The 288358-nt window shown below is 42.6% G+C and overlaps 8 protein-coding genes across 9 annotated transcripts; 3 read left to right on the top strand and 5 right to left on the bottom strand.

Annotated features, from left to right (window-relative positions):
* Positions 1–87408: 87408 nt before the first annotated feature.
* Positions 87409–91623, bottom strand: spry1 (sprouty homolog 1, antagonist of FGF signaling (Drosophila)). The gene is made up of 2 exons (XM_041944072.1): positions 90950–91623; positions 87409–89466 (listed from the first exon to the last, which is right to left on the bottom strand). Exon 2 carries the CDS (start codon positions 89409–89411, stop codon positions 88323–88325), a length of 1089 nt encoding a protein of 362 aa, XP_041800006.1. The 5' UTR covers positions 89412–89466; positions 90950–91623; the 3' UTR covers positions 87409–88322.
* A 2240-nt stretch (positions 91624–93863) lies between these two features.
* spata5 (spermatogenesis associated 5) lies at positions 93864–202030 on the bottom strand. The gene is made up of 17 exons (XM_041944059.1): positions 201797–202030; positions 201091–201215; positions 200138–200295; positions 199240–199298; positions 198280–198945; positions 198030–198159; positions 197827–197883; positions 197382–197505; positions 195547–195648; positions 195254–195407; positions 182258–182412; positions 175553–175762; positions 172583–172636; positions 172197–172276; positions 167747–167873; positions 113917–114081; positions 93864–94363 (listed from the first exon to the last, which is right to left on the bottom strand). Exons 1-17 carry the CDS (start codon positions 201969–201971, stop codon positions 94184–94186), a joined length of 2721 nt encoding a protein of 906 aa, XP_041799993.1. The 5' UTR covers positions 201972–202030; the 3' UTR covers positions 93864–94183.
* A 790-nt stretch (positions 202031–202820) lies between these two features.
* Positions 202821–219261, top strand: nudt6 (nudix (nucleoside diphosphate linked moiety X)-type motif 6). The gene is made up of 5 exons (XM_041944459.1): positions 202821–203115; positions 204077–204280; positions 210608–210663; positions 216095–216149; positions 216538–219261. The coding sequence occupies exons 1-5, from the start codon at positions 202878–202880 to the stop codon at positions 216918–216920; spliced, it is 936 nt and encodes a 311-aa protein (XP_041800393.1). The 5' UTR covers positions 202821–202877; the 3' UTR covers positions 216921–219261.
* Positions 215630–224191, bottom strand: fgf2 (fibroblast growth factor 2). The gene is made up of 3 exons (XM_041944461.1): positions 223943–224191; positions 221263–221366; positions 215630–218295 (listed from the first exon to the last, which is right to left on the bottom strand). Exons 1-3 carry the CDS (start codon positions 224118–224120, stop codon positions 218110–218112), a joined length of 468 nt encoding a protein of 155 aa, XP_041800395.1. The 5' UTR covers positions 224121–224191; the 3' UTR covers positions 215630–218109.
* Positions 224192–227756: 3565 nt separating this feature from the next.
* bbs12 (Bardet-Biedl syndrome 12) lies at positions 227757–230775 on the bottom strand. Its single transcript, XM_041943951.1, has 2 exons — positions 230679–230775; positions 227757–230021 (listed from the first exon to the last, which is right to left on the bottom strand). The coding sequence occupies exon 2, from the start codon at positions 230007–230009 to the stop codon at positions 228081–228083; it is 1929 nt and encodes a 642-aa protein (XP_041799885.1). The 5' UTR covers positions 230010–230021; positions 230679–230775; the 3' UTR covers positions 227757–228080.
* A 152-nt stretch (positions 230776–230927) lies between these two features.
* Positions 230928–233521, top strand: cetn4 (centrin 4). The gene is made up of 5 exons (XM_041943952.1): positions 230928–231004; positions 231272–231427; positions 231542–231670; positions 232108–232245; positions 233006–233521. The coding sequence occupies exons 1-5, from the start codon at positions 231002–231004 to the stop codon at positions 233093–233095; spliced, it is 516 nt and encodes a 171-aa protein (XP_041799886.1). The 5' UTR covers positions 230928–231001; the 3' UTR covers positions 233096–233521.
* Positions 233522–241951: 8430 nt separating this feature from the next.
* il21 (interleukin 21) lies at positions 241952–245562 on the top strand. 2 transcript variants are annotated; one of them, XM_041944427.1, is made up of 7 exons: positions 241952–242093; positions 242211–242314; positions 242406–242447; positions 244531–244644; positions 244759–244797; positions 244938–245018; positions 245167–245562. In XM_041944427.1, exons 2-7 carry the CDS (start codon positions 242252–242254, stop codon positions 245191–245193), a joined length of 366 nt encoding a protein of 121 aa, XP_041800361.1. In that variant the 5' UTR covers positions 241952–242093; positions 242211–242251; the 3' UTR covers positions 245194–245562. The 2 variants fall into 2 exon arrangements, with proteins under 2 accessions (XP_041800361.1, XP_041800360.1); XM_041944426.1 differs by having other exon boundaries at positions 242009–242314.
* Positions 245563–265453: 19891 nt separating this feature from the next.
* On the bottom strand, positions 265454–273929 carry adad1 (adenosine deaminase domain containing 1 (testis-specific)). Its single transcript, XM_041944591.1, is given in 12 exon segments — positions 265454–265567; positions 266250–266382; positions 267227–267461; positions 268921–269077; positions 269226–269301; positions 269635–269811; positions 270525–270648; positions 271099–271224; positions 272292–272363; positions 272599–272769; positions 273518–273666; positions 273763–273929. Coding segments are annotated over 12 exon segments (1701 nt in total).
* Positions 273930–288358: the final 14429 nt, after the last annotated feature.

Raw genomic sequence — 288358 nt, 5'->3', positions numbered from 1 at the left:
ACGGCATGGCGCAGAAAAAAAAAGTTGTGTGCATAACCACAATTTCTATTCAACCACAATGGCAATTACGCCAATTTGTTCCATGACTAGAGGCAGCGACGCAGGGGATTTCCTACATCTCTGCTCGCAAATAATTACACTATGAGTCACTAAAATACAGTATATTTAAACAACAGAGAGCCAGCTGAGGGGTTGAGGGTCCAAGGACTGAGGGTTGGTTTCATATGCTGTACAGACTGTAAAGGCCCCTGAGGCAAACTGTGATGGTGCTTCTGGGCTATATAAATAAAACTGACTTGACTTGAGTGGAGCAGTTAAAGCTGCTGGTGTGTATGTGTGAATGCCAGCAGGCTTTGTTGGTCTGTATAGTTTTTTTTTTTTCTATTCTGGCCTCTTTCAGCAGCTTCTCATTAAATGTAGACCTAATTTTAAAGCTGCACGAATCAATGTTTGTATATGAGCCGTGAATCAAAGGACTAATGTGAAAGGAGTCGTTTTGGGAGCTATCCCCCGACTCTGCACCGCTCTCATCAACCTTGTTTTCAGCTGCAGGAGAGCAGCTTTTAATAAACAGCACTGTACTGTCTAAACAGCTAATACCGCTTTAAAATTCGTATATTTAGCCTTAAAATACATTTTAGTAATTAAAGCAAATTTAATGGTCCTACTAATTATACATGGAGGGGTGTAGTTTTGATCACTTGTAATTATTAAGGTGTAATTATAAAATGCACAGTGATATGACAGTGACTTTAAGTTGCTCGTTAGCATTAACATTAGCGGCCAATCGTGAGCAGCTAATCTGAATAGCCAGAGAAAGATGGGGGTTGTTAACTGTACATCCCTACGCTGTGACCATTAAGCAGACAAAGAAACGATCACTCTGGCCTTGAGAAACCGCTGCGCCTCTTTGCATCCAACCAGAGATTTTCTCAGTTGTGACAGGCGAATATGTTAAAGCTGTTATGTTTTGAAAAACTGTTCTGGCAGCTTCCTGCTAACGTATTTGGCCATCAGGAAGGAGCATCTGGGAAATTACAAACCCGAATGAGATCACTGCGCTCCCGCTACATATCTTTGTCAGACATCCAGCATTCAACATATGGCTTTTGTAAGCACATTTAAAGAAAACTTCGCCAAAGTTAAATCGAATTGTGCAGACATTCCCATGTGTAGAAATACCGGCTTCCTCAGTTTGTTTTATTTAACCTTTATTTGACCGGAAATATTGACCACTAACACTTAATATAGACAGGGAGCCCTCACAGAGAATGGGAGGGGTGCTTTCATGCCGAAAATCACACACTACTGTATATGGCAGCTACATGAAAGAGCGACTGCTTCGACTCAGTGTAACAATAGAAGAGTGGAGGATAAGAAAACTTGACATTAAACAGAGCGAAGTATTTCTCAGCATTAGCCTTCACTCATTTTCAAAACTAGAAATTCAAACTGGCGATGAGCTTAATGACATTCAGGCTTCCAAGAGGAGGGATTATATATTTTATTCAAAGACGAAGCGAAGAAATACATTCTTCATTCTGACACCCCCACCTCACACACAGCTCTGAAGCACTGCACCTCACACATTTTAGTCTGAGTTAATGCCTGGATACAAACTCACAGAAGGTCTCACACAGGAACAGAATCCAGTCAGTTTTCACAATAAAACACACTGCACTCTCCTGATCGTATATCAGCCTGATGCGCTAGATGATTTCCACGGAAACTGCTTGGAAAAGGGCACTTTAAATAAAAAAAAAATACTTGGCAGGTGATTGGATGAACCGTCTATCACCATCTATCACAGGTTAACTTCAACCAATCACATCAACAAAGCTAGAGCGAAACTCTGCCGAAGCCAGTTGGGAGGAGAGCGTTAACATCATATTTCCATGGAGAAAAGCCTTCGGTGCTCTTCTTTGCTCCTCTTTTAATGAAGAAATACTTGATTTCGAACAGATGCACTGTCATCACACCTGTAGCTGCCAGCAGGTCCTCATAGGACGCTGATTGATCTAAACGACTGTGCTACAGCCACGAGTAGCCTGGCGAGACATAAGCGTCTGTCTTGTTGGCTACATTGAAAACAGTGACTGTGACTTCAATCCCCTGGATCTCCATCTTCAATGATGGGCGAGATGGTGGATCAAAGCCTTTTAAGCTGCTAGCTTAACATTAGCTAGATGAGGCTCCAGCTGAGGTTGCAGAGGCAGTGGAGAGTGACAGAAAAGAGGATGTGAATGAGCTGCAGGGCGCCAACACTGCAACACTGGTCAACACTGTAAATACTATTTCTACTACTGTGCTAATTCTACCAGCACTAACCTCAGCTGTACACTCAACTAGTCAAAGATAATGCCTCAACAAGTGCAGCTGTGAAGCAGACACGTCTGTCAATATGTGCTTGGTCACAAATCTGACAACATGTTTTTTATATCAGTGAGTTAAACTGCTGTGTAGCTACCAATGTTCAGCTGCAACCAACTGCTGGAGGTAGAGAGAATTAGGACTTTATAGTTTGTGGTCACAGTAGGTGCATTTCCAGCCACCTGTTTTAATGTGCATTTTCAATTTGTGCATGAGTGAAGGCTTTGCATATTCATACTGACAATACATACGAATCAAAACACAGAGCAGACTCTTGAAAATGAGCGTTGCAGAGGACTGCACGGCCTCATGATAAAGAGTGACAAAAGAGATGATACATAAGAAGAAACATGTTTCTTAAAACCTCTTAAAATCCCTCTCAGTTATACTGAATGCCAGATCCTGCTCAGCTGTCTCCACCTAATGTATGTAAAAGTAGGTTCATTTAAAGTTTGCAAGTATTAACTCTTCATGATTCATATATTCATAATAGAAAGAGGAGTAATAGAGCGTGTCTGCTGTTTGAAGGCATCCTGTCAACAGTTTCTCAGATGTCTGAACCGAAGCAGTACCACAGATGGCCACTGAGCTAAATGGGCAGCACACCCAGCCCTGTTAATACACCCATGCTACCAACCAAACATGCAAACAGATGTTCAACCATGCTGCCAGGCCAGCAAACAAATGATGCTAGGCTAACACACTTAAACAGAAGGCATGCATATCACAATGAACTGACATATATGCAAAGACTTCACAGTATTTGCACCTGAGTCTGCTATTTTGCTTTAAATCCTTGAATAAGAACTAATAAGAACCTTGTGGGCAGATCATAAAGGCAGGTGTGAGGTCTGTGTGTGTCTTTGAATGTAGCGGCTGGTTAATCAAGTTGAGAAGGAACGCTCTGCATTGTCCGCTGGTCAGGAGGACAAGACTTTGTGCAGCCAAAAGCCTCTTGGCCCTGCGTATCGCGGCCCAAAGGCTGAAAAATCCTGGGAGTTCCGCTGCGTTCGGGAATCATTGTCGCGGTTCAAAGCGGGTGCCGAAGCCAAACCTTAAACAAGGACTTAAAAGGACAGCGGGGGGTGAGTCTGTTGGGCGGCTGTCATGGTCATTATCCTGGCAGTCCTGAACCCCCCACCCCTCCCTCCCTAAAACACACACATGGACCAACCCTTCAAACACATACACACATCTGCAGCGAGCCCACCCAGTCCTCCCCATGCGCTCGGCTTTTTGAAGTCGCATTCGGAAATCTCCCCAACACACACAAACGTGCGTATCATGCCAACTTTGTCGTATAAGGGGATCTATTTGTGGAGGGAGAAATGAAAAAAGTGACAAGGGACGGCGAGAGCGAGGTGGTGGATTAAAAGGTGAGAGAGAAAAGCGTAGAGGCTCTTTAATTCAAGAAATCCTTGATCCTCCCCCCTCCCTCCTCTGAGAGTGATACTTCATGAAACACACAGACAATGGCTCAGTGGAAGAAGTCACCCTTAATTCTCCTTTTGATCACCCAGAAGCCTTTGTGTCCCCGGGCTCTTTACACATTCTTTCCTTTTTGTGCCAATGCTCTAAGTTGGGAATGATTAGTGTCTGTGGATAAATCCCCTTATTTCATTCTCCCTCTTCAGGGATGCTGCTTCTCAGGCAGTCAGCTTACCATAACGCCCAGTCGCCTCACAATAAGTCCAAGTTACGTTTGATGGTGCATGCCCACGGCTTTACCTCTTTCATCAATCGCTGATCATTTGTCAGCGCGCTTAATCTAATTACTTGAACTTAAGGAGATATTGGGAAATATAAAAGATCTTTTTTTTTTAAATGATACATGTCTATGTGGGATTTAAGTAGATTTTAAGCATTTTAGTTGTCCAACAAAATTAGAGGAAACACATTGTTAAATGACTTAAATGTATTCTTATTGCAAATCATTCGGACCGATCCAGTCTTCATCTTGAATTTTAGAGGACGTGAAAAACAGGAGGAAGAGTCATCCTGTTGCTGAACTGTGCACAACTGATGTCCACACTAAGACCACATAGTGATGAGGGGTAACATTATTTAATTCAAGGAGTCATATGCCAACACATTCGAAGGGAACCACAAGCTAAAAGTGGATTTTAAGATTGGAATGTTTACTAAGCACATCTGAAACTGGCTCCTGATCATATTCCCAACCTGCTAACACATGAGCATCAGTGCAGCCTGAGATCCTTGGTAGATCCTTTAAGTGGTGCAGAACAGATCACAGGCCAAGTCAAGAAAGAAATACATGAAAGTCAGCCATGATAAAATATTCATTTATTATGTGTAAGTTTTTTTGCATATATTTTTTATATTTTTATTCTGTTTCTGTACTTTTCTAATCAGGACTTGCTGAGTCAGGAAAACTTAAAAAGTCTTAAGAAACATTATTTTAGACTTTCTTTTGATTAAGCAGGGTTTTTTTTAATGTTTTTTTAATGTGCTGTAATATTAAAGTTATTATATGCCCACTAAAACTTTCCCTTCAGGTGTTCATGGCTTTCAGAGTGTTGCAGGTTTTGTCAGTGTGTGTGATGCCCTGGAAGATGACAACCTCCACCACATCCACCTCTTCTCAGCCGATCATGAGGGCGGAAGCAGGTGGCCGCTGTGACCGAAAGGAAATCAGGCTGCAGATCTTTGCACGCACAAGAAGCTCAGCAGCAAATCAGCATATTGTTCACTATCACTGTGTTAACCCCCATGTTCTAAAGATAGACCATCAGAAAGGATGTGTGTGTGTGTGTGTATGTGTGTGTGTGCGTGCAAGCGTGTATGCTTGCTTCAACACGCGCATACCAACGTACGCGTGCACCTGCGCCCTGCTGTAGCTGTGTGTGGTGGATTTCGAAGAGGAACGCAGTCGCCTTAGACCACTTTAACCACTTCCTCCTTTATCTATGACAGCTCCTCGGCGAGGTCGAGATAACAGCCTGCCTCTGATGCTTTGATGCCCCCCCCCCCCTCTGACAGCACTAAACAAGGGGGAAACCCACATGTTGTGCCCCCGAGCCTTCCGTCTCCAAACTTATCTTCAGCCGTGTGATGTGGGACCATCACTGAGATCAAATCATTAATTAACATCCTTTTGTTCGCCGTGTACGGCTGCAGGATTTACACACTGTGGTTCGGTGGCGAGAGACGCCTCCATAGCGTGGATAAGAGTTCAGCAATTATTCACCGGGGAGGCACAGACACACAAATACCAATCATGTGATATCACAGCACACTTTCAGGTTTTATCAAAAGCTCAGAGTGAAGTGAACATCCTTCACTTTGTTTGGATCTCATCACTTGGCTCTTGCATAATGCACATAGAAAGTTCATGGGACACATATACATGCCAAAGCATGTCCAGGCCCGCGGGGTGTTACCCTGAGTGCTATCGAGTTCATGTCCAAAATGCCACCTACAGGAAAACACTCGGAAAGGTGCTCGCTTTAAGGCCCCCAGTTTAAAAGATGAAGTAATCCTTTCCTATAATTAAAGGATGAGAAAACATCAAAGCAAATGTGTCGCAGACAAAAAAAAGGATATCCATTAACTACAGGACTTAACGACCCCTTCCCGAAAAAGCTGCAAAGGAGATAATCTAACAATAATCATCTGGAAAACAACTAAATTGTGCGCAGAGTTGATCCCTGAGGCCAGCAGTCATCCTGTTTCCTCTGTTTCTTTAAGAAGGGATGATATTCAACATTCAAAACAACAAAAATGTATGTACAGGACTGCAGAGTTTCATCATGTGAACAATGATTGATGATTTGATTGCTCTTATCAAGGTGCTCTAAAATATTTTTGCTCATGTTTTATGTATATACGTTTGTGAAAAAGTGAAGCTTTAAGTCTCATTTGTATAATTTATGGAAGAATTACTGCGTCTATGTGATAATTTTATGTGAGTGAGCCCTTTCTCATCACAAGCATTCTGTTGCCCCACTGTCAATAACAAATATACTGTACTGATAGGTGCAGATCAATTATTTATTACTAAAAATACTTCACTCATGTAAAAGTAAGTAAGCATTACCTGCTTTATATCTGCTACTTTATCATAAGTAAAAGTAGGAAGTAGGCTACTCATTACACAGAATGAGTCATTCAGGTCATTTGCTAGAAACTCAGTGACACGGTGACGACCTGCAGGCGTAATAGTTGAGCTGATAGCTAACAAGCTAGGGACATACTCATGCAAGTTGCTCTCGTAAGCCTCGTAAGCCATGCAAGCTAGCTTGCTTGCTAAGTGACAGCAAGCCATCAAGTTTTGACCCAATCCCCTAAATAGATTTAAATATGCAATATTTTCATGCATTTCTTGTTAATTTAAGTACAAAAATGCTAATTAAAATTCTTATTTTTTAACTTTGGAGAGGCCAGGCTAGCTGCTCCTTTCACTCTTTATGCTAAGCTAAGCTAGCTGTCCTCTTGTGAATCTGAAAGTTAGTATTTCACTCAGCAAATATTTTTATTTTGGTCTCAATATGATTATGATTTGCTGTGTAGTTACATTCAGAAACACTTGTGAGTTTATCCTCCATCCTTAATCGCAGCACAAGTTGTAGTAGATCAAGAAATTTTAATTTTTAACTGTGGCCTCACGCGTCACAACAACACAGGAGGACATGTGCATAAAAGCTGTTTTTCCGCTATAATGTGAACACATTACAAAAATCCCAAAATGTAAAAATCCACCTGATAACCTCATTAAACGTCACACTCGTTTAACAGTCAAAAAGTTTCCTTCCTGTAAGTTAGATCAATATCGGCTGTCATAACTCCTGTCAGTCAGATCGTCCCTAGATACAGTAAGTTTGGGGTATATGAACAGAAAGACAGACAGAAGCAGTGTGATGTAAAATAAACATTTCTAGCCAGAGAGAGACAGACAGGCAGTGAAGAGACAGGCAGAGTGGGAGCAGCTGGGAGGCTGGGTGGGACAGCTGTGTTCTCCTGGAATGTTCTGTTATTTCCAGATCAGGAGTTCTCTTTTGACCCAAACCAAACTCTGTACTTTCATGGAGAGCTGCCTGCAGGCCCTTCTACCTCCACAGCAGGCTTTTGTGTGTGCCTGCCGTCCCTTGACCCCTTTATAGTCTCGCAATATTGGTTTAGGAACAAAAGCGGCTGGTTAATTCAATAGAGCACCTTTCCCAATAAACCGACTGGGTGCTCTTGCTGTGTGTGGCGGGCTGCGCCGCATGTAGCTGTTTTCACCGTGTCACCGCCGCTGAAGATAAATGAGAAATTTCCAGATGGAGAAATTGCATGTGAACATAGGAAATATTACACTCAGAGGGAAGCAGTGAGGACTTCAGCAACTGGAAGTGTCTGACAAATAGTGTTTACCTTGGAATTATATCTCTACTGGAATACTGTTCAGTTTGAATTGGGGCGTTAAAGTGCGCAAATGACAGCGAAATCTGAAAATGCAGTCAAGTCCAGCTGCAGACCACTGTGCAAGTCCTGTTTGTGGCAAAGGAGCCGAGTATTTTAAGCCAAAACGTGATCTTTCCCTCACCCTAAACAAGCTTAAACCTGACTACATACAACTGAGATGTAAAGTTTCGACATGTTTGCAGGAACAAACGATGCCAACATTTACTCTGCTGACTGGGTTTCGGGTCATTTCTGAATGTACAGTTAAAACTCTTCTTCTGCATGTCTTACATTTGACATAATGGTGTATTACAGCCTTCGTCTGGTGAGATTTGCCCATTTACGCGACTTCCTCTCAGCAGGTTAAACATTTCTGTTGCCTTTTCTCCCTGATCGCTTAAATAATGTTTTGGTAAAAATAAACACACAAATTAGGTGTTGGCATTTGTATATTTTTCAAAACCGAGTTGTTCTGTTTAAAATTTGTGCTACACAGCTCTGGAAAAGTAATATATTTTTCTGTTCATACTGCAGATTCATAAATTACCCTGATGAAGGCCCTGTACAGAAATGCATTGGTCTTACACTTCGTCACCTGGTGCTGTTTGTTTTCACATTTAGTTCTTTCTTACTTGAGCACTCAGTCGGCTGGTGTCGTGGCAACAGCTCGCTCCTCCAACTACAACATTCATCCACCACGGAGAGCTTTTTTCAAAAGTACCATGTTTTGTGTGAAAAATGCTGCCTTTCTGGGGAAGTTCATAACAGACAGGAAAACATGCATTCTCAAATTTGGCAATTTTAGTGACTCCAGCATCAAATTCACTTACTGAATCTGAATCGTTTGAAACCTTTAATGACTATTATTAGTTTCAGCGTGCAACATTTTCAAGTAATAAAAGTTACCAATGACTAAAACTCAGAAATCCAGTTCAGATCTGTAGTAGCTTGTAAAAGCTTTCATTTAAAGTAGCTGATACAGTGAGTGACAGCTGTAGCCTACTTACTTTGCACACCTTATTTTTCACAGGCTTGCTCCAAGCGTGCTGGAGGCCCTGATTCAGGGAGATAAGCTTAAAATATTCATGTCGTAGGTGTTAAAGTTACCCAGGAGAGTCTGAGACCTGAAGTCGATGTGACGCAATCAGCAGGATGAGAGGAATCATCACTGCGTTGCTGGTGTTAGACTGCAAATACACTCACATCCATACAGCACTGCTACAGGGTCAAGCCATTTCCTTTTCCCTCACAAACAATCACAAAGGTTTACTGAGAACAAATTAGCCACAATAACGATGATTTTTGGCCTTTAAATATATCATAAATTAAATCAATGTCTGTTAAGTCACCATGTATCGCTGAATGAGGTAGCATGAAGAGTCTATGGCCCGCTGATGGAAGTATTGCAAAATTGACATATTTTAAGTGTTGTGAACTTGCTGTTGACCGTGCCAGAAAAAATGCTGTATCAAATTACTGCAAATGCAAGCTGAACATTTCCTTCTGCTGCAGCTTCAGATTAAAAGCATTTAACTGGTGCAACATAAGTTGACTTTTATTATGAAGTAGTCACAGGAAATGCATTGGTAACGCTACAAAATGGTGACAAAATGGTCATTTTCAGCAGTTTTTGGAATATTGCAGGAAGTAAAAGAACAAGAAGGAGCAGCAGCAGGGAGCTGTCAGGCTGCACACCTCCAACTTCTCAGTGAGGTATCAAACTCCTTTCAGTTTCACCTGCTGTCTGCAGACTCGTGCCGTGTGCAGAATGAAATCTCGGCTGCTCAACGAATGATGGAAAAAGGTCAACAGTTTGCTTTCCTGTCGCCAGAATTGAGTGATTTGTATTATTAAACCATACTTTCTGTCAATACCAGTAATTGGAGGTATTGCCAAATAAACCAGGACTGAAATCTTCGACTTTGCCACTTTAAGCAAGTTTCTTAGATTTGCAGTTGACCAACTATAGGTGGCGATATTTGTCATTTCAACCAAAAATCCAATGTCAGCATTGGCTAAACATCCACGTTGGTAATAAATAGACTTGGAAGAGATAAATAAAGAGATTTGATCCAAACAGGAACAGGATCCAAAGCTGAACCGGTTATTAGAACACAGCCCTGTTGAAGACAGAGCCGTTCAGCAGTCAGCATAATCAAAACGAGGCATAGTAAACAATTTAAACACAGTTTGTGAACTTTAACAGTAGCTTTCCAGGTGTGAGCATTTTGGCCTGATTACAATAGAACTATAACAATGACGATATCACTACTGACCAATCACCACTGGTGTGTACGAACGAACACTTTTGCCTGCGTGTGTATACAGTATGCAGGCTGTGTTTGCAGAGGGAGTGTGTGTCTGACTTGGTGTCACGGAGGTCATCAGCAGTGTGACAGTATTGGGACACTGACGATTGGCCGATGAAAGCTGTGTCTCACTGAACTGTCAACAGCACTTAGTTACCGGAGCTGTTGACCTGCTCTTTTCACTCTTCGTCATAAACCGACTGCACAGATGTTGCAGTTTGATCACACTTTGTTCTGCACTGCGCCGTTTGCTCTGAATGCAGTTTTGCCATGTTATATGACAAAATCACTTTTAATTGTAGCTGAAATGATTGTCTGTCTCTTAGTGCTTATACAAACTGCAGCCAACATTGCTGATGGGTTGTTTTATCCGTTAATCTACAATGTAAAACCAGGGACATCCAGCCTGATCATACAGTTGAGCGCAATGTTTTAAAATGAGTATGCTTTGCACACTTAATTCCATATAAATATGCTTTCCCACTAAAAACACAGAGGGGCGACAGCTAGAAACAAGCAGCCTTTCACGCTGAAGCAAAGGACGTCACCTGGTAGATGAGTGCATGTTTACCTTTGATCAACATGCAACTGGTGAAGGAAGATTTGTTTTGTTTATTTAACATTCTGAGAAGTTTTAATTGCTGACGTTCAACTCCTCGTCAATTTACAGGATCACTTCGGAAAAACAAAGGAGCACAGAAATCTGATGAGCTGTCAAACAGTTCGCCCACGGCCAAGTTTCCTCAGCTGACAGACCTTTTTCATGGTCCCTGCTTTCACCGTGGACATAATTCTGAAGTTTACGCTCGTATTAGTAATTAATAAAACTAATGATGACAATATGCTTCCTTTATGCAGTATTCTAAATGCCCAAGCAGCAGTGTGCGCAGACTTTCTAAGGGCATGGGCAAGAGTGAAAAAGGGGCACCCCACTGAGGTCAGATCAGAGGGGCAGCTGGACTGAGCAGAAGGTCACATGGGCTGCTGCTGTGCACCTCTGGTGTGATATTAGGACATGCAGAAAGAAAATATCTTGGTAGAATAAAGGTTTAACCCCTTAAATTCAGGTTAGCGACCCAGGACTATACCACACTCTGTTTAATTAATTGACCTAATTCAACTGAGAAGCCGCTGAATTTTCTGTTCTCTGCACAGTGTATGTAAATGATAGCAGATGTTGCGTTTTCCTGTTTGGCCTCATGATGACAATGTTGTCTCACTGTTACTGTGAATAAATACAGACTCAATGATGAAAAAGCTTGCTCATGTTAGCTCACCGGAAGTAACACGATGGTGGGTGTCAGGTACGGTACCGTGCAGAGCAGTGTTCTTTGATATTGGAGGGTTTTGATGACAGTAGCTCTGGAAATGAAGATGTAGCTGAGGTAACTCATGACAAGGAATTCATTTTGTGTCATTTATGAGTCGGATTATATAAAAGCAGAACTGGAGCATGAGAATGATGCTCTGAATGTTTAAGATGCTAACCAAGTAGCAGCCCCAACACAAGTTAGGACTGATGTGGAAGACTCAAAAAGTTGTCTAAACTGCATTGACCTTACTTCTACAAACACAGATGTTTGTAGTTCTCCAACTGACAGCTTTGCTGAAAAACCTTTAGCTGCCGTGGCTGTAGAAAAGAAATGCGGTGCAACAGCTTTTAAAAGCTGCTGGATGCTCTGAAAGTGAGGAAGTCCGACAAAAATGCTGGAGATGCCACATCCGGCCACATGGAGAGGTGCGTGATGCACAACCATGATTACCAGCGACTGATTTGTCGTTACTGTGCTGACTGATTTGTGTTTAGTAGGTGTAAGTCTATGAGAAGTTACAGTGTGTGTAAGATAATACAGCCAAAACGTGACATATAACAGGCTATGCTGAAATATATCAATGAACTTTGCAACAGAAAAAAAGTCTGACATCTATAAATGATTTAAAATTTTCAAGAATGGCAAAAACATATTTTTTGCATGTTTGCAACTCATAACATGCTGCTAAAAGTTTACAATCTCATTTAATGTATGGCCTAATCTGTGTTTTGAAAGTTGCTAAAGGTTGTTAAATGCTAAACATTGATGTATTTAAGGATCATCAGAGGGCATTTCCACATTTACAGCAAAGAGGGAGCAGTTAACACATGTAGTGGTAAGTTAGAGCCATGCAATATTTAAGCGTATCTTAAATAATCTTAAATTAAATGAATATTATTTAAGTTACTTTGTCACACTGAAGTCAATGAACTAACTGCATACATGTAATGCATGCACACACGTATGTGACGCACCTGAAGCATGAGTGCTTGCTGGCGACAGGTATCTCTACTCAGGCCCGTACTTCCCTTCCTCTGCTGAACTTGGTACATCGCTCCGAGGTAACACATGTCATCGGTGGGAGCCAGTTTGACGGGCCCTGACACTCAGTGCTCGGAGGATCAAGATGACAGTTTCCCAACGAGAGCTTTTTACTGGCGTGGGGAGCGAAAACATGAAAAAGAAAAAAAAAAGAGCTGCCGGCTGTCAGAGGCTGTAAATGGTGATTTTGTTTCACTTCCCAAAGTTTTTTTTCCTCCAGAATCAAAGCCTTATTGAACCCTGTCCAAAACCAGCATGTTTGGCCCTGCCATGAGGAAAGACAGCCATGTTATTTATTTCTTAGCTAGAGGTTGTACTTAGGGAGGTGTTGATAGTGCTTCACATGCCACATTGTGGCTTTTCTGCAGCGACTGGCTCCACCGTTGTTGCACTGCGATCGGCCTCTGTTGCGGGCAGGGTTAATTAATGCAGCTGGAATGTAACGAGTGTTGCTTGTCAGCCAAGCGCATGCCCGCTGGCATTTTATCAGCTTGTCACATTAATGAAATACGGTGCATGTCGAGATTGCACAATTTCCATTTCAACTTTTAAACTTTGTCTGGCTCCAGCTAATGATGTAAGAGTTAAATTGAGCATTAAAGTCATTGAGAGGCTGCAACAGAAACCACAAACACACTCTGATACTGTTTTGGAGTTTCTTTGAATGCATGAACATATAAGTTTAAGAACAACTGTTGCTTGTATGACAGAGATTAACAGTACATTTGTCTTTTAAAATCTTGCTTTCTGTTGTGAAGGAAGTCCTGGACTTTTTGTGTTTTGCTGTCATGCTTCGTAAGCAGTGATGAAATCCTACTTTATGAGTGATTAAGTGTCAGGTTTGAGAAAAAAAACATTAGGAAAGTCGGGTTTTGTCCCATAAAATATAAAATAATGTGTCACTAAAACCTTGTAAGTAGCTCCATGTGATATTCACAATAAAGTGACATTCATTCATCTTTGGGCTCAATGCTATATTGTCAGGGAAAGGTTAAACTAGGTTAGGTTTCAATGCAGGTTTAACGGCTTAGGTTTAAGTCATGGTTGTAGTTTTGACCAAATACTGTTTTTTCATGTTTCTGTTTGCTTTTCCAACACTTTTAAAGAAGTGGGACACTTTCACAAATTAGACCGATAAATTAAGATGTGATCTTGGTTTGAGATGCACATTTTTCAGGTGATGTTCAGAAGTTCAAAAGCAAATGGAGATTGATAAAAAACACAAGGATGGTCCTCTGCAGCGTCATGGCACAGATATTTTAGCCAAATTTGAAATATAAAACTCAATAAGGTGATGACTGCTGCACACTGGGTCCTGCAGACTACACTCTGGCTGGCTCAGAAACCAAAACTGGAACCAGGTTTCTGTGTTTAAAGTGCATAAAGTTCCTGAGTTCCTAAAAAGTTGCCTGGGTTCCTAGAAAAGTTTGTACATTGGAAAGAGGCCAATAGTGTCTCCAGTGTTAATCATCAGTTCTTACTGAGTGAGTGCCATTTTAAACACACAAAACTCAACTGATTAAGGAAGACATATTACATTTATACATGCAAGTGCACTTATTTCCTCCTAAGGAAGAGTATTGGCAACAACACCGCTGATAACTATAATAATAACTATTATACTTGTGCAGCACTCTTCATAACAGAATTACAAAGTGTAACAGTGCACAATCTGCTTCTTTCTTCTCTGACCTGTGATGTTTGATCCAAACTAAAGCCTGTAGTTATCTGCCTGCCTCCTCTCTCTCCGCTCTGAACATGCACAAGTCGCGTCATGCCGCTCATCCCATTATTACTCCTAAATAAAGAAGCCTATCGCGGGTTGCTTCTGTGGAGCTGCTTGGTGTTCTGTTTCTTGCTCCGGGCTCTGCAGTTGTCAGAAGCATTTCCTCCTGTGCAGAGACAAACTCATTTTACAGAGAAAACACAGGGGGTGTGCACTCCTCTCCATAACAACAACAACTAAAAAGACTCTCTCCAACATGTCTCGTCAGATGCTTTTATCTGCTCTCACCAGCATGGAAGTGCAAAGTTGAATACACCCTTAAATATCCACCCAACATACCAGAGGACTAAAAGATACTCCGAGACAGGCAAACAAATGTGTACTGTGTGCTTCTGCCGATGACTGTATGTACCTTCATTGTACACACACAAACAAACACAGACCCATTTACACTGTATTGTGACTTGTTGCCAGATAGCTTAGAAACAATACACACACATAAGCAACACAAGCCACACCCACACATATAAAAACACTGTCAGGACAAAAGTCACCCAACTTTTATACTAATAACATCTGTACAACATCTGCAACTGAACAACAGTCACTGATTTGGTGAAAACTGCAGTGAACAACTTTAATAACAAGGGAGATAAGTGGTTATTTTTCCTTTCGACTAACCATCCTGCATTTCATTTTGTGAAACTGGCTAAACGTGTCATGAAAAGCTCCTGTTTGCTGTTGCAGGGAGACTCTGGTCCTGACAGTTTGAAGTAAACAAGCACAGCTCAGAAAATGTTCTGGCTGCAAAAAAGTAAAGAGAAAGTGAAGAGAAAAACATAAATGAGCTGCTGATAACACAAAATTCAAGGTTTCTCATAATGTACTAAAAATAACATTTTAAAGACACAATTTTCAACTGAATGTTTGCATTTTTTATATTTGAAATGAAAAAAGATGTGATTTTTTTCACAATTTTTACTACTGTTATCACTTTAACACATTATTATTATTATGAAAAACTAAAAATAATCATGCTTAAAGACTACATGGAGGAAACATCAGGGAGCAACAGTAAAATACAGAAAATAAACCTCTCATGTTGTCGTGCAGATCACTGTAAAATAAATACATGCATAATTAGTGGAGTTGATATTTTTAAAAAAAGATCTTTCGGCTAAAACCTCTCCATAAGCTCAAAGGAGCCCATGTGGACTCTTGTAAACAAAGTGTCTGACACGTTACCGCCACCTATAGATCGGCATTAAAATACCTGCAAAATGCATCGCATTGCCCACATGCTAGTGTATGTGCATCATCGTGCGTACATAGAGCAAACACAACATGGCCCATCCTGTAAAAAGACAGAGCTATGCAGTCGCTAGTGGTCACTTAAAATGCTGCCAAAGTCTGAATCTTAGCCTCAGCTTTGATTAAGATGTTCCAGGTGCCTGTAGGTAACTCTTCAAGGTGAAAAACAGCATCATTTCAGGAAAAGTGTCAGACTGTGTTCAAGGTAACATCACAAGCATGATATAAATGAGCCATTTAATCACCATCAGGCACATCGTGACGTAGTGTTGTTGCCATTGCATGTTGCAGAGTAAAAATAGCCAAGATGTAAAACAGCGTCTTCAAAGATTTTGGAAAGCAAAAGGTGTTAAAGTGATGACTAGACCTGAGCCAGCTGGAGAGTCTGCACAAGCTCAAACAATGAAGGACACGCCAGCTTCTTTCTGATTCGGAAAGGACGACTGTAATTAATCACAGTGAATTGTTTGGATGCCAGCGAGGGACACCTGAATGACAAGACACCCGTGGAAAAATGTTTCTGTGTATACTGCTGTACACCACCGACAATGGCTGCAATGTAAACCACGTTCAGCGTGTTTCCAAAGCGTGACGCCGCCAACAGTCAAGTTTGAAATAGCACCAAAAAATTTACATGCACAATACAATACTGTTCGCACTTCAGCTTGTATTTTACATCTTGAGCACTCGGCACATTGTATTCCTTTTCCAAAGCAAAATGTTTGCAATCCAATTTTTTCCCGCCCTCAGATACATGAAGTTTTCCACTGACTTGATGGTTGAGAGAGTCTAATTTGGAGCAGAAATCTAATTTGACTGTTTTAGAACGTACCAGAAACGACTGAAGCAATGCAGGAGCAACAACCTGAAAACAATATGTGACACCGATGTACAGCTTCACTGACATGTTCACACGTCCATTTTCAGATAGCAGATATGGTGTTTGTTACGAGCTCACGCCCTTCAGCATGACTGTAAATAGTATTGTTGACACAGAAGTGCACCCAGATGTTACCTGGTACAACCACTGACCTTCTACACCTAGAAGCTTCACCTAAGCACTTTTTTGCTGGGGGGCATGTAGACAGGGATTATAGAGATATGTGGGATTTGAACCCTCTGACATGCACTATGAGTTGTCCTTTTAGCAAAGCATAGTCAAAAAATCCTACTTAGTCTTTAAACTCTGCACATTTACTGTAACCTGATAAATGTAGATGCAAATAAACCAGTAAGTGAAAAACAAAAACAACTTATCAATCAGTCAAACAAACATGAGCAGTCTCTTACTCCCCGTCCTCAAAAGAAAAACAGTCGTACAGGTCGTCTGTTCAAGATTTTTATTACAACCCATATTTATGTTCATTGTTGACCTCTAGTGGCCATAGTAATTATGATCGGAACAAAGAAGGAAGACAGGTGACATAGCTAAAGAGCAAGAAAGTTCACAGATGGAGGAAGGTGGGGTGGATGGATGGGACTTTTAGCCAGAAGGGCGTTGTTCGTGTCTCGTGTGAAACTAAAAGTTTGTGATCTCCTCCTAAACCAAACTAAAGCTAAAAAAAACTGTTCACAACGTTAACCGTTCACAACGTTAACCACGTGATGATGCAGGTCCGGTATGTCCATCACTTGTACTCTTCAATGATACGTCCATCTATGCTGTTTTGAGACTGACTGGCACGATTCACATGTTTAGGTGTGACGTTGTTTTATCCATTTTCTTACGTTGCCGACATCCAAGAAAACATGCTGAAACCCCAAGGTTTTTAAGAATCGCCAAAATAAAACGTTATTTTCTTCCTTCCTTAAAATCTGAGCTTTGTTAGAGGTTTAGTTTTAATTCTTCACTGCTGATTTACGTTCTTTGCCAGAGTTTTGTCAGTCACAACGAGTGCCACAAGTGCACAAGCAACTCCCATGATGCCTCTGGCTTTTCTCTGGCTCCCGTCAACAGCTGAGAGTCAAAGGCTGGGTGAAGGCAGGGAGGTTGAGGGCTGAGGACACAATGGGGCTCTGACAGGCTCCTTTTCTGATGGCCTCATGTGCCTTGTCGGTTGTGATAAGTTGCTTGAATGAAGAAAAACAGAGGCACAGCTGAGCATGCTAATAGAGTAATTGTGGCGGGATTTCAGACGGGGGCCGGAAGCCCGCCAGCTTTTTTGGAAAAAAGCCCCCCCCCCCTTCTACCAAACAGCCTTCCCCATTAGCTTTGCCAAGGACTTGCAGAGTTATTTTAACCAGTTGATTTCCCAACAGAACAACCAACACATCCCCTTTAGTTCCCTTTATAACCCCACACCAATATTAAGTAAAAGGGAAAAAAGCCTTTGTATTAACAAGTCCAAAAGTGCAGACAAAACACGCCTGTGAACACAGAGCAACTTTCACACATTAAGAAATCTGTCCTCGGTCCGGAGGCATTTGATAGTTTCATTTCGGCATGGATCCCAGAGGGGCCTGCGTGCAGCTGCTTCCATTCTGCTCGTCTATTTTGGAGAGAGAAAGGCAGGCAGGCCTGTCACGGCAGCCACATGAAGTCTGTTGCTTAAAAACGAGCAGGGGTCTAAACGTTACGTCTCCACAACAATGCCCACGACCACTTTCTGTTGACCCCGAATGTATTGCTACGTATGTAAATATCAGTGTCAGAGAAACTTAGCACGTGCTTCAGAATATCTATAATTCAAATAGCTGTCACACCACATGTGGCTGCTGACAAATGTAACACACGATGATTGCAAAATCAGTATGACGTTGATTACAGTCCTACAAAGTGGCACCATCAATAATTGTCTTAACAGGGTGAAGTCAGTGGTAAATGGTTCGGTCATGGTAACGATTTCCACGATGCAGAAAACACGGCCGGAATTACAGAATTTGATCATAAAAAGAATCGAATGTAAAACACGGAATATCACAGAAATTGCTAAATTTGGATGCAGCTGATAAAAATCAGGGTTTTCAATGCCATTTTTCACCGTGCCTCACCTGAAAGACCAGAAAAAAACATGTTTTGGTGTCATTTACAGGAACGCTGCTTAACGTGAGACCATCACTTCGGCAGATGTAAGACGCAAGTTCACTGAAGACTTTATGGCTGAAAGAATGAAAAGCTACGTACGTCCTTGGTTACTACGGAGGAGTGTTGCCTGAACCTGAGAGCAGCCTCCGTCAGACCAACTTATCCACTGTGTTTGAGCTGCATATGGAGGCTGTCCTGCAGAAAATCTGCGTGCATACAAAGTAGTGAAAACTTTCTGATGACAACGTGTTTAAATCATAGCGCTAAATTTGGGAAAAACCTAAACGTAAGCAAAGCGTAACCATTTCAGAACTTAAATGACATGAGGACGAAGGTTGCCTGTCTTGTTGCTGGTACTCTTCAGTTGTCGTACATGTTGTTTGGGGAGTCGTTGGCAAATCAGGCGTTTAGGTGTGAGGATGCGTCGGATTAATGCCACTCCATTCATCAACAGTTAGCGGGGGTATTTTTGGAAATGCTTGCTTTTCAGCTCAGCTTGAGGTTTCAGACAGTTGGCAGCCAACAGGGTTTGCACCAAATTTAGCTTCAACACCTTCATTATTGAAGCTTATAATGTGCTCGTGTGACACATATATGCAGGGAGGTGATGGGAGGCGCGAACGGGGGCCCATGGCTCGTTTTTTTCTAAGTGCCAAAATATAAAGATACATCGATGGACAACACATATGATTCAGTGTAAACTATCCCAACTAAAAACAGGGCCAAACGTTTTCTTTAACTGTGCTATTTCCAGTCCTTTTCAAGTAGTTGTGGATAAATGTTTGAATAGTGTTGAATTAGCTGTTTTCAGCACAAACTTTCTGTTGCTGTAAGAGAAACTACACCAGCCTGAGATTTTTTTCTTTTTTTTTTACATAAGCAAACAAACATCTCTAAAATGTGGATGGTTAGGGGGGACAGGAAGTCACGTGTGCAGCCTCGGTCCCAAATTGTTGACACAATCTGCGCTCTGTGCCACCTAATTCCCGGATGTCGGATCATCCTGTCCTCCAAATCTCCCCAAATCCCACGGACAGTGGTCCCGGAGAGGCCCTGTTTACCCTGGGCCCGCGGGCCACGGCAGCCTCAGACCCCCTCCCTGTTTTCTCCCGCACGACACAGTCACGCACTCATCAGTTAATGCTGAACATCTGGAGGGATTAGCAATGTCAGGCCAATCAGAGCCGAGCTGACAGATCCCAACGAAATGCCATTCTGCAGCTGCGCTCGGCATTCAAGTGCTTTCGGATTCCTGTTTCTCCTCCTCTCTTTCCTTTCCTGTCTCACCTCTTTCCACTCTTCTCCTCGTCTCCCTCTCTACTTGTCTTCATTCCTCTCCCTACTTTTCTTTCCTCCTCCTCTCTGCTGTACTGCTGTTCATCAAATCATCTCGCATGAAGCAGAAATTCAGATTAAATCGTCACGGAAACAAAATTCTAGTATAAAAAGTATAAAAGTATAAAAAAACAAGTTATTGCTCCCGTCCCAGGTATTATTCTTTCTTTGTTTATACAATTTCCATATTCTGCCTGTCCATGGTTGAAAAACATGGGAGTTACAAAGGTTATTAGATGGGAGGACAAGTGAAAAAGGGAGAAGAGGGGAAGTGAAGCGGGGTCGAGGTACCACCTGCTCCGAATGTTTGCAGCCATAAATCTTCTGTGCTCGAGCTGCACCATGTACGCTGCTGCAGAGATGGATAATCACAGAGTCAAAAGTGCAAAATGGACTTGCTTCCCAAACGTTAACGTGAGTGATTTCTCATGGAGCCACAGATAGCTTTACAGCAGTAAACTGCGAAATTCAGTTCAAGTATTTACATTTTTCCTGGAGTCACAGCTGTTGACAGAAATAGTTGGATTAGTTGAAGGAAGTGAAGCTTTACAAAGTTAGATTATTATTATGTATTATTAAGATTAAATCTGTATTTCTTTAATAAAAATTGATGATGGCATTTGTGATCTTGAATGCTCAGGCGGCTAGCTGAAAAGCTAGCTCAGTTATTACAGGTGGAACCGCAGTAAAGTTGACCAGGTAAAGACAAATTCTGATTATTAGTAAGTGTAAAATTTCATTCTTGACTTTGGAAATAGTAGTTTCCCCAAATAAATGTACCTCACGTTCAACTCAAGGTGACCTCACAGTTTGCACGAAGTGATACTGACCAACCTCCATCACCCGGAGGCTATAAAATGCAGCTGAAGGCTCCAGAAAATCTTGAGTCAAGATTCATTTGTCAAACTACATCGTTTTTTCAGTCGGCGGCAAGAACTCTGGGCTGAATAATGTTCGCTGAAACTTCCATCTCTGGACTTCTCAACGACGTCATTTAACCGATAAAACTTCTGCTCAGTGAAACTGAAGCTCAATCTTCACAAAATATTAACTGAAACTCCAATCTGAACAACAAACCACATTTTTTTAAGCTCATCTCCATTTTCTTTTAATTTGCAAGATTCTAAACATCTGTCCATAAAAGATAATTTTATTAAACAAGGACTTATGTTACCTTCTCTCATAAAAGTTATCTAATTTATTTTAAGTTAATGCTAAAAGAGTCATTTTACTTTGTATATGTCTTCAGTTATTACATTACCCAATGCAGTAAGAGCCCTTTTAGGGCCTATTCAAGTCCGACCATCAACATCTGCAGTTGGGAAAGTGACTCTCAGCAGCACATTATATAAGCTCAAATGTTAAGGCAAACGCTAAGGCGGATAAACAATTATATTTTTCCAGATGAGACCCCTCTGACGTTCGTCTACCCCCGCTGGTGATGAAATCGCATGAGATCAAGTTGCTGGAATGCACCAGCGGTCTTGGTTCTACTGGGACTAATCGGCAGGGTTTGCTGAGCCTCGCATGGACACACGGGGCTCGCATCTGATCCCAAACAGCTGCTGAGCAGACAGGGCCTGCAACTGAGAATGCCCGATCCGAGCCCTCGCTCCAGTCTGGGCAGGCACATTTGAAAAACACTGCTCCGACCCTCAGGGGGTCGGGACCCCGCAGTAAATGTATTCTGGCATATTTGGCTGGGAGAAGCACCTGTCAGCTCGCCAAGTGTTTCAGAGTGAGTTATTTTCAGCAAACAGGGAGTCATTTGCATTTGCAGCACACCTTCAGAAAGGTACAGGTGATCTCAGCGCTAAAAATCACACATTTTGAAAGAAAATCACAAAACCCTGAGCGTGTATCGCATGTAGACACAATCAATGCAGTCAAGTACAAGTTCTGATCTCAGTCCAGTCCTGCCCAGGCTGTGAAACTGCACACTTCGAAGTGATAATACTGTCGCGAAAGTGTTGATTTCCTGTTGTTGTCATCTGGCAGCCATTTCACACGAAGATAATTAGAGAAATTAACCACCATGTGGAATGTTTTCGCTTGACAGAGTGAGAGGGAAGCCTTCCAGGAGCGCTCTCACTTCCTGATTCATGGTTCCTGACCGGGCCCTCATACCACACGCGCACACACACACACACACACACACACACACACACACACACACACACACAGTTGTGTTTCCATCACTTTTAGGGATGCTACATAGCCTTCCATTCATTTCCTGGAGACTTATCCTAACCACAACCATAAGCACCACTTGCCTAACCTAAACCTAAACCTACCAAACCTTAACTCAAGTCTTCAACCTGAAATTTAGTGATGTCGTGTCCCCGCGATGCGACCGTGTAAACAGATTTATGTCCCCGCAACATGAGTAATACACATCCACACACACACACTCTTTTTCCTCAGTTTTACAGCCACTATCTTTCCCTCTTTTCTCTCGCAGATCACACACCATGTATGCACACGCACGCTAACAGACACGCTGAGCTCCCTCTGAGCTGAACCAGATGTTCTGCATTAAAAAGCAGCGAGCCTCTCTCCCGAAAGCCTCCACGAGGAGCGCGGTCAGTCTCTTTGCTCCTCTCTATCTGCCTCTATCTAGCTTTCTTTTGCTCTGACTCCCTCTGTGTTGAACTGGAATACACCTGTCCGACGCGAAGCAGTCAACGCTTGTTCAGCTTATTGACTTTTCTGTTAAGAATTCCCTCTGCAGCAGCAAAGCGCATCATTAGCCCTGCCCTCCTCCGGCCATGACACCTGCCATTCAGGGCAAACCTGAGTCAGACAACCATGAAAACCCATCGCGGTCCCTCACACTACAGATGACACCAGGTTTTTGCGTCTAAATGCTTCACCTTTCCTTTCTTTTTTCCACCTTTCACTCACTATGAGATCGTAAGCATCAGTTTGATAGCAAAAACCCAGCTCACAGCTGACCATGTCCGAAGCAAATACTGAATATCAATGAAATCTAATGGAAGGTAAATTGGGTGGTTTTGTTCTGTACTCATCAATTTTTATTGTATCCTTACAGCAGTGGGTGCTAATATTATGGCTATATAGTGAAACAAAGCCATAAAATCAAATGACTGTGCAATGACACACAGAGGTGTGTTAATAGGTGAGTGGCTATCCATTGCAGTTTAAATAATAAATAAATGAAAAAGTCTTTTTCAAGTTTTTACACTTGGCTGAGGTGGAAAAGTTGTTTTATCAATGAAAGCAAAAGGCAACCAAGTGCAACAGACTTAGCTAATAAAAGTACAAGTCACAAGTGATGTCCAAGAATATTTCCAACCACACAATGTGTTAATTCAAACAAAAAATAAAGCTCATTATTGTTTAATATTTTATCTTTCTTACAAAATTAATGTTATTCTCATAAGTGTATATCAGTGTGACTCTCAGACCTCCACCAAGGCAGCAGTCAGCACGCAATACAAAAACAACAGTTCAAGTAGCAAATGAATGAGCCTTATCTCAACAAACAATAAATACAAAAATGCTCAGTTCAGGGACTCAAAACAGAAGCTGGCCAACGAAAATGAAGTTTAGGAGTTCCCTCCCAAAAACATCACATCTCCTCAAATTAATACATGAAAAAGACATAAATGTTTTCTTCATGTTTTTCCTAAGATTGAGTTGTGACTTGTGCTCATTTAATCACGTCGTTTTGTTGCACCGTCCACTCCTGCAGTAGTTTAATGGCACCAGACTGGAAAATTAGCACCCGCAGCTGTTTATCAATCGCACGATGGCAGTGGATGGACACATGCATTCATTTGCATTTTCTTTTGCCAATTTTCTCAAAATTTGGTTCCAGTTTGAGATACATTTGGATGGAAATCAGGCAATTAGACATTATTGAAAGACTCATCTGTTTTGTAGCTGCGATGTACGATTGAAGTCTCCGTCGTTCGGAGTCTTGTTTAACTGCTAAGTTCCTATTTTTACTTTTTTATCTAACTGATGGTAGACTTTTCCGACACAACCTCGCTAACCTGAATGTCGGCTCTGTGCCTGTGTTAATATTCTATTAACACAAACTGAACACTCACCAGGTGCAAAGGATGGAAAGGCTTTTATTGTGCTGCAGCTACGCTGGAAATGCCGGTTTAGTCACTGTAGGCAGTGACCTGGAACTCATTGTTGGATATTGGGTCTATCTGGATTTGGACACAGATTTTAGTGGCAGATGGTTTAAAGGCAGTCAGGTAAGCGACACTCTTCACTCTGCTGCTCTTCTCATAGGTAAACATGCTCTTTTGTCCCAAAATGATGGAAATTTTACAAGCTGTTTTGATGTGAAAGGAAATTGCAACTTGAAGTGGAGTACTCTGGAGTCCCCTCAGAGTTGGTGCTGTCAGTCTGACGTCTGAAGCACTGGATGGTAAAACTGACACGGGAAGTGTTGGTAAATTACTGCCATCTCCTCTCAAAACCCTCCTGACTCCTACTGCTCTCCCCCCAACTGTTTACTTCCTGACGATGACAGCCGGGTTGCTCTCCTGACATACCAGCTCAGCCTTCCACTCACCATCACCGCTTCCCATATCCCATCTCATCTCATCTCACTCCTCCCAGCATACCTTTCATTTCGGTATTTTGACAGCATTTTATTTCAAATGCAAATCCTCCTCGCAGGAATCCTGCTGGTTGATGTTCACTTGCGGGGCTGGAGGGATATTTATGGTGGGGCTCCAAGGTGAAGCACAGTGGTGGGATCCTCATATCTTTTTACTCCAGGGTCTAAAGCTAAAGTTGAAAGAATAATAGTTTAATGTTTGGCTTCTGATGAAGGCAGGATTTTGAAATAGAATCTATTAATAAAGAATGTGACACCAGTGTGTGCCCCAAAAGTATTTCCTCTGAAATAAAAATGTTAGAAATCAAACCCAGAATGGGTACGAGTTCATAATAAGTGTTATGAATACTTTGAGCTGTCAGACTCCCTCTTAAAGCTGGATTTATAGTTGACGCAGGGGGTTAAACACATTTTAATTTAAGTTTCGCCCATTGATATCCAACTCGTTCTCATTCCCACAGCGTCAAATACGGACGCTGCTGAAGAGGATGTTTCATCTTTAACTTTATGCCTTTTGAAGATCAGTCCAGTTTCTACTCACTTAACTATTCACAGTAACAGAAATTCAAGCTTTTGCACTGTAGGTCCGTCCAACCCAGCTTAAAGCATCATGCTATGAATTAGTTAAAATTCAAACACCCTAAATTTAAAAACATGTCAATGCTAGCAAGTCACTATAGTTTGCAGGCTTGTTCTGGTGTTTGGGGGGATATCTACAATGTTGCTAAGGTTTCACTCAATGTCAGCTGTGTCATTCTTGTTCAGAAGGGCCCCCCATTGGCTTCCAGTGATGTGGCTGCCTTCCTGGGGGGTCCTTAAATATGGAAAATCACATGCCGCTAAATGTTGTTAGCATTGTTTTTGCTGCATGATTGGTAGGACAGTCTTTGTGGTTGCTATGGTGTCAATACATGTTAGCTGGGGTTGATATCTGGGTCTCTGGAGCATTAAAGTCACTTCATTAACAACAAATGAATACAGTACTTGCATCATTGTTATTGCAAAGTAAAGCTGTCAACTACTTGTGTGTAATGTTTGCTGTCTTGCTTGCTTTTATTCTTGTATAAATCTTTTCTATTACGGCTACAGGATCATTCGAGGGACCCACATTGTTTGTTACACGCACTCTAACTGGCCTGTTAACCCATAACTCTACCTAAATAATAATATTAGGGCTCCTTACTTGTAATCTCATGGCGATATTGCTTCACATACTTTGTTTGTGGATGAAAGTGTTACCTAAATCTGTGAAATGTGAATGATTACGATTGAAGTTCCAGCTGAAGGGATCTTTAGTAATTGTGCACATAGTTGGAGGTTAATGGGAGGCAGGACATGGTAATGGTTAGAAATAGAAGGAGAGTGCTTTATGAGGCTTTCAGCCTCTGAATGTTACGGCAATGTCACTTTGGCTCTAAAAACAAATTGCACTGGAAATATATGGCCCATAAAGTCTGTCAAACCCTGGTGCATGTGTGGCAAAGCATGAAAATGTGCCATAAAAGGAAACAAAAAAAATACATAAAAGAATAGAAAATTTGGTTGGGTTAAGGTGTGGTTGTGTGTGCCATATGTCACTGAGAAGGAGACAGACGGGGGACGGCTGCACCGTGTGTGCATTCATAATGCATATATTAGGTAGTTTAACAGGTATCAAAGTGGCAGCGATTCACCACCAGGCCCATAGCCACTTAAATAGCTTGCTGCTGTTATAAAAAAAACACCTTAAAAGTATTTTTTCTTACATTCTTTTTGTGATGTTTTATGACCCATGACCCATTGGAACTTCTAACAAAGCTCAGCTCTTTCAAGCATAATGTGTCTGCCACCAAGCAAATCAGCCGTCCTTTCTTCATCATGAACAATGTAAGCTTGTGGATGCACTTGGTAAGGTGGTGCTCTGCAGCCTTTTAATAACATTGATTCCCATGATACACTGCAGGTGTTCCCTTTTTCTCTCTCGCCAGCTATGATATGGTGCTCTATGACCTCTCTGTTGTGTCCCAATAAGACACTGTTGTCCTGCAGGTGTAACAGAAGCTCCATGATAAATTCTCATCATCCATTTATTGTGATAAATTGTGCTAAATATTTGGACCATTGTTATGAATACAGTCTCACTAATCCACTAATGTCTGGGTCTGTTTTATTGATTCTCTTTGCGGTGATCAAACAAGCATCCACCCCTTATTCAATAAGATAACCAGCAGCTGTGTGTCCTCACCTGCTTGCTACAGGTGGTGTTCTCGTCATCAGCAGCAGCCCTGTACTTTTTTCTGCCGTTTCTTGAGGACACAGACATACTTGACATTGTTTTGCCCTTGCTTTCTCTTTGTTTATGTAGCTTCTTAAGGAAGTGACCTGGAACAATTGGCTTAAAATCAACAAGACTTAACACCGATACTTGGAAGTGCTTTACAAAGAGGCCTGGGGAGAAAATGCTTTAAGGCATTATTTCTGCCTGATGGCTGAGATCCCTTTTAGACGACAAACACCTCACCTGAATTTGTGACAAAACAGGAAGCTTAAGAAAATGTAATCGTCTGACAAAAAACAGATTTGTTATACAGTCAAAGGATAAAAGATGATGATATATTTCTTATCATCCAAACAATATATGGATATTGCACTGACTCCAATCTGACTCTGAAAGTCTTGACAATGGGTGTTTTTGGTGGGTCAGTGGATTAGTGAGCACTGAGGGAGGGGTGGAGGGTTATGGAGCAGACATGAATGCAAAGCTTTAAAATTGTATCGAAGGATGCCGGTGTTGGGTTTCCCGTCAGCCTTGCTAGCTAGCGTAAGCCTCTCCCTTTCCAGTTCATGGGTCAGAGTTCATGTAACAAGGCCCGGGGCCTCCGAAATGAGCTGGTCGGAGAGAGTTGAAGGCAGCGGCCTCTGCAAAAAGTGCATGAAAAGGTCACAGAGGAAGTAGATTGTAATAATTCACCCTTTCAAAACTACTCATTTGTTTTGTTGCTGTTATTTTGGATGGTTGCTCAACCCATCCAAGCTCTGCATGTTGCAACATTAGCGCCAGAAAACATTCAAGAATTATCCAAGAATTAGTTTCTAAATTTTGGTCTAACAAAGAACCTAAAGTACTTATCGTCATATTTAATCTTTGAGAAAAATGACTTTGCACTCTCTCGAGTAGCTAAAACCTCTAAACTGTGACCATTTGTGTGTTCCTAGACATTGTGTAGGAGTGAGTGAGTACTGACATAGTAGAAACTAGATAAGAAACCACTGCCTTCCTGGTCCACGACCATTTGGATGACTTAAGGCCAACGTCATAGGGGTATGTAACCTCTGGTGAAGGGGTTAACAAGGCATTATGGTCATTACTGGTGGAGAAGGAGCAGCCGTCCCCCTCCTTGGAAACTACCTTTAAATTATAGAGCTGATGCATATCAATTTTCAGGGCTACGCTAAGTACCACCTAAAGGCAGGCTAATCTGTGGCGCTGGGAGACTGAATGCGGGCTTAGGGTTCTGGGTGTGTTCGCTCTGAGATAAGAAGAGACACTTTCTGTTCATGATCATGTGACAAAAGCAGGGGTCAAAAGTTTCCACCGCAGAGTGACTGCATGAGTGGTTAGTCAGAATTTCTGTTATTCGGTATATATTGTATTGAGGCCCTCCTGCGACTTTGCTGGGTGAGCAACTGTCAAAATACGTAATATATCAAACTGCGGGGAAAGAAGATGCTGCGTTTCGAGGCTTGTGTTTGTATTCTAAATTGAATGCCACACAGAGTGCACGAAATATGATCTGACAATCACAACCTGTTTTTTTTTTCTAGCAAATCCAACAGGTTCAGTCACGGTGAACGCTACTGTATGATCCCCATCTGATTTCACTCTGAGTCTGCCCCAAGGGGATGCTGTGGATGAGGGAAAGGAATAAACTCAAAGATGAACAGCAGTTTCGTGTGTTAAGTCAGTTCAGTTAAAGTCAGGTCGACGCGATGTGTCTGATTGTTGTGTTTTTATTTATTTAAGTAGACTTATGAAGCTAATGGGCATCTGTACGAAGAATAAAGGATGTTAACTCGGTCGGGCAGAAGCAATAAAGATTGATCATGTTCGTGAGTCCAACTTTCTTTAATAAAAAAAAAAGAATACATCCAAAAAAATGTTTCCAGCCACTTTTATATATCAGATTTGAATGTTTTCAAGATGTTGGTGCTATTTGTGCTCCATGCGCGCCATGTTGGTGGCCTGTTTAACTGCAAGCTTTATCACCATCCCTACAAATCTATAATTTGTCCCAGTTTAAGGCACTTGATGTTTCCTGACTGTCTCAAACCTCCACACTGGCTGACAGGGAGTCAGGAAGCTCCTCCTCTCTCCTTCATACACTAAATGTACATCCTCACATGTCCTTTCATCTTTTATTCGCTCTTAAAATCTTTTTTTCTTCTTAATCTTATTAAAGATCTGCATTTGGGATGAATTACCTCCATTTGTTTTAAATGAGAGAGATCTTTCCACTTATCTCAGAATAATGACTCTTGACGTCATCACAGAGTTTGATGTAGTCGTGCTGGTTTGATGGGGGGGACACACTCTAAAGCAGACAACTACAGTATGTGGTAAGAGTCAAGTAATTCAGTAATCAAATATTAGACACAATCTTAGAGACGTCAGCATGCAGCTTTCTGTCCTTTTATTTTTGCCAAAGATGCCCGAATGTCCCCCAAATATGCTGCTCTTCCTCCTTCCACACTCTCCATCCATCCCCTCTCATTCACAACACCCCCCCGGCTCCTATCAACAAACCCCCGCAGCAGTGGGGAATGGGTCATATAAAGGAAACTGGGAGTCTTTTTATATCCGTTTACTGTTAGTGTTAGCAGCAATTTATGACTCCACTGGCTCCAGTGACGTGGGATACAGGGCAAAGGGAGAGCAGGCCGTCTCCTCCAAAGCTATTCAGCGTCTCGTAACCTTGAAGCCTTTTCCTTTTTACTGCCATTAAACTGCGTCTGGGAGTTAACCCCCTCCATCCCCCTCCCCCACGTGTGGGCCCTGGCGGTAATGAGGCTCCTTCTCCACGACTTCAAATGATCCAGGGTGTCAGGGTGCGCTTTTTGGGGGAAAAAGCTCTAACACACTTCCTGGCTGGTTCATTTAACTGATGGTGAAGCTCTGTGTTGACTGTATCGGTAATAGCCACTTGAGAGTCAATTGTTTATACTGTATTGCAGTGCAAATTAACTGTCTGAGACCGTCAAATTATCCATCCGCTATGAGAGGATTCACAAAATAAGTGTTTGGATGTAGACAACACAGTATTGTTTTTGAAGTGGGCAATAAGGAAACAATATTCTATGGTATATGTAACTTATATCATGAGTGCAACACAATATATACTGTAGACCAGTCAATTGTCTGGAAATTCAACTATGAAACCACTTCCAAAAATATACCAGGTGGGAATTAGCACTTTCTCAACTCAAATATTGTATTACTATAAAGTAAATACCTCAATGTCAAAATATGAAAAGCTCGTCATCAAAACAATGTGTCATGTGAATGGAAAACAAGCAGAGGATTTAATTGAGCTAAAACACTCAAATAAGCTCAGAAAATCCAATCATGTGACTGTAGTGTGCTCTTAAAGACCTGGAAAGACAACATTTAATAAGCTCTCCACATTCTCCGCGTTACAGAAACCATATCCAAAGACAATACTGGATATAGATGATAGATTGCACAGTTCTGCTATGAGTGCATGTTCCCTCAACTACCACAGCTGCTGAAAACGTTTGAATGATGCCCTGAATATGTAAAAAGTCGTGACCTATCAAAAGAAGCAGACCACTTTTTCACTGCAATCTAAGACTGGCGACAAAGCAGATCCTATGATGTGAAAAATGCGGTTAAAAAGTAGGCATTCAGCACGGGTTGATCGTCAGCAAACAGCCTCTTCACCTCAGCTTCTCCTACGCTGCTGGACATGAATTTATGACGCTCCGCACATTCCAGGATGCAGCGCGGTAATTCACTTTTCTGGCGTGTCAAACTTTTTACGTGCCGTCCCACCTACTCCCCGTCAATCAGGTATGTCCTCGAAGTCCTGTCAACAGCCACAAGACAGAATGAATGTGTCGCTCTAAATCGCAGCTCGGCGTTCGGGGTTTTTAAGAGCAGCTACTGAAATCGCAAGTTTCTGAGCATCCCAGCTTCTCAGCGTGTATCTCGAGACTTCGCCCTGAATGGTTGCTGAGCATTAGGCAGCCTGAGATGGGTTTAACTGTAACTGCTTGTGCGTGGTGGTAGATTCCTTGTGTTTTTCGTATAGAAACATTCCTATGGGTTCTCTTAATACAGGCACATTTCTACAAGTGCAACAGGACTATTGTCCAGCTCCAGTTTGATTGGTTCAGTCTGGGAACAGAAGGATGTTTTTTGTACATACAGATGGTGACAAACCATCAGAAGGTGTTGGACCTGTGACCTGTAAGAAGGAGACTGTCCGCCAAAGAAGAATGCAAGCATCAGTTGGTGGATTACGGACGATGACAATGGTAAAGCTGATGGCGAAGATCACCTAACCTTATTAAAGAAATCACCAACTACCCACCAAACTATGATCTTTCCCTCTGAAACTAACCAAGTCTCTTCGTGTCTGTCTGTCTGTTTGTGCCCAACCTTAACCATGGCATTATCACGTCATAAAATCTGTCATAAAACAGTGATTTGTAGGCGTTGACAAGCAGTTCTCAGATCAGGACACCCTGTGTGCGTCGTTTTAGAGGACATAGGCAAACAACTTATTTTAATTTGTAAGACTCTGTGGCAAGAAGGCGTCAATATTTGAGTTTCTCCAATCATTTATTCAGTATTTCCTCTAGCATGAGACTGAAACGCTGCTCTGCTTCATCCTTCGACGTCTGAACCGTAGATTTTTTGTGTGATTTTTGATCCGGAAAAAGAGGAAGAACCACTGAAATGTCTCCTGCCATCACACTTGATGTCAGTTGTGCTGGAGAACATCTGGTCATGATAACCACCTAACTGGAGGACCACATCGGCACTTCTCACCCTCTCGGCCCTCACATCCTCTTCCCCCTGTCAGTTTGAATCTAGGTGACTCTCTGACCCCTCATGGTGCCCTCTCAACATCAGCATGACCACTCCTCCCCTGCCCTGACACGCAGGATTCCCAGCTAAATCAGGTTTATACCCAGACACTCCCCCCTTTTTTATCTCTCGGAAGCTTTAGACCATCACTGCATAAGTCAAAGGGAAACCCCCCCAGGAGAAGGGGGATCTTCACTAAATAGATCAGCAGCAGAGGATCCAGCGTTCCCACAATGGCAAACGCAATTCACAGTGGTGGTGTGATCCATGAAAGGAACTGCAGGTTTTCCACATTCATTACTCCCTCTTACGTATCAATTAATACTGTATATACAAATATCCCCACAAAAACCAAAACTAATGTTCATCCTCCACCACTATTAAAACCCTCCACTCTAACACTTTGTACTTTGGAGAACTTGTAAATTCAAAACCTGTCTCAGAAAGTGAGGTTAAATTAAAGAACTGGGCAGCTTGAGTGCACACTTAATGCAAAAGAAAGCCATAAAGTAAAATATCTGCATCGAGCTTTGTCAGGCTCTTCATCACTCTTACACAAACCTTTCCGTAATGCATCTTTTAAATGTTTAAATGTCAGCTGTTGTCTAACTCAGGCCTCATCGCTGTGACTGGAGAGTGTAAAATGTGTTTCTGTTGAGCAAACAGCAGCCCTGAGCACGGACAAATGAACCAAAGTAGAAACACTAAGTTTAAGTTTACTGAACGCAGCATCTTCACCTCCGCTTTTATTTCATCCTGCCTGAACTCACCGTCCCCAAACCGAGTTCACAGCACAAACAGTACAAGCCGCCCATATTAAGTTCCTGTGTGCTGACTCGCACGGCTGCTCATGACTACCTTAAAACTGTACTATCACAGGACTAATGTTTAACCAGCGTGTGGCAATTTTGCACTGACAAAGAGGCCAGATAGGGAGTTGTTCATTAAAAGCACCAAATTGATTATTTCCTTCCTGTTGTTTGCTTGTCATACAGGCCTTTCAGGTTTACTTCCGAACCCGAGCTAGCACAATGACCATATCTAGCGAGGGAGCTGATTGCGTAACCATTGCCCTCCAGTTATCGCTGTAGCATGGCCAAAGTTAATAGCCGCTTCCCTTTTTTTCCTGGAATCGGCACTAGCTGCGGGGCATTTGTCAGAGAGCATTGGAAGCAGTGGCCTGTTTGTGAAATGAGATATTGATTCAAAGGAGCAGGTATACCTCTGAGAAAGCTACGGAAGAAGCAACTCTCAATGACTTGTTTGGACACGACTGTAAGCTGAGCATGCTAGATGCTAAAGCTAATTAAACAGCTGGAAGGATGAAACCTGTGTGGCAAAAACAGTTAAATAAGTGCCAAACTGAACTATTGCAGTACAATGTCCTTAAGCTGACTGATTTATTTAACCTGTCCTTTATATTTCCAGTGACGGCGGCCTTTGTATAGCCCACCATACATCGCTGCTGAGAGTATCAAAGCAAACAACCACACCTTTTGTGCAGATCATTTAGCCGCGTTAATCATACATGGAGCACACTCACGGGTAACTGTTCACCTGTCTTGCTGCTCTGATGATTTGTGTGTGTGTGTGTGTGTGTGTGTGTGGCTCTGATCCCTTCCTCTGCCTCTATAACACAGATTAAGGCCTAGTGTGTCCTCTCTGGCCGAGTGCTGTGCAGGTAAAGTGCTGAAGCATTCAGAGGAGGTGAAATCACCCGTGGTCGGTGTTTTGCAGTGTTTCATATGACAAATAGGGTGATTAATATCTGTCACATTCTTAGGTTTCAGAGGTAGGTAAGTGATGAAGGTGAAGGTGTTACATGAAACTGATGTTATTAACATACATGTTAAGGCATTTTTCAACTTAGTTGCATTGAAATTACAAAAATTATTACCCCCGAAGTAGAGTTTTCAGATATTTTTTTCTATTAACTGTAATATGAAATAACAAAGTGGATGCTTTTTGCAGTCACTTCAGACTGGCACAGGAAGTTGATGACTTTGTGAAGCAGCAAACTCATCTTTCATATCTGAAATCTGTCCCATTTGTGCATCAGGAGCCGTCAGGGGAGAGTGTTTGTGTTACTCACACATCTGAAGTGTTCTGCGGCGGTTAGTTCATGACTCATTTGAACTCATTTGACCACGGGATGAGAAAAATAATCAGTTTTAAGGCTCTGTTAAAAAAAAAAAAAAAAAAAAACATTACACAAACTTTCAACACTTATTTCCATGAGTTCTGGTGAGTAACACTCGTGCCAAGCAACGCTGAGTCAACTTCCTTGGGAACATACGCAGGTCCTGAAGTGAGCGTGTGTAAAAGCACTCGGCTGTTTACATGACTCTGTTCTTTTACTCATGAGAAATCCTGACCCCAAGTTACATTAAATGCAAATGTTTTGTGTGTGAGTCAGGCAGGAAATATGCTGAGTCGTTTCATTTGACCGTCATGAACAGTGAAATCTTCTGCTCCTTGTTTTCTAAAAAAGAAATTGTCCTACCATTCATGATCATTTAAAGCTACAGGCGTGCTTTGATACTGCTCTTCTCACAGTTAATCACTTGTAAAGCTTGTGATTTTACAACTGCAGTTTATCTCTCCTCCTCATGCTGAGTCACTTTCGCTTAAAAAAAAGTGCTAACTGCCCGTGATGCAAACGTAAATGTCATGAATATGAATGTGTACACCATCTGCAGCAAGCACAGAGCAGTCATGGCCATGTGATTCTGACTGCCTGCCAAATGATGACTAATTTCAAGCATCATGCTTTAGCAGCAAACGAGCGCCTCATTAATATTTGTCACATGTGTCTCAAAGATATTGTGTCAGCACATCTTGAGTGCAAATGCATGGGGGCTTGTAAATCTCGTGCCTTTCGAGACTAATAATAACAAATTTATCTCTGGGGATTGCGTTTCATTGGTCCGTGTGATGTAAACCACACCAAAAGCTGTCATTAATGCCGTTTTTTCGTGGCAGATACAAAGTAGAGAACTTGAAAGCGGCTCATTATTCAATATTTACACATGGCGCTTTGTAGTGCACTCCACAGAAGCTTTCCATTTAAACTTGAAATTCATCAGAAAGTTCCCCCGCGTCTCTCATCTTGTGGGAACCGCTGTAATAATGAATCTCGCGCCATCGGTAATGGCTTGTGTAGCGATTGGCCGTTCCTTTTGAAACTCTGGGCGGGATGGAAGCGTTCTTGGTCATTAACACATTTTAAGGTCTGGGTACCAAATCTACAAACACTCTGGTTGATGTTTTGCAGGAAATCATGCAGAATTTCGACAATCTGTTGCACATTTGGACCTCCAGTGGCAGAATTTGATGAACTCAACATGCGACTGTTTTGGCCACAGTGGCGGTGACGCTCCGGGGATGGCGGTGTCAGCCTGTCGTTTGGTCCAGCACTGTGGTTCAGACTGACATATCTCAACAACCATGGGATGGATCTCCAGTGAAGCCGACAGACTTCTGACTTTTCCTCCAGCACCACCATGAGGTTGCAATTTTGAGTGAAATGTTTTGACAGCTCTCGGATTGATTTTTGTGAAAATTAATGTCGCCCTCCACATGAATTATAACTTTAGCGATCCGTTTTCTTTTCTAGTATCATCTGGTCAAAATTTAAATTTGTCAAATGTTTTGGTTTATAATCTATTGACCTTCCCATCAGATTGCGTATATCACTTACTAGCAAAAATTAGAATGCCAACATGCTAAACTATGATGGTGAACATGGTATACAACATATTTGCTAAGCATCTGCATGTTAGCATTGTCATTGTAAGAATGCTAGCATGCTGTAATAAGCCTTTAGTTTACAGCCTCACAGAGCTGCTAGCATGGCTCATGAGGTTTTTGTTAGGAATTTTGCCTGCAAACACACCACTTTAAGTTCGAGTCAAAGGCCATGCCCAAACTAGCATGTACAGAAGATTAAATTCATTTACCAAACACCCCAACACTGACAACACCTAATAGTTGTTTTCCTGTCCATAAAACCGTTTTTCAGCCGGCCTGTTGCAAACGTTAAAAATAATGAGCGCTTTCAATCCTATAAATGCGCTCAAGATATTTTGCATGCTGAGTGCACATCCTGTGAAAAAGAATATTATGTCTGGTGCTAAATTTTCATTAGCACAATAGTAACTGGCAGCACAGCACCAATATAATAACACAGTAAGGGGGCAACATAAACCTGTCACACCAGCTAAAATGGATGGGCCCTGGCCAGAGGGGGCTAAACGGGACCTAAATCAATTTGAGTGAGGAGGCTAGAGGAGTGGAGGAGGGCTCGCGGGGGGTTGTACTTGTGTATACCCTCGGACTTGAGGAGGGAGGGGAGGAAGGAGTGTTTGTGTCTGTCTGTTGAGGTTCCCTATGAGAGGGTGTCAGTGAGGCCCAGGGAAGGCTCCAGGCTGAGCCTCCCTCTCCTCCCGCCCCTCCTCGGATCCTCTCCTGGCTCCAGTCGGGCTCTGGCTCTGATTAATAGCCACCGGAGGTGTCCAACGATGGCTGATAAGGGACCCCTGTCCCCCCTCCCTCCTCTGGAACAGAAGGGCTCGTAACAAGCTAGCTCTCCCTCTCTCTCCCCTCCCCGGGCACTCAGGGAAGCCAATTAAGCACGTCTTAAAACTCAGAAGCGGTGACAACTGGTCTGGGCCTCTGGCTGAGGGCGGCGATGTGACAGTGGTGTTCACTCACAGGATACTGCAGCACATTTAACATTGAATCTAAAGCCTCGGGTCAAAGGTTAGGACTGCTTATGTGTCTCTCTCAGGGACAAGGCGCTGCATTTCTAAGCTAATTAGTTAATCAATTTGTTTACCGTGAGGACTCCTCATTAATGCAGCCAAAGCATAATCATTTCCCAAACAATTCAACAACCGCAACTGCCCCCCCCCAACCGCCTCGCTAAGATTTTGTTCCCAGGCCCATCGAGAGAGCAGAGACAAGAAAAAAGGAATTGCTGAAAAGGAGAGGGGGGGGGGGGTTCCTCTGTTCCAGACAAGAACACAAGCTTATCCCAGCAGCCCGTTTCTCTATTTTTTAACTTGATGGCCAACGTTACAGGTGATCAAAGGACTGAACCCTAGGAAGGGGCTTAGGGCACAGCAGTGCGGCCAAAGGGATTGCTTCCCGGTGATTTGTAAGCAGGAAAAGACTTTTGACATGAAAGACAGCTTAAACAGCAGAGGAATAACAATAAACCAGCTGTAAAATGCTTCTTGTTGCAGCTGAATTGATGCAGAGGGTGGCTCCCACAACTATTTTTCTCTTGCTTTTTTTGTGGGTGTCTGGCATTTCCTACCGAGCCATTTCTACAGTCACATGCACACAACAAAAGGCTACATCTGAGGGGGTGGGGTGCCTGGGGTCTTAGGGGTAAAGAGATGCTTTGTGCCGGGGATATTGTGAAATCAGACGACTCCCATTTCTTTTCACTCGAGCTATGTTCGAAATTTGGTCGTATTCTTTGCTGTGACAAAAGTGCGGTTTTCCCATTGAAGGATTAGTCCCAAAATGCAATTTTAATGGATCATTTGATTATAAGTGGAAAAAAAGAGATGCCTTAAATGTAACAGCTGTTGTCCATGTGGACCTAGTCTTTTATCAAGCCTGGAAATATCAGGGACCATGGCTATGTCTATGCAGCATGAACCAGCAGACACATATGAAACGATATGAAAGCGCAATACATCAAGTGTGTAAAGCACATTTTTCCGCTATGTGCTGCATTTTGTGCAGTTTACTGCCTGCAGGCGGTGTATCAGTATTGTATTGCAGCACTAGAGCTACAGGCTTGTTCACATGTCCTTCTGCACTAATGTAACTCACTAAAACTAAAGTAGAGCAGCTGGTGGTGTAGATGCTTATGAGACACTTGAAAGTTTGGTGGTGGTGATGGTCTGAGTATGAAAAGATCCACAAATTAATGTATGTAAACTAAGAGACATTCAAATGTTCCTCATGTTGTTTATGTAAGATTTGTGTTTCTGTTGAGTGAGGTTTGATCCGTCAGCGGTGCTCTTTACCCTCTCTTATCATTGTTGTAACATCCAAATGCATGCGTTAGCTACTTTACAGCAGCCTTGCTAGCTTGGCTACTTGTACTGTTCGAAACTGAAGTCTTTTAATAATTAATTCGCATGTCTTTCTTTAGCGTGTTAATATGGGAGGTGATCCCATGCAGTGACCCACTTCCACTTAAAATTTCCTTGTTCCTACAGTTACATGTTTGAGCTTCACTCTGCAGAAGGATGCATGTGCAGGGTTTGACACTTGGAGGCTGTTTTCACATTCATGTGCTGAAGGTGGAAAGTTTCTCTGTGCTCGTTGAAAATCCAGTTGGAAATGTCACGATTTGTGGCATCACAAATAGTTTGGGGGCCAATATTCGGCTTCCAGAAGTGTGATGTGGAAAACTGGAGTGCACAAACACTGAAAATGGACTTTTCAGTAAAGAATTAGACATCTCCTGTGACGTAGTTAAGTTTTTTTAAATGTGGGAGAATGTAATTTTAATGATTTTAGCAAGATAATGGAGCTTTTTTTGTGGGAAAACCATATCAGAAACACATTATTACTCGAAATGTCGTGATTTATATTAATCTTTAAATATGTCTGGGGGAATATTCAAGGTCCTTAATTTCTATAAATCAGAATTTCTGAATTTTGAACTGGTGCCAAGCAAAGTCACCAAATCTGTTCAAAATGCTTTCATGGTAGTAATAAATAGCATCTAACGAGTCCTTCAAATTAAATAACAATTGCAGCATTTGTATAAATCTGCCTTCATCATAACTACTCAGTTACTCTTTTGTTTATTCCTGTAGCTGCTGCCAAATTCATGAAGTGTGTCACTTTACTCCAGGAGAGTCTGACCTGTCCTTAGGATTTTAGAACAGAAAATCTGAAGTATTTCACAAACTGTCTGAAGCAAAAGGACGAAAATGTAATTATTATTAACTCAAAGAAAATAAAGTAATCAGATGGGTCTGATCTGTGGTGGAACAGGGCTGGAAAGACTTCACTTTGTCTATGGCAGCCGTTGAAAACAGCCTGTTAGTCCTGGAAAGCCTCACGTCCGGCTGCAGTGACACATGTGACATGTTAGTGTATTTCAAGACAGAGATTTAGGCTGATGCCTAAGCCACTGGCCATGTTCAAAAGCACTGTCAGGACAGGGAGGAGGGGAAAAAAAAAAGAAAACGAGTAAGGATAAACTTCCTGTGGGAGGAATGTGGCTGCTACCCATCACAGCTGGAATCTGTGGGGTCACATACCAGGGGAATGGTAAATATTTAACATTTAATTTCCTTGCTGTAAGGTAGACCGGACACAGAGCACAGCCAGCAACTCCATATTATAGAGAGCCTGAAGCACGTAGGTGCAGACTCATGGGGGAAAGAGGTATAAATTGAAGAGAGGTTGTTAAAATATTTAGGCAAAATTCCCAGTCTCTCTGGACTATAAGCCCACAGTGTCAATATTGATGGTATTTTTAATAATGCATGGCGAGAAAAGGCTAACTGCTGTGGAAAGCGTGCTTTTTTTTTCTATCGTGTATGTTAATACAGAGAAACTGTGGTCGTTCTAATATTGAAGCTGTCATTAAACTGCTTGCCCGGCTTACTTTGCAGGGATTTTATTGCTTCACCCTGAAATGAATCTTGCTTTAAAAGGGATTTAAAAATGACAGAGCAAAGAGCTAAACAAACTGAGCCCTTATCCACTGTTTCCTCAGACTTCAGCTCCAAGATGGCCGCCGCGCATATGCTCCCTCCTGCTTTACTACCTGGCCTTGCCTTGCTTTATGAAGAGCCTATTGTGCTCTAACCTAGTTTCCTAACAGATGATTCATAGTCTGTCAGGACTAGATCTGAAGTGTACACAGCAGAGGGAGACGGTCAAATGACAGACTTGTCCGGATCGTCGTTCAGACAAAAGGAAAGCTAAGAACTCAGCCCTGAAGGCACAGCACAGTGAGAGCTACTTGACAAGTTTTTTTTTTCTTTTCACTCATCTGGCAGGGATCCTTTTAATATCAGGTACTGCAGCGATGGGATATCGATATCAACGAGGCTGGCTTCAAAGCTCGTATCTGGCATATTTACATTAACCCGTTCCAGTGTGGAATGTCTCTGTTTAGACAGAAACTTCTTTTCCTCAGGTAAAGGTTTTAAGGTTTAGATGTTAATTACACAGAGAATTGTACAGCAAATGGGACTTTCCCCAACAATATGAACAAAACATTTGTCTTTCATAAGACTCTATATCTCTCTATATCTCTATATCAGACTCCTAATGCACTTATTCCAACTACCCCTTCACTCTGGAATGATTTACCTGTCAAACTTAAACGCTTTCAGATAAAAGACTTCCTTATGTAAATATGTTATTCAGACGGGAAAGGGCCACAATTCTCAAACCCTCTGGTTTGGTGGGAAACCTGGTGTGCGAGAGAGAGGTGGCACTGCTGCAGAACAGCGATAAGCTGGAAAGTAATATTACAAGAGAAAGAGCGTTCTGAGCTCCTTAACCTCATTTTTTGTACTGTGTTTAAAGTGTTAAAAATGTTTCACAGCCGACCAAGTGAGACATGACCTGTACAGAAAAGTGACTCAAGGTTAATGTCTGCTCAATGAGTCAAACCTTAGGCTAAATATTGAAACTTTCAATCCTTTTTGCTTTGAACACCTTCACGAAAAAGGGATGTTTTCATGCTGTGGCTTGGCTGCAGCAGAAACACTTTAAGTGTCATCAACACTGTGGCAAAAACATGACTGTAATCTGTGGTTAGTGATGGAAATCGATGAGCGACCGCGACCTCCCACACACACACACACACACACACACACACACACACACACACACATACAAAGACAACACGATAAGCACTGTGCACAAATCAGAGAGTCATTCACGAGCCTATACTCATAGAATATGGGGTTACAGTATGTAACCAACAGTCACTTGGTTTAACCATTCTTGTACCAGAAAGACTCTGACCATAACACATCCATCTGTCACAGTGCAGCAGTGAGTGTCTCATCAACAGTGTGAGAGTTGTCAGGATATTTCACTCCAAATCACAAATGTGAACTTCATCATGGTGTCAGATTGAAAGTCAGGGATCACAAAATCCTCGGGCTTCATCCTCTGTACAAACTTTCACAGCAATCGTCCGATCGAAGTAGAGATCTCACAGTGAGGTAAAAGAGCGTTTTGATCTCAGAAAGATGATCTGGATAATGAACATTATGAATATGAACAAGTTCTTATCATATTTCACTATACAACTCCAGGGGCCTCATTTATAAAAAAAAAAAAATTCTCAGATTTATGCTTGAACTTAATCATTTCCGACTGTGAGTTTACGTCCGATTCGTAAAAGATGATGAGCATGAAAAGCTTCAGCAAGTTCGAAGAATCCCATTTGTAACTGAAGCACCTGTGATCCATAAATCTCAAATTAACTCAAATTGACGGCACCTGCCTTGTGAGTTCTGCTGATACGCTGCCAGCACAAATGAGGGTTTAGTCAGGAACAGCCATGGACCAAAAGACAAGAGCAAACTTTTTAGAAGATAAGATCACAGCAGTGGCAGAGGAGATTAAAGCCAGGCAGCACGTGTTATTTGGTGGCCTAAATGGTGGCTGACAAACAAAGCCAAACACGCAGCTTGAGAGTGTGTCGCCGCTGCAGTGAACGAGGTGAGGCAGAAAGACAGAACTCTGGATGATATTAGCAAGAAACGCTCTAACCATAAACTGTAAGGGAAAAAAAGAATAGCCTACATGATCACAGCGTTAAGGCAACGGGAGGGGAGCTCTACCAAATGGACCAACACATCGTGGCAATCGTTGGAAAAAGCACATATTGTTCATACAGCTCATGCAAAGTTCACCACAAGCTTGGATGCATGTGTCCCAAACTGCAAAACCTTTTTATAACCAGAAGGAAAATCACTCCTATCAAGCCAAGACTTGGAGATCAGATTGTTTCCATGTCAAAGTACGGTTTTATATATAATTACTTATACTTGGTTTTCTGTTTTATCAAAATTGAGCCTAATGCCGTTTTCTAAATGCGGCCCCAGATCCTGGGACTTATCCTACAATAAAGTACTCTACTGGAACGCACTGCAAAGGATAACGTTCTGTTCATGTGACAAATCCAGTAACAAGAGGATGTTCTGTTCATGCTGAAAAAACAGCTTTAATGCGTAGTAGTGTAAATGCTTTTGGACCTCATGTACTGCCAGTGAGGAAACTGAACAGTCATGAAAGCGAGAGGAAGGAGGAATGACTGAGTCTGGACTCTGTCACAGATATCCCTCCAGACTGTTTAGTTGACTCACTGGATGACGCAGACTCCGGCATAGTTCTGCTTTACTTCCTGGAAGTGGAGCGCCGGGGTTGCCTGAAATTACTAAGACGACCATCATCGTACTACCAGTCATGGAAACGGTGAAAACACACACTGACTCCTCACAGCCGTCTGCATCGTGCACCAAAAACGTGAAACATCTGGACCTTATTTTCAAATAAGGCTTATTTAGAAAATGTGGCAGGTTACTTTGGCACCGTGACTTTCTATAAATATTTAGCTGTTATGAGCATTCAGAAAAAGATGTTTTAAGAGGGAATGGTTTTTGCACGTGCCAACATCGCAGGTGCTTTGAAACAGGCTCCAAATTTTAAAACTCGGACTGTAAGAGATCCCTGAATATAGGCAGGACTAGTCGAATAGCTATATAAAATTACAGAAATAAGAAAGGATAATATCTTCGCTGACATTGTTTTGCAGAGGCAAAATGCCCTTGAGGTATTAGGAAATGGTGCCAGATTTATTTTCTTGTCTTCATCACTTGAGCATCAACAGATTCATCATGTGAGCTCTCCCTGCTAGACCCTCTGTAAAATTCGCTCGGGCGAGTTTTGTTATAGCGTTTCTCCTCCGCTCGGCACAATGAGACACAGCTTGCTGTCCGTCTGCCTCTTCACGCCAAACTGTGTCAACAGGTTTGCCAGACAAGCAGAGGAAAGTCAACTGAACGCTGCATAAGGACCGAGGGCCTGGTGCCCACTGCACCACTCTTTTTTTCCCATGCTGCAGGACTACAGATGGTAGAATCGGACGTTTGGTCCACCACTTTGGTCAAGACTCAAACATCGCAACAGCTTTTGGATGGACAGCAATGACAGTTTGTAAACATGAGTCAAAGAGGATCAAGTCTACTGACTTTTGAGCCTGTCTTCTAGAAATTACCTTAATATAGAACTAATTGGCAACAGAAAACAAGTTTTGAAGGAAAAGTAACCCGGCTCAAATTACATTTTATATTAACATAATAAGGAATTAATCAACGTACCTGGTTAGTCGCAAAAATGATATTGACCATGTTTACTTACAACATATTTTCACTTCATCTTGCAACACGCTATCCACTCATAGCTCATGACTATAGCATTATTCAACTTTTTATGGTTATGTTTAAGCGTTTGCAGCACTTTGTTAATGTTGGCGAAAGATCGTGGCCGGTTTTAATACAGAAAAACTCAACAGCAATCACAATGTTTCTGTAACTTTAATCAAACTGCTTTTGTTTCTTAAATTTTACACAACTGGCGCTACAAACTTTTGTGTAGTGCCATCGACAGGTCAAAGTTTAATTTGGCCAATAATTTAGTTTAGGACCAAATACATGCAAAACTTAATGACATCCCACCAAACTCAGCGCTACTTTCAGTCCTGTACTGATTAGCAAATGTGAACACATGTGAAAACATGCTAACATGCTATGGACTAAGATGATGACCATCGCAAACATTGCACCTGCCTGCATGTTAGCATTATTATTTTCATTATTTTGGACTGTTCTATTATATTTCACAGTTTTTTCAATCAATTTAATTGGTTGTGTTGTTTAATTTTAATAATTTTATATAAGTTTTATAAAGTTTGATTGATTGTTAGCATGCTGACATTAGCATTTACCTCCATGCACCACCTTGGTAGAGCCTCACAGAGCTGTTGGCGAAGCTGTTGACTCTGCAGAATATTGTTTGGCTGGCAGCAGTAAACATGCTCAGGGAGAGTTTAGATGTGGCTTTTGTAGTTAAGTGAAACTTGAACAACTTTAAAGTCTGGAAATATTTTTAAAATCCAGAACCCTTTGATGCATGTCCACAAATGTTGCGCAAATAGTAAGAAAGAAAACAGGAACTATGAGGAGATATTTCTGATGGATGTGAAACCTAAGTCTGATTTAAGAAAATAAAAAGATAGCAGAAGTGCTGGACTGGGATTTGTCTCCCACACTTGTGCAATTGTACATGAAGGCATCCTGTTTATGTGGCCATGGTTGCTCCGGGAGGGGGCGGGGGTGTTGGCTCAGGCCGCATCACGGTGCTGCAGCCCAACAGCTGGGAATGGCCTCTCAGTCTGACAAGACATGCCGTTCCTATGACAAATACCCGTAGAGCAACAGTAACATGTGTCTCCCACCCCTGCGAGACAACCCCCCACCATCCATCCCATCCCACCCCCCCACACAAAGCTGCACAGTGTACTTAATGAATAGCACACTTGGGGCTGCAGGGGTTTTTGCCGGAACAGTGAGGGGGGAAAAAAACGGCCCCTGGTGACCTCTGAGGGCCATCTGAGATAATAAATCCATGACCCTGAGTTCCGGAGTGCTTTGGGCAAGGTCGGGGTGGCAAATTTCCCACTTCCACAATATCAGATGTTAACGGTAATTCCTTTTAGCCAATGTGTAATGGCGCAGGAATGTCTTCTCCCCAGCCTCATCTAGGGCTGGTGGAATCTGTTGAAAATGTGTGACAGCTGTGAAAGTTGGCCAGCCCCGGCCTGTGAATGTATAAGATCTGGACGCGATTCAGGACCGAGGGGTGAGGTGCAGGGTGGGGGGGGGTTGCTTGTGTTGTTGTGGTGAAGTTCGCTCGCTTACTCCTCTTCTCTCAGAGCTCTGCTCCTCCTCTCCTTCAACTGCTCTCTGCTCCGTCGTCACCCCGCTCTCAACATTTTCTCCTCTTCTTTTTCTTCATCCCCCCCCCCCCGAGTAGGAGGAGGAGTGGCCAAGCAGAACTTTCCCATTCAGTAAGGAGGAGGAGTAACTGAATGAAGGCATCCAGTTTGGGAATATTTCATGATGTGGAATTAGTGGATGTTAATGTTAACATGTCCTCAATAGTTTTTCATGACTTCTGACATTATTATTATTAGTTATTAGTTCTGTAACTGAGGAAGTACTGTCAGTATCTCTATTTGTCTGAATAAACAGCATGTTTTTTAATTTCATCTCACTCATTCACCATTCGCAGGCTGTAAAGGCTCCACAAGAGGTCCTACATACTGTATGCTAACCTGCCAAAGCCCCCAGGAACAGGAACTCTAGGCTGAGAGGAGATTTTGGTGTAGTGGTCATGCTTGGTAGTGCAACATCACATAATGCACATTGGCCCACAAGACATTTTTGAAAAAACAACACCCAAACTGACTCTTTTGGGAGCCAACAGGAAGTCATCTGGATCAGCCAGCCATTCTAATGGACAAAAATGTGGAACATGAGGAGGTACACAAAGGCTTTTTTGATGTATGCATGGGCACAATAAGCAACTTTCATGAGAATGAAACAGGCGCCATCTTGGAATATTCAGGTTTTCTTCATATATCCATGCAACCTGTACAACCAGCATGGGCCCGCACTTTGACGTGATACCGGATTGATATATGCATCACCTGAAAGCAACTAGTGTTACATCTACAGGTTTTTGTCTCTAAGAGCTGATAGCTATAGCTGTGTACTAACTGAAAACTTATCCACGTTTCCTCTAAAAACAACAGCCATGGCACATTATGATACATGAAATGATGTACTGACTTCAAACCATCTTACAGTTGTGTGACAGTTTTAATCTGCTTAAACAGCACAGATACACGTGACGTGCTGGTTATTTGTGAGTTAAGTTCTGGCGCCAGCAAATTAAAATCAATATCAAAGTAAGTATAATAAGTCTACATTTGATTTGGGTGCTTGAATGTCCTGAAAATCTTTCATCCTGCAGATTTACAGCATTGAGAGGCTTCGAACAGCACGTCAGACATCACCTTACATAGCAGAAATTAAAATGCCTTTCCAGTTGCTGCAACTTCTCAAGCTCCTCCACAGACAGCTGCTGCCATCTGCACATTTGGAATAAGGAAAAGCTTGTAGAGAAAAAGTGTCGGGGGGTGGGGGTGGGGGGTTGCTGGATCTTCACAGATTCCATGGCGATGTGGGCCAGACTGTGCTGTCCTTTTCTTTAATTTTTTTTTTTTTTTTTTTTGTGGAGTTTCAGGTGGTGTTGGTTTTGTTTGTGGCTATCGCTGCACATTGTCCATACAAACCAAAACTGTTTTTGCTGGAAATGCAACATGCGTTTCTGCTTCTGGACCCCTTTAAAAGCTCAAAGTGACACTGGGAGCTTTGAGTAGCATGTTATCATGCATCCAACATTAATATTGCAACTAAAACTGGTCTTTGTAAAGATGTTTTTTCAAACGTATGTAATGTAGTAGAAACACCTTTAGGATGGCTGACTTTAGATGAAACCCTCAGTAACACATTCATTAAAGTCCAGATGAAACAGCACTTCTGTATCGTGACGTATTTCCGACACAGGATAGGCAGGCAGGACATAACCAAGTTATATTGAAACTTGTTTCTACTTCTTCTTTCCTTATATACAAGCATGATGGGGCCTTAAAATTAAAAACACCTCTGAATATAATGGAGAGTCCAGTACAAAATCACCACTAATATGACCTACAAAAACATAGAAATGAACACCTTTATGACAATGTCAAATAACTTAACACTACAGGCATCGTAAACGAGGATATCAGCACAGTTGCTTTGGGATGCATTTGATTTTACAGGTGTACCTAATAAAGTGGCCACTGAGTTTGTTTGTCTTATTTTATTCAATACGTGTTTTACTTTCTTTACTCATGAGCCAAAGTTTTTTCTTTTTCTTCCTCTGTGAAATGCTGCAGAATATCATGAACTCTTGCTGAGCTGCGTCGGACAGTCACAGGTTCATAGTTCATGGACACCAAAGACTTTCAGAACAGCTCGTTTTCTTCCTTCCCCTCCTCTTCATGTAAATGGAGGAAGCCAACCGCAACAATTGTCAATGGAGCTGTGGGACGTGGCACTGGCGCGGCACTCTGCCCACCCTGCCCCGCTGCCGTAATCAGCCCGAGAGGCGGGATGGGGGGGCCGTGGCAGCAGATAGTATTTCTCCTTGGCCAAAAGGCGCTGCCCAGACAGAGAGCTCTTTGTTGCCCCCCTCTAAGAACGGCTTTCACTTTGCAATTGTGGAGGTAATTCCAGAGCTGTGCCCCATGAGTTTTCTCCCCCCCCCCCCCGCCAAAATCGTGACCTGCAATCGGAAAGACCTTTCAGCCATGGTCGCCTGGTTGTCAGTTCTCAGTGAGTGCACAGCGCAATGATAGCATTACATTACCAAACAAAGAGAATGAAATTTCAATGGAGGGGGGGACCGGAGTGGAAAAAACTTGTTAAATGCAGGTTCAGTTGCCAGATTAAACACCAGACACCTGTTTGATTACTCAAGTGGAGATTAGATTTTTTTTTTTTTTTTTTTTAAAGAGTCTGAGCAGATGATCACAAACATGTCGAGGCCCCGCTGCACGATGAACAGCAAAGCGTCAATTCTCCGGCACTTTCAAAATGAAATCATCAGCACATCGCTATTCCCCGTGATATGGGTACAACATGCCCTCAGGTGATAGGTCGAGCTCCACGCAGAGCTGCACAACTCAAGCTGGCTTCAGTGAAGAGGAATGCCGCATCCTGCATGAGGAGACGTAAGTGAAAAGCTGTTTTCTGTTTTCCAGCATCATTCAGGTCTGAAGAGTGAGCAGTTTGCTGGTGTCGTGTTACATTATTGCTGGATTTCAAAGTCCCCTTTCTATCGCTTGCATGCACTGTATGTGCAACGCTGCCGGGTGCAAATCCAAAATCTGGGGAGTCCACGGGTTTTCAGTGAAACTGACTTTGTACAATAATACTCACACTGAAGCATCATTTCAAAGAGCAAAGCTGACCAGACCAAAAACATGAATATGAAAGGCGACATTTGGAGCACGTTCCCTCATGAAAAATGTTGCCACCTTTCAAAACTAATTCTAAACTCTCAAACGTTTGGTTGGTGAAATAATAAGATAAAAAGGCTCAAGACTTCATCAAAATGTTGCTGAATTAGTTTAAGCAGAGTCTGCAGCTCTTCTGTGTTTCTGTTCATGTCTCCTTTCTGTTCTCTGGCATTTTATTGATTTTAACATTGTGTGTTTATGTCAATATTGTGCAGAGCGTGTTTTGTTTAATGTATTCTTTCCATTTCACTTCACCTGTCAATCACAGGATCACACAAACCAAAATATTTTTACCTTGAGGTCCAATTAGTAGCTCTTCCTACAGCTTCCAGCTGCATCTCACAGTCTTTCTGAGGGTGGAGTGGGGGGTGGGCTAGATCGAAGCCTCCTGTCTCTGTTCAATGACGCTATTTCACGTTGGATGTGAGTGTTTGTCAGATTAATCAATGTACGTACATGATGGCAGCTGGGGGTGCACATGTTTTAAAACCCGACATGAGAAGAGGAGTAAGATGTGATGGGGTGTTGGACTGGGAAGAGACGCGAAACATCAAAACTCCCACCACCATTACCCCCTCCAGCCCGCCACTCCCTTTCGCTTTGCCTCGGCGTATTCCTCTCCTTCCTATTGAGGATGCATTCCTGGCACACCACACCCAAGATCATTGTAATGAAAATTCCTGTGCCTGTGCCAAAAGGATCCAGTTGCTGCTAATCCTTTTGCGGAGCATCACCTGATCCCGAGGCCGGCGGAGGTTGGGACTGCAGCCTTGCCAATGGTTGTAGGTGCTTGAAGTGTGTGTGTATGTCGGGGCGGGAGGGGGGTTAGTGACAGTCAATAGTGGCTCAAAACCCATCTGTTGAGCAAATACTTCATGATACCCCCATCCCCCTGATCCACATCCACCTCTGCTTCCTCTTCAAGCTCCTGTTACCTGCTCTGGAATTTCTGTCATACGTGATCATTGTCGCATCACAGGAATATTCTGTTACCGTTGGCAACGTGTGGCAGCTATGAGCCTCATGCCGTACCGCTGGACTGTCTGTGAGCATCTAACATTACCCCACTGTTAGACCCGAGTTAGCCACTCTGAATAAATGAATGGATTCATAAAATATCACATTTCAAAATGTCAACAACTCTTCAGACGCACACTTGAGACTTGAGAAATACATTTCATGGTTTCCAGAAAGACTAATGATTCAAACGGCTAAAACTAAAACAAACACACCACAAAACACAGTTTAATCATTTCCTCTGGCGAAGTGCGCATTGTCTGGGAGCATTTTCATGAAACCGCAGCGGAAAGATATGTTCCATATGATTTCAGGTCCAACCCACTAAGACAGCGGCAAACTTGTGTATTTTTGTATGTGCAAAGCTAACCTGCTCCTATTACCAGAGTCTTTTTGAGTGAGGGAACCTGATCCGGCTGTGCAGACCCAACACCGAACTGAGCTGACTGATACAGGGGAGTGAAAAGAAAAGGCAAAAGATGACACTGCTGTTTTTCCCCCTTTTTCTGCTTCACTTTTGCTTCACTTTCATCTCTGGGAACTTCCCACAGCCATGACAGCTTTTACTCCTGGCCATTAGAACAGCCAGGAGGTTTAATGCCTTGCTCATGGGCACCTGGAGCATTGGTGGTTAAGAAAATGGAGCGTGTGACTCATCCAGTGTACAATTTGAGGTTTGAAAGAGAGTTATAAAGTTGACATTTTTTAAAAAAGGAGGAGATGCTTTTTCATGGAAAAGTGGAAAAACTGGAAACCAAACATGAATATGCTGCAGGAACCTTTTGTCCTATTGTGCCTGTTGTTTCAAGCACTACTAAGAAGACGAAAAACATCTTAGGAACTCCAGTTTAAGTGATACATCCACAAGTTTGAAAGCTTATCAGACACCAAAACACTGCACATTCCAGAAAACTATGAGAGAAAGTTGTCATGATCAAGGTCTCAATGATCGTCAGCCAAACAATGACGCTGCGTTGCGTGTACGCTTGTTTGCCAGACGGCCCTGAGTTGTTTTGCCGTTAGCATTCCTGCTGTGCCAGAGCCCTGTATTTATTAAAATGAATGAGGATGGCATTTTTTCATGAGGGGCTGTTGATGGAGTTGCACTTCCAACACTTCCAACAAAAAGAAAAAGAAGAACATGCGTCAGACCTGAATTGGAGGTTGTATTGCTGCAGGTATGACTGAAAAATTATTACACCAGCATTTCCCAATACTCTGAGACAGGACTTTACAGCTGGAAGGTTATGGCTGCAGTTCACATTGCAAGTACTCTACCTAGTTGTGCTTAAACAGGCATCATTTCTTTGAGGGACCTCTTAGTTTTGGGAACCCTTTTCATTGTGTGACTTATTTGTAGTATATCAAAGCCTTCACTGGTCAAACCTACCTATTTATTCTTATTCTTATTCTCTTTTTTGGTCAAATTTGATCAAAAAACATCATCACAGAGGTTAGATTGCAGAAAAATCAATGCTAAACATCAGCTTCGACAGTCCAGAGAGACTCCTGACTACGCTGGTCATACCTTGAGATAAGAGGCAAAAACACCAATTCCTCCATCCACAGTAGCCTCATCAGACCAGAATGCAGTGCATCCACAGCACAGGTTGTTAAGCTTGTATAACCCACAGCTGGATGCAACAAGTTCAGGCCTGTCCTCGTCAAAGCCATTCTGGAAAATGCGGGAGTAGAATACATCAGTATATATACAATATATGTATGGAAAGGTAAGAGTGGTCTGTCATGCCCACTGTGTACCAACACACATTTTTCTCATCTCTTGTCTGAGAGGGTTAAGCACATGATACTTTCACCCCCTTCATCACAGTATGGCAGCGAATGTTCTTGCTTGGAAATACGGCATATCTGGTTTCTGCTTACCGATCCTGATGAGCCAAAACGCATGTTCCAAATCTTGATTTAAAACAAGCGCGCTGCTAAAAGCTTGGAGGAAATCACTAATGAAAACTTGGCAGAAGCTGACCACCTATATATCACCCTCACATGAATGTTACATGAGCTTTTAATTTACAGCATTAAAACATGCTACGGCTGCATTACTATTTACCTTTCCATATCCGATAGCCCCGGCCGGTTGCCATGGGGTTTCAGTCATATCCAATACCGGCCCCTTTGGCACACACTCTTATCTCTGTTTAAATATCCGGTTACTTCCCCCTCTGGTCCAGGCACACAGAGACATGTCATTAAGAGCAGTATCTCTCCCCAGCCTAGGCTTCCTTCCTGTGCGCGTGGTGACGGATTGATTTTCTCCGGTAGGGATCCACTGCAAGAAATACTCATCGAAACAGGTTATTTAATCCAGTGTCAAGTCTCTTTTTTTTCTACTCGGAGGAGAAAAACAGCTAACAGGGAAAAGAGATGATTTCACTTTTCTACAATTGTTCCCAGAAAATTCTTCAGCCAAGTGACATCACCTTGAAATAAGTGGAGGGATCGACCTTGTTATCACTTTTTCCAATAATTTAGTATTTCTTTAATAAGTGAAGTTGCTCTGGAAAAAGAGATGAAATTATGTCACGCTACCAAACTTCATTTAATGAAATGATTAAAAGTGGAATTAAGTTGTACTTTTATCGACCTCAAACGGCGACCATGAAATTGCAAAACTAATCTAAAGTTGGAATCAGTTTTCTACTGTACTGTTGTTTGTTCTTAATTATATGTTATCATAACCATCTGGAGTGTAGTGAAGCACTAAAAAAGGGCACGTTGGCTCTCCAGTTTCTGCTCAGAGTTGTTGGGTTGCAGGTATCTGGTTAATGACGCCACTGGAACATGCTCTCACTTATCAAAAGCTCCAAAAGAGCTTCTAAATGGACGGTGAGAAGTTGTTTTCTCTCTCTCTGTTTCCAAGATCAAGCATTAACTTTCAGAGTCAGTTTTTAAGCCTTTTTTAAAGTGAAAGTCCTTAAAAGTTAACGGTACTGTGGTAGATTTTGTGTAGACGTGCTCAATACATGAACAAAAAAATCCTCAAATAGAACAGTGCTAATTCATTGGTGTCAAGAACAAATCAGCAGCTCTACACTCACTTTGTGCAGTGATTGGCCCAGTGTGGGGATATCAGATCAGATCAGCTAGTTCTTTTCAAGCACAGCCCGCAGCAAGTAGGTATGGAAAGGCTGTCGCTGAGCCATTGACCTTTGGACTTACACGGGCTGAGTTTTATGCTAAGCTGTAACATTTAGATCCAGGACCAGGCTGAACTTCAGAAGCAGCACCTTAACGTTGCATCAGGAAAGGTGAAGCAAGCACTTAGTGATGATGCAAGCCTGAGCTGAAAACAAACAAACCGCACAGTCAGTCCTTGTGCTTAACTCTTTCAGAGAAGCGAGTGATTTCTACTATAATGGGCTGCAGTGAAAATCCCCCTCACAGCACTTTCAAGACTGAGCAAAATGAAGCGACTTGTTAAAGTGGACATTTTTTACAGTGGAGTCTTGGGTCTGTGGCTTGGCGTCTGCTCTCCGGAGCAGCCCTTGGTACCCACAGGGGTCAAATCTCCCTCCTCTGTTTCTGGAAGAACAGAGGCTGTTAAGAGAGGCCTACACTCCTTTATCTTTACAAATCAATGGAAGCACTTCGTCTCTCCTTGTCCTCCACATGCGCTAAGGACGTATCGATTACACCGATGTACGTAATACATTCCCGCGTTCTTGACTGCTTGTAAATACGCAGCTTGATGAGAGATTTCTGGTCTAGTGTTAAGAGGTCTTCGTCTACGAGGGTCAAAACCTCATTTTAGGAGAGTTCATTTTTCATGCTGTACCAAAACCCTCGGCCATGGCTGTGGAGCAATCCTAGCTGCATAGGGATAAATGCTCAAGGGTTACCCTAAAGCCCTCCACTGTACAGCTGCGGGGAGTGAACACCCTAAAAAGACATATTTATCTTGAGGTATAAAATTTTCTTTCAGCACCCCTGCTCTCCCACAGGTTTCGTCGTGATCGTGTTACGCGTCCCAGCCATAAGAGCACATGGGGGGGTGACTTCTGCACGTCTTTATCGTAAAAATGTTTGTCCATTGTACAGATGCCCCGGAGTTGAACTCTTAGGGAGAGTAAACAGAGGGGGGAGGACGGCTACGCAGGCCTTTCCTTCTCTTTCAGCTGCACTAATGATGTTGTGCCGGACCACAGCTGTTTTTTCGTGGCAGGTGTGCAAGTGGGAGCCACAGCAGACTGCACTCGGCCCGGATCGGAGGAATGCCAAAAACAAGACGGAAGGAGAGGAGACGGGGCGCGTAGCGAGGCGGAGAAACGAATATCCACGCAAGATACAGCTCCCCGAGCTCCCAGAAAGCTGGATACAATATTCAATTGAGAATTTCCCCTCAACACCTGGCCACCAGTATAAGTAGGATATTGATGTGGGTCCCGCGCCAGAGCCCCACAGCTTGACTCATTTCAAATCCTCTGGCGATTTCATGCGGTATTTAACTGAAATGCTTGGACAAGAACTCGTCTGGAGTTCTTTCCTGAGACGGGGGGGGACATAGCCAATGTCTTGAATATGCTCTCCGCTGGTCTGGGCCACGAGGATAGAGCCGGCCCCGAGATCATTTCCTGTTTGGAACGGGGATCAGGAGCAGAGAGGGAAAATATGCACCCAATATTTGCTGTGTGGATTGGAGGAGATCACTGTGGAGATTACTACAAGGCTATTGTAAGACTGTATGCACTGTACAAAAGAGAAATGTGAGTTTTAATCATTGGAGTTTTTCCATTTAAACTGCCACAAAAAGCTTAGCTCTGTCATCAAGAGCTAAAACTGAGATATTATGTAATTGTAGACATTTCATCTGGCTGATATCCCTGTAATTTGCCTGTATTGCAGATACTCTGAGTAGCTGCTTGTGATAGTTTCATACTTAAGACATTTATGATGTAGATTCTCACCTCCTATTTCACTCTGAAGTTTAAGCTAATTGAGAGTTAAAGTGAAATTTAGACATTATAATCTTATAATTTAGGACAAATAAAAAAATAATTGGTACACAAACCTGAATACATGCGATCAAACGCTCCCCAAATATCAATATAAAAAAGAAGTTCCTTGTTGATCTGCAGCACCACCCCGACCGCCTCCACCTTTGTTTCTAATCTGAGACTTTCTCCTCTATCTTGTCTAACAAAGCAGTCTTGGAAATGTTTTTGGGGATGTTGCTTTCAGGTAGGAAGCGAGACCAGAGTGAGACCTCAGTTCTCCCTCGACTAGCGCCTCGAGCTAATATTAAAGCCGAGGCCATACGTGGTAAATATTAGCTTTTCTCTCCCATGTTGACAGTGTGTGCTTTTCCACACACACACGGAACAAAGGTCTGCCATATTGTACACCCACCTGGGAACTCAGATGGGACGGAGTGGAGGTAGGTGTTCATTGCTTAACAGTGGTGGCTTTTCATTGTGTGACTTGTGATTATGCAGTTGAAAGGCCCCTTCAGGCCGGATGTGTAATGTTGATAATGGGAACAGGAGGCTCATTCTGCTGCTGCTGTGGATACAACAGCCAGATAAATGCCTGAAAGTGCAACTCAGCGAGATTCTCATCATTTAATGTTCCCTCCGTCTTTGATGTTCGGCGCTCGCTGGTGTGGTGTCTCTGCGCTGCACTTCCGAGAAATCATCTGTCACACAGTGGGCGCCTGCCGTGATGTGTTTTTAGTCCTATTTTCAGCTGAGTGTTCAGCTGTCTGGTGGTGCTGCCGTTTTTTGTTTTATTGCTTGTTGTTTTGTTGACTGCCTAGCAATGGTGGAGAACAGCAAATTTAAAGCTTTTATGATATGGTTACAGGTTAAAAAACATCATATTTAAGGTGGCTGCAGATTAGCTTTAAGATTCCATATGTACGTTTTTGATGGATGACACGCCAGTGTGCACAGAGCATATCGAGCCAGACAGGAAGTCAGGTACAGGAACGGTATCGAGAATCAACAATAATCACAATTATAACAGACGAAAGAGGAAACCTTTTAACCACAAAGCCTGTTTACATATGGTAGAAGCACAAATGAAAAATGAAAACTCAGCAAAATCTAAGCATGTCAACAAAATCAGGCGGGCAAAATGCTCCACCTCTGAGACGCACACGGCGCAGACGGAACAAAAATGCATCACAGACGCGTCATCGTGGAGATGCACCTGGTGGAATCTCATTGTTCTCACCTCCACCCACCTAATCAAATGCTGCATGAAGTAGGCATGTCTCTTATAAAAACTGACACGGCCCCACCAAATCCCCACATCAGAAAGGTGTGGAAGGAGGGATTAAATCCACTGCTCAATGATCCCACAATCATTTTACTTGAAGCATTTTGATGATTGCAGTGCATCGGATATATGTGTTGCGAATGATGGCCAAAACATTTTTTCCTTTAAAGTAAAACTAAGTAAAGTTTGACTATACCTGTACACACACCAGTAAATTTAGAAGTGTTTGGCTGACATTAGCTCCAGACCCTCATCCAACTCTTGCCACACATACACATGCAGTGCATGGCCACAAACACATAAAACAGCATTCCCTGTCTACTCAGGTGTTTTACTTACCTACCTGAAACACTTTGGCTTGGAAAACAGGGGCAGCTCAGTCAGAGCTTTTTCCCCCCCTCAAACCTAAATGGGAGACTCTTTCCTAAACCGGAGAGTTTTTACATCAAGCGAAACGCACCCAGATTATGCAGGACGAGCATTCATTGCTCAGGTGTTAGCAAACACACCGTCCCAGCATGCTCCTTGGCTCGGAGCACACGGAAGGTCAAAAGTCGGTTCCTAAAAAGAGCCAAATACCAGCAGCAGAGGCTCTATCACACTGGCAGCGCCTCCCGCCTTCTCCTCCTCCACAAACCACCTTCCCTTACTCCCCCTCCTCCTCCCACTTCCTCCCCACCTCCTTCTCTTCCCTCTTTGGCCTGCCAGTGTGGTTTGCCTTGGCTGACTGATAATAAGAGACACAAAAATCCTCTTATCCCCTACCCCTCCTTTTCTCTCCGCTGAAATGAGTCACTTCCTTGCCAGGGCCTCGGTCTCTGGACCGCCGCCAGGAGATACCCTGCTATTTATTGCCCGTTTCCACCCCAGAAGAGGGGAGTCTGGGAGGGCATTTTCAGAGAAGTCTGCACACACACACTGAAGCCTTCAGCGTGCATCCACACACATACAAATCCACCAACACAGACACACAAAGACACACACATATACAGAGAAAAGCTAAGCATAGTCAGACACACACACACACACACACACTTCCTGGCCTGGTTTTAAGCATCCGACAGGACCCAGAACACGTTCTCCCTGGATTCCACGATTGATGTTTGCGTTCCTCCCCCGAGCCGCTAGCCTGCCTGCCTTTAAGGTCTCCGTTTTCCGTGACGTCCCACCGGGAGCCGGGGAGATTTATGTCCCTTTCCCGGCATTTTTCAGAAGGAAACGTTCTCGCTTTTTTCTGACCACACACATGTGACGCACAAACACGAGCTTGTGAGGAGGCGCACAAACAGTCTCTCACGATAAAAACAGATATGGACAGAGCTATAGCATGGCTGCAGTCGGCTGGAAGTATGCAGAATTTTTTGACGCAGATGTTTTTTGACACAGGGCCCATCTTTCATGACTATATCAGATATGCAGAATGTCCGTGACGTGGAAGCAGCGTGCAGCTGTGCATGAGCCCGAATTCAGTCTTCAGTGAACTCCTGCGTATACATCAAACATGCTAACCTGGGGTCAATTCATCTATTCATGCAGAGCTTCACAGCACACTCATGCTCTCACACACTCAGACACACATGCACTCAACCCTCACAACCACACACACACACACACCGAGTCTCACACACAGGATCGTTGTGAATCCAAAACATTCCTTTCAGCTCAAGTTCAGGCACATCCCCCTAATAGAGGGGTTTGCACTTTTATTCATGGGCCCTTCTTTGGAATATGGCTGCTTTATAACTATCAGCCTAGTACTTGTTGGGCCTTTTTTTCACTACACTACATCGTCCTTCCAGCATTGCTTTGGAACGCAGAGGATTGTGATTTAAATGGCTTTTGAGTACTCCTAATCCACCGGAGGCACATAAGTCACACAAAGGTAGCTCCGAAAGGCCCGGCGAATTCCACCAAGCAAAGAGGAAGTCTTAAATCCCAAGCCTCGCTTAAATACCACGGAGGTGACTTATTAATGGAATGATTCTGACTTGTGTGTATAGATGGCCCTTGATGGAGTGTGATGGGCTCAGGTGGCTGGAAATAACACTAATACAGCGTGACAAAGGATGTGGACAAATACAAATTCTTTGGTCGTCTTTGCTTTTGTCCAGGGTGAAAGAGGAGGAAAGGTGTTTCCAGTCTACCGGCAGAAAAGGCCACTTTGTATGGACAAAGAAGCGCAGACATGTGTGCACACATCCAGCCGTGATGCATAATTATCACTCAAATTTGATTGAATGAAAGCGTCCTCCATATATTTTAAAGTTACTTTTGAAATAGCACATATCTTTATTTGACATCTGCTGTATAATGTGCATTAGTTTCATTCTGTTAGCTTAGATGTTATATTTGGCAAATTTTTGCAAAGTTTTTGCAGTGAAACACCTTCATAGCAACATGTAATGTAACATGCACACACTGATAATGCCTGTATACACACAAACACACATTTCATACTGAGGGAAGTTTATCTAATCACAGTTGCCCTCAAACCAGTTTCAAGAACTTTTTTTTTTAATTATCATATGTAGTTATTTTAATCTAATGTGGCTTCAGCAGTGTGTCTTTGGGCGGCCGTCTCAAACCCCAAATCCAAAAATGACATCCAAAATCATGTTAATATAAAAAGAGCTCTACAGATGCTTTCATTTGTGGACGTATGCAAAGTGAGACTTAATGACAGTAAAGAGGACATCCATGATGGAAGTGTTCGTCAGAGAATCACAGCACAGACTTTGCAAACCGGAGGGATTAAATGAACGACTGCATGCGCTTTGAAAAACACGGATGTGATGTTGCCTCCAACCACTTGTCAGTAAGCTCTTTTGTGCTGCACTGCTCAGACCTGTTTCAGAAAGCTTTCGCAAAAATCTTTTTTGCACAGCTTGCTTTAGCCTCGTCCCAGATGGGTGGGGTTTGCCACAACCGGCAGGACAATGCAGCGACTGTCAGTAAGTCTTTACAATAAAATGAAAGAATTTGAAACTTACTAATTGTCAGTTTAGCCGGCAATATTTGAACACTCTTCAAGTATAAACCCCACCCAAAAAACAAATGGTTTGATGCTGTACTGTAAACAAACTTGGTATCTGGGGTTGTATTTTTAAAGGTGCAACATGTAAGAATTTTAGTTTAAAAAGTTCTAAATTGACTAAAAGTATTAACAGAATGTGAAGAAATAACAGTTTTGACATAATACAAAGACTATGCATTGTGTTGCAGAGATATCTACTTAAGTTAGCATGCTAACCAGCTAGCTTTGGCCCTTCCTGTCTTGTAATTCCACTTTGTACCTCAAGAGGTGATAGTCCGATAGTGTAGCCCAATGATCCTGCAGTGCTCCGAGCTCCCAGTCCAGGCGGACTCAAGTCAGCTGTTAGGGCCACTAGCTGCACAGCTAACTGGGCTAACGGCAGCTAGTAGCTACATCCATAGAGAGTTACAGCAAAGCGTATCGTGAGCAGCCGTTTCCTGCCTCTCTGGTGATGCTGGCCCCTTTTCGTTAGGACTGACCCTCGACAGGTGGGTCTTACACGCTACACCTTTAAAGCAAATAAGGTTTGCAGCTTTCCAGTCCTTCATCAAACAGGTGGTTGCAGGGCTGCTGTTATGTGACTGCTTTCATATACTTTGTAAGACAGAGTCATGGTTAGCTACACACACACAATTATAAACCTGGAGGTAACTTATGTTACTTCACTGTGACTGCTGCCGTGTTAATGTTTATTCATTCACAGAGCATAAGGTCTGCAGTTTAACCGCTTTGTTAGATGTTTGTTTCTGAAAAGCAGACGACTTCAGAGTCTTTCCACAACTTCCTTAATGTCATCTTCACTCTCAGCAAACGTCACTGGCATCATGAAGTTATATTTTTGGGTTTTTCCTCAAAGCCTACGATCTCAGTCGCAGTAGATACGGTGTAACACCGTCATATAATTTGTTTAGTTTACTTTAATGTTTTTGTTCTGAGGTTGCATAATCGTTTTAGGTTTTCCTCCACCCATGTGAGGGTGTTAAGTGTTTTTAGGACTTACTCTACGTTGTAAACTATTTGTTGCAAATAAAACAAATCAATTAAATCAGCCCTCGTGTTTCATCTGAATTAGAGTCTGGTATGATGACACCCAACAGCAGCTGCCTGATTTCTTCAAGGAGAGCAACAAACCACATGTTCATAAGTGTATTATTATATATATCAGACCTGATGCACCTCATGTTTGCTCTGTGCAAGATAATACCTGAGAGCAGAGCTATGAGGAGGTAAAATACTGCAGATTAAAGCGACAGAAAAAAGTGAGGAGAAAGGGGGAGGAGCAGTGGGGAAGGGGAGGAGGAGGGTGACGGCAGGGGTGGTGGAGGTGGAGGTTGGGGGTTAAGGAGAAAGAACATGAAATTTATTCTGCACTCTTTCACTTATGGAAGCCATCAAAGCTGACTTCCTCTGTGGGGAGATAAGATCTTCTCTGGGGGGTGGAGGGGGTTAACATGTTGGCTGGACGGCGAGCGCTAGCGGCAGCATGGTTTTTTTTTCTTACCTTGTCCTGAGGCCCAGAGGGATCCTCTGCTGAAAAGAGCTCGGAGCAGCTCCATGGTAACTGAGGGAGGTGTTGGTGTAACCGAGGCCTGAGGCGACTGGGTAATGAATGAATGAATTAAACGTATGTTCGCTTCTGCTCAAAACAAAATGTTTGTGTTGCGTGTGTGCATCCTTTCGCAATATTCCTGTCTACTTTTTACTCAGCTGTTTCATTACCTGAACTCATCCTGCTGCTGTCATTTAGCAGATAAATGTGCTTATAATTGAAATCATTCATTCTACTTAAAGGACCATGCCGTCTATTTAAAGGACCATGCTGTTTTTTTTTCCCCAGTTCGATGCAAATCATGTCTATTTAACATCTTAACTAACCATTTTGCAAACTGAGCTGCTGTATTTTTCCCACCATTCCAGGCATCCATTGGTTCAACAGTCTATTATTAGACTTTTGGAATTCACTTCCATTCATTTTTGAGGGATTGTCCCCCCTTTCTAAAAGAAAGAATAATAGACAGCTGACAGGAAATTACAGCTTGCAACAACCTCACCTGAACAGGGAACTGTGACAGCGCGACTCCCCCAGACTTACAGGCCTATAATGCATCACAGTAAACGTCAAGTCAAGGTTCACTGTTTTTCAAATCAATCTGCACTTGAACTGCCTGACTGCACAGCACAAATCTAACACTGACCAAAATTATTGCTGACTTGAAGATGATGAATGGAAACCAGTAATTGAAGTGTCTGACAGCGGGCTGCATTTGGAAACAATAAGCTCACATGTTAAGTCTCTTTGGTTTTCAGTTACAGAGTTAAAACTTGTCCTTTGACATGTTGTGTTGAAATCGGTTCATAGAACTATTGCTTTTATGTAATAATGCTGCTACGTATTTTTTGCTTTTACATGTTTTCGCTGCTTACGGTTAATCTGTGGTGCTGCAGAGACCGCTTTACGTTTATAGGAGATTATCCTGGACCACCAGGCTTGCTTACATAGGAATGGAAGAAAGAAGGAACATTTCTCAGTCTGGGTTTACCATCATTCTGGATGGAAGTCAAAATCAAGCCCCTGCCCCTACACCTTTCTTTTTTACAAACACGATTAGAAAAAACATTTAACTAAATAAAAATGAAAACAGTCTAATTAAATGATACCAAATGTGACAAAAACAATGAAAGTAGAATTTATTCATAGATTATAGGAAAGTTTTGATGTCGGTGATAACATCAACTAATAAAGTGATAGAAGCAGCATTGGGGGAGCTGTGTGTGACTGATGATCCGACATTCACACCCACCTCAGCTGTGATTGGCCAGCTGTGCACAGGTGAGAAATGTTTGCCTCTAGCTCTTTTTTCATTCTTCGCACAACTTCTTCTGACACTTTTCATGTGAACAATCGAGTGCAACACTATGAATGTCTTCCAGGAGGAACTACCCCCCCCAACGCCCAAATAGAAACCCCCACCCTGATATGTACTGTCACAGTTTGAAACACCTGGAAACAGCACACTGCAAAAAGTGACATCTCAGTAAGTTGAAATATTTTAAATGAAGGCAGTATTTGCTTGTTTTTTACCCGATGAGGTAAATCTTCTTGCCTGTCAGTTTTAATGTTACAGCGTTTCACTTGTTTCAAGCTTCTTTGTCCTTAATTATCGTAACAAGATGTTATAACTTCTTGCTGAGATTTTATGACTTAATGCCTGAAGCTGGAATTTCCAGAATCCAGAATTTTACGGCAGCTCAGCTTCATCAGAGGCTTTATCACGTCTGTCAGAGGCGACTGGAAACTGATGCAGCTCCATTTTGCCCTTTAAGATAACTCAAATATTTGAGCGTATCTGCATACTGTTGCTCAGACACAGGCTACAGTCGGCAGTTCAGCACTTTACAGGTCACATACAGCCATGCGCTACGTCACTGGGCACAGGGTCTGCTGAAGGAGTCGGTCCCCCTGCGGGGACCTCAGAGACAGAACGGAAAGCATAAACACTCACTGAGCCTCTGTGATGTTTCTCAAGGGCTTAACAGCTCAATCTCTCTTAAAATAATTACACCTGAAAGGCAGAGATCCATCACAACTGCCCCGGTCTGGAAATTGCCCTCAGATGGGCACACACACAGACAGAGAGAGAGGGGGGGGGCAACATTTGTAAGCTATTATGACTTGCCTTTCTTCCTCTCCTCTTCTCCTTCCTGCTCTGCCTCCTCTGTTTCTTTACAAAACTTTGCTCTGTGGATGATGATGATGATGATGATGATGCACGATGTGGTTGGTAGACACAGGAATGACTTCTCTGAACACTGAGTGTGCTGGCATGTGTTTTGCACTGTTCGAATGCAAATATGGAGGATGTTGGTTGAGCTTAGCATTACAAATTCAGCAGTAATATTAGTGCTTACGTCACTTCATGGTTTTAGTATCTGAGTTTGCATCAGTATGAGCATTGGCATTACTGATAATTGCATAAAAACAGATGGGAGCATTCTAGCTGAGCAAACTAAACTCACTTGGTTGGCTCTTCAGTAGACAGATAATATGAGCTGACCTTCAAAATATAAAAAAGTCAAAGGTGGAAGCTTGCATATGTAAAAACTAACACTTGCTGAGATCTGGGAATGTGGCAACATCAATAAAAATGGATCTGATGGGACGAGAAACACAAACAGGTCGACAATAAGACAGGTTGTAAACTAACCCCTGTTGATCAAATTTAGTTGGAAGAGAAAATGGAAGTTCAACTTTGACCTGCTGTACTTGCCGTTGTTGTGCATATGCACACTTTTCCCGACAGCTGAAGCTGAAGCTCTCACTTTTGGCTTTATATCCAAATAAGATAGCATAAAATAAAATAGCATAATCCATTATTAATCACACAGCAGGAACATTTGCACTTTTAAAGCAGCAAAGGAGGTGTGCTAGGAAGAAGTATCAGCAGAAGATATGAAACAATCACTTTGGTGAGTACAATATTATCATATCAGAGAGAACTGATGGCAAGAGTTAAAGTTAAACAAAATTTTCCACTTAATGATACACTTTGAAGGCCAATTTATGGTTTCTGTGGCAGAGAGGGTGCACCGGATTGAAGTCTATGACCCCTGTGCCAACGTCTATGTGCTCTCCCAGGTTCCTATGTTCCCAAGGTCCAATATTCCCAGGGTTAGGGTACCAATTCCAATGCATGTTCACTGGTACTGGAACAGTACCATAGATCTAGCTGGTGTCTTCACCATAGCTGCTGTGGTCTGTGGGTGTGTGGTTTTTAGAAACATTCACACCAAACTGACAGAAAACACTGAGTTAAGTTGGAATATTAATGACCAATGGCCATAACAGTAGTATTATATAGTATCTCTAAACTACCCAGGAGACTACAGTTGAACAACAATGAAATCATCATTTAAAGAAATCCTTTAAATGCTCATCTACAGTGAGGAAAAAGCTTCCAGAACCAGCTGCTGTACAGTATTTTTAGCCGTTTTTTAATACAGTCCTTTAATCCTATGAGTTGTAAGGCTTTCTTGGTTAAACCACAGTACTGTAAACTTTCCCCCGCTGGAAACGACCAGCTTTAGATTAATAGTTTGCTGATATAAAGCAGACTGTTGTGCTCAGCCCCTTTCACAGTAACAATTCTAGTAAAATTGAACAATGCAAGTATACACTGTAGGCCGGAGCCTGCCCAGTCCAAGCTGCTGTTGTTGTGAAGGCCTGCGATACAGAACTAGTTAATGTTTACCCAGAAAATATGTAATTGCAGACTTCCCCCTAATAAACTGTTCCAGAATGCAGACCACAATCCTCCTCCTGTAGCATTATTATTATCTGCAGGCCTCTGGGACTGGCTCGCTCGTTCTCCCTCTCTGCCTCTCGCACACACATACATTTATACACACAGCTTTAAATATAGAGATGATACAACCGAGCTAAAAACACGTTTAACTGAACTTCAGTTAGCCAGTCCAGCTTTATGCAGAGCCGTTTTGATATGAAAAAAAAAACAGAACAACTACTTTACACAAAAACACACTTTGTGTGACAGAGCAAACCTGCTAATGAAAAGTAAGTAAGTTAAATGATACACGTTTCTGTGCACTGACAGTATTTTTTATGTTGCATGTCATGCTGTCAAATAACAAAAAGTCTAATCCTAAGCAGTTCATAGATGAGTTAAACATAGAGCACATATTATGCTCTTTGAACTGCCTGAATGAAACATCGCTGCAGAGTCCTGCTGCAAAATGCTGCCAAATAGTATTTCCTAGCCTTGCTTCCTGTTAAGGTTCCTTTACACAAAGCAGAAGCGATGTAAAATACACTTCCTGCTCGTAGTGCTGTTTTTTATTTCTTTATGGATCCATCAGTCACACTGATAGAAAACAGGAAGTCTGATGATGATTTATGAAAAACGATGGGTGCCAAAAACAGAGCTGATATACCAAAGGACGTTGGTGAAACTACAAATAGGGTACGAAAGAGCAGAAAAAAAAATCTTGCACATATTTTCAGGTTTTCGGGGGAGTTTGTGCTGAACTATTTGTTGACGAACAACAGTTGGGACTTCCTGGATTCTTGTTGTAAACCACAAATTGTTGTGCACATGTCAACTTGAGATGTGTTCGTATGTGTACTTTTCAGCTTTGGACAAAGCCTTTATGCTAAGCTAGGCTAATCAGCTCTAGCTCTAACACACATTCTTGAGAGTGACTCTCAGTAAGAAAAGCCTCTCTTCTTTAAAGCACAGACAACTCTGACTTACTGTTACATACAAATCAAGAACATGACCCAAGACATTTGAGAGTGAAAAGTGCTGCTTCTGCCAAATCAAATACGCGGATCATAAAAATCTGATTTTGTGTGAGTTGGGACGGTTTGCCAGTGAGATGGAAACAGTGGTACTCGCTTCCTGTTCGCTGTGGCAACCCCGAACAGGAAGCGAGTACCACTTCTTTCTGAGGCTCTTCACAGCAAAGAGGATTTCATTCAGATCAGCCAAACCCCAACAGGTGAGCGCTGTCAACGAGAGCACAGCAGCTTGAACAGGTGAAAGCCAGAGCACTGAATCTTTATGTTTCTCACTTCGACTGAAGGCTGAAGACGATGTTTAAGGAGGTTTAGAACTTTTTCTGTTTGTGCTGCCTGGAGAAAACCCCATTGTGCAATGGGTAAAATACAATAAGCATTCTTCTCCTCATTCCCGAAAAAACGCATTTTGCAGACAGCAGTGATATTTCTTAAACACAGGCTTATGGTTTCACCCGGCAGCTCCGGAAGAATGTTAATATTCAGGTCAGATAAAAAAGTAACTCCCTGTTTCCGGCCACGGCTGTAATTTTTACGCCGCAACGCAACGCTGGACGTCCCAGTTGAGGCTGAGGTTGGCTGACGTCACTTACGTTCATGATTACCGCCTGTAACATGTCTTTAAAAGACCATTTGGGATGGAATTATTTTATGCTGGATTATTTTTACATTCTGCTCAGGCTTTTTGTCATGTTGGAGCGCAAACTGTAGCTGGCTCCCTCATTTTCCTCTTTTCTCACAAAAGACTTATTGGTTCCTGCTCTGCTTTCACTGTAATAACAGTGGGCATCTGCCTCCAAGTCTGCCCAGTTTAATATATAGAGACAAATTGCATTACCTCAGTAGGGAGAACCGCATAAACAGCCAAGATGGCCACCATGTCATTACTGGGACTTTCCTCTGTAAAGGTAGTGCTCTGCTGCTAAATTATATGACAATACCAAAGAGTTAAAGTCTTTGGAACAAGTGTGGTTTGAAAAGTATGAATGCCACTTCCCCTCGCAGAAATAATAAAAAAAAAAAACAATAAAAGCAATTGGTTCCATCTTCCTTCACAAACCTTTCCGTTTTAAATGTTAATAAGTTGTGAAACCACACATGATGTTAACAGACAACACATCCAGCATCTATGAATGAAAAACAGGAATCGTGAATCCTTCCAAAGCAAAAGGGGAAGAAGAAGCAGGGTGACGCTTACCGAGAAACAAATGGCCGTTTTGGTGCCATGTATAACTGATTTCATGAGCAAAGCTTTCACGTTTCCTGAGGCCGGATGAGCACACACACACAAACCATGAACATGCCATTTCCCACACAGCAACTGGTGTCCTCTTAAAAGCAACTGCTGCAAGAAACAGGCCTAATGTCCCTGGTTTATTTGGAACGAAAAGAAGAAAATACTGCAAAATTAGCTTAAGCAGCAACATCAGACAGAAGAGAAAGAAAGACTGCTGGACTAACAAACGAGGACCTTATGCTTTCAGGCAAGTAGCAGGCGATCAACTGCATCACTACATAGAAGAAGCCAGTAATACTGATCGCCACAACGGTGGCTTGATGGTAGAATAAAGCTGCATTGTGCTCCTGCACCAAGACTTATGATCGCTGTCCCGTTGGTCACAGACATTTATGTTTATTGTTGGGTTTTGGAGTGACAGTGGAGCAAGTTTGCTGTCAAAATGGCTTTGACGGATCACAAAACCTGCTTTGTGTTACTAAACAAGAGTCTACAGCCACACTAGAGGCTATGAGGGGTTGTAAGGGACATTGTAAAGAAATCCAAAACTGCTAGTTCAACCGAAGTACTGAACAAATGGACAGCTGGAAGGCTTGACTTGCTGATGGGGCAACATGAGGAGTCACAAAAACAAACATCACTGCTGATATCTGGAAGCATGGCAAGAAGCAAGCATGTTGTGAACAAGCAGTGGATCCAGATTATCGAAACCATTATCGTTCCCTGATCTCAGCAGGTGAGTGCAGCGTTATTATGAGTGATAGCCAAAACCACAGCGGCGAAGCCCGAGTTGTAATGAACTGGAGTCATCCTTTAATACAAGAAGGAAATGACACAATTCAAGCATCGCGCAAGCCTCGGCACCTCTCTGTGCCAAAACACGAAGCAGCGGAGCGGAGCAGGTGAGGATAATAACAAATCCCAGCGAGTCCGACCAAGCGGCTTCTGATGCCAAAGTCAAATTCAGTCACTGAGGCAGGGAGAAGGGAGGTGGGGTCTCTGGAGAGGAGTGTTTTTCTTCTCCTCTCCCTGTGGGAAAAAAGGGGGCTCAGGACATGCTGGCATCCCACGAAACCCTGAAAAGGGGCGGATGGTGGTGGAGGTGGCGGTGGGGTGCGTTTTCTTTCTTTTTTTCCCCCCTTCCTCTAACTCCACACTGCCTCGCTACCCTCAGCTCCGCCCCTTCCGTGAGCCGGGAGGTGGTCGAGGAGTGTGTGTGTGTGTGTGTGTGTGTGTGTGTGTGTGTGTGTGTGTGTGTGTGTGGAAAGAGCTGGGAGGGGGAGCTCTTATTGAAGCCGAACGGAGTGGAACCTCTCGCATTGTCTCCCCTCCTGCACCCCACCCCCTCGCCGCCTCACCCCCTGTCTCCCTCCTCCTTTCTCCTGGGACAAAGAATGCCCTGAATGCCTGGCGTCTCCTGCAGTGTCAAATAACTAAAGGATAGGTGGAATGGTGCAAGGGCCCAGGAAGACGAGGAGGAAGACGAGGAGGAAGACGGGGAGGAAGACGGGGAGGAAGACGAGGAGGAAGACGAGGAGGACGACAAATCAGAGGAAGTTAGAGTTGACTTGATTATTTGTACGCTTGTCTTTCCATGTGTTTATGTAAACTATCCGTCTGTCCTTCCAGCATTAAGGCCTGACCATCATCTCTTTCCACGACGCCCCATGTGAGCATTCTTTGGTCGACCACCTCCATGGTTAATATTTGGTTTTGTACTTGAGGCAACAAAACTACAAGGCTATGGTTAGCGGAAGATCAAAAGACCAATGTGACTGTTGCCAGGAGACAAAATGCAAAGAGTTGTCAAGGCTGTCAAGGTCAACATCCACCCTGACTTCCTGTCTAGGAGGTTTTGCAGCACTATGACAGCGTTTCTGAGAGAGAACATTCGCTATTCATTCAACCGACCAAGAAACCATAAACATAACCTCGATTAAAGTTGTCAGCCAAGGTCTGAGATGACGTTATTATTCTAAAGCACTTTTCAGGACCTCACACCTAAATGACATAAATGAGCTGTGTCTTCCAAAAGAACTTATATGAGTGTTTCTCTGCTTGTTCTGTCGCCCCTGTAGGACAAAGACATACTATCAGTACTTGTTCCAAGTTTAAACAACCGAAGAGCCAAATACACTCCAAGAGACTAATTACCCAAAACTAGCCTTGCTTGAACTGTTTTTGCTGTTGTTTGATATGTGTCAGGATTGCTACTCGATGTCTTTGTACTGTGTGCAATGACAAGAAAGGAGTTCTGCCCTATTCTATTCGGCTGCAAACTTAAGGTTTGGACAAGTTCAAATTTTGACTTGATGATGACGCTGCAGGGAAACTTGAGGGAGCACCACCATCCAACAGTTGTTGAGACGTTTCCCTCAAAACCAGAAATGTGAATCTGAAGGTGGCGCTAGAGAAACAGTCAGAAGGTGACCAAAGTCAGCAGGATCCATCATAAGGAAAACTCGAACGTCTGCACAAAGTTTACGTCTTGTGGATGATGAAATATTTCACTGAATATGTTAAAATTTTGACCAGCTGGTGTCAGTTAGTCCAGGCACTCATACATTTTGTTACACGTGGACTCTCGATGATTTATCAGTGTGCCACGTCACCTTTTATGTCCATTCATCCGCTCTGACTTCAGGCTTTTCACTTCACTCTGCAGCTTCCTGCTTCGTTGTCTGAAGCTGAACAAGCACTGCTGCTTCACTGGAGAAGATGGAGACACAGTCCTGAGCTCTTGGTAGGAAGTCTGTGCGTACGAGGTCGGTGTTGTTCGTGCTTCGCGATGATCACATAGTTCAACGTTTTTCTTTTCTCCCACAGTTTGGGTTTGAATTAGTCCAACTGCTATAATCCTCTTTTAGTTTGATTGATTATGGGAGTGGAAAGTTCCAGTTCTTAATTTCATGGAGCAAAATGAAATCCAATAATTCATGAGCTGCTGCTTTGTTTCATGCACTGAACAGCTCTGAAGTGTTTACTGGGAAAGCTTAAACACGTATTTCACTTGTCATTGCAAACATTTGCCAAAGTAGTCTTATGAAACTACAAGTGTGGTTTTAAAATTATGTCCCGTGAGGTTTGACATCCACATCTACAAACACACTCATACTGTAACTCTCTATTTCACATGCACACACCCACTTAGACACACTGCAGCCCTATCATACAGTGAATGTAATGGGTGACTGTGCTAATTGCTGCAGCGCTCCAGAGCTACAAGAACACCGCGGCCTCACAACCACATGAAATCATCTTATTCCGCAAGCAGCGTGTACAAAAAAAGACCATCCATCAAGCTGTCATGCTAACCTCACTCTCTTCCAAAGGTAGGCAGTGAAACTCTCGCTCGCTCACTGTGAGAAGTATGACTTCATCCTCACAACGCACCGTCCATTAGAAGGCCACAGTTGAAGAACACACAAAGTCAGGCTGGAATCACATCGCTTGGTTTGTTTTCGTTCGGTCGGTGCGCCGGATGGGCGGTTCTTATTGCATCAGGATGACTTGAATTGTTCCAAATATGCTGTCAAGCAGCAGAGAGCACAATGATTTGATGTTCAGGCTGGCTAAAGCTGCAGGTACTCTGTGTTTGCCAGTGTGGAAATACTCGCTCCATCTGCTGCTGCACACAGATCAAAACAAAAGGCAAGAATTACTTGGACCATCTGAACCAGCACTGGCTGCAGATTCTTTTTTTTTTTCATGCATGTAATCAGAAATATCAGAAAATATACGTGAGATGTTGACTGGTTTGACAGCACCAGTATCTGGATATGAACTTTTTTTAAGACATGAGAAAAACAGCCCCAAGGCATTTTTGTTCAGCAGTCTATCAAAACAAGAAAACACAGGATCTGGACCAATTCTCCATACAAGTCTGAATGTCTCGACCTCTGCTCCATCAGTTTTCACTATTCTCTTTAAATGAGTCTCTCACAGGTCCCCCACTTTTATGGAAGTGCAATACATATTGAGGGAGTACCTCTTTAAAGGCATCACTGCAAAATTTAAGAGCAACGTACATTTCTGTCAAAGTTTCCAATGATAAGTGACTTATTGCACTTTCAAGATGTTAAATCTACTTTTTGAGTGCAATCCAATGGATTTTAGTTAGTTTTGTGTACATTACGTGTTCATAATATAATTCTTGTCCACATGTTTTCTTCATGTCAAAGTCAAAACTAATTAAGCATGTAAACCTCTTCTGAGGACAGTAGGTGGAGACATCAATATAATACTTTGCATTTCAGATATTTTGATTTTTTTTCTAATGTAAAAAAATGATATCTACAGAGGCATTCAATAATTATCTACTGTCACACATTTACAAAAATATTCACTTTCTAATACACTAATGAGAAAGAGGTGTTCAAAACACCCAAACAAAGTTTTTTTTTTTTTTTAAACATACGGTGTGCATGGTTGTTTCCCTCCTCAGCAGACACTGCCTTTGAAAATTGTGCAGTCTGGCTTTAAGCAGTGAATGTTGGTCATTTTATTGAAGTTCTTGCCAGAGCCTCAGACCAGTCGAGGACCACCAGGTGGCGCTGTGCAGATTCCCCAGCTTTTGGTGCCATTTGGCAGAACACCATAAACAGTGGCTTAACAGCAGAGATAGGCTGAAAGTTTGGCTGAGTGCTGATCGCTGGCGAGATACGAAGCTGCTCAGCAAATGGCCCGTTCAGCAGGGGGAAACTACAGTAACTGTGCCACAGCATGAAGCTGCAACTTGTTTTTTCGTCAACCAAATTTCTTTCATCTGTTGATCGAAACCAGTGTGGGCCTGATATGAGACGGCTGCATTTAAAAAAAAACACAACTTGGTTTGGTTTCAAAGAGTTTTTGTGGATAAAGCTGGACTTCTGTGCAAACTCACTCTCTAACCGAGGAGCTAAAACTGTCGAGTGGATAGACACGCTGCAGATAACCGAAACAAAACGACACGTCTTTTAAAACACGAATACGAATCGGATTGCTGAAGCTAAATGCTTGATAAACACTCATTATATGGAATTGTCATCATACGAAAACAATCACGTTTTTTTTGCCAAAAAGGAAGAAAGCTTCATGAAAAGTGAAGTAAAAAGCAGCTGCAGCAGCAGACACAGTGACAGACATATGGATGCAGCAGACACATGGTGTTTGTATTGAGAAATAATCAGGCTGCGCTTTTTTTCTGCTCTCACTGACATGAGATATGATCTGCAGGATGGAGAGGAAAAGCAGAGGGAGGGCTTGAGAGCCAGAAATTAAATGTTCATGCATGTATGTGTGTGTGTGTGTGTGTGTGTGTGTGTGTGTGTGTGTGCTCACACGGAGACAGAGTCCCACAGTTTACGAGGTTTTGTCCCGTTTTCCCCTCAGACTGGACTCTTAAACAAAGACTGAAAATCAGGGAATATTACTTCAGGTCCTGTGCTTCACTGCCGGCCTATCAAATACACAAAGTAGTTAAATCAAATGACTGGAAAGTGCACTTTGAACTCAGCCCCTGGCAGAGGTCCCATTCAAGCAGAAATGTAAAAGTTCCTGTCCTTGGTGGGGCCCCCTGTTCAGGGTGTCCCCATAAAAAGACTTATAGCTGGTTACAGCAGCCTGGAAAGAAGCCCATAGATGGCCCAACAAGCCTCGACCAGCATTATTTCCTACCGGCCTCTTTGTTTGGTGAAGCCTTTTTTTTTGGCAGGGTTCCTATTGCAGCGCTCGACTTCCCATTGAGAAAACAACCAACCCCCCCTCTACCCAGCCACCCACCCAACACCACCCCGAAACCACCACAGAGCATGGCACTCGCGATTCAGCTCTAAGCTGCAAACCCCAGGCTTCTGGCCTCCTTGTTTTCTTTAACAAATTAGTCAAAGCTCGTTTATTCAGGTTGTATTTGTTTCATCTTTTTTTAAACCTCGCTGCGTATAAACCGCATATTTATCATTGATGCTTTTATTACAGGGCTTGCCCCCCTCCAGGAGTCGTCGGTGTAAATGAAGTAGCACCTCCTGGTGATTGTTTTCACTGCTTTTTATGAATGGGCCATGCAATCAAAGTTCACTATTGTTTTATTATGGGGGTAATTTATCAGTGTTCCAGGAGTTAATGGTTTCCTTGCCTGTCTCAACAGCTTGTAAAGAAGTGGAGCTCTTAATGAAGTTTGAGCAAAATTTATAGTGAACTGATAATATAAAGTTACACTCTATTACCATACAAATTATCTTAAAACGGTTCTGTAAACAATTAAATTCAATCAGCTTTATTCATCCCTCGTGAGCGTTTCTGAGCAGAAATCACTCTTGGACGTTGGACTGAGTCATTTGGAGTAAATGAGCCGCGGGGTTAAAACAGGTTGGCATGGTTCGGCATGTCAGTCACAGTCCACAAGCAGAGCACAGTAGCACCTTTCCATGTTGCCCGGCTGCCTGTCAGCAGCTACATTAAGCCATTACACAAGCGTGGAAACCGCCCCCGTGGCTGGCCCACACGGCACACATCCGCTCAGGGATACATACCATAATTATCCCCCCACTTCATACTCATCTCCCCTGGCAACTGCAATCATACAGCCCAAATAGCTTGAGCTAATTCATTACTTTGGTGGAGGGAAGTTGGCTGCCTGTAATGACACCAATTGCCCTGACCTAAAGGCTGTAATAGGACCTCTCGGTGCACTGGCGAGGAAATGGCTGCAATTGAGGCTCTTCCACTTCCTAGCAACCGAGGCTCGAGCCTACAATTTGAAGGGGGAAATGCTTTGCATTACCTGTGCCCCGCAGCTTGAAATGCAGCCTAATGAAGGCAAAATTGTATGAATTAAGCAGACTTCAGGGGGGAGGCAACAAACAGAAAAGTGGAAGCATGTGTGTCAAATGGGTTTTCTCGTTAATTCGGTGGCTGTGCAACGGCTAGATTAGAGCCGACCGGAATTCGCCTGGTCGCGCAATCAGGAAAGACTAGAGGGGAAACAAACACAGGCCGTCTGTTTGGTCCCGACTGGACACAGAGGGAGAGGGGAGGAGGAAGGGGAAGGTGGTGGAGGTGGTGAAGGCACAGAAGGGGGCGGGGGGGGGGGGGGCTCTCGCTACAGTTCCAAAGAGTAGAGTCCAATATTTAACAGCAAACTGCAAGGGTTAGTGTTTCGCAAGAGTGACCCGGGTCAAATGATATTAGCAAAGACTTTTTATGATGTGTTATATACTGCTTAGGTGCCAGATGGAGAGGGTGCACCAGGCTGGACAATGCAAGGAGTGAAAGAAAGTTCAGACAAGCACAGGAAAGTGAATGCTTCTAAAACTGTCGAGATAAAACACACAATCTGAAGGATTAACTGCTCCCATCAGACTCCAAACAGGCTAAAATTAACATACTTGCAAAAAAAAAAGCACAGGATTGAAATGTTTTAAAGAGCTGCTTCAACTAAAGGACAAAAAATATCGTAGTGGGATCTATCCTTTCATGAGATATCCACCTTCAACCAAAACAATGGAAGTGAATGGGATTCTGTTTGTGGTGCTCACATGAAAATAATTCAACAGCAACTTTTCCTTCCATACAAACAGTTCTAATTACAGCTACTTTCTAGCAAAGCAATAGTCCTTATGAAAGCTGAGAAGGTGACTTTTATTTTGGTGAACAGACCCTTTAAACATGTACCCTCTCGACCCCGAACGTCTCTGAAACAAGCTGATACAATCGAACCAGCCTCAAATACAAGTGCAAAACAACATCTGTCTGCGCTGAGGGAACAGCCAGAGCTGAAAGCTAAACTCAGCACACTGAACACTGACATGCTATCCCCCACTCAACATTACCTCAACGAACACCACAAAACACAGGTTGGCCCTGTTTTAGCACTGGATCACATCCCCGAGCTCCCATTGGTTGGCTCTCAATAAAAGCAACGCTCTTTCTACCAGCTCGTCTGCTGGAAAGCCTACCTGTGGGATGAGGTATGGATCCGGGCGTCTGATTGGTCAGGAGGTAATGCTATCTGGCTGATCTTCAGTCAGGCGGGATGAGGCCAAGAGTTTGACGGGACCAGAAGCAGTTCCAAACGTGGACTGGTGAGCAGATGGAGACCAGAAGAGTTCATCTTTCTCCCTGTAGTCCAGGTGAACCGCCTCACCTTTCCAAAACCTGCAAAACAGAACAGACACATGCTGGATTTTATTCTTATTTCTGTTTTTTAATGAGGGTTTATCTTCTTTAATCTGTTTTTAGTTTGGATAAAGTTTGACCAGTAAACAAAATAACCAATAAACAAGCAATCCAGACAAGCATGTAGAAACAACACAACACAGGACTTCATCTTAATGAACAGACAGCACAAACTCAGTCGCATCCAAAATCAAAACCCTCACAGGCGTCGAACAGCATTATTAAAATTAGCTTACTTGCGATAGCACAGGTGAAATCAGCCTCCAAACAGTCTCCGAGACGCTGGAAGCTACGAAGAAGCTTCAGATGTCTGGAATCAATTCTTTGTCCATCTTGAAATCACCAGCAGGTGTAACTGTTTCTGGTGAAACGAAAAAAAAAACACATCACTGGGGAAAACAAGGGCCTCAAACCAGGCTGGCTGTCGATAGACAGAAAACACTGTTCCCAGCGAAGAAGCTTAACAATGTCCGACAGGAAACAAGTGACTGGCTTAGTGCGACCTGCACGTGGGATGAAACGTTTACTGGCATTTAAATTTCAAGTGAGGTGCCAGTTTTAGTTTTAAGAGTCTTACTTCCTGAATGTGATGCATTTCCTGATTAAACAGGATGTTGGGGGTGGGACAAAAGCCAGTGAGGGATCACTGTGAACCAATGGGATATCACTCTGGGAAAGAAAAGCTGTGTGATTTCTTCATTTGTGATCTTTATTGGTTGTTCATGGCAGGATGACAGTTTTCCATGAAGCTGGAGTCTCCATTTCATGTAATTTGTGATGCTAATATTACAAATAAAGGAAAATTTAGTCATGTGTTTCTTTAAGTGGGAAAACACTCATTAATACTTTGCATTTTCATCTGTTAAGTATTGTTTTGAATTGCTGACATAAAGTTCATCTAACTTTTCCTTATTAAAACATGACAAAGGGCTGTATTCATCTGTAGCCTGTATGTTTCAGCCTGGTCATGTGTGCATTTTATGTAAGTTTTTGGAAGCGATTTTGTGGGAATCGATGCTGCATGGTTTATTGTCAACATAGTGATGAAATGTGGAATTAATACATCTGCAAAACATGGGCAACATTTTTACGGTTATGTTTCAGCAACTCAAAGCACTCAGTTAAGGTTTGGGAAACATTGATTTTAAATATGTGGTTAACATATCCAACGTGTGCAAGTTGGATATGCACATATTGTGTGGTCAGCAAACGAAAATGTTAAAAATCAACATGCTGCAATTCACATCAGTGTTTAATTTAATTAATTTAATTTCACTTTCAGACCAAAACCCAAATCTTTCCAAAACCTTACCTAGATGTGACCGTAAACACACCATGAATATGGGACGAGAGCCCCAGGTCATGCAAAGGTGCCACAAAATTAAGCTGCATTGTTCAGAACTAATTTAAAACATATGTTTTATATATGTGTGGAAAAAAAGAGGAAAAACTTCACATTTTAGTCAGAAATCAGATGTTTAGTTTGGCACAACATGCTGTACTGCACAATATATATATAGACGTGTAAAATTGGAAACAACTTCTATATTCCTCTGGGGAAACTCAGTGTGGTGGGTTTACCCAACTCATTACAACTGGGCCGAGTTTGTATTCCACTGTTTGAAAAGGAAAAAAAAAACCCTCTTTTGCATTTTCCATCTGCAGGCCGAGTGTTTTGTGCCACTCTGAGAAGTGGGTCAGAGCCGCCGAGGAGCCCACCACCAGTCACTTTTGGCTGCTTCAAGTCACGTCACATAAACAATGGCACTTCATGGGGAGAGTCTCGTCTTCCTTCCTGCCTGGCTTCCTGTCGATCGTTCTGCCTGACTTGGCAAACTCAATGAGTCTTACCCCCCCACCCCTCGCCTCCTTCACCCCTCCACCCCTCATCACCCAGTCCTCTCCCAGCAGACCCCCCCCCCCCCCGAATCTGTCAGCCAAGTTGGTCAAAACTGAGGAAGGGAAGGAAAAAGTGGGATGACAAAGAAGAAATGATAAATGACAACGAAACCACAATAGACTTGTGTGGAAGTGGAACATACCAAGTCAACAAGCAGGGTCCATTGACATGTAGATGGGGGTGGTGGCGGGGTGTGAAGGTATTGAATGTACTGTTTGACACCTACAGTGCACTAAACTTTTAACCCCGCCCACGACCTCCAGCTCCTTTCTCATGCAGGCCCTTCTGACCAGATTGATGATAGCGGTGCACTTCCTCTGCAGGGAGCGCGACCTTTGCTTGAATAATGGCTGACCGTCGATCAGCCCGGCTCATTAACATTCAAGGCTACTCTTCTGTCCTTTTTTCACTGAGCTTCAGGTCTGGAAAATGATTAATTGCAAAATTATTAAATTCGGCATGAGGTACGAATTTATACGTAAGGGAATCTCCTGCGAGCTCTCTCTCCTAGAAATTACATTAATCAATTAACAACAGCAAATTAATTTTGAAGGACCAAGTTACATTTTCTATTAACATAATAAACATAATGTACGTACCTGGCAAGTTGCGAATATGTTAATGTTGAACGCCAAAATGGCCAATCTTGGAATGAACTGTCCACTCATAGTGACTACAGCATTATTCGGCTATTTTATGGTTATGTTTAGACACTGACAGCACTTGTTGGGGAAAGATCATTGTCTGTTTTAATCCAGAAAAAGTCAACAGCAATCACCAAAGTGTCTTTGTGGCCTAAATCTAATCACAGTCTGGACGGTAACTCGATTATGTTTGCCAGCACAACATAATTATAAATAGTGACTTGTTATATATAAACTTAATTTCTTCTTTGAATTTCCTTCAGTCTATCTTCTCTATTTTTTCTCTCTTTACTGTGTTTTTCCTTCAGGATTTGTCTTATTAAGTCTTATTGGAGCAGGTGTGAAGATGTATTCCTTCTATTTGTTTTGGGACATTTTGTGTCTTTTACAAAGAGAAGCTGAAAGATGTGCACACATTTGTCAGCCTATTCATTCATTACAAATAAAAAAACAAGACATAAAGTGACTTTTCCGTAAATGCTGCCTTCTTCCAGACAAAATATCTCTTAAAATAAGGAAATCAACAGGGAAAAAAAGGAAAATAAGTCATTTAAAAATATAGTAGTGTCATAAAAATCCAACTCCCAGCACTCAAGTGGATAGTTTATATTAAAAAGCTTTAATAAATATGAGCTAGTACATCATAAAAACACACACTCGCCTTCCTCAGGAAGTGATTGTGTCGCAGATTTGAAAGCCAAACTCAACAATCCATGACCTAAGTGAGTTTGTTATTCACTTTTAGAGGCTGTAAAGTCTTACAGTGTTTATGGGGTGTTCTTCCTGAGGATGCAAGATACCCTTATCTGTTTTATTGTCCTATTGAGGTCAATACTAGATCAACTCGTCTGCTACAGTGTCAGAGAAGAGCCGCAACCTTTGGCATGATGAGTTACAATTTCACCTAATCAGGACCATTTATTGCCGTTTTAATGACATCCTGACAACTTCGTTATCTGCATCTCAGATCGTAGATAGAAGGCAGAAAGTCACAAAGTCCAAAGAATACCTCATACATGAGGGGAAAGACAGGCGGTTTAGTGTTTGAGCTCTGCAGAGTCTTCATCTGTGGCTGAAGCTCATTCATCATGAAGCAAAAATGTTCGCCGTCTGCCATTCTGTCGCTGTCTTTGTTAATGTCTCTAAATCAGAAAGATGAGTTCCCGACTGGGAAAAATCAATGTGGGCGCCCCTTCAAGTCAGAACAACTCAGAAAGTCAGCAAAAATCTTGTCACATGATTTGTCGACTTTGAAATCTTATCCGCAGAAGTAAGAAACTTCTTCATAAATTCATGCATTGAATATCAGTGTAGTGCAGTTGCAGTGATCTAGATTCGTTTGAAAAGGTCAAATACAACACATTTTCTTTGACTGAAAGGCTCATGAATGCACCAAAGTCATAAGAACGACTTCTAAACTCTGGAAATGAGACCATCTGATAAACATCCTCTATGATCAGTGTTTTCTTGTATTGTCTCCTTGTTCGGTGTCGGTGCACAGCTAAAATAATCTCCAGTTGGCACAAACCAGCGCTTTATTCTTTGATCAGTCATTTTTTTGTGACTTTAAGAAAATCTCCCACAAAGTTCCTGCACACTGAGAGCTGAATTCGTCAATCACCATCATGACGTGCAAGCGATAGCACGGAGTGAAGAAGTCAGACTCGGAGTGTTCTGGCATCAGATGCAACAAAAAAAAAAGAGTGCTGGGAAAAGAAGTGGAAAAAAAAACATGAGGGGAGAGAAGAAGAAGGGATTTTTTTTTCTAACTGCAGGCGTCCAGCCCGCCTTCAGTGAGAGCTCTTTTAAAGTCGCACCTGTACAGCATGGTGGGGGTAAGTCTGGAGAATTGATGTGGGCGCAGTGTGTTCGCTAACCCCTCGGGAAAGGAAAGAATTAGAGGGGGGCCTTTGTTGTCTGCACTAGCTACACCTCATATATATTTTAAAGGCACAAATACAAGAGGGCAGCCTAACTTGAAGCCCCTCCCCTTAAAATAAAAAAAATCGACCTTGGCCGAACATCTCTGATTTTCCTGTAAAGGCAAATTGAGCGTTTGATTGTGGCCAAACGTGAACGCCGGTTACGAGCATGCGCCGCTGCACCGTTGCAAAGACGAGGCGCTTCCAGACAGCTGGTTTCACTTTTTCGTTCACTCTCTCTTCCTCTCTCGCTTTCCTTTTGTTCGACCAGAGTGTTCCTCTTTTGATTCATCCTGAGTAATGGTGTGAGATTCGCCGGGCGGCTGAAGTTTCCTTTCAACTTCTCACACGGCCTCCACAGCTGGCCGTCTCCTGAGCGGGACCCTGGAACAGATGCAGACGAAAAGCTATAGGCCCCTGCGTGACAGCTATTTTTTTCCATCTGCTTGGCAGTGCTGTTGGGCCCGTTGGAGGTGAAGCTGCAACAGGAACCAAGTTTGAAAATTCAGATTGTTAACAGTTTAAGCATCATCACTGCGTCCATTTGTAGCACAGTGTCATCAACGGCTGATGTCGCCACCCGCCAAGAACCAAATGCTGCAGAAGCTTCTCTGTGGCAGATTAACTGTCACCTGCCACACAGGAGGAAAACTTTTGGAGACAGTAAAATGTGAGCATGTCTGTCCTCTACGACTTGGACCATGTCTCAAAGTGTCAAAGTGTACGTGTCTCAAAGAGCAGCAGACACTCCGTGTTAAAGAAAAATAAACTCCGACTGCCTGTTGTTGCAAGCCGATATATTGTCATTAATTGAAACTCAATATGCAAAATACACATGTTGATATACCAATAAGGAAATTAGCAAGAATTTGTATTTTGCAATATGCTACAAAATTGTGCGTGGCAGAAATATTAAATGTATGTAAAATGTTCTGTATTACTATTCCAAATTTCAGAACTGAAGATAAACTGCAGACGTGAATCACCCTTGTAAAGGCAAGATGGTCAGAAATATTTGGGAAATAAAAGCATGCCTTATCTCAAGAGTCTTACAGTCCTTTTATTCCTTTGTGCGGTCCAGATCCTGAGGAAGTTTTGCAGGAAGACAAACATGTGTCCTGACAATGTTCTGACTTGAAAGTTTAATATCAAAAGGTTAAATTGCTTCCCTTATGCTGCCGAACTTTCCAGAGGTCCTGCTCTGTCAGGAGGGCCAAATGAAACTTCTTGTCTGCTGCTGATTTACTCCTCTGAAACCTGGAAAGATCAGGCCGGCCTGCACAGTAGTCTACAACAACAATTTTAGGTTGCAAGGAAAATTACTTTGGAAATTTGGGTCCAGTGAGAGCGTTTGGAAAGCACTGAAGCGTGGTATCTGTTCCACAGGATGGCGTGCAGGATTGCGTATCTGCATACTGCGACTCTGAATATATAATGGTCAACATCCAGCCCCGCTCCTCCACACTGAAACTGCTTTGTGTGGCAAATAGCAGCTTTCAGACCTCAGCAACTTAACACATGCACACACAACACTCTGGCTGAGCAGTGATGTGGAAAAGAATTTCTCCCGGTGGTGCACCAGCATTTCTGTATACTCCCTCAGAGCCTGCACACATCCTACCAGGTGCCAATCACGCCACAGTTGACCATGTCAGAGCCTGACCGGGAGCTGTGACTGACAGGTCTGTTTCTATGAAGGGGTGTGGTCTCGGAGAGTCAAGCTGGGTCGTATTATGGAGGGACGTACTTAATAAGATCTGCAGCAGGGAAAGTGCCTGCCCTTAAGGTCCAATTTCCACTTTGGCATAATACTGCCATTGAAGGAGATGGAGATAGAATCGTACCTCTCGCAGAGTTCGAAATTGAAATGTTAAAGACCAAGCAGAGTGGGAATAGAAATGATTGAGAACTACTGCGGTTTTAACGGATCAAGAACTTCTAAAATGCCACCAGCGGAGCGACAGTCCTGGCTGTCAGTTTGGAAACGACTTTCTGTTTCCTCTCCGTCACATTTGGTGCGTTTGTTTTCATCTCGCCACTTCATACTCGTGTTCTCTGAGTTTTTTTTTTTTTTTTTTTTTAATCTGCTCTCACTTGTTGCTTTCACTTTTCAAGCAACCCTCAATACTGTACAAGGACACCCCCAGTTTCAAAACCTGGAAGAACAATGACGATGAAAAAGGGAGAGGTTCAGTGATCCTACCCTGTAATTCCTTGACACATTTCTAGAACCCTGTGCTTGAGTTTAAGCCCAAAATCAACAGCAGATAAGCCTTTTCTGTGTCCTTTCTCTTTGATCTACAGGACCCCCCCCCCCCCCCCCCCCCCCCCCCCTTCCAGCATGGGGGGGGATAATGGAAAGGAGGGGGTACTCTTAAACTTCCTGTTCAGGACCCCCCCCCTGCTTTGGATTTGGGGCTGCAGACCCTGCAGGAAGGGGAGGGAGCACTGCAGGGTCTCTGCTGTGCAGATGCCCTCAAACTTTCCACTAGACCTGATTTGTTCACTACAGGCTGACTGTACGCAGCCAGTGATGTGATTATTAAAAGCATTTTCTGGAAAAAAAATAATAAAAATGGTCTTAAATATGCAGATGAAACATTTACATACACAGATTTACAATTTAACCTATGACAGCTTGAAATATGTTTGTGGTTTGCAGTAAATAAAATATATTTTCAAAGAAGCTGTCATCTTAATTTCATGTTTTCTATGACATCCTCACATAAATCACATTGCTTTGACACTAACATTTATGATCTTTACTATGAAACCACGGCTTACGAATCAATGTAAGACCTAAAAATGCAAACACATTTACATTTTCTATTTGAGCCATGTGTCTCAGTGTACAAAGCAATGCCGTTTTGTCAAAGATAGAAGAAGAAGAAGTAGAAGAGGGAGTGACATGAGGTCAGCTCTTTTATGGAGGTAATCAGAGTTGTCTTCCTGACTATTCTCCCTCTATTCACGCAGCCTGGCCTTCATTCCCAAAGTGAAACTGGACACCAAGGGTTTTGTTATGGCTTTACAGCTCCAGAGGACGAGGAGACAAACAAGACGCTGCAGAAAAACAAGGCTGCTTTTCCTCAGGAGTCCAACACACTGCTGTAAAACTGACACTAAAGTTAGAAAAACGCTCTGCATAAAAAGTAAGGCGTGATTCTTCCTGAGTGCTGTTTCTTTGATCGAGATAGCAGTTTGACTTCTGAGTCTTGTGTTGAAACTAATTAAACTATAGTGTTAGTGTGAGGTTGTACAACTGACGAGCACAACCACAGTGGAAAATGAGCCGAGGTTGTGGGTAGATGTCACGTAGTGGGAAAATGATTGAATTTGCATTTGGATTGAAACGAGCCATGCGCTTTTAAAACAAGTCAGTTAAATGTCACCAATATGATTTAAAGCAAAGAAAGACTGTAAATCATTCCTGAATTATAGCATATTAGGCTTGAAATGCATGAAATATTCTGTTAATTTACCAGTTTAAGACTAAAATGCACATTTAAGATTTCAATTTGAAGGACAGACTCACCAATTAGCCTCAAAATTTGCTTGTTGTTTTACTGTTACACTGTCTTATTACTCTCACGTGTCACATACCAATTAAAACAGCAAAAGTTTGCAGCAAAATCATCTAACGTCAGTGTAACTTCTCTCGCTGAAGCAGACCTGCTGAGTTCAACTCAGCGAAACTTTAATGGGAATTTGTACCAGTGAACAGTAGCACGCTATCTTGACAAGCTATATTAGCTTATTAGCTGTGTGGGCAGCATCTATTCCTCTGCTGTAGCATAGTTTGTTATAATTGGTAGCTTGCACAGAGAGCTATAGTGAACATGCTCCTGGCTGGCTGGCGTATTAACAGTTAGCTCGCTAGCTGCTTAAAACCCTCTGCTAGTGGTCTGAACTCACTCTCTGGTGTGGCTGGGCCTTCAATAGTCGCTCTTGGCAAGTTTGTCATTCACCTGTAAAGCATTTGCAGCTTGGATGAAGGTCCAATACAGACAGGTAAACAGGTGTGTGACCTGGCTTTTTAAGAAGAGAATTGTGGAAATATTTTGTTTTAAATAGAAGTACTGGTTATGTAGGAAGTGACCTTGTGCTCTTTAAGAGCAGTCGGCATCAAAATTCTAATTATCTGATCATATTGTCTGATCATACTCGTTATCCTTACGTTGAGTAAGAAAGTAAAGAGGAAGGACAAATTAAATCTGCACCTCTCTCAGACTACACCTGAATATTTGCAGGGAAAAACCAGCCTGAGCAAAAATCTCTCAAAGGCCAGAATATCTCAGCAAGCCCACCTGTCAGTCAACCACACAGCAGACTCAAAGGTCCACTGATAGTGCAGGAGACTACAGCCTATCTATCTGTGTCTGGGGAGGCCCTTAAGGGTGGGGGGGGGTCATCAGAAAAGGAAGGAGGAGGAGGGTTTGGAGGGTCGAAGGGTGAGCAAACCGGCAACTGGGAGGTTAACTATCCTATTGGGGATGGGAGGTGTTTGGGGGGAGGGAGGGTTGCAACTTCCACCCGGTGACTGGCTGACTGATGTAAAAAAAAAAAAAAAAAAAAAAAGAAAGTCCCTCATGACCCCCACCCTGTTGCCCCCCAGCCGAGAAGAGCCGGACGGGACTAAAGCCCCCCATTGTTGTCCCCTCACACAGGATCACCAAGGCCCCGGCAGTGAGAGAGGGACGGGGGTTGGAAAAAGGATGGGGCTGGTGTGGGAGGGGGTGAGTATGGTGTGTGTGTGTGTGTGTGTGTGTGTGTGTGTGTGTGGGAGGGGGTGGGGGGGGGGGGTCAGCCCGCCAGCTCAAACACAATCGTGTGATAGGACTTGGCCCTATCTAATCAAGGGCAGGAGGTCACTTCCGAACAACTGGGCAATAAAAGATTATTTCTAGCCACATAACAGAGGAGCCGTTGGAGGGGGGAGGGGGGGAGAAAGAGAGGGAGAGGGGAAGAAGGGAGGGAGCGAGAGAGCAGAAGGGGGAAGGGTGGCTGTCTGTGAGGAGAGGAAGTGAATTGAAAAAAGCCAGCAGACGGGAACCATCTGTCTGGATGCATAGTCTAATCTCAAAAAAAAAAAAAAGAGGGAATGAAGGGGGAGAAAAGGGCGGATGAAGAAACAGCAAGCTCCCTCCTCTTCCTCGCAAACAAAATATCGATCAATCCATACATGCATCATCCCTGTTATCCATCTCATGTGCACGTGTGATGCTTCTTGTTGTCCTTGGTTGAGATATCAAAGGGGAAAACAGAACAAAAGTGGTTGTAGGGGGCCTGGAATGCGGTAAACACACGAGTCTGTCCCCCCGGGGCTGTTAAGAGGGGAGCATGGCCGCGATCTCGTCGGGGTTAGGCTATGTGAGGAAGAGTTAAAGCAGCCCAGAGGACGTGTCAGAAATGCTCTTCAACGTGAAGACTGGATTCATGCGGACACTTTTTAATTTGCGGGGCGATTTTCATGCACGGCCATGCAGTCGTCACTGAGAAGCACCCCCTCCTACACCGACTGCAGTGTTTTGGTGTCTCTTGCAGCATTCTGAGCGTTTTCAGGGATCAGATCTAACGACTCTTGACAGCTGGCTGTTTCCAGCAACAGTCTCCACTATGAGCAGCACTGAGACAAACACCCCGCTGATTTAATTAGCAAGCGGAATACGAAATCACAAGCTAGTCTGTTTGGGGCCCGTGAGGGCTGGCAAAGGGTTCTGCGCTAACTTTGCAGGGAGGAAGTGACACGTTGAATACTGATGAGTCAATCGCGCTGATGAAATAGGAGCCATTGATCAGGGGCAAATCTCATCTGAAGCCTAAATAGCGCCTGTTCGTTAATTACAAAAGGAGCCGACTGAATGATTGCCAAGGGTCGTGTATTGTATTGATCCTTGGCCTCCTCCTCCTCCTCCTCCTCATCATCATCATCATCCCCTCCAACTGGCCTTTGTCCATAAAATGGCAGACAAAGGCAAGAGACAGGAAGGAGGCTCGGGGAAGAATGTGGTATCAGATAGCTGGTGACGCTGCATGCACATAGCAGGTTAGGAGGTGGGGTGTGAAAGTTCCTGTGGGTGGGTGGGTGGGTGTGTGCGCCCAGGAGCAAATGCTCAAGAGGCTCAAGCCCCAGTGAAACACCTCCATCTTGAATAGCCCTCGACACCTGATAAAACACTGGGTCGTCCCTGCAGGCTCTTTATGGCTCCGGAGGAGGAAGGAGGCCGCTAAACGATGCGTTGCTTACCTTGTTAGCTGTAAAAATTCTCATTGCAATGCAGTGAGCGCCAAAAAATAAAATAAAATAAAAAAACGAACCCTTTGAATAGACGAGAGTGAAGAGTTTTGGTGCAGTTAAGTTATTTTGTATTTGTAAGGAAGGATCTAATCTTCCACAAGATTTTCCAGATCTGCTTTCTGTATAAGCCAGTCCTGCACCACCCTTCGAGCCAAAAGCTATCTTTAGAATATCATCTCTGTTAGGTGAAAAATGTCTCCAAGTTGGGGGGGATTTTCATGTTTTAAGTTAAATTGAAGGATTACATGTTCCTCTGTGGGTTGAGAAAATTCTCCAGGCCAAACCCCTTCAAAACCTGTTATATAAACCCTGAGACGCACGGTGGTCGAGGCGAACACAAGGCTGCTTTTCTTATTTACGAAGATGTTTACATTTTAGACACACGAGGTTTCCACCCGGCACCAGCAGTATACTGTATTTTTCTGGTATTTTGTGCAAAGTGAATTACAGCAGCGACTTTTTCAGGTCTTGTACTCTATGTTTTACAGCTACCTAATATTTCTTTGAATGTCACTTTAATTCTGCGGAGGCCGAGTGTGGATGTTGGAGCGGTTTCTAAACGCATCAACTCTCACATGTCGCTCCAGCACAACGAGATCGTCCAAAATATCTGAGGAGATAACTTCCATAAACTTTGGTCATCGCGCTGAAGTCCAAAAAAGCCGCCTTCCTCTCCAAAATCCACCACCCCCACGTTTCCCCTGATTGCTAATTTCTATTTATATGCCATGAGGGGAAATAATGAAAACCAGATGAGGAGGCGGAGGAAAGCTGAGGCAGGACTTCTGGTGATGAACGCTGTGGAGGAGGATGACTGTTTATAGAGTATCCTGCTCCATCGCGGCAGTGCCGGCAGCAGTGCCCTGGCTAAGAAAAGGACTGCCCCGGTAGGATGTGTGGGTTGGAGGTTCCACCATGACTCACTTGGTAGTCATGTGTGTTTGCACTTGTATGGCCCCAAAAAACCCAAAGCTGCAGCAAGCGACCTGCCAAGCCTGACAACTCCAAATAGCATTACGTGGGTGTGTGGAGCAGCTAAATTTACTCCGAAACAAGTGCAAAGAGGAGGAGGAGGAGGGTCGGCTTGTGACCATTTATACCATTGAATTACTTAATACTGACTCAGGTTTCACTTCTGTCACAGTGGAGCTGGAGTCCAGTGATGAGTAACATGTGACGCAGCTACAGAGCAGTTCACGTGGCAGGGTGACTGAAAAGTGAAAGAAACTATTCACGGGCCTGAAAATGTTATTTTAGACACCTCCGCCGATTAGATCAGAGATTTAAGAGACACGTTAAGGACTTAGCAGAGCCAAGTTCTGGAAATGGTGGGAGTAGGATCTGTTTCCTTATTTGGCTTAGGCTGGAAAATATCAAGTAAACAATGTCTTCCTGTTCACCGCCTTCTGAATACAGTCTAGATCTCCTCCACCCCCCCTCATCCGTACAGGGGAACTATAGTGAAACCTGAAAAAAGGCCTCCTATTGTTTGCTATCATCCAGGAGCCAGGAGCAAATGGGGCTCGAATTGCAGCTCTGAAAGGTAACAGGAAATTGACAAATCGCTAATCCACTCTTTACTATTCAGGGCGACAAAAGGTACATTCCACGAAAACGGGGAAAGAAAAGCACATTAAGTACAGGAGGGACGGTTCACTTAATGCAAACTGCTGATGAACTGGACTAAGACGACGTGCTAGTGAGTCTGAGCGAAAGCCTGGTCAGCTAAATGACAAAAGCAGCAGGACGCTTCCTTTGTGCTCGTGTTTACCGTTAGCTGGGAAGCCTGCAGCTTTTACTGTGGGTTTACGTGAACTCAAGAGCTTCATCTTCCTGAATGCACAGATGCACGCAGCACCTGAGGGCACCGCCGTCACATGCAGCCGATTACCGCCACGGTCGTGGCGTTGTCTTGCCAATGCCGCAGTTTTAAAAACCTAAGCCACAGTATATTTTTTCCTTTGTCCTGGAAAAATTCCTGGTCACAGTTTGTGTTTCCCCAACTGTTGGCATTCCTGGCTGACCAACCAACTTTCAAAGTGATGATCTCATCCCCTGGGGGCCCGGACGCGAAGGGGGGGGAGTGGGTGTCAGAGGGGGCGGGTCAGCGGACTTCCCAAGTGATAAATTCACTGACAAAAAAGAAGCAGCCAAATGGGGGAGTGTGGGTCGTGGTGGGGGCTGGATTTGCCCCTGTCGTTGCCTTTAGCGCAGGAACCACGCCATAAAAGCCCAGCATTGATAGCCCCGGTTTATTATCTTTGAACAGGTGGCCCCGGCTACTCGTAATGGTCGCTCTCATTTCTCAAGGCACACACTGTCAGGCTGTGCAATATGGAGACCATTTGGGAGTTTGGGAACATCCTGATCTGGCGGCGTTAAAGCCCAGGGAGTAAACTACAGCGCATAGTTTAGTGGTGACTTGCTGGCTCGGGAGAGGAGCGGGGGGGTTAAGAAGGAGACCTACTTCCTGTGAGCATAACTCATGGAAACGTGGAGGCCGTGTTGATGCTAGCAGCTTTGGGGCTAATCGTGTCAACGACCTGTATTGTTTAGCTTTCAAGGTTACCGAGGAGAATCGCAGCAAAGAAGCCCCCCAAGAATGTAAACAGTCGCATTCGGAGCTACAAGCTGTTTCTGCTCACTGCAGAAAATTTTCACCAGGAATTCCACACCCAGCGTGAACACGCACACACACACACACACACACACACATGCATGCATACACACACACACATGCATGCATACACACACACACATGCATGCATACACACACAGAAAACAGTGATTTGCTGTTCACCAAAGGATTCAAACTCATGAAACTGACCCACATTCCCTTCAAATCAGCCATCAGACACATCTTTCACTCCTCGGGCCGCTTTCTGTTTCTCAACACCTCAATCAAGACACCAGACAGTGCTATTTTTTCATTAATTAATATATTTTCTGCATTAAAGTTAACATAGTTTTCTTTTGTGCCACCCTTTAATTTTTCAGTAAGTATTTGATATTTTGTTATATTCAGACATGAGTAAATTTAAGACTGTCTCTTGCAATAAATATCATAAAATAATAGAGCTTCACATAATAAATATTTTTTACAACAAAAAAATGTTTTAACAGACATTTTTTCTTTTAAAAAATAGCCAGAATTCCTCTTATGGATTTTTGAGCATACAATTTACACAAAATAAAGAAAAAAAAAACAAAACAAAACAAAAAAAACATGGGAGAATGCCACAGAATGTGTATGAAGAGTTCAGATGGGTGGAAGGAGAGAAACATATCCGAGTGGAGAGAGGAAAAAAAATACTATGAGATGGATGTGCTTTCATTAATGCAACATGAGCATAGGAACCACGGTTTTAGTGTGGCAGCAACCAATAAATTCAAACATACCTGCTTGCTATGAATACCAGGTAACAGCTACATAATCGCCCTATAGTAGATCGTCCTTCACAGATTTGGTGAGAGGCAGCTCCCCCCGGGCGCACACACCCAGAGGAAACTGCCTACCTAAAACGGAAGAAAAACTTTCTCATATATATAAAAAAATAGTGTTAATGAGGAGCTGAGGATAGACATAGAAACAGTTAAGGCAAACACTGGTCTGTAAAAACATGGTCCTGATCCAGAGAAAATAAAAAATAAAAATAATCGAGTGGTTTTCGTTACTCCTTTGCTTAGCTCCTTAGGGTTCCGCAGCGAGGAGGGGAGGCGGGTGGGAGGTGCTTAGAATGTTTGCTAAACATTAATTTGTGACTATCATCATTATCATTGTCATCATAAGATCCACATCAAGAGTCTCCCGCGCACACACAATCACAAACACACAGGGGCGATCAGGAAGGTTTTTCCTGGGTCTGTGGGGCCCAGCTCTCCAGTTTGCAATAGACAGTGTTGGAGTTCTTGCAGCGACAGCCGGGCCTGTTCACCCGGTCGTAGCAGCCCTGGCACGCCTTCAGACACCCCTTGACAGGCGGGTAGCATAGCAGACAGGGGAAGAGTACCGACATTAATCCCATGCACAGGAAACGAGAGCAGCAGTGGGAACGTGACAGCGAGCAGGGGTGGTCAGCGCACGAGTCCCCCTCATCGTCGTTGGAGCAGTGGTAGAAGATGCCTTTAACCAGGCACATGCACGTGCCGTGCTCCAGCGCGCTCTCGGCCGAGCAGAGGCACTGGCCGTTGCACGCCAGACACGAAGGCAGGCTCCTGGGAGCCGTGCAGTCGCTGCACTTGCACTTCCCGCAGCGCTCACAGATGAACTGGTGCCCGGCAGCAGCCACCACCCCGTTGCCAGAGCCAGAAAAGTCTGATTTCCCTTTGCCCTGGGGCTTGAGTGGAGCCTCTAGTGGAGGCTGGTGGAAGTGAGGTCCCTGCTGGGGCTGCGAAAGGGCCTTGGGCTTGGGCTGAGTCCTAACAGGCCGCTCCGCTCTGTGGTGGTGCTGTAAGCTCATGCCAGGCCTGGTGGGGGGCGAGCGTGCCAAGAGTCCCTGCTCAGAAGAGGCACTGCTGTTGCTCCCTGAGCTGGCGGCACTTCCTGTGCTAGTGGAGCGGCTGAGCCCGGGCGCCCGGGACCCGCCGTACTGCTGTCCCCCAGCCACGACCACCACGCCGCCCCCGACGTGATGGTGGTGGCCCGACGGCCGGTGCTCATAATTGTTGTTCACATTGACGAGGATGACCTCGTGAGTCCTCTCCTGCTTGTCCTGGGGCCTGGGGGCCATGCGGGGCGCAGGGGGCCTCCGTACCACTGAGGGCCCCTCGGTATACTCGTTGTTGGAGCGGATGGCCTTGATTTGGTCCAGGGAGAGAATGGCGGCATGCTGGAGCTCCCGCTCGTAATCCGACCTCTGGCGGCTCTCTAGGGAAGGCTGCTGGATCACCACTAATGAACCGCCGGGGCCATGTTGACTTTGGAGCTCCATCTGGGGGGATCACCACTTCCGACATTCACCGTGGACTTGGCATGCATCGGAAAACCTGCCAGAGGGGGAAGAGAGGCCGGGGAGAGACAAAGGAGAGGCAGGGAGGGAGGGGACATCGTCAGAGTGAGCCAAAACATGGCATAACTGGCAAACAGACAGTGTCCTGATGGAAGACGGGTTAACATGATCCCCGGGTCACTTCAGAACGAAGACCGAGTCAGACCCAGTCAGGATCGCATCAGTATTATTACTCCAGAACAACAACATGATTATTCTGCAGCAGCAAAAAGGGCAGGTTTAGACATTTATTAGCGTTTAGACTGAAATACCCCGTGTGTGTGTTTTCATTTTGGATGGTGTGTTTAAAGTTAACTCGGACTCAGTGTTTTCATCATGTCAACGTGACAATATGTCACTTCTGATTCCGCCAAGTGAGGCAACCCGGGGGAAAAAGTTGACCATTAACAAGACTTTTTGTACCTTCCTCCCCAATACGCACACATGTAAACTTCAGTAGGCCCTACAAATACTTCCCCTCCTCATTTACATTTGTATGACTAGTTAACATTTAAATGCACCGCGGCGACCAAATGAGGACGCGATCCAAGGGAACTAAATGAGCTGCCTCACTTAGTATTCTATTACTACACCAAAAAGGATTTCAGGGAAATGGGGACAAAAGTAGAAAAAAAAACTAAAGGTCAGACCAAGTTCCGACAAAATACAGACTTTCGTTGAAAAACCAACGGAGCGCTTGAAAGTTTGTCGGATTAAAACTTCACCTCGCGCTGCAGCAGGACACGAATCAAGTTTATCTGAAGCAAATCGTTTGTCTAATAGTCGTGTACATGCTATAAACACCATCAGGAATTTGTGTTTGAGCCTTCGTGGATGTTATGGAGCAACGCCGACCTGCACGAGGCCAAGTCTCCAAACACTTGAAGCCTGGCTGCCCCGTGAACGCATCTCGACCCTCACGGGGAGAAACGCTGCAGCCTAAGCCAAACTGATCGATTCAGCCTCTTTTGCGCTTTGCAAACAAACAAACTGTTATTATATTTAATCCTCTGCGCGTCAGAGGGCGCACCACAAACAGGATTATCAGCGCAGAGCGCGCTCGAAAGGAAAGGTGTCGTGCGCAGTAAGAAAAGCAGGATCCTAAAACACACAGAGCCGGAGATGAAGAGACATTACAGGGCGCATCCGAATAGACGGGGAAAAACTTATGAATGAAAACAACCGCCGTGGGGGGAAGGGTGTTTGTTACAGCGGAGCCACGGAAGGACGCGGACATGGAAATCCATCAACTGCATCAACTGGCCTGATCGCGACGAGTTCAACGCGCTGCGGGCGGATTTTTTTTCCGCGTCAAACACGCAGAAAACGACACGGAAAGTCTGAGGCTTTGTGCAGCCGTGCAACAAAACATTTCTGCCGCTACAGCGGCGCGTACTGGCTCGCTACTATCCCATCATAAACGCCGTACGAGCGCGATAATGCGCGTAAAGCAAGTGTAAAGCAGAAGGCGAGATACGTACCTATATGCAACCATCCATAACGTCGAATCCATCAACCAAACAGCCTACAAAAACTCCATCCGAGGGGAAGGGGCAATGTCCAAGCGCAGGCTATAAGATCTAATGCATAACATTCAGAGCCTGCCAGTTAATCCAAGTGCGAGTGTATCCCTTTGCGTTATTCCCTTTTCTCGGTCGGTTTTACTGAAGTTCAGCACGGGTCACGCGTGTATTCGTCCCAGGATAAAACAAAGTAAATCCACGGTGGAGCTCTGGATGGATGAGGGAGGGAAGGCACCCGGACAACTGCTGCGCACTTGGAGGCCGATCTTTCGGCAAAGACAACTCAGTCATAGAAGTCCCGCAGGAGTTGTAGTGAAATAAAAAAAAATCGGAGAAATGAAATGAAACGCGAGCGAGCTTAAATCCCAGACTTTCTCCTCTTCGGGCGCGTGCGCAGGGTCGAGTTTGGCTTCTGGTTGGTACTTATTGTTGCGGGGAATCTGCGCTCGCGGAAAGCGTCGTCGGCTCGCAGGCGGCGGTGCGCTCTCTCCGGCTCTGCGGGCCTGTTCAGCACTGAATGAATGGGAGCGCAGGGCTCAGTGTTTGCTCGACAAGCCAACTCCCATTGGCCATTCACTCCACTGAAAAAGGATACATCGCATCCGCTCCTGATTCATTGGGCAGATGTGGAAGGCCGGGCGATAGAGATGTGCGCACCAGTTAAGGTGGAACGGCTTTTTATTTCGCGTTGGCTCGACGAGGGGGCCCAGGGAAGAAAAAAACGTCGAGTTTCCGTTCTTGCGGGTTATGAATAATGGTGTGAATAAGGTTAATGTGACTAATAGTGATGTAATAAACGCGCCATTTATTTATATTCTTGCTGATGTGTCATTTTTGGTACACGAGCCTGAGACACACACACACTAAAAAGACAAGTAAAAGAACATTTTACACATTTAATCTCATTTGAAGCGTTTTTATTTACTCTGCTTCTGAATTATAAACTGAAATACGACGCTGGTTCCTTTAATATAGAAAATATTAGAAGCATTAAAAGCACTTCTACTAATACACCAATAACAGCCAAAAAGGGCATTTTGGTATTTTGTTGATCACTATTGCTATTACAGTCTTAGCAACTTCAGCTGTAATGAAAAGAAAGATAGAAGTAAAACTTAAAAACTAAACAACTACTTTCATAAACTAAAACATTTGATCACTGCTGAAGCTTTGGGATGAGAAATGGACGCTGTTAAATGTGTTTCGGGGTTTCTGAGACTTTTTTTTACATGTTAAGTAATCTGACATGACTAAAATGAAATGATGAAATCTGAGATTATCCTCCAATGAATTAAGAAGGGTTCTGAACAGGATGAAGCATCTTAAGTAACAGCTCATGTATTTGTCACTTTTATGTTCCAGTCTTTAATCATAATCAACCTTAACCTGGATTCTGTTAAACGACCCCCGCTGGAGCTGGAACCGCACTTTGGAAACCGCTGTCTGCACAGACAACTGCGTGATTTTACAGACACTCAGGGAGAAAACATCAACAGGATGTCTCCTCTCCTCTCTGGAATGTTCCCATTACGTATTTACGCATGTCATCAGAGGACATCAAATGTGTCGCGATGAGCCTGCAGGACTCTCTGATACGGACGTTTTCCCATCATTTGAAGTTTAATAGTCGATTTTTGGACGAGGGGGGAGATTGAGTGCAGGACCACCTTAAGAAAAAAGCAGCCCTGCAGCCAGGGGAAAGACTCCCCCCCTCGCTCCTGCCTCCCCCCTCCTCTCTGTTCCTGACTGTCTGGTTTGATTGGTGTCGCGGATGCGCTACATCCGGATCCATGAGAAAAGGAAGTTCAATACAAAGTCAATTTATCCTATTCAAATGGAAAAATCAATAGATGAATGACCTCCAGTGGCATTTCGGGTCAGCAAAAGCTGAAAAAAGACCACGGAAAAAGCCCGCTGGAGTTACGGAGTGATCGAGCGGCTGCGTGGCGCAGCACGCTCAACTTTTCAGGCTGGATGTTCAAATTCAGCTTCTTGGTGATAAAGCAAATCCTGGTAGACCGACAGATGGCCGCCTGGATCCCTGCTCTTAGTGGTCGGAAGTGCGGACGGAAATCTCACGATTACAGCAATTAGCTGATTTTCCATGGATGGATGTGATGAATGTAGCAGCCGTGGCTGTTTTTCTCCCCGCGGATATGCAGCAGCGGTTCCCCAAAATCAGGGGTTTAGGAACCATTAGGGGTCCTTGAAGGGGGTCTCGGATCAAAGTCTAGTTCCACTATCTAATTCCATAGATGTTAGTGTAAGGGGACAAATGTAACATTCTGATTAGAGGGCTCACGCTCTCCACTGTCAGTATAATCAGAAAACGTTGGATCCAAACAGGATTCTTTGCATTCTTGTCAAATATGGGCCTCCACACTTTTCTGTCTTTGTGAAACATTAAACAAAACCCTGTGATTTGACTGTGCAGGTATTCAAAATCCTGCAGGGAGCACGCGTTTCTGAAGAGCCACAAATATTTAAACTCACAAAGGAAACAAAGTGGCACTGAAGAGATGCAGAAAAGGCAGATTCTCTTTGGATTAACAGTGGGCGAAAGCTGAGCTAAAGCAGACCAGTTCATGGGAAGTCTGAAAATCCAGTCAAATCCTGATCCCTGCAAACCAAAGTTTAACACCTGAAGAAGAGAAAAACAAAAACAAAGATGGGAATTATTCTGACATAATTTGTGTATTTTACACACTTTTTAAATCAGACTAAATCTGCTGCAAAGTCAGGACTAGACCTCTTTTAAACATCACCGGTGTTTATTATCTTATGTGTGACTTTCCCTTTTCCTGTAATGTTTGTTTGCTGTTAAGAAAGACAAGGCAACCAAAGGAAATGAATATATAAATAATGCATTTAATACATTATCATACAGTAGAAAAAAAGGATTTTGGGCGACTAAGCAGCCTGTTCGGTGTGATGGCTGCTAGTAGCAAAGCAGCACCGCATTTATTTTTTCTCTTAGTTATGAGACAGAAACTTGAACAACAGCTGCATAACTTGGCACAGCAGCTACAAAGGAGAATCATTTAAATTCAGCTGGTGGTTGTTTGTGTCAATGTCTCATCACATGTTAGTGAAGTCTCCTGCAGGCCGAGGGCAGCCGAAAAACCTTTCAAATAATGTGAAAATTACAAGGAAAGAAGTAGCTTCGTTTCGACTTTGCCCGTAGCGGCGTGGTCAGAAGAAGCACAGGCCGCTGTGCTGCTGCTGATAGCTGATATACGACTGGATGAGAGAGTCGGGGATCCGGGGCTTCACAGCGTTCAGGGCACTTTCAAAGTGTCTGGCCTCGACGTGCGCGGCTTTGATGTCCTCTTGCAGGGCCAGGAGGGCAGCCTCTCTGCATACTGCTGTTATCTGGGACAGGAAACAGACACAGATATTCAGCTGTCAGGCAGAGCGCCACCGGATCATGTGAGCACAGGCTGATCGACTTCAGCGACACACTGTTGAGCAATATGGTAATTGAAAAGTACTTTATTTCTCTGAGTGAGGGGAATGCATTTATCCTGCAGACATCCAGAGCACTGCAGCACAGGGGGACAAACAAGCAGGACATACACAAATCAAACTGTATAAAATCTCCCCAGCCAGAAAAGAGATCCGTCCTCCAAGTCCTCTGCACTGCAAACAAGTCAGCATGTGATCCTGCATAGAAAGTTAAATCATTTTAAGTTGAAGGAGCTTTTGCATGCATTCAGTTTGAGTTACTGCTAATACTGCAGCTAAAGTGAGGAAGGGTTTTGTTTAAGAAATTCAAAATCACCTGCAGGAGGATTAACTGATTCTCCGGAAAAGTCAATGTACATGTACACATTTTCAGGTGCAACAAGAGTTTATGTGACTCTTAAATATAAACATCCTCATATAATCCCTTAAATAGTATGTTGAGCAGTTGCAAGGAGCTGGCAGAGTCACAAGAGCTCTTATTCATTTTGGAAAAGAATAAGTGGAAATTTAGGCCCTGGAGACAAAAATATATCTAATAATCTAATTGGATGTGTTAGGGAGCCAAAGAGCCGCGAGTTATTGGAACATGAGTTAACTCACAAACTAACAAGGGAGTCTAATGAAAAAATAAATAACAGCTAAAGACTAAGTATTTACCTTAAAAAAATCTGCAATGTAACATAAAATATGTGCTTTCCTGGTTCTGCCCTTTAAGATTTAATTTAACTAATAGGATTATTTCTGCATCCAGATGATATATCTGATCTGCCACGTCTAAAGTGTATATACAGCACTCCTCCCGCAGCGTCTTTACTACAGCACTGATAGAATTATGTAATAGTTGACATGGAGGAGTGCTGCAGTCGGTACGGGTGACCTTTGGGAGGGATTCTGCAGAGGGGTGACTCACTTCCGAATTGGTGGCGATGGCTGATGAAGGCCAGGCACCTTTCCCAGCAGTGCCACCCTCCTCCCTTTCTAGAAGCCCGGCTTTGTTCCGAGCCAGGGCAGCTTACACAACTCCCTCCGACAACAGCCGCGCAGGAAACTATTCGCCTGTACAACCACTGATAACGTCTGCTGGGAGGTTAGTGGGACAGGCAGTCATGTGACGCAGCAGAGCTGAGGAATATATGTAGAGCGATGTGGGTGCACTGAAATCGTTCAGTGGACCGAAGCGCCGCTAGCCACTGCCCTTCCCTCCACAGCTGCACTGGCACTGTGTGACATGCAATGCGATACAGAGTATTCACATGCACGGCGAGCACGAGAACAACGATCATGTATGTTTGCTGCCGCTTTGTGTTATTGTGTAAATATTTGCTACCTGCCAACAAAAGAGCCATCTGACTGAGGAACTGTGCATTTACATTAAAGTGCTGTAAGCATGTGCTTGAAGCTGTCATTATTGACTTTTTCCAACTTTTTAATTGGGTATCTAGCTAATTAGTAAATTATCTCTTGTGTCTGAAACGATAACGACAGTTGAATAAAAACCCAGCAATTTGTTGTTTAAATAAGCAAAAAGACATGACAGTTTCCTAATATATGAAAAATTATAGATGAGGAAGGATTTCCATACAACAAATGAAGAGCTCTTATTTCTATTATTCTCTCTTCTCTCATCCTATGAAAGGGATCTGCTTGAACTAGCTATTGTTTTATTGCTTTAGCAGACAGAACATGACAAGCAGTCTGGCTAATGTTTGCCAGCTAATTCCAAGCTAAGCTAGCGAACGTATTACAGCTCTAACACAGTTCTTCATGCTTCCACCACAAGTCCACGATTTTCTTAAGTTTTCTGCTTGTGCAAGAATGCACATTTAACATTCTGTCATGATCATTTCAGGAGAAATAGGGTGGCCGTGAGAGGAGCACGAGTATAACAGCAGTTGCTAGCTTATGTAGCTAGCACGCAAATGTTAGCGTGCATGCATTGCCAGGCTTTATTTGCCTATGTCTGCTAACACTGCACAGAAAAAAGATGTAAATTTATGTAAAAAATGGTTTTTGATTGGTAATGTTAGCCTTTATTAGTTGTATGTGATGCAGAAGTGGTGAGTAGGTTATGGCTACGCTATCAGTGTTAGCGCCTAACAGTGCAAAGCATTAAGAAGTAATAATAAAAAGAAGTAAAACCAGAGTGAAGGAATTTAGTTTCCATCAGCTGAAGGTGAGCAAACAGTAAAGAATACCTCAGTTTTTTTTGGAAACTGTCGAAAAGCAAACTGTTTTTTCTATGTAGCTAGTTGCTAGTACTCAGTCCTTCCAATGGAGGGCATCCATTAAAACAGCTGTCAGTCATGATTTTTCACACATCAAAAGTAGATGCAGATAAAAGTAAAAAGTCACATTTGAAAATGCAAGATATCAGGTTCATCATTCAATATTTGCCAAAATATTGATTTCGATCAGTTTCCAAATGTTAAAATGCACAAGATTTAAAGTCAAGATTTGAAATCACCACATCTGAGTGAAAACATCAACAGAACGCGACATCATCTGAAACACATACAATACACAGACTTGTTGGAGACAGGAAAAAACACAGCCGAGGTTGTCAACTGATAAAACACATGGCAGTCATGGCGTTTTTCAAGGCTGGGGAGTGAAATGAGGGGAGATAGCTGTTTGAACGCGCTCCGGCCCAGCTAGCATGCACAGCTCAGGACAGGTGCTTTGCAGATGTCAGGATGTGAGGCCTATTTTCCCCCTTCTTCTGTTTCAAGCCAATGAGCAACATGATTTAGGCAGGGTAAACACACGGGGCCGGGTTAATTTTGTATGAGGGTTTCCCATCATTCAAGTCATTTGGGCCTGTCAGCAATAATGATGCAAAACAATGAGGCCATGTATCCCGGTTCCCTGTTTACAAACGGAGTGAGGGCGAGCGAGCCAGGAGAGGAGCCAGTGAGAGAGAGCGAGAGACATGCCACATGTTGAACAATGTGATTTAGTGTTGTTTCCAAGCAACATCCATAAACAGGAACAGACAAACTCTGCAGCACAATCAAACTGTAATTTCTTATTTACGCTGAAACTTGACTTACGGGACACGTTAGCCCGCTTGTGCCTCGATCTCATGATTCAACAGTTAATAATTATTTGGTTGTTTACTTCCACAACACCCCTCGGGTTTATTAAAAAAAGGGGAGGGGGGGAAATGTCCGGAGCCACTCTGAAGTACACAAGCGACACACACACACACAGGCCTCCACATTCATGCTCGCCGGGTTTATGAGCTGGTCTGTGAAGGCGATCAACAAGCCAGTGTTTCCCGCTGTGTGTTTGCCCGTACAGGCCTTGAAAAAAAATAAAAATAAAGCCACAAAGGCAAACAGGGCGAGCGAAAGAGCCAGTTTGTTTGTAAACGTGAAGGCATTCCTAGACCGGAGCCAAAAGTCAAGCGCCGACTCCCCTCCAGCACCACCTTGATACCCCTGACTCCCCCCAAAAAGCAACCTACCACCCCCCAAAGATGGGCCCCCTGCGCTCCAGAGAGGGAAAAAGGGGAGGAAGGAGAAAACTGCAAATGCACAGAAATGAGATGTGTGCGGGGGGGTCGGTGGCGAAGAGTGCTGACTTGTGGCAGGCCAAATAAATTATAGATCTCTCTCTTTTTTTTCTAAATTTTATTGCAATGCAGACTTTATTTTTCATTCCCTTCATAAATTATGTCAGCAATCACTTAAATATATGGAGAGGGCTAAGCTGATGCATTGCAGTGGCTGCTCTCTGGTGATGTGGGCGAGCTCAGAGTTCGCGGAGGTGGCACCGGGCCAGCCGTGAAGGCAAAGCAAATGAAAGAAAAAAAAAAAAAAAAGTCATCATCAAGAGCCTCTCAGTTTGGAGACAGGCGAAAACTTGCTGACTCGAGATGACCCAAATGTCAGCCTGATAGTGGGTGAAAGAGAGGTTTTGATGACGAAGCAAAAACGGTTTCAAGCAGCAATTTGTGCAGCGAGCTCTTCCACTGCAACTGGTTCAGGTTAAACAGTGATGCCTGTGACTAACTCACATGTTCACTGACTCATTCTCCTCTATCTGTTTATTCAGCAGACGATGAGACAAACAGTCTCTGTGACACTCGGAGATCTTCACAGATCCACTAGGTCCCTCTGGGCTCAACCCAGATCATATTCCGTCTAAACTAAAGGTCTCCGGTCAGTGTGTCACGTCAGGCTGCAGGGCAGGATCAGCTTTGATAACATGGTCCGTCATCAACATGGCAGACGACGGGGCATGTATGGCTGCTCTTTTTAACTGGTAGCACACCATGGCACCACCAGTGTTGGTGTTCTCTCCAATTTGGGTCTATTCGGGTCTACTGTATTTTGGACTGGGGTTTCCAGATCAGGTCTGATGTTCCTTTGAAACTCTCCTCCCAAGAAAAACAACAGCACATGTTTATGCTTAACTCACAAAGACCGCTAGTGACTTTGACATGGAGGGCCCCTGTTATGCTGGCTTCTTCTGACCTCGATGACAAAGGCTCCCTAAGCTTAACAAAGTAGTTACTTAAACCCAAATAATGACTTTTCCTAACCCTAATCATGTGGTGTTTGTGTCTAAACTGGACCAAACTTTGACCATAGATCAGAAAAATTGTCATTTTTGGAGCAGTGCATGGAATGGTTTTTAAGCATAAAGACAATGTATTTTGTTGTTTAATTCGTACTCGATGATCTTCAAGTCTGTTTCGGATGAATTTATGCATGTGAGGTTTCAGAAGGTTTCCTGTGCGTCCGTTTTGTGGAAATGTTTAAGCCATGAATCAGTCCTCCACTGGTGGCCAATGAGAAGTTCCACAGGGGCAGGAGGAGGCCAAGGGCTCAGAGCGTGGTGCTCCTTTATGAACCTGAACCTTCCAGTTATCAGTTATCCAGTTAACTTCCAGTTTACATTCAGCACCAGCAAATGTGAAAAAGGACAATAAAGCAGGGGAGAACAACAGAGGACAGACAGGGTCTACAAACAAGTACCAGAGGTACATAAACAGTGAGGAGAAAATAAAGAGTAATGTATAATAGGTAGGTACATGAAGTATAATCATGTTGTCCTGAGCAGAAGCACAAAGCTTAAAGCTTTAAGCTCCATCCTACGCCACTGCCACCACCAGCAGAAATGTCCGGAATCCTTGTGTCAGTCATTCCACCTTCATAAAATGTCAGCAGAGCCTCTTAAACCGCACAGCTTTTAAATGGGTCACTGGAAAAGTGATAGATACTCAATTGGAGCGCCCACCACATCCTTGTTTCCACATATTCCTCTAATGACAAGTTTCCCTTGGTGGTTCTCAATCCCCTCTGAAAACCAAACCTCACATGCAGAATGTTCTTAAATGTTCTGAAATCTATGCAAGGACATAGACACGTCTTGAGTAGCTGCTACCAGAGAGAACTGAGAACCGTTGTCGGTAGGAGTCAAACGCAGTGGTGAGAGGGAGGGCGTCAGACTACCATAATGACATGTTCTCTGGAGGCTGGCAGTCACATTGACCTCCACTGTCTGTTGGTCATTTAATACAGACAGGAAAAGCCATTTAGATCTCTGTTTGATCTTTAAGTGGACTAAAAGTTCATCTCTCCAAAAAGAATCAAAGTGATCTGGTGCAGAAGACATTCAGAAAGTCTGAATCCCATGAACAACTTAAAAAATGTTCAAAAGTTTATTTCCTTCTTCCAAGAAGAAGAAGAAGAAGAAGAAGTTCTGGAACAGATGGGGGGGTTGATCCAGCGCAGATTACGACAGACAAGAGTCAAAACACTGGAAAAAAAACCAGCAGGGTCACGTAGTTCATCAGGTCTAGACCTGGATCCTGGTTCAACTCAAGTGTTGTAAGGAATGGAGAGAAATATGGAACCATTTCACTTGCGAATGGGAGAAAGATGGACACCTTCAAAACTACTTACTACATTTTCTAGAATGTTCTTTAAGTGTAAAGAGTGGAAACATAACGACTCAGTGATTCATATGAAACCACAGCAGCTTCATTCAGCTCTGCTGAATATGAAGTTCAGTTAAAGCCATTAATATAAACTCTGAACCCTTGTTTGTTTTGTAACGAACAGCTTTATTAATGGTCAATAAATAACTAATTATTTCTTTATGTATCGGTAATAAGCCATTAATAGGAACTTTTGAGTAACCAGGGTGTGAAAAACCCCTTCGACCACTCTCCTTCTGGACACGGTATGAGGACTATAACCCGTTGATTAACAAAGTATTAACATTTACAGCTGGAGACTTGATGGATTACATTTGTGATTCCTCCATTACTTGCTAATATTTGCTAATAAATCATTAGAATGTAAGAAACCCATGATTATTAATAGATGTATAAACCTTTGAAGCTACAGAATTGTTGCTTAGAAAGTTGGCCCAATACCCTTAAGTAATGATTTCCATAATATTCTAGTATGGTGTATGGTGATGGTTTCACTTTTTATAATAACATACAGATCAGTGACTTAATTTATAAATAAGTGCTGTAATAAAGCAAATAAATTAACTCATTTATTATTTATCCAATTTCAAATTCCAGTAGAGTGACAGACGGATTTCGGTCAGCGAAGCCATTTTAATGGGGTTGTGGCATTTCACTCAGGGCTGCAGGCCCTCGCTAGCCTCCCATGCTCCCAGCCATTAGGGTGCCACAACATGAAACCCTGGATACAACAGCAGCCTTTATGCTCCATTGGTCACTGCACTGCACTTCCCTCTGTAGCCACAACTACACCCTATATCATGCTGCTTGAATGCACACAAGCGATACCATGTATGTAGAGTGATATACTACAGCACGTCCAGCGCTGTATGTGAGGTCCTGTTGTCCTTGTAAGATAAGGCAACACGAAACTTTAACGAGCCCAGAGAGGAAATTAGGCTGCTGTAGCAGCGAATGGTAACAAGATACAGCAAAGAATAACAGAATATAAATAAGAACATAGCAAAGTGGGGGTTACATAAACACACCCGACACTTTTTAGCACTAGAACATGGCAAGCAGAAATATACGAGTGGAATAAAAAGTCAGGAGTATCAACACTTAGATGTCAGGGCAAAATAGTGACGGTAAAAACCGTGAGCCCCTTTGAGGTTGAGAAAAAAATGTGAGAATAACACGGGCAGCGCGTAGTAGAGACGCACAATATCAAAAAAACACACACAAAAAATAAGAACAAAACAGATGTAGATAATGTGAAAAAGTGCAGAACTTTTTGTAAGATATCATAAGAACTGTTATACGAGGATACATTACGTAGTAAGGAGCTTATTGTGTACAGGTGTGTTATAAAGGGAAATATAGAAAGTGCCAGAATTATTATTAGTATCCCACCTCTGAAGTCAACTCTACGTTCGTGCTCATGCCACAAACACACAAACATGCACACTGATGCATGAACCCAATCCTTACGTGCATCCTACACGTTCACAGCTAAATAATCTGTGTTCCTGTCCCGCAGTATTTCCCCAGAGGAGGTGAGAAGTGGCGCGTGCCATGAGACAACCTGTTCAGCGCGACGAAAATAAACCCTTCGCGAGAGGCTGAAGGGAGGGGGTGAAAAAAAGCTTGCAACTGCTGGCAGCGCATACCAACGTTCTCAGGTCAAATCTGTCTGGTGTACTTTTCGCTTCCTACTTCAACAAAGGCGCTCAGTGAGTGTATCAGACGGCCTTAATGAAGGGCTTGTTAGCCGGGCTACGGGCAGCACATCCACTAGACCCGGAGTGTGTGTTTACTATCAATCCGCCCTTGTGTCTACAGCAGGCTACATCCAGCACTCCCCTCCTCCCTCCTGCCTCACCCCCTCCCCTCACACACAAACGGCCACATTTACAGGAGCGAGCCCCGACTCCCCCAGCACCCCCTCCCCGCCTCCCACAAAACCTTTCCTCCATCACTCCACAAGTCCTGCACACATGCGCTACAGTGCACCGCCACGCGCACACGCCGCACTTGCCCTCGTGCAGTTCATAATGCACTGAACATGCATTTGCACACGTGTGTGGATACGCAACATGCTGCGCTCGCAGGACCACACAGATAAGGTTCACAGGCCAGTACGCTTACACAGACCGTGCACCAAAAAGACATGCAACACGGCACCGAGGCACAAATGCATGTTCACATACACACACACACCACCACACACATGTACATGCGTAAGTCATGCTCAGCAAACACATGCATAATTGTTTGATGAACAATTAAACACTCTCACATTAGAAATTTACAGCTAGAAGAAGCAACTTATTCTCTTATTTTTGTGCTTTATCAGAGGTAAACTCAGAGGACACAACTTTATCCAAGTGCAAATTTGAACATATCAGTCAAATCAGTAAGATATTTTACTGTATGGAGGTAAATGACATTCAGTAAGGAACTATTATTGCTGAAATTTTAGTGACAGATCAGGTGATGCAGCTTGTCACCATGCAGGCAAGACTTCAGAGCTGAGCACTAACAATATCATTAATCAATTGTTTGGCCACAGTTTCCCCGGTTGACGTTTTCAAGTACAAAGTGTCTTATCAAATGGCTTTTTGTTCTCTGACCAACTGTCCCAAACTCAAAGATATTCAGTTTATTGTTATGTAAGAGGAAAAACAGCAAATCTTGGCTCTTTGGAACTGGCTAATGTGTTGCATTTTTGCTTGAAAACTGAACCAATAATCAATTATCAAAATAGGTACACGACGGCCAGCAAATTAATAAATCATCTAATCGTTTCAGCTCTACTGCGCAGAAGCAGGACAAATGATAAGTAGCGTATTGCTGCTCTTGATGCCATGGAAAATCATGACATTCACAAATAAACTGGCTCTAAGAGGTGCACTTATGCAAATAACAAAATATTAACTCCCACCCATGAAATTGCCTCGACCAAACCACAGCATCACCGCCATCGCCCTAATCCCCTTCAGTGGAAAAAAGCAAAAGAAGCCGCACTGCATCCAATTTACGGAGAGGAAATTCAATAATCTATAAATCAAACGACGTCAGGGGTGCAGAGCCCAGACTCTCAACCAGAAATAAAATGTTTCATCCTCCAAAAAGGCAAAGAGGAAGTGTCTGCAGTGACATGAGAAACAAGGCCTGACCACAGCTCCATGTGAAACCTATTTAAGATTACAAGGCGAGAGAGAGAGAGAGAGAGAGAGAGAGAGAGAGAGAGAGAGAGGGTTAAAGAGAGGGAGGAGAGGTTAAGCATGGAGGGAGAAGAGTCACGTGGGGAGAAAGGGGGAGAACGGAAACATGGCACATGATCATAAATAGCAGAGTGGAGTGTATGTGTGTGTGTGTGTGTGTGTGAGCTGTGGATGAACGTGCACATGCTTGTGCTCTCAGCAGAGGAATTCAGATTCCATAGAAAACTCTGATGATGAAAGTGTGTTCGTGGGGGCTGTTCCTCACCATATGTTACAGCTGAGACAATAGAGACAAAGGGAAGATATTACACATGAGCACTGCAGCAGACAGAAACCTCCGTATGCTCCAGTAACACGCAGGCCCATCTGCAACCTAAATATTACTACATTACAAAATAAAAGGGGATTTGTCTCAGCACTCATCTGATCCAGCAGCTGTAAGTTCAAACTCAGCTGCTCTCGCTCCCAGCGTGTCAGACACGGCAGTCAAACTGTGACGAAATGAGATCTCTGCTTTCAGGAGTTGTGCTCACGGTGACTGGAAATCTGACCTGTGACGCATGTGTGCCCGCAGTCTTGCGTTGAGACGGTGAAGGCTTCGTGTTTTCTGACCACACAGGAAATGCTTGTCACGAACGTGGAGGATGCTCCCCTGTTGCGTGACTCACTGTCAATGCACGTCAAGTCACTTGCAGATGGAAGCCTCCCACGAAAGCCACCAAATAGCTTCCACACCAGGCGGACGAATGTTATCGTCTCGGGCCCCGACTCACCGCGTGTTTTGGAAAGACCCATGTGGGATAGCACCTGTGTTGGGGCTACACAGTGTTGAGGTTGTCAGTGTGTGTGTGTGTGTGTGTGTGTGTTGGGGGGTATAACTGGGCCTCGCCTTTAACGGCATATTTGTCCTCGCCCCTTAATCAGACCAATGAAAGCTACACATTCTCCCTGGACTTGGGAAGGCAGGGATGGCATATTTACCAAACACACCCACACTAAAGTGACCTGGAGACTCAGCTCTGTGTGTGTGTGTGTATGTGTGTGTGCGCATATGTGATGTGTGTGCATGTGGGTAATGTCAAGGTAGGTAAAACTCGACCTGTGTGATGTGCTCCACTGAAATGTTCTCTTTCCTGTTTGCTCCATTTTTCATACACGCTGAGATACAGAGTACCTGTATGCACGCAGTGAATGTTGACGTGTGTTAGCACGGCGAGCACAAACAGTGAGAAACTAAGAACGCAGACGAACGTTTTCCTCTGGGAGGCTGTACTGCACGCACTTATTATTTTATCTAACATCTAACTATTTCTGACAAAAGCTCCATCAATTCAGCCTCGCCTTTTTAATTTGATGCATGCTTCTTTCTTGTGCCTACATCGCCCACAATGCACTGCAACCACTGACGGTCAGATCAGCCATTTGTGTTATGCTAGCAGGGGCTAAGGTACTGTAGCTTTGAGCTGATAGCCTCAAGCAGAGATGAGCAGAGTGTCCTCTTATTCATATGCTAAAACACAGAAGAGAGATAAAGTCTTAAACTTTCTCACTGATATCAGTAAGATAGCATCTATGTTAAGTTTGCAAACATTAGCTAACATTAGCCACCATAAGCTACTGGTCATACCAGACCAAACCTGTAGTGACAAAACCTGATATACCTAAATAAAAAATATACTCTATATATTTTATTACCTATGAATTCAACTTTTAAGACTTAGATAAATGTTATCAGTTCATTCAAAAGTTACATAATCTCACTTTAAATGCAAATCCTTATTTATTCCACAATATTTGATTCCGCTCTTATCAAGAGCTAAAGCCTTTTAAACATTTGAGAAAGCTGAACTGTTTTTTTTTTAATTCAGTCTTTCAAAAGTGATTTTTACAGGAAAAATTCTTTCATATAATTGAAAGTGAGTTAATGGTGTGTCCTGAGCACTGTGTGTTTGCCTCTTGGCTGACACTCTCCAGATTTATTGGCTAGTTTCAGGTTGTTATACCTTCCTCTCCCTCTCCCCTCCACCTCCGACCTTTCGTCTCACTGCCTCTGTCTTTCCTACATCTCTACTCGTCCCTTCTTGCTCCATTTGTTTCTCTTTTGGCTTTTGCTACCCACGTTCTGTCTTCCTGCCTGGCCAATGGAAACAGTACGACTAGTACGCTCGAGGGCTCATATTTCCCAGGAAAAATTCAATTTGTGCTCACCATGTACTTGCACATAAACCACAGTGAAGGCTTTATATATAAAATGTAAAATTAAGGCGGATTGAAGCATTTCCCTTGCAGCCTGCTGGCTAAAGCCTTGAGGGAACTGTTTTCTTTTTTAAACTTTATTTAACCTGCAGTGTCGACTAAGAACAACATATTCACAATGACAAGAGGCAAGAGGCCTGTTGGAGGGGAAGTGAGGTGAAGTGTTTCACAGTCACACAGAGGTACAGAGGTGTGAAAGGCTTTTTCCACAGCCTTTGTTGAACTATTGACAGTGTTTTCCATGTCGAGTCTGTTTTTCTGAGTGGCAGCGTGACCGCTTCTGCGGTCACACACTCCCCCCCCCACACACACACGACTGGAGGTGAAACCATATTTTGGAAAATCACTGCCAACTTCAGACCCCGTCAGACACGCATTCCACCGAAGCTGACGTTTATTTGATGATTACAGATTTTCTTTTTTTTTTAGAGAGAGTCCTGGATTGATGGCGTATATCAGCTTCGTACGTTGTGTAATGTCACTGTTATTCAGACAGCAACACGTTTTGTTGATGCATTTTTTTTGCGCCTGTGTCCTTGGTGATAAAAATCTTTGCAACAACAAATACCGGCTCATAAATCAGACAGACGACACACACACACAGCCAAAGGAGGAACAGCCACAACCACAACAGGTGTTAAGAGGAAACCATTTGTCTTCCTGTGAGGGTGGTTTTGCTCTGTGAGTGTGTGTGTGTGTGTGTGTGTCATCACACAAGGCCTTATTTGCGATCAAACTCTTTTTATGGCTTTTAATCGCTGCAAACAAGCTTCTGCAAAATCAGCGTGTTTGCTCAGGCTGCTATTGTTAAAAAGTGAGGTTGAACAAAAAAAAAAAAAAAACTAATCATCATTCCAAAACTACGTTTGTGTCTTTTAACTGATGCAAAAACCTCCTGACAGCTTCATCAAGTTACAAGCTAACACGCTGACTTCTTGACAGAGAGCTGCAGGGTTGCTCAGTAATCTAGGAAAGGGGAATATGAAGCATCACAGGCGGCATGTTGACGTCAACGCAGGCTGATCTGCCTGATTTGTACGTCCTGCATCGGAACAGACTTGCTCCTGCCAGTGTAAAAAAAAAAAGTTTAGAAAACAATTGCCTCAGTGAGTTTGAATGGCTGTCAGCCAAGCGTCTTAGACACCTGGGCTCGGACCAAACAGCTCTGCCCCTGTTGGAGGGAAAAGACCCGCCGCCGTGGAGGTCGCGGTCGGTCAAAAGCATCTTTGACTGAACACAAAGATATTCTGATACGGCTGAATGCTGCTGCTTGGGGTTTTATTAAAATGCCTCCACAACCAACCCCCTTGTCAAGGGAGACGGATGCTACGACACCAGGAGGTCTCAAGCGAGGGCGGGCGGTGGGGTTGGCACTGCCTGTCCAGCTGTCGTCACCTCTACGCGCTCCGCATCCAAACAGCAGCTTCCAGCTCTGCTCGCGCTGTGTCCGTGCACGGAAATCCTGATTTCTTTTTGTCAACAACTTGTCAACATCTGCTAAGTGCTCATTGCTGTGGTGTTTTTGCACTTCACCTCCTGGAGGTCACCTGCCAATCACACAGCACGGGGAGGTCTGTGACACTCTCTGTTCATGAAGTTTGAGTTGCTGTGCGTTGTGCACTCAGGGACTGTCGTTACTCGTTTCCTGTTTACGCCAAACAAACAGAATTGGAGAAAACACATGAATTCCAGATTTTTCCAGAGAAGAAGACCCAACATCTGCACAATGCTAAAGAGAAAAGCTTCTCTTAACTGTGTATGTAACATTTATTCTAAATCACTATCAGACACTACTATCAGATGAGGCATTTTTATTAGTAGTACTGATGTATCGTGGTCCTTAAAAATAAGCAGATTTAAGAGTTATTATATTGTTAAAGCAGTCGTCGACTTACAACAACCTTTAGTCTCATTCACGCTCAAGGTTCAGCTGTATTATACAACACTAGACTATACAGGATTGCACAATTAAATGCAGTTGTAGTCCCTCAATGCTACACACACAGAAAATGTGTGTATTAAATTATCTTGATTAGAAGAGAATAAAACAATAAATAGGCAATGACTCATAACATTTTTTTTTACACACCTGATCAGTCCATGTGGCACAATGTTATACAAAGTTTTGCAATTAGTAGTAGTCAACCGTTAAAAGGAAAAAGGAGGAGAATTTCATTTTTGATGTTACAGTTTGCGGCAAGCTCATTCAGCAGATGGAGAGAATTGTGGGATTTCATGAAATGCATTGTGAGATGTGATTTGCAGTCCATGGAGGTCACGGTGGACTTTACTTCAACTGGCTCATATCGTAACGTTTTACATCGGCTTTGCTGCTGAGCTTATTATGAAGACATAACATTGCTTGGGATGCTTTTAGCTTCCTCATCATTAGCTCATTGCTATGCAACCTGCAAACAGCTGTGTTTAAACTAGAAAAACAGCATGAACAAACGCACATGCCAGCCCGATTGAGATCTTTACAACGCAAGGCAGAGGTGCTTTTGTCTGCTGGAAAGTCAGCGAGGGGGCTGATTAATCGAGCGTGTGCCGATGGTGCACACGAGGTGATGGAGGAATATGCATCTTGAGCATGTTTCGGTCCTCAACTATGGCAGTCTGACTACCTGAAGCTTTGACTTTAATTACATTCCTGGGATTTCAGACTTGTCTGAGAGGAAGTGGAGGCAGGGTCGAGAGGAGTGGGAGCTGGGAGAGACACGCAGGAGGAGGCGGTTGTTGCCAGCTCGGAGCTACAAACTTGTTAAAATCACCTGTCTTCCTACCTGCCCGGAGTGACATCTGGTTTCCCAACCCTCACCTTCCCGCTAAAACCTCCACCGACAACACACACACACCTTTACCTCACACTCGGCCTAGAGAATTGCTGCCGGCTCTCCTTCCTCACCTCTGCCATCACTTTCCTAAACAGAAGCAACATTTGATACTATAATCGTAGTGTTGTCTCTAAGGAGAAGAAGAAGGGCTTAACTTGCTCCTGAAGGAAGGTGTGATGCTACTCCACTTCTCTCTTTTTTTTTTCTGTTTATGATCAAGCCCTGACAGGAAAAGACCTTGAGGATTTATTGCACCCTGTCACATGCACTGAGTCAGTTCCAGGCCTTGTTTGTAGGCTCGCTGAAAAGCTGAAGCCCTCTCAGGTTTCGATACAGCGCTTTTTAAAATTTCAGTATCAAGACATTTCATTCTGAACTGAGGATTCTTGCGAGAAGGATGAGAAGATTTTCATTTTCTGTAGAAATCTGACACAGATCCTCGTTTAGTCAACAGCGCTTGTATTTAATTAAGATATCTCCAGTGAGCACATGCACATATTTACTCGTATCTCATCCCTGAGTCTTACGGAGGAAAAGTTCGAAATCAGTGGTAAATTGCACATTATGTCATTATGGTATTAAAGATTTTTTTTGGCATTTCTGCTTTATTTATTAAGATAGTGACAGCTGAAGAGAGACAGGAAAGCCAGGGCAGAGAGATTGCATGCTGTAAAGACCTCTCAAACGTGGGCTGCTTCATGGTACGCACTCTTCCAGGTGAGCTACCAGGGTGCCCCATTAATCCTAGTTTATATCATCTTTGGCTACATAAAGATTTTGTCTAGAAGAAAAGGAAAAGTACTGATCCGGCAGGAAGCCCTTCAGTATTCAAAAACTTTTGCTACTCTTTGGCTGCAAACAAGTTAAACTCCTTTTCGACTTTGTAACTCGCCGCCGTGTTTGTGAAGTCCTCTGACTTTGTTGAATGGGGTTGATAAGTGCGTTGATATGACACATTATTGATCTCCTCATGCATCTCTGGTCCTTCAGAACGCAACAGCCATAAGAAGCAACACCTCCAGGCCCTGAAGCTGCTGTGCATCAACAAGGAGAAATGTTGGCACCTTAAAGCTGGCATTTAAACAGATACTTTGAATAATAAACACCAGAGTGAGAGAATTTAGCCTGTTATTATAGGCAGAGTGGCAGGTCTGCAACCAAACGGAAACATTTGGCTTCAATCTCAGCGTTCTGACATTTTCATTCTGCCTCTTTCACGGCCGCCAGCCTCACCTGCAACTTGTCAACAAAGTCATGTGACTGGTTGCAGGCCACAAGGCTGCTTTACACACGAAAATCAGGCCATGGTGGCAACAAAAGTGGGTTGTGGAAGTGATCAACAGAGCATGCTGAAGTAAGGCTGCAGCAGAGAAGACCCCAACCAGATCACTGATCAGCTCCAGGATGACACCGACTGCACCTGACAGAAGATTCGTCACGCAACCGCAAAGCCTCCATACGAGCAGCCGACAGATAGAAATGAGAATGAGGCAGAGGTGGAGCGGGTCAGCGACAGTGTGGATGATATAAAAACTGAAACAGGACTCTGCTTAGTTGCTGTTGATTTATGAGGCCTCTCCCCCCGCCTTCACCCAGCTCGCTCCCTGGCAGCGTGGGGCTTGACGCACGGCTGCTGCGTCGGCTGCGGCTCACCCAGCTGCCTGCTGCATTACCGCTGAGCGTGCCAAGTCAAATATAATGGCTCGGGGCTGTCGCACAGAGATGGAGAGGTCCAGCAACTCTCAACGTCCGTACCGAGGCAACACCGCTCATTCCTCCATGTTATATAAGCTTTTAACTGCACCTGAGGGTGTGTGGCACAGTAGCTTATCATGATTCTGACAGAGAAAATGTAAAAACGTACGTCTAATATATGAACATATTATTCTATAATAATGCATGTTTGAAAAACAACAGCTAAATAATATAATATAAAAATAATATTTTATTGAGGTGACAGAGTTTGAGATCATTGGTATCATAATTAGCATTAGCATCAAGTCTGTCAGTGAGTTTTATTTGTCAGTTACAGCTAAACATATTCCTGTAAGTGATATTCTCATCATCACATGTGTGTCTCAGCCATGTTAAGGGTCTAAGGATGGAGGGTGTTGTATGCTGTACACATTGCAAAGCCCCTTTGTGATTTGTGATATCAGGCTATACACATAAAATTGACTTGAGAGAGCAGATTTATACATATGCATGTGCAAACATAGGCAGGCCTATTGTTTTCAGCTTTTATTTTTTAAGATTGCATCCAAAAATGTGGGGAGAAAATCTGATTAAAAAGTCAATAATAAAAAAATCTGTGTAAAAAAAAAAAAAAAAACTGGATTAAAAAAAAAGAAAAACACTGTGCAGGTTAACCATTATCTTCTATTCAGACGAACTCACATCATCTGATTTCTTTTCACTCGGTAATTTACGGTAATCTGCGGTGATCGCTGTCTTCCTGCAGCAGGAAACACAAACACTTCTGGATTTGCGGGGGGTCAACTTCCAGATGAAAAGGCGATTTGCTAGTTTTCGAGTAAAAATTGTTTAAAAAAAAGGGAAAATGTTGAGATGGTGTCACGCTTAAATATATTATTATCTGTTACAGTGAAATGGCGCAAATGCGTCATCAGTCTCCCAACGTTAAAACTGCAAAACCTCCAATCTGAAGAGCGAGTCCAGTCAAGATTAATCAGCGTCACAGTCAGTGGGTTTGGACATTTACTTGTTGATTTGCTTTGTTGATTTGCTGCATTTGTCCCTCGGTGCTCTTTTCTTGTAAACACAGCATTATCTTCAGTACTGTGTTGCTCTGTTATCTGTATCCTGTTTTCGCTCAAACTTCCCCTCAGTGATCACGGGAGTTTAAAGTTTCATCCAATCTAATTTGATCTATAGCATTGGTATGTAAAATATAATACGAACACAGGTGAGACATGGCGTTTTTTTTCCCCACCTACCAACTCTTATCAGCCTGAATGTGGCATGTCTGAATTTTTGTGGGGTTTCAAGAACTCAGTGGCAAGTGACTGCAAACCTCCATTCCACAGATGAGACACTATACCAGAAACCCCGATGTCAAACACAACACCTGATAGCGGGGGATTGGTTTCTTACTGCATACCTCCACCAGGTGCACGCCTGCTTTAGGCTGCTTTTTGGGCGGGGATGGCCGAGTCAGGAACCACGGAACGAGTGTGTGCTTTCAGGATATGAGGGGGCCCTGTGGGTAACCTCAGACTGGCCTCGAGAGGATCACAGTGTCAAGAGAAAACTCCCTGTCCTGATCAGAACAGATTTTTTCGACAGATAAAGTTTTCTAAGCTTGCTGAAAGAAGGCTGAAGTGTACATATGCATGTGCAGAAATGTTAAAGCACTTGAAAGCATCACATCTTGAGGAATACATGAATAAATTGAATACTGAAAAAGTTAACTAATCTGCTTCAGAAGATTATGGTTTCATTTTTATTTAATAGACAGTCTAAAACGATATAAACCAGAGAAAAGCAGCAAATTCTCACATTTGCAAAGATGTACCAGTAAATATGTGGTATTTCTGCTTGATTATCCATTATCAAAAGAGCTGCTGTTTGATTAATCGATCAGTTGTTTCTGGACTAAAGCAAACAAACACAAAGTATAAGATTTTGATTCTTAATGATTGTGATAGCTACTTCAAACCAGTGAAAAGAGTGAAGACACGAGAAAGCTCCGATGTGTGTTCATTCACGAGGACCCCATCGTTTATAATAAGAAGCTGATGAAGAAAATAGTGATTCTGCACGATTTCCGACCGTCCACTGAAAGAAAGCGCTCATCGCGGATTCTTCTGTACGCGGCAGGCCTCACAAACATGTCACACAGAAAGCACCACTGGGGACAACAATGAAATGTGTGTTTTCACAGGCCGCCGAAGCAGGCTAGCGTCTGAACCGTTCAGAAATGTTTGTTTTCTGAGCCTGTCAGAGGACCAGCATGACATTTCTATCATGTCCGTGACCCTTGAAGTCTAAATATGCAGCGGGGATTTACATTCAAGGGAAGAGATATACGGTTCATCTTTTGGGAATGTTTTCTTTCTGTGGAATGCTACATAAACTATGAGTCACGCTGAAGGTCAAAGACAAACATGATTTCTCTGACAAAGAACAAGACAGAGCCAGACAACCAGACCCAGCGCAGAAACTCTAAAACCTTTATACTCTGCACCATAATGCATTAAATAATAAACACAGGCAAAAACCTACTGAATTTAAAGGTGGTAAATGGGTTAATTTGGCCAAAACGGTGATGTATGCTTTTTCAAACTACACTCTCTTGGTTATTTGCGTCATGGAGGACGGCAGCAGCTTCTCTGCTCGAGCCAATGTGAATCACGCGGCAGACGAAGGCAGAGACACAAATCTGTCACACAAAGGAGTGTTTGTACGATTGCTCCCAGTCTGCTGTGAGATCACGAGGGCGCACGCAGTACAGACATCATGAGATCACGAGGGCGCACACAGGACACGACACACAGTAACATCTCACTGCGGCGCAACACGCTCACTTTCTGATTTGGTTGTCAGCAGTCGTCAGAAGGTGAAGATGGAGGCCTGTGAATGCTGGGTTGCCTTTGTGAAACCTCTGGCCCAGCATGATCTGCACTGGATTATTTAACCTTTTTCAATTGCAAGCTATTCATCAGAACGAGCTGATAAGAAACAAGTCTGAGATTTTATGGTTTTCAAACTGAGATCCCCAAATCTGATTTCAACAATCCGACCAAAATCTGCAACCTTCACAAAGCAAAAACAGCAGTGCAAATATCTTTTTGTTAAACCGGTGAGATTTTAAATGCTTCGCCTTGACTGAAAAAAAAAACACAAGTTGCATGAACTTGTTTACTGGTTTGTCTTTTTATGCCAATTTCAAGAAACCTTTTGCTTGTCCCAGTGCAAAAGAAAACTTTGACACTCAATGCTAATGTGGGCACGATACCAAAAGAGGCAGAGCTTTTCATTGTCTGTGTATTCTTTTTATGACGTTGACTATTTTCACAAAGAAGTCACACTCTCATCTTTAATTTCATAAATCTCCTTCTTTGTCGTTTTAGGGAAACAGGAGTCATTTCTTTGCATATTTCATGGCTCCGTGGCAGTCCCGACTGGTTTGGAGTTGTGTTGCTTTTCTAGTCCTGCTGCACTCATTAGAAATGAATCCGTGAAGATGTAACTCACCTCTGCTCCAGAATACTTGTTGGTCCGCGTCACCAAGTCCTCAAGAGACACATTTTGGGCCACGGGCATGTTGCGGAACTGGAGAGAAAAAATCTCACGTCGGGTCGGAGCGTCTGGCAGAGGCACAAACACGATTCGGTCGAGGCGACCTGGACGCATCAGGGCCTGTGGGACGGAAAAAAAGACAGTCGGCCTCAGGTTTACCTTCATATTTCACAAATTGTCACAAACAAGTCTATAAAGTTAAAGCTCACACATCAATAATGAGCATCAGCGACATGTTCTCTGGCTTGCTGAGGTAACACATGTTAAATTCAACGGAAATCTAATTGTTTTATTTAAACCCTTTCAGCACATCCTTCGACATGAACACTTTGGCGTCACAAAAATACCGTCAGGACACTGAAGCTCTGACCTTTGACCTCCTTACTGCCTATGGTGGAGATGTGGGAACCGAAGCTTCCTCCACTCCTGCACTGATTGTACGCCTCTTTAAACATGACCGTGAACCAAATGCCTAAAATGCAAACTGTGAAATTTAAGTTTTCCACTTCTGGCAGTCAGCGTGGAGACAATGTTGACGTTATCTGATAAACCCTCCACTTCCTACAGATCACATCTCCGTGACCCCAAAACAGTCCTTGAGTACCCAAAGCTGCCGCTGTCTCGCTTGTCAGACGTCATTAAGTGGCAGGCGCCTCTCAAACACAGACAGGCAGACGGACAGACAAATATGCTGTCTCCGCTGGCTCTCCTCAGCCAGGCCATGACAAGCTGTGGTATGGTATGGTCTTGTTTGGTTTGGGTTGCGTATCCATTTCACCAGTCAGAGTCAGCTAGACGAAGAAGAGCGGGATTTTAAAATAACAAAATGCATTTTACTCGCCATGAATTAGCATTTAATGTCAGCGCTGGAATGAAGAATCGACGGAAAACAAACAAACATCAAGTGGAAGTGACAGCTTCATTGTTGTTCTTCTCCCAGGACTCAGCGAGGCCTGGTTGTAAAGACAGCGGAGGCCCTGGCTTTGGGCCAGACAGGCCACAGCGGGGCTAAACCCCGGCCGGCCGGCGAAGACGAGGCAGGAGACACACACAGACGCAAGCCATGCAGGAGGTCACGTCAGGAGTGATCAGTGAAGGTTGGAGGGACCGGACCAGCAGCCTTTGAACTCCTGTTTACACAGCCATCACACTGCTATTCCTGCTTCCCTGCATGCACCATGCATCTCCCAAACCGGACAGCCTCTTTGTTGCTTTTATGTACATCGACAGACATTTGTAGACATTTAGTAAAGTATGTGAACCTTAGCCATCGAGCAAACGATGGTTGAAGCAAGCACTCTAAAATTGACATTTTCTTAAACTAAAGCAAAAAATGTCAAATACTTGCTGATTGTAGCTTCTCATGTCTATCTTATACCAAACTGAATTTCTTCGGGTTTTGGACAGTTGATCAGACAAAACAAACCATTTAGAGATGCCAAATTGTGACATTTTATAGTCTACATGCTTTATTGGTGAGCGTGAAGTAATTGACAGCTGAATCAATAATGAAAAAGATAAAAGTCACAAAATGGTCCTCGAGGTGAGAATGAGCTCTGAACCTCAGCCTTTAAGCCAACACGGACTTGTGGCTGGACAAAATGGACATTTGAACATCCGCAATTTCATAAGAACTTGGCCCACTCTATCAAAGTTATAATCAAAAGCTTCATATCATCTAATGGACCTTGAAACGAGATTGCTTTGTCCTCTGCTGTTTCCATGGTTGACGATTAACTTTGAACTTCAACAATAATGAAAAACATTGCGAGTTGCAGCCCTGTACTCGAGGCTCTGTGACAGACACCATCAAATGGTCTTTGTCGTGTTACAATTTAATTCCATGTGCTTGCAAAGTGTGCCGGATGCAATTTTAAGAGTTTTGTTTTATGGTTTTCTTTATTCCCCCCCTGGATAACCAAGTCCCATTTGCTGGGGCGATGGACAGTTTTCCTGCCTTTTATCTGTTGCTTTTTTGTGTTCCTGTGCATGTGTATGGAACATGAGAGGATGGAAACTGGAGACAAACATTAGTAGCTACCCTTAGGTAACCACAACAGAGTCATGGCTGACAAAGGGGCAATGGATCATGAGAGGAAATGTTCTTGTTTTTCAGGTCTCTGGGTTCTTCCACTCGTTTGAGGAGAGGGTCTGGCTGTGGGTGATGAACCATCGGCATGAAATGGATTGAGAGGAATAAGGTCACCGTGATTCAAAGCAGGGAGAGTGCAGCCGTTGGGGGGACCTGCTGGGAGATGGATGGATGGATGGCAGGTTTGAGGGCTGCAGCATTAAAAGGGCCTGAGACTTAGGAAACTGGATAAGATGCATCTGGCAAAACAACTATAAAACAGCACATGTGAGAGTTAGTTTGATGTCATGGTTCGTCCCACAGGTTAGTGTGCAGGAGGTGAGACGGGTGCAATGGGGATTACAGCCTGTGCTTGTTTGTCACAGCAGGTCTATCCAGTCGCAGCAGTGCGTATTGCGCTATGCAGAGGACGTGCCAGGGACACTTCCTGAGTTGCTCTCCCTGGAAGTGTCTGGCGGCTGCATGCCAACACAAACCTGCTGACCCCCGGCTAAATAACTCATGCAGACACTCCCATGCACACTGACAAACAAATGCACATACGCGGGCATGCACATCAATACACAGTTCCGGTAAATGCTCCTTGGCTTGGTCTCTTTATTTTTTGATCCATTTTTCTAGTGCAAAGACACCGCCTGCTACTTTATCAGACGTTAATTCCCTCTGCACACATAATGGAGAAGTGCCCGTGGCTTCCAGGCGCTCAGGCTCCAAGGGCTCCAAGGCGCTCCCAAAAAGCAGAGCCGACCCTCAGCTTTGAGACTGCTAAACTCATCTGACTGCCCTGGAGGGAAAGAAAGGCTTTTTTTCCCTTTCCTCTCAGCAAGAGCAGGGGGCCCATCCATCACTTAACAAGATACACTTCCTGTTCTCAAGGATCCGGGGGTGGGGGTGGGAGTAGGAGAGGAGGAGGAGGAGGTAAGGGGGGACCCCGAGAGACAAATACTTGGCTTGGCATGTTGGGCAAGCGTTGACGGGCTCTTTTCGTAACGGCATCATTCCACCTGAAGTCTTGGCTCGACTGGCAGAAGGCAAGAGGGGAAGGAGGGAGGGAAGGAGAAGGGAGAGGAGAGGACAAAAGAAGGCAGACCAGGCTACCCAGACAAGCCACTTGAAAGGACTACAGGACCAAAACCCTGCAAACAAACACAGACAAGTGGCGTGGGAGACCATCGACAAACGCAGTTTTATAAATTCTGCTTTTCTAAGACGAGCCTGCATGACGGATAGCATCCACCTTGTTGCACTACTGACATGATAGGCATCATTACACACGAGCCATTAGTAATTAGAAATGCCCCTAGGTAAGAAATACCAACTAGCTTAAAGTCAACATCGAAGCATTTACACACCACGAAATCTGGGTGAGTGTGCACCGCGATCTACCCTGCAGAGCAACGGCAGGCACGGTGCGATGGTGAGAAAGTTTTGAAAAACAAGTGGGGCCTACGCCGGATCAGTCAAGCTGATCAAAACACACAAAGAGAGAAAACAGAGAGAGAGCGAGAGAGAGAGAGAGAGAGAGAGAGAGAGAGAGAGAGAGAGAGAGAGAGAGAGAGAGAACCTCATCCGCTCTCTCTGCGCCAAGTTTCACTGCTGATAACAACAGTAATCATTCCAGGCATTGCAATCCTTCTCAAGAAGTGATTACCCCCTAATGACAGACGACTTCCTATCTGCGAAGGCCGGTACCTCTCCCTAACCAGTGGGGAATGCTGGGAATCTTCTCCTCGGAGCGTTGTTGCTGAGCACATTCTTGGCCAGCAGCGATCTGACCTGCGCTGAGCTACGTCTACAAACTGTTTACAAACGGACGCCCCCGCAGTTCAGGTGTCTTATTCTTAGATGGAAGCTTAGACGCCGTGCGGCTGAATCAAGATCGGATCGGCTTTGTTGCTCGCGCTCCCTTCAGATCGAGTGAAAAATGAGAGGAAACACTGGGCCCACGACACTGAACATGATGACTAAGTTCTTCCCTCCACATCTGGTGAAATCTTCTTTAAAAACCCCTTTTTGTCGGTTCTTCTTCCAGCTCGCAGGGCGATAGCAGGCTGTCTGGCTGAATAAGTGGCTTGCCTGAGGAGACATCAGTTGACTTTGTTCCCTGCCTGAAGGCATTTGCTGTATGCGGTTTCCTAACCTGTCAGTCCGCAATCCTCGGAGGCCTTGGTGAGTCATAGTGACTCGGAGATGGGCCACCCTGGATTTATGCAGAACACACACCAAACAAAAAATGCAGAGAGCGTGATGGGAACCAAAAGCTGACAGAAAGGTCAGAGAGGTCTGCTTCTCCAGTTCAGATATGGGAAATTAATACAGGGTACTGACTGCACGCCAGCAAATGGCTATCATCCGGTTAAAAGCAATCTTGCAGGTATTGCTGTGCAGTCAAAGTAACTGCTATGGCTGGTTGATGCATTTCTCATCCTCTCAAGGGAGAGGCTCAATTTCAAAGACAAACGTTTTAAGACATTTTCGGATTTGGACCATACACCCGAACCCAGATCCGGGTTTGATTCTTCTTGGTTTGGCAGGTTCGCTTCATAGATGAGAATCCTTCTGAAACCTTACATCGATTGTGCAACACACATCCACCATTACCATTACTGAGTGTTTTACTTTTCTCTAGTCATGCCTGGCTGTGTTGCACATATTAATGCAGCGAACACTCAAACGAGGTACACTCATAACATTTTACCAGACAAGTGTTTTTGTGCCTTGATTTCAGTGCACCACTCACACCCTGAAGATCAGTTACTGCAATGATTCGTGTGATACGAATGTATTTTTATTACTGTTTAGGGATGCATTTTGCTTCCGATAGCCTGACACTCATTAAGCAGTTCTTTTTGAGCTGAGGAGCTCACTGGACTGCAGCATCTATGAAGCAACAGTTAGCTGTGACGTAGCTTTCATTTGTGAGAGCTGTCTGTGGTCAGAGCTAGCCCTCCTGCCATGGCTAGCTTGACTTTTAGCTCACCCTTCTCTTCAGAGTGTTTTTCAATGGGTTGAGTCACAGTAGCTCTCAATGGCATAACACACCGAACTGGCTCCTTGAAGCCCCCGCCCTCTGCCACACTATTGTTTTCAGTCTGAGAGGCCTCAGACCGGGGTGCATCATGTTTTCTCCCTCCGACTAGCAGTGGCGTGATCTTTGGCTGCGAGCCGTCCTCGGACATGTTCGGGTGATGGTTCATAACGTGGTGCAGCGAACACTTGGCAGGAAATGTTGCCAAACGGAGCTTCGTTTAGCGCGCCTTATGTTTAACTTCATATGCGTTTCACACTGCACTTAGCCCCAGGGTAAGGGAGCGATTAGCCCTGGGCTGAGTGTGTCTGTGTATACAAATTAATCTATAGATCGACACGCGTAACTGGTCAGAAATGTTCTCTGTGGTTAACCGATTAACCACATTAACGACATCCCTATTACCGACACATGCTGTTATTAATCTTCCACTTGGCTACGTGAAGCTTTTGAATGTTTCACATGTGGTGAACTCCAGCGGCACCCGGATTGGACAGCAGCTTTCACCTTGAAATCTCTCGGAGAACATGGCCACGGCTGCAGGAACAGCTCTCAACGTTGAAGACCCGAGAGCTTCATTTCATCCCTCTGCTGCATTTCAGAGTACAAACGTGTGCCGTTTTTCAGTTCCCGCAAATCCCACATATATCGACTCGTAGATGAAGCAGATTTTTTTTTACTATCTACTGAAGAGTTTTGCACACCACATCTTTCTAAAGAGATGACATAATTTTGGACGAGGCCACGCTGCGTTCAGAGGGACACCGGCCCTGCTTTGTGTCAGTCCTGATTTTGATGTGGGAGAGGATCAGAGGAGGAACAGAGTGGGGAGAAAGAGAGAGTAAATCAGCGAGAGAGGGGAGGGGACAGCGGAGTGGAGAGAGAGGGATGAGAATGACGGGGGGGGCGAGCGAGAGAGGAGAGGGTGAGAGAGAAGCAGAGTTGGCAACCAGTCAAAAACATGAGAGGCTTTCACTCTGGATTTTGCCCTTGAGTCAAACTTGCATCCGGCAGGCGAGGCCACCGTGTCCAAGAACCAAATAACTCTGCCGCTGTTAACCCCCTACTGTCCCACATGCTCGCAGCAAGGAGGAAGTCAAGATTGCAGTTTCAGAATGAGGTGTAAGTCATTTCAGCAGGTGTTTAGATTATCACTACATATTAGTATATACTACATGTAAGGAAATTGCTATCTTGGCATGGTTTTTCCAACAAAATGCAGAGCAAAAGAAGTGCAAATCTCTAAAACAAATACAGCACATGTAGTTTTGGATCTTCAAACTAATTTCTACCTTTTTTCTACTTCACAGCAGCATGAATGGATACGTCTTCAGCAGCTAAATTCGCTAAGGAAGGCCTGTTTCAGAGGACGATTCTGGTTTATAACAACTTGTTTTTTTTTATTTAGGTGAAGATTATGTCATCCTCACCAAAGGAAATGCAGAGATCTGGAAACATGGCAACTGCACAACAACAAAGTCTGACAGGCCAACAAACACATGGACAGGTTTTAAACAAAACCCCACCCAGATGATCTAAATCACCGCGTTTGCATGTAAAACTGAATGTGAGCACACCTGAACTGTTCTTAGGAACTAAACAGTGTCAGTATTACTGATAGGAATGGTCGTGAAAATAAGATTTAAGACGTAATAAACCAGAATTTTCCTTTGATACATGGACAGTTTGGTGTTTTCTCGCTTACATTTCTCTCTTACAGAGTCATGAATTCACACACTTAAATTTTTAGTGTGTGTGACCCCAGTCAGACTCTAATCCTGGCAAGACCACAGAGGTGTGTGAGTGTGTGTGTGTGTGTGTGTGTGTGTGTGTGTGTAGAGCTATTGAAAGCAGGGTCATTACAGAATTAGATGTCACACCTCTTTTACTTTTTATGGTGTGTGTTTGTGTGTGTGTGTGTGCGATTGATGGTCACAATCATATGGAGACCAGGTGAAGAGGCTGAGATGAGGGGAGGGGGGGCAGCAGCTGTGTTGATCTCCTTTTGGGTCTAGGGTAGAGGGCGGGGGCGCTCGCACCCCTACAGCTGTCCTGGGGGCCACAATAAAGTCCCTGAATCTGTCAAAACAACCCCGACCGGCCCTCACACCGCCACCAAAATAAAAATGGCTACTGCCAAAAAAGCAGTCTTATTTTGATAGAAGGTGAGTAGAGTCGGTGTATGTGGGGGACAGATGGAAGAAAAAAAAAGGTGAAGAAAAGCAGAGGAAATTAGGCCGAGGCCATGTTGAAATGTCGACTCATTGGAGCCCAAAATAAAAAAGCAGTAAAGCAGCTGCCATAAAATACATGTATGTTTGCTTTACAAAGAGGCGTTTCCTGTGAGCTGTCCACAGTTCGCAGTTTAATTCTACGGGGCCTTGCGTTCGGCGTAAACTCGCCAGGTCTGGTTTCCATAATCCACCCCAGAGCCTGTGGGCAACCTCCAAACTCCCCGGTCGAGTCGCTGCCTCAGACAAATCGGCAGAAACAACCGGTGGCCGACGTTTTTCCTCCAACGGTGATTCTGATTCTTTTTTTTTTTTTTTGGGTCAGTACTTTTTCAGCCCTGCATGTGTTTGTATGTACAGTTGTGTATGCAGAGGGGTTGTGAGCTGGAGATGAAGGGCATCTGAATTTCATCTAACTGGCACAGTCCAACAACAACAAGCAAAGCTAATCAGCGAGGTGTGTGTGTGTGTGTGTGTGTGCGTGTGTCTGAGGACTTCACAGGAAAAGAAATATGAATTCACAGCTGTGTACTCTTACAGATGATCTTGTTATTGACACAAGCACCATCATAGAATCTGACACTGACTAAGTCTACAGGGCTGCAACTAATGATTATTTTCATCGTTGATTTATGCACCGATTCATTTCTCAATTAATCAATAAGTCTGCAAAACAGCAGAAAACTGTGAAACACGTCCAATGTGTGTAACTATGCAACAATAACATTAATGTTAACATTAATGTCTGATGAAGATAGGATGCAAATCCTCACATCTGAGAGGCTGGAATGCGATGATCAAAATAGTTGCCGTTTAATTTTCTGATCTGACACTGATTGATTACTTGTTGCAGCTGCAGTTAGATTTGCAGTTTATTCTATTAGACAGAGTTCTGTCATTAATCTCTCATGAATATGTGATAGAGACGTTAGAAAGGCCAAAGATTCAGACACATTTAATTCAGGTGTAAACATAGAGAACCACTGAACTCCCTGATTTTCTCAGCACACAGTCGAGATAGAGTTTCCCTGCACATCTGAAGATTATAAATACTGTGTCTGCACAGAAAACTGGCTATCAGCATCTTCATAAACACTGATGTCAGTGCTTTTCGGTCCAATCTTTTAAGCTTTAAATTAATACCATTAGTAACTGGAGGCTGAAATTGGCATAGATGTTACAGCCTTTTAAATTAACTAAAAAAACACTGAGACTCTGCTTCCCGTACAGTATCTCAGTACACCTTGTGGCCTTACGGACAATATATTTGTTCTGCTGCAACAAGCCATCGTCACCACTCTGACTAACAGAGGTTAAATTCTTGGCTGTGCACAGTGACAACCTAACTACACCCCCCGCCGAGATACATGCATGCAAAAATTCATATGCACAGAAACACACACAAACCTCACATGCCCTTCCGACACACACCCGCACACACACAGAGCCCCCACTTCCCCCCAGAGACAGACTGCAGGTGCCAGGCCCACCTCGGGGTCCCTGCCGGGCTCTCGTTAGGCCTGGTGCCATTCAGGCGGCTCCTAACACGCAACCCTGAGTGCTTTGTGTTTCTCTGACAGCCCTTGTCGTCCTCTTCATGTAGTGGTGGAAAAAAAAAAAAAGAAAGAGAAGAGAAGAGGAGGACTTCAGGGATTATTGCTTTGAAGAATTTGACAGAGCCACAAGGCAGACATTCAACCTTGCACTAGTGGCATTTTAAAGTGCTATACCAATATTTTTGCATATTATCCGCTCATTTTTTACATAACAGAGGCTCATACCAGGATTTAGGTTTTTTTTTTTTCTATTTTCAAGACAGTTTTCATTCATTTCCATTTGGTCTTAAAATCCACCTGTAGAGACTTAAAACTTGCCTGAGATAAGACAATCCATCACAGTGGAGATCAGATGTTAACTGTGCAGACTTTTCAAATCAGATGCAACGCTTCACTGTGAGAAATTAGCTCGAGCAGGTCTCTGCAAATTCACTTGTAACCTGTGATGAAATGAATGGAAACCAGCAACTGCCTGGAAAAACAGTTTCAAAAATCCAGAAAATATGACACACTTTAGCATGTCCAGGAAAATGGGCGGTAGTAAAGTTATTTGATTTACAGTAGACGAGCAAAAACCTGTGAAAGCACTCATAAGGACTTCAAACCGGATCTATCAGTTCTCGATTTCAATGCACTGGAAATAATCAATTTCACCAGTTAGCGGGTTGGGAGATACGGCTAAGATAAGACGGAAATAAGAATTCTCCACCCAACCAAAATGGAAAAAAAATGGATGCAGGCAAAGCGATAAATCTTGAAGGTGTTACACCCTTCCTTCACCATATCAAACGTTTGTTTTTTAATCCCAAATGCTGTTTTGAGGAGGGTGTCTTGATTCTGCTCTTTCAAAACTTATAATTTTGCACCATAAAATACTTAGTAGTGTAAAGATCAGTTCAAGCACAGATTTTGGTTGTCTTGATTGCAGCAGGGTACCAGTATGGCGCTACAGAATCTTACAACATAATCACCGCCAGCATTGCCAGCTTCACCATCACCACCACTATCGCCTGTGCTGTTATCACCACCTCCATCATTTCTATGGCCACCATCATCATCATCATCATCATCACAAGGCCCAGCTCAGTGTTGGTGGAGGCCACCAACAACCTGTTGTTTGCCACTCCTCCCCTGTGCTTACACACAAAGGCTTCATATTAAGGAATGTGCGTATGTGCTCAACACACACACACACACACACACACACACACACACGAATGCTCACATATGCTGCCGCTCACAGATACCAAAGAGACAAACATAAACAGGCACGTTGCTGAGTGACAGGACTGACTCGGCTGGATCAGTTTCCACTTCCGTGAAATCTAAACATCAGCTTATTTACCTTCGTTCTGAGCTGAGACCAGGCCAGGGTGAGACAGGGGAGTGTGTGTCTCTACATGTAGATGTGTGTGTGTGTGTGTGTGTGTGTGTGTGTGTGTGTGTGTGTCAAGACAGACACAAAACAGGGGCATGTTACTGGAGACAATACCCAAAGCTGGTCTGGAGTAAGACATAGAGGGGAAATATGCAGGACAGATTCTCCGTCTCACCTGCTGAATCCTTCCATCACGATATCAGCAGAGTGCGTACTGTACAGTAATTACAGCTGCCATGATTAGTTTATTGATTAATCAGTTGATCAACAGAAAATTGCCAACAATTTTCATAAGCAATCAATTGAATTTAATGAACATCTTCTGGTTCTAGTTGTTCAAATGTGAAGATTCACAGTTTTCTGTTTCACATCAGAGTTAAATGGGTGTTTTTTGGTTTCGAACTATCAATTGTGGATGTTTCACTGCTAGTCGACGTTTATATGATTAATCAGTGAGTGGAAAAAAATAACGGAGCCATGGCTGGACTGTTTGTGGCCCCAGTCAGAAGCCTTTTGTTTCCAAAGTACTAAAACCTTAGACGAAGGGAAATGGAAGTTACACGCACACACACTGACACATCTGTTGCCAGAACAATAAAACCTGACACACGGTCCAATAAAGGGAAACTGACAGATCCTAAGCACCGAAACTTTTCCCCTACACACCTACGATGGCTCAGCATGAACTTGGCAGCTTCTGTCATCTTTCCACTCTGATGTTCTGGCTACCGAGTGTCTACATTTGCACTGTAAGCAACAATGAGCTATCAAGACACTTCGAGGATGGGATGGTCTAAAGATGTGCTGTTCAGATTCTGAGCATTCGAACAGTGCTGTTTTCATTCTGTTTGCAAACCTTTAAACAAATCTACTTAAATGTTAATCGTGTATTGAGCTCCGCAGGAGACCTCAAAGTCAGTGTCAGCTCAGTATCAGTCCCTTCACTAAACCTGTTCCCAGGTAATACTGGAAAAACTAGCATTAGCTAAGATGTAGACCCTGTTTATACCTAGTATTAACATGCCTCGTGGTAGACCTGATCACTGTGGACAGCGCTAAACACAAGTCTGAACAACCACCAATATTCAACCAGAGGTGGTCTGGAAGGCGTGTGACCACATATCTTTCGTAGCATAAATGCTAATGCATCCTGATGTGTCTCTGACAGGGAGGTAACAGGAACACACCTCATCAATGCAGGACGTGGTGGTTGATTGTGACGAAAAAAAAAAAAAAAACACTCCTGTTAGTTCTTGAAGCTTTTTCGCTTTCTTAGTGAGCAGTTGTGAAACAAATGTGGCCGTGAATCTGAACAGGAGTGGTCAGCTGGACACCGTGGAGACAGACACAGGCGCGAACAGCGATGTGTCTCGGCTGTCCACTTGTGGATGGATCACCCAAGATGCCATGTTAAAGCCAGGTGTGAACAGGGTAACGGTAGCAGTGTAACCTGCAGTCTGCACCACACTGTTGACCAAATATAGCCCAACAGTGAAACACCCTCTGGCAGTCATTTTGGAAGCTCTTGGACAACATGAGTCGGCTCTGCTGTCTTAGCAGCATTCAACAGACATAAAAATGTCTTTGTTGATTTTGATGAGAACTTTAATTCACCACTGATAAACCTTTTTTTTTCTCTCTCTCTTAGTGTTTGGATAGTACACTTCCCAAGCTGGGCTACGAGCCATCGTGCTTTTAAGAAGAGTTTCGCACCAGCAGGGAATGCGCCGGATTTACCTAAACCACACTATAGCAACTACACACATATTCATCAGTTATTTGAGGTAATCGTCGATGGACCACCATGAAGGGACTAGATATGGCTGCTATGAAACTCATGACACAGCTGCCAAGCCTCTTTAAGCATCACTTGATATGCACAGTATAAGTTCAATGAGCTATGGTCACTTGCACTCAAATTTGTACACAATGTTTACATCCATGAAGCCTCACTACGGCCCTGATATGACATTCCAACAGTGTTTCATGACTAAAGACACGTATATCTTTTTGTATTCTCTGTCTCTTCAAACAGAAAAACATGGTGGGAAGGAATTCTGGTTTATACCTGTAGAGTGAGGCACTTATAAAACCCCCTGAAGCGCATTGATTTACACTATGTGGAAATGTGGGGTTGCACGTGGAACTAAACTGCATAACTCTGTCAACAGACAGACCGAAATAACACCTCTCCCATCACTGTCCTGATGCGAACTGTTCAATGACTTCTCTCTGAACGACGACTACTCAGGGATTCATTTCCTCATTTTCTACCATATTTGGAGTATTTATGTGGAAAACCAGCATCTAATGTAAACAGAAACACTTCCTGGTGCATTCTCATCAAGTGATCCTTTTTGCAGTTCCACAAAGTTCTGTGACTTTCCCCAACAATTAATCAAAGTCTCTAGAAACCCTGAATACAGTTCAACCGTATCTGCTTTTACGTCTTACTGCACTGCACGCCAACAATAAGAGCTGCACGCTAAAGGTAATCTACAACATCAGAGCAATTAGCCACCTACTGAAGGAGATAACAGAGAGAGAGAGAGGGAGGGAGGGAGGGAGGAAGAGGGGAAAAAAATCCCCCATCCAGCATGTGAAAACCTGTGTCAGATTTCACCACAGACAAGGTCACCCTCTCTTGGTCTCGCCTCAATGCCCTGGCTTGGTAACGGGATCCGGCGCAGGACGGCGACAAACCTGTTTTTGTCACAGCAGAGGTATCCACTTGGTTTACATGCCCATTGTGTTAACAACACCTCTATATTTTTTTTATTTTTGCCCTTTCTTTCATCATCAGCCTTTAATTTACCTGTGATGGGATTCGAGGAGTTGTGTGTAACTACGCACAGCTGTGAACACCTCTTCAAACACTCCACACACACACACACACACGCATACAAACACCAAAAAAATAAAAAAAGGTTTGTCCCAATTCCAGAGCCAAAGCATCATCATTGGTGTTATGCTGCACAGCCAAGTTAACACTTGGTATGTTTGTAATTGTGCTGCCTATGAAACTGCACAGTAATCCCTTCCAGCTGCCTCCCTCACTCACCCATCCACCCTCCTCTTCCTCCTCCTCTCTCCCCTTTCAGAGAAACTGTAGCTGCAGCCCTGACTATGTTTTCCATGGGCCCTGGTGGATTCATCCTGTTGACAGCGCCAAGCCTTTTATGCATCGAAAACACAGTATTCCCTTTCAGGTGGAGAGACGATGGAAGGAAGAAGGGGAGCTGGGCCGTGGGTGGTGGCGGTGGGGGAGAGCCAAGGACGGTCCCCGCAACAGACTTCAAACTTCAAAATCTTGGTCCTCATCTCTTCACAAAAAAGAGAGTGAGAGACAGACAGTGGGAAGGGAGGGGATGAGGGATCAAGAGAAGTATATGGGGATGCAGGGGAGGAGGAGGGATGGAAGAAAAAAAAAAAACAACGGCACAAAGGAGTGCGTAATTAAGACAGGAAATGGGAGAAGAGAGGAGGGCTCTGGGGGCTTTCAGAAAGAGGCTGGCCGGGGTCGCTTTTCCAGAGAGCGGAGGAGTGGGGCCGATACCCGAGCCGTCTGAATGGAAATCAGATAATCTGTTAACACAAGGCATGGCCCAGATCCTGCCTGCAGACTGACATGGATAGGCCAGTTCCTGTTCCAATCCGCTGCGGTGGCACAAAGTGTTGCCAAGGCAACCAGCTGTTCCAGCCAAACTTTGCCTCTCTCTCCGAGCCGGCGGCAAAAACGACAGGTGGGGCTGCGAGGCGGGTAGAAGCAGCGCGAACCGAGGCGCTTGCTAAAAACACAAAACGAGCTCAGTGCTGAGATGACGCGGGGGTAGGAACTTAAACACCGGCCGCCATGCAAACAACATGCTGCTGGACCAGTGAGGGGGTCTCTTCCTTCAACCGGTTCTTCCAGTCAAAGCTAACGGACATGTCTTCTTTTGGGTTTGTGTATGATTTTCCCACTTACCTCAGGTGGTATATATACAGTACATATCTTTACTTTCTGTTGCCCAAGTTTTGAAATGTTGGTTTCTAACGTTTTTGCTGACAGTCCAGCAAAGTGCTGAAAAACCACAATTAAAAAAGTATTTTCACTGGAACTACTTTGCACCTAAAATAAGCCCTATGGCAAGTGTCAACAACGTGCACCGTGGATTATAATAACATTAATTATAACAGGGACAGTGTTTTTGGAGAAATGTGCTGATGAAGAATTTTTTGGATGTCATTTTTCAATGTTTCAAGCACCACAAATGAAATTATAAATGCCGAACAGCCACATTGTATTTACAGTATTTATTCACATTTTTATTAGTTTTATATCATTTGGCTGAACTGGACTCTTTAACTAATGATTCAGCACTGGTGCCAACACTGCCCTTATTAAGTGGATCTGGAATTGGCCATAACGTGGCCGGTCCTCATAAATACAGTACATACATTACAAAAATTTACTGTTTCTTCCATCAGTTACATTTATTCAGTCACGCTGCCAACTCACGTTTAAGTGCCACAGCAGTACTTGGCCTCATGTTATCTTACATATAAATGGTTTCAATATTTTAAAAGTGGAAAAAAAGAGTCTTTGTCAGTAAATTCCCTGAGTTGAGGTACTGGAATCAGTGCATTCCTATCTTTGACCCCTCAAACCAATGGAAAACAAATTGGCTTCCTGCCGTGCGATATGATAAACTGCAGCTCTGATCAATGCAGGCTGCTACTGCTGCTAACTAGCCGCATTATCACATCTGGCTAAGTGATCATATTTTTAGCACGTCTTCTATAATCTAACTCAAACACGTTCTACATTTACACAGCCTGAAACACTAAAAACTGCTCCGGCAGCCAAATTCAACAGTCTCCCTTTTCCACACTTCCCCAAATAGTGGATTTTACAACTTTATGCTCATTTAAATTTTTGTGTGCTTTGTCACAGTATCATTTGCTGCGGCTCTAAAAAAGGGCTGAATCCGACTGATCTACCTGACAGTGGTGTTGGTCCCAATGAAGTGTTAGGATCAAACTCTCCCCACAGTATCATAAAAGTGTTATTTACAATGGCCTGAACAATTTTATAGATTCCCCTGGAGGTGAACAGGAGGCCACGGCTCTAAATCAAGGCTGGTTAAAGGTAGCTATTTCGACCTTTTTCAATTTAAACTGCGTTCATATTTTAAGAGTGGCGACTTAACAACAAGAAGGAACAAATCTCCGGCAATAAAACCCCACCACTTGACCCACGTTGTTTCCCAGCCTACTCTTTGATTATCAAATATCCGAGCAGGAGCAGATGAGGGGAAAATGAAAAAAATACACCTCCTACAGGACCTCCACCTCTGCTCCCACTTCAAGAGCAAGGCGGTGTGACATGCAGCGGCGTACCGCAGCTCAAACTTCCCCTTCCTCTTGAGGGGAAGCCATTTTATTGTGTTCCACTGAGATAATTGCCAATCCTTTAAATGAAAGGGTTTTCTCAGTGCTCTGGTAATTACTAGATACACAGCAAGGGTCTGGTGAAGGAGGGGGGAGGTAGAGGGGGGAAAAAAGAGAAGAAAACATGACAGGCAGGTATTAAAATTCAATGGGTGGGGCAGGAAGGAAGTTGAGAGAGGGATGTGTTGAAACAGAGAGAATGAGGGAGGGCTGGAGGGAGGGAGGGAGGCAGGGAGGCATGCTGTGCTGCTGCAGCCTCCATTTGGGGTTGAGGAAGGACATGTTTATGGTCTGAGGGCTGGGCCTTTTTTTTTTTTTTTTTTTGATCCAGCAAAGCAATCCTGTGCCAAGTGCCAAAGACACATCTGCTCCTGGGCAATCCTTTGCCGTGGTAAGGTGATTTATGTGGTGATCACTGACCTCTTTCCTAAATCACTCGTCTTTTTTTAGGAACTTCCCATCAGATTTGGAGCAGCTGAGCCGAGTTGAATAATTCTTTCAGACAGCGCAAATTACATACTGCGCTTCCTACTCGGTGTGTTGAGGAATGTCTCTTAGCGATGATGGAGACATTGAAAACCAAAGCAAACTGTTGCAGTTATACACCTCAAAGGTTTCTGGATGCACTGGCACAGTTTCACAGCGCAGCTTCGTGAATCACCTCAGGTAAACACACACAGGCCAACGGAATAATTGTGGGGTACAGTTGTTAGGATTACACACTTATTATCTATCGCTGTTTCACAGTTTGCACAGTTTTCTGAAAATAGATAAAGCCGAGCTTTAGCGTCTAAGTTGACATGGCAGCGCAGATTAACAACAAACAAAGATTCAAAAAGTTGGTTGTGCAGCAATCTAAAAAAACAGGAATGAGCATCTTAAGGGTGTTGAATGAGTGCATCCATTAGCATGTTTTTTCCTGTTAAGGCCTGTTTTCCAATGTGATGCACCGCATGTTCTGAAAATGGAGCATGACAAGTGTCTTTCCCTCCAGAGCAAATACAAATCTGTGCAGGAAAGTGAACCATATCGCCCAACAATTGGACAAAATCCTGGATTACAGTCAGCGCCTGCTCTGGTTTGGGTAAGGTTATGGCTTGTTAAAGATGACGACTTTATTTGAAAAGGGATTGTTTGCATTTTGCAATTCTCTCTCCTCCTTTGTTACTCACTCTTTAAGTAATTTTGGGTTTACTAAAACTTATGCAGGGTTGGATAACGGCACAAGCAGTCCTTTTAGTATATCTCACCTGCAGTGATTGACGAAACAAAAACTGCTGAAAAAAAAAAAAAAAAGGTTAAGTGTTATATATGAAATGAGCTAAACTGAATTAATTCTGGCTACATCTGACTGTTCAAGCAGCATTCGCACTCCCATTTCAAACCACTTCGAGAGGAACAGTTGTGGATTACCAGCTGGGAAAAGCAGGGCTTTGACCCAGCAGGTGACAAAAGGTTGGGAATCTTTCTAAAGTATAACATCAGCAAAGGCAGGTTCTGCATTATAAGCCTGTGCTGTGTCTTTTAGAGGGGAGCGTACATCAGTAAAGTGTAATTCAGCCACTGTGAAGGTGCCACAGTCGCCCAAGTTCATTTAGCTCCTACCTTGCAGCGCAGTTGTCCTGTAGTGTTGACAGGTATGTCTGTCTACCTAGACCTATCAAATGATCTTTTTACATGCCATCAGGTATCATTTACAAACTTTCCCCTGTGGTCCCTGACCATGGAGAATGGCCCTTCAGATGCCCAAAGAGGCCCCGGGCTTGTCAAAGGAACGCCTTGTTGAGGGTCTGCTGGCCTGCTGGAAAAAGGTGTGCTTTTAGCTTGTTATGTGACACGGAGGGGAGACAGGCCAGAGGAAGGTGAGGGGAGGAGCGTGGGGTGGAGGGTCAAGGCGCACAACAATGGCTCCTCTCAAGTCGGGAGGGCCCATCAGTTAAGTGTGTTTTCCTGCAATTTGAGAAAGTGGAATCTGGTCAGATTGGTGTCCTCTTGAGGTCCGATCACATGAGTTATGGGACCGTGGGAGGGGGGTTAGGTGAGGTTGGGAGTGTGGATGAGTGGGTGGGTACTGCCTTAATTGCTACTTTCGGCTCTTCCGAACGAAGTGTAAAACCCTCAGTAGTGCTGAACAGCGGCATTCCAGGTCAGACTGGCTGTCTCCATGGCGACGGCCAGGGGGGAGAGCGAGTTCCGCCATTCGTGGACGAGACTGGATGCTGGAAATGGATACGGAGTGACAGGTCAGCGCCACGGGCCACACGACCCACTGCAGCCGCTGAAGGCTTAGGCATCCTTCAGTCGGGCAAAGAGATTAGAGGCGGGGGGGGGGTTATCCAGAGGGTCAAGGGCCATCACATGGATGGACATGGACATACTGCATATACTGTCGGCCAACGCGGTGGACAGTTATAGTCCATCAAGGCTGTAGTCCTCGCAGTTGGCTGAGAAAACTGATCGGAAGATCTTTGCATGAGATACAAACAGTGTTGTTTCCATCCTTACTGCAGCTGAAAGGCAGATACGACCAATCCCAGCTGAGAGCACAGGAATAAAGCATGGACCATTAAAACCTGAATACCTCGGATCAGTATGTTGGTGCCCAGTATGAAAACAGACAAAACCAATGACTCTTAGATCCCAGTTCAGTGAAATTTAAATGCAGCATATTTGCTATTGTTCCAGATTGGGAGGAACATGAATGTATCAGATGAAAAAATACTTAATGAAGAAGTTAGGCTTTGGAAACTCACTACGTTTTTGGTACTGAGGTTGTGTGTACAGCTAGACTTGAAAAACAATTATCAAACATTCATCAGGACTGCCAGGTCAGATTCTTGTTTACTTATGCTTTAATCAGATGTTTACTGACTGAAAGCAAAACCTTGCCAATCTTTTGTTTATATTGCTCCAAGTAAATCATATTTGGCGTTGGTACCGAAATCCAGTTTCATGACTAGAATGAAAAATTCAGAAAAGTATTTGCCTTTGTGCTGAGTTATAAGGTCTTACATGTGAACGCAGACAACGTTTCATATACTACACAAACAATACAGTGGAACAAGATAACACTTGTTCTAACCATACACCCTGTGAACTCCAACACTGTACATTGTGTGGTAGCAGAGACATTCAGGAACACGATGTATAGATGTTTTGTATGCTTATGTGGGCTGGGCACCTCGAGCATATGATGCTGACATAAATTCAATCAATCAAACACGGCAGACCCATCGACAGGAGGCATTTCCAGATCTCGGAGCAATAATTGCATTATACGCAGTCCTATCTATTCAGTCAACTCAGCAACGCCCTGTTTGCAGAGACATATATCCTTCCTTTTACAAGGGGATATTATTTTACAGTCTCCTGACCTTGGGTACACTGAGTGAAACACAACACCGCACCTCAGTCTATTTCTGTATTTGTCTTACAGTAAGCTGCCGGTAATTGAATCGCGCTCTCCAGGACTGAATGGTGCTGCGGACGCATTCAGACTTAGTCACAGTGGTGAAGAACAAGGCGTAATCTTGTGGCTACTATGCTTAGGTCACGTGACTCCAATTATGTTTGTCTTCCCTTCGCTTTGTTTTTCTTACTTGAACTGCGAGGCTTTACATGTCGACTTAAGTTCTTCTACGCTGGAAATCAGGTGATCCGTATTAAAACTTTGTCTTGAGATATTTTTGCAGCTCATTCATAAATAAGCCCTTTGAATTTGTCTCTTTATACTCATAATCCTTAAAGATAAACTATATACACATCTTTAATAGCAACAGAAGTGTTTTGCATCTTCAAAAATACCACAGAGAAAGTCCATGTTAGCAAGTGTATTTGGCACCAAGGTGAATTTTTCATGACTCAAGTCTTCAGTACGCAGCGTCCTTTGACAGATTACACCCAAGAGGTGTGATGTTAAACTGAGGAAGAAAAGACACCACCAAAAAGTGGACTATCAAATGCAAAGAGCAAAGTTTTTCCGCTCATCTATGTACTGAAATGGTGCAAAAGACGTTGGTGAATAAAGAAAAACTTGCTGTCTTCTGTCAGGTCTGAAATCCACAAACGAACCGCACCTCTTGTTGTGTAACAACTCCGGATCTAGGTGATTCCCTTTGGCAAGAAAACAACAACCCTCAGTTTCTAAAGATAGATAAACTGGTCTATTCGCATGCTGTCAACTGCTTGATCTCAGAACTAACAAACCACAAACTGAAAGTCACTGGCTTTCCAACAACAAGCCTCTGCTCCTCCACCTAAGGTCAGGTCGGAGCTAAGTGTGTATTCAAAATAACTGAATGAGCCGACCAACTGAACTACATGGGCGTAAAAACGAAAGTGTTCATTCAGTTGGAATGATAATAGGTTCGCAAATCAAGCTAGACTTTATTATTACCTGAGGAAGTTCTCTTGTTAGTCTTTGCTAGGCTAGGTCGTTGATTCCTAATCAACCCAATCACAGGCTTCCATGAAATTTGAAACAACTGGTTCTAGATCTTGGCTGTGGAAAAATCAGGTTGGGCACTCAAGGTAAATATCAAAATGTGGTCAACAAAAGTAAGAACCTTTCCAGGTCAAGTAAAGGTGCCTTTTTGGAGGCCCATGAGAACCGCCAATTTGGCCAATACAGTCCCCCTATTACCGCGACTACCCACCATTACTGGTTTAAGATTGCACAAACAGTTCCTCCCATAGCTGGCGAGAACAGTGCTGCAGCCGTGCATCAATCACAAAAAAGCAGAACTTCTCTGCTCGCTGCCATCTGCTTGCAATTTCGAGTAAAATCCACTCCGAGAGCAAAGGTCTTCTGAGATAAGCATCTCTTGGGCCAAACTTTCTCAGATGAGGGTCCCCGCTCTAATTTGCATCCATTATCTATATTTATGTCCTCTGCAGTGCAGTTAAGTAGTTTGTGAAAAGCCTGTTCGGTAATAGCATTTACAGTAATACATAAATTTTGAGCGGACTTGACTTGGGGGGTCCCGGGATGTGAAGGGCTGAAAAGCAGCGCTATCGCGTAGTCGACGCGCGTTCAGGTTTAGCAGGCTATTGCAGTCTGGGTTGTGATCAGGGCTTTGATAAGGCATTGTTGATGGGCTGTGGAAAAGCATTTTATCACTGGAGCATAATGGCGTGCATAAAAGCCGTGAACCTGCGCTGAATAAATACGAGGCGGCACACACCCACAGAAAGACGAATGTGCCTGCACGCACGCACATGCACGCCTTGTGTGTGCAGCACCTTTTCTGCAGATTATCTCTGTGGAAGAATAGTGGGATCTAGGGGCTTTTTCCCCTCCCTGCATGCCTCCCTTTCTCTCTCTCTTCCTATGTGTGTGTGTGTGTGCCTCCCCACACACACCATTTTGCTCTCTCTCTCTCTTTCTTCCTCCCCCGCTCCCTATCTCTTTCCACCCTTCCCTTGCTATATTCCTTCCTCTCTGTTTCGCCCTCCATGCCTGAGTGCAAGGTGAGGATCACAAAAGGAACACCTGGCAAACACGGATGTGGTCCTCCTCTTCTCATTGTCACACACCCCCGCCCCCCCCTCCCTCCCCACTCCTCCTCCTCCCCCCGTTGACTCCCTTTTCAGAGAGGCGCTCACAAGAATGGCAAACAAGGCTTTCAGCGGCAGGACGAAGGAGGAAGAGGAGGAGGAGGAGCCCCCCCCCCCACCACCACCACCTCCTCCACTCACTCCCTTCATCCCTCCCCTCCCTCCTCAGCTCGCCTTTCACACGCCAGGAAGTGCTATTCAGACCAGGAGCTGCATGTACATGTCCCTCTGAACCAGTAACACCTCACTTCTTTCTCTTTCTCTCTGAGCACACATATAGAGGTGTGTGTGTGTGTGTGTTTGTGTGTGTGTGTGTGTGTGTGTGTGTGTGTGAATGAGAGAGAAAGGGAGGAATGGGATAGACAGAAGCAAAAAGAGGAAAAGTGAGTAAGAAAAGTAGAGTTTGTTCATGTGACCTCAGCACAACGTTCCCGATGTTAAACCAGAAACTTTTGGGGGAGATACTGGAAAACATTTCACGTCCTCTGGGGTTGCAGCTCGCTCAACACAAGCAGAGGCGGGAAAACTTTCCATTGTGATAAATTCAATTAAAAAAAACAACACAAAATATTGAATTATGAGGCCTTCACTCGTATCTCTGCTCCCACCCGACAGTTTAACGACTCAACAAACAAACCTCCACCTTCACGTCATTGTGTACAGCCACCAGTCTGGCTCAGCCTCTATATATCTTATTATGACTGTCATATATCTGATAAAAGCCTTGAAAACCCACACACAACACTCCCGAGGATTTACACTTCTTAAAAAACACTGCTTTAAGTTTAGTTCCACGTAAGGTTGGGATTTAGCGCGTACTGTGCAGGGTCATGCAAACTTTGTCTTAAATAAAACGAGGAGAAACAGACAATCTTGGTGTTTTACTTATTTCAACAGAGGAAAGCCTTCTTGGTTTCGGCATTTGGCTGAGGCATCAGTTCAGGTCTGTATCTTTTTATAGCTTTGAGTCATTATAGGGAGAAAACATGAGAGGAACATCGGCTCCTCATTGTTTGATTTTAAAACAAGTCCTAATCAAGCATTCGGGCACATTCTCATATTTGGGTTTCTGGCCTTTCAAAGTAAATGCTTGTGACTTTTGTTTTGCAAAGAAGCAATAATTCATTGACAATGCAATAAGTCAACATGACGTTTGTCTGGCTGCTGATGTTTTAATAAATTTCAGCAGGACTGGAAACACGTTTTAGTTTTTACATCTTAAGATTCACATGATGCTTTTGTTTTTAATCAACAAAATGATTTTCAGAGAAGAGCCAGTTACTCCTCAGCCATTTGTCTTTTCATCTATTCTCCTTTTTAAAAAAAAAAAAAAAAAAGCTGGCTGTACTTTCTGCAAGAGAAACCAGATGTGGTGACTGTTTTAAAAGTTTTGACACAAGTGAAGACTGATTGAAATTTATTACCGATTGCGTCTAAAGGTAAAAGAGTTCATACCTGTTCAGCCACATTCACAGGCAGCGCTACAAGCTGTTCTTCATAATCAAGGTGAGGCACGATGAATTGAACTAATGGGGACAAAGGTGCACACTTACAGACAGACTCCTCTCAAAGAGGGTTGAACAGTTGTACACTTGCACAAGTAATAAAGGTGAAAAAGAGCTTAAAAGAAAATCCTGTCACTTTTCCCCTAATCAATGTGAAGCTAATATCCTTCATAGACAAAAATATATATATACAGCAAAGGTATAAAAACTGACGGATACAGCCAGCCAATGTTGGAAATATAAGAAGGCTTATTAAAATAACTGGCAGTTCATCGATCAGAGGAAAATTACTTGTCAAAAGTTTAGATAATTGATTAATTGGTTCATATTATTGAACCAACGTTTGGAGGAGTTGGACGGTTGGTCAGACAACAAGCAGTTTGATTATGTCACCTTGCCTTTCAGAGAAATTCTAATTGTAATTGTTATTTTTTTTACAATTTGTTTGATATTATAGTCAAAATGAAGAAAAGAAAGTCTGACGAATCAATAACGATCCATACTACACTGTACAGAGCTCAAATAGGGAGTTACATACAGGATGTGAAATAGTGTAACCCTTGTTCAGTCCATTACCATGCGAGGCTCAAACCTATGATGTCGTAGTTTGACGTGACCAAAACGAGTCCTCCCCACTTACTGTACACCCACTTTACTGCACATGATTTTTACAAATAATTTCTAAAACAAAATGTGGGTGATGGTGTCTTGATGGACAAATTAGCTGTTCAGTGTCTTCAAACTGTCAATAAAGTGATGACAACATCCGGAAACAATCGGTTTCCTTTCATGGGAACCTCACAGAGCCACAGTCAGTCAGGGTGAGATAAAACCCTCAGGAGGGCGGCCCCCTCGTCGGGACCCTTTCTCCTGTCCTACCACCTTTTGTAAAATTGCGATGACAAAAGAAAAGAAGGAGGAAAACCATGACAAAACACCGGAGAGAAAGGGGTTCTTGTTCCTGAGCCTTCAAAGAGAGAGGAATCAGGGTCTGAACATCAGCAGCACAGTGAGCAGCGCTCGACATCATTAAGCTCCTTTCACACTTCAGTGCAGGTACTGGTATGTTACAGGTTTGAAAAACCGGCCTTTCTCTTCCTCTGAGCGTCTTTGTTAGGGTCAGGATGTTGTTCTAAGTCCTCCCCTTTTGTCCAATGACAGATATTAAAGCTATCGCTGTGAAGCATCAGCAGCAGCCAACCTGCATGTGCTGCACAGAGGGCCATGCAGGCCGACTGTGTGCGAGTGTGTCAGGTAAGGGGGGGGGGGTCTGTGTGTTGTGATGGATTGTGCATGTGTGGGTATATTTGGAAAGCTCCATGAGGCCCGCCCTGCTAGTCCCAATATGTGTTTTTGCTGGAGCCCAGGTTTCCCAAATCTCCACTGTGGAGGTGACAAGCGCTAAGTTAGCACTGACAATAATCGTGTTTCCATTAACCTGTTTTTTAGCACATTTCAAAGTATCGCTTAGAGAGAAGAAGAAGAAGAAGAAGAAGAAGAAGAAGAAGTTGTTTCTGCGATTGGTGGAGAAATCCTGAAGACCGCTCCCCATTTTTCTCTCATAGATGACCAATGCAACAGCTTTTGTTTCTTCTTCTTCTTCTTCTTTAGGGTTAATTTAGTTGGCAAACAGGTGGTTTTGCTTCTGGTTAGCAACTTCTACTTCTTCTACTCTGTTTATTGAAGCCATGCATACTGTAGCCTATACCGTTTACACCTTGCCACACCATAGTTTAGTAGTTCCACAGCAACTGATGGAAACATGGCTAATTCCTATTTTCTTTTTTGCGACATTTCAAATGTTTGCTTCAAATCCACCTGACAATTAGATGGAAACATGACTAATGGGCACAACTACAAAACCAATACAGAAAATAACTTTAAATTTCATTTAAAGCCTTAATTCCTCTAAGTCAATTCTTTGGTTTCCAACAGAAGCTATAAAAAGTCACAAGAAATGAATGTCATCGCATACCATGCACACATATACACACACCCAGAGCAAAAACACTACAGTCTGCTAAACAGTGTGACAGAGAACCCAGATGTCCTCTCTGCCATCCAACTTCCTGTTTACACAGGAAGTAAACTGCTGCTTGCAAAGGAGGCAAACAGGGAGGTGAGGCGGCTGGGCCTGAGGACGGGTTGCGTGTGCACATATGCGAGTGTGTGTTCATGAGTGCATGCTCGCTTCAGGAAGACTGTGACAGCTTTACGGCGCTGTCAAGTATTTATAACCTACAACCTTTTTAGAGCCCCTAACCCAGGACCCAGCCTGCCTCTCTCTGTCTGAGGCCCTCACCTCAGCGGGCCCCCACCGTACTGTAACTCCACGGCACTTCAGGCCCTGTAAATCTCTCAGTTAGCAGACTGCAACGTGTGTGTATGTGTGCGTATGAGGTTCCAGCTCCTGCTATGACAACAGACGAGCCATCGCAGCCTTAAGAGCAGCTATTTGCCTGTCAAACTTAATCTTGGCTCGCAGTTCGACTGGAGGTGGCTTTTACTGTCTGTCAAGAAAGAGAGAAAGAAAAAAAAGAGGAGCGGAGCGGATATTTCAGGGGTGGAAAGTGGTGCATACCATAAATAGCTTGACTTTCACAGCTAGGAATCCCATTTTCAGTGGGAGGCATGCTTTTTTCTTTTTTGGTCTGTGTGCGGAAATGACTATTTATGTACCAAACACTGTGATGTGTAATTTGGGAGATCTTGTTTCAAGCCTTGCATTCTTGCAATTAAGATAATATAATACTTACTGTCTTATATCCTGTGGGTTGTTTAGTTTCACTGACACCCTCAAACACACCATCTTCTCTTTTCCACCCCCCCTCCTTCTTTCCTCGAAGGCCACAAGGTGCCATAAGTGCCTCAGATATCTTCATCTAACAAATCACCAGCGTTCATGAAAGCACGTCTGCTCTGTAGTGTCAGCGAGCGTATTTCATGCAGCACTGTCACCTCAAAGTGCCTGTTCCATTTTAATATCTCTTTACACTGACTGTGCACTTTGAATGTGCCTGTTCCTGAAAGAAGCTGTACATCCTGAGTAAGAACATTTGATTATTCTGTGCTGTTTAATGCATTTATTTCTGTATGTATGTAGCAGATTTGAGGCAGACTTTTTCTCTGTAGCGTCTCCATCCACACACAGGTCCCAGAGCAAAATAACATCTTATTTTTTTTCATTCCACGGCAAAAAAAAGTCGTCAGTCAGAGGTGTGCACTGTGCAAAGAGGACCATGCAAACTGCTTTTCCAGTTATCTCCTGCATTTCAGTACTTCTCTGAGGGACCGCGCACAGTAATTCATCCACGCGGACAGCCATATGGTATGCTGCTCTGCTGCACAAACACTCTTAAAACGCGGAGCCACGAACCAGGGAAAAGGGAGAAAAAAGAAAACACATATCCTGACAGGGCCTCTCTCCTGCTATCTCAATAAGAATGCAAACATTTTCAGACATGCCGGCAACGACGCACATCAATATGAAAACCTTGATTGAAATACAGCCTCACAAATGTTTCCCCCAAAAAACTGAAAGTAGTCTATGCATCTATAATTTGACCATACATCTATAATTTGTACCTATCGGGTAACATTTGTTTATCTAACCATCGGTTCCAAGTGTGTTTGGGCATACTGGGACGGTAATTGCACTGTTGGTTAAGTGACTGTTTCAGGGAAACGGAGCAGCATGTGCCGCCACTGACAGAGGTGAAATGCAGAGTATATATTTGCCAGTTGAAATAACTGTAATACGGCGAAGGGGGCAGCTCAGTCAATCAAATTACTGAGTTTACTCAGAGAGAGAGGACATACAAGAGCAGTGCTGCTTTAATTCAATTTGGTCCGCACGCCGTCTCAGTGGGTTAAATTGCAAAAAAATTATACTATATGATTCCGCATGGCTTGCGTCGAGATGACCACATTTCACGGTGGAACTATCAAATGTACAGAGCTGCAGCGTTAACTTCAACCTTCTCTAACCAGAGAGAGTGCACTGCCAAGCATATACACGAAAGGCAATTTTCCTGCGTGCATACAAAAAGGAAACTCTCCTTATGACTATTATCGTCTGTAACTGAGTCCGACAAGCCTTTTTACTTAAAAATAGTGGAAGAATCTGCCAGTTTAGTAAGAATAGTTGCACCTATTTTCAATAGAAGTCAACTTATTTCACAATTTTTTTTATAATGTGTGTATCAATTTAAGAATGATGCAAGTCACTCCACTAGAGGCAAGTATGCAAGAATTACACACTGCAAAAAAATCTCTTATTACATAATTTTTTGTCTGTAATCAAAAAAATCTTATATACCTGAAAAAAAGTGAAAAAGGGGCAGTAAGAATATTAATTTCTAATGCATTAAATTTTTCTGTAAAACCCAGTTTACTTCTTTTTAATGTAGTGCAGCAACCTGCCTTAACTAGCCTTATTTTATGATTCTCAAATTCAACAAGAATATCCGAGGAAGCTGATTCACAAAACTATGTATTTCTAATTTAGCTGACAGAAATTATGCACTAATGATATTTTTAGCACTGTAGGATCTAGAATGGCCAATAAATCCAATTCTGCTTTTGATCGAAGGCTTTATTGACCTTTGTGTACTGTACTGCATGCTGAGGTGTGCTACACTGTTCTGTTATTTGTCAGAGTGTCTCTGCTGCAGTGTCACCCGCACGTTTACTTTGCCTGGAAATCTTTGGGACTTTGAGTCAAAGTCTGCTACTCGTTGAGTTTTCACAAGCTGATTCAATGGTTTTTACCTTGGGGTCATGGGAGTGTCATATGTCAAACTAAGTGCTTCCTGAGGTTAGCCATGTGCACACACCAAGTCAGTGTCACCTGTAAATCACACTTCACTAAATGCCAAAAAGCATTCCACTGCAATCTGCAACGACATTACGTCACCGTTCATTTGGGTCATTCGCATATTTTGCAACATATTGCATCCTGAAACCAAACAATCACAAACATCGGAAACAACCAGCAGGTTTGGTTCCACAGAAATGTGACAACAAGCACTTTATTGCATCTCCATGGTGATCATATATGATACAGACATGACAAATAGTTTGAGAGTCAGAGATTAACCCAAGTCCGGGAACCTCTAATCAAAATGAAACTACTACAACAAAACCTGACAGGAAATTAACTATAAAATATGTGGTTTGAGTTGATCATAAACATGCCTAATTAAGAGTGCTATTTGCAGATCAAGATTTCCTGCCCTGAGGCTACGACGTCGACAGTCTGTACAAGTCAATCTGCGGAGAGTTTTAACCGCAAATACGTGTACAATGTCACTTGAGGCAAACCTAACCAATAATGGCATGTTCAAAACGGAAAGGCAAACTCCATCATGGAAATCCACTTCAACAAAAACAAAAAAAAAGAAAAAGAAAAGAAAGACGCGTCATGTTCATTTTTCATGTCACTTTTCAAGAAGATCATAATTTGGCAGCAGTGTGTGGTGACACAGTACAGTGAAGGCTTATTGTTACCATCTAAACATACATTTAGAGTTAAAACTACTGAAAGTGCAGGAAGGTCTAAATGTTGTTGTGTGTAGAAACACGTTCTGGCAATGAATTCTGGGATTCCTTGCATTAATGTTAAAACATGATAGTGTATACTGCAAATATTTAATAAGATTCAAGATAAATTTTAATGTTAGGGTTAAAACAAAGGAGCTAATGCTTCGAGGGTTAATCAGTTTTACATCACTGAAACAATCCTTAGAGATACTCAGACCAAAAAAAAAACTGCTCATGGTTTTCAAGGGTTTTGTGGAAAAGTTTAAACAAATGCCTTGAACAAACATTCAGTGCACAAAATGCTTATTTAAAACACCTTGGCCACGCCACAACAAAAAAAAGACGTTCATGTCAAATCCTCATCACTTTCATTGTGCCTGGGAATCTTAATTATTCATTTATTTGTTGGTCTTCCACTTGTAACCCCCACCTCTAACCTCGTCTCCCCCTGATCAGACCGCCCCGGCTCCTCTCCATCTTTTTGCCGGCAGAGTACTGGCATAGACGCAGGGGGCGGGAGTTGCCCAACCCCTCCTCCCCATCTCCTCCATGGTGTTTATCCACTAATTGGGCCACTTCCTGAGACAGAGGCCAAACAGGGAAGGGAGGAATGCATGGCAAAAGGCCACTCAGACAAGCTAGCGTCAGGGTTAGAGGGGGGGTGGTGATGTGAAAGGGCTGGGGGGGGTGGGAGGGGTGTACAGAGATAGAAGGGGGCAAAGATAGAGAATGAAACAGATAGACAGATGTTTTCTTTATCTTTTTTTTCCCGTTTTTTGGGGGAGGGAGCAAGCCCCTGTTCATGACATAACATTTCATATTCCGCATGAGCACTTCCTGGCACAGCGGATCAGCAGCTCATGCAGCCTGCGACGTGTGCCCGCGGCTCGCTCTTAAGTGCAATGCATGAAAGCCTTCGCGTTCTGACCGCCACCCCTGCGCTCCCTCCGCAAAACGCTGCTTTTAATGGGGAGAAAATGCGTATAAGTCATTGGACTGACAAATGGGAGGGTTCGTGCTCGTTTTTATCCCGGCTGACCATCTATGCGCTCGGTTTCGTTTGATGTGCTCGCCCTTTGAAGTTGGCCTACAGGGTCTATTGGTGTTTTCCTGGGGTTAGGAGTTGAGCCCCCACAGCATTTAGGACTTTTCAGGCCCGTTAAGGGATGCCAGATGAGTATCCCCACAGTCCCATGACGCCACTGCGTTTGTTTGCATTCTGTATGTGAGGGAGTGTGTGCCAGAGCCACCAGAGCGAACTTCATGTGCCATCAAAACAAAAGGAAAAGAGGAAATGAAAATGTAATTGAGGGAAACTGTGTGTAAGACACAAGCTTTGAGGAATAAATTCATCTAAACAAGCAAAAATAAATACAAATTGCATGATTTTTCAGAGGATATTTAGAAAAACTGCTTCATCATGCAGACTCACTTTACATTAACTCAAGTATAACCGAAGTTAGAATCCTGAAGGATCCCACCTCTTGCACCGATCAATGAGCAAATGCCTGCATCTTTCATATAACCTGCAAGCCACCGCTCCTCCATTTATTGTCCACATCAAAAAATTCATTGCTATCATCCTCTGGCTCTGGCAATCCTATGATTGTGATTGTGATCAGAAAACTCCAGAAAAACCCTGCATAGGCCGGATAAAAGGTCACATGGTGGCCATTTGGACAGGGAGGACTGAAATGCAGCTGGACTGGTGAGAATGACTCTGAATAAACAGACCAGGCCAATCAAGGAAGGAGGAGGGGGGGGGGCTGGTCGAGACAGACACAAACCCTTTCCTGTTGTCCTAAATAGCAACAACCAAGGGAGCGCTATCTCCATCAAACTTCCTGCCCTGTCAGCTCCTGGGGACTCTGAGCACCGGCTGGTCGGAGAGTGAACACTGCGTTACGCCATTGGAGGTCACTGACAAGATTCTGAATAGAGATGGAGGGATGCACATTTTGCTTACATAATCATAAGACATGAACTGGGACATGTCTTTGGGGCAGACTATCTCTAAAATTTAAGGTAGAACCCTGACAAATTGTGTGGGATTATCGGAATAGTGGGTCTAGATATGTCAGCTCAAGTCCTCTCTTTCATGCACACCCTTTTTAAGGACTAATTCCCCGAGCAGGTTCGAAGACACATTCCTTCAAAATTGCATAATGTTCTAAGAGAAATGGAAAGCCGGTCCAAGATACGGAGAAACAAGGTAGTGGGGGAGAGAAAAGGGGCACACAGAGGTTGGAATAAGGATTTTGTATTTGGGTTGTTTTCAAGTTTGCTTTATTCAAAAAGCTGTGCTGTGTGTTTGAAAAGTGAAATTGGGACGTGGCAACGTGAACATCTGAAAAAACTCAGAGTGGGAGGTAGATAGTGAGACAAAGAGAAGCGCTGTGTGACGTTCGGCTGCTGTCCCCGGTCTATTGGCAGATGTGATACAGTCTGCAGGTGGCGTGCAACAGCCCGGGTCCTGGCCAATGGCACTCCAAAACAGGATGTCTGAAACTCCCCAGGCTTGGGACTTCCTCTCCCGGAGCGCCACGGCCCAGAGTTCAGCCAGCTCCCAGCCCGGAGGAGCGCATTACAGATCTGGCACGTGAAACAGTCTGCTGCTCACAACTGAACACCAGCCCCCTCCCTTTCTCTGGCCCAATCCCCTCTTAAACAATTTAAAACTACAGAAATAGTCCCCCTGGTGCTTTTCCAGAGGAAAGAGCTCTTTTTCAACTTGCTTGGTTTTGCGTCAGTGAGGGCATTGAGAGTGCACCCTCCGCACTGTTAATGAAACTGGGCCTCGGCAGCCAACGTGCCAAATTAGATCCAACGTGCCGTAAAGTTCACAAAGAGGATGTGCGTATCATTCATGACAGAACAGACAGAGCTCCCCAGACGCAAAGCCGCTGATGACTCACATTTATCTGCATCACAAAGTGTTCTGGGTCACAAAACGATACGCTGAAGCCTCGGCTTTTACGATCTTACCATGCACCCAAAACTTCCTGTTTGTTGAAAGATAACCCGTACCTTGCAATATTGCTGGGCTTGTAAACTGCAAATATTTGGCATAGGTTTGAAAGACATAAATACCCCTCCCTGTTCCTACACACACACACACACACACACACACACAAAAGTTCTGCGAGCACTTCTCTGAAGCTGTTTAAGGCCTTGCAGCTGTGGAGGCTGTGTTCACAAGCATGAGCTGCGTTAATACCATTAGCAAAGATAGATGAAAGATAAATTTGCCTTTGAAGGAGTGGATGAAGCGGGGAGGAGGGGATTCAAGAATAAAAGTGGCCACATTAGAGGGAAGCAGCAGTCTGCTGGGGGCTAAAGGGCAGCTGGGAGGGTTAGCAGTGTCCTCTGGCCCTTCACAGGCAGGCACAGCTTCTCCAGTCATCCCCCTCTGCACCACCCACCCACCCATTCGGATCACAGTGACTTCATTAAGATGGCACGCTGTTTTGCCAATGTGGTTCCAATCGGGCCCAAACTGTACATAAACCCTGCAGGAAATGCAGCTGGGTGACAGACTGTCCAAAAATAAAGAGGGAGGCAGGGGAACGAGGAGTAAGGGTGTGTACGTGGGGTGAGGGCTGAGGAAAATAAAACACATGTGAGGCGACGCAGAAGGGGCGGGGGCATGATTAACGATGCCGACACTTTGAAGACAGGAAGACACCTGGCGACCATCTTGTCTCCGTGGGCCCTGGACAGACGGTAATGCTTTAGTGTGTAGGAATTAGGCCCTACGCATCTCCCAGCTTTAGCACGGAACCGCTGGCCAGATGGGGACTAAGCCGGGGGGATTGCAGAGGACTCAAGGAATGAGACACGACTGCCGGCTCGACCAACTGCGTTGAAGTCTCTGTTGACTTGGCAGCATGCTTAGAGAATGATGGATAGTACGCTAGTCTGTGAGCGAGTTCACTTCCCTTATTGACTATGATTGTGTTAAATCCCTCCCATACGGCCGCGCTTGGGAAGACTAATGAAGTGACTGGGCTATGTGTATTTTCCAGAAAGGATACTGTACACTTCCTGTCTTTGCCAATCCACAAACAGCCATTGTTTTATCGTGCCTTGCAAACAAACATCTGGCGCCGAAAAAAGTCTCTTGTCTGCATGACCTTAAATATACAAGCGTAAAACACAGACTGGTGCATGACATGCTGACAGCTAATACGAGTTTTGTGGTAAACTTCCTTGTTTAAGAGCCCTATCGTTTCAAGAAAACATAAATAGGATGTTTAAGTATCAACGGAACCATTTTGCATCTGCGAACAACTGCCCTCCCTTGAGCTTTTGAGTTCAAACCTTACAGGATACATACAATGATTTCCTGCCATTTTTTTCCCATGAAACAGAAAAAAGAAACACCCTGAAAACTATATTTGTCAAATCCCCCCACCAATAAACACATTGTAAAATGTCAGCTTCCCAAGCCAAAGATGGCAATAACAAAGTCTTGACAGGAAAAGTGGCGACACAGATTTAGATTTGGAGCTGAGAAAGGCCTGAGGGCTTCAGCCAACAGTGGATGAGGGTTTAGGTTAGAGCTATTAGCCCAAACGGGCGGGTGGACGTGGGGGAGCTGGGATTATTCCTGTGGCAGCAGCATCGAGTGTCTCTTCCTAAGGTCGTCTTTGTAAGTAATTGGTCTGGTAGTTAGCCACAGTTAAGCATCTCCACAGCGGACCCTAAGGGCTAAACCACTAGCAACGTTGTCATTACCAGGCTCCCTTTGAAGACGCCAAAGACTGAGTCTGACCAGTTGCTACGCTCCTTCTGCTGCCTCCAGAGAAGCTCCAGGACTGGTGCATATGACAAACCTCTAACAACAAATACTGTCTTTGGTCTGATTGAAACACTGTCATCTAATTTCACTTGGAACATACCTTCTACGTAAAGTACCAAAACTGTGAATAGAGAACAGATATGATCTAATCAATGTGCAGAAAATCCCTGACGAATGACTCAATAAAAACAGAAGCTACAGGTAAAAGCAAAAGCATAAACGCTGAAAAATATGTAAAAACTGGCCTGGAAACTGTCTTTTTCCTATAAAAAGTTCTTAGAAATAAAGAAAAAAGTCATGACGGCGAAAGCTACTTTTCTTCTTAAATAAACAGGCCAAGGGGAACACTAGAATATTACAGAGAAACACTGATAAACCAACAATAAAAAAACATCCAAAGCTTGAAGCTGCAGAGCTTTATTTAAATGGGATCCTTCAAAATTGCAGTTTAGCTGCTGCAAATAGTATTAATGATTATTTTATTGATTCTTTTCTGGAATTAAGTGGCTATTATGCAGTAGTCCAGTTGCCCACAATTTAAATAATAATATATTGCATTAAATGTCAAGCACTTGGAGTTAAAGGTGTGGAGTTGGGTATGTGATTGGAATTAGATAACGGGATTTGTTGTACATTGCTTTTAGTATCCACTGCATTACAGAGAGTTTGTGTCTACCTGCCCACAGTAGCTAGCAGCCAAGTCAACGACAAAGAACCTCTTCTTATTGGTCCTGTACAAACAGGATTTCTGCTCGGGGTTCCTGACAAATCTAATTTAAACAAATGAAGGTTCAACACCCTGAAAATGAATTATGCTACAATAAAATGTCTCCACTCACACTTACAAAAACAGTGAGCATTGGAAAGTGACTGCCTCATGTCCTTAAGAAAGAACAAGCAGTCCATGTACATGTGTCATGACCCGGTCTCTATAAATATACACATGGTGGGCCAATACCCACAAAACATGCCACAAGAAAGAATGGTCCTTTGCAGCGGGTGCAGTGGAGAAGGCAGCAGCTCCAGAGCTCCGCTTCAAGCAGGTCTCAAATCAGCACTTGGGGAGAGCAAAACATATGTTAGCTATGTTATGGTTAGAATTAGCATCCCTGGTTTTCAGCGGATGTGGGTTTGATCCCTCTGGCCTCCAGGCTCAATCAAGTCCACCTAAAATTAGTGGGCTGCCCCGTTTTTTTTTTTTTTTTTTTTTTTTTTTCCCAGAAGACAGATAATTCCCTCTTGATTGTGGAGAAGGAAAAATACTGAGAAAAGCAAACATGGTGTGGAACGCGGAGAGTGGGTGAGTCCAGAGTATGGACGCAACACAGTTATGGTGTCGCCGAAAATAGTGACAGGTGCAGTGAGCAGCAGTCGCCAATAAACACATTTGCACTAAAAATACATTGAGGACAGGAATGGGAAAGCTTTGTGTCAGCTTTTAAAGCTCTGCTGTAAGCATTTATTGCTGTGGGCATATGGTTTTTAATGCCAGGGAGCTCAATGCTAAAACTAGATTATATGGCCGAGTGTCTTTGTCCTGGACACAGTCGAGCTAATAAGAGCGGCGGCTGTTCATACCAGTAACACATTCTTAAAATGCTTTAGTTTTCAATTAGGATACTTTTCTAAACACATACAAGAGAAGTTACTGCCAGACATGTTGGTGCAGCTACTATAAGGCTGGATGCTGCTGGGTGGAAACTGCCAAAAATTGATCTTGAACTGAGCAACTCGTCAATGGGTACTGTGACCATGACTAAGGGAAAAGGACAGAGTCACCTCTGTGTGAATGGCTTTCAACAGCGCCCCTAGCCTGAACAATGTGGCAAAGCCCACGGCGGCCTGAAAGGCAAATGAGGCCTTCTGCCCACTAATTACAGAGGGGCCGAAGTACCGTTAGCCCTGACTATTTCAGCATGCAAATCACATCCGACTTGGGGACGGTCGGCTCCTTTAGAAACAACTGTAATACGAGGCCTGTTTGCTTGCTTTGGATGTGTTTGTACCTTTGCTTTTCTGGAAACCGGACAAAGGAAGGCACTCAACGATCATCATGAAGAAATTAATAAAATAAAAGCGAAGCATAAAAATAGCAGTGATTTTGTGAACTGTGAACAGATTTTCAATGACTACATTTTAACATGCAGTTAAAACCTGCCTCAAACAGACAAGACTACGGAAGAAAACAAAAAAAGAAAAACACTGCAGCCTTGGCTGCTGATGTCACCGGTTTCTCAAATGTTTTTTGTCTCTCGAAAAAAGGGAAAACTAACACAAGAAATATGTTGTGCTGCGCTATCCTGTTTTGTACATTTCCTGAAATCCAAGGTGTAGGACACAGGAAAAATGCAGTTCGAGAGGGAAGGTCAGCCTTCAGCGTCCGAGGTCTGGAAAAACCATTAGGTGGAATGGAAGGGAAGAGACAAGGTCTAAGTTATTTCCTCTCTTTTTTTTCCTTTTCTCTCCATCATTTGAGAAAAGGGTTGAAGGGGTGGGGGGGGGGGGCGTTATCCTCCTTGGAGCGTCCCAGCAGTCACTGCTGGGAAGGAAGTAATGACAAGAGAACTCAGGACGCACTTGTGTATTGCGACAGGAGTGGGCAACTGCTCGTGCATCTGGTGCCCCGGGGTCACATGGTCATGCAAAAAGTGTCTGTTGACGTGTTTTTGCGTTTCCTTGCTTTGACTCCTTGTGCATCACAAAAAAATTACATATTTCAAACACTGGAAACAATCCCAGCAGCTAACAAAATCAATACAACTAGAGGAAATTCACTTAAGTCCCAAAATAGAGCTTATCAAGTGTGTGTGTTTGTGTGTGTGTGTGTGTGTGTGTATGTGTGTGTGTGTGTGTGGCTGTGTACACTGGTTACACAACAGCTTGAGGTGAAAAGTTGCCAAGAGGTGTTAGGTAATCACCTGTAAAACAATGAGCGAGAAATAGAATCAGGAAGTTGAGTTTTATATAAAACAAGCAAGGGCCCTTTTTCTCAAAGGCTCCTGATAAGACTTAATGTCACACTGACTTTATTTTTTCATTCAACAGCAAATCGTGAAACCTTTCGAGTTCCTCGGTGTCCAAAGAGTTGCTTTAATCACACAGCAACATGGCCAGGGAAATATTTGAATAGTTTTGTGATTCTTTGGCTCACTTTGTTGCCTATTTCTGGGAGTGCTGCCCGTCCGGTTTGACCACAAAAAAGCAGAAAATGCCTTCTGTATCCTCATTTTACAATAAGAGCACAAAGACAAGTGCTCCGGGTCACTCTGCCAAATGAACACCATCACTCTGGAAGTGTTCTGCGAACACAGGCCCCGGTCTTTTGTGAGCCCACTGTTCAGAGCAACCCTGTGGCTTTCCTCAGGTGCTCGACGTTTCCCTGCAGCCTTCCAAAGCAAGCGCATTGGTTAACCACCCAAACCACTCGAGCATAATGCAATCTCCGATTCACAACACACAAAATGTATTGGCAGCGATCCACGGAACCTAATCCAGGAAGGGGAAACATTTCTGCAAACAGACTCTTGTTGAAAACGTCTAATGAATGGTTTCTCGTCTATTCCGAATGATGTGGAGTCTCCAGGATTTTTCCAAATTTCCCCAGTTTGTGCTGTTTTGTTTTCCTCATTCCAAACTACCAACAAGGGAGAGGAGTAGACAGACAGTGCTGCCTCTGTGCACAAGGACTTTCCAAACACAGAAAGCAGCTGTCCTGGAATGTGCACTGGCGTACAAGCAAGCTCTGAAATTATGGCCCTGGCCATTGCTAAAGAAAATAAAATTGATGCAATCTGTAGAGCATGCAGCTTTTAATTAGTGGCTTCCGTCTCCTAATTGGTTTCTCTCCGCTTCCCTCCGCCTTAATTCGGGATTGGACCAATTGGCCGTGCTGCATTTAGTATGCTTTGTTTGTCTTGAGAGAAACCATACACCGTAATCAAGGCACAAAATGAACGTTTTCAAGGGCAGCACAGGCAAATCGGTACAGAGAACAGCCTGAGCCTCGCTCTTTTTTTAGTTTTGTCCATTTTTTGAAAGGAGATGAATATGCACGGATTGTGGGACCAACCGGGAGAAAAGCCTCGTGTTGAGTTGTGAACATAAGATGTTCTGAGAATGTGGAAGAATGAGGAAATTATTTAGGTTCAGGCCATAAACACTGGAGATTGTGACAGCAGTGCAAGCTTAAATTCCACTGCATGACTAGCAAGCAGTGAAGTGAGGTCAGAGTAACAGACATAAAAAAAATGTGTAAGAGATGCATTACAAACAACTCAGTATTCCTGATAATATAGTATAATACTTCAGTATTCCTGCCTATACATTTAGTTTGTCCTTAGTCAGCTTTGTACATATGCAGAACTTGCATTTAACACCACTGCAAAAAAATATAATGCTCCATTCATGCAGAAGCTGTGCTATAAGCGCTCTTCATTATGGCTTGTGGAAGGTGCATTATCTGAATGCAAATGTTTACCCATGACCTAACAACTGAGCCATGTTTATTGCACGCAACAAAAGCTAACTGTGAGTGAAAACACACAGGAGATCACAAAGCTAAAGCTTACTGTGGTATGTTTATAGCCGGGTATGTGGTCTTTTAGTGGTTTTGTGTCAGATGAGTAAACACTCCCATGCAGCTTTCCATTCAAGGTGTGCGAGCATGGGATGGGATGCAGGTAAGCCAATGATGGACATCTCCCAGTTGTTATATGTGTCGACTCGCCTTTGAATGAGAAAGAGTAGAAACAAAACTGCTGGAAAGGAGTATGCGAGAGGGAATGCACTGCTGGTTGCAAAACATGCTCGCTTCGATAACACCAGTGAAATCTCTTCCACTGCTGGACTTCACTGGAGAGATAAGTGTGGGAAAGGAAAAGAAAAACACAGAGAACGAGGACAGAGGAAAAGGAGATAAAAGCAGGGAAACGAGAGCGACAAGCGACTGGTTGGCTGCTGACGGCTTACAGCGCCGGCTTTAAGGGGCAATCGTTTGAGGTCAGGGACGGGTCTGGTTGCCCGGCACTAGTGGATCCTCACACACACATTCCCTGTGTCATCCTCTCTCATGTTTACTGTTTCCACCAGCCAACACATGCATTTCCTTTTTACTGGAGCAACTTGAAGAAATTTCCTCCAGCAAAGAACTCACATTCTGCACAGCAGCGAGGAGGCCGGGCCTGAACCGCAAGTAGCGTTCAAACGTACACAGATGCATTTCATCAAATTACTAAAATTACTGGAATGCAATAGTGGGTTCTGGACTTTTTATTACTCAAAGTTAACAGAACTTCTCAACGCATATAGGAATACCTCTATTCCTGTGAGTTCTGTAGCTGGACTTTGTACACTTCATTACTGCTGATTACTGATACGGTAGGTTACTGGAAATGTCTGCTGTTGCAGTTGTACTTTAGGTTGCCCTCCACAGCTGTCCACAGAGACTTAAAATACTAGCTGATTGCATTAAATGCAATTTGTGTAAAAGCCCTGAAAGCCAGCATTGCTCAACTTTTCCATTCGCAGAGAATAACTTGAGTTTATATGCATTATTTCACATACTGACTTAATATTTACTCTTCCTTTCATACTTCTATAAGTTTACTGGAAACCTCTCTGGGAAGCACATCTGCTCGGTGCCAATAAGTAAGATAAGAGGTTGACAAGGTTTGCTAAAAATACTGCTATGACAATTTCCAGGACCGGGTTTACTCATTTTTCCACTAACAGCGCCTGAAAGGGTCTCACTTCTGTATCAGCGGGTCTCTCAGCCTCAGTGGCGGCTTCAGAAATCTGCATTTGTTTCAGTGTGTGGTTGTGTGCATGTATCTCCCTGGAGCTGGAACAGATGCAAAACACAACAAACATGTGACTCCGTTTCAGGAAAGCAAAACAAAATAGCGAGCGCGTAGCTGGGCTCTATTAAGCATTGGAGGGCGTAACATAATTCCATGCAACATTTAGCAGTGAAATAAGACGCAGATCGCCCATGGATATAAGTAGTGCCTGAATTATGAGGGGCAGAAAATAAGGGAGGCGCAGAAGGAGGGAAGATTGGGAGGAGGGGGACTGGATAAGTAATAAAGATGATGGAGATACTGGAGAGAGAGGAAAAGGAGGAGGGAGACGGTGAAGAAGCGAAGAGAGTTCCTCCATTCGGCTTTCTGTCTGTGACCAGTAGGTTTAGCGCTCGAACGTCTCTCTCTCGCTCTCTGTCTGTTTACAATTACCGTGCCGCGAATGAATCTTCCACGAATGACCGCTCAACTGGCAGCCCTGACTAGTCAGGAACAAGGGAGCTATTAGTGGAGGAACTGAGGAAGGAAGGAAGAGGGGAAAGCCAAAGGGAAGGCAGTCCAGCTCAGAGGCCCAGGGAGGGAGAGGAGGGGAAGGGAAGGAGGGAGGGAGCAAGGGGGAAGGCTTAGTGGAGGGAGGGAGGGAGGTGGGGATCAGTGGAGTTATACAGCAAAGAGAGAAGGGCGATACAGAAGGAGGGCACAGCCACATCTCCCTGAGGCGATCTGCTCGACAGGAGCAAAGATCCCAGAGGAGGAGGAGGAGGAGGAGGAGGAAGAGGCTGCAGCATCCCCTCTTCGCCCATCTCCCCCCTGCTAGCAAGAGGAGATGAAAGAGATTAGTTCTGGGGTCTGGCCCGGAGGACAGTGGACCAGGCAACCTCTGAAATTCTTTCATTTCTCAGGCAACAGGATTTAGGACGGGCCCTCCCCGTGGCCCTTTGACACAAGAAATACATGAGAGCATTTCATGGGTGTGACACCAACTCAACCCCCTCCATCCCCCAAACCCACCCATGTCAAGGTTTTTTTGGGCATGAGAGTGCTTCTGGGGACTTCCTGACAGCCATAAATTACTCTGACTTCAGAGATGACACGCAGGGGGAAAAAAAAGAAGCGATGGTACCCTTTTCTCTGCAACTCAACACACACACATGCACAGAGGCGCAATCCTGAACCTACGACGGCCGCCTTTCACACGGTCATTCATCAAACAGAGCCTGCGAAAGAGGAAATGAAGTGACACTGCGCCGTCATCCTCTTTCCGATGCATCTGCCAAGTCCTTGCAGCGGAGCCGCAGGGCCTCAAACACCTCAGACATGTCTCTGTCTCACTTTATTGTTGTATTTCTACCTGACCTCAGGGGTCAGGCTCTAACTATCATAAAAGGCTCTCTTAAAATCCACAACTACAACCCCACACACAAAAAAAAGTTTGGACATTGCATAAAAGGAAGTAAAACAAAGTGATTATTTGCTGATCCTTTTTTACATCAACTCAACTGAAAACAGTACAAAAACAATATACTTAATGTTTGACCTCATCAGCTTCATTGATTTTTGTAAATATCTGCTTAGTCTGATTTGATGCAGCAATATGTTTCAAACAAGTTGTGACAGGAGCAACTAAAGACTGGGAAAGATGTGGAACACTCCAAAAACACCTGTTTGGAACATCCCACAGGTAAACAGGTTGATTGGTAGCAGGTGATAGTATCATGTTTGGGTATGAATCATCCTGGAAAGGCTCAGTGGTTCACAGCGAGGATGGAGCGAGGTTCACCACTTTGTGAACACATGATTGTATAAAGGAGATTAATACACGGACTCAGGAACACTTCGTAAACCCTTTATCAGTAAACACAGTTTGCTTACAGAAAGTTGAGCGCCTCCATTAAAATAGAGCAGTTCTTTTTCTGGCACAGACATGATGAAAGAAAGCATCCAATGATAAGTCAGCAGAATATTTTCAAGTAACTAATCAACAAAAATGTCAACCATTGGCAGGCTGCAGCTTCTCAAATGTGAGGATTTTCATTGGTTTGTATCAATGTTGGAATACTGGTTAAAAAAATAAATAAATAAATATGTGAGGGGACTATCTTTAAAACAAAGAAAGTAACTGGAATAACTCAATTAATTATCCCTCTTAAACACACAAAAAAGCAGCTGAAGGCCTCTTATATCCAAAGGAATCTACTTAACCACACCCTTAACCAACACTGATATATACATAGAGCTCCGGTACATGGAAACACAACTCCAACTCTGACAGCCAAATGGACCCCCTCGTAGAAGGGCCTGGTGGGATTGATTTCATTTCAGCTACAATGGGTAACTTAAATCTTGATGAAGATGACTGAGGCCGGCAGAGGATATACATTGGGATACCATTACTCCCCCGGCCTGTCCAGTGCGCCTCCGAAATGACTGCAGCAAATAATAGCCCATTTGTTTAGCCATTCTCCAAACACGGCGCTGGACTTGTTGAAGTGAACAAAAAAAAGGAGCACAAACCTGCTTTTTATCATTGGGGGGGGGGAAAGGAGGCACACTGTAGCTCCCTTTGCGACATTACCGTACCCCCACCTCGTCCAACTCCCATTTCAAATCCCCCCAAAACTTACACCTTATCCACTTGTAAGCAGCTCTTAATGTGGTGTTGGGATCCCCAGAGCAGGGAGCCGCGCTCAGGGAGCTACAGCAGGGGATATTTGGAGCATACAAAGGGGGCATTATTTGTTGCACCCCCTCCAGTTGGCCCCCTACCAGTTTCTATTCTGTTTGTGGGTCTGACTGTATCCTGATGGTGGTGAATGATGACTCCTTGCTCCTCTGTGGTTTCCACACAGACAAGAGAAAGACCAGGCAGGATGTTTAAATTTAATATCTGCAGTAAAGACGGCGTTCAAAGTGATATCAGCATATTCTATAACAACACTGAAGAAGCTTTTAGCGTAACCCAAAATGTAGACACAACTCCCATAAACTGTCTTCACTCTGTATTTTGCGTTTAGGTGGAGGCATGTTGTTTCAGGTACCGGTGAGACATGAAATATAATCCAGGAAGGCCAGTTTGAGTAATAGATCCACGAGTCTGAAAGCTTATCAGATGCCAAAACACTGCACAGTGGTTTAAAATACTCAGAGAGGTTTTTACACATCCGGACAGTCATGACGGAGGCAGCTGTTTCATTTTTCGTCATGGGGCTAACAGGAAGAACACAGCGCTCACGTTAAAGTTATGTAATCGACTAGGAAATGCGTGTTTGCGTGTATTTGATTTGCCATTTCAGCGATCTTGCCAGATGACTTTGTATTTTCTGTCTAAGTTGGCGCCCCAGCTGCATCAACACACCGATCCCGTTCAAATGAATGAAGGGCGTACGTTTTTTAACACAGGCCTAGAGTCAGTCCAACAGTGCCTAGACTAACAATTAAAACGCATTCAGACAAGTTAAGCTCACATTAAAATTAACCTGTGATTGTGTGTCTGAACATATCAGCTACCCCCAACAGGACTTTTGATTTCTGTGATAAGTTTCGATGAGACACTGATCATTTTGTCTAAATCATGTAGACAAAGGCAGCTTGATTAGCCAACTGTCAACTACTAATCACTGTAAACTTTCACACTAGATAACACATCTCTCAGAAGCAAGAATTAGAGATGACACATGCATTTTTTTTGCTCACTTTATCTGCCGGCTATGGAAGTCGACAACGCTCAGGTTAACCGAGCGTCTCATTGAATATAGAGGTGTAGAGGAAGCACTGAAAACCTGACGGCTTCCTGTGTCACTTTAACATATCTGTTGTTAGAATATCCTTTTTGACATAACCTGAGTTCAGGTAGGTGTAGCGTCAAATTCTTCACTGTGCCTCCATGTAAATGCTGAACGTTGCTGCTTGTGACAACGATGAATCTGCACTGAGACTGGAATACACTGATTTATGCAGTATGAACAGACTACTATGTGACTGCATGGACACTTGCATTGCACTCATCAGGGGTGAACGACATGGATAGAATCTGCTATCATGGCAAATATAACTTCATTTTTCAGTATTCATGCTCACTGATTAGCAGCATTGGCACATTTAATACAACCACTCCGATGTAGCAAAAGCACAGCAACCTCGGTCTGGAGAGGACAGAAGAATCTTTGTCATTTGTTGAAGATAGAAAAATAGAAAGAGGACAAAAACACAGAGGACAGACACACTGCGACATAAAAAGAGGAAAATACAGTTGCTCTCCAGCAGCATTGCAGAAGGGGGGGTTAGAAGTAGCATTTATGAGAATAAACGAGATTTCCTGAACTGAGAGCATTCCAAGGGCGCCGGTGGTCTCGGCTTGCCAAGAGGCAAGACGACACATGCTGGAGATGTCTGCCAGGTAGCAGAGCACAAAGAGCCCTCATTTCCTCCCTATCCCTCCCACCTCCACACCACCCTCACCTCCACAACACACACACACCTCCCTCCACCATCCTCATGTCTTTCTCTCTCTAGCTCACCAAAACAGAGGAGCAGTTGACGGAAACGCCGTGTCTTTTGATTTATAAACGGCAAGTCTTATCCTTACTCTGGTCGCCTCAATGTGGAGAGCGCTTCAGTCAAGAAAGGGAAAATAAAGAGAATAAAACATGCATGTGCCTTGATCACCAGCTACAGTAACACAAAAACACAAGCTTTTGAAGTGCAGTAATTCCTTTAATATTGTAGAAAACTCTTCTCTAACTTCCCAAAGTTTAGTCGTACATGTTGTTACACTTCCTTCCTCAGAGTTAAATCTGCTTGTGGCTTTGATAACCAGAGTTAGTCTGATCCTGCAGCTTTTTTTTCTGTGTTTGGTCGGATTGGAGGCTTTTTGTGGTGGTATTCTTGGATGCACACATGTGTAAGCTGATACTAATACAGCCCTTGAAGTTTGATACTTGCCTGGGGATCCTGCTCCCCCAATGCTCACAAACACACACGCACACACACGCACACACAAGCACACACAAGCACACAGCTTCCCAGAGCTCATCCATCCCTTGGTGGTATCCCATTACTTGGTTGCAAAGACACACACACACACTTTTTGTTTTCTTTTGCCACTGTAGCTTCGCTAAGCCACAAGCCAAAACTCTCACTCTGCCTTCTCATTACTGCATCTTAGAAACACGACCAGGGCAGGAAATACTTCTCAAAACAGGATGGTGTTTAAGCAGAGGGAATAATACCAAAACTGCAGCTAGTGGTTAATATTGAGAACTAAACTCCGGATCAAAACAGTTAAAAAGCACACAGCATTTAAGCAGAGAGGCGCGGATAGCTACAGTGGGGATAACATCGACAGCTCAGCTCAGTTTCAGCAGGACACCCTGTACTGCGGCAGCGGGGCCCTATTCAGAACTGTGCAGTCAGGAAAAAACAGTGAATAAGCTCTAATCCTTTAAGACAGCACCAATAGAGATTCCATCATGCTTGGCTCGTCACGAGAGGAGAGCAAAGCTTGGGAGATGATAACGTCAGTCCAACACAAAATAAAATATGGCCTGTTTTGACTGGCTGGCTCATAGCCGCACTTTTAGCTAAGGGTTGTTTCCTGTTGAGTGGAGGCATGGCTCAGGTGAAAGAAAAGGCAAAACAAAAGGTATTCACAGGGCGAAACTCGGGGGATCCTCCGATGCCCTCTTGTGAGGCCAAACGACAAAGACGGAAATGTTGTGAGTGTTCATGGGGGGCTTTCTTCACTTCAGTCATAATGTACAGTCTTTATGTAGGTGGGAATTAAAGGATAACTTTCGTTTTTTACAACCTGGACCTTATTTCTAGCATTAAATACGACCATTTACTCACCCAGACAACTTTGGTGGCATTTGGAGTCGTTTTGAAGAAATTAACCCCAGAGGATATATATATATATATAATGCGAGTACTCAGGGCATCGACGCGCAGCCTCTATATAACGCATAATCTGCGGCGAAACTCGTTCATATTCCAATATTTTCTAATGATATGCTGGTACTATTAGCCTCTGAGCCTGTGGTGGCATGTTATCAACATCCGGCGTCTCTAGGCAACTACCTCTGACGTGGATGATGTCATTACCGAACGCCGCGCGCTGCGAGCAGCCAGCCACAACACGGCTGACTCTGCGGCGGTCCGCCGGCTCAGAGGGGAATAGCGCCAGAATATCATAACAAAATATTGGAACATGAACGAGTTTCGCCACAGATTATGCGTTATATAGAGGCTGCGCATGGATGCCCCGAGTACTCGCATTATACGTATATACGCGCCGCTCCTCTGGGGCTAATTTCTTCAAAACGACTCCAAATGCCACCAAAGTTGTCTGGGTGAGTAAATGGTCGTATTTAATCCTACAAATAAGGTCCAGGTTGTAAAAAACGAAAAAAGTTATCCTTTAAGAGGTTCATAGCAGCACGGCCACACAAAATGAAGCAGAACATACATTAGATAGACACATTTTATGCTTTGCTTTAGGTTAATTTGGAGTTACGTACAGTGCGGTTAGCGCTAGTGCTAAAATGATAAGTCAAATAATCAATTAGTCAAATGACAGAAAATTAATCGATCATTTAAGGGATTCATCGAGTAAATATGGGAAACATTTGCTGGTCCCAGCTTTTTAAATGTGAAGATTTACTGTTTTTTTTTCCATCTTTGTAAGCTGAAAATCTTTGGTTATTGGACTGTTGGTCCAATGATTTTCTTACATTTTATAGATCAAATGATTAGTCCTTAAAAATCAATCAACAGATTAATTGACCTTGAATTGTCAGTTGCGCCCCAGGTTGACACAGTGTGTGAGAGAGGAGAGAGTTAAGACAGCTGTCTTTTGTATGATTTGAGACTGTCTCAACAGTCTCAAGGTGGGAAACCCCACCATTCAGGTTCACCAGGCAGGTGATAACACACACATTAATCATTTGCAAAACACCACTGATTAAGATCGGGGACACCAGCATGCAAGCATACATGAATGGAAAGCCATAAACAAACACACAGAGAGAGAGAGAGGCACTGATGTGAGCTCTGAATGCAAGAAAGAGAGGGAGGAAAAAAAAAAATCAAGCTACACTTAGCTAATGCCTGAATACTTATAAAGTGGCCCACTAATTACAGTCTGCTGGAATTCGCCTGTGATTACAATTAGCAACGTCCAGACTGGCTCGGAAAACACTGGCAGATGTTCAGGCTGCTCAAACTGGCCTGATGTCAGGTATTTACTTTGCATGACTCCTGCTAAAGCCCAGCAGGCCACAGAGGGACTTTGTGAATTAATGCACCTTTATCAACATGAACCTGCTTGTTAGGAGGAAGACACAGAGCCAGACACACTGCAGTCATGTGCGTGACACTGCAAAATACAGCTGGAGAGGTCCAGTTAATAGATATACACGGTGAATTTTGTGGGTCTTGGACTAACTCTGTGAAAACAAGCGTGACTTACAATCATAAATCGTGACCATGAAATAGTCACATGTTGCACAATTACAACGCCAGCTTGTGTTACTGGAAGTATGCATTAGGACACAACACCACAAGACCGTGAAGGCTCATAAAACATCTCACAAGGTCTCAAGTTTCAGTGCCATACATCATGCTGTAGAGCCACATTTCAGTGAATGACAAAAAAAGGATAGAACAGATAAATTACTGCTAAATTTACAGAGACAACATAAAGACCCGGAGCTGCTGCACAGTGCACGCTGCACAAAGTATCATCATCCAATACAAGAAAATATGAAATAATATGACAGTCACTGGGGATTAAAGAAAGCTTTTCAGCCTGTTTATGTGTGGTACGAATTTATTTAGTGTGACGTGTTTCCTGCTGTTGCCGGCCACAAAGAAAGTGGACTACATCCGACATTTAGTCATGACTTTCATCTAAGAAAGCAGATCTTACATACTTTGTGGGAATTGAAGCCCTAACTGCAGAGCTTTCTTACTTTACCCATTGGGCAACATATTGGCAGGTTTGAACCTTTTTTCCAGTCATTTGCTTGCACTCTGGCGAGGTTTTAATCTGCAGGAATTGTCAGTATTGAACATAATTGCAAGACCTGACCCATGTCAAGTTTGGCACCATCTCCTGTTCAGACGCCACACTACAGTAGAGGCGCTGATTTCAGAGGGAGGAGCCTCGAACATGAGGAGGGGAGAGAACACGAGTGGAGAGAAAAGCCTTTCTGATCCGGTGGTTAATGAGCTACCCTGCTGGAAGATGACACATCAAAACAAAAACAACTTTATGACAAATAGCTGCACTGGAATGCTTTGTATTCTATAAAATGATCTCTTTACATCTGCTGAGACACGTTGCAGACCAGCAAAGAAACGGCTTGATTTTTGTGCTCGCAGTCAATCTGAACATCATATAATTAGAGCAAAGCTAACCTCAGTGTTTTATGGCAAAATCTGGCAAACAATGTTCTCATGAAAGAAAGTATTTCAAGCATTTATTTGTTGTCATTATTCCAGCACAGTAACACGCCTGAGGAGCTGTTAGGTGACTCAAACAGCAATCTGGCACAATTTCACCCACAACACAGTGAGTGAAACAGGTATGTAACACAGGAGGAAAGTGGCTGTGATTCACCCGTATGATTATAGTTTAATAATATTTATATTCATAAAATGGAAATATTGAAAGCTCTTCATCAGTGGCTGAGAGGGAGGTAGTCCTAAAGAGGATATTTGTGAATCCCATGACATAACTGTAATCTGACAACCTGGTGATGAGAGAGGCTTTGTTAAATTAAACTTAACTAATAAAAAGGTAGTTTAAAATTAACTTGAGGTTGAAAGTTTTTTCCTCATCCGCATCTGAGGATCGGACTGGCCTCCGTCACCAGCGAGGAAGACAAAATGCAGCTGAAAGTTCCAGACAGTGGAGCTACTACGTGGACTTTCTTGTTGAAACTTGCTTGCGTTTATTAACATTTATTCAGGAACAAGAATAAGAGACTACAGCCACATGAGCAGGTATGAGAGGTTGTACTACAAGTTGTAGCTAAATGTTAACGTCAGAATGCTAACATGTTCACAAAGACAAGGCTAACATGCTGCCTTTAAGCAGGCGTAATGCTAACTACATTAACCATTTTAGTTTAGCGAGTTAGCATGCTAATGTTTGCTAATGCAATTACACAGCATGGTAACTTTCACAAAGACAAGGCTAACATGCTGCCTTTAAGCAGGTGAAATGCTAATTACACTGACTATTTTAGTTTAGCGAGTTAGCATGCTAATGTTTGCCAATACAATTACACAGTATGGTAACTTCTTCACAAAGACAAGGCTAACATGCTGCCTTTAAGCAGGTTTAATTCTAACTACACTCACCATTTTAGTTTAGCGAGTTACCATGCTAATGTTTGCTAATGAATTTACACATCATGCTAACTTGTTCACAAAGACAAGGCTAGCATGCTACCTTTAAGCAGGTGTAATGCTAATTACACTGACTATTTTAGTTTAGCGAGTTAGCATGCTAGTGTTTGCCAATGCAATTACACAGCATGCTAACTTGCTGGCTAAGAAGCATTCTCTCATTCAATCCAGCTTCTCTAACATGGTGGTTTTCTGCTTTTCTTTTATTGTGAACTGAATATATTTGGACTGTCAGTCAGAAATATCCAGTTTCATCCACTGACAGCTGTGAAATGCGGCCATGCTAATTGTTCCTATCAGGACAGACATACTGTCCTTTCAACTCTAATTCCACTGCCTCTGTTTTCTTTTCACCCCTTGATCTGATAGGAGCCCGGTTGGGAACTTCTGGTCCCAAACAAAGACCCATCTGCTAGTAATCTTCTCCACTGTAAGCACTCCTGCCTCCTGATAGCATGGCTGAAGCCCGGCACACATTAGGATAAACAAAGAGGCGACTCAGTGGAACAACAAACCAACATTACCTTTGCAGAGGATTAAGCCACCTGTGGATTCACAGCACCAACAAACTGACGGAGAAAAACAGAAGTCGCAATGTGTTTTTAGGCAAACTATAAATGGTAAAAGGGCCATCTTGTCTGAGTGTGTGTGTGTGTGTGTGTGTGTGTGTGTGTAGCTGCTGGACAAACACAGTGACAGGGGGTTCTTCCTACTGACCAGGCTGGATAAATATTCCTGGTGGCGCTAATCAATCACCACAGCCTGGACTCGCTGGGTCAGAGGTGGGCTTGGCTGATTGGCGCAATACAAAGAGGAAGTGTAAGAAGTTTTTTTAAGGTGGTGGTGGGGTGTTGGTTGGGGGTTGCCACTGCACCTTCTGCACTTGTTACACTACTTTAAGTAAGTGTGTGTACGTTTGGCACAAGAACAGATTATTCTGGTTTGTCTGCAGGTGTGAGTAATGTGCATTTCATGTATTAGTGCTGCGATATAAAGGCGAGAGGAAGCAGAGGGACTTTGTGTGCTTGTGTGAAAACTCTCTACTTGTTATCTTTCATTATGCATTTGTCAGGATGTGATTCAGCTGCATTAGTCACATTATGTGCGTATGTTGTTGCATGCTGTTGCATGGTCATGTTTGTCACTGGTGAAATAAACAAAGGCCAGAGGAAGCTGCAAAGGGACAGGATGTCTTAGTTCTGAAAGTTAAGATTCAGGATTATTATAAATTAAGGCCTCTTTAGTCTGCGATTAAAAGCACTGCAGAGTCTGTATCAGATGAGAAAAGAGACACATTTTTCATACAGAGCAAACACAAAGAAACTAACAGCCTTTCCACTGACGTAAAACACAAATGAGAAGTCCTTAAAGTGCTCAGAGAACTGACAAATGGAAAAAGAACATCGAAGAGTGAGAAAAAGGAAAAGGAAAAGCATCACCGTGTGATATGAGCACAAGTGTTCAGATTGTTTAATCCAAAAATCTATAAAAAATAATCTGAGTGTATGTTCAACATAACAAGAATCATCTCAAGCACATCTGCTGTTGAGAAAAGTTATCTTTGTTTAGAACCTGAGTGCTGATAACTAGGGTTGGCTGACATTAAATCCATATCATAATGTTAACAGGACTATTTTTGATATTGATATAGTATGTGTCGAGAAAATATGTGTGACATGTTCAGATATTATCCACTGGGACCTGACTGATAAATCAGCCATGCCAATATAATGATATCAAGTATATACTGTATGTCCGCTGATAAATAACAAGAAGAAGAAGAAGAAGACATGTTTTAGGTTTAGAAAGAGTGACATGAGACCACTGATAAGTGTATGGTTCGACTGTAAAATGTCCTGCTTAATATACATCACACAAAATATTAAGTTCTCCTTTAAGAAAAGTGTTGAAAAATTACATTTGCTCATAGATTGTTAGCAACCTTTTTAAACTTTAGCATATTGATGTGTATCAACCTCAAAAAGTACTGAATTTCATAGTACATATTGTTTACTGACTCACCATTCTTTGTACAGATTTTTTTTATTTACATTTTTTCACAACTTAACTTATTGTTCAGTCTTTTTTTTTCCTGTGCAATCACACTGAGTGCAATGTTTAAACCAACCAAATTCCTTGTATGTGCACAAATACCCGGCCAATAACCAAAACACAACAATCACTTCACCGACATGTTAGTTTTAATTGCAGTTGGCTTGAAAATCATGAATTTGGACTTTTTCAAATATAATCAGATTTTCACAACTGTGAGTTGATTAACAATAATAATACATTTCTGCTAAAAACTGATGGTTAATGTTGATTTTAAGGAGAGTAAAGCTAATTTGGATTTTTGGTTCATGGGTTATGATAAAAATAAGGACTGAAATGTCATGTCAACCCTTACATTAATGCTTAAAAGCTTCCTAAGTATCACAAAGGTCCAGTGTAACATCATTCAGTCTATCACATAAAAAGCATTGTGAGCCACATGAGAGATTCCCAAAACAACCTGCTTGAAACTGGATAAGAAGCGGAAATCCACACTGTCTTGTGCCTCTGGTTGAAAGATGGACACCAGGCGTGCTCCTTTCAAACTAAAGTAAACGCCACTTTCTCCCATCCCTTCCTCTCGCCATCCCTCCCACTCTGCCCGTCAAACAGCTGAGGGCCCCAGGAGCCTCCTCCGCTACACCAGGAGTCGACAATGACTTCATTGACACCCGAGCATCCCATTAATCTTCATTTGTCCCATCATATCCTGCCATTGGTATGGAAATACGCGCCCATCTCCGGTGTGAACTGAAAGTCGGCGTCGGTGGTGGCAAAGGGATGTTAAAGGCGGGTGGGGTGATAAAACCATCAGAGGTGGAGGGGGGGCTCTCTGTCCATTTGGCAGCTTCCTTTACCAATGTATTTCATAGGGTTCTCATTCAAATGACTTGAACCTTGCTAAACAAATACATACACACACACACACACACACGCGCACACACACATACACACACACACACACACACACACACACACACACATTCTCACACTCGGTGGGGGGTGCGGGAAGGAGGAGGTAATCTGATTTCTCAGCTGCCCGGGCGGGAGACCACTTCCTGAGAGGGAGGCCAGCTTGTGGAAGGACGCCTGGGGTTTCCCATCTGTCCACCCGAGGGCTTGACCCCCTACCTACTGTTCTAAGAGTTTCTTTCTCTCTTCTTCTCTTTAAGCATCTTTTTCCCTCTCTCTCTCTATCTCTCTGTCTCTCTCTCTCACACTCTCACACACACACACACACACACACACACACACACACTCAGGCTGTTTCTTAGCTGCCACAATGCTAATGGAGTTTGAAATGCGATGGCAACCAGTTGCAGAGGCGGAGGAAGTTGCTGTCATTCCTCCACCACAGCGATGGATCAATTCTCCACAAGTGGGCTAGAAATGGGGCGGGGGTGGAGGGTCTGGGGAGGGGGTTACCCTACATTCGTATGTGGATGATTTCTCCAAGGGGCATCTCGAAGTGCTGATGGATTTGCAGTGAGCAGTTACCAGTTTACATGAAACAACTGCAGATGCTTGATGCTCTTTTCTCATAGATGAGGGAAGTACGTAATGATTTTAACACAAAGCACCATTTCAAGTTAGATTTTGTGACTGAAAATATGAATGATAGTCCTGATGGACAAAAATGTGACAATGAATTGTTAAGAAAAGGACCCAGAAAGCAAACGCTCCATCAGTTGGGGTGCTGCTAGGCTTATTATCTTGCAATGATGGATGTACTACTCTATAATCAATACCTCCTGACAGACACTTAAGTATATTTAAAGTAAGACAGAAACAATGGAGCAAAGACAGACGGCAGCTTGAGCAGGAGGTAAAGAAGCGCCACGACATTCTCCTTTCCTGTATCCTTTCTGACAAGGCACAGACTCCGTCTTTGATCAGCACTCAGGAAATTTCATTAGGACGGAGATGGGTGGATAAGAGGCCAAAGAAAGCTTTGGTAGATGGGAAGAGGAAGGGTAGGAGGATAAAAGGGTAGACAAATAGAAAACGGAGGGGTGGCTGAGGAATAAAAAGACTGATAATAGCATCTTCATTTTCTCAAATAGTCATGGAGGGGAAGAAGAAAGAAAGATTTACTGCAACCTGTAGCTTTAAATTGACTGAATCAGAAGGGAAACTGTTAGCGTGCTCGAGTCTAATTAATGTCCACAGCCTGTAGCTGGAACATGTGAAATGTTCATCAAATGAATGTGATGCACTGAGTGACAGCTGCAGCCTTCTAACTTTTACACCTAATTTTTTTCACAAGTTACTTGTTGCTAATACTTAACAGAGTCCTGATGACTGCAGTTTGACAATCAGGGTTCAGCACCAGCTAAACATGGAAATTTTGCTAATGATACCTGAATATTCTGTACTTTGCTCTTTGCTAATAAACGCCATGCTGGCATCTCCGTGAACATTTGAGCTACATGCTAACATCAGTTTGCAAGCATGCTCACAGTGACAACGCTAATGGTAGCATGTTAGCATGCTAACAGGAGGAAAGGGGGAAAGTCGTTAGTTTTGCAGCTATTGACTTATCACACTGATCACACTGCAGAAAAAGTCCTCTTGGGACTGTGCACCACATGTCTGTACGAAATGTCTTGGCAATCCACCCCATAGTTGTTACCCTATTTCAGTCTGGACCAAAGTGGAGGACTGACTGACTCCTTGCATGGCTAAAAAAGATGGAGGAGAGATACAATGTCAGGTACGAGACTTGTTGGTGTCAGAGATGAGCAAATCAGGGTGTTTAACGAATTGGGAACGAGCTACAAAATGAAACTGGCCAGCAAAAGAATCCAGGCCTAGTTTAGAGGTTGTGAAGGCAGCAACAGAAAACAACAAACTTATTTGGGTCCAGCATGATCGACTCATTTGCACACCATATTTTGTCTTTGATGGTGCTCTGGATAAAAACCTAACTAATCTATGGAGTCTATTTTGCACCTCAAATGGAAACAACCATATCTGTATACCCATAAACATTCAGTGTTTTCAAGTCACTTCCTTTTCAGTTATCAGCGCTTGATCTCTTAGAAGAGGACAGAAAGTTATTTGGTGCCATTTAGCCAAACAAACTAAATCACATGACCATAAGCTCTCAGTAGACTAAACCACTCCAAACATGTTTAAAACAAATGGACCCGAAACCAAACAAGGTGTAAAAGTGCTCTAGCACCCAGTTCAGCTGCAGCAAAACATGCACTGACAGCATCAGAAAAGAGAGCTGAGGAAGACAGACCTGAGCGAGCGACCTTTAACCTGATCCATCATGTACAACAGAGGCAGGGAGGCAAAGGAGGAGACAAGAGAGACAAACACACAACATCCCCTCAACCTTATCAATCACAGACCAAAGAGGAGGAAGGAGAGATAAAGACAGACAGCGTCTGTTTACCTTATCGATCATGTCGGGCCGGTTGGTGGCGGCCAGCACAGTGACGTCTCGGAGCTGCTCGACGCCGTCCATCTCTGTCAGGAGCTGAGCCAGGACCCGGTCCCCTACACCACCGGAGCCCGAGGAGCTGAAAGGGTGGATGAGAACACGAGACAGATGAGTGGACAGGATCGAAAGACGGGGAAACAGACGTGAGATTGATGTGTGGACGGATGATTGAATGGAAGGATGGATGATGGAGAGGGAAAGCGTGGAAATTAGCCAGAAAGCTGGAAGAAAGGAAATTATTAATGGTGCGAAGTGATGAATTACAGATAGATGATGAACGGATGGACAGGCAGGAGGAAAGACATCATGGACTGTAAAGAAATGAAGGGAGCATTGGTGGAAAGAAGAAATATGTACAGAAAGAGACTGAAATGGAGTAATGGATGGAAGGACAGAGAATGGAAATGAATGTGTGAGGGACGATTGAGAGCATGGACGATGCAAATATGTAGCAGCATCAAAGTTACGGCTCTCAGGAGTCCAATATGGCACACGCCTCGAACTTTTCTCACTGATCATTTGCTGGATTACGTAATGAAGCAAATCATCCACTTCTTGAATACCTGTAGGGAACCTTTGAATAGTTTCACTGACATTCTGATAGCAGGTTCTTTCATTACAGCAATTCTTCTTAATTTGAAAAAAGAAAAGGCTCTGGCAGCTAAAGTGAGCCTCGCTGCCAATGACGTCCTACTGAACTGCAACTCAAAACAAGGCACCAGAAAGCACGTCATCACTCTCAAATAAAGCGGCCTTCCTTTACACAAAGTTAACAAATATGCCACCTTGTTTGGACTTGTAAATGCACTGCTGAAGTTCATCCCACCCAGGTTTCCATGCTCGAAGATCAGTTTGAGATATTGTGTGTGCAATATATAACATTTAAAGTCATAATTCTCAAGATTTTCATGAAATCAAACCTAATTTTTGATAACTTGCACATAATAGCCAACAAGGTACCTGCAGCTGTAATTCACCATTCATGTTGAATTAACTGCTGGTAGTCAAGGCTCATAGATTATACAAGCTGATGCTGAGTTCTTGCAGAAAGGGATCATGTGATGAGGGTGTGACGAATCAGAAAAGAACACATCGTGACGGACAAGACTCAATCAGGAAAGCAAACATAAGTGTTTGCATAATTGTTTCAATGCCTGTCCGTTTCCACCCGTGCAGACTACAATGCAAACCTGGAGTTTCACACTGAACGGGGTCAGCTTCATTTCCAAAAGTCTCAGATCTGGGGTTCTGAAATGCAGGAGTAGTGTGGACGCGAGGCGTGAACAAAGTAAAAGTAACAAAAAAAAGAGATAGAACGCTCCCTTTGGATGAAATGGAATAACAGTTATACCATCTGAACCAATCTCAACCAAGAAATGACTCTCCCCTTTCACGGCTAATCTTTTATAAAGAGGCTAAATAATTTTAAACAGCTGAGGACTGTGGCTGTCAGCAAATGTTACTCAAACAGGGGTAAACACTGCATTTGATTGGGACTATTTTCAGATGCGTATTAATCCACATTTGATGCACCAGTGAGTATTTGAACGGTGCATGTGGGATTGGCTCAACATAAACTACTGTGTGTGAGTTCAAGCAATGAAGGAACATGTCAGCCAGAGCAACAGTGTGGCTCACTGATGTGTTTTTAATAGTTTTTGGACAACACTGGAGCTCTGTGGCACCGAGGAAGAAGATCTCTCAGGCTTTGGCTACATCAGTAACACTTTAAGACGGATTTGTTGACAGTACGACAAACAGAATATAGAATATCACCGGCCTTATCCTTTAAGAAACTCATCAATGTGTTAGTCAGTGCATAACAAGGTGGTTATTTTCCATAACGCAGTGCAGACAGCCACTCTTCTCAGCTCTCTCGCACGCACGCACGCACGCACGCAAACACACACACACACACACACACACACACACACACACACACACAGCCTCTGTTGACAGGGCCAGCGGAAGTGCCAGACGTCATTAGCAGAGACAAGGCTGCAGAGGAGCACAAAGGAGCTCTGTCACTGAGATATGTAGGGAGAGAAAGAGCGAAGGGGAGGGAGGGAGAGACAGAGAGAAAGTCTGGGTGAGGGGAGATAGTGGGGAGAAAAGGAAGGAGGAGAGAGGTTTAGAGGTTTAATATGAGGTGAAAAATATCGGAGAGAGAAAGTGGTGTAACAGAGGCGGAGAAAAAAGGAGAGAGGATGTCAGAAAAAGAGGCACTACAGAGGGAAGAGGAGAAAGAAAATGAGGATGAAGGTGAAAGAAAAGGAGAGGAGAGACAGAAAGACAAGGAGGGAATGAAGGAGAGGAAACAGAAATGTGGAAAGAGAAAGTGAAGCCTTTGATTCGTTTATTTATTGTTCTTTTCAAATCCAACAATCCATCTTTCATTTCTCATAATCATTCTCCGTTTTCTTCTCCGGGTTCTGTCACTTTATTTTTTATTCCAGTTTTTTTGTCTTCGTCTCGTCTTTGTCTCATCTGTCGATCTCTCCCTCTATCAAACATTCATTGTCTGTTTTTGTCTACCCTAGCTTGCCTCTCTTCCTGTCTTCTTCCTGTCTTCTTCATTTCATTCCACCAGTTTAGACTCGTGGCAGGTAGGCTGACAGATTTACAGGTGCTTCTCATCTCCTGCCTCAAGAGGAAAAAAAAAAACCCCACACATACACTCGCTGCGCTGCCGAGGCTGTCTGGTTGTGTCAACAGTTTTGAATTCTTGCCGGTGTGCGTGAGCCACTTCATTGATTAAACATGGCAGGAAGCGAAGACCAATAAATAACCTTTATAGATCAGCGCTAAGTGCATTTTTAAAATGGCAAGTGGCCTCCAGGCGCGGGTCCAGCCCCACGTCCATCGCAGCCAGCTGACAAACTCTCACGCTGTAACTGCATTATTGGTGAAAGCTGGCTGCAGCCGGGTGGGGAATCAGAGTGCATTCGCAAAATAGAAAATCACGATAAGGAGGAGGGGGGGGCTCAATCATACTGAAAAAAGTATGGAGGACTTGTCAGTGGTAGAAAGTTGATTGATGGAGACAAGTTGCAAGGAGTCGTATCCTGCATACTGGACATGAGTCAAGACTGCACCAACTGAACTAAAAGTACAAGAAGTTCCAGGTTCCTTTAGAAAATGCCTATTCTGAAACACTGCCCTCGCTTATATACACCCCCGATTCCAGGAAAGTTGAGACGCCATTTAAAACTTAAATAAAAACAGAAAGCAGTAATTTGCAAACAGGTTTACAAAGTGTTCCTGAGCCCATGTAGTAACCTCGCTCCATCCTCGCGAGTGAACGACTGAGCCTTTCCAGGATGCTCCTTTCACACCCAATCATGATGCTATCACCTGTTACCAATCAACCTGTTTACCTGTGGGATGATCCAAACAGGTGTTTTTGGAGCATTCTACACCTTTCCCAGTCTTTTGTTGCTCCTGTCACAACTTGTTTGAAACATGTTGCTGCATCAAATTCAGAATAAGCAGATATTTACAAAAATCAATGAAGCTGATGAGGTCAAACGTTAAATATATCGTCTTTGTGCTGTTTTCAGTTAAGTATCTGTCAAAAAGGATAAGCATACGAAAAGTTGAGATAAAATGTTTTTCTTCAACATCATTGAGATATAATTCTGCATTTCATGATCAGAGGCCTTTTCACAAAATCAAAGAGGTCAAAGCATGCTACGTCTCCGAAGCTGCATAGTGTTCGAAGCGTCTGACCGAGGGCCCACGCAGAAAAGTTAGTCGGCCTGTTGGCCTTTCTGTGCTCCTTCCTCCAACGTTTAGTTTCATCGACTGGTTTACCAGGAAGCATGCTGCATATTTGGCCTTCCCCATCTGCCGTGGACGGGCACAATGAAGTGTTTGTGCGCCTCCGGCCTGTGTCCTCTGTCCGCCCCCCGTCCTCTTTCCTTTAAGCCACAGATGTTCCCAGTGCCATCACACTAAAGCGCCTCCGGACAAGACTATGTTCTGTGTTCGCCGGTAGCGAAAAGCCGCAAAAGTCTAAGAGGGCTCCATGGGAAGTGAGTGGCTGGCTTTGATAGAGCAGTCATGCAGACTTTTTGGGACGTTTGCTCCATCCATCCATAAGTGAGTCTTTGTGAGACAAGCTGAGACACAGGCGAGGGATGGTAAATTAAAGCAGACCGCAGCGATGACTGCGCATTTGTCATCGCTGGACAATGAATGACCACAGTGCTGAAAATAGTAAACAGTGGACAGTAGCGGCAGTCAACAGCGAACAATAACCCGAGGAGCTTTCAGAGAGGAGATGAAATGTTATGATGTGGACATGAACTCTGTTTTTGACCATAAATTCAGAGTCTCTATCCTTCTCGTCTTCTAATTCCAGCCCGCTTTCTATGGCGCTAAGAAAAGCAACAGACCGTACCTTCCTCTTTCACTGGCGAGAGCGTCAATCTCATCAAAGAAGACGATGGAGGGAGCGACGGCCCTCGCCTTCCGAAACACCTGCAGGCGTTAGCAACAATGGAAGAGAGGAAAACAGGACAAATCTTTAATCGGGCCAGTGAATCACTCTCAGCACAAACATGCACAGGAAATGCAGCAGTGAATGATGCCATAAACTTCGTCTCAGGTCATCTGTTGATTTCAGCAGCCACTAAAAATATCTGCAGAGGCACAACACTTCAGCTTGGATGGAAGGTGGTCCAGAAAAGAATGTAAAGCTTGCATAACTTCACGTCAGCATGACAAAAGTGCTTCAGGTTTACAATGCTTTGTATCAACAAAGGTATGGGAAGTTAATGTACGTACCTCTCTCACGGCTCTTTCAGACTCTCCAACATACTTGCTCAGTAATTCTGGACCCTAAAAAAAGTTTAAACAGAACATAAGTGGTTTATAATTTGACATGCTGACAACTAGAGATGTTTAGGTGTTGCATCACAACCGTTGAAAGCATGCAGAAGCAACAATGCCTGAGCTTAAAGTATCGGATTTCGAGCGGCGGTAAATCATTGCACGCGTCTCCGGGAAGCTCGCAGGCTAATCGTGGGTACGTTTTGTGAGGCATCACCTGGGCGCGCTGTGTTTGCGGACGCTTTAAACCGAGAGCCGGCACTGTGAAAGACCAGAGAGGCAGCTGCTGTTCTGCGCCTTCTTTCGGAGATTAAAAAGAGGAGCGCGGTGAAACAGCGATAACGCAGCGGGAGAATGCCGTGAAGGACAGCAGGGTGTGTGTGGTGTAATTGCACATTTCAATGCTGACTGTACTGTACACTGTGTGCTGGTTTGCGCTTGAGTGTAACATCTGTGGTTCAGCTGGCAAATAAAGGGATTTCCTGCTGCGTGAACACTACGGTGCCATGTTCGGTACTACTGCCTTCCCCAGCACTGCTAGTACTGCCACTGCTGTTATTAGCATTGCTGCTGTTGCTGCACATCAAGTCTTTGGCATGTTCTCACAAGCAAAATGTGAGACCAAAACAAAGCACCATTTAGTTTAGATCAACAATGTGTTCAAGTTGTTTTCATATGCCAACTGCAGACAAATACTGCCACAAAATCCAAACATGACTACCACCACTACTGCTTCTACTACTGCAACTACTACTAACCTGTCCCTCAAACTCTCCCTCTCTTCAGTCCTTTCATGCCTCTTCCCTCACTCGCTCACATGCAGATAAACATCCACTCAGCCCTCACAAGAACTTCCTCCCCTGCAATCCACCCTTTCAACACCTCTGGGCTGACGGAGGAGACGACACTTAACTCCCAGCCCTTTTGTCTCCTGCAGTAAGTGTGGAGGTTGACTCATTAATCCCAGGTTCCCTCTCTGTGGCAGAGTCGAGGGCTGGACACGGTGAGTTTTAAAACCATTGACAGTGCAAGAGATACGAGCTGTGTGTGAGAGTGTGTGTCCGTGTGCACGCCTGCGGATGTGAGTGTGTCTGAGTGGCTGCAGTGGGAGGAAACTGAAATTGACAAGATGATAATAGGGCTTTTTCACACAGAGGAAACAGGCAGAGCCTTAAAGTATCCACATTTAAATCTGGATAACGTATCTATGTCAAAGCAACTGCTGCACTGGAAAAACCTGATACTGTTATTGCAGATGCTGGAGAGTGGCTTCGTGCAGGAGGGACAGGATGTTTTCTACCCGTCTGATGAAGCTGATACTCTTCCGGATGACTTGAGAAGTGCTGCACAAGATTATAGTCTTTTTTTAAAACCACATTTGTATCAGACACGAAACATAATTCAGAAACTACGCTTGAGTGAAAGTGGAAACATTTGAGTTTCAGCCAGATTTAATGTTTCATCAGGACCCACGATGCTTCTCGTAAAAGCTCAAAATTTGTTCATGTGATTGTTGACCTCTGACTCCACTCTGTGGTCTAAGAGCACAAACAAGCACATATTAATGCATTTGTTTGATCTCCACCTTGCAGGATTCATAATGCAGCACTGAACTGACCTGCAATGACTTCAGGTGAATTCACAATTAGACAATTTTGTGGTAAATTACAATTGCACTTCACATCGCTTTCCTATGACAATGGCCAAAAAAAAGGTCTGGATAAGAACGAAGAAGCAAATGGAGAATGAAGAAAACCACCTTTGTGATTTTGTCCCTGTGCAACATTATGTTGAGAAATAAAACTCGACAAACAAACAAACAAACAAAAAAAAGCATGCAAATCACACCCGCGCTTGCAGATGGCTTAATGACCCCGGCTGAGAGATTCTGTCGAAGCCGTGCGTCTCGCATGGCAACGGCTTTGCAAATATTCACTGATCAAAAATTCAACAAGCTGATCAATCAATCTCTGTCAACCGGGCCTGGGCGGGCTGAGGCGAGGGTGACGGAGCGGGCGGCAGAGACGACGGGGTGATGAATGAGAGGGGACAAACACGGGGTCAGAGGTCAGACAGGGAAGCTTTCTGCAGAGGAAGCTGGGCAGTCAGACCGCCTCCAGGTCATCAGGGAAACATCTCCGCTGCTACTTTGACACATTCGATACGCTGTGTGAGCAACATGTGGATGATTTCACTTTGTAACACCGCTGAGTCACCGGTCAGCCACTCATTAGATAACCCAGAGAAACAATTTTAAATTGTGGCGGACATCTCAGAGTTTCCAGAGATACCACATGTGTCAGACTGAATTGTGGGGAAACATGTAGAAAATTTCCCTTAATAGAAAAGTCCGATAATCTAAGTCAGGGTGGAATAAGATAATTTTTTCCAAACTTAAAGCTACTTGATGGAAAATAAAGGGGAAAACTGTATGTTAGGGTTTACATCGCTTCAACCTCTCCGCTGTTGAAATTATAGATGGCAGATTTTATCTTCTTCTGCTCTTTACATGGACAGGCGAGAAGTGTTTTTCACAGGATCTGTAAAGTTATATGCAAATGTTGGGACCCCTGGAGGATGAGAGTGAATCAACAAATCCTCGAGCTAACGAGCTCACCTCTGAAAACCTGCTCACAACACTTCGGCCATTGCTAAACCTGCATCGTAACTTTCTTGTCATATTTCCTCATTATATTGAGTGAGTTTTTGGATTAACTCCCTCATTGTTTCCGCACTGAATCATAAAGCAGTGTTTTGGCAGATCACTCGACCAGAATATGACACGAAGATGCACACCTGTGATACATCATTTGTTCATAGTCATGAATGAAAGCTGGGAAATTTACACGTTTAGTGCACACTAGAAAAAAAAGATTTTTCATCACATTTACACAAAGAAAATTAATACTTTGCTTTAAAACTCACTTTAACAGCCAGGAAGTTGAGGCCACTTTCATTAGCCAGGGCCTTGGCGATCATGGTCTTGGAGCAGCCTGGGGGACCGTAGAGCAGGACTCCTTTAGGTGGCTGGATCCCCATGCGGGTGAAGGCCTCAGGGTGCCTCAGAGGCCACTCCACAGCCTGCTTCAGTTTCAGCTTCACCTCCTCCATCCCGCCCACATCTGACCAGCGGACCTGGAAAGTAAAATCAGGTTACTTAGAATTGAGTTTACATTTGCACTGCAGTGCTGTGGCAAGCTACATGATGCACGCCACAATACAAGAGATGAAATGCCCAAAAAAAATACATAAAGCAGATCAATATTACACAAACATTTAAACATTTCATGTAACATAAAGGTGACATTAACACAAGAATTTGGCATCCAGTATTCTTAGATTTGACCAAAATCCATTTTTAAGGCCAATTTAAGAGCAGTATGGTAACACATATAATAGAAAATAACACATTCAGCATCTCCCAAAGTGATTTATTATGATTTCAGGAAGTATTTAAACCACGATGTACACATGACCACTGGTTACAATATTCAATACAATAAGAATATAAGATAACAATGAAGAACAGGCAGAAGGAGGCGGTAGAAGATGTAGAAATAGAGGTAGAAGAAGATGCAGTCGTAGCAGAAGAAAAAGAAGGAAAGATTTTGTAATATAAAAGAAGAAGTAACAGAAGTAGAAGATGAAACAGTAGTAGTGGAAGAAGTTAAAGAGGAGGTAGAAGCAGTACAAGAGGAAGGTGTAGTGGAATCTGATCAAAACGATGCATTAACTTGCATCAGGTTCAATCACACAATAACATGCAATCAAACGAAATGCATCATAGGTTTTAAAGTGGAGGCAGACAGTGAGTACTAATAAATGATGAACAGTGGTCTAATATGTTGCTCTAACTCATGCTGTAATCTGTGGCAGCTCAAACACAAACACATCATCAACAATAAATGCAACGGACCAAACAAACTCTGATTGCACGCTGATGTCACTGATGTTCTCATGTGACCAGACAGAGGACCCCGCTCGCTCTCTGCCCGCCGTCTACGTCGCAGAGAACTGCGAGTTCTTCCACGCCGACGACGGGGTCGTGGAGGAGAGGCGGAAAGTGAAATATAAAAGCATATTTGGAGGGGGGTGCAGTAACGGGGGGCGAGGGTTGAAGCAGGGAGACTCTGGACGGACTGAACAACAACAGAGGGAGTCAGCCAGCAGCTGTCTGTCTGACAGATGGAGGGAGGGAGGAAGGGAGGGAGGGAGAGTCCGGCAGGGAACAGCCGGAGGAGATAAAGTAGATAAGAAGAGGAGCCCTCATCCAAACCCTCTCAGACCTCTCTCTCCTTCCTGTCTCTTCATTAACCATTCATTATTCCCTCCCCTTCTTTCTCTCCCTCCTTCTCACTCCTCTATCTCTTTTTTGATCTATATTCAGACCCTCTCTTTCAGGTTCTTATCTGTCTTATCGCCTGCGCTCCTTTTCTTTCTCCTCTCACTTTGCTCTGTCTGAGTACATCTACATACAGAGGAGAAACCAGGTTACTGGGAGAACTCTGGTCATGCAGGAAGTCATACAATGTGTTTGTATATACAAGCAGTACACCAGTAATCAGATTTCTTCCCTGCCCCTGGCCTTTTTCTGAACAATGGCTCATTTTAAAGGCGCATTCATGAAAGTCAGTTTTCTCATCATCTTTCCAAAGTCTGAGGAAATGACTCTGATGTTGTCATCGGGGTTATCTCAGGTTAGGCTTTAGAAAGATGAGGACAGGCAGCAAAAATTTAAGAAAACGTACTATTGAGTTGCATTATGGGAATTGTAAGATGTAGGGTTTTTAACACTTCGCTCATAGGACTTCACAAGCAAGGGCTGAAGATGAAGCCAGCACAGAAGTGAGAAAAAGTGTAGTTCCACAAATGGCCACTGGAGGCTCCAAAAGCAAGTCAATCCCCATAGAGTCCCATGTTAAAATGCTCAACTTTACAGCAGAAATAAAAACGTTCACAGCCTGGTACAAAAACCTGTCTGGGTCTCTACAGCTAATTTCCTTGTTCATGACAACTGAGCCTGGGGTGAATTAATGATAATGCATATTTAAGAGCACTTTGAGTGTTCACGAACTAGCCTTGTGTTGGCCTTCAAGCAAGACACCCAGCTGTGCTAATGATGCTAACGGGAGTGTACGCTAGCCAGGAAAAACCTCAGAGGAAATCAGCTTCCTTTGAGTGTGTTCATCTCCCTTCCTCTCCTCTTTTTCCTCCTCTCTCTGTTTCTTATCTGTCTTATCGCTCCTGCACTCTTTCTTTCTTCTCTCACTTGACCCTCACCATCACGCCATCTCTCACGCTCTCCCTTAAATCCAGCTGCTTGCCACTCTCCCTCCTTTTCACTTCTTCCTCTCTCTCCCTCTCGTGCTCGTTCTCCCCCCTCACCCTCCTCCTGCTCTCCATCCAGAGGTAACACATCCCAGGCCACCGGCGCCGTCTCCGGGGAACGAAGCACCTAATGGAAACCTGGCGTCTGGCCACATACTGTAAATACCGAACAATTTATGGACAGCGCCGAGCGAGCGAGGGGAAAGGACGGATGGAGGGTAAGGGAGGGAGGAGAGGAGGGGAGAGAGGGAGAGAGGAGTGTTGCAGAGATGAGGAGATAGGCCGGAAGCAGGCGAGTGAACCAGAATGCTCATTTAAAGGCCCAGATAGGACAGAAATTAAATAAAAAAGTGCAGCAACAGTGAAACAAGCTCACAGAGAGAGAAATGGAGGAAAAAGGTGAGCAGGAGAAAACAGAGACAGATGAAGGTTGATGAAGGTTTGTGGTTGTACCTGAAGGAGAAAGCAGTGACATGATATAACTAGTTGCTCACTTGCCAGAGCTTTTGAGAATATCACATTATTGTCATCAACCAATCGAGATTAGCCAACGTGGACAAGAGTACTTCCAGTGCTCTGATCAAACATATGCTGAAGAAGTCCGTGTAATACTGTCAAAAGCTCCGGAATGCTATTTGAGGGGACCTTGAGCTGATTGTTTTGTCATGTGCATGTTTGGAAACTTTCAGTTGACTATGTTTTAATCTATGTTATAAATTACTTTGATTGCCCTCATGCTTTCACTTCCATTTATTTCACCACAGAATGCAAATCAATGTGGCTGATGTGTTCAAGGACACCCAGTTAGCACATGAACACCATTGCTTTCACAAGCTATTTTATGTCGTTCTCCATATTGTGCATTGCATTAAGCCTAGAAAACACATCTTAAGGAAACATGTGCAACGTGATGAGGATGTACAGTGTGCACTGTGGTTTCTCTGTTTAAAATGGTAGCTGTTCAGTGAGGAACACTGAAGTCGCAGAATCTGGAGTTTTCTCGAATGCACCACCAAAAAACATCAATTTGCAAACGTGCACCTGCATTAGTTCCATACAGCAAAAACAAAGTGAACTTAATGTGTACTGTTATACACTAAAGCGGGTTTCAAGGCCCTCAGTTTGATTTTCAGAGTAAACACTTTGTAATAAATGCGCTAAAATAGCAAGACAGCTGATAATCGACGTCCTGATGGGAAAAAGAGGCCATGTCACACTTCAGTGAACATTAGCGACGTGACATCTTAGCAGATATTAAATGGATTTATTAGGTAAGCAGGAAAACGCATAGCCAAACTCTTATGAGCAAATGCCACTCATCAGGTACAGAGCATAAACTCAAACACTTGCCTAGAATGACCTGAAGCTGCTGTCTGAACCAGATTTAGTAGTTTTGGGGCTTTAAATGCCTCCGAGTGTACCGACAACAACCTCAGACCTGCCAATCATCTGAACACAAATCACTCGGCTCTTTCCAACAAGGAAGCAGATGTGCAACACAACACTGTAAAGTCTCATCTTCCCCCGTTTGGCTGCATTTTTTTAGGTTAAGCCTCTGCAGACTTAATGGAGTCATTGTAAGAAATAACAATATAAAGCAACATTAATTGCAAGGCGCTCTTTGTCATGAATGAAGCGTCTGTGGAATTATAAGGCAATGTTTTGACTCACACCTTGCTGTGCTGCGTTTTTCCCCCCTTCTTCCCTCCCTTCCTTTTTGTACGAGACCCAGTTATTATCTTTTACTGTTGTTTTCTGAACTTTACAAGGGGCCTCTCAGGCTCTGGCCCTTTGATGGGGTTGAGAGGAGGGTGCGGGGGACTTCTCAGACAAAAAAAACTCAAGGGAGACAAGGACTAAGTTTAAAAAGGAGGAATAAGTGGGCTAGTTATACAGCTGCCAAATGAAAATATTAAAGCCAGACTGCACAGTGGAAGATGATTATTTAAAAAAAAAAAAAAAAAGCAATGCTGGGTAAACAAGAAAGATGTCAAAAAGAGGAAGAATGTCTTGTCACAAAACAAACAAAGGATTAGGAATGAACTTTCAATTTATTTACATATAAATATAACATAAATCGAGAGGCATAATTTGTAAAACTCAAGTCTCCAGATACGTGATCTGAGAAGGTTTCCGAGGAACTCGAGGCGTGTATTCATCCGGCACCACTGGAAGTTTCTTATATAAAATGGATTAGAAACAAATGTTTGCACTCATGTGGATATAATCAAGTCCGGGGCTCTGCGGCCGGCCTTTCAGCTGAGCTGCGCTAGGGGGATAGAAAAAGAAAAAAAAAATTCCAAACCCAAACTCACTCCTCTCTCTTGCTTCCAGGAACCGGCCGCAAGGACCGAGCGTCTCTGGGTGAGCTCAGTGCCGAGTGCTGCGCAGAGGAGAGGGGAGGCGGGTGGGGGTGGAGGTGGAGGGATAGGAAGGACGTTTCTTCTTCTTCTTCTCTCTCTCTCTTTTTTTTTTGGTTGCTGGCAGGAACCGTCAGCGACCCGATCTGCTTTCAATTACCGGTGGAGGATGATGTTAGCCCTCTTCCTGTCCGTTATGTCTTGCACATGCACACTCCAAAACATCCTGGAGTCTCACCACTGTCCTCTCATCCCTCCTTCCCCTCCCTCTCCCTCCGTCCGCTGAGAGCGAAGTGATTCATCTTCATTGCGGCGGAGAGTAAAATGGCCACGGGGTCATTTGCGCTCTTCCTCAGCCTGACCCTATCTTTTAAGTGCTGGTGATTCAGTGGTCAGTGGTCCAAAGAGTAGTTCAGGGATTTTCTGTGCATTAGGGGAAAAGGGAGGCCTGGCTGCTGTTGATGAGCTTTTAGTTCTCTTGTGGCTATAAGTGGTGGCGCTGTTTGGGTTATAAATTTGTTTTGTGCTTTAAATGAAGCGAGGACCGTGTGATATAAACCACTCTGCTTCCTCGCGGGGCCAATGCAAGGTCGAAACGCCTCTGAGACACAACTAATGCTGGTTACAAGCAGAGGATCCACTACAGACTGTGTCATTAAGGATGATGCCATAAACTATGCAGGCATGTGAAGGGAGGGTCTCTGCATCTTAATGATTATTGTTTTCTGGCATTTCCTGGCACCCCCCCAGTAGTCTATGACATGTATCACACAGCCACAGCTTCCTTTTTTAGATGGCTCATGTGTTTTTTTGCAGCCGGGGGACATTTCTTAAGTTTAGCCTGATGCATCTCAAGCTGGGATGGAGATGATCTCTACTCGCTTGCCTGAACATGACGTTTCTGTATCAGTTACATGTGGTCCAGAAAGCTGCTGCAAAGGTTCTGACCAGGTCCTCAATCGTCTTTTGCAACGCAAATCTTGATTTCTTTACACTTGCACCCTATCGGATTATGACATTTGTTAGCTGCTGTAGCTGTCTATCACCGGTACATCTCAGAAGTCTTCAGGCTGCTTCCGGTTGCTCACTCCAGGCTGAAAAGTTCAGACTAAAACTTTGAAGTTGTGTATCCTAAATCTTGGAGCTCATTAGCTTAAGATCTGTGTGCACCTTTAAAAAGCAGCTCAAGCCCCACTTGTTTATGCTCGCTTTTGTTCGATTTATTTACATTTCTTAGTCTTATTGTGTCTGCACTTCATGTCTGTTGCTTTTGTCTTTCATTGAGATGCACTTTGTGATGTCTGCTCTGGAAAGGAGCTGATAAACTTTACTTGACCATCTGCATTTCCTCAGTTCCTCTGGGCTCACTTAACACAAAACACAGACACATTTTGGCAAGATTTAGGAACTATATCTGTCATTTTTCTACGCCTGGAAAGCATCAGTTTTCCAATTTTATGGCTTTTCTTTTATTCCTTGACCACAATAACAGCAGACAGCCTTTCATTCACACTTGCAGTCTGTTCCCACCACAGGAACTTTTCCAGGGGACCAGGAACCACTTTAGGGACTAAGGAACCTTTCCCGCATTGACCAGTGGACTAAATTTAGGTCTTCTGTCGTAGTTTCTGGTGCAAAGAAAGTCCCTGCTCCACTGCATTTTCTGATGGTCCTGGAACTATTGGGGCACATTGTGCATTGTGCAACGTTGATGACTGGGTAAACAAAAAAAAAACTTACAGCTGCTAAACTTTGTGTACAGCTTCATCAGTAGTTTCTTCAGCAAAAAGTTAAATCAGTATTCGGATGGGAAAGAGACAGTTCTGTACTTCTTATTGAGTCCAAAACAAAGCAAATTTGTTGACCAGCCTAAAAGCAGAAAGAGATTGTGTTCATGAGTGAATGAGGGAGATGCAGCAGTGATCAACAGAGGTTACTGTACCTTTGGGACATCAACAGCGACCTCCCTCATGGCGCTTGGCTTCACAACGGACATGGCCCACTGGAGGTCCTGCAGAGTGACGGTCACCGTCCCCTTTAGCTGCTGGTCTGATGGTTGGCTGGAACCTCCCAGTGCTCGCTTCAGTGCATGCAAACCTATGGAAAGAAGGTTTGCACATTTCAAATCTCTCAGTGGATAGAAAAGAGGAAAAAGGAGTTTATTCTGAACTTTTCTCAACAGACTCATGATGTACGAAGTACAAAAATACATCAATTAACCATCTGCCTTTGACACAGGCTTAAACAAAAATGATAAAACTTAGCTAGACTGAAAAAAAAAAGAAAAGAAAAGAATGCCAAAGCTTAAAGAGGCTAAAAAAGGCATCAGTCTTAGCCAAGTTTCTACAAAACAAGTCTGGGTTGACATTCAGGTCCATATATTACAACAGAAAAGGTGAATCATTTCGATTTGAGGCATAAAAAGGGATATGAAATGTGTTGTTTGCCATAAGAAACAATGCTAGTGCCGTTGTGGCTTGAGGGTTTTCATTCCAAAACCACATGCACCCAGTCCAACTCTTTCCTCAAAACATTCAGGCTCGTACACGCTGTGATGATACACGCCTAGCGAAGGCAAATCTCAAAATGAACACTAATTCCCCTTTTGACCGCGAAAATAATTGGGCCTGCATTATTGGGGAGAAAAGAGAGTAGGCCGAAGGGAAGGGAAGCGCAATTGAAGCGCTTAAGGTTTGAATACCCTCAGTTCCATAGACTTCAGCATCAGAACAAAAAGGAGATAGCAAAACAAACACTGATGCATCAATATCAAGAATGAGCCTTTGTCCTGCAAAAGAAGTCATAGCAGAGTGATCTGAAGGAGAAAGACCTGGGAACAGACGCCGCTGCAAAAAATGGAGGTGATGAGTGAGGACAGACACATAACACATACTTAGCAGAAGAATACTAAAGCAGGAGTCACACAAAGATTGTATTTATTCACAGGAGGGGTTATTAAACATGCATGCTCTTCCTGCACCGCGATGAAAAAAAGCTGTGAAGTGCATCCAGGGCTCCAAACGTAAAAGTCTCATTCTCCATGAATAACGTGAGGTGACTGGCAGTTGGAGCACTACCAAGACTTTGATGGACACAAAACTCTTCTGATTGAGGCGTCTGAACAAAAGATGGGCAGCTGCGTCAGAAGTAGTTCTTTGATTGAAAAAAAACAAGTGAAAGGTACGAGCCTGTGTGCACGTATGGGAAGAAGTCAACAACAAAACGTGCAATTACAAAGCTTCAAATTATGTTGCGTGCACCGCTAATGGCGAGCTAAGCTAAAGATTATGTTTTGTAGAAACATTCGGCCGTTTAAATACGGTTCCTTTTGGATTCTGGGTTCAGCACCAGTGACGCAGCATTTTGTTCAAATTACATGCCGTTCTGCATGTGCTACAGCTCTGAGTTACTTAACTGGTTTCTTCTCCATAGCAATTGTGGTTAACTGGGCACTAAAACCAAAATCATCCCTGCAGTATAAAATTCATAGTGCGTTGGTAGGAGGAGTGCTGTTTTATGTACCGGTGAGACATGAAACATGACGCAGGAAGTCCTGTTTGAATGACAGGACCATGTGTTTAAAGGCTTAAAGGCAGTTTGTAATAAAGAACAAGGTGGGAACTCTGGCTGACATCGTCTTGCAGTCCAGCAAAAGTTGAGCCACGTTGAACTTCTATGCCAGACAACCAAGAGTTCAACCTGGCTCTTAAATGAGCGTGATTGGCTCTCGCCTGGTTGTTGCACGCTTTGCATCTGAGGACAATTGCATAAAGTTTTTCTCAACTTGCGCCTGTAGTGTCGCTGAACGTCTCTGCAGCTCAGCGGGCAGTGCCAGGCTCTGATGTCAGGTAGCATTCACAATGATTAGCATGCAATCTTTGTCCCAGATTTTAAGTCTGTAGGTGGGAGCAGCCCATTAAGTGCATAGGTAAGATTGTATCTAGAGCCATACGTCATGCCAGTGAGAGAGGATTTCCTCAGAAATCAGGCTGAAGTAATTTGGCCACGGCCATGTGCAAACCTATACTATCCACAACATTATCCAGTAGCTCCAAGTGTTTCTATGTTGCAGTACATTGAGGATATTATTAAAAGGAAACCAGCAGCTCTTCTGACTTTCCAACTTCATTCAGCAACCATTCACCATCCGTCACTGGGGATCTGCCCAGAAAAACTGCTTGGTTTTCTATTGTTGGACACCAAGCAGCTGCTAAAAGGAAGCCATGTATGCATTGCTGCAGGAACTTCCTTTTCTCCTTCCAGTATTTCACAGTCAATAAGAAGATTTAAATCAATGACCTTCCTGTTCTAGCTCTTCTGTTTCAACAACCACTCGAGTTGCTATCTTTGTCAGAGAGGGAAATGGAGATTGATTAAAGAACTTTTCTGCAGATTGTTCTCAGGATGTTATTTCATGTTTGAGGTGAGTCTGCGGCATTCCCCAAAAGAGTTTCCAAAATCATAGCAAAACCTTGATAGAAGCCTGCAACAGTACACAAATATTTGCAACTGCTGAGAGAATCAATCAAGTGCACAGGGAATCGTTTCTGCTTGTAATTTCCTCCAATTCACATTACGGAAAAACAGGGTCTGCAGGTACGTCTGGTTGCAATATTGCATGCAATCATTACCAAATAGGCAGTGAAGAATGTGTGAGAAAGGCATAAAAGTAGAGCTGCGACAATGCAGGAAACGCCATGTGTGAATCAGCTTGCATCCAGCTGTGCAGATTTAACCCCTACAGGTGGGAGGACAGGTCCTTTTTGAGTGAATTACATGCTAAATGTGGACAATGATTACTAGTTCCAAAAGTAGCCCACAACCACGTTTCCAACGCCAGACTTGGGTAACAGTATATTACACACACACAACCGTTCCTGATGCACATGTGCACACATCACACAGACGCACACACAGAAACTTGGCTTCATCTTCTGAGCTAAAAAAGGGGAGGGGGGGGGGGGCGGTCTGGGCAGGAGATGGGGTGGCGAGGGCTGGAGGGGAACGGACGTGGTCCAGGGCTGGGGGCCAGGGAGCAGACGAGAGGGGATTTACGATCAGACATGACTGCATCCTGTTTATATTTTCCAGGACCCTTGTGACCGGGCGAGGGACAGACAGACAGAGAGAGACACAGACAGACTGAGACAGAGACAGACAGACAGAGAAGAGGAGGAGTAGGAGAAACTCAATTAAAGCAAGCAGGTTTGTCTCCCGTGAGCACGCCAAGCTGAGGTCAATGTGTTCCCCAGTCCCGGCTCCCTGGTGTATGATGTCTTTCTCTCGCTCTTTCACTCTCGATCCCCGTCCACCCACCCTCCTCCTCCTCCTCACTCTCAATCCCCAGAGGTCTAAACATCCCATCGTTCCACCTGGCTGCTGCTTCAGCTCTTCATCTGCATTAATGCTTCAGACCAGCGGCGCTTCGACTGCACAAAAACATCTGGTCCGAGTGGAAGGGGACAAGGCAAGACAGGACAGGATGTGGAAGGAAGCTGGGGCGAGGAGGGAGATGAGGAGCACCAGCCACAACACCATATGCACTAACCCCAAACCATCAGCTGCCTGCCCTGCGAAGGGTGGAGGACCTGAGGCTCCTTCAGTGCTCAGAGGATGGTTGAACAGGAGAGAAAACCTGAGATCATGTTCTAAAAGACATGCTGTGTCCAGAGCATATGAAGAAAACCCACATGGGAAGAAACCTTTTCATTTTCCTCATGGACACGTCAGTACGTTAATCTAGTATGAAGCTTTTATACAGTTAGCTACAGTTAAACTAACAAGAACAAAAAAATAGGATGTTTGCATTGTATCACATGAAATCCCAAATGTAGAAAAAGAAAAAGAAACATTTTTTGATGAGTTTTAAGAAAGAAAAAAGTAAAAATCTACAACCATCTGCTCAAAAGCACATGCAGCTTTATAAGAAAAAGGTATAGCACTTTAGGCCCTCTGCAAGGCTGAGACATGATACTTTATCACAGTAAAAACTTTGCTTTTTTGGCTTTTCTCCATAACAAATTTGGAGGTCTTGCAAACTCTGAAACTAAATTTCTGCAAATGTTGTACCTCTAGATTTCAATCCTCAATGCAGCACATAAAGTTAGATGATAATTTATAGCAGCAAGCGTAGACTGACAGTTAGTTTAGAGGTCTAATCAATAGAATGGCTGCATAAAAGCCTGGGGCTGAAAAACGCAGCTGACAAATGTTGATAAATGTTTCATCAGTAATCATCTGAAACTGAATCTTGCACTTTGCCAGCAGTAATGAAAAGCCTCACAGAGCAACAGCCCGACCAGAGGGGAAATAGGGTTCATAAGCCACAGAGCTCTGAGTCCAGCCTGGACGCCCAGAGGGCAGCGGAAACTCGATTCAACGATGTGACTTTAACATTTTGCTTTAGGGATTCTCTCTCTCCTGACTGCTCTTGGCTGACTCCAAGCACACATTTGGTTTAGTTATGAAAACATCCGATGGGAAGGGAGGAGGAAAAAAAAGAGGCAACACAACACAATTTAATCTGAACCTTATGTGGACTCATTTTCTTCTTTTTTTTTGCACTCCTCCTTTCCAGAATGCTTCGAATTCGCCAGAGACCCAGCGGAAATTGAGAGAAAAAGGGGCCCCCTAAATGTACAAGAATGCACATTTGCAAAACATCACACTCAGGCCCAAACTAGGTATGGAAGAGACAGAAGAACTCATTTCGCAGAGTTAAAGCTGGCCAGGGAGAAGAGAGGAGAACGGTTATTTGTGGTTTTTCAACAGGGATGGTCTTAATTATGTGGGACCAAAACAGATCTTCCCACAAATCAAGGCCTTCTCCTCAGGGGTCACCTCCGCTGACCCTCGCACCAAATTGGCCCGAGCTACTAAAGAATCAAACCCCTGAATACAAAGCATTATACTCAGAGATATTCAACTTGTGATGACACCACAAATGCCTTCAAGACATGAACGATGATATGCTGACCAGCACGGGGAGAATCTTCAAGGTAATGACTGGGAGCTTCTGTTTGTGTCCACATCAGAGTACTGTCATAATTTTGCACACGAAAACTATTCATATTAAAGATAATTAATATCAGTACTCTTGTCCTACCCGTGCAGATATATGTGCACTCGTCAACACAACAATGCAAAACAACACCCCCGCAGCCTCGGGATGCCCAAAGCTGATCCTCAGGAACCGGCACAGGCTTAGAATCAGGAACAAGGCTGATCCAAGCATCTGAGATCTTTTCTCCAGGTACTCCAACTGTCAAAAAGAGCCGACTGAACTTTGCAGTTCTTCAGCAACAAAACTGGGGAACAAAAGACAGCAGGAAGCAGTTTCAGTAAGTTTTCTGCAAAAGATGCACGAGCAGCTACGTGTGTGACAGGTGTGCGATGCCTCTACAGAGCTGCTCTTGGTACGAAACTGCATTTGAACTTCAGTATTTTCTTTACACTGAGGTTTGAAAGGGGCACAGAGTTTTTGGAGTGACATTTAGAACATGCTCAGAAACAAAGGTTGCAATCTGCCATAAAACAGAAAGGAGCTCGGTTGATAACCACAGAGGAGCCAGAAAGGAAAAGGAGGAGGAGGTCCGATATTAAGACAGTTTTTCCTTTTCAAAACTAAAGAAATGTCCACCATCAATTGATGCAGATGTTCAACCTGCTGCATAGACATTGACCAGAATGCAGGAAAGTGTTGGCTGCTCAGCATTTCATGGGGAGGACCACCAGACCCCTCGCTGAATATGTGCACCCCCCAATGCTGAAACAACACCTACACCCTGAGAAAGAGGCTGTCCAAATCCCATATGTTATGATGTTACTGTTCCATGTTAGCCTATCACAGACATTTCAATAAAGGCATATATGTCAGTGGATAAGTGACCAGAAGCTGCAGTACAAAAACGCCACAGATACATTTTCAGTGGTTTAAAAACAATTAGTTTATCCACCTTCTCTGAAGACAACTAATTTAAGGGATCCTTATTATATTTGTTGATTATGAGTTTATGTTGAAAAACAAATATCAACCTTTTTTTTGCTCAAATTTTTACATTTTAAAGCCTCTCAATTATGTCAGTCTCAAAAAATTCACACTATGGCTCCTCTTTCCATGAATATACTATTCATAACACTATAGGAGACTGTATTGTGTTGTGCACACTGTGTAGATGCATCATGTAGGAAAACTTAACTGATATGTGTTTCATTCATGTAACTGTAAGTGTGCTCAGTGCAACATCTGAGACCTCAACTTCCAGGGAGGAAGAAAAAAAAAATGAGGTAGGAATCGTACGGAGGTGAAGTTGCAGAAGAGGACTTCAAAAGGGAAACCTCACAGAGCTCCATTGTCAGAGACAGCAAATCATCACCCAGGAGGCTAGGAAGGTGTGTCAAAAGACGTCCATCTGCACTTCAGCAGTGCATTCCACATTTCAACAGGGGAGAATCAGGGCCGTGTGTAGCATTATGCCGCATTGTGCTGCATCGAACACCCACGAGCTCGAGCAGCAGCGCTCCGGCGACGCTGTCCTCAGATGAATTGTGAAATACTTCGGGCATTACACCATTACAAAACCGCAGGAACGTTTTCATTACTCGGCTTCCGGAACACTCTTTGCACCTGTATTTACAATACCCAACATCTGTTCCCGGAGCTGAAACGCCGCAATAATACGTGCTCTTAAAGTGCACACGCGTACACACGAACACGCAGAGATGACGGAGACAAATACGCGGGCTCACACACTCCAAACATGCGGAAAATGTGTGCAGGCATACACACACACATACAGTACATGCTTCAGAACACACACACACACACACACACACACACACACACACACACACACACAGCTGTCACTGAGTAAAGGTAAGTGCCGGGGTTAAGGAGTACAAGCAGCACATTTCCGGATTTTATAAACAGAGCCCTCAAATAAACTTCACATGCTGATCCGACCGATATTTATGTGACCTGTCCTGAAATTCCTGAAGTGTCTTTAAAAGGACAAACGAGTTGGGAAGAGAGCTTTATAAGGCAAGGCTGCCGCTGTAAACATCAGCCAGCATTTAGCAGTGTTTGGCCCATTTAGTCTTCTACTGCGGAATTTATGTCAAACACACAAAACTCAGCTCATTTTTGACACCATTTTTCTTCCTCCTTACTACACGGTGTTGCAAGTGTTTAGGTTTGGAGGACTGAAGTGTGCTAGCCAAATCACTTCGCACAATTACCGAGTAAATCATTTAGGCCGTTTAGTCTAAGACGGGGAAGTGGATGTTAAATATATTGAGCCTGATCTTTGCCGTCAAATCAGAGGCTAACCGAGAAGGTTTCAGATGACAGGGTGCGGAGTTGTGTGTTTATTATTCCGCATAATCAATTTTACTGGCCCTTTCTGTTCCAGTGGGCTTCCCCTGTTTAGAGAGGCCTGTAAACAGTGTGTCCGGATGTGGCACAAACCAAACAAGCGCGCACACGCATACACACTGCTGCAAACGTGCGCCCTCACACACACAATTTGCACTGTTTAGACTGTGGAAATGAGTCATCTGCTAGCACCGGGATCAGTTGAACGCCAACAGGACGACAGAGAGACGCCCAGAGTCTGCGAGGCTCCACGAGACCACATGATAGCTTCCAATACCACACAAAACACCTAGAGGGATTCATTATAAAAAGCTGTTTTGTGTAATCTGCGCTTAGCTGGGAACAGGGTCAACGTAACGTTTGGGGAAATAAGATCAGAAGAAACGAGTGCCTGTGGGGTTATATCGGAGGAAATCTCTTCAGGGATCGTGCAGAAATATAAATACGACACTTTTTTGTTGGCTGCCTCTTTATTCTTTGCATCAGCACGTCGACTAATGTGTGCATTTCTTCTTCTACTAATCTGTGCCGTATACACAACAGATTCACAGGTTCTTCAGCAGTCAGTTATCACTTTATCTCGACATTGATTCAAATGTGCACATTTTCATTACTGTGATCGGTTGGCTAAAGAGTGATTTTTCATCTTGATCTTTAGAGGCCTGCTGAGGCCTGCAAGCATCCAGGAAAGAGGAAAGTCAGGAAAACTGTAATTTTGCTTATGAGAAATATTTTTCAGCTCTCTTATACCTTCAATGAGTTCAAATTTATCCTGTGACCCCCCCCCCCCCCGTTTGGTAATGTAACACACAACTCTACTGTTCCTGCACTATTTAAATTTCCTTTTAAAAGGTATGTAATGTTATCTGTGCTTCTCTCTTATTAAATAGCTGAATTACTGTGCAAGGTTTTCCTGGGTTGTGGGCAATCTTCATTGTACAGACGAGTTGTTCTTTCTATAAAGATAAAAAGGACACACATTCAGTGGAATGGTGATCAAGGTGCAAAATATTAGTTGTTGATCAGCTCTTATGCAGATTTTGGTTTGTAAAATCTAATATTAAAACATTGTTGTATAATGTATGACTAACAAAAGTTAGCAGCTAGGAGTTAGTTAGTAGCTTTCTGAAGCTGCTGAATAGGCCATGAGTGGCTTTTCTCCATTTCACTGTGCTGGTAGAATTCAGATCAGCGTATCTGAATGGAGGTCAGTCTATCTGGCCTCCACGCTGACATTTCATTCACTGCTTGCAGCCGAGCTTGGCTCTTTACCCTCTGAGCAATATCTCATTTGTCCACTAGAGGTCCTCATTCAGGGTTACTACAGTTCAGCCTCAGTGGGTTTGACCTTTCCTCCTGCAGCAATGAACAGTGAAGCTGTGATGGAATGAAATTCTGCACTTTGAATAAAGAGTTTAAGATACTTGTACAGTAATTCAGCTTGTATTTAACTTCTCCATTACTCTGCTGCAAAAACTGTTTCCATAGCCTTTATACCTTCAAACATTATCAGACCACCAGAAATGACTCTAACTTAAATTCTGAGGGTATCCAGAGCAGTGGTTCCCAAAGTGATTAGTGCAACATATTGACAAAATAGTTAAGAAGACCAAAAGTTTCTGCTACACAAATGCATTTACAATAGATCTGCTGTACACAACTATGACGAGCAGTTACAAGTGGGCATTGCTTGGCTTTAAAGGGTCACAAGAGAAAAAGGTCAGGACCTACTGCACTAGATTGATGGTTCCCAATCTTGGGGTCAAAACCCTCATGAGGGGTCACAGGATGAACCTAGTGAGTCATGAAACGACCAACCCTTAGGAATTAAGAAGAAAATTCGAAACAGACAAAAGCATGTTGACGTCTTTCATCTAATGAAACAATCTGAGAAAGCAAAATCACTCGTTGGTTCAATTTCTCACAACTTCCAGACTTGCAGCCAATAACGAGGGGCCACATCAAGGGCTGGGGGGTCAAAAGCATCATAAAGTCTGACTTGAGTTCTGATTCAGTGCTTTGAGTGAGTATGTTCGCTCAAAATTTGTCTTGTACTGGCGTTTACCATTTCTGCTTTTAATAATAATAACCACCCCATTTTTGGAACATATGAGACATTATGCTTTTGAAGTGCCGGTGGGAAGAATGAACATATACGACTCTGTCCATTCTGGATTAAAAGCTGCTGTCGGTACCTACTTTTCTCTTTTTAGAGCATGTTGTGTCAAAGAAAGTTTCTCTGACTCGCTTATTTCTGCAAATGTTGTCCATCTGTATGTCTGTGATTCTGTGCGTCTGTGTGTGTGTGTGTGCGTGTGTGTGTGTGTGTGTGTGCATGTGTGTGTCTCACTCACTGACGAAATGCTTATCAAAATGCACAGATTTGGCCGAGTAGCTAGTAGTTTCCTAGAAATGCTGCACTGGCCAACACAGAAACGTTCTGTCAAAATATAATAATTCTCCATAAGTTATCAGTTACGGGTCTGTGTGGACAGGACGGTGTCTGAGTCTCGGTCTGGACCCGGACCACGGCCTGCCCGTTGATGTTGGACGGGACGGCAGGTTTCCATGGGGGATGCATTTTAGTGCCACCTATTGCTTATCTCAATGAACCTACACCGACTATTTACATGACTGTAGTGGACACATGGAAGTTTGTGATGGACCAGCAGCTTAAAGACACTTTATGTTGGTTTATCCTTTCATTTGTCACACATCTGTATGCCTTTTAAAGAAGAAATAGACAACATGCAAACAACGGATGATGACCTCTGACCTGGATTTATACTTTCTTCATTAAAATTTGTAATTTTGGTTCTTTCGTTTCACAGCAAACAAACGTGAATGACTTCCTGTTCTGTTTCCTCTCCAGGTTTAAAAATCCTAGCTTTCATTAACGGATCAACCTGGAGCCCCTCGGATGGTGCACGTGATGCTAAGCGCAGACTTCCAGAATAATTTGTGCCCTCAGAGGAGGCTTAAAAGTGATTTGAGGCGACCTCGATGAAACAGACTTTAATAGATCTGGTATGAGTGTGCTCTTGCATGACGCTGCATTCAAAACTGCCTGATCCGTGATCCACTGCAATCAAGTGCTGATTATATAACACATCTGTCGTCGAGAAGCTGTTTCTGGGGCTCGGTGCAATTCAGACTGGACAAACAAAAACTTCCCTAATGACATCAAGATTTCCACCCATTTTTATGCACACACACACAAACATGCTCACAAAGGGAAAAAAAAGCGCACACATTGAACAGCCTGTGCCTTTCTCCAGAGATGAAGAATTGATTTAAATAGTTTTACTCTCAGATCTATAAGCAGGTTGGTATTGTGCTAAAGGCAGGATGTGAAACCCCCACCGCAACGCGCTTCTTGTGAGTGTGTATGTGTGCATGCTTCTCTGCAGCTGTGCAAGGTGGGGATCTTGTGCGAGACCCTCGCGTGTCGCCGCCGTCGCAATATTGTCCCCCCATTTTTATTTTTACAGGAAGTGGTGCGTCGGAGCGCATGTTCCCCCAGCAGCTCATTGTTACCTGAGCAGCAAAAGGAAACAACTGCAGTTCCTATTTGATGTGTTTTTGTGCCTCTTCAGCTTTTGTTCCTTTCAATGAAAGCAAAGAAGGAAAAAACACATATCAACTTGTGGGTGTGTGTGTGTGTGTGTCTGTAGGGACTTGATGAGGGTGGATCCCCATGCACACATACACAGTTCATAACATACTGTCACCACGTCTACAACTTTTCATCTCTGATTTACGCTGTGCAGTACATGAATGTATAAAATATACAAATCCAGCATATTTAAATCTTAACAAGACTGACGGACAGAGACTTGAGGGCAAGCTGGTCTATGAGCCATTTTCCTAAAATGCAAACACATGTAGTTGAATATTAATACAACTAAACAACATGAGGGTTGCAAATTCTATAATCAGAGTGCTGACACATCATTCACTCAAATACAGCAGGTCATCAGGTGTGCACAACAAACAAATGGTGCTGTCGCAGTTTTAGTCAGTTCACAGCAGTATTGCTAAGCTAACCATGACTGTTCTGATGTGTTGCTTATGATTAGCATCAGAAACTAGAGTTGGTGGTGGCTAGCAGTTGCACATTTATACTATGAACACTATTACTTCAACTGTGAGCTTTGTTAGCCTCTTCTGAAGCCACAACGTGGCATAACACAACTCCTCCTCCTTCAGTGATGGATATTCGCCACTTATTCTGTATGAATGTGCACTAAAAGCTAAATATAGCTAAGATAGATAAATAAAAAATAGCTAAATGTTAGACTGCTAGGTAGCATTTATGCTGGTGTTTGCACAAAGCCAAGGGCTCCTCTAATGACACACACCTCCCAGGCCTTGCTGTATTTGTAATCTGTTTTAGTTTGCATGGTATTTGTACTGCATTTCATCATCACATGAGCAGACAGAAAGAAATAAAGACAGATTGAAGCATTAAATGCAGTCTAAATGCATTCTGCTGTGGCCTACTGGCGAGGGCCTCTGTTTGTCTAGTGATTTTTGGAGATTTTGGTGGCAGCGAGCAGAGTCAAACAGGGTTAGGGAGGTTGTTGTCTCCCTCCGGGGCGTGAGGAGGTTTCTCAGAAAACACTGCCAGTCACGTCTGGTCCTCTGCGGACAGTAAATCACGCTCTTCGCCGGAGCGCTTCCGCGCAGCAGCCTCGGCTCCCTCCTCAGCTGGAAATGCAATATGCCACATACCCCAGGCCCCGTATGCCACCCAGGAGGCATACGGGGTCGCACACAGAAAAACAAATGTGCATGTGCTCGTACAATCACGCCCACAATCAAGCCCATGCAGACACACACACATAGTGTATATGAGCCAAAATGCTCGTCCACGGGATGCGAGGTGGATTGGTTTGTGGCATCAGGGGTGAGGGGGCAAAAGAATTTCACAACAAGAGGTGGTTTCAGCGGTTTCTCTCACTGGGATCTGAACACCACAGAAACTCCCAACTTCCTCTTTGGCAAATATCAAAGGATGGTTGACCCTGTGAGGTTTGGACAAAAAGGTGAAATGCACCTAAAGCTCAATAACAAACTGTTGTTTGTTGGCCCACGAGGCAAACCGAACTGCTAAAAGATGGTGAGCATTTCTGGGCCAGCTGCCATGCACGACTTTGTTTTGGTTTCCCAAATTCTGTTGGTTTCGGGAAGTGCAAAGAAGAAATCAAAATAAAGAGCAGCGCGACGGGTCTGAGTAGCTCTGGATGTTCTTGGTTCCCGTGGCATTTTTACAACGTAGATTTACGACCCATTTCTGGGAACAATATTTGTCACAGTCTACTCAACTTAAATTCAAATGCACCTGATTAAAGGCCTTACTAAAGACATGCTGCATTAAAAAGGTTATCCAATAATCCAATAAATTTGCCTTTTTTGGCTTATTGGTGAGGCGGGAAAGATATGTGGGAATATTTACATGCTACCAACCCTCAAACTTTTGGATGCCATCAGCTTCTTTACAACTAGGAAACAAAAGCAAAGCGTTTTGACTCTCTACATGACGGTGGGACAGTGTTTCCTTGCCTGCTTCCTTGCAAACAGCTGCGAGGTCAGCTCCTACGTATCCATGAGCGGCGTCGGCCAGCTGCGTCAGCTCCTCTGCGGTGGCGCTGCACGGTACGAAACTCAGCTGCTTCTGCAAAATATCTGCACGCTCGTCAGCACCAGGAACTCCCACCTGCCATCATGAAATCAGCAGAACAACAGATTGTAGAGCACAAAGTTCACTCATTTAGAATCCACTATACTACTACTACTAATACTACTATTACAAGGACAGTCTTTTTGCTTCCGCTGCCGTGTGTGTTAGCACGCACCTCCAGCTCCTTGTCAAAGCGTCCTGGTCGACGCAGGGCAGGGTCGAGGGCATGGGGCCGGTTTGTGGCCCCCAGGACCAACAGCTGACCTGAGTGACCTTCCTGGAAGTAAAAATAGCAGAGATTAATCTTGTCCTCAAAATTATGGTTGTATTTTACTGTGCAGCTTTAAATAAACATAGATACTGAATTAAAAGTACACCGAATATTGTGTGTTTCTGCCTGTTGTCTTGCAGCTCATGCCAGGCTGTGTTTTCCTTCAAACAAGGTCAATATCTAACGGATTACAATCTGTCAGAGGTGCTTCCTCCAGGCCTCACAGTCGTCGTTGGAGTGTTACTAAGTGTTCATTTTTCAGTGAAATCAACTGAGGTTCGGTTGTGTTTGTACACTCGCAAAGCTGTGGTAGCTGTGGGGCTGCTTTTCAAAACTATGAAAATTAAAGTGTAAAAATAACAGATGGTTGCCGGTACACTGCAAACTACCACTGTCAAATCTTCTGTGCTGGCTGAGACACAAAGGCGAAATTACATGCAAATTGTTGCTTTGAGTCATCAATATCAACTCTCCAGGAGCTAAATAAAACAGCCTTGTATTTAACTTCATGACCATGCAATTGTAACTCCATCCAGTTGCGTTTCATAAAGCCTCAGAGAATATTTGACCCTGGTGTGATGCTAAACTGTGTCAGTCCTGTGTTTCTCGGGGTGCTCTGCCTGCAAGATGAGAAATTTATTTTTCAGCCTTTCAATACCGCAGGGAGAATTTAAACACAAATAAATTATAGTGCAAGCAGGAATGCTGAGGGGGCAGGAAGTGCTTTCTCCGCATTCCTCAAACCAATCAGTGCTGATGACCTTGGATCATCTGGTCTGGAAAACAGACATGATTGGGGTGCAGGCAGGGAGCTGCTCTGTGTCGTATCACCAATCTAAATCTGCCTGGGCACATGGAGATGTGCTCTGCTGATAAAGTTATGCCAAATTGGCAGGTCATGGCAACCTTAGGTGATTTGTTTCCCAGGCTCCCTTTGGGCGTGCGTGTGTGTGTGTGTGTGTGTGTGTGTGTGTGTGTGTGTGTGTGTGTGTGTGTGTGGGGGGGGGGGGGGGGGGGAATCATCTTTTTTCTCATCAGGCACTGATAGAGTGCTCAGAGGACAAACAACACCCCAGAGATACAACCCACGGCGTCTGAAGGGCGTCCAGCGTGCAGAGATGGTTTCTGCATGACAATCTGCATTTTCAATGAGGACATTTCCCGACAGAGCCACGCTCGGCTGCAGAGAGCCATATCCTCAAGTCCTGTGAATGCTGAGCAAGCAATCAGCACAGTCAATGTAAAGCACACCTCTCTTGTAATAATGATACTGATGCAAACGGACTGTTGGTTGATGGAATAAGAAGACACGCTGCTGTTCATTTCATGCTGTAACGGCTGGCCGAGTAATAAAAAAATAACACGCAGAAGCTTCTATCACCACCCTGTTTATAAGTCTGAAGTACGGCAGAAACGACTGACATCACTATTCTGCAACTATTTTGATAATTATTTTAATCAACAAGTGGAGACAGACATTTAAATCCCCCCTTGTGTTTCCAAGTGGTACTGCTGTGGCCGCTGCTGTCGCGGACAACCGAAATGCTCTGTTTTCCTCAGAGCAGCAACCACCAACGACACAGGACACACTGCATGCTGTTGTCATTACGTTTTCATTTCACAAAATGAAAGAAACTGCGTAACACAGACGGTGGTAACGGCCCTGAAATGTTGTCTAAACCTAAAAATCAACGTGTGTTAGGATGCATTATGGCTGCGGAGTAAAAGAGGACACTCACTGAACCGATCCCATCCATCAGAGTGAGGAGAGAAGCGACAACTCGTTTCTCGACCTCGTTCTGCGCTCCCTCTCGCTTTGGGCACAAAGCATCCAGCTCGTCAATGAAGATGATCGCAGGTTGTCTGTAAATCCAGTGAAATGGGAGAAGACATTTATGAAACGACTGACCGCAAGAACCAAAATCACGAGTGGATGACGACATACTGCAAATCCTCGACACGATATTTGCAAGACTTGTGCCTGAAGTTTGACGATTGATGTGCTTCATCAATTGTTTACTTTTACTTATTATTAGCGTACTGCACCAATTGCAGTGTTTGTATGCTTGCTGCATGTGTTTTTGTGAGTACTTTTTATTGCACAAAATGAATATAATTTAACTGCACTTGAGTGCTTTAACTGGATAGTGGCAGTTACGGTCATTCATAGGCAGCTGGATTTACCTCTGAGACGCTTCAGTGAAGATCTGCCTCAGCCTCGCTTCTGTTTCACCGTAGAATCTGCAGAGACACAGAGCAACATGTCGCCTGAAGTTAAGCTAATTAAACTACTCCACTATTTAATTATGACTTCAGATCACCTCTGTGCATTATAATACGCACCATATTTTATACTGGGATAGAAAAGTGATTAAATATGACCATACTTGCTCATGATCTCTGGGCCATTGATCACCGTCATGTGAGCTCCAACCTCATTGGCTATGGCCCGTCCAATCATGGTTTTGCCTGTACCTGGGGGACCATACAGAAGTACTCCACGGGGAGGAGGGATCCCTGCATAGAAAACAGTTTGGAATTAGATCTTTGATATTTATGGGTAAATTCAGTCTTAGTTTGTATCACTTTACATCATATATCATGAAATATGAAATGACATTGTACCATCTGACCTACCGTAGTTGGAGAACAACTCAGGGTGTTTCAGAGGAAGCTCAATGGTCTCTCTGATAACATCCAGCTGGCTGCTGAGCCCGCCAATCATGCTGTATGTGACCTTCGGCCTCTTAGATTCTGCATCTGGATCCTCCTGTGCAGCTCTGTCTCTGAAGCTGACTTTAGTGGAGCAGGAGAGGCAGTAGAAGGTGTCAGTACTCCGTGCACCACCAGGAGGAGCTGTGTGGGTTTTCTCCGGCTGCTCTGAGCTGAGTGAGCTCTCCAGACTGACAGCATCCTCCGGTGACGTTGCAGGAGGATTCTGGGAGTTGTAGGAATGGGTGCAGGGAGCAGAGGGCGAGGAGAGAGAGGGGAGAGAGGGGAGGTTGGCTGGTCGGCGTGGGGTGCTGGCTGCAGGCCCGGGCTCTCCAGGTGTGCCTGGTGCCCCTTCAGCATTGCTGTCATCCACAGTGAGCAAGCTGAGCTGCAGGGAGAGGTCGGCTGACGTGGAGTCCAGCACAGAGTTCATCACAGAGGACTCCTCTGTGTCAGGGCCCAGTCCTGCAGGAGGAGCTTGTCTGTGGAGGGTGACACCGTCCTCCCCTCTTATTGTCTCGACCCGGAGACTGCATGACCGGCCCAAATAAGTCAAGGAGATGACATTTCCTGGCAAAATGATGTTCCCAACTAGCAAAGACAGACAAAGCGGAGGAGTTATTCCACCAAAGGAAACTGACAGTATTAAAACTGAACATAAACAGCAATTCAAAACCAGGAAACTGTCTTTTTTTAAGTACAGAGCCATATTAGAGGGTAAAAGTACAGATCGTGGAGTCTTGAGTCTATAGATTATGGAAAGTTATGTTTCATAATGCATTTCAGTGGAGTAAGAGCCTGAAAATAGTGCATCTTATTCTATTTATTTATGCTCTTTACTCCTGTGCCAGTAAACATGCAACTGTGAAGAAGTGACTGACTTACCCAGAGACCTCAGAAAGAAATTCTTGAACTCATCTGACTCTAGTGTGTCATCTTTTGACCTGAAAGAAAGTTTTATGAATATATTACACAACTTTATTTATCCAGGAAAGTGCCGTACTGACATTAAACATCTCTTTTACAGGAGCAGCAACACACAAAACACAAAAACATAGGTTACAAAACATATAAGACTCATAATGAACTGGATAAAATATGAAAAGAAAGATCAAGGATCACAAAACACAAGATGATTAAATAACACCAACAAATATGAACAAAAAATAAAATCTAAACGAACGCTAATCATTGATAATAGATATTTTGGCATTTGCGCTGCAGTTATAAGGTTTGACCAGCAGATGGCAGCCTTCACCTGAGATACACAACATAAAGGAGTTCAAGCCTCTGGACCCATGTGGGACACAATAAAAAGGTTTTGTTTTGTTTTGTTTTGTTTTTGTCTTTTTTTTTTGAGGTATAAACTCATTGTTGTTATTCCAGCATAATATTGCAATGACTTTATCACCTGTAACCCTATAGGCTATTAGGATTTAAAATATTCCTAAGCAAAGTGACACAGTGCAATAAATATTTCATAAATATGTGATAAATGCATATTTAAGGTACCATCTTTGATAAAAAGTGTTATTATTAGAAACACAACTTGCCTCTAACATTATAACCTTCATGAATTTCTATGGATCTATGGATTTATTGCAGAATGTTGTAATAGATTACATTATTTTTAGCTTGGTGTGCCTGAACCACAGACTCAGTGCATAATTACTATAATGTATATACTAAATAAAGTATAATATGAAGTACAGTGTGGATTTGATATTTTAATATGTAGTGAGCACCCTCAGCTTTTGTTCAGTGATAACCAGATGCAGGTTACCTGTTAGAGAGGACCACCTCCTCAGCCTGAAGCACCGGACCCGTTAGTGGCTGCAGCATCACCTCCTGCCCTGACTTCACTCTGAGGTTATTCTGAGCACATTTCTGGAGACCAACTTTTCCACCAGGAAAGGAGGCAATTGGCCATCCTAAACACACCTGTGAGGCAGCAGCAACGGACGAATGATTATCGAAAGCTTTCAGAGCTGCAGGCAGCTAAAGGTCAGGAAGTTTTTCATCCTCAGAACAGAAATCACGCATCAGCTAAAGGCGACACAAATCAACATTTAAAGCAACTGTAAGAAAGCTCCATTCTGTGTTGACTTTGGCAGCCCCTGTGGCCCATCTGTTTTGGAGGTGAGTGAAAGAAAAAAGCAACTTAGTTTTTTACTATCTTTCACTTTTAAACACAGCTGTTTGCAGAACGCACAGTGGTGAGGTGATGCATCTATTTGTGGCTATTTAAAATGAATAACTGTAACATAATGATGGTGAAACAAAGTTAATTTTATTTTAGTCCCATTCAAACACCTAGATTACATGTAAGAGTAAATTTTTTGAGACAGTTAACGTTATCCACATTCCCCAGTGATGTTATTTCTTCGAAATCATAAGCCAACAGCAAGATAAAGCACAGTAGCAAGGCCAACATAAAATGCATCATAATAATGTCCACCAACATTATGTGACCAACAGCCATCAGCGTAAATTCATATATTCATGTCAATTGTTTCACCTGATTTCATGAGGAATTGGATGGACATTAAGAATATATAGAATATATGTATCCTTAATGTCTGTCCAATATAATATATAGAAACAGCTAATTATCTCGCTGATGGTCTTGTTTGTTGATCTAGGTCATACAGAGGCGCTATATAAGACTGTCTGATAACCAGTTAAAAAAAACAAGTAATATCTGACATCCAAACTACTAAGAAGAGAAAAAGACACCTCTTGTTGTCCTGCGGGACTCGTCAGCAGGACTGGTCTCCCGATGCAAACGCTGGCTGACTTCATTGAGTTGAGGCTCAGTTGGGCTAAAGTTGATCTGCAACTTTTGGGTGTTTTGTCATCAGCTGTGAGGAAAATACAGACAAATATGACGTGAAATCAGGAAAACTGTTTAAATCTGTCACTTGAGTAAAAGCAGGGAAAAAAAACTCCCATTACGAGTTCCACATTCATATTTCACTTCAATGAAAGTTACTAAATATTTGCACTAAGGACTAAGTCTAAGGACTTCACATACTACAGAGTACGTCAAACTAAAGCAGTGCATCTCAACACTTAGAATGGGTTTGATCCTAAAAGACTGTAACTTTGACAGATATCCACATGATTTGTCTGTCAGACATCATGGATGAACACTTCAAACAGCCCCAAAGCTGAAAGTCGCTGTCACCTGAGTCAGGGTGTCATTTTAAATCTGCAACTATAAGAAACACGTCTCTGTCTTTGCCTGCAGACTGTGCAGTTAGAACAGCTTCTCAGCATCCAGCAGCATCACTGAGTGCAACAAGACCCACGGCCTCCATATCTCCCATCCCCACACTGCAGAGCGGTTCTTTTGTTGAAGGACTTGAATCCGCTACAACTGAGTACCGTTTCTTAGCCACACTACGTGAAGCCTGTCAAACGTAATGCAGCCAAGTCTTACCTTTTTCGATGAAATCGATGACAGCGAATGAGTTGTTGTTCAAACTTTTGCAGCTTCCACCATCATGGCTGGATGTTTGCAGGTTGGAGGAGTCAGTCGAGCCCTCCTTCAGTAAGAGCGAACTATCCCCTTCACTTGCTTTTTTCGTTTTGCTTTTGTTCTTCTTTGAAGACATTTTAATCGTGAAAATCTAATCCACGTGAACGTGCCAACATGTGTAAACACGGACCGGTGTTGTAAACTTCCTGGTTAAAGTTTAGTCCCGCCTCCCTTTACCGTAAACCCTCGCGTCTCTGAACGAGATTTTACGGCAGGCGATATTTTTTCTATGAGCTGCGAAATATTCCTGTTAAAAAACATGTTTTTTTTAAAAGATATATTATTACTGAAAAAATAAGACGAGCAATTTATAAAGGTTGGTTTCAATTGTAAAATATTAACTGTAAGATCTTCGAATTAATCTGGCCTGGAGAAAGTTTTGCAAAATTTCCTAGGCAAATCATGTAATTTTAGGTTTTCTTTGTTGCTAGCAAATACAAACACACAATTCAGTATAAATAAATACATGCCAGATATTATAAAGATGCAGTATTAGTTTCGGCATACATCTAATGTGCCAACCAGCGTTTTTTCATGGTTATCAACAGTAACTTTGGATTTCTTTTAAGCTTCTTTGCCCTAGATGACATCTTAAATTGGGCAAGCAAGCCAATGCAAACAGCTGCAAAAGTTGATATTTAAATGGTTTAAAATGGTTAACTTGGAGATTTGCCAACCGAATTTAACATCCGACTTTAGTTATTGTTTTTAGCTAACATTAAAGCTTACAAACTACTGGTAAAGTACTAACTAGCTAAATTGTCAAATGTCTGAGTGGAGTTTGTCATAACGCCGCAAGAGAACATAATGTACTGTTGTGTGGCTAGCTAGCTAGCTAATGCTCGAGCTTGTGTAGCAGAGCATTACGGTATTTATGCAACTTCCAGGGCGGACTTTTACGTAACTGTGCAGCAGTACACGCAAGTGCCGGTTGAAACTTGACCGAATACTACATTTAAACGTTTGTAAATGGTAGCGTAGTATGGCTGCCCGTGCCTTTGTTTTCAAGCTCTCACCGTTGGTGAGAGGACGGTTGTGCGGTACAGCCCTCGCCGCCCGCACGTTTCGGTGCACCGCAGCTCGACCTCAGCTGCACAGAGCGGAGGGGACCATCGCTCTGTCAGGCAGACTGGACCGATTCGGTGGAGTGACAGTGAACCTGGCTGAGATCGGTTTACCGGCGGACATCAGCGAAAGCTCGTTCAGCAAACTGCTGCAAGGTTGGTTGTCCTTAACTCTGAGATGAGACAAGAAACAATGCACAGGTCATGTCTGCTCTCCAATCAGTTCAACCACCAACTACAAAACAAACAGTGCGCTATAACGTGTGTGCATATGGTAATTCCTGTATAGAAAACATTTTTTAGAAACTGCAACAATGTGCAGTTTCAAGTATGAATCCACATATAAATTACCTGAAATTACCTCAAATTACCTGAGATCATGGCGGTGTGTGGTCAGGTAGGTCAGATTGTAAAACCACTATGTGCAGGAAAATTTGATATCCAGTTTCTCAAAGACATGATATGCATTATGGTGAGAGGTTTGCATAATCCATTATATCAGCAACTATTCATTTAATTATTTAGCAATCTGACTTTTTTTTTGTTTTGAATAATTGAGTTATTCAGTGATAAAATAAGGTAAAAAATGCCTGTCACAAGGTCCCAGAGGCCAAGGGGATCTTGAAACTGCTTCTTTTGTCCGATTAACAGTCCAAAACGTGTAGATATTTAATTAAGGATCATATAAAAGAGGGAAAAGCAGCTGATCCTTCCATAAGAATTGCACCATTTGTGGTAGACAGTAAAAATAACTAAACAATTAGTCAAAATTATTGCTAAGTGTTCTTATTATTAGTAGTATTATTGGTCAAGGAGTTGATAAATAGTTGTTCTTTTGACACAATGTTATTCCTACCTGCACTCTTCCAGTCAGTCAGGGATTTCAACCAGCAGCCCTCAGCTTTGATGATCTGTTTCCTTAACCTTCAGGCTACTTCCACCAAATAGTCTCTGTTGTTTGTCATTTTATCTCCAAAATAAGATTAAGCATCAAAAGCAATTGTTGGTGTTTCCTGTCTGTTTCTGCAGTTTGTTATTTAATAGAGCAGAAACATCATTAATAATCCGCCTGTAAGTAAAGTTTCCAAACATCCTTGTCAAATTTGCCTTTGCACAGACTCCTTGCTCCAGTGGAAGGCAGAAGGGAAAGTTGCAGTGTGGCTTCGAGTACCCATCTCACTGAGCCGATGTGCCGCCGCCGCCTCCGCTCACGGCTTCGCCTTCCATCACGCCAAAGACGACCACGCTGTGTTGGCCCTCTGGTTGGGACAAGGGGAAAGCAGGCTGCCGGGGTTTGCAACTCACCAAGTTGGAGTGGCAGGTAAAGATTTTTAGGTGGTTTTCATCAGCAGATAGAGTTTGCTCAGTTGTCGTGGATCTGATGACGACCGTAAGTTGTAATCGAAATCTTGAAATAATGTGTCTGTAATTGAGTAGTGACTTATATGTGCTGCACAAGTGTCAACATTCACGACTGTTTGGAGCTATTATGATCCAAGATTTGATGTACAATATTTATCAGCTACCCCGTCGCTCTGTCAACACCCATGTTATAAATAATACCAATAGTTTTTGAATGTCGTTGTTGTCCAAATCCTCCAAGTTAACAAAATACAATAAAATTAACAAATCTTAACACTTATAATCCAGTTGCAGCTCTGCACCTGTGAATATAATATCACTGTTAAATAAATTAAATAAAATTACATCAAAACCAAACAGATGGTACACAAACATTTAAGTGTCTCTACCTATTATTGTTTCCATCTATTCTTGTTTCTTGAAGCAGTTCGTTTACTTGATGACGCTGATGTATTGGCACAATTTTTGGTGCATCTTCATGGTTGTAGCACCCATTGTAAGTCGCTTTGGATCGTCAGCATGGGCTAAATAGATAATTGATTAATTGGTCATTAGTCATTTCAAAGTGACAGTCTCTGGTTTCGGCTTCTCCAATGTGAGGACTTGCTGTTTTATTCTGTTTTATAGCAATGTAAACTGAGTAGTTCATTGTTTTAGATCGTTGGTTGGGCAAGTCAAAACATCTTAAGACAGTGCCTGGACCTCTGGGAAACTGTGATGGCCATTTTTCACTAATTCCGATTTTGATTGATTGAGAAAATAATCAAAATGGTCATTTTTCACTTCCAAATATAAATCTATGAGTGATTATGTAGTTTTTATTTTGTGACTCTGAAGTAAACAATAGACGAGTATCTATGTACTGCACTTTACTGAGGGTATTATTTAAAAATGTAGAATATCAGATGATGTAACTTGATGTCATAAATCTAATGTGTTCTCCATGTGCACTTAAAGGCATCCGCTCCACAGCAAAGGCTTCAGGCTGTGATTGGCAGAGCTCCATCTGCTGTTACATTACCTCTGATTGACCGGTCTAACCACAAGCTCCCGGGACCCACAATCCCAGATCAGTACTGAAGTATGGAAGTAAAGTCTATGCTACCCAGCGGTGATGAAAACTGGCGTCAGGCTGCGTCAGACAGAGCGCACATTAAAGTCTTAATATAAATCAGCGCCTCAGGTTTTGGAAAGGACCACAGTACACAGACTGACGCAGACACGGCAGCAGCTTCAGGGATGTTTGAGAAGACATGGAAGTGCAGTTTTTCAAGGGTAGATCCATTCTGTTGCTACTAAATTCATTTATTTATAAGTAATTGTGATAAAATAAATGCTGAGGTTGTTTGTCGGTTAGGCTGTTCCACATTTTTGGCCCATTTCACTCGCATAAATTCCCGTCAGGATTGTGAATGCAGGGAGAGGAGCAACAACGGGGGGAGATGCTGACCTGAAGTCTGCAGAGTTTCTGGCTGTCCAGCAGAGGGCAGTGTCTTTTATACCTTTGACCAAAGAGTGGATGCACTGGGTGCATGTCAGAACATGTCCACAGCATCCTTCAGTGTGGAATGAGGGCCAGAAACTCCCTTTCTGTTTCCAGATTGAGGCGACACAAACACTGATGAAACTGAGGTTAGGAATCTGAAATACGCAGCTGTTTACATGATCTGATTCTTGTCTGCGTGGGTTCTTGCTGCTCTCATCTTATTCTGGTAAAGACAAGAGAACAACTGGTAATGGACAGCCAATCAATCTGACACCTTACCAAACAGTTTTAACCATCACTACAATATATTTCAGTTCATCGACTGCTTTAAGAAAATGTTTTTTACTTCAGGATTTTTATTGTCGTTGTGGCCAGTACACCTGTAACTAAGCTCAGCATGGTCCTGTGTGGTGTGTGGCAGTGGTAAAGAAGTATTCACTTCCTTAACTGAAGTATCAGTACCACACTTGAATATAAATACTCCACTGCACTAAAAGTCCTCTATTCAAAACCTCACTTAGGTATCAAAAGTAAAAGTACTGATTCTTCTATATGTATATCATATCTTTGGATTGATATTACTGCTGCATTAATGTGTCTGCTGAAGCTGATATGAACTACTTTATATACTGTCAGATAGTTTAATCTACAGCAATGCATCATATTCTATAAGATCCCTGTCCTGTGAGAACCAGCTTTGTGTCGATGCATTTTCAAGCTGATCCAAGAGGCTTTTTAAAGAGTTTACTTAGCTTAAGCAGCAGGAGAAATCTCTCATCCCGTAAAGGAACACCTAATCCTTGGGTTTATGAGAAAGATTCAGATTCGGAATCGCCACATTTGGAGATGCGTGTTTGTCAGCATCAAACATTGTAATCTGAAAAGAAACTAAAACTAGTAACTAAAGCTGTTTGACAAATGTAGTGGAGTAAAAAGTACAATATTTGCATCTGAGATGAAGTGGAGTAGACATGTAAAGTTGCATAAGGTACAGTAAAGTACAAGTACCTTGAATTTACAGTACAGTGCTTGTTAGTTATATTCCACCACTGTTGTGCAGTGAGGCAAAGGAAATATGAGCTCAGACAGATTTTAAATAGTCCAACCTGAGCCCAAATGTTGGAAGTGGGTGTTGTTAGGTAGAAGTGGCCTCCACTGGCTGCTGAAGTGAACAGTAAGAGACAGTTATCACGCTGCAGAACTCCAGATTCAGTCTTCGTGCTGTGTTTTCAGTGGGATGTGGGACGTAGCATGGTTAGTGCATCTGAAGAGGCAAACAAAACGGGAAATCATATATTCTCTGTTACTGAACACTTTGTTGTTGTTGTTGTTGAGTCAACCTGTTTGAGAGTCGAGCATTAAAGATCCTTCTGGACCTTTGAAAACAGCAGTTTGACAAACGGAAATCTCGTCTTTTTTTGTTTGTTTTTTGAGCTTTAAACAGGATCTAGTGGCCTTTTTCATTAGATGGAGCTTCAGTTGTCATCACATGACCTGGGTATGGATCTTAAGTGATGTGATCAGGATTATCTGATATCGCAGTGTTGGTGTTGTTCCTATAACATCATAATCAGTGTTGCTCCAGGACCATCACTGCAACCAACTGAAGAGCTACAAAGTCCACACATGGAGCACAACCATGGTAGATAAATGGGTCAAATACAGGGTATTAACCCGGGAGACTGGGGCTTAGTGAACTTGTTTTCATTTTTTGAAATTGTTTATTATTATCATTTAATTTTCAGTCTTCTGTCACAGTTTGGTTACTTTTGGGGAATAAAGTTACCTGGTTAGGTTTAGGAAAATGTCTTGGTTTGGTTCTAATTGATCTTTTCACAATGTTAACAGTGTGTTAAAAGGGCTAACTTCTCATAAATATGATGTAGGAGGAACAACACTAACACAGAGATATGGGATTGTCAACATCTGCCCATCTGAAGTGACCTTGATAACGATATTGAAGTCCTGCCTGCTGCACTTGACCTCTGACCTCTCAGAACTGGGTCAAGAACTTTATTTATGTAATGTCAAACTGAATGTCACTGAACTGAAGGTTGAGACAGCTGCCCTTCACAAGGTCCAAACAAGAAGAAGTCATGTAAAGGAAACACATTTGGGCTGATTTATAGACAAATTAGACAGGACAAGATAATTATGGTGAAAAAAGGTTTGTGGTTCTGTGCATCATGTAGTGACTCACTGAACCTTCAATGATTCTGTTATGGATACTTCACTCTTTTCAAGGCCATCTCCCCACATTACAGCAAAGTATGTACAAAAACTATATCAGCAGATTTATGATCATCGGATTCAATCATTTGTGTTAACAAATAGGATTTTGTATTGAAACCTAGGGAAGAAAATCAAGTATTGGTATTAATAATGCAATTCAGCTCCATTTTTTAAGTAGAAGCTGTGACTGTCAGTCAGAGAGCAGATCAGATTTTGACGTTAGCATTAAAAGCTGGTCAGCTCTACAGGGTAAGAATCGCTGTGACCTCATAGTATACTGTAGATATTACTGGGAACATGTAATTACTGTAAAACTGAAGAGTAGTAGAAGAAGCCCACTTGAAATATGAATTAAGAGAAGACCTCAAACGTTTTGTGGCTCAGAAGCCGAATGTGACCTCAACGAATTAACAGTTTTTTTTACTACGAAACCCAAAGTTCCCCTCTGATGATTACTTCTCGGCTTTTTGTCTCACAATTCCTGCTCCCCCTTTTTTTTTTTCCTCTGCTGCTTCTTGTGAGCATTTTGTTTCCTAGACTGAAGGCTACATAATGATAGCCTCCCTTAGCAGCAGCCAGTCCTCCTCCTGTGAACCGCCATATGGCACGGGGATCGGGGATGACATCAGTTTCCACATGGAAGTCCAAGTCAGGCCTTTAAGACGACCCATCCCTCTTTACACATCTGTGACATTCATTTAAGGAGGCCCGTCCCGGTCAGACGGAGCAACCGGAAAACACAGTGGCTTGTTTTCCCTCCCCCTCCTCCTCCTGAGCTGTCAGCACCAGCACATGGCCTCCGTCGGTCGCCACCTGCTGAAAAAAAGGCGAGAAAAACCGAAGGGGCTGTGTCCACCCAGCGCTTTTTTCGCCAGGTGAAGATGCCAGCCGCTCTTCTGAAAATGCCCAGCTGGGAGCGCTTCGGAGACACTAAGGTTTTTTCAGCTCAGACACTTTGGTTGCTTTGATACGGAATAGTTTGTGTTATCAACAAATACTGAATGTAAAAATGTCGGCACAAGGAAGAGCACTTGCTCTGGCCACTGCTCTGGATGGAGAGAAGGCTGAAGCATGAAGGGAGAGAGGGTGGACCACGGGTCAGGAAACATCTTGTTGAGAACCATCGTTCGGGTCCCGAGCTGAAGTTGGAAGGAGCTCGGTTCAAGGAGTGCTGTCGAATGAGCAGGACATGGTTTGAAAGGTTGCTGTATTTGTCCAGCCCCTCCTCCGCTGTGATTGGACGGCCGGGTAAAGTGACAGTGATGAGTGCAGTGTTTTGGCCAAGGCTGAGCATTTTTCAGCTCTTGGCCACCAGAAAAAACACCCTCTGCAGAACAGATGCTCAGAGCTTCGCCACGCTGCTGGCAGTTGTAGCGTACTGTTAATACACTGTGCAAACAATTAAAAAATATGCTGGCAGACAGCCTCTAACCGGTGAAGTGGGATGTTCACATAATTCACAAGAACAACTGAGTCACTCCAAATCTATTTCGAATGTAAGGACTTTGGCCTAATTGAATTTTTTTAACCCCCTTGTTTCAGACATGTTCTTGTTCATTCAGTGGATGTTTGTAAGAGTTGATGTGCAGCATATTTTAAGAACAATTGCATCTGCAGGCCAGTCGCTCGCAGTGACGAACCCACAGAACTATCACTGAAATCTGCAGTCGTGATCAGCTCCACAGACAGTATGTAGCATTTTAGCAGCTTTCAGCTTATTGTTTTGGTTTCAGCTCAGTTTTTCAGTCAAACACTACCCATCGCCCGGCACCATACAGCAGACAGTGACGACTAGCTGAACATAATGGTGCATTAAACAGTAAGAGTCAGATAGTTTCAACTTAAAGGTGATAACACATCAGTTTTGTGTTTATAGCTTGTTTTTTTTCTGCCCCCAAAGTCACCAAGTGACCAATTAATGGCAAGTCCTCAGTATGCTTTCAACATTAGTGCCTGTAGACAATGCAGCAATCATGGCCACTTTACAAACACTTGCTGTGCAGCGGTGTGACAGACAGGCAGGGTTTTAGCGTCTTTATCAGGGTTCTCAAGTACAACACCATGAATGCCTTCAGGCAGTGACCGTCCGCCAACATTTCCTGCCCCTCTGGTAATGTGTAGTGTGGTTTGCATAACGGTCAAGTGGTACTTTATTACAGTATTTATGGTATAGTCACTTACAAGTTCAAAAAGTGGAATAAAATTAAATTGCCAGCTCTTCTAAATTATGAGGAACAATCCCAGCCATGTGGTTTTATTGTCATTTATTTGACTGGCTTGTCCGTGGATGCATATGAAATATAAATATATAAAATAAAAAATGGACAAGGCAGCTGCTGTGAGGCCTGATGGAGGCTCAGCTCTGGGCCTTTTCCTCCACATGGTGCAGGTTTTATGTTGTGTCAAACCTCATAATTAAATTGAGCCAGACTGCTAGCAGACCTCCATCTGCATTGTTCTTACAGCAACTATTTCAGTGCACAACATGGAGCAGCTGATATACTTTGGCCGTATGTGCTTGCAAAATGTTGGAAACGAAAAGTCTGATGGATTGCTTGTTTTGTCCAGGTGCAGTTGTTGATGAATCCAGTGGAAAAGTTCTCGTCGTCCAAGACAGAAACAAGGTATATGTGTCACTTTATTGTTCGAACAAACCATTCAGTAATCAATTTGACTCCATTACATTCATTAAAGATTAAATCTGTTATTGCCATACAGATGTTTTCTTCATGACTTGCAACATTCCCTCAGAAAACTGTACGAAACATACGTACAAAGTCTAGAAAAAGGATGACTGAAAATTCAGTTATTGTTATCCTATATGTGCTATAAGCACAGTGATCATATATAGGTGCAGTTAGTTGGTTTGCATTTCTTCATAAGAACAACTGTGACTTATTTTGGCTGGTTAAAAGTCCAGCTCTTCCCTGGTGGAGTCAAAAAGCAGATGCTGGAGACCGACCCCTCAGTCCACAGTGAATAAATAAGCCAGTGAAGCACCAGATATCTCGGTGCTGCCTAAAATGTCTGCGATTAGCTCTGCTTATTTAGCAAGTTGTACTGTATGTGTCCTCTGTTGATCCAAACGTGGGTGGAAATCCTCTCAGACCTTCACCTCCTCTCACACTTAACATAGCTCCACACAACATTCGTTGACCTCAAGCAAACACAGTGTTTACATGAGCTGAATGCGCTCACACAGTTTAATGAGCATGTGTCTCCGCTGGCTCCCACAGAGGCCTGCTGTAGTGCTCAAGTTGTTACGAGGCGGACTTAAAACAGGCCTCTTTTAAGACTGTTTCTACACAGATTTGTTTACATTCTCAGCAGGCCAAAATAATATTGCGGCCAATTTAAAAAAGTGATTGCACCATGATGCTGCAATTTGGAAACCAATTATGTTTTAAGATAAACCGGCTAACTTGACTTGAAATAAATGAGGCAATAAGTGAAGACCCGTCCACACAGACTGTGCTTTTTGTCACCTACTATAAACAGAAGTCAGCAGCTTCTGTGCTTAATACAAGCAAAGTCACTACACCCCTGCTAAAGCTGCCAAAAATGCAAAGCATCATATGTCAGAAAGTTCTAGCATAGCACATACCCATGTAACATAATATACACCAGTATAGATCTTATGCACAGTAGAAATGCAGCTCCCTTCACACATGAACCTAAAGTGGCTCAAAGATTTCAGTTCCTCGTGGTAGCAAAAAAATGCGTACAGGGGGTAGGAAAACAAACTATTGTTGGATGAAGGAATTTGATGAACGCGGCCTGCCTCTGTGGTGTTTGCGTATGTCACATGCAGTAAATCCTTTCATGGTAGAGGCAGATGTGATGCTAAGATATTTTGAGAGTAAATCACATGTGAAAGATTGCAGATGTGCATAATACAGTAGGAACATGTGGTTTATCACATGACACGTGAACCTTTCAGTTCACAGAGGTGCATTTGATTCTTGTCAATATCACATGTGCTCCTTTTGTCATAAATGTATTTGTTGAATATTTACACTTTACTGCCTGTTTTTTCCTAATTATTCTACAGTTGCCTTAAAGTGCTTCAGTGGTTTCACTGACATTTATTTTTGACTAGCATAGATCATTTTAGGCCTGCTTTAAAGGACAGAGGTTTAGTTTAACAAGTCAGAGGTTCCTTCTACCTAAATAAAAGCACACATGTATTATCAGAACAATGTACTCAAAGTATCAGTAGTAAAAGTACTAATTCTGCAATAAAATGTCTCATGTGACTGATACCTGATTCTATGTGACATTATTAGATAGCTGGAGCAGCATTTTACTTCAGTTTGAACTCCTTCATATACAGTTAGCAAGTTTAGTCCAGTGGTGCCCAACCTAGGGGTCGGGCCCCTCCGAGGGGTCACTAGATAGATCTGAGGGGTCATCAGATGCTTAATGGGAGAGGAGAGAAGAAGTTCTGATACACAAAATATTAATATAGATATTTATATATAGATATAGATATTTATTAATATATTTGTTGGACATTCTGTGATCTAATTTGACCTCTTTTGGGGCCTTGAACACTTACTAAAATGAAACCATGTGAAATGTTTAGAGGGCAAAAGACTGAAACACGATGAGGAGACACAACGACACATTGACATATGTTGTCAGTGATGAATCTTCATTTGTGAAGTGCAGCCCTGATTCCGCTGTTCGCTGACAGCAGTTTTACATAGCGCCCCTAAGTCCGTGTATTAATCTCCTTTATCCGATCAAGTGTTCACAAAGTGGCGAACCTCGCTCCATCCTTGCTTGTGAACGGCTGAGCCTTTGGAGGATGCCCCTTTCATACCCAATCATGATATATATATATATATATATATATATATATATATATATATATATATATATATATATATATATATACATATATAATGGTAGCTTTTTGCAAACTCAAGCAGATAATGAAATAACAAGAAAGGAACCAAACAGTATTGCAAACAATTCCACATTGTGCAGTCATCTAGACAAGGCAGCTGCATTGTTGCAGTGCTTTGTTTTATTCGTTGTTCATTAGATTGTATCCTTTTAAAAATGCCGTTAAAAGAAAGAGTTGTGTAACTTTTGAGACAAAATACATGATTTTCACAAGGAAACAAAATGCATTAAAGTGACAAATAACAAAACAGTATTTTAAGTGCCTAAATCCATATAGAACTGCACACAGCCACAGTCATCTAGGAAGAAATAAGAGTGCTGAAACCAATTCAAAGTAGTCGGGAGACACCAGTCACAGTAAATTATATTTATAGAGAGAAACCAATTATACCACCCGCATTCCTCAATATAGTTTTGCACTTGTAACTTATAATAGCTTTCCCTATTTAATATAAATATGCAAATGACACCTGGGACCTTATAGCCTGTTTTTACTAACAACCCTATACTCTCAACATCTTTAAGATTTCAGCTGGTCAGATTCAGTTGATTTGCAGACATCTGCGGTTACTGGTGGTAACGGTCAGTTGCATTTTTTTTAGTCCAGCAAACTCCTGTTGAGCAGCTACTCTTTAAGAACTGTGTATTTCTTTACAGGGCAGCCAAGCAAACTAATGCTGTGTCAGTGAAGAAGTCGGCCAATCATTGGCCTGTCATGTCGATCTGATTTCATGCTATATTACGAGGGCATTTCAGTGGCACTGAAGTTCCCTTAATTAACCCTCACCCTTAATTTAAAAAGTTAATCTTATTTTTTCTTCTCAGTGGGCCATAGGCTCAATCACCGTTGTGTCACCTTATCTGGCGATAGACAGTGACTGAACAGACTTTTAGCTAAATGAAAATCGTCATAATTAGCCCTCACCCTAACCCTAACAACAAGCCACCATTAAAGACTGAAATGAGAAGCTTGTTAAGATTTGAACTGTCACAGCACTGAACACCAGCGCATGGCTACGCTGGTGTGTGTCAGGCTGAAACCTCAGGGCACCTGCCGATCTGATACTGTCTCACACATGTTCCCACGGTAACAACGATTTCACAGCACAAGTCATACTGTCTGTAGTGTGTTACAACACATGCTGGTGTCTGTGCAACTCGAGCTAAAACTAATTGTGCAGAAATGATTCATCTGTTGTTGATCAGTTAAATGACAAAAAATTGTTAGATAGGAAATAAATTAGAGGTTTTGACGGTTGATTGATGGAAGAGTGAACACGGAGGCGTCGTTTTGGTTCTCGGAAATTGTGATGGGATTTTTGGGGATTTTTATTCTAAACAAAACAACCACCAAAAAAAAAAACTACAGCTTCACGGATCATGCACTAGTCCTTCGTAGACTGTGTACCGATGAGCCGAGTTGGAGCCTGTTAAACACACATACAGCAACATGAGCGCATGTGCCATCATTCACCGTCAAAGAGCCACAAATTGGCATCAGGCTGAACCCCCAGGGGAAGAAAACACTTCAGGTTCAAGTTTCTGCTGGAAAGAAAAGAAATAATCAGCCTCAATGACACAACACAAAGTTTTTTCATGTTTTACCACAAGTTATCGCAACATGAGTGGTTTGTCCCTTGATTAGCAACTCTTTAGGATTGGACTTCCAAAATTCTAAAAACAGAAATCTTGTTGTCGCTCTCTTGTCGTGGTATCTGGCCTTGCAGGAAGCCTTGGTTTCATTTTTCATTTCATTTTTTCATTCGCTTTTAAAAGTAATGTTTTCTATCCCCCAGTGTCCAAGTTTTTGAATTGAAACTCTTCTGTAGCGTTAAATTTGTCCAATAATGGGTTCTCCTAATTATCCGTCTTTATGTTAACTTCTCTTCAGCCGCTATGTGGTTTCAGTAGACGCAGTGGCTCACATGCTTATCACATGACAAAGATACTTCACATTTTAATGGACAGAACTGAAGTGTTTGCCGGCCTTTGATTGGACACATGTAACATGCACCCCAACCAGGAACCTTAACAGCGTGTAATGTGTCTTAATGGCCTTTGTCCAGAAGCAGAGGGAAACAGTTAGTGGCCTGGAAGTGTGGGGAGTGTTTTATCTCTTCCTCTCCTCCTCCTCCTCCTCCTCCTCCTCATCGAGCTGTTTACTGGAAATGGGCTTTATAACAGTCTGGCCCTTGGCAGTAGAGCGTCTCTGGCAGATTCAGAGCTCACCGAGGGTTACAAACTTCCTGAAAAGAAACCAGGACATTATCGCTCTCACATCAGTACGAAAGACGACCGGCTGATCCCCGGTGGACCGAAGGTGATTTCATCCATCGGGGAGCTGAATGATGTAACGAGTATGAGTTTTTGATTAAGCCATCGTCCAATGACAGCTGCACATCATTTCCCAGTAGACGTGTGAACGGTTTGCGTATGTCTGGCATCCTTCCAGCAAGTTTTTGGGGATTATTATTTTCACATTGAGCTTGTTTTTCTCTGAAAAAAACACACTAATGATTTAGAGTTACACAAAATCTCTTTATTTCTTTCCACCAGCACATTTTAGAAACCGCTCCAAAAATATAGCATTTTGTTGACAATACATGAAAATAAATGCTGTAGTGCACTTGTGTTGCAAAAACGAGGAAAATCTAAGATGAAATAGCATTTCTGAAAAAAAAAAAAAAAAGCGCTGAATACAAAATTCTTTAACTACAAAAATATATATACAACACTGACATCATAATTTAACCAGCAGCATACTGTTATTAAATATCAAGGATAAGTGGTGAAACAGTTTTGGAAGACACACTTCACCACATCAAATGTAAAAGTCTCCAGAGTGAGGCACTAAATATAAAACATAAAAGATGCTCAGATGAGAGCGTTAAACATCTCTCTGCCTGTATGATTATTGGTTCAGATACATAAATGATCCTTTGAATCATGAAACACGACTAACTTTTATTCTCTTAAAGAAAAACAAAAACTCCATATTTTAAGATAGTGCCACTGATTCAAAGGACTTACTAAAAACATTGAGATTTTATGATTCAAGACTAAAATTGCCTCTTTTTTTTCCATTTACAGCAGTGCCATCTATCACAACTGATGTTAAATTTTAACTTTGCTCTTGCGTTTCAGACAAAGAATGCTTGGAAGTTCCCCGGTGGCTTGTCTGATCCGGGAGAAAATATTGGTGAGTGTCACGCTCAGCCGAGCAAAAAAACAAATACAGTACATCCAGCTAGATCCTTCCATTTTAGTGTTATGCTTAAGGATGACACATATACATTCATTTGAACTGTACAAAATAAGGCACATGATATATATGCAAAGATTTCTGTTTCTCCAAATTCACCTTTAACATTTTAAAAGCAGCTTTAATATTATATACATGACCCACCCCAAAAAGCAGCGTCAAATCTGTTTTTACAAAAAATATATGTATTTTCCCTTTTTCCCCCACATCTAAACATCAGTCTGCAATATGATTCTAACAAGGGAACATAAACACGTTCCTTTTTGTCAGGATCTTTAAAACGCATCCACATATATTTATTTATATTATCATGACTCTTTCTCAGGTGCCACTGCCGTTCGTGAAGTCTTGGAGGAAACCGGCGTTCGCTCTGAGTTCAGATCGCTGCTCAGCATCCGGCAGCAGCACAACCACCCCGGCGCCTTCGGCATGTCGGACATGTACATCATCTGCCGCCTCAGCCCGCTCACCTACGACATCAACTTCTGCACTCAGGAGTGTCTGCGCTGCGAGTGGCTGGACCTCGCCGAGCTGGCCCGGACCGACGACACCACGCCCATCACCTCTCGGGTAGCCCGGCTTCTGCTTCACGGCCTGGAGCGCGGTTTCCGCGAGATCGACCTCGGCATGGAGGAGCTTCCTGCCGTCTACTCTGGGATGTTCTACCAGCTGTACCACAGGCAGCTTCCTGTGGCGCTAAAATCCTAGCATCGTCAACCTGATGGGGTTAGCATATCACGGCTATCTGTGTTGACACACGGTTGTCAGTATTACTCATATTTAAAGTGTATTTATGGCTGGAATTATGTTTGCAGTGTGTTTCACACACTAACTGTTACTGTTGAAGAAATGTGGTGCAATACTGTGAACTACAACATTCACTTGGTGGTTTTTAAGTAATTATGCCACTGTGGTATCTGTAAGACTGCAGAGTTTTATACGGCCATGTTGGAAGTCCAGCTGTTGGGCAATCGTGGCTGCAAGCAGCTGTTTTTAAACTATTTTTTAACTGGGAACAGGTCGTTTTGTGACCAGCATTGAGTCTTCAGCTTGTTAAAAAGTTAACCACCAGCGTTAACTGACCACATCCTGGCAGAAGCTAACGTTAGTGGCTAGTAGCTGTAATATTATATATTAATATGGGCTGCTTTGCTAATTAGTGTACTGACTGGTCAAACAAGTCATCTTTTTGTTAACTTGCCTTTCTGTTCTTGAATTAAACATCAGTCACAACACTTATGTTGAATTTGCTCCAGTGCAATGCAATGTTTGGACTTCTTCGCACAAGTCTCAACAAGACAAACTCAGGAAAACTGAAGTAGTGTTTGGGTTTTCATTGTAGTCCGCTTAGTTTTGATTCTGTCAAACAACATTTTGCTTCGCAAGATCAGAAAATCTAAACTTCAGTTATTTAGCTCAATCCCGTCTCCTCGCTTCTCTTCAAGTTACAATAATGTGAGCGCATTTTCTGAAAGCCGTGCTATGTTGGAGAGATCTCAATAGTCTTCTACAGACCCTACATCTTGTAGCTAAACGCAGACTGAGCGGCAGGGGGAAGGACAGAAAGGTAAAATGAACAAACAAAGCTGTGCAGTCGTACTGGAGGGGTGCACTTGAGCAAGGCACCTGTCTCCGGTAGACTGATGTAGCTGCTGGCTGGTCCACAGTAAAAGCCTGGTTTTACTGGGAAGCAGCCACGTGTGAATGTGTACCACTGTTTGAAAGGGAAGCTGAGTAAGAGCAGACACGTTCAGGAGAAAAAAAGTCCGTAGGATATAACAGTCGGAAAGCATCACAGCTATTTTGGGCAATGTTGATGGAACTTCATTCATTGCCGTCACATCTTCTTCTTTGTTGCTGCCATCGAGATGTTACGACTTCTCAGCCTGATCCCAGATTAGCACTTGGCAGACATTGGAAGAAAAAGAATGGCCTTTTGACCCGGTCCAGTTTTGCTTCCAGACTTGTACTGGCCAGTCCGCTTCAGTGCCACGTACATGTTCGGGTACTTCCTGGAGCGGTAGGTGTTGTAGTTGTTGCTCTCAAGCCGCTCTAAGAAGTGGCATTCGTCTGTTGCTCGTCTCTGGAGGGAAAGATGAGAGGAATAACACAACTTTGATTAGATGTTTGGTGTAGTGAAGGTGACTCTGCTGTTCAGTGAGGGGTTTCAGGAGATTTAAACAGGAGAGTCAGCTGCTGGGACGTCCTGTCATTCCCATGCACATAAAGTAGCTTGCAAACTTCAGTCTTCAGAAAACTGAAACTGATCTGAAATATGTTGGCCATCATCCTCATTCACTGTTTTACAAGAAATGGAAACTGAAGTCATTTTAGTCTGTACGTTAAATAACATGCTAATAATCCTCACTTCTGTTAAAAGTCAACCTGAAGGACATGTGCTCACTTGTAAAAGCATTTCGTCAAACACTTTACTTTGTTTGGTTGATATTTGATTACATTTGTTTAGTATATGTTGTTGGAAAGGGACATTTGTAATGCTGACATTTTATAATGTGAAATTAAAACATAAAACACCCAGAACTAAATGCCACCTTTATTTAGAAGGAGACTGCTGGTTTAGAATAATTCCTGCTCAGGGTTTCACACTTACACAGTACAGACTTTTGTTTAAAGGAAACAGGGACATTATGACCGCTCGATTCAGGTTTTGTCTCAGTCCAGCCTCCTTGAATCATGATTAAACATTAAACATGGAGGTGAGCGTAACTATTGTGACGACACGGTTTCACAAGGGCCAAAGATGTAGAGCACCTAAAACTAAATAATGTCGCTCCAGTGCCGTCGTGTTATTGATGAAATCTATTTTTTGTCTGGCTGGGCGTTAACTGCTCTACACCCTGCCCAACAAGAGGCTTTTGTTTTAGTTTCTGTTTTTAGGCGGCCACGACTGCACAGCTACGGAGCTGTTAGCCTGGAGACCTTTTCGTTCAACTGCATCAAACACCCACTTCTACTTTGTTCAACTCATTTGCAAAAACAGTCATCAAACAATAATCCTACCGCAATGCTGAAAATGCGCAGCAGTGTACAGCTGCAGTTGTGCTGGTCGTGCATGTTATTAAGTTATTTGATTTTATTTTAGCAGTTGGAAGACCACTGAACCACTGGTCACTTAAGTTAGCACAAAGCTAATCACAGCTAGGACACAGATATGAAGAGAGACGATCAACTAACTGTTCTATCAAGTGTTTTTCCATTTTTGAAGAATTTTAATTAAAATTCTACTTAATATTCCTGATAAAAATATATTCAGGATTGTTAAAATATTTTGTTAAAGTTTAGCGATGGAATAAATATTAAAAATAAGTCCAGTCTTCTACATATTTTATCCGCAGGATGTGTAAGGGGCAATATTTGTCCATTTCTGTATGTTAGCAAACGTATATCAGGCAGGTGAAACCTGAAAGTCCAGTCCAGATGTGTCATCCAGTCATGAGAGAAAACACATTTTCTCTTTGCCAACAACTAATGTTAATCAGTCAGCTAACGGCAATAAAAAGGGAGTTAATATGTCGTGGGTTTTTTAATGATTTTCCACACGACAGCAGCACTGCGACGCTTTGGGTGGCCGCTGCTGCAGCCTGTCATTCGGAGGAAACGCCTCTTGCCAATTACACGGACTGTGGACGAGCCTTCACACCCACCAAACCGCATCAGTCACCGACACTTCACACGTCCACTGCTGCCGTTAGCAGCAACGCTGTGGCAGCAGTGCCAAGTCGCTGTTGGCCATTTCTCAGGAGCTCAAATCAGTTTAATTAGTGACAGTGTGTCGTTAATGAGGATTTGTCCTGAAACACAAAAGGCTGTTTGTGTAAACCAAACTTCGACTGTGTTTACACTGTTTTTGTCTTTTGCTCATGTGAAACATCTGATCGCTGAACAAGTGAAAACAGTCGGTTGCTAAAAGCTTTTAATTATTTAAAAAAAACTTCAGATGTTCTGCTGCAGGATAGAAAGAACAATACAGACATCAGAGTGCCTCTGATCACTCTGCAGAACTGCAGACTGCATGGGTCACACTTCAAAAACTTCAGTCAGGAAGACATCTCGCCAACCTGTGTTCATTAACTGTTGAATTTCTGTTTTTTTTTCCTGCTTAAATCTTCATCATCTGTTCTATCATGCTCTCAAAACTCTCATTCACAAATGTCACCGTGTCTGCACAATAAACTGAATTTCCATGTTTTATGCACCAATCTGTCTTTCGTCTCTCAGACCAAGTATTGCCCAGTCCTCTACCTTCCCTGTCGCCTCCGTGGCTGGCACGTTGACCACAGACATCCCAAAAAAATAAGAAATCACAGTAAACCCTGCAGATACAGCATCGTTCACCTGCTTGCTTTTCTTCCCCAGCAGCATCTAGACTCCTGATTTCTTGAGCTTGACTTTCACAAAGATGCTACTGTGCACATTAACAGAGTCTAATCATTAAAACATGATTCTACTGCAAAACTATTATCAAAAAAATATTCACTGTCACTAATTTCAATAGCATTTCCCAGCTGATCTCTCCATGCTGAATTGGGAGTGGGAATAGATCTTATTGTACATGGTTTTACAGCCACACTGCCTCAGTGCCTCAGTGCCTCAGTGCCTGGCTGTAACAGACAGGCAAACCATTGAACTGATTAGATTTAGCAGAGACGCCTCAGCTGGATCAAAATTATGGTCAAAACAAACAGGAGAAGCACTGATAGAAAACTAAACATCTGTAACAGGATCGTTTTGACTCGGCCCAAACTAATGTTGTTGCAAACCTTTTTTATTCCAAGCGCTGACCATGATGAACATAATCACTTCCCCTCTGTGAAGGCAGATTGCTTGTGAAGTGGCTGGTAAACATTTGGTTTCCACAATACTGAAGCCTTAAAACTGGACGTTGGGGACGGTTCCTTTTAAGCCAGCTGGATGAAACTCACTTTAGGTGTTTAATATAGAAAACTCTTTCATGAAACGCTGATATCAGCGGACTGAACAGAAATAATGAAAGTTTTTGTTAACAGAGCAGATAATCTGACACACTCACCGCTCCAAATAGTCGTCCGTCTCTGTTCATGGCCAGATAACGGTTAGCACAAATTCCTTTGATGACCACCTCCCCCACGGAGGTCGCCTGGAGCTGAAGCTTTACTGAGGAAAACAGACACAAGTTTATTGGAACAAAATGAGCTAAGTACAAGACTTTGCATTTAGGATGTTCAATTAAAAGGAAAACATTAAGTCCTCACAGTGCGATAGGAATCTCTTTAGAGGTGAATGTGCAGAGTTTTATGGCTACATCAATGGCACCCCCTTTTAACTCTGTGCTAGTTTTTTTCATAACCTATCTCACACCACCTCTGGACACAACAGAGCCAGCAGCTCAAGAAACAAACCATAATACAGATGCCAAGATGCCAAGATGAAACCTTTATGACAGCAGTTAGCACCAGTAACAAGTGAGAGAATCAGATTTTGGAGGGAAGACTGGTGATTTGCCTGGAAATACAAAACAGGAAGAGGAAGCTGTTCCTCAAAAGCAAACAAAGCGAAAACCCCCAGAGATAATGTTATATTGCTACTTAAAGCTGCACCGATCATCTTTTTCTTCTCTATTAATCTATGCTGCATAAACAGCACCTCATTTGCATCTCCTCCCTAATTTCCTGTAAGTTTTGTCTGAGCTGCAGTTGTTGCACAAGGAGCATCCTCTTGCAGCAGGAAATGAAATCAACTTGGATTTGGGCGGGGACACACCATTCAGGTGGAAATCCAAATTAGTTAAAGTTGAATTTAGCATCTTTAAATTCATTCTTCTTCTTGTACAAACAGGCAAACACCTGCTCATGTTCTCTCACCTCCCGGCAAAGAAAAGTTAGCTCCTCCTCTGATGCCACTGAAAACATGGAGCTAACCCACGTGACTACCATGCTAGTTCACAGTAGCATCGTGCTGTGGCTGACAGCAGTGTGAGCAGAGAGTACCTGCTGGCCATGTGACAGCCTCCTCACAGATGCATCAAAATCATCTCCACATTTTTTCCTTTTTTTTTTTTTTTTGTCGGTAGACACAACGCCGCTTGCCAGCAGAGCATACTTTGCATAAAGCCAAACCACCAAAAAGGAAGCAGAGGCCCCGTGAGGTAAATGAGGGGATCTGTTTGGAATTAATCCACGTTAAGACTCCACATAGACACGCATCTGTCTGCAGTTAAGATCTCTGCCTGGATGGCTCATGTCACAGATCAAAGAGGTGTTCTCCCTTAAAAGAAATGTATAATTGATGAGTGTGCTACGGTGTGCTCCATGTTTACTGGACATATTATGTCTCTCAGCTATTGTGAATACAGGAAACTTTGCCTCCACTGCTCTCTGGTCCGATCTGTAGTTGTCCTGGGGTCGGTGATATGAGGGCAACGATTTGCGGCAATGTGTGTGGGTAACACTCCCCTCAGAAACTTTTGGGCTCGCTTCCTGAGTTCCAGCGAATACAAACGTGATGGAGAAGAGTCCCATCTGCACCAGCACAGAAATCCCTCCTGAGGATCCTCTGATGTATTGGGTAACCTTTTCCCAACAGTTCCAGTTCTGGCAGGTATGTTTGGTTGTCCAAAAAGTTGGCAGGACTATTGCAGCCTTAACAAAAGAAGCATTGACGAGGCACAGCTCAGGTCACATTAACTGTAAGTAACCATTATGGTAAACAGCTAAATGATTAATACCGATTCCTGCTGTATGACTCATGATGTGTATATTCCTTTCGGAACCCACGATACTAACTGTTCTCTGCCCAGACTAACAGGAAGGCTGTTTTTTTAATACAAACCGACAAAACATCCAACTTGCTCACGTCGTCTCAACATTATTTCACAAGTACGTCCGACTGGATGTAACTGAATTATTCTGAAAATAGCTCCTCTCTCCATATCACAACATTCGTTTGGGCACACCTGCTTGAAATGTCACACTATCTAGGGCAATTCACTTCCGAACATGTTTTCCTCGGAAAAAATAAATAATTTCTTGTTCCCCCCTCCTCCCCCTCCCACTTACTGATGAACACACTTAAAAATGATCAGTGATGCGGAGGTGCTGAGGGGTAGCACAGCTGCCCAGGCCAAACAAGCACATTAATGTTTCCTCTTTAATAGTTGCCAACTTAAAAGAACAGTAGAAAACTCCTCACTTCCTATAGAAATATTGACCGACTGCTTGAAGGGATGAGTGGTAAGAGCATATTTTATTACATTTTGTCGTTATAGCATCATTTTCAGATATATCACTGGCATGAGTTCATTGACCTCGAACACTGACAGGCCCTCTAAACCAGGAATTCACTTATTCTGGCTTTTAGCTCCATGTTGTGTGCTGTCCTGTGTGACGTAAACCACGCAGTGAGCAGTGTGAACGGCTGTGACTCAGCATGGTGATCAACATTTGCTAAAAATGTCACGCAGATTCCATCAGACTTCCCATTGATTAAGAAACGCTGAGGTGTACGTCTCTCGAACTAGAGCTATTATACTTTCCAGAAGTAGACCTACGCACATTTTGCTGTTTACAAGTGGAGAGTTGACCTCAGTAAGCTGGAAAAATCACATCGTTCCTCCATGATTTGTTTTCTTTTTTTTTTTTTTGCTTCACTCTTACTTCCCTGTTGCATATTAAAAAGAGCATAAAGAAGCTTTGTGTGCTGTGCAAAGCAAAGAGGAAGGGGACTGGACTTACTGTGGGGGTCGTTCTTCTCCCGGATTCCATCCACTCCCCCATCAGACTTTATCCTCAAGAAGAAGCCCCCGTTTTTACAGTACAGCCTTTTGGGATCCTTGAAGCTCCCGGGAGGAAAGCCGCCGCTGCCGCCGTCTTCAGGTGTGGAGGGAAGCGTTGTGATTTCTCCCGTGGCCATCTCCTCCTCTTTCCCCGCTTCCCGGCGACTGCTTCGTCTCCTTCTTGAGCACTGCAGGAGCCCCACTGTGGCCTCCCACCTCCCACTAACTGTTGCCTGTTCCCTCCTCCCCTCCTCCACACAGCTTCACACAAACTGATTCTGCTTAACCTCAGAGGTCAGTTTGCTTGAACACCCCCCTCTCAGGGCAACAAGTGCCCTCTGAGTCCTGAGAATGTGAGGCAGAAGGACTCCTGAATGCCTCTACCTAACAGCAAATGTCTAAATCTACCATTTGCAGCTGCTGGTCTGTTGTTTGTAGAGCTGGCAGACGCTTTCCCAGTGTACTTTGAGCACACTGGTAGGGGGGATGCATGCGGTTCCCCCTCTCTTCCACTCTTCTTGCATTGAAGTGTTTAAATCAGGGCAGCTGGCTTAGATCTGTGTGGAAGGCTTTCCCCTTTGGGCCTCAGTTCGCATGCGCCCTAGGAGCACCAACGCGCACATGCTCACGCCCACTAACGCTCACGGATTTAACCAACCAACCCAGCACAAGTCAAGAAAGGAGAGGAGGGCGAGAAGGGGGACGTGCAACTTGGACCGTGTCGCTGAGACCCTTTAGAGTGCCAAGAGCAGCAGCAAGCATGTGAACAGAACCAGTGTTTTCATTCATCCAGCCTGCTCAAGAGCAAGAAAAGAGACGCAAAAGAAAGACAGCACAGGCAGCTCTTAATGAATCACTCGGTGCTATTCATAGGTAAAACACAACAATGTGAAGTAGAAATGCCAGCAGACTGGCAGATGAAAAGGCCAGCATCACGAATGAGTGATTTTAATTGCTATTCTCAATTTCCTGAACGGAGGATCAGTGATTTGTTTCTTTTTGATTTTAGGACCAACATGGCCATCCGTTTGTCAAAATAGGCACTCGCTGGTCTGGGCTTCTGGGTAAAGATAACCACATCTGAAACTTGTGCTGGACCAGTAGAAAGTCAGCTGTGCTCTCGGTTGACGTCATGTTGGTGACCCCCCCCTCTGACATCCAACCAGGCCAGTCCGGTGACTAAGGCCAGAGACTTGAATAGTTGTAAGACTTGTAGTCAAAATAGTCCGACCACAGGAAGGGTTAAGATGGTTTTGGACATCCTTTTGATGCATTTACTGGGACTGCACCAATCGAGAGCTCTCCAAAAAGACAGGGAAGTTTATATAATATTTATGAAGAGAGGGTTTGCCCCACGCACATATTCTTTTTGGGCAGAAAAGGGAGAATGGGCGAACTACTGCGTCCCGTTTCCACCTGTTCAGTACAGTGCGATGCAAGAATTCTCCATATTAGAGGGCACTGCACCAAAAAATAGCTAGCAGACCTTCCAGAACCAGTTTACCCCAAACTAGTCCCCTTTTCAATTGCACACCTAATCTTCAGGCACCCACAGAGCACTTCTGTCTTATTTGGAACATTTTGTTGACACACACAAACTTTTAGCAGAGCAATTTTTGTCGCCAAATTCTCTGCAGAGCATTCCCCCTTTTTCAAAATGTTAGTTTCCAAAAAGACCAAACAGCCAGCGGACTAAAATGGAGCATGCGGATATTCGTCAAGGCCTTTTCGAGTGTGCATGAATATTATAATTAGTGCGATGGGCCTCAATGATTTCTGCGTTCCATGGTTTAAATGCTCGATATGAGTAAATTCTGAAGGAAATGCTGATTATACTGAATCATATCCTTGTTATCGGTTATTTGTTTTTTATTTATATGTTATCAAACAAAATCCAAACATATCATCATAATAATGCTGAAAGGCAACATACACAACACTGAGGCACTGTCTGAGGAAAATCAAACAAGATTTATGGTTCGCCAGACGCTTCTTTCTAAAAATACATTTCTCTGACACATTCCAGTGTAAGTATGGCACCTGTCACCATACTGACCGCTTGCTATTGCAGTTTGTGAATACCAGTATTAGACTTTTAATCTTTTAGCGTGAAAAAAAACTTATTTTTCATGGAAACAAAATCTAATACCTCCTCACGCAAGTTTTAGTGTCAGATGTAAATGTAATGAATCTTACTCTGACCGCTAAACTTTGAATGCCTTCAATTGCTTCTTCTTCTAAATTTTAGAATTAAAAATGGTTGATTTGCTAGTTAATGAGATCTTACTTTAAATATGGTGCCCAAAATTAAATGAACAGCCCATGCTATCAGCTAGCAATCAGGAAATAAAAGTGATGGCATCTTTTAGGTTTTACATTTCTATATTTCATGCATCAGTTTTTCTCTGTGCAGATGCAGTAAGGGGCAGTAAAGTGTGGAGTCAGCCTCACGTCTCTGATGTTTCATCGCTCTAGCCGTTCCATTTTCCTTCTCAGTGTTGTGTCTGTTACGTTTTGTCATATCCCACCCTTTCCTGGCCGTGCCACCGCTGAGTGAAGCCTGAGTCAAGGTTGCTGTGGCTCGACCGTAAAGTCTTTGTAACGCTTTAATTTCACCAAACTATTTTTAGAATGCGACGAGAAGTTCTCCGATCTCAGAGGAAATGGAAGTTCTCACAGGTCGTTGCAACTGCCACCTTTGAAATACAATGTGCACAATAGGAAAAAGTCTAAAGATAACCAAGTGTGTGCTTTACTTTCATGTGAACCATCACTGTTTTCAGGTTGTTTTTGATTTTTTCAAATAGCAGACATTTCTCTTTTCTCTTCAGTTTTCCAGGTGAAATTAAGGTTTTAAATTCATATTCTTTTATATTTTACACTTATTCAAAATAAGGCTAAATTCCTGGATGAACCAGCTTTGGGTATGCAGTGCTAGGGGGTGCAAGGGTCAGAGCATGGTGCCTTGGTTATAGTCATGTGACCTTTCAGTGATTACCGTGGTAACTGACAAAAGGTTTCTAGAATTCAAACAACTAAAACAACCTTCGGAAGTTGTTATTACCGTTAGGTCACGTCTTAAAAAGGACAGGGCCTAATAAAACCTAACCAAAAATATTTACTCTGTCTGGAGGCGTTCCCTCTCCATCAACCATTGATATTGTGACAGAGCAAGTCATAAAACCTCAGTTGGCAGGGAAGCAGTGTCCAGTGTGAACAGTGCTGGCCAGGCTGTAGACACATGATGAAGCGTAGGCAAATATCGGAACGGAAGAGTACAGGACTAAAAAATTTACCGCCACAAGAAAATTCCTGTCATTCTCCAGGGGAGTGAAATTCAATTGTGGTTTTAGATGTGGAGGCTATTTGTTTTTTCCCTGGCTGAACTGAGCATGAATACACAGTGCGCACAAGGTCGTGAACAAGTACTCTCAGCTAAGGCAGGTTTGGTTAATAATGAAAAGGAAGTGAATTTCTCATGAGAATAGTACACAACACCTTCAAGACAAAAATATGAAATGAGAAGTTCAATAAAAAAGATATGGAAAAATGACTGACCTTAGTTCGTTTGTTTTCTTAAGATACTGTTCTCATTCGTTACAGCTTTCCATTACCTGGATGTCAAGAGGGCAAAGGTTAAAGGGGCAGTCCGATAAATATCACTTTAATAAAGCTCAGAAAAAAATACATGTCGTTTTGCTCCTTTTTTGACTCTTTTCTTTGCATTTAATTTCATTCAGTGGATACCTTTGAAATAGAAATACTTGTGAGTCTCACCTTTGCACTCCATTTATTGGCAATATCAGAATGCAGAACCAATTTATGAGCAGCAGTTTACAGAAAAAGCAGCAGACTGACAACAGTGTCATATAATCGTTTGTCTCCCCCAAGTGGTGGCAAGTAAGAAGTATTGCCTCATTAAAATGAATTGTTTAAATATTGTCCTTTGGCTATTTATTGATGACAACAAAACAAAGAATATAAAAACACTTTTTTTCTATCATTAACGTCATGCCACTTATAAAAAGAAAGCACATTTTAAATACATTTCTGCTGTCTAAATAATAATAAAAAAAACTTCCAGAAGTCAATTATCATCATAACAGCTTCAGATTTTCATTGTGTTTTTGGTCAATGCCTGTGATGACCTCTGCATCAGCCTGTAAGACCAGAAAAACCAGATCTAAGGCTTTCCTCCATGCTTCCTGCTTCACACTCAGATTATCGTAGATTTTTACTGATGGTGCTTCACTGGACTTTATGCTTGAGAAAACTCCATTGTCATCTTGCTCACCTGCTGAGAAAAGCTGTGAGAACTTTGCATCAATGCCTACAATATCGTTATATTCCTGGAGTTGTTGACTCACTGCAGTCCTGGCTTTGACTTTTGACATCCTTCCAGTGTTAACCATTACAGTGGATACATAATCTATTAAGCCATCTGCCATGAGATGCAACACTATACCCCTGTAGGGATTAGCTGTTACTGCTTTAAATTGCTGCTCCCCGTTCCTCTCTCTGTGATAACGGACATGGTGCTCTGCTCGCTCTTGAAGGCGATGAATACAAAGCATTTCCGTCACTCCAGCGCCCGGCAGGAGGACTTTGTCTTTCAGCATGTTATGTAAACGATAAGCACATGCCCAAAACTGATCCTCCAGGGCCTGCAGCTTGCCATGAACACAGCTTGTGAAGATCACTGTGACCAATTCACTGTTCTCACCAGTAGAAATATTCACAGTTGCTGATGGCTTCCTCTCATGGCTGCTGAGATCCCTCCATATCACAACCTTCACCCCAATGCCAACACAGTGCTTACTCAACTGTGTAGCATAAGTCACTGGAACAGCTCCTGTTGTATTAGCGAATGCCTTCAAAACTGAAGCCTTCACTTTTTCCACCACAAGTATATGATGTCTACAACAGCGTAGAATCACTTTCTCACTAACAAGCCCACTGACTAATATCAGGTTCACTTCCAGCTTTAACAGAAGTGTCACAACCTTTGCTATCCACTCTTCTTCTTTGCTGGAACTTGACAAGTCCGACTGGTCACTCACACATTGTATTCCTGTTGGCCTATTAAAGCCAAGATGGCGATAGGTATGTGATAAATCTCCATTAATAAGAGCAACCTTCAAGTGCTGCTCTTTTAAGTGATGTGCAACTGCTGTCTGTTCAGCAGTTAAGAGAACAATGCAGCCTGGTAAAACACATGCATGTTCCTCTGGTAAACCAGGTATCACACAAGTCACCACTTTAGTGACATCAAAAGTGGAACATCTGATACCCTGTGGATTATTCTTTGACTGTATTCGGCTGGCTTCGACTACTAAATTCATCGCATCAATACAACCGTGACTCAGTCCCTCAGCAATGTGTGCAATGTCAGGCTGATTAGGTTGCAGAAGGGTGGAGACATTTTCAGACTTGGCCTCACAAAAATGTCTGCTAAACTTTATTTTCCTATGTCTACTGCTGTTTAGAGTCTCGTGACCAACTTTTGTAGTCTCTTGCATGTGGCCTAATGCCTGTGAAGCTTCCACAGTGGGTTTCTTTGACAGGTGATGTCCAAAACGATGAGACGTTGAAGTGCAGCTCTCTGATTGCTCCACACCAAGAGCCTCAATTGAGACACTGCTTTTCTTGCAAACATCCAAGCATATAGCCATCCCTTCAGACATAGCCGAGATGATGTGTGCTATTGAAATTCCTCTCTGAAGGCACTCCAAAGCAGCGCGACTCCACGCTCCTGCGAGAAACAGCAGACATCCCGACCCTGTGTGATAGACTTTCTGGTGGGCTTGAATAGTCTCATAAACCAGGTGACCCACCGCGCAGGTTAGCTCCAGGTTCTCAAAGATGCGTAAGCACGAGCAAACAAGAGCTGACTCCCCACTCGTGTCATCTTGGATAAACTTGTACTTTTTATTGGGGCCCAAAGAGGAATGTGTGATTCCTGCCAGCGCTGAGAGCTTCTGCAGTCCAACATGTTGTCGATGGTTTAAAATAATACTTCCCAGCATTACTTGCGGTACCTGAATTTCAAAAGGACAAGAGAAGTTTCAAAAGTGAAAGCCCCACATTTCTCTTTCTAGTTAGAAAAACTGCGAAGTTAACATGGTTTGTGTTAAGTCTTACATAGTAACAAGCAGCAGTGGACAATAAGTAAGTACAGTTTCAAACTTGAGGTACTTTTGCTATACTTTATGATGCGACTACTTCATTCCATTTCAGGGGTGAATACTGTACTCCACTACCTTTATCTGATATCTATAAAATTACATTATCCCCCAGGTTCTGATATTGAATACAAAACATACAAAACAACCTTAGAAAATAAGGCCACATAGATGCAACTACCCAGTTACACTACAGCTATACTACAGCTATAACAGTAATTAGATCAACAGTGTACAACACACACACACGCACGCACACACACACATCATAACGTCAAAAGGGGCAAATGTCATTGAGAGACACAGACAACAGACTTGCAATCACCCTGTGAACCACACAAACAGCAGCTTGCACGCTAAGCTAACAAGCTAATGTCTTCTGAAAATTGCTTTAGTTCTAAATTCAGTCTGTTCATAACAAGGCTAAAGTGAGCTAAGAACGCAGGGTTGTCTCCAAAAGATGTTTCTGTGAAACAAACGTTTTTTTTTAATCCAGTAATAGTATAACGTTACCTTAATTTAATAATGTATGATATTGTATATGCTCCCACACGTAGCGTCCACTTCCCGGCTGTCCCAGCTCAAACGATTAACCACTGCGCATGCGCTTCGTGTCTTGGTTGCTGGGAAACAAAAAAAAGATCTCAACCATTGGTCAAAAGTATTATAACCCGCCCATTTTAATTTGCAATTGGATAATACGCTCGCGTTACGGCACTTTCATGGTTCCTATTGGCTTTTTCTCATGTCCTTTGAATACAACCGTTGTGCCTGTTTGTTGACATCCGATTTTCTAACACTGCGTTGAAGCTATCCTTGCTGAATCGTTAATTTAAATGGTAAGCTTTCATATAAACGTTAAGTATGAAATGTACGCTGTACTAACTTTTTTATTAGTTGAAAGTTGCGCACACAGCTAGTTAAGCTGTTTATTTCAGCCTGAAAACTTGTTTCTGTTTGGTCGTGTGGAGCAGCATAGGAGCTAACGTTAACTAGCTAACATAGCATGATAGTAACAGTTGACTAACACGTCAAAACATCACCTGTGGGTTTCTCTGCTTCACCTGCAATCTGAGTGCCTTGTATGATGTTTGTGTTTTTTTCAGGCTTCAAGTTACCGCAAATCAGCTTCTTCGGCGAGCCAAAGGAAAAAGGCAGGTCCCAAAATCGAACTGACTGAGGAACAAAAGCAAGAAATTAAGGAAGCATTTGATCTCTTTGACACAGATGGAACTGGAACAATAGACGTGAAAGAACTAAAGGTTAGTTCATAGTTTAGTATGCCTTGTATAAACTAGTTAAGTACATATAGCTTCACATATACCTTTCTAATGGGGCCACAGCAGTCTGAGGTGTGTTGTGCATGTGTGCCACAGGTTGCCATGAGAGCTCTTGGGTTTGAACCAAAGAAAGAAGAAATCAAGAAAATGATTGCAGACATTGATAAAGAGGGTTCTGGAACAATTGACTTCAGTGACTTTCTCGGTATGATGACACTAAAAATGGTGAGTGTAATACAGTTGTAAGACAAAATCTGGAAACTTCTTAGAAATTGAAAATTGTCAGTTCTAGCCATGGAAAGACTATGTTTAACAATTGCTGTACATACGAAATTTAAATCTTTCATCTCATCACGTTTCATTGCTAGTTGCTAAGAAATTAATTTCTTCAAATTTTTTTTACAGTGAAATCCAGTGTTTGTGTTTGAACATGGACAAATACCAGTCATGCAAATCACACTCTATTTTTGAACAGTAACAGTAAATGCATTGAGTTTAAGTTAGATTACATTAAATTAGCCTTAAATGTCTGCTTTAGGAAAAATCTGTCTTGGGCATTTGAGAGACACAGTCTCTAGTTGCAAGACATGGATTGAAAAAGTGTAAACCGAAGCTGTAATGCATTAATCATCATGAGTCTGTCATGTGACCATTGTTAATAGAGTGAAAAGGACTCCACAGAAGAAATAATGAAGGCTTTTAGGCTGTTTGATGATGACTGCACGGGAAGAATCTCATTCAAAAATCTCAAGAGAGTTGCTAAGGAGCTCGGTGAAAACCTCACAGATGAAGAATTACAGGTATTGTCAACTTTAATGACATGCATTGTGTCCATTGTACTGTATATAATTTATATAACACATGGACTTACCCCAAATCAAAAAGTTGTTTTGTATTTTTGTATTTATTGTTTCTTGCTATAGACAACTGTACATACACAGTTGTCCAGTAAACCTCTATTAGTAAGCGCAACCCTATTAGTAAGTGCACTTGATGGGAATGCATTTGCGGATTGACTGCTGCACTCTTGCGCAGCTCATTAGCTTGTGAATGAATTGCTGTTTTGCAATGTTTTTCTTTGAGAGAGATGGAGAGAGTGCAGGTTTATTATAAAAATGGAAGCTGTAAGCTAACTGAAGCATTATTTTTATAGTATCTTTCATGTTAAATACACTGTTCATATGGAGTATGGTGCAGGATGTTTACGAACACTTTTCTGTCCACTGGCTGTGGTGGAAGAGGCCACAGAAAAGTTCTGAATGTATGACGGTGGCATAATACACTTATTTCTCTTCTCGCATCTCCTACAGTAGTACCTCTTATGTTGTTATTTTCTTAGATGTGATAATAAAAGAACAGCTACGTTCTTGTTGTAGGTAGGTTATTTCTGACGAACTCCGGCACTCAACACAACAACACATGTTGTCAGACCAAATGAGAGTGAGGGTTTTTCCATGTCTGTCACATGCAATGTATGAAGTCTAGCTTTCAGTGCTTGATTCACTTGAAACCTTTTCGATTTGAACATGCCGCAGTAGACTTTGTTTCTTATCCTTTAAGGAAATGATTGACGAGGCAGACCGAGACGGAGATGGTGAGGTCAACGAGCAGGAGTTCCTGAGGATAATGAAGAAGACCAATCTTTACTGAACCTGTTGAGTCGTAACACTCTTGATGTGAGACCTTCTTAAGATTCACCTTTGATTCTGTCAGTTTCTACAGTAGCTTTTTAGGGACCTAGATTTGTTTGGTGTGTAAATAAATATTTCAACATACTGTATCTTTGCACAGCTTTTTCTACAATGCAAGACAAATAAATATATTTCATCATAGTTCGTTTGTCGTAACTTTTACATACACATACAGGTGCTAGTGTTGTGCTTAAATTGCATATAAACTATGCAGTGTGAAATTGTAGGAGTTCAATGTGTCCATGTGCATATAAGAAAAGCTCACATGATTCACAGTGTTTCATAATGTCTCTTTATTCGAACCCTGTGCAGTACCTGTACAGATGCTAGTGTAGTGGTTTTGGAAATCTCAGTGAAGTTGATTTAAGTACACTGTGTACTGAACATAAATGCATGTCAATAATGGTCAGATGTCGGGGAACAGACAGTGAAAGTCATATGACTAAGCTGATGTCGACTAACCAGAATTGTGTTACTGTAGATAGAAATGACGAGCGTGAACTTGAGATGAGTAACTCAGTAAAAGTCACTCTCACTTCATGTTTTGAGTTACTGAACCAAGTCATCGTCTGAAGAAGATAGAGTTCAACGCTGTCTTACCTACATGCTCTGATCATCTTATAGGAAAACTGCTCCTACTGATTAATTGTAATATACAGCGGAAGTCTGGCTTTGACCAAAACGCAATACCTTGTTAAAATAAACAGGATATCCTAGTGACGTGTTTTTCCGAGCCGTCAGACGGCTGTCTATTATTTTGAGGATGCTTGCCACTGATTGTGAAAGTTCTGATAACCAGTTCGAGACAGCGAGGGAACATCAGGCGGAAAATATGAAAAGTTTTGTCCCAAGATGAGATATCCACTTTTTATTTTATTTTTGAAAAATATTCCACAAGAAATGTTTAATGGTGTAAAAAGAGAAATATGAGCATGTTCAAAGAGTCCTAGATTCCCAAAATCTCAACTTTCACAGACAAGTTCCTGAAGATGTTAGTGGTACTTAATAATAACATGTTTTGCTTTTTTTTCTTTTTGAACATGTGTCACTCTAGCAGTAATTCATTCTCTCTACATTTATAGGCCCTGCTGCATGACTTGTGTTTTATTGAAGACAGTTATCCTCAGTTTGTACCAAATTAAAGTTCCAGAATATGGAATTCATATAGATTCCTTTCATTTTGCACAAATGTTGAGCCATTTTGATATGGATGAGCCAAATCAGAAGGCCAGTATTTCAAAGGTTCATTTTATGTTGCCGCCTATGACTCAAATCCATCCACCTTCTCGGAGTTCAAAGTGCATCACGCAACAGGTGAGAGCTGAAAAACAGTGCTGAAACTCGCTCTGAGTGGACACAGAAAATTACAAATTGGTATCTAAATGAATTGTGTCCTGATATTATGGAAGATCCTTTTAAATTTAACCTCTTAATTCGCTGTGCCACAGGACTTGTTCAGTGTTACATTCAAGCTACATGTCAGCCCTCAAATTTGAAGATGTTTTCATGGGTTTTGATAGCTGTGCAGCTCAAAAACCACCATAGCTGAGAGCCTTCATTCAAAAACCACATATACAAGGTTTGAGAAGAAACTGCTAAACTCACCAGTATTTTAAAACCATAAATTCTTGTTGACAGAGGCTCGCCAGTTTAACATTAAACTGCATGGAGCAGTCATTTTGGGAGAGTAGGTGTTGTTCAAACGGTGGATGTTTGATTTTATGACAGAACTTTCCAATTTGATTGGATGTTTTTGTACAGTGGCAGTTTCATGGCCTTTAATACTTTCACAGCCCCTCAGCTGAGTGTTATTCCCCTACTGTTGCGGTTTAACACTCTTCACATCACACAGTCTGTGCTATACTCCCACTGCTCTGCCGCTGCTCTTCTTTTCCCATAAAATGAAAAATTTCCAAAACAACAAAGCGGCGTTCAAATCTGGCCGTTGCTGGTAAAAGACGATTATATTATTAACTCTTAAATGTCAAGAATGTGTCACCATTATGTGGGCAACCTATTTTCACGAGCCCCCTTTTTAGTAAGACAAGTTGAGGACAAATAAGCGTCATTGTGCCTAGAAGAAGCAGAGTGACTGCATCAGTGGTATGTTTGCTTTTTAACCTGAATAGATTTAATAATTTCTGGATTGTTAGCTGTTTAAACTTATTAAGTTTAGTAATTTCTGGATTGTTATGTCATCCAAGGATAGCTGTTTGAATTTTAAGATTTTGCAATGTTTTGTCCTTCAGTTTTAGCTTGCTAGTGTCTGAAACTCCCCTTTGTGTTGTATGTAATCAATATACACTATAATGACTGTTGGTTTCATAAATCAGTATATTGTTTTAATGTGCCAGATATGATGATTGCAATCCATTAAGCATGCTTTTTTTAGCATCTCCTTTTTAGTCCAATGCAACGCACACCTGAGTCATTTGCGTGTCTCATTTTAATGCTGGAACTGTAGTTTGTTTCGAGGGGGAGATCTGTTTCCATCCGTCAACCAATCACCTTTAAACTTTTGACTAGATCAGGTGTGAACGACTATGGGGGAAAGAGCTTGGTCGACAGGAGCATTTAAGAGCTGCACTGGTAAACGGTGTCGTGTTGCATCACCGCTGTAGGTGAAGTAAAAAACATCCTGTTAGGGTTTGGTGGTACAAGCCAAACGAGACATTACAATGTAAGAAAAGTGGGAGAAAAAACACCAAAAATTCAAATTTTCAACAACTGTATGTATTTTAGTTTATTGTTGTTTTTTTTTTTTCTTACAGTATCAGTATTTACATGTATGGCGTATGAGACACTCAGGTCAGAATACTCCTGTTCAGACATCCTCTTACAGTGTGGACATCAGTCAGCAGCTGCAGCTACAGCTGCCAGTTCACGTCACATAGTTCCACAGAATAGTTTTTGATTAAATCAATGAATGGCAAATGCCTGTCACAGCTCACTGCAGGGCATCATTTCATTTCAGGAGTTCTTACTTTCTCTGATGAACAAGCCAACAATGTTTCAGCACAACTTCTAGCAAGCTAGATTTTGACACCTGATTTCCGGCAGTGCTCGTGTCAGTCGACGCTGGTTTCAGCTGTTTCTTTGTGTTTAAACGATGCCGACAACCTCATCTTGCTTTGTTAGATTTACAGATTCTTGGTGACCCCTCTTTCATCAAATCCACAGCGTGGCAGGTTAGCATGATTTTGTTTGGTTTTATCAGACCTGACGAACCAACCAAGTAAAACTTCACGCTAGTGTTCAGATAAAGGAAAAAACTGTGGGCGTGATCACACATTCAGATGAGAAATTAAAATATTTTTCTGAGTGGTTTTATCAGATCATTTCGATAAGTCACTGAATGATAACTGTCACCAGAGCACACCAAAGTGCTGCATGGTTGGCAATCAAATACTGACATTGAATATTTTGGAAAGATCATTGCAAGGGGAAAAAAGAAAGAAAAAACAGTTTTGCCTACTGACGGCCGAACTTGTTGGAATTAAAACATAACCTGCCCCGCACTTGTTTGCTCTAGAGCTGATTTCATCCAAAATAACCTGCTGGAAATGAGCTGTTATCACAGTAGACTGAACTCATCTGTACTGCACCAGGCAACAGCTAATTTCATCAGCATTTGGAGGCAGATAAACTCCCATCCTGCCAAGGTTTTTTATTTGTTTGTTGGTTTTAAACTGTCCTCACTGTTATTCTGTTTAGGTGCTTTATGGTAAATCATTTATCAAGAGGAGCTTAATTCCACATTTCTACTTTATATATAACTCCTTGTAAAATCTTTGAATTCAGTAATGATGACTGTGAAAAATTAATCAATCATTAGAAACAAGCTGTGTCATCACCGCTGCAGTGCCAGTGGAGAGAACCAAAAGAGGCGATCCCCCACCCACACCCTCTTTGTACTCTTCCTGTTAACTTACGGTAATATCGAGCATGCTCAATCACTGAAAATCACCTTCATTTGGCCTCATTCCAGCTCTAAAAGTGGCTGTAAAATAGCAGAGGGTTTCACATTTGTGTGTATTAAGCAGAAGTTTTCAAACCAGTGAACAAAGTTCTGTAATATGCCAATATGTGTATGAGTCGCATGCAAACTTTCAACCTCGCACCCACTCGCCCTGGAAATGCAAACTGTTGACGGAGGGGAGACCGCAGTGTAGGAAATCATACTACTGCAAGTGGGAGTAGGAAGTAAACTACAAAATAATATATCTAAACAAATCTGCCTGATAGTGTTTAGGGTTACTGCACGACAGGAGTGCAGAGTTTTCACCTCATGCTTTGACTGCAGTCTCAAACAGCTAGAAAAAGAAAAGACAGATGACTAATATTTCTTTTAAGTCACCCACACACACCATAATTGGACAAATTTCACTGCAACAGTGCACTTGGCAATTTTTCAAGCATGCATTTTATTTGGATTAAATGGTGCAACGGCATTGGTAAAAGCACAATGAAAAAAAACAGAACAAAAATCACATCATTGCAGTATGACCAGATGACAATTTCAAGTCAAAACAAAACAAACAAAATGATATTGATGAGCAACAACAACCGCGGCGTAGGCATCCGCACTGATAACAGAGGCTGCGTAATAGTGAAATAGAGGAAACTAAATACATAATATTAAAGGAGGAATAGGTCTGGCCCCATCCTGATGTCATTCTAAAATGCATTAAAAAAAAAAGTAAATGATACCACCTGTGGTGTGTGTACGTGTGTAATGCTAAGCTAGTCTATGTCATTTAGCATCAGACAAGTGTTCCTGAAAAACGTCGATAAAACCTGGAATTAAATTTAATTTGACTTCTTGTTATGTGAAGCCATGTTTTATCTTTGTTCAATTAAAATGTCTTTTGTAAATTCAAGCTTTCCTTTGTCACGGTGAAACAAAAGCGGTCCGAACTCTGTTTTTCTGGAAGTACAAACATCCCTCATTAACAGAGGAGGTTTACAGCTCATGGAAATCTGAGGGGAAAACACAAAGTTTATTCAAAGTGAAGTAAGTGGAATACGCAGTGGACAAAAACGTAACCTGTTCCCTACAAGTTGACACTTCCAACGCAAAAATGACAAAAACCAAAAGCGTCATTTGAGTCCAGATGTGATATAATTCAGACCCTGTGCAACTTCAGAAAAGCCAAATTTAAGGTTGTTCGTTCTTACCGAAGCTTCTGCAGCTCTGAATTTCATTTGAGCTGCAGCGCAACTAATCCACAACTAAAGAAGCTGTGTGCTCACATTTCTGAATGGAAACAGCCTCATAAAAAAGACCAATTAAAAAAACCCTCATTTCATTCTCTAAGTGAGATGGTTGCAGGTTTCCTGTTTTAGAAAATAGGCTTTTTTTTTTTTTAACTCTTTTACCTCTCGACCTCTATCTGCCAGTATTCTCTCATCTGCAGCCTCCCTTCAAGTCACACTTTTTTTTTTTTTGCACTGCGTTTAACACTCTGGCTGACCACAAAGAGCAACTCTCACTGTGACATGTTTTCACCCCTGACTGAGAGCTTTAGTCATCGCCAAAAACATGCCTCAGTACAGCAAAGTTTCACAAAATTTCATGGAAAAAGCTTGAGCTCTCAAATGCAGATGAGTTGCGTTCCTCCACCAGGCTTTTTTTAGCATGTGAAGAGACTAACGGCTACGTTTATCTGAGCGACTTCGGTCATGGCTGCATAAAAACAACTGGTTCCCCTTTCTACCATTTTCTAAAGGGTTTCAAAGTTAGAATGAATGGCTTTAATAATGTTTGAGAAAAATTACTAATGCTTCATTGATCAGTAACATGTCATTATTGGCAATAACATTTGTTCTGCAAAGCTCTTTGGCTGGTGTTTCTCCTCCTCCAGCATGTAACTTTTGACTTTTGAGCTAACTCCTCGTCATCAGCTGTAAATGTTAACATGTTGCTTGGTGTATTTTTGGCCCAGATGGAAAGTGGTCCAACTGTCAACAGATGGAGCCTCCCCGATAAACTAAAGAGCTATAAAGACAAAGCAAATCTCATACTGGAGGAGGATCGGAGGACTTACACTAGCCCTCCGATCATTGCTCTTAATGGATTATAACTGAGAAGCATTAGCAAATCAAACTTTAGCATCAAAGACAACTGTTACACTTTTTAAAGAGTGTCTTGCTAGAAAGTCGTACCACAAAACCTCCTTAACGCCTTAAATTTTCACTGCACTCTTTTAATGAATTTCCTTTTTGAGACATTGTGTTTACTTTGACAAAGCTGCTTAGTAAGACTTTAATGCGCGCGCGCGCACACACACACACACACACACCACAGGTGGGTTAAAAGACATTCCTTGATGGCAGCCAGTGGAGGAAAATTCTTCTGAACTGAAATCTACCTGAGGACACATTTTCCCTTCTGTAAGTGCATCACAGAAGGGACTCCTGGTAAGACGGGAGCCTGAGGGTGATGCACCTCTCAGACCAGTCGAAGCCCCCACCCACCCTTTCCCTTACGCTGACAGAGAGAGAACAGACGAGAGGGGTTTTCTCTCTCAGTCTCACTCTCACTTCCTCCCCTCTGGCGACAGATGTAAAGATTGTGTGTGGAGAGAACGTGTGAACTAGCATTAACGGGGCACACTGACAGCACAGTGTGTGAGCTAGTCATGCACATGGATGCACTGACTAACACATGATGTCTCCTGAATTTCCAAAATGTGTAATACTAATGCACATTGGAGCCGATGATCATCACTAAAGAAATATTCAGTGATATTTCCATAGAAATTTCCATTTCGCAGCCTGAAGACACAGTAGCGATTAAAAAAGCCTTTCTAAGTCCTGTATCTGCTCTTCTGACAACCTTTGGGCAGATGGAGGAAAGTGTGTGTGGGTATGCATGAAACTTTAAGCGTTTAAAAGCTGTAAACTTAAACAAGGGCTGATTTTATATGCTTTTCTACAGTTAACTTTTTTTTTGTGTTTCTTCCAGATTAGCAATAGCAATCCACTCTGCAGTATGTGCACATCTGCCAGTCAAAACGCGTCCAACTAACACTGAATTAAATTAAGCGGTCAACAGGTGGGCTGAGTAGTAATCTTGCTGCAACAAAACACTGAAAAAAATAACTAGTAGACCCCTGATTTGAAAAAAAAGTTGGGACGCTTTGTAAAAGGTTAAACCAATTTGCTCCTTTTTGACATAAACTCACATGAAAACAGTATAAAGACAATATAAAGTTTGATCTCATCAACTGCACTGACTTTTGTAAATATCTGCTTATTCTGTATTTAATGCAGCAATACGTTCCAAGCAGGACAGGAGCGCTAAAAGACGCTCCAAAACACCTGTTTGGAACGTTCCACAGGTAAACAGCAGGCAGTATATGATAATGGTGGGTATGAATGTGGCAACTTTTTTAGTATCGGGGTCATAAAATCTGATTCTATTTGTCGGCTATGGAGGCTGAGAATGGTCATGCTTGCAATTTTTTTTTTTTTTTTTTTTGTATGTTGCTATCTTGAGGTCACAAGTTATCACAGTTATTTCCTAATCGCGAGAAAGCGAGCTTTGATATCACGACAAAGAGATAATCAACATATTACTATGAGAAAACAAAAGACCATTTCCTCTTATTATTATAATGATTATTAGAGATCAGGTGCCTTGCTAGCATACATAGATTTTGTCAACTGATTTAAGATGAAAATGTCGGCTGGCGCAACACACACCAGTCGGGTTTTATCATTTTCCAAAGTCAACCCACAGCCATCGTACACACCGGACACATCAAACCTACAAAATGAAACAGTCATTGCACAGCAGTCAGGATGCTCTGATCTCAGGGGAAAAAAATGAAACAAAAGCTGCTTTTCAAGCAGTTAACGGACATTGGTGCAGGCAAACAGGACAGTGGAGTCTGCGGACACCTCGACACGTGAAGACGCCACCACAGTGTGGCCTCACAGGGAAAGCAGAGGGTCCAGGTGTCTCCTCAGCACCATTCGTCCTCAGCGTGTGTTGCCCTTACTGTTCCATTCTACTAAAGTACACTGACATTGCGCAACTCAGCTGTTTGTGTTCAAAGGTGAAGCAACAAGTGCACCAAAACTGGAGGGGGTAACAAGTAATTCCACCGGTCATTTCACCATCAAACACATGAATCGCTCTGGCTGTTTACGGAGAGTTTGTGCAATCAGTTTCAGATGTCGTGCTTCTTTAAACGTGTGACATCTACAATGTGTCAATACTTATTTGTGGCGCTTGATTAATGAATCACCCTGAATATCATCATTGATTCATACATCAATAAGTTCACAAGGATCAAAAACTTGAATTGTGAGTGCTTTTACTGTGAGATTTGTTTCAAACATGGACAGTGCTGTCCTTCATGGCTCTCGTGTGGCTCCGGGGTATCTCCCACACAGGCTTGCATGAGACAAACAACACAGTTTCGCTTGTCTATGGGAATGGACAGAGAAAGACATTTTCTGGTTGATGAGTAACAGTGAGATGAAACGATCTCAAGCCCATTTAAAAAGACTTCCTCCTTCACAGGCAAAACGTATCTCCTTACTTCTCACTTTGGTTCAAAATTAATACTTTAACAGTGTTTCCTGTTGTTGCAACAAGCTCTGTGTGTTTGTGTAGGTGGCCATGATGCAGTAAATGCATTCAGGTTGCCAATACCACACCTACGAATGCTACCTATGACACGGTATAGCTGCGGCTCCACTGATTCAAAATGAAAATGGGAAGTGCCGTCTTCCTGTCGTTTCCTGTCGGGTGCACTCAAACCAGTTTGCGTTCACACACTTGTATCTATAGGCCCCACGCACGCGCGTCTTGACGCCACTCTCGGATCACGTAGTGGTGACTGTCAGTGGAAAAGAAAATTTCATTACTCACACACGCCAGTTTCTGCAGCTTTCCAACTCTCTGCAAGTGGTTTTCCTGTGTCCTCAGGGATTAGTATAAAAAGGTAAGCAACACAACTGTCTGCATTTCCAGTAAATCTTTCGAAAAGCGTCTTTTGGTGATCTGGTGCCTGCTGCTGACACTGAGAATATGAAGCTGGTTGCGTTTTGCGTTTTCGCAGTCTTCTGCTGTTCTTTGGCCAACACATCAGCAAACAGGACAATGGAGAGGAAAAAATTACAAGAAGTCCTCAGACAGCTGAATGCCGTGAAATCGAGCCTGCAGGTTGGTTCCTGTGCATTTTCTTTTTCGTGACTCTGCCCATGTATGGTCGCACTTGTCGTCCCTAAATGTAATGTTGGTTTGTGTCTTGCAGCACAATGAGCAGATGCTGAATACTCCACCAAAGAATATCGAGGTAAGCCAAACTAACTTCAAAGTTGACAGTATGGTCACTGCCACATTTAATATTTGTGGTTGCTTACTCATTGTTGTTATTCTCCCACTTACTGTTGTTAGTAATTGTCATGTGCCGGCTACTGTAGGAGTACATCAAATGATGTGTGAAAGCACACGATGTCTCGGGTAAAGCCTACCTAACCAATCAGCTGTTAAAGTTAAAACTAAAGGCTTACCTTGCAGGCTTAAAAACCAACATTTTTTTAATATATATTTGGATTGTTTTTATTTCACATTTTCTGATAGTTAATGTAAAAAAAAAAAAAAAAAAGTAAAAATAATTCCAGACAAGAGGCAACAGTCAGACCTACAGAACACAAACAGTGCAAAGCTAACAAAGCTAAACCTAAAACAATCTGTCTGGTTTAAGGAGTAAACTGAGATGTGAGCATATATTATTAAGTTAAGTAATTTTTGTATTTGATACAGCAAACATGGAATTTACTAAAAAATAATGAAACATAGGAAATTATTAATAACAATATGAATGTAATATTTCTTGAGTGTCATGGTACGAATATTTAAGTTAAACAATGTTCTGGAGAACAAACTTTCCACCAGCATTTCGTTTTTTTGTTCAGAATTATCGGTACCAGTGGTGTTAGAATTTTATTAGCCCTAGAAAAATGTAAATCTTAATCTAAATAATGTTAAAATAATAAAATTAAAACAGTTATCTTATTACAACAATGGCATTTAGCTTGAGTGCCATAGTGATCATGTAGTTTTAGTATATCAAATAAATAGGAAAGCCAGTATTTTATGATATTAAAATAATGCTATTGTGGCCAAAACAATCCCACTTGACGATCTGAATATGTGCCCTTCACTTCAAATAAATGCCTGTTAAGATCGACTGCACTGCTTGTAAATTCAGATCAGCCCTCTTTCTTGTCAGGGCTTATGCTCTTCGGTGAGTCAAGTCAAAAGCTTGCTCCGTATATTTTCTCACAGCTTCCGTTGCATTCTCAAACGAAATGTGATGAGTAATCGAGCGAGGCAGCAAACAAAACCATGACACTTCCTCACACCACCTCACTAAGTCAAAATGCTCCCCAGTGTGCTAGAAGACATTTGAGTCAAGCTCTTGTGTAAAAAAAATGGCAAATTAAAGCTTATCTTGAACCACAAAATGATAAGGATCCCTGAGTGAATGAATCACTGCACTACAGAGCAAATTTTAGAACGGTAAGAAAACTTTAAGTCAGCTGTTATTATGATTGTTGTACTAAATCTTCAAGCAGACACACTGATGTAAAACTGGGATTTGACCCAAGCGAGTTGGGTTCACGAGCATCAAACAGTTCAGCAACAGCATCTAAACAGAAACAAAGTGTCTCACTTGGAAAAAAAACGCGTCATCTCGTCAACACTTTCATTAAGATTTCTGGAGGGAAACAATTTAAAAACGTCCGCAGCACTTTCAGGAAAAGAAACTTTAAAATAGTGGAAACTTTTATTTGGTTAAGTTTCAGTTTAAGTAAAAGTGGCGTGCATGTATCTGATTGGAAAGTCAACTGCATGATGAAGTCATGACATGAAACCAGAAACAACAGCTTTCTTGGAAATGTTTTGATAGCAGAGATGGAAGGGTTTTTTTCCCCCTCAAATTATTGCATGTAGAATTGTATTACATATATATATATATATAAAATCACCATGTAAGAACTAACAAATGTGGCTGAATGAGATCTGTGGTTGACAAAATACAACTTTTAAAGCTCTCCTCTCTTTTTCATGGTTAATCTGACATATGTGTGTGTGTGTGTCATTCTCCAGTTTTCAGTATAATAACTTACCAGAAGCAACTAAATCAAGTCAAAGCAACACACAAATTTAAAATGTTGTGCTCTATGTTGAACAGCTTGTTAAAGGTTTCAGTGGGATAATCCATTCGAAATATTCAGCACTGTTTTATGGGACCGGTTTTCTCTGAAACAAAGCACCGGACGACTTGTGTTGATCAAGAGGCCGAACACTGACACATGCTGGTGTGGTGTTGATGTTGTACTCACACGGGTTTCTTTTTCATAATGTCACAGGACTGCTGCTGTCTGTCAGCACTGCACTGCTTCCGGACCAATCTGCAGGTGCAGTTCAACATTACGGAGAGAAATCGAAGCAAACTTTACAGAAGCCTTAATCATCACTTTACTGTAAGTAAATGGGTGGGGGTGACTGATTAAACAGTGTATCTGACAGCACATCTCAAGGACAATGTCAAGTTTGCAGTACTCTAAAACTAACAAATGCATTTTTTTCCATTTCAGGAGAGTGGCCTGAACTTTTGTAATTCAGGAAATGTTAGGGTAAGAGAACACTCCATCAATGTTATTTCCTGGTTTGATGACTCCTGGTATTTCAGTCATATAAGTGTGGCATGTGTTACACTCGCAGTTAATGCTCAACAGTAAATTAATTTATCTTGTGTTCGCCTGTTTCCCTTCAGCCCACCTGCCAAGACTGCGACTCTCATCCGAAGGAAAATGCCAGTGAGTTTTTCAACAGACTGGAGTCTCTCATTCAAAGGGTAAGAGTGTTTCCGCCTTGTTTCACTGTAGCATGAGGAAAAGGCGGCTGAAAACCTGTAGCACCACATGTCATGGATGTTGTACAGATATGAATACAAGAAACGACGACTGATGTGAAAATTCAATGCCATTTCTCTCCCTCTTCAGGCCATAGCCAGACTGAGCATGAAGTGAGAAAAGGCGAAGATCTGTTCGTGACCAAGGATTGAATGTAGAGAAGACACTACGCTGAAAAGATGCTAAACATGTTCTAGCCTTCTGAATATTTAATTATACTTATTTAATATTTATTTAGATAGTGGTGGTGGACCACTCAAGCTATGAAGAAGGTTTTCTCAGGAAAGCTGCTTTGCCGCCACCCAGTGGACTTGGCAGTTTCGACTTTCTTCTTCACTTTTTCACTGAAAGTGAAAATTAATTTATTGTATTTTAGTTTTTGTAGTTCTCAAAGAATATAAAGTGTATAATGACATTTATACTGTGTATGACATGCCTTTATACAGGAATCATTTTATTGAAATAACTGTACCATTTGAAAATATTAAATTGATTAGAAGACACAGGTTTTGGCTTGTTTGGTTTGTTTGTAGAACAACATGAAAGCTTCCAGCAGAGGTGGATACTTCAAGTTCTTATTAAGTGTTAGTTTGATCACAGAAGTCACAAAACCTCCATACTCTATTGAACCACTGCTGTCCAAGAACTAGCTTTAATTTTAGCGCTACACATTTTTTAACTTGAGAGTAAACTGACAGGTTGAGATGAGCACTGACACTCTTGCTTATTTTTTTATGCATTTTATTGTTTTTACATGTGTGATAACATGATTTGCACCACTTCTTTTCCCTTTCCATGAGCATGTCACAGTTAAAGCAAACATTTACATAAATACTGAATTTGTAGCTGGATATTTGGCCACAAGGCCTCTGGACTAAAACAGGACAGCGAGGACAAGGGGTTTCAGTCATTGTTTAAGGATGCAAACTGTGGTGCTAAATTAAATAAGAAAATACACTGTTCTCGATTTTCAACAGTAGGTGGCAATGCCAATCCTTCCAGCTGATACTGGGCACGTGTCATGAGGGCAAACTTGTATTTATGCTCAAGTGTTTAACATAATTTTGTTTTTACATTGTTGTATTTGCATGATTAAAACCACTTATGGGAAATATTACCATTGCTGATGAAAGTATGCTGGTGAAGTTAAAATTTAAAAAAAAAGGCACAGAAATGCCTTGCTTGCCTTGTATATGCACTGATCGCCTTCTTAGCATTTACTCTGTTTCATGTTTTTCTATTACAATATATCCATTACATTGTCTTCACAGGCCTTGCTCCCCTTTCAAAGCAGCATTGACTGATTGATGAACCACAGCAGCAGCACCAAAGTAAAAAAAAATCTTACAACACAGTGATCAAAACTTTCCAGATTTCAGAGCCAAAATAAAAAATTTGTAATCAGTAGATGACTTTTCATATGAAAACGTTTGAGAGGTTGTTTAAAGAAAAACTGTGAATTGCCCTTACCCACCACCAGAGGGTGCCAATTTGTAGGCAAGTTTCAGCCAGTGTGATGTGTATAATACTGGTATATGACCTAAGTAGGAACTGGATGTTTTTGCTGTTTTTCTCTGTTGTTTTGATATTGTTGTACTACATAGTATATTCTCCATGGGTCTTACTGTTCATATAAGAAATAAAACAACAAGAAATCAGGCTTGTGTCATCTGTGGGGAAGAAATTGTATCTGGGCACTTAGGAAAAACTACCTGGGTGAGAAAACTACCACAAAAACACATTCAGGCTACTCTCACTATGACAGGTGCAGACATGTTTTTAAGCAGGTGTCCTATCTACAAACATCACTACTGTGGACTTCCCAGATGACAAAGGGGATTTCAGCAACGCCAACAAACTCAACAAATTTGACCAAGATGTATTTCACACCTGAGAACAAAGATTTTTGCCACACTGGAGCCTGTGTTGATGTAACCCACTAGATAAACCTTTACACTTCAATCAAGGAAAAAAAAACCTGCAAAACATCACAGTCAGACCCTGTGCCAGCGTAAGAAGAAGAAAATGCAAAATGTCAAACTTCCGCTTCACACACAGACACACTTCTCTGGAAAGACTTTGTTGAAGTTTGTCTGTTTCAGCGTTAGAAAGCGACTGGTAGCATTTCATTTGAGGTTTAAAAAAGGGTTCACATGTTCAAGGACATAAAATATGTGGTATGGGGCAGCCTTCTTGATAGCATGTTGAAAATGCTTTCTTGTGGACTTCGTAAGTGACAAAAGTGGGAATTGCTCAACTCGTCTGCGCTAAATTGCTTGTTGATCTTGCTTAACACATTTTTCCCTCCGTGAAAAAATCTGCATTTGTTATGTTTCTCTGATCTTTTTTCCAAGTTTTAAGATCAGTTTGTCATCTGTCTTTGTGTATCTGCAGCGACAGAGGAACGTCCTTCATGGCAACCTTTCAAAATGTTCGATGGCCACTGGTACTGCCTGTAATTTGTGGAGCATCTGTATTCTAAATTCCTACTAGATTCAATTATGTCCTCATATAAAATTTGCTTTGACGGCATGGAGTCCATGGCTACAAATGGCAACACGATATTAAGCACTTAGGTCATCAATCTTACATAAACATACACATAGGATGTATACGTAACCTTTATTCAATCAGGTTATCTGACAAGAGATCAAGAGATCTTGATCTCAGTCTGAGAACAGGAACAGTCTGCACACATACAAAGAACACAGACATGACAAAAGCACATACAGCATTAGAGGCAATCACAGACATCATCAAATAAATTACAAGTTTAAAGTCTAGGGGAATGAGACGAGGGTTCGAGATGCAAAGAAGGTACAGTAGTCTTCCCAAATTCAGTATTTAGCCGAGTGAGTAACTACAGTTCTGAACAGTCCTGAGATCTGGTCTTATGAGCAGTGGTTTTAAATTTAGAGAAAAGAAGCGAAAGACTGACGCAGCCTGTCTAGACAGGTATTTATAAGGAAAGTGGACCATTTCAATTTTTGGAACTATTGCATGTGGATTGCAGGGAGATACAAACTGTGAGAATAAAACACATTTAGTCTGTCTCAGCATTCACAACAAATTTGAGATTATGCAGAGGTCCAGAGAACATTAAAGGCACATTGGAATATTGATGTAGCTTGACATAAAAAAGCCAAATGCATAAAAGACTAACATCCATAAAAATGCATATAAGTCTGTGTTGGATTGGTGATATTAGAGAAGGACCCAGCACAGAGCAGGAAGGAAGGTTGTTTAGAGACCATCAGCACAGATCACTTGTATTACACCAACCCTGGATTTTAAAAATGTAAACTGGCTAGCTACACTAAGCAGATATAAGAACAGTGTGTTAAAATGCACAATGAAGCTTGTGAATGTGCCATGTTTGCAAAGTTTAAAGAAATAAAGCATAACTCTCAACATTTGGATTTAAAAATAAGGGAAATTTTCCGTCGCACAGCTCTGTGCCATCCCACCACCGTAATCGCTCCACATACCCCTTACATTTAGACAAGGCGACACACAACGAATCCTAAAATCACCACTAGGCAACCACTTGCTGCGAAATATCAGAGCAACAAGGACTGAGTTAACTAGTTCCTACACAATGTGACAAGTTAGGTGGTCAGAATCAGAAATGTGGTGAACGTCTCTGCATTACATAAATGAAAACAGAAAAAGGTATATAAATTAACCAGTAATTCTTGGATATGTACATATCACTGACACATTATGCTTTGATTGTGATTTAGAGAGACTACTGGTGAGTGAGACAAACGGTAAGAGAGGGTGATTGTGAAAAAGGATTGGAGGGATAGCAGTCACTGGGGGAGCGTGTTTCTTGGGCATGCTTGTGCTTGGCAGATTTGTCAGACTGGCTCACAATGATTCTCACTAAAATCTGTGTGACATGTTGTACAAAACACACGACTTTGACCAACGCTGCTCATCATTAAGTACGGGTAAGTCTCTTCTCATTTGATGAGATACTTGCACAAACTTTTAGCCTTTCTGGCTGGTGTTCCATCCCCCTCTTGTTTTTAGAAAGGTCAAACATACGGGAGATCTACAGGAAAAATACAGGAGGACAACGGGAGAGAAGGGCAAAATACCTTCTTTACTACGTGACCTTATGTAAAAACTACTGCGATATCTCAAGCTCGGTAAGGGAACTCTGTCACGAACAGTAAGTATGAGGTTTTTACTGTGTTGTTGTTACTGTAATTAGGATTCCACTTAACATACCACCTGCACATGCATACCACCACGGCAATTAAGTCTGATAGTATCAATGACCATACAAAATTATTGTTTTTGTTCAAGCCTCATCTTAATGGTAATTTTTTCCACATTTCCATTATTTAATACCTGAAAGTGAATTACTAAACAATGAGTTAATATCTTTAGTGTTAGTGAGACCAAGCAAAACATTCTACATGCATGCAGCAGGTCTGAAGCACACAGATTTTCTCCAAAACTCGCTTTGCTTTGATGCTCAGAGAGAAAGCATGATGTACCATGCTCTAGCACTGCAGCGTGGTATTGGCTTCTGAACAGCTGGAACCACACAGTGACGAGAACAAGCAAACCATGCAGCTGTGTTGTACACATGAACATGAGCGGTGAACCTGGCTAATGTCTTCATGAGACCACGAAAGTGTCTTCTTTGTGAATCCCTCTTGGTGTATGTGGTAGTGCACAGTCAGGCAAAGGGGTTTTCCACAGTGGTTTCAAGTGCAACTTGACATCCTTTGAGAGTCACTTGGCATGTCAGCCTTGGAGACACTACCTAATCTTACTTTATCATGTGATCTCTATAATACTATATTGTTTGTATACTGTGTTAATCATGGTAACCATTGGCAATATCCAATAATCATGATAATGATGCAGGTTTGCAAGTGTCTCACCAGTGTTCCAGGCCAAGCTGCAGTGGAGGGACAGCAGGACAAAGCGGGAATTTCATACAAACACTTTGGAAGACAGCTGCTTGATATAACTAATTCAAACTGCTGAAGTCTGATTTTTAATTTGGCTGCTATAGAACAAGGACTGAGGATTCTGTGCCCCATCAAACTACATTAAAATCACTTTAGGCGGAGATCTCGTAATGGCCAATATGAACTGGAGGAATCATTACTGCAAACATAAACTCTTTCGATGCACATATGGGCACGTGAATATTGTTGTGAGACGGACTTTGAAATGCAAACCTACACTTTAATCAGAGTAAAAGACTGATCAGAAGGGAAATGATCCGAATCATGTGATACCCCACATGGCATGATCTTCAACCAACCCAGACTCTGTCCAACTTGTCCAATCATCGCACCCTATCACCACTACAATCCATTCTACAATTGTAATATGCGTCCCAGCCTTATCTCATCATGGAGTCCTTGCTTGTTTGACAAAACACCTGCTCTGACTAAACCAAACTGTGGTGGAACCATAAGATATGGTTTTGCCCTCCATTACCACTTCGTTGTCAGCGTCAGTGTCTTAAAACCAACTGCTCCAGCTGTATTAGCAAGAGATGGCTCACTAACTTTTTTTGTCATAATTTTTTTTCTTGTCAGTAGAATGTATATATGATATGTATGAGAATGAATCACAGTGGAAATTCAAGCAAAATGTAATCACTCCAGCACAGTGCCAGACTTTTGCAATCCCTGCAAGCTTTATAATAAATAAAATCACTTTATGAGTGCTGAAAGGAGTGAATTGAATGAAAACAAACTCTCAGCCTCCAAAGATCCTTGTTCTAAAGAGTTGTAAAGAACTGCACAAGAGAACTGATCTTTGCATCTTTGCAAACTTTTGTTTCTGAAAAAGTCCCCTTGACTAAAACAAAAGACAAAGAAAATAATGCGTCAACTCACTAAAGGATGGTGACGTGAACTTGTGGGTACCATACACTAAACATGAATAAATTGAAAAGAATTGGACAGATAAGAATTTATGGTGATCCATAAATTACAAATGACTCAAATAAAACACAGTAACTCAGCAAAGCCGCCACCTGAGTGTGATACTACGCTGTGGTGGCCTGTGGTAACCAAGCCTCCACTGTCTCCACTGACATCACTACTATCACGGAAACCAAAGATTTTATTTCCTTTTTTTCTTTCTTTCTGACAAGTGAAATGTAGTGAGAGGAGTGACGTCTAGTTTTTGGGACATGGGAAGTGTCTTTTCTGGTCAGTGTGTAGTTTAACTGACATCATCCCACACAAACCATCATAGGAAACAAGGACTTATGCAAAGGCCACAAAATGATTTTGCTTTTATAAGGCACGGTATTTCATCCATTGTGTCTCTCTGCTGATAGAAAAATAAGAGAAAGTAAAATAAAAAGAGCAACCACTACTGTCATACTTGGGATCATGAACTTAAATAAATCAATTTTTTTTTATTTATTTATTTTTTTTGACTGTCAGCAAGAGACAACAGGTACAACTGTAGCATCAACTGCTTCAGGTGTGTTACTCTGAAGATACTGCCGGGTTGGAAAACTGACTGACTATGAAATGAACCACATCCAAGCAAAGAAAATACTGATTTTATGCAATCAGGTACGGTGGATGACTTTACTGTTGTCCCTGAAGCCTAGGCACTTATTTAATCTCCATTCCAAAAATTTTGAGAAAAGAGTAGAATGTCTGAAGCATTCTTGGTTTGTTGAAATGCACTGAAGACCTAAAAGCCGATCTCCAGTCATTCAATCGACAGAAAATGAATCTGCAGCAATTTTGATAAGCTGTTCATGCTTTAAGTCTTTTTCTGAAGCAAAAATGCCACTGCTTCTTTCTTAAATGTGAACATTTACAAACACTGAAGCTGTTTTTGGAGTGTTGCTCAGAAAACACAAGCAATTTGAAGACATGAGCTTGGACTACAAGATTAACTGATAGTCAGGAAAATAATCGGCAGACTAATCAATAACTAGTAAATCAGTTTGTTGCTCAGAGTTTGAAAAGTGAAATCAATGAACTACCTTACATATCAATGTAGCAAAGACCTACACAATCAATATAAAGCACGCTATTATAAAGCGTTATAATAATGTAAAGCAGAATTTGAAAATCTATTAATCTGTAGCTTTCATATAGATAAATAAATAAAAAATCACTAATTGAAAAGTGCAGGAAGAGGTTCCCAAACATGGACAGCATGATTTACATGTCCTGTATTGTAGGTGTTGCATTCGCGGCAAAGATGACTCAGTACCTTTTTAGAGCCATTGAGTGTGCAACAAGGAAGAAACACATTGCGCTCGCCACAAAGCGTTACTGTTTGGTGTGTTTGTTTCATCCATTATCTCGGCTATCTTAAAAAATCTACCTCATGGAAGTATTATCACGTAGGAGACAGTCAGTTGATGATAGAGCCTTACAAAACAGTTTCTTGAGCTGTTTCAACAATAAGACAAGAAGGAGGAAGAAAGGGAAGTAAGGTCACCTGTGGGATGGTGAAGATTTGTATGGTCAGTTTGAGGTTAAATCACATTAAATAAATTACCATCAAGTTATGTAACACATTTAATACAAAAATGTCACTAAAAGTGGTTTACAATAAAAACAACAGACAAAACCTTAACGATACCTACTCACCATAACAAGAACAAAGTGATATTCAATGATACCAATGGTATGTGTAATGGTATATAGATAGACACACACACACACACACACACACACACACACACACACACACACACACACACACACACACACACACACACACACACACACACACACACACACACACACACAGTCCAATAATCAAAGGAATGGTATTTCACAGTGTGGGAGCAAACAAGCTGCATTTTCAACTTTCTTGTGATTGTGGTTCCAAACATCAAACAAACCTGCAACACAGAATCTCACTCAATATGCAGGCACACAAAAACAGGAAACAGGGTCAAATCTGAGTTGAAGCTGGGATATTAATCTTGCACCTGCAGCAATGTACAAGAATCATTTTGGGTTTGGTTTAAGATAATCTTGGTTTACTTCAGCAAATAAAAATTAAATGTATGTTGAGCATGAGAAGAATGTCAAGTGTGACTGAAACTTCCCTTCTTGCCTGGTCAAATAAAAGGTTTCCAAAGGTGCTTGCACTTGTACCTTAATATCTAACGCTAATCTTGTAATCAGTGTGGGCAAGGGCTTTGCAGTAAGACATGGAAACAGGAGGGATGCCCCCACATAGCGACAAATTCCATGGATAGAAATTTCCCCACCCTCTGCACTCACGTCAAAATCCAGTCACATTCATTATTTTTGGTGACTCCAGGAGAAACCTCAGAACTGAAACCTAACCTGTGAGGTTAGATTTAGCTGTGGAGAATGACGACAATGTCCAATGTCACATGATGCAACAGCAGAGGCTGTTAGCAGTGCTACCTCTGCTATCTGGGATACTTGTGGGGAATCCCCGCAAATTCGTAGGTGTAAGAGAACCCCTTCATTTCTGCTGAGTGTGTGATGCAACACACTCAAGATAAACCTGTACTTGCAGCCAGTCAGGCTCCTGTCTATTTTACTTGTTGCTTGATCATTTGTTTAAGTCACTGTGATGCAAATAAATAAAGTTCTCATTCCTGAAAATGCATTTCTGCCCAATATAAACTCAAACTCAAAGCTTATTTGCATCATCTGTTTTGTGTTTTTGTTGCATTTTTTAGTCACAGCATTTTGACAGATTCTCAGATTTTTGCCTTTTAGTCCTCAAAAGAAAATACCTGTGCCATTTCATGAACAGTTTATTTACTTGCAGTTTCTATGCGCCCAAATAATTTTGGAATGCATGCTGCATGTGACTGATTTCAAATTTAAATACAGTTAAAACACTTTGAGAATAACTGCTGCCCGAGCTAAAGACAAAAGCAAAAGTAAAAGACACAGATGTTACAGATACGTTTGTGGTCTTGCAAGCGGTTTGGGTTCATGTTCAACAAAAAAGAAATACTAACAAATTCTCTGACAAACAGATCTCCCTTTATGCTCACTTTGTCACTGATAAAGCTCTGGAAAGCACTGTTAGTGTCAAAACCAACAAATCTCCTAAAGTACAGGAGTGCCCACCAAACACCGTTGACAGAAACAGAAAAAATATTTATGAATAATGGGATATAACTACGTTTAAGTGATATGAAAGAAACATTCTTAAAAAAACATTTCTGTTCATGTGGACAAAACGTCAAGTTTTTCACTAATCACCACCAGAACCACCACTCCGTGCCCACTTGAATTTTTTTTTTTTCACTTTGGGTTTTCACCATGCAGCTGATTAGGGGAAAATGCTACATGATTAATAGGAAAAAAGCAAGATGTTCCAGCAAAAACACACTTGCCTTACTTGCCCACTCACATGTGTCAGCTGCACCTTATAAATCAGCAATCTGCACAAGAGGGAACCACAAGCAACTGATAAACAGTACTGTTGTACAGCTTCACAGGACACCTGCAATCAAACTTTTCAGAAGTTTAACATGGAGCAGAGTTTCAGAATCGCCCTCTGGATGTTTCTTCTCATAGGATTTCTTCAAGCGCGGCCTGCTCCCTGCTTCATCTACGCAAACATGGGCTTTGACGTTCTACATGATGTCTCATGTGTAAGTTATTTCACGATAAAAGCAGTTTGACAAATATTTCAGTCTATTAAAAATGGAAATAAATTTGGGACAACCAACCAGATCAGGCGTTCCAATAAAGGAAATGCTTCAACTGAAAGTGAATAATGACGCTCTTTTGTCCTTTTCTCCAATTCATTGCAGAAAAACGAGGTGACGTTCACGTCTCCAACAAACGTGCCGGTAAGAGATCACTGAAGAGCAGGTTTAAGTTCTCATGTAGGATGTTGATGCTGCTTTCTCAGATTGTAGCAGCCTAACTTATGTCTTAAAGGATTTCAGAATGTCTCCACACCTGTGTTTACATCACCACAGTGTTTTTGTCTTTTGAGACTCTCTAAAGTTTTTGTGAGCAATCCTTGCATCAACCTCCGTATCCGACAATAAATGTAACCATAACACCAGCATCTGCAGCATTCAACACTAATGGGAACATTAACTGAATCTGATTCAACTTCTTATTGCCAACACTCAAAATGACTCTGTTGATTTCCAAAACTGGAAGTGTGACCCTAAGGATCGTTGTGTCTTTATCAGATTGAATGCTACGCTGAGGCCCTCAAGCTGTTTACAGCTGGAATGGACAATGCCCGAAGTCATTGTGATAAACCGCATCACATTCTCAACACTCTGGAGGCGTTGGACACAACATGCTTCACAAATGTGAGTACTGACAGTCTTGTATTTACTGCCTTATAAACTATTTAGATTTTAAGTTCCTCACTTAAAATGCATGATCCGATACTAAACCCATCTTCTCTCCTCAGACACAGACAAACTGCAACCTTACCATGACTGTTCATGAGCAGTTTGGAAGCTTTGTGAACGCCACTCAGAGATTTGTTGGACAGGTTTTGTCCAGTTAATGATCCACGGGACAATGAATCCTTGCTGACGCTACAGATGTTTCTTCTACTTTATCATTATTTAAAAATTATGCACTGCACTAAAATGTGTTTTTAAATAACAGTTCAGAAACACTGCAAGAAGTTCTCAATTATTTATTATTATTATATTTATTTATTACACAATTGATGTATCACATCTGTGTCAAAGATATGTGAAATTTTGCCAATAAAATGTGAGCAATTACAACTGTGATTCATGATTTTGTCTTCAGGTCTTAATGCATTTGCTCATGTAAAAGAGTAAGTTCTCTGAAAACTTAGGGTGGTGACTGGTGTCTTCATAGACTCAGAACTCTGTCACAGACCAGTTTTTTTTTTCTCCTTTTATGTTGTGTTTTTTTCTAATTTAATTGGTAACTTGGTCCTCTAACATTTTTTAAAGTTACAAAAGATTGAGAACGACTGGCCTAAATTAAATCATACCATAACCACAGCGGCAACAGGTCAGAAATTCTCAAAGTGTCAAAAAAGTCAAAAAGTGTAATTTGAATGACAAGAAACTCCATCATTTTACATGGAAATAGCTACAGATTTTGAATGGAGTACTGTCCAAACAGATCTTACTGTATGATTTCACTGATACTGGCATATCAGTAAAATCATACTAAGGTGGATGACTTCCTTGTTCCCAAATTGCAATAAATCTGGGGCTTGTGCAAGGCACATAATCTGCACTCTGCAGCATAGAAAGTGCCACAAGGGTGTGTCCTTTCACATTTTATACCAATTCAGACTGCAGTGACCTGGTTCAGTGGCAGTGGAGACAGCAGCAACACATTGACAAAAGTCGGCAGCGGTGGGAACACACCAACACAAGAAAGTGAAATGGACCGTGTGGAAATACTGAGTGGGAAGTTAACTAGCAGCAGCGACTGACGATTACAAACCAAAGAAAGTAATAAAAGAGCCATCACAGCCTCTTTGCATTTGAGTATGCACTTTCACCTTCAGTATGTAGCTTCAACATGCCCAAGATGCAAACAAAGAGGTGCACACAGCATTCAGCTGCTCACCAAACACACAACGTTAACATTGGTCTTTCTGTATGTCACTTAATTATACAATTACACTACTAGATTATGCACTTCATTCTTTATATCAACACAGGCTTTATATTTTATGTTTTTATACAAATCTGTACATGGTGCACAAAGATGTTCATTAATTTATGCTGTTTTACTCTGTCTCATAGTGAAAATTCCCCTATGGCCACCAAAAGGTTTTCATACCTCCACACTGAGGAAATAGTTCTGAACATTATCCCTGATGACATCATGATGAATTACCTATAGGGTAAAGGGTTATAAACTCACTCTTTTTCGTACACACACACAGTGTACATATATATATATACATATATGTGTATATATCTCGTGATAGTTTAAAGAACGTTTCGTTAATCCCCTGTCCCTTTTCCCCGTCTTCCTCTAACTTCTGTTCTGAAAAGTGCTAAATACTTAATGTTGGAGTAGATTGATACATACAGTTGAAGTAGAATTATAAAACTTGGATTAAATTGTGACAAAAGCACGGTTAAAATCTGATTTGAGTCGATAAACTTAAAAATCACTCAAAAAACAGTGACATCTTGAGTGAAGTCATTACCTTTGCATGTTAGGCAACAGCTTTTTCAAATTATTCTTCAGTGAGTTGTGCCTTCTCTAATTGAGAGAGATGGTTGAAGATGTTGTGGCTGTTTTACATATATTTTAATACATTTAAAAAGGTAAAAAGTCTCAGTTCATGACAAATATTTGCCCAGTAGAGAAAAAAAGAAAAACCCTCTGCACCACAAACTAGGGACGGCCAACCTAGTTTCATAAGAGCTTGAAGTTAAATGCTGTGCTACAATAGGCCACTTGAGGGATTTTACCATGCTGAAGTAGCATCATGAAGAAAAAAAAAAATTCCAAGAGTCATCTAAAGGAAAAACAACGCTGTATGCATTAGATGATATACAACTACTTCAGCCCACCCTTTCCACCCCACAGCTATATAAATTCAATACAGCACATGGGGTAAGTAAACCAATACAACACCTCCACTAAACAACTCGCCTATCACATTGACAAGAACTCAAGCTGAATATGGAGCGCGTTGTTAGGATTGCCTTTTGGATTGTTACTCTCTCTGGTTGTCTTCCAGCAAAATCTCTGCCCATAAGTGACTTTAGTATGGAGTTATTGCTGGAAGTCGAATGTGTAAGTCATTTCGAGAATAATATTTTTTTCTCAGCTCAATTTGCTAAGTTTCTTCCAGTTGCTAATGTAGTTCTATGTTTTCCTCTGTCCATACAGCCATCAGATTCAAAATTCTATGCTCCATCAAACGTAAAGGTAAGTACATACATTTATAGACATTACATGTTTGATTTCCAGTTCTTTAAACTATAATGATGCATTTCCAGAAACTTCTGTCATGTGTAAACAATAAAATATGGACTGATGAGTTTACGAATATTAAGTTAGAACAAAAAAGGTCATGCTGGGTACTCCCCAGCATCAAAGAGGCTCAAGCTTCAGGGTTTAGTTGAGTTTTTATAAACCACATGTGAAAGTTCTCTAGTAAAGGAAATGAGCTTGCCAGGTGTTGCTATGTCACACAGCTGTGACAGCTACATCTACTTGCTGACTTTTCCGTGTGCAGCCACAAGTCTGCCTCAGAGCAGTAAAAGGAAGCTAAAACATCATTCTTTCTCACACACACACAACAGGAGCAGTGCATTTCTGCAGCACTGGACTGCTTTTTGACAGAACTTCAAACAGTCAGAGAGGAATGTGAAGACCCAACTGGAGAAATAAACCAGGCTGCCGAAGTCTTGGACACGGCCAAAAAACAATCGGGCAAAGTGAACGGCAATGTAAGTATTTCTTCACGATGTGTTGCTGAATCAAGTATTGATGACAAAGAAACAAATGACTGCGTTATGAAATTTGCTCTAATTCTAATGTTCTAAACTGACTTTTTATCTTCTTCAAAGGCACTGGAAAACTCCACAGAATGTGCATGTGAGAGTTGGTCTCCAATTCCTTACGCTAAGTTTCTGAGCAAAATGAATTCTTTACTTCAGCGTCTAAATACCGTGACCTTGAGTTAAAAAGTGGCTTCAGTCCGACAAGACCGGGGCAACCTTTGTGCCACAACTTCCCCAACAGCTGTCCCGAGAAACACCACAGGAAGTCTATAGCAGCTATCGTGTGCTGCAGAGAACTGACAGATAAACTTCATCTAGTATGAGATCACACGACCAACCACTGATTCTGACTCAGACGGATTCCTCAAGAATATGTCCATGTGTTTTCATGATTTTATGTAATCGAGCAACATCTACACATGTCGAATGGAGTAATCTCAGGTATATCTGTTTTTAGTAATGCTATGATTCTGAACACTGCTATATTTGCATTTATAACCATGCCACTGCACCATGGAGATAAGGCAACGACTCACAGTGAATGTTTTTAATTTATACTACATATTAATATATTTGTATACTTCCACAATTGTATGTATGATTTCTACAACAAACTGCTGTGAAGTGAATGTAAAAGTTCTCAATAGTCAACAATGAGAATGTACTTGATGTAAGCTCCTGTAAAGCTCTGAATGTTTATTTATATATTTATTGTTTATTTAATATGCTGTACGTTGGTGCTCTAAACCTGAGGGTATAACTTAATAAATGTTACCTTAAAGAGGTTGTGTGATGCCTTTAAGAACATGTACAAATTATGTAAAGTGAGAGTGGAAAGTTTTAGAATGTCCTCGCAAGATTACAAACATCTTCGTCCAAAAAAAACTGTTAGTTTAGCTCTTGTCTGCTGTTTGGTGGAGAGTTTATCAAACATGAGTGCTATCTGGATTATGTTTCGGATTAACCTACCGATAACATATATAAAACATGATATAAACTCTGTCTTAGAGCCAGATTTTTCAATTTAACATTAGCAGCGAAGCAAACAATGTGGGAGAGGAACAGGCATGTGGCGGAGGCTGTAGGAGGCTGAACTTCCTCAGTGCTTGGGGCAATTTAACTAGTCAAGCTGTGTGCAAGAGGTTTGCACATGGAAAGTCAAGTCATATTGAAGTCACCGTCATGTCATTTTAGGAAAAATACACATTCCATGCAGTCCCACGCTGCTCAGCTAATTGTGTCCACTTTACTATTCGCCTATATTGGTGTCACCACATAGTAGCATGAGAACATCTTTAAACATTAGCTCAGCCTAAAAGTTGTCAGGGTGTACTGCAAACTGTAAAGTAAAAAAGATACTGTTATTCTTAAAAATAACAAAAGTTTATAGACTATATTACTATAGAACTAGAATTACACTGTTGAATGTCTTCAACGACCAGGCAAGTTTGAGGTCACTTCCAAGTCTGCCCAGAGTCATTATATATGTACTGAAGCTGGTAAAATGGCCAGCATTTATACGCGCTTTTCGAGTCTTACCAAACACTCAAAGCACTTGTACAACACGAGCCAGCATACACACCTTCACACACGCATTTTGGCGCACTGTTGTGTCACTTTCTTGTAACTACGAGTGCTCTGATGTAGTTTGTTTAGCCTTTTACTATTTCATAAACAAAATGGCCAACAGAGTTCTTAATCTAACCACGATTTACAAGAATGCAGCACATATTAAACATCCTCCAGCTTCTAAGAGCTTGGGTCTCAAATGTTTTCACTGAGTAACCACATCAAGGGAGTTGCATATCCTGTTTATCTCAAAGCCTACTAGTATCACCTCAGTGACTGATGACAAGAAAAAAAAAGAAAGGGTGAGCTCATATGCTTTTTACATTGTATTAATCTGCTTCTGTTTGGGAGAATTAAATCAGTAACTTAAATTTATTTCAGCTATACTCTCTAGATTCGAGCAACATTAGACTCACCTATGTAAAACCTATTATACTAAAAACATAATAATACTAATATTAATCACATTAATGTCAACAAAGGAAACACCTATAACATTATACAAGATGAAAAATGCTACAAGCCACAAAAGATTCCAGCCCAACGCAAGACACATACAAGAGAAGGCAGCGTTTAATTACACATACAACATTAAGAATCAGCCAAGGTCACAAGACTAAAACACTGTGGGTTAGTACCATTTTACATAAAAGTCATAAATGAGCTGGCCGGGTGACACATACAGATCATAGCATTAATGAATTGGAAAAGAGGGTTTTCAAGAAGTTTTTGCAACTTCTTGCTTCTGATTTACAATGCAGTTGTCAATATTTTATCTTGATTATCAAAATTTTCCTTGCTAACTGAAAAACAAAAGGAAATACAAAAGAAAATATTCACAAAATGAGGAGGCAAGGCAGGACAGAGGACAATTTACAAGCAGCACCTTACAGAGCATGGCCTTTTAGTATAACATGCATCAAGCCAACACTGCTTTGTAAATGTGCAACCTTAACGGTTTCCCTCTGCATCACCACTTAAAGCAGGTTGGGAGATGGCGATTACTGTCTCCTCAACAGAATCAAAAACACATCGACTCTGGGGCTCTGCATATGTGGAGGAGAACATAACAACTCAAAGTTGTACGTATTCCAAAAAAACAAAAAAATCTGCATTTAACCATTCTATTCTATTGCTATACTGGCATGAAATAACACACAATCCAAGGTGTTATCAGGGTTTGGTGCACTGCATTACACTGTACAACCATACTCTGCAATGCATATGATAACATGTAAAAGGAGACAAATAAGAATGATGAAACCTGGAGCTGGACATACAACTGAGGCTTGATCCCTGGACACAAGTTCCCTGAAAGCACAGGTAAATCCCTCTGTTGGCCAGATCAGTAGAAAGTAAACACACCACTCCATTCACAAGACGGCTCAACACTTAAGAGTAAATGATCCACTGCTACGCAAACACAGGAAACCAAAGCATTTCCTGTATGCGTATGAGACAAATGAACAGTTTGCATCAACATGGGGGGTCAATATGTTTGAATCCAGTGACAAGCAGCCAGATCCCTGCATCATAGAACCTGGCCCTCCACAAAAAAAAAAAAACATACTTCTTGATCGTCAAATGCTGCTAAATTTAGGCTTCTATAGTCCACCAGCCACTTACTAGTCATTTAAAAGCAGCATTCCAAAATCATACAGTATTAACTTGACAAAGCAATTTACAATAGGAAGCTGGAAGTGTTTAAAACAAAGCAGCATGTTGCACCAGCTATGTGTTATTTCAAACTTAGCTTAGTTTGAATGCAGTGACGAAGTTACACGATAGCTTTGTAGAGATAACTTGCAAAATACATGTAAGTAACATATAGCTAAGATATAACTTTATATATATATATGAATCTACAGCTCTGTTGAGCAGTTGTCAAGTAATTTCTTTATAACTGTCATTGCAGAATGATGGTAGAGACTGTTTAAAGAGAAAGGGAAAAACCTTCCTTCTGAGAGAAGCTATGCTGAATGTCTGCCACTTCAAATGGGATAGCAACAACAATAACTTGTTTTTTTAATGAAGCAGTATTATTGTTGATATCTCACTTTCTATTACTAGTTCATTATGTCTGCTCTCTGCGACAATGTCCTGATTACGGTTGATTTCATTAAGTTATTAGGCTTATACATAGATAGGGCACTGAACAAAGGGGTTAAACCAGTTATAACATGGGCTACAGTATTAGTTGGTGTTGATTGAAAGTACAATTAAACTTTTGTTTTGCAGATGAAACAGGCTCCTGGTCATTTCTAAAACCTAAAAATCTGTTTAACTGCCAACACAGTACCAAAATGATTTCTAAATTACACACAAGCACACTCTCAGTGTAGGACTGTACATGACAATCTGTTTCATTCAATCATTTACCTATTAACTCTCTAGAAATAATCACAAAGAGTTAAAATAATTACAAGTGCCTATCATAATTTACTGTTCCCTAAAGGGATTCCTCCAAATATCTGCAATAAGCGTAAATTATTCATCCATCTGAATATTCATTGGTCAGTTGCCTGCTTGCCAATTAATCCTTTCATTCCTATCTCGAATGTACTGCTGTGGCTCTTCCATATTCTAAGTCACGATCATTTTTGTGTGTTATTCCAACCCTCAGCAGAAACGTACCTGTACGCAACAAAACTGAATAACACAACAAACCATGGCAATCACGCTATGGACACATCACATTAGCATATGAAACAAACATTTTCTCTCCTACCTCAAACAAACTTATCTTAGAGGTCACTACATGTCGCTATAAATGCAAGTATTTTTATCAAACAGCTAAGAGATTTGGGTAAAATTGCACGCAATATTTTGGACACTCCAAAAAACATGTTTTCTTTTCCTAGGGACAAATACATCTCTTGCAGTATTTTGTGAAAATTTCAATCACACCTGACAATATGAATCACTTACTGGACTAAATTCTGATTAACAAAGTATGTTTGCCTTCTCATTCCGAACTGCTACTGGTGGATAACCTCCTGTACCTCGCATGGGGTTGGTTCCTCTGCGGGTTTCCTTGCATTATTTTCATCTCTTCTCTGACTTGCTATGAGCATTGGTTGAAACGGCTGTCAGTCCCTGGCTGCCAATTAAGTGCACAGACGTTATTCTGGGTTATGATTTAGCTGGGGTGAGAGTTTGGACTGACGGTCCACCACTATTGTATGTGGCCGTCACTACATTGAGAGGAGTATATTTAAGAATAAGATGCACATCCTACGGTGAATCCTTGTTTGTTGGTCTATCCACAAAATGAACTCAATATGTTCCTAGAAGCCATTTTCTTGATGGTGGATTGCTGTTAAGGAAGTGGACTTGAGTGGTGAACGGCATGCAAGAGGGCAACGTTGTTCAGGTTGTGGTTAAACATCAGGCTCAAGGAGCCCTTCAATGTTTTCATCAGACGTTCAAGTCTACGTTGCATTCCTGTTATACCAAATTCTCTCAGGACTGGGCAGAGTTCCTGTGTTGGTTGTTGCTCACAATACTAGAGGTGTCACCAGAGAGCCCAGATTTCAGTCCTAATGAAGTGCTTTTTGGACACAATTTGGGGTCCACTCAGCATGTTGGCTGACGAGTTGAAAAATGTTGTACCACATTAAAATTATTTTTGCATATTACCTGTGCCACTGCTCTCAAAAATGATAACTGTACACAAGGTTAAATGATCGCAAAACTGAAACCTGACTATTTGGCTTTGTTGCCTACGGTAGGTCCGCCGGCATTGCAGAACCTCTTGCTCCTCTGGAACCTCTTGGAGATCGTGTACCAACAAGTGCCCAGGCCCAAGAGAAGGAGAACAAACATCTGAGAGACATACCCTAACTGGACCTTTGTGAAAGCAGCCTTAAGATCCAGGAACAACACAAACACAACATGTCAAGTGAAGGACAGAAGAAGGCTAATTACGTCAAAGTAGAGAAACCATCCCTCAACAGAGGCAGAAGTCCACGACACTAACTCCCCAGCTACAATGCTGTTCTTTTAGCCTTTCACAGACAACTGCTGTTTTAACAGCCAGAAGCAGCGGCACTGCTATCAGTGACCTTGGTAATGACCCCACAGAGGATAAAAACCTGGGACCCACCAGTCATTTTAAACTGAAGAAGCCCCTTGGATGAGAGGCGAAACCTTTTTGTGACGCAATAGATAAGAAAAATAGTTTCATTTACATGTGCCAAAATATGTCACCGCGTTTTGGTGACAATTACTGGCACCACGCTTCCTGTCTCTGCTGTCTCTGTCCAAGTTTAGCGCAGATACAGGGACTTCATGCTGCATTCAGGTGCCCCTCATAAACTCTGAAATCTACACTTTTTTGTATGGCAAAATGCCTGGGTGCCAACATAGGCTTAATGGTGCAGTCAAGTCTTCCTCACAAACTCACAAATCTATACTCGACGGCCACGAGGGTTGTTTAATTTTTTTTCCCTCACTTTCCTTTGTTGAAATACGTAGGCCTACATCTGTCATTACTTGCTTTTATTAAGCATTTCTAGTAATTGCATGCTAAAATCCTAACAATATCCCAGTCATTTCCACATATGCAGACTTTTTACTTTCTTGTGGAAAAAAAAAATCAGAATTGCAAACTCAACCATATTCTTGTATAACTGGTCCCCAAGTACCTCTTTGATAGTTGTTTTACTGCAACGTTTTTCCCGGTCAAAATGTATGAATAATGGGTATGACATCAGTATTTATTTTTTTTTTAATTTCTTTATTCAGTGGGTATATACTATCAAATATTTGGGGTCTCTGTGAGAAGTGTACCTATTAAAGCAGAAAGATTCATTGTAACCTGGATAACTGGGAACCTTCACAAACAACAGCAAGTGGTAAATCAAATTGCAGAATAAGCAACCAAAGCTTTAATTTTTTTGCCCCATGAGATGAAAACTCAAACAGTTACTTCAGTGAAACCAAACTCACCAGCTTTTATATAACAATAACTTAACTTTACTGTCATATCTAAGAGCACTTAGGAATTTAAAGGCAGAGTTCAAATGTAGGATACAAACGTTCTGGACCATACATTCTACGCTGTTATTTCCACTTCACACAAAAGCATAAAATACTCTTTTAAATAACTTGCAACACAAGTTATTTGCTTCAGAAAATAGCACTTTATACAAATGTGCAGTACCGGTATTCCTCTCACAAAAACAAAACTACTCTTAAATCATGAATGGAGGTTAATAGACTAGAAACCACAACAGAAACTTACTGCCATAATGGTAAAATCCCACAACAAGTGCTTCTTGCAAACTAAACTTAGTTTTACCATTTTAGAATAGAATTCCAGAATGCTGCTTTTTTCCAATGATATTGTGGCTTTATTCACATGCTGAAGTTATCACTAACGGAAAGCTTGTCCAGCCAGGACCCAAAGCCCTGCTGCAACAGGTACACCTTCAGCACATTCTTGGCCTCCTGGTACGGCTTCGCCATCCTCTTCAGTGACAAAACAACAATAGAAGTAGTATGAATAACAACGACCCCTACAGAGAACAACTTCTATTGATATTATTAAATTCAAAATGGCAGAAATTCCATCATGGCTGACTGTTATGGTCCAAGAGGGTTTTTTGTAGAGCACATCAAGTTGGACTTGTGTGTCCAAGTTCAAGTCAATCGAACTCACATTCCAAAATTGAATTTTTGGGCCTTAATTACAGCATGATTGTCTGGCCAATAAGGTTTATGTTTCTTGGGACACACTTGCACGTTATTTCCAGTTATTGGACTGAGTTTCAAGTTTCTAGCTAATTCCAGTTTATAGAAATTTGAGCTGTTGGGCTCAATAAAATAATCATGGTCATCATAATATTAATAAACCAACACAAACACAACAGGGTTCTGTCCTTTCTGGGCTTTAACCCTTAAAAGCTGCACAGCATTCGAATGTTGACTAAGAATGAGAATGCAAACATTATGAATGAAGCTCGGAAGCTTCAACCTATTCGGTACAGCCCAACCTAAATTTCAAAATGCAGGGTCTGTTTTTGCTTAACAAATAAAATGAATGTCAGATGATCAGTGTTAACATATCTCAATGCTGTGATGCATGTGTTGTATGCTGTATGTCAATGCTGTGGTGTGTTATTTTGGTGTGGGGAGGACCTGTTGAGATTACCTTGGCTTCTCTGTAGGAGCTTGTAGCCAGCAGGTCCTGTCTCTGGGCCTCTTTGGCTACCAACTTGAAGCGGTGCAGCATTGCGGCTTTGCACAGACGGCTTGCCAGAGCAGAGCCACTCTTAAAGGGAGATCTACGACAAGAGAATCAGTGTAAAGAACCAGCTCTGATATAATCACAGATAAAGCCATCAAAACAGCAGGAGGTTTGAGTAAATGCCTACACAGCTGACTGATGAAGGAACATGCTGAGGAAGTCTGGCTACAGTTGAACTTCTCACAGTCCATGGCTGGTAACCTGCCCATTAGGCTGCCTTGTTTCAACCTTGAAATTATTGTAATCCACTTATAATCCATTTATCATGCATGTGCATAGAGGGAACAAAAGGCTTATGGGATGTTGGGGCAGGCAAAGGTCAAATCCAAACAAATCAGTCCAAACAAGAAAGTCAATCCAACAAGGAGCAGGCTAGAATCAGAAATCCAATAAGTGGCAATGTCCAGGAAAACAATACAAAGACCCAAAAACATGGGTGAGGGCTGGAATGCTTAACACACAAGGCATTCAGACAAACTGGCACTGATTGAGGGAAAACAAAGACTTAAATACACTAGGGAGGGAAGGCTACTAAGGGACAGGTGAAACTAATCAACAATCACAAAGGCAGGAAAACACACAAAGACAGGAAGTACAGCAAAAGGATGACACAAGGAATTAGCTAAACTAAAACCCAAATCCATGACAGATTTTTTGATTAATTATTCCATGATCAATGACAAGCTCTGGAAGTTATGTTACCGATGTTTGAATTTTAAATGAATGCTATCCAGTTACTGTGAATGTGAATGTGAATGGAAAACCAGCACAGCAAAATAAACTAGTGGCAAGCAAATATTACTGACAGGATTTAGCTTCATGCTAAATTAGGCAGTTACATATGACAGCCTACTGCCTGCTTCCTATACAGTCATCCTTACTTCTCTACAGTCTTGCCCTCCAGGCCATCCACAACCTCCATGGAGCTGTCCCCTTCACTCCAGTTAATACTGTAGGTCAACTGGCCATTGCTGGTGCTGTTGGTAGTCACAGAAGGCACCAGACTGATGTGAGGCCTAAACATGCAGTAGAACATGGGCAGCTGAGAGGTGATCCCCTCCACTCGCTGGCTCACAGAGATCTCCATGCCACGGACATCACTGCAGCCAGAGTCACCTGTAGGATTTAAGATTTTGAAAGTTATTATCTTTCAGGAAATCCCTATGTACAGGTAGGTCTGAGCGACTAATTGAATTTTATTTTCTATTATGATTTTGGCTTACGATGAGAATGAAAACAAGATAAGTGAGATGAAATGATTATTATGCCATATTCTGTTACACAATGATGCTCTCATTCGTCTTGGGCAAATCCAGTGCAGAAGTGGGCTTTTGCCCCTCCAAAAAAGTCCAAACTCTCAGCCAGGCTGGCATATTTAGTTCAGCATGAGCCAAGATGACCGAAAGAGGGCCTTTGGTCAGGTCCAATTCTTCTACTTCGCAATTTAACATTTTCACATCTATCCAACTAATTTTGGAGTGCCCTGCTCTTATACACTGGGAAAATGTGGGTCATTTATATGAAGGGCCATTCTGATTAGGAAAAGAAGAGAGGACAGAGTCACATGGACAAATCAAATCTAACACTGCTGTCTTTAAAAGCTGATGTCGAAACTTCATTAACATATTTTCACACCTGACTTAATGTTCAGATTGAAACAGATGAGACTAATGTTGGGGAAATTGTTTGCTTATTATGTCCTGTGAGCATGAAAAACCAGCTTAAACTCAAACATCAACCATCTGAATATGTAAATGATGATGCAGCGCCTATTTTTAGGTTGACTGTTTGAGAAAATATGTGGCTGTCAGTTAGCTTGTTTTGGTGTCATCTACTTTCACATGTTTTTGTGACAATCCTTCTGCCATGCTTATTTCATAGTTAGGACTTTCCCCGCTTCCTGCCTTAGGAAAATATTTTTAATGTGCGCCAGGCCCTTAGCACAGCACCTCATTTGCTGTGACGCCTAAAGCAGACTTTTTTTTTAAGTAGGATCTACACTGAAGTACCAGAAAAATAGGACAACCTATTTAATGCAATCTCATTGAAGAGTCATTTTTAATCAATTAAAATCTTGTACAGAATGATGTTTTGACACATCACTGGGATCCCACTATTTTTTCATTGTGACTGTCAGAGATATTTATCATTTCATTTATCTCTATAAAGGCCGATGGTTGTTTGTATTGAACAGCATTCTACTGGGAAACGATCTCTTCCAAGTATTTCGATAGAGATCTTGTTGTAGGTGGCAACACCACTTGCATACTGCACATACATCTTAAAACAAGCAGTTTCGAGCAATCAACCACCACAAATACGTGACAGGTCTTCAATGAACTGGGAGACACATTGGAACTACAACTCTTCTGCAAATCAGATCACCCCTGGAATGATTCTTCACAGTGATCTGCACTGATGGTTTTAAGGCAGTGCTCTTAAAACAGACTTTATTATTGCCAACATGGTCAGGGTTTTGCAAAAGGGAGCACACTCTTTGAAGGGTTCATGCCTTGAATTTCCCCAGAATTAAAAAATCTGATAATCGTAGTATAAGGAGCATTATTTGACTTGCCTATGAGGATGCTCTGGACATAGATGGGCTCAATAAAGTGGCTGAGCAAGGCTCCCTGGTATCCTAGCACCTGCCACTGAGTGAGCTTGTCTGTGGAGGACATGCTGACCAACTTGGAGGCAGAGTGGTTAAAGGCTGACGAGAAAACTGAGAACACCTTTAAAGTAAAAAGATCAATTTGTATTATGCAGTGATGGTACCGGGAACAATTGTAATGCTATTTAAATTAGGACTCCTTGATGCACTTTAGAAGTGCAAACTTTAACTTTAGTTGTATTTAATACACAAGCAATATTAAAATTCACCTTGCCCTCCACTGACAGGTGTAGGCTGATCTCATTGTTGACTTGCCATGCCGAAATGGAGAGTGGGTTGAGGCGCCTGAGAATAGAGCACAGAGCTAAGGAAAGGCCCTTGAAAGCATTGCATTTGAAAAAAGATCATTCATGCTACTTTAGACAGAACTGTCATTTTTGTGGCTTTTGGAAATACTTAACTGCTAGCTGCTAACTGCCACATAAGGTTGAGAGCAAAACAACAGTCGAGGAAACTCTTTGTCTTTACAAAACAGGGTACATCCCAATATCAGTCCCAATAATTGTTTGTCATGACCTCTCCCTTCCTCAGGACGCATCGCATCACTTTATGTCAGTGCCTTGTGAGAAAACAGCAGTGAGTCCCTCTAAAGGATGAAGCTGATAATCAAACACTCACAGCTTGGAAGGGAGCTGAGCAGCACCCTTTGGCAGTTGGTTCACGTAGAGGTGGAGGGTGATATTGCTCTTCAGGCAGAGGAGGCTGCTGCTGCTGCTGCTGCTCTGCTGGAAGATGGACTTCTCCGTCAGGCTGCCCGTTTTGCTGAAGAACATCAACAGGTGCCGGTACAGAAACCTGAAAGCACAGCATGAGAATGGCTCATCATTTTACATCTTAAATATGCGCATAGGTGCAGTACCAGCATCTATATTTTTGGATAATGTCAGTTGAGCAGTGTGACACATGCTAAATAAAAACTAAAGGACAGATACAGAGTGCACGTCAGTTATGGCATCTGTTTTAATAAATTATTGTATTTTGTTCAATCATTTGAGTGGCTATGGAGAATGTGTAAAATAGAGGCATTTCGTTTAAGCCATCAGTATTCAGTTTTTGTGCTTTGTTTAACAGTAATCACTACTACCATCAGCATTGGGAGACTGCTTCACAAAACAACAGGAAATGCAACCACATTGCGAGTCACTCTCAGAGACATTTGTAGGCCACCGTGGTCTACTTACGTGTATGTAAACTTACACCACTGGCAAAAGGTTCACATTCAACAAATGTGTCATCTGTATGACCACATTATGTGTTTGAAGGTGTTTAAACTAGTCGTAATCTTGAACGTCTTTATGAAACAGTGTTATCAATTACTTGCACGATGGTTTGTACAAAGTGAAAAGGCTTCTATACGTTTTATTATTATTCCTGATTTTAAAAACTAATTCTGAAACCTCTGTGCTTCAAATAATTATCAAATATCATTGAAAAATAACTCTTTGGCAGTTCAGTGCATTAACATTTGCATCACAGGATAATCACACAGGGTCATGTTTGCAACTAACCTCATAAGTGACCTCCTTGCAGTTACGACTGCATGTGAATCATGCACAATCCGGCCACTGGACGAGGCATTCTCGTTGGTATTTAAGTTCCCAGTGCCGAAAGCGACCACCTCACATCCACCAGCTAGAGACAGGGAAGAGTTTGGACAGAGGTACAGGCTACTTAGCTAGTGGCCACTCAACTGTTGAACAGACTGCAACACCTGCAGTTTAGTTGCAAACATTGTTTTTGTTAGGGAATGACATTTCTTTTCTGAATAGACCTGATGGAGCAACAAATACAGCATTGTTCCCTTTTATGTAGCATGAAGTTTTATACAGTATATAGATACACAATGCGGTCAAGAAAGTACCATGGACAGCTATACAAATTCTGAAACAAATACTACCTTTGTAAAGTCTATTTTCTGCAGGGACAATGTCAGAAATGTGTTGATTTTCAGCATAATGTTTGAGGCTATGCAGAAGATTGTGCTGTTGTTGTATGTGAAGTTTAAAAGGCAGGACTTTTAAACTTTACCCTTCAAACTGACCAACCTTCTCCCAGATTTTTCCCTTGCGAGAGCTCACTTACAAGTCTGAATGACGAATGCTGCGGTGGTGCCTGCACAGGCAGAAAACTCTTGATGGCTGTTCATCAGTTCAATGAGATGATCCCTGACAGCATGTAGAATCTGGAGGTTGATGAAATTCTTCCTTTCTGTACACCAAAAAAAAAGACAAAAATATTGGGTTTTTTTTTTTAACTGATCTCCTTTCAGACACCCTGAACTCTGAGAAAGGTTTGAATAGAGATGTGTATATTCTACAGTAGCACGGCTTTGTGCAGTATACCCTGCACTTCCCCTTTTTGCTTCATACAGTAAGCTCCTTGAGACTCAGAGAAGCTTCTTTTGGCCGTGTCTGTCTCTGCCGAGCACCACACTATGTCAAACAATAACACAACAGATAATGCTGCTTCTTTTTACATATTCTCACTTCTCTGGTTATAGATGAATTAGGAAAGAGAGAAAGGCTGAGGAGTTGAAAAAAAGCAACATGTTAGCTTTTCTATAGCTGCATATTCAGGATATGGGGACCAGCTCAGAGACAGCAGATGGAGACTGTGAGTCCTTGCTTCGTTCTATGTGTCTATTGTTTGATATGACACAGTTTTCTCTGCAACCTCTTGAGACACACAAAGCAACCTCCGATACAGCTTCCACGGAGCAGTCATTCAGCCAAAAGGGGACTCAACCATTCTCTTGGGGTGGAATAGCCCAGTGTGAAAAGCTCAGCTTGCCTCTTCTGAGATTGAACACCTCATCTTCCACAAAGACACAGGGCACTACCTAGCCACGGTGCCCAAGGAGTTCTTGAGGCCAAACAGTTCAATGTTCCTCACTGGAAAAGACAGACACCCAACTTTTGTTCAACTGAACATGTGTTCCACTTGCTGAAGACCAGACCAAACAGGCTACACTTCGCATCCAATATCGACATCAACACCCTCTAAATAAACCTGGATGTAAGCAGTTGAACTTGAACTTCAACATTACTTCAGAAAGACATACTAGTGAGGGAACAGAACAAAAAAATGTACCACTGTCAAACATATGTGGCTGCATGAAGTTGGTTTGTTCTTCTTCTGTCTTCTGTATTTTGTCAAATACAGTGAAATGCATGTCTCTGCATTTCTGATTAAAAAGGTTTAAATTAATATGGTTCATTAGGTGTGCTGTGCTGCCATGGAGAGAATCAGAGAGTCACAAAGAAATTCTGAATTACCGTGAATGGCTCTACATGGAGAGACGTTAGAGATGGATGGCTGCTCTTTTACTGGCAAGGGTGGAGGGACACCTAGGGAAAAAAACATGCATGGAAATGAAGAGCCATCTTATAAGACACTAAGCTCTACTGTAACAGATTTCTTAAACAGGTTTTAACAGTTATCTCTGACCACTCTCAATAATTATGATGTGATTCGGCTCTCCAAAAACAGTGTCTACCCAATATTTCCTTTATGTGGTGACTTCTGATCATTTCAAATGCACCCAGAAAACACATTCTACTTTGATAAGCATTAGACCCTAACCTGATGCTACAGGGAGGACAGAGTCCAGACTTTGCAAGGTGGGCAGCAGGTCCTCCAAAGCAAGCAACGCAGCATTGAGCCGAGCCTCCTTCTTGGTTTTCCCAATGCCAGTCTTGTACTCGACCCCATCAATCACGACACAAAAGGCAAAATACAGCCCTGATTCAATGCCTGAGAAAGCAAGAGTTAAAAAATTGATTGGAGACAATCCTCAGCTCTAATTGTGGATGTGTCTTTTTTTTTTTTTTTTTTTTTTAAATAAGCCACTATGTGGAGTATGCAGTGAGATTGCAGGTTTTCATCTTCAGCTGACTTTACAGGCTAGAGCCTTCAAGCAGTGTAAGAAGCCATAATCAGTGGAATCAGCAGACGTAGTATTTGCTTGGAATGAAAACACAAACTTTTGAATTTTGGGATAGCAACTGTGGTCAATGGACGAAGATATTATCTTCCTGAGCCAAGTAAGAGTTACTTCTACTGTACACAAAGTAGAATAGCTTAACCATTGCCAATATTCTATATTAGACAATGTCAAAATTTTAAGAAGCTGTTGATTAAGTAGTTATCAATTATTCTGGTTGTCAGACACTATTGCTGAAATTATTTCAAATACAAACAAACTAGTGCTGAAATGATTGGTCAGTGGTAAATCAGTCCATCAGGAAAATTGTTTATTCATCAGTAGATAAATAATTGTTTGTGCAGTCCTATAACAAGTAAGTCTGCATTTCTGTAATAATGAATTACTTTAACGATGGAAGAAGTCATCAGGAATCAAAAGATTACAATTTTGACCACAGGCAGCATATAAGCCTTTTGCATATATTGTCAAGTGTAATTAGTGGACAGGCTTTCATGGACCAATAACAGCAGTCTCTGAATGTGAATGTGAATGCACCGACATGCTGAGGAGCTTTACCTGTAGTCACCGTCTCCTTTATTTCCAGGTGGAACAGCAAAGTCTGGGCAAGCTGATGGAGCAAAGCAACGGCATTCACCTCACCTTTCTTGTATCTGTCAATCAGCATTACAGGTGAAACTTTTGGCTTGACCGCAGGACCTTAGTTGGTGAAGTGAGGAAAAGTGTAGAAAAGGCAAGAAATTTTACACTAACACAGATTTCTCGGCTTGGCCATAGCAAAAACATTAAATGTGAATAGTTATTTGAATGTACCTTTCACTTGTTGGTCAAAGACATCTCTGCCAGGACCACTGGAGACAGACCGAGACCTGTATGACTCAGTCAGTCTTGGTGTTGCAGGCAAATTCTTGAGGACGTGTGGAAAAGAGGTTCTTCTGGAACCTCCATGTGATCCATGAGCATGGAACATCCTGAAAGCTTGTATGTTTACTGAAAAGACAAAACGAAACCACGCTTCAAAAAAACTGAATGATACTAACAAACGCACATAGTCATGTTAGCTACAGTTCCCAAAACCAAGTCTCAAGACTCTCCTAAAAGGGTTCAATGGCGTCAATTGACTAAGCTAGTGTGACCAACTGTAGCTAACTAGGTTAGCCAGTGGCTAATTAATCCATATTCGAAAATATGGTATCAATATGGTATCAATAGATATGTTCTTCGGTGGGCGGAGGATTTGTTGAAACACCTAGTATCACACTTTCTACAGCTTAGGGAAAAAAAGGATGAAACTGATAGCTAGCTGACGTTAGCTAGCTCTAGTCAATGTAGTTAGCTGTTCATTTTACTTTAATTATGGTTAGAAAGGTTGGGAGTTCGACGTTTTACCACTTATAACGCCTCCATTCCGCGATATTCAACAGGGAAATTAATACCGTTACTTCAACTTCAAGCAGACCTTACTTAACATACTTTTACTTAAACGAGACTTTAGCTAAGTTAACATTTAACCCATAAACAGAATGTACAAGCTCACCACGCTCGAAATTACGCTAACGAACAGCAAACAGACAAACAAACAAACTTCAACAACTGTATCGATCAGGCTCGGGTCTCACCGGTCACACGAGGCTCCCGGAACATGGGCGTGTCAACCGCGCGTGCGTTGGCGGTAGTGGTTTGATGACTGCACGCGACCAACAACCCTATCAGTCAGAAGGCGTTAAAGGCAGGACAGAGGGTGTTACAGGCTGAGACCGATCACTCTAATGAAGAAAAACTCCCCCCAAAAAAACAGCTTTAAGAGAGAAAAAGGTGGAAGAATCTTTAGGAAGAGACAGAGGACGGACCCTAACTCAGCGCCTGCTGAGAGCCCCGATGACCACCAGAGGGCGCCCAAGAGCGCTTGGAATGTCCCATTAGAGACGTTGAATTATTATTATTATTATTATTATTATTATTATTGTTGTTGTTGTTGTTGTTGTTGTTGTTGTTGTTGTTACTGTTATTATTATGTGTTGTTGTTGGTTTTTTTATATATATTGTCTGCACCAGCCCAACCTTCAATTTAGCCAGGGGCTAAGCCCTCAAATAAGCAACTAGTTAAGGGTGAATATGTGTACCTTAATAGAAAGTGTATATCTCAGCAATGACTGGACAGATTGCCTTGAAAGTTTGAACAGTAATACAAGGTTCTCAGAGGATGAAGCAAGACTTTGGTGATCTCCTGACTTTCCTCTAGCGCCACTATGAGGGTGACATCTGTGGGTTTTGGGTGAAACAGACAACTATTTAAAGAGGCATGTCAATGCGCACAAGTGAGTCAGCTAACAGCTTATGTGACTTCGTGTCAGGTAGCACTTTTTGTTTGTACCTGTAATCTTGGAGGCCACGTCACCTGGAATCCCACAATGCCTCACAATTCAAATCACTGGCATCTAGAAAACTAACACGGCCAAACTTTGTGTTTCCTCAAGCTCAGGTTGTCTTCAGTGTTAGTCTTGCTATCACGTGCAAATGAACTCATAGCATAATCCGACTGCATTGCGGCTTTATTTCATGTTATTCATGTTACTGGAATCACTGAACAAATCAGGGATGTGGGAAATGATTCAGAGGTCTGGAACCTCTTCCTCTCAGGCTAATCAATTCACAGACGCTTTTCATCTCTGCGTGAAGATGGTATTGAATTAGGTTTTGTTTCAGTGAAGCTCAGTGTAAATTATGAAAATATTAAGTGCGAGGAAATTGAAAGGGGGCTTCCTCTCTCGCCTCCCACCCCCTGCTGACGTGATGCTGATTGTGGTATGCCCGCACGCAGGGGCAGCTTCCTCTCACCCTCAGACACACACTTGCTGACGACAGAGGTCAACCTCCTACTCTTGCTGTATGCATCTTCACGTAGACAAAATAAACTCAAATACCTTCACCTTCAGAGTTATTTTCACCACTCTGTTAGTGACTGGTTTTGTATTTTAGGAGTTCCCCTACCTCCAGCTCACTGAAAATAGTTGTGTGCTCACCTCGCACTGACAGTTTTGCAGGTTTTTACACTCTCCTGCTATGTTATTTATAGAAAAGGCAATGCCTCAACACAAACAATGGCAGAAATGACAAGGCAGGTCATGGGACACTTGTATTTTGTATACAGGTATTTCACTGTAGCAACAGCAGACAATGTATCTAGCTGATAAAAATCATGATGACATGATTATTTTGTTTTGCTGTTAAGTTAAAACCCCCTAAATGAACACCAGTCTGCAGCCAGGAAGTGAGGCAGTGAAATAAGAACTGCATCATTGATCCTGGCCTTGTGCCCTGTTGAAACATTGCGGATATATTACAATAAAGTCATGATGCAAAGTTAGAATATGAATTAAAATTCTGGGAGATAGATGAGAGGATTGATACCACTTTCATTCCACCAGCCAAAGCTTAGCCTAGCATATAGACTGGAAAACCTGCCTGACTGTCCCTGAAGGTAACAAAATCTGCCTAACACAACTGCTAAAGCTCACTATTTAACTAATTATATTTTGTTTCTTTAATACATTAAAAAAAGAACTTTCTGTAATCTTGTTTGGGCCACTTTTTTATTTGTTGCCAATTATCACTTTAAGGTAAGTCCAGTGCCCCACTATGATAGCCATAGCTGGTAATATTTAATAGTGTGTATTTTCCAGCCTAATTTCTGCGTGTACATCAGTAGCAACATGACATGCATGGTTGAGTGCTGTGGTTGAGGGGGTGGCTGCCTGTGGTTAGGGGCTCGACACTGTTTGTGTACAGGTAACTGCCAGAATTGAAACTTCCTGTGCGTTAAAGGACCATTATGAAAGGCTACTGGCTTCAGTGTTTGTCCCCCTTGAACCGTGAAGTACCCCCATCGGGAGCGATGATTAGCAATTACGAGAGCATGAAAGTAAAATGGAACAAGCAGCCCACAGTCAGCGAGAAGTGAAGGTCACCGCAGGAACAAATATGGTTTTACCCCCCACGCAGATTGTAGGGACAAGGTTTGAATTGACTTCTCTGATCAGTCACACTTGAAAAGGGAAAGGACGTGGTCTGAAATGAGTTTGCACGCTCCATCCTACTGTTAATCTTCCCATAAGCAGCTAAGATAAAGGAAAAAGATGAGTCACTCGACTTTGAGTGCGACTTTAATCACAACTCAGTTTTCCCATTAATGGAGCTGGAAGAGAGGCGCTTTGTTTTTCATCTATTCGCTCTCAGAGATCTCTTCAGTTAGTTCATGGTTTGTTTGCAGAGAATGATTTTAGCATTCAGGTGGTGTAAAAGAGTAGAGTAAAAGGAGAAGGACACAATACATTTCTGAATTGCTTTATAAATAGCTAAGATAACTATATAAATAGGTCAAAAGGGTCAGGAAATAGACACAACAAATGTTACTAATGATGAGGGCGTAATTGCCTAATAGAAAAGGTGTTGTTTGTTCAGCACGGAAAAATCACAACGGCCTCGATCAGAAGTGAAACCTTCAGCTCCGGAAATATTTGCTGTTATTAATAACTTCGTGCATGTCTGCATCTTTTCACCAATTTGGAAAAGCTGAACCCCAACTGAAAGCCATTAAAGGCAGTGGAATTTCCCCCCCCGCTGTGTGAAATTTTCAGGACACCACCATGACTATCAAACTCAGAAACTTCTTCATGCATTTTGAAAAAAATAAAAATAAATAAATAATAAAGAATTGAGATACAGAGGTGCCACTGGAGCGTGGCTCTAGCATGCAAGGGGTCATGACACAAAGGATCTGATGTACTTTGGAGATACCCACAAACAATTGCATATGCGTGATGAACGTGAGAATCAATCTTCCATGGTTGGAGTCTTATTTTCGCTTCCGCCCACCATAGTAGTTATGATCAATACACCATTAACAGGCTCTCTTTGGCACTGTTCAAGTTTTAAGTGTACCAAATTCCGTTTACTTATAATTCTTATTAAAATACACTGTGTCTCCTACTGATTCTGAAGGTTATAATTCAACTGCCCCTGATATTCACACAAGGTATTTTGCTTTTGTAGCAGCAGAGGGCAGTGTAAGAATAAAGATAAAACTAAAGTCTGTGGCACAAAACTCACACTGCACACTTCACATGATGTGATTCATTCAAATATTTGGAAGCTTTCAGTATCAAATACTCGTGATGGTGAGGGATGTTGACAGGCCTAAGTGATATGAGTCACCGGGGTTGTGCAGATGATAAGTGCAGTTATTATTCAGCTAATCAAAGACTGTCACAAACTACAGTGTACGAAAACTCCCTTTGTTTTTACATGATTATGTGAAATCTTAACAGAATGGACATTCACATATAAAATAAGTTTGCAAAGAAACAAAGTTTAAACAAGTTTTTTTTATTTCATAATTTTCTACAAACATTTGTAATCAAACCAGAATCTGAGAGGACAAAATAACATGCTTTGGAACATTTAGTGCCATTCACAGTGCTTTGTCCATACCCAGTGAGTGCAGTCTGGATGGCGAATGTGCTCCAAAGGGAACATTATAGACCTTCAAGTTTATGATTTACGATGAGAAATAAAATATCCGGCTCTCCAGGCTTAACACATGACGTACAAGTAAGCACATGTCTTTCCAAGTATGATATACACATAATGGGCTGTAAAGAGCTACGCTAAGCGCTTTACTGGACAGAGTGCCTACAGACCATCAGAAACCAGAGCCTAGCGCCCCATGGCTAACGCATGCTTGCTCTGACAGCACCCCACCATTGATAAATAACAGCAGCTCTTCTTTAGCCTGCTGCTGCAGTCGCATTCAGCTGCAGCTCTCCAATGCGTCTCCACAGCCAAGATTGAATCTTCCCCATTCATTAGACTAAGTGGATGAGGCTCTCTAATAGGGGCTCCCTTCCCCTCAATAATTGCCGTTGATTGGCGTAAATTAGACCCTAGTTGCCAGACGAGTGATTCTCGACGACGATAATCCGATTCCCAACTCAAACTAATAGGATTTTAACTCTGGCTTTGGCCTAATGTCCGTCTGCAAACCCTGGCTATGGCCCTATGCCCCATCCAGTCGACGTCCTCTGGATCATATCTGGGCCAGGCCAAGCTGAAGCTGCAGTGGTGCGTGGATTCAGCAGGGTTGGGGGTCAGGTCATCAGCCTCTCGCCCCATGCTCTCGGCCATTCATCCCCTGCACGACATTCTTGGCATCAATTGGTCATTCATGTGTGTCACTTACATCATCAAGGGAACATGCGTGTGAATGAGACCGGAGTCTGCTGGAGCACAGGGCGGATGTTGGGTGTCTTCGGCTGACGTAGCTCCAGTTTAGGCCTGGATACTGGATGGTGAGATCTTTAAGAGCTTTGATTTTCGAGAGGCAGCGTGGACAGCAATCAAACCTGTAGACACATCTTTTTGTTTTTATAGCTGGCCTCCATCACACCAGTAATATAGCTGAAGTTTGGGAAACAGCGTATTAAATGTGCACATATTATCACACAAGTTAGAAGCAAACACTAAAAGAACAGAGTTATTAATTGTTCCAGTCCAGTTTTTGCCTCAGTAAAAAAGAGAAGTATAAAATGTTGCACTATTGCATTTGGCATTAATTACATTGAATTCAAGTCTTTCACCATTTAAGAACTGACAACTGCACCCACTATCTTCAATTTTGCAGTGCTTGGTAGTTCGAAGTGATGTGGGATTGAAAAGATTCAGAAACACCACCCAATTTTGATATCCATAAGCAATACAATAATATTTCTAGGTGCCTTCCCAATGACACGAAGTGTATAAGAGGAGCACCCTGAATGTTCTTTTGTCATTCAGTTGATAAGGGGACGGTGCTACTACTAAGGCCCGAGGACTAATGAATCTCCACTCCATTACCGCTGAATCGGACAGATTGCTCTCCCGGAGAAATGAATTGAGTTTTTTGTATTTGTGAGATCATTCTCCCTCCATTAACTGCTCTTTATCCCGTCTCTTCATCACAGGCAAATCAGGTTAGGCAGCCATGATTAGCTGGGGTGGCCTCCCTTTTTAAAAGGTAATTGGGTTTGGCGGCTCAGCTGATAGTGCCATTAGGACCAATAAAGGCTGGGCTTGGCTCATCGAGTGAAACAGATTCTTCAGCAGCAGATGGCAGATGGAGGGAGAGGGCTCTGATGCACTGAGGCCAAAAACAAAGTTTGTGTAACCAAAGTAGTTTGGGGGCATGGTATCTGTGCGTAACCCCTCCACACCTTCCCCCAAACAGCTTAATATTTGTGTCTTAATAGCAGTGATGGTGATTTTCAAAGGGGGCAATGATGGTTTTTACTCTGCTGAACACTGATTACAAAATGAACGTGTTTTTTTCCTCTTGGGATAATTAATCATTCAAACAGAACTACTTTTTACGTTTTACTTGGTAAATTTGGGCCTATTTTGGCACCAAGGACTGGAGAGCAGTACCAGTCCCCTTCGCACCGATGTTGTGTAACACTGTATTGCTCAATTATCTTTCCTTTACTATCCACAGCTTACATCCTAACCTGGCGGTATGTAAAAACAGCAATCAGCGGTTGACGAAGATCGAAAATGTCGAACCAAGACGCGCAGTGCGACCAACGATCGATCCCCCCCAACTGTATCATCTCCTGTCATCTGGACTAAAGGAAAGGTGAACTTGCCAATTCCGAGAAATCCTGCAAAGCCCCAGATAACCTTACTGCATCTGGGGCTTCGTCCTATAGGAAAAGGTGCATTAGTGGTGACAGGAGGGCCGGTGGGGACTGGTGCTGATGGGAGATTTAGACGGCTGGAGGTGGGCTTGTGTATTATGTGGCTGGCCATTGCTGTGACTGTCTCCCTCTTATCTCTTCCACTGAGGGGGTCTGATCCCCGCCGTCCCTCTTATCTGCGGGTTGGACTTGGTTTCTCCCCTTTTCCTTCCTGGAATCGTCCAAGCTTAGTCGAGTGGGGCATTGGTCATGTGAAAGGTGACTCTGTTGTCTTCCTTTTTTTCGCACAACTGCACAAAGTTCACATAAAGAAGCCATCTTTTTAGTATCATCTTTAAATCATCTATGGGATTTGATTTCAAGACATGCTACATTCATAATATGATCAGCTGGGTTTCTGCTGACCTTATCAACCTTGAGGATGGTTATTTTTGATTTGCTGCAAAATCAAAGAAGCCAAGTCAACGAAAGGCCACAGCCTATTTTACGTTGTTGATGTGTGTGTTTTGTTTTTTTTACAGAGCAGGAGAAAAGCGAAACGTGTAAATATAATGGAAATGCAATCATCTATTTTGCTTCCGTATGTCTGTTTCTGTGCCTGCACACACACAGTGATGTACTGCTGAAGTATAACCAGAGGGTTGTGGTACATTTTCACCTGAGAGCTGCACATTTCCAGCCCTCCTAAATAAAACATTGTGTCGCCAGGCGCCGGTAAGTGTCCCTCAAAGAGCAGAGGGAGGAAGGGCGAGGGTAAAAAGCGTCCAGGTTAAGTTGTTTGAAAGGCCCCGGGTATTAAGAGGCATTTTACACTTAAGAAGTTGGTTTCGCTGGGTTTTCTGTTTCCCCTCTTATTGATTGATGCTCAACTATCAATGCATAATAGAAAAGCACTCAGAGCAAATGCAGGGTTATGGCCTTGGGAGGGAGTCGGCAGACGAGACTGCAGCACCCCCCCACTCCAATGCCATTATTGGCCCATAAAGGATCCCTCGGGAAGGCCACGGTGTTCAGATCAGCACACACCAAATACCCAATTAAAAAAGGCTTTAAATTCCCTCCTCTTTCCTGGGCGAAAATCAATCTGAATTCAATCTATTCGGCTAGGATTCCGACAGAGCAGGTAATTGCCCATAATCGGTCAGCTAGGTGACAACAGCTTAAAGGGGAGACACTAATACAATCAGGTATTTGCTTTCAACGCCTGTCCTGGGCCCAGGCCTCGGCTGTCGAAAAACAGGTAGAGTGCAGTTTATGTAGCCATCAGACAAAGGCGTATATAAAGTTACACAAGTCTTCTATTGTGGGGCGCTCGACAGCTGATAAAGAGATTCTGTAAAGTACTGGAGGAATGATACTTCCTAAATGACCCATCATAAAGCTGCAATAAATGCATTCAGAGATCGTCTTCGAAAATAGCTCGTCAAGGAACTGGAAATGAAACAGCTCCCATATTCCTCTGTAAAGGGTTCTCATTGTCAACACACATTATTAGCATAATATTCACGCAATCCTCGCAGTCATGTCAGGATTATCTCAATGAAATTCTACGCTCCTGCTAAAGACATGGATACTTAATGGTAGCATTAGATGAGTAGGACACTTAATGGGGGTATATTACTGTACATAGCCCCACCCCACCTGTCTGGATGCTTTTCCATCGCCTAATGCATGCGCTCTCGTGCTGCCTTAATGTTTGTTTTGCTCTCAAGCAGCTCTCTGGAAAAAGATTTGTCATCTTTCAGACTGCTGACACACTCTGTATGTTAATTAAAACAGACAGAGAGTGATGAGGCAAGCTGGCATTTTGGATATCGAAAGTGGTTTAAAAAATTATTGTGAATTCAAGCTTGTCAGCAAGAAGATAAAAAAGCAGTGCATTGTTCATTCCTGCAATGCTTCCTTGTTTTAAGGTACATAATTTTGGCACCAAAAAAATAATTACGTGCACTGAAACAATAAAGCTGTCAAAAGCGCTCCCACCACCGTACTTCTTCTCGGATTTAAATTCTCTTGTTTAGGTGTTATAATTTGTGGGATCCTGAGATAAAAAACATTGAGCATCAAAGGGAAAAACAGGAAAATTAGCTACAGTTTATCTTTAATTACTTAAATTTATTATATGAAGTTTTGGTGAATCTTTGGCTAGGTGAATTTTCTTGACCGCCCAGACCCTTAAACACTGTAAAAATAAAATATCAAGGTAAGGGAAACACTGTTGAGATGTGATGTCTCACTACTAATAACAAGCACTGCTGTGAGAAGCTGGACAAATGTAAACCAAAAGAGACAAACCAGCGAGCTGAAAATTGCTATTATTTTTTAGGGGAGCTGTGTGTGCCCTGCTGGCTTTAACTCCAGTTTGCCCGGCTGGTAACATGATGTCCGGAGGTCAGCTCGGGTCAAAGGGTCAGCGGCAGAAGGCTACGATTAATGGATCTCTCAATAAAACGGGAGCTAATATTACCAACTCTCTCTCCCTCGGCCTGACTTTGCCAAAGTGGAGAGGGAATTCCTCGTAGCAGACAGCGCAGGGCAAACAGCTTGGCTCTTGAAATTACTTTCTGTAATGGGTCCAGGCTTTGAAAGTGGAGGCACACTTTTAATTGACCAATCAAAAGGAAACAAAGCAGCCAATCTTCAGACACGATGCGGAAAAGCCAATCGAATTTGTTTCATTTCCTGCCAGATCCATCGCCGTTCAAGACCGTTACACAGTACATCAGTGCAGTTGATTATGAATATATCAAATAGCCAGCTGCTTTGAGAGCTTTTCACTTTGTTGCATTAATAAGCACAGTGAAAATCAATTTCTTCTCTTTTATAGTATGGTATCATCCCTTTGTTAAAGAATCACCTTGCAGCTTCTGTAGCATTAGAACACATAATCATAAAACCTTTTTTTCACTGATGAAGTATGTTTCTATTAATCTAATCAAAAGTCACAAGATTTGACAATTATTTATACACAGGATCTTGTAGAGCAAACCCTCTTATAGTAGCCACTGAGTTAGAAAATAGTCCTGAATGAGAGAAGAAGAAAAAGTGATTTAAGCAGAAAAAAGGCTCTGGGTATGAGAAAAAATCCATTAATTTAAAAGCAGTCGCTGGTTACCATCAGTCATGAATCTGTGCAGCTGCTCTCTGCTCAGTCAACATGAAAAGTGGCATCACTGAACATGCTAGGCATCATTTGTCCATAAGGTGGCGTATAATGCTCTCAGTTGCCAAGGCACGCCTCTTATTTCTAACAAAGATTAAAGCTGAGAAGACTCCAGTCAGCCTGAATGGCATAGACCTGTGACAAAAAAACACCATTTTGGTTGAGAGTTACCCAAAGAGCCTGTGGTGGTACAAGTATCTGGTCTAAAGTAATAGCAGTGCCACAATCTAAAAATGCTTTTTTACATTAAAAGTCCAAAAGTTTGTTCTTGAATAAAACTACACACAAGCATCAAAGTAAAAGCAGTCATTGATATATAAGCAGAATTTTAATGTTGGTGGTGGTCACAGCAGACCCGCAGCTATAAATTGATGAGATCATAGATATACAGTTACATACACAGTACATATATGTATTTGAGTACTTTAATCTGTACAAAATCATCAATTTCAGAAGCTGTTCACATGTTTTGTATCTAAAATCTTAATTTTAAGTGTATAAAACCGGAACTACAGTTGTCAGACAAATGTAGTGATTAAAAAGCAGTCGTGGTGGAAGTATTAATATCCTTTCCTCAAGCAAAAGTAGCAATAAAACACTCCATTACAAGTAACTGTCCTGCATTGAAAGTGCCACTTAAGTGCATGGGAATAATTAGCAAAATGTACTAACAGTGTTGAAAGTAAAAGTCTTCACAATGCAAAAATCGGCCCGTCGTTGTTCTATTATTGTTGTATATATTACGGTATATTACTGGATCCTTATTAATGTTGCAGTAATGTTGCAGAAGCATTTTGCTTCTGTAGTTAGTTGTGGAATACAACATGCAATATTTCCCTTTGAAATGTAGTAGATTAGCAGTGTAAATCATGAAATGGAAGTAAGTTTGTACTTAAGCACAGTACTTGTACAAATGTGCTTAGGTACATTCTGCCACTGTTAAAAAAAAAACCTGTTTGCCTTGTGAAAGCTGCAAGAAAGTGGAAATAAGTAAAGTACAATCACTTCAATTTGTAGGACTTGGGTAAATCTCTGTTATTTTCCACTACAAAATAAGAGCTTTGCAATATTTTGAATTCCATACATTTTTTTTTATCAGCATTGAAGAGAAACCGTTGGCACCACCCTGTACCAGTTCAACGCAGAGTCAAACTGCAGAAGGTAAGAATGGTATATTCTGTAAGTACGAGTTGTTTTATTTGAATTTACAGGTGTATTTCGTTGCAATGGAACCCAAATTTGATTCCACACGAAAAAAATTTGTTGGGCAGTTTTTCAGTACATTAGTGCCACACACCAATATTTGCACTGACCTGTGAAAACAAATCAAAGACGCATTTAAGAGGCTTTTATATGCACATTTCCGTCCATGCATCAGAGCAACTTTGAAGCTGGGAGTGACTCAATCTGTTGCTTTCACAAGGCCGGGCCGCTGCGAGCAGCTTGTATTTGATTTCACAGAGAGGTGGTAAACATGCCGGTCTTTTCCACATCTCTGTTGTTCTGACACGCTCAGCTGAGACAGAGCAGCTCTAAAGTGTCAGCTTGAGGATGTGGGCACTGCAGGTCAGCTTTCACACACACAAACTTACACTTCTCGGGTTTCAGCCCACAATATGGGTGGATGTTACTGCGAGCGTCCCCTTGCCGGCCCTGGATTAAACGCTGACGTGCTGAGTGAGCTGAACACGGTTCCCTGAGAAAAGCGAAGCTGTTGGGAGAATAATACGATCACAGTAAGTGATATGGCTGTAAGATCAGTTATTTGCTTTTGAAGAGAGACTTTATCCTTAAATCATTTTCAGAAATTCATTGGAAAAACAGATTAATTCATACTTCATGAAGCTCGTAACATAATTTAATGTATGTGATTATTCTTAGACAGTAGTTTAGCTGTATTTAGCTGATTTGATGTGAACTCCAAACAAACTGCACACAATTTGCAAGTTAATAAAAAAATATTTTGTGACCATATTCACTCATTCACCAACACGTCTTTTTTCTTTATTTTAATCCCATCTTGAGTCCACTGCACCTTCCACAAACATTACGTGGTATCAATGTATAAAGAGGAGGTGATAGGACAAGAAGTATACACCCTCCTAGGGCTTATCATTCAAAAAGATGTTTCCTTTGTCTGGTGAAATAATGTATGGCTGTTAGAGCTGATGAATCCCGGGAGGGAGCTTTTATTAACTCCATCTCATGTTGATAGGTGTGATGGCACCAGTGTTTTCAGGGTGGGACACTGCAGCTGCTGAGGCACTGAGGGTTTTCATGTCCTCACACTGGGATCTGAACTGAGGCCCTGAGGATGTGAATGAGACCCGACTTCCCCCACCGTCCTCCCCCTACTCTCAGCCTTTCTTCCACATAGCCCTGTCAAGCCCGAAGGCCACCCTGTTGTCACGAAGTAAATCAATGTTCCCGCCCCAGTCTGACGTCCCCTCACCGCTTGCCCATCAAGAGAAGATGTCCACGCATTGATATTCCCCCTCCTCGTCCTCTCCCGGTCTTTATTATTTTAATTAATCAGGATCGCTGCACCTGTCTGTCAATTCTGCGGGTCGCCATTCCACGAAAAAGGAAAAGTAATTAAAGCGGCTGGCAAGGCATGCTGGGGGTTTGGTTTGGGGCAGCGATGGTGGTGCAACACTGACAAGATGAATCGGATACAGATGCCAGAGTTTTCATTAAATCCGCACCTCCTTTCTCTCTCTCTCAACACCTGAAGCCCTCTTTGTGCTCGCTCAACAGTGGCCAGGTAGGGAAAGAGTTAATAACGCGCCGGCTGTGTTCTTTCTAATTGTGTGGATGAATAAATGATTGCTTGAGGACAGTGTGAATACTCATGTGATGCAGGCCCAGATGATTGTATCCTCAAAAATATCTGATATCTTCCAGATATCAAATCCCCTCCAGAAACATTCACGCTCCTGAACTCTGATCTAGTGTTTCTTCCACGCTGTATCGTTCAGCATCGTATTTAGACGCTGAAACCACTTTCGCTTAACCGATCAAATTCGGCGATTTTCACAGGTTTGCATAAGATTACGAGGGCCATTGCTGTGCAGATACAAGTTTTCTGGGCGCTTTGGACAAGCTCAGAAATGACAAAAAATGTTCAAGCCACTGTGCATTCAAAGCTGACACAACTGAGGGATTTGATCACAACATATTTCTATATTAGGAGTAATCTTCTTGCATTGCACGTACTAGGTCTGAGCGTTGTGTTCAATGACACTCAAGAAGCATCATGGTTGCATTGTGTTCCATAATAGTTCAAGACAAAAGTGTTGGGTTTAATTTATTTTTCAGTGTACTTAGAGGCAAATTTTACGGAATAGACTGGGGTAGCAGCAACATGTTAAATAATAGAGAGAGAAAAATGCCAACAAGTTTTGCTTAATGGCGATGGGAGTGTGTGAGATGGCAGATATGTTTGCTCAACTTGTTCTCAGTCCCACTCGTCACATACGCACATACCGATGGTCACTTTTTGAGGGTTTAGAGTGATGTTACAGCACACATAATAGTCCAATAGACTTCAGACAGCCTGTTCTCAAGAGGATGTAGCATAAAGAGTGAGAAAAGTCTAGATATGGAGGAGGTTGGGTTGGTTGGATGGATCGAGCAGAGGACCTTCACCCAGGAGACTGGGTCTAATGTCCCGTGAAACCAAAAGTGAAGAAAAGATTAATTTTGTAGCTGAAGCAACTTAACGTATGTAACTAACATAGTTATTCTAGGTCAAACCATCATCTTTTTCTAAACCAAACCAAGTAGTTTTGCCAACAACTGTTAAACTGACATCATATTTCTCTGAGCAGTGTGAAAAATGTGTGAACACCTTCAAATGGAGCTCGTCAGGTTGTATTTCTCAAATGGAATCATGGATTACACATGTTTTTGCTTTTGAACAAACAACAACAAATATGATAAGATAATAAAAAACACAACTTTTTTTTAAAAAGCCGGCAGTTTCCAACTCGTGAACTCGACCACCTTCATAGTCGTGACTGAACTAGAGGGTAGGTCCAAAGTACGCTCCTTCCAACATGGTGAACCATCACTTCTATATTAACAGCGGGACTAAAATACATTTTCAAAAAAGGCAAGAAATAGAAAACAGCCAACAAATCTGAGACAGAAGAGGTTCAAACTGCGAAAAGTCCAGCATATCAGAGACGGCCAGAGTCAGACCTGCGAGTGTGTGCTGCTGCTGAGAGCTCTGACAGTCCAATCACCTCACCCCTACTGTCTGCAGCAGTGGGGAGCCTCATCAGGCCTTCGCCACCCTCCCTGCTTCACAGCCGCTTGTTCTCCTTCATGAAATCATTGCCCCTGACTTGATCGCACTCGTGCATCGGTCACCTGGTGCAATCACGTCTTAAGTCATATCTCCGTTAGCTTTATGACTCCATGTTTCAATAACATCCAGCTTGTAAGCACCTTCAGGTTGACACAGAGGAAAAGAAACGTCTTTGTCGTGCGTATTAACACCGCCTT

Source organism: Chelmon rostratus, chromosome 9 (genome assembly GCF_017976325.1).
Source record: "Chelmon rostratus isolate fCheRos1 chromosome 9, fCheRos1.pri, whole genome shotgun sequence".
NCBI lineage: Eukaryota > Metazoa > Chordata > Actinopteri > Chaetodontiformes > Chaetodontidae > Chelmon > Chelmon rostratus.
This window is presented reverse-complemented; position numbering and strand designations above follow the sequence as displayed.

What these genes read in the sequence shown, in the direction of transcription:
- spata5 (XM_041944059.1), bottom strand. Translation starts at nt 201,971, where the DNA reads ATGTCTTCAAAGAAGAACAAAAGCAAAACGAAAAAAGCAAGTGAAGGG. An exon ending in TGATGGATGGGATCGGTTCA is followed by an intron (nt 195,649 to 197,381) that starts GTGAGTGTCCTC and finishes TTTTACTTCCAG; the next exon opens with GAAGGTCACTCAGGTCAGCT. An exon ending in CTCGCCAGTGAAAGAGGAAG is followed by an intron (nt 167,874 to 172,196) that starts GTACGGTCTGTT and finishes CCACCCTTTCAG; the next exon opens with CTCCTCGGGCTCCGGTGGTG.
- spry1 (XM_041944072.1), bottom strand. Translation starts at nt 89,411, where the DNA reads ATGGAGCTCCAAAGTCAACATGGCCCCGGCGGTTCATTAGTGGTGATC.
- il21 (XM_041944426.1), top strand. Translation starts at nt 242,180, where the DNA reads ATGAAGCTGGTTGCGTTTTGCGTTTTCGCAGTCTTCTGCTGTTCTTTG. An exon ending in CTCCACCAAAGAATATCGAG is followed by an intron (nt 242,448 to 244,530) that starts GTAAGCCAAACT and finishes ATAATGTCACAG; the next exon opens with GACTGCTGCTGTCTGTCAGC. An exon ending in GCCTTAATCATCACTTTACT is followed by an intron (nt 244,645 to 244,758) that starts GTAAGTAAATGG and finishes TTTCCATTTCAG; the next exon opens with GAGAGTGGCCTGAACTTTTG.
- nudt6 (XM_041944459.1), top strand. Translation starts at nt 202,878, where the DNA reads ATGGCTGCCCGTGCCTTTGTTTTCAAGCTCTCACCGTTGGTGAGAGGA. An exon ending in GTTCAGCAAACTGCTGCAAG is followed by an intron (nt 203,116 to 204,076) that starts GTTGGTTGTCCT and finishes GCCTTTGCACAG; the next exon opens with ACTCCTTGCTCCAGTGGAAG. An exon ending in TCGTCCAAGACAGAAACAAG is followed by an intron (nt 210,664 to 216,094) that starts GTATATGTGTCA and finishes CTTGCGTTTCAG; the next exon opens with ACAAAGAATGCTTGGAAGTT.
- bbs12 (XM_041943951.1), bottom strand. Translation starts at nt 230,009, where the DNA reads ATGCTGGGAAGTATTATTTTAAACCATCGACAACATGTTGGACTGCAG.
- cetn4 (XM_041943952.1), top strand. An exon ending in GTATGATGACACTAAAAATG is followed by an intron (nt 231,671 to 232,107) that starts GTGAGTGTAATA and finishes CATTGTTAATAG; the next exon opens with AGTGAAAAGGACTCCACAGA. An exon ending in TCACAGATGAAGAATTACAG is followed by an intron (nt 232,246 to 233,005) that starts GTATTGTCAACT and finishes TTATCCTTTAAG; the next exon opens with GAAATGATTGACGAGGCAGA.
- fgf2 (XM_041944461.1), bottom strand. Translation starts at nt 224,120, where the DNA reads ATGGCCACGGGAGAAATCACAACGCTTCCCTCCACACCTGAAGACGGC. An exon ending in GGAGAAGAACGACCCCCACA is followed by an intron (nt 221,367 to 223,942) that starts GTAAGTCCAGTC and finishes TGTTTTCCTCAG; the next exon opens with TAAAGCTTCAGCTCCAGGCG. An exon ending in ACGGACGACTATTTGGAGCG is followed by an intron (nt 218,296 to 221,262) that starts GTGAGTGTGTCA and finishes CTTTCCCTCCAG; the next exon opens with AGACGAGCAACAGACGAATG.